Source organism: Plecotus auritus (assembly GCF_963455305.1).
Source record: "Plecotus auritus genome assembly, chromosome: 4".
Classification (NCBI taxonomy): Eukaryota; Metazoa; Chordata; class Mammalia; order Chiroptera; family Vespertilionidae; genus Plecotus; species Plecotus auritus.
Genome location: NC_137775.1, coordinates 178726499 through 178988884, shown reverse-complemented (window position 1 = coordinate 178988884; position 262386 = coordinate 178726499). Strand labels below are relative to the sequence as shown.

The window sequence follows — 262386 nt, the reverse complement described above, 5'->3', positions numbered from 1 at the left end:
TTGCTGCACGTCCGGAGCCTGCAACCCATCAGTCCTCAGGCCGAGGCTCCAACCACTGAGCCAAACCGCCTAGGACTAAATATGATTTCTTTAAAAATCAATATTTTGCCTAGCCAGCGTGGCTCAGTGGTTGAACGTCGACCTAGAATCAGTAGGTCATAATTCAATTCCCAGTCTGAGCATATGCCGGGGTTGTAGACTCGATCCCCAATACGGCGCCTTGCAGGAGGCAGCCAATCAGTGCTTTTCTCTCATCACTGATGTTTCTATCTCTCTCTCCTCTCCTTTCCTGTCTGAAATCAATAAAAAAATAAAATAAATAAAAATTAAAAAGATACCACATACAATAGCTTAAAACAAATATCAAATACCTAGGAATAAAGCAAAGAAATGCAAAACCTGTATAAAGAAAACATTTTTGAAACATCGAAGAAGACCTGAACAAATAAGAGATAATAATAGGTTCACAGATTGAAAACATCAATACTGAGAGATGTCAAGTCTTCCCAAATTTACCTGTAAATCCAGTGCAATTCCAAATAAAATCTCAATAGGTTTGTGTGTGTGTGACAGAAAAATTTAACAAATCAATTTATATTTTTATGAAAGAGCAAACACAATCATTAATGAGGAAGAGTAGTAAAAGAAAGTGAAAGAGAAGGAAGACAGATATCAAGATTTATTATAGAGCCCTAATAATTAAGGCAGTGTGTTAGTGGTTCAAAGATAGACAAATATACCAATGGAAATGAATGAAGAGTCCAGAAGATCTCACCCATACTTGGAAATGTGATTTATGTTGCCATGGTGATGATGCAGAGCAATGTCTAAAGAATGGGTTTCAATAATTGGTGCTAAGACAAATAGATTTCCATTTGGAAGAAAAAAATTAAAGTGAGTTTTTAAAATTACACACAAAAAATCAATTTCAAGTGGATAATACTCATAATTTTTTTTAAAATATATTTTATTGATTTTTTTACAGAGAGGAAGGGAGAGGGATAGAGAACTAGAAACATCGATGAGAGAGAAACATCGATCAGCTGCCTCCTGCACACCTCCAACTGGGGATGTACTTGCAACCAAGGTACATGCCCCAGACCGGAATCGAACCCAGGACCCCTCAGTCCGCAGGCCGACGCTCTATCCACTGAGCCAAACCGGTTTCGGCAATACTCATAATTTTTTGTTGTTGTTGTTAATCCTCTCCTGAGGATATTTTTCCATTGATTTTTAGAGAGAGTGGAAAGGAGGGTGAGAGAGAGAGAGAGAGACATCAATGTGAGAGACACACATCAATTGGTTGCCTCCCACACACACACCAACTAAACCTGGGGATCAAGCTTGCAATGGAGATATGTGCCCTTGACCAGAAGGGACCCCTCAGTCTGCAGGCTGACACTCTATCCAGTGAGCCAAACCAGCTAGGACAATACTCATAAATTTGAAAAGCAAAACAATAAAGCTTAGAAGATACAATTGGAGCATATGTTCATGACCTCAAGAGTAGGGGACAGACTTTTAAACTAATCCAAAAAGCACTATATAGTAGAAGAAATGATAAATATGACTACATTAATATTTAAGAGTTACTTTGATTAAATGACACCATTAAAAGAGTTAAAAAGCAAGCCTCGGAGCTGAATAAAAAATTTACAGCATTATTTCTGTACACCTTAAACTTATACAGAGCTCTGTCAATTATCTCTCAATAAACCTGAAAAAATGTATAGCATATATAACTAAGAATATATAAAGAACCACAAACATAAGGAAAATATTTGAACAGGCACATCACTGAGGAAGGAATCCAAATAATCAGTAAACTTTAAAAAGTATCAACCTCATATGAAAACAGGTAAATTAAAATGATAGTAAGACATACTATGCAACCAACAGAATAGCTAAAATGAAAAAGACTCACAATTACAAGTGTTGACCCAAGCGTGGAGCAATGGGAATTTTCACTTTACTGTAGGGAGAGTATATTAATAGAGCAGTTTGAAAATTGTTTGGCCTTATATACTAACTAGAGGCCCGGTGCATGGATTCGTGCACCAGTGAGGTCCTTCAGCCTGTCTGCACCCTCTCATAATCCAGGACGCCTCGGGGGATGTCGGACTGCTGTTCAGCCTGATCCCTGCAATCGGGCCAAAACCAGCAGTCCGACATCCCCCAAAAGATGTAGTAGTGTGCGAAGTGGCAGGCATCTGCGGAGGAGTCTGAGCCAGGGCCAGGCGCCGCTCCGCTCATCCCCCACCCCGCTGCGCCTGCTGTTGCAGCTCCATAAGCTCGCTGAATGGCGCTCCCACTTGGGAGGGCACTGACCACCAGGGGGCAGCTCCTGTGTTGAGCATCTGCCCCCTGGTGGTCAGTGCGCATCATAGCGACCATTGCTTAGACTTTTATATATATAGAAGTTGTACACAAGCCAAGAGATGCTCCAGCATGTGATTTCCAGGTATATGCCCTAAGAAAGCCATGCTCATGTGCACCCAGATGTAGGTGCAAGAATGTGGTTGTACCTAAAAATTGTAAACAATTCAATTTCCTCTATCAACAACAAAATGGATAAATTGTGATATAGTTGTATAATGGAATATAAAAAAATGAACAAACTACATACAACAATATAAATGAGTCTTAAAAATCTAATGTTTATTCCATTTTTAAATTTTTTTATTGATTGGTTTGAGAAAGAGAGAGACATTGATGTGTTATTCCACTTATTTATGCATTCATTGGTTGTTTCTTGTACATGTTCTGATCAGGGATCCAACCCACAACCTTGGCATATCGGGAACAATGCTCTAACCAACTGAGCCAACCAGCCAGGGCTATTCCATTTTTATAAAGTTCAAAAAACATGAATAAAGAATGCATGCTTAGGTGTTAAAACTGTAAAAAGCAAGGAAATAGTTATCATAAAAAGGTTAATGGCTACCTCTAAGAAGGAGAGGGGATTGAGACTGGGAAGAAGCAGTGGGTTGGAATTCTACAAATCTCTTATTTCTTGATATGGATAGTGGTTATACTGTTGTGGGCTCTACAATAATTCGTTGGACTGTATATTTATTATATATACACCTTTTCAGGCATGTGTTATGTTTCCCAATATAAAAACAAAAGAGCATAAGTCTGGAGTCAGATTGCATTTTTTTTTTTTTCAATTCTAGGCCCTACAGGGAAAAGTCTGCATGGTAGCAGAGCACAAAGGAAAAGAGACAAAGGCCAAGTGCACAAAGCATGAGAAATCTGGGTGCAGATCACCTGCAATGTCTAATGCAGCAGCACTAGCCACATGTGGCTTTTGAGAACTTGCAGTGTGGCTAGTGTGACTTGAGATGTGCTGTAACTGTAACATACACACCAAGGTTTAAAAGTTTCCTATAAAAACAAATCTAAAATATTTCTAACATTTTAAAATAATGATTATATATTAACATAATATTTTTATATATTCAGTTAAATTAAATACATTATTAATTTACTTTTTTATTTTTCAAATGTGACTACAAGAAAAAATAAAATTGCATATGCGGCTTGCATTGTATTTCCATTGGACAATGCTCCTATAGAGATACTGTTTATGACAAGGAAAAGGTAGGACAGAGCAAGGGCCTTAAGTGCCAAACTAAGGAACTTTTACTTAATTTGAAGAGCCATACAAGTTTTTAAGATAAGGAGATGGTTATGTCTTTTTCTATGAGATTATTTCACTACCTAATATTTACTGATATTAAATCAATCTCTTAGATTATAAACACTTTGCTATGCTATATACTCTTTCCACAGCCTGGTAGAAGGCACTCAGTAACCTTCCTCCTGACATCATACACAAATCTCTGGACACCGTGTATATTTAATAAATGCTGTTTTACTCTGATAGAGATCTGCAGGAAATCCCACTGTACTTTACAACTTAGAAACCACTTTTTAGATGCCATGGACTATATTGCCATACTCCTCCCACTCGTCTGTGAAAGAAAGACCTAGAATCCAAAGGATGTAATCAGCTGTGTAAATAAATTTAATCAGAGCTGAAGCCATTCCTTCCTGGAACCAAAGATAAAAACCATAGCCAACTGGTAGCAGGTCCCAGATAGGAAAGTGCCTTGCCAGCAACCTACTAGGGGAAAAGGTAGTCTATTACTAAAAGACAAGGCTAGGAATATCATGCTAATGAGAAAAAGAGCCTTTCCAAAGGTTAATCATGTTGTCTCTGAGGAAAAGTGTTAGAGACGGAACAGATGAATGAATTGGAAGTAGAGTACCTACTTCTACTCTTATTTATGAGACAGAACATGACACTGCTCAAGCCTGAATATATATTGTTCAGATTCGCTGAGACCCTGAAAAGAACTCTGGACTAAACTTGTGAGGAAATGGTGACTCTTTCCTGTGGGGGGAGGTGGCTCTTTCCTGAAAGTTTAAACTAGGGGAAGAACCAGAGGAAGGAGAGAGGTCAGAAATGAAGGGAGCCCTGGCTGCTGTGGCTCAGTTGATTGGGCATCATCCTGTGTACTGAGAGGAATTACCAGTCAGGACATATGCCTGGTGTCAGAGCCAGCAGCAACAGCACAGCACAGCTCTGCTGGTCTGACTGGCTCTTAGTATCTCTGAGTGGCTGCGAGTCCATGTATTCTTCTCAGTTCTCCCATTCGACTATGCCAGGGCTAGCTCCTTCTCAAACCCTGCCCACTATACTAACTGTTGGGAACTTAAGTCCAAGTTCCTCCTTTATCCTCTGCTCATTAGTAACAGGTGTTGGGTCTGAGCCCCTCTGCCTGGGGCTGGACCTCCTAAGACGCCGGGTCTTAGACGGAGAAGCCATGAGAGGTTGTGGCTATATAAGAATGAGTCTTTATTGCTGAAGCCAGTGGCCATGTAGCCATCAGACAAGAACAGTCCTCACAGCAAAGTCCATACAGGCAGGCAGCCGGACACCGGCTGGTGAACATATATCTTTCCCATAAAGCAGCATCAGCCTCTGTACCCACAGCTATTATCTGAGCAGCTGCACGCTGCCTCCTGTACTCACCCCCTCACATCATAGCGGTACCTGAGCTCTCCGGCTCAGCAGCTTCTCCTGTCTCTCCTGCCCAGCTGCTCTCTCTAGCAGACTTCTTCACACACTCCATCCTAGCTGCTCTCTCTCCATACTCCAATAGACTTCTTCACACTCCAGCCTATTCCAGCCAACTAGCTGGTCACTACCCTACTTTTACACTATTTAGACAAAGAAGGCTTCATGCCAATAGTTACATCAGTCATACTGGCTACCGAAGGGCACAGTGTACTGTGTGTCCTTGCACCTGCTCATGGTCTCTTGGCCTGATTGGGATTCCCAGGCTCAGAGTCCTTGAACATCCCGCTTAGGCACATGCCCAGACCAGCCTTTGGCTATTCTGGTGTATTGATAACAAGGCCTCTGTGCTCCTATTGGCCTTGACCATCCAGGGACCCTCTCATGGTTCCCACACCTGGATTTCGAGGTAGATCCCAGTGGGGGGCACCCGATTGGTGTGATGTGCTCTCACATCAATGTTTCCCTCTTCTCCCTTCCTCTCTCTCTAAGAATCTATTCTTAAAAGAAAGAAAGAGGGAGAAAAAGGAAGGAAGGAAGGGAAGGAAAGAAGGAAGGGAGGGAGGGAGGGAGGGAGGGAAGGAAAAAAGGAAGGGAGGGAGGGAGGGAGGGAGGGAGGGAGGGAGGGAGGGAAGGAGGGAGGAAGGGAGGGAGGGAGGGAGGACAAGAAAAAGAGAAAAGAAGAAAAAAAGAAAGATATGTTTTTGTGATTTGCCTGACCCTTCACAGACAGTTCTGTTTTTCCACATAGTGGTCCAAAGGATTTAGTCTGGGGGAGTCTGACAGGTTAGGGGAGGGAGAGTCCTGACCTGCCCTCTTCTTTGGGGTTTGGGAATGTAAGAGGAGCCTACTAACCACAGGAAAAAGCTCCTAATCAAAAGTGTAATAAAGCCCTGACCAGTTTGGCTCAGTGGCTAGAGCGTTGGCCTGCAGACTGAAGGGTCCCAGATTCGATTCCGGTCAAGGGCATGTACCTTGGTTGCGGGCACATCCCCAGTAGAGGGTGTGCAGGAGGCAGCTGATTGATGTTTCTCTATCATTGATGTTTCTAACTCTCTCTCCCTCTCCCTTCCTCTCTGTAAAAAATCAATAAAATATATTTTTTTTAAAAGTGTAATAAAAAGTTCGGTCACAGGGATGTCAAGTACAGACAAGGGAATACAGTCAATAATATTCTAATAACTACATATGGTGTCAGATGGGTATGAGATTTTTCAGGATGATCACTTAGTAAGTTTTATAATGTCTAATCACTGTCTAATTTCAGGTCAACTGTAATTAAGTCAACTGTAATCCTAAATAATAAAGAGCTAATATGCTAATTAGACCAGATGGCGGAATGACCTTCCCGAACGACCAGTGGGCGGGGGGCAGGGCCGTGGGCCGTGAGGCAGCCAGGGCTGCGAGGACCCAGCCCCTTGCATGAATTTCATGCATCAGGCCTCTAGTTGAAAAATAAAAATTATTTTTAAAATTAAAAAAAAAAGAATTTGATCCGAGAGATATTTTAATTCTCTGTCTCATGCTGGGAACTCATATCTTGCCCAATTCAAATTTAGACCTTTCTTATAGAAACCAGATTTTATTCATTCAAACTCCCAGACATAAATTGGAAAAAGGCAAAGATGAACATTCATATTATCAAGGTCATAATGACCATTATATTTCCTAGCAGATTTAATGAGGTCATGCTTAGTGACATGGATTTCAGCCAAACAGAAGGTACAAACATGTATCTTTCTGGCTAACTTTGCCTAACCACAAAAATTACCTACATTTTGTTCATTATTATAAGATTCAGAATAATTACTGCATGAAAACTAAATGAAATGATAAATGTTATTGCATTCAAAACTCATCACTATACATTTTTCCATGTAAAGAGATACATTTAAAAATTAAAGCCTCAAAATATTGTAAATTAGATAAAACTATTTCAATTTTTAATAACTTTATTTGATAAATTCCAAAGATTCAGCCAGTTTCTTTGGCTATGTCTTATTTTACCCATTTGTTAAAAAGTATATAGATGTCTTTCTATTTATTCTTTTTCAAACAGATTATGAGAGCTAGTCAATTAAGATGTACAACACTGTGACTAAGAGAAAAGGTATTACATAGTGCAGAGCTGTATTAATATTTTGGTCTAAGAAATACCCAACTTTATTGTATTCAATTCTTACAGTCCCAAGAACTTTGTCTGTCATAGTTCCACTAGCATATTCTATAAAATTCACACATTCCAATACATCCCCCATTATACACTACTCAGATCAATTCTTTAGCAGAACAGATAGATGCAGCCTTGAAACTCTAGTCCCTGTCAGAGCCATCTATTCCCACCCACATCCTGTCAACCATCTCTCTCAGATTCCACAAAAAGTGAGGGGGGAGGGAATGAAGAGAAAGACTGGCATTAACTACACTCTCTCATTTCCTGCCTCTCTGCTCCTATGGCTGGTGATAACAGAGCACACACACTCTCAGTTATCATGCAAATAACTTATCCATTCAATCACTAAATCAACAAGTATTTATGGAGTACCAACTGCCCAGCTCTATGCCTAGTGCCTTGGAGAACACATGACAAGCACAAAACAGGCCCACGCTTCATGATTTTATGAGGTTGGGAAAACAAGTCAAACAAGAAACGTAATTAAAGAGCAATGTAGACATTACTAAATATGATATCAGTGATAAATATTATAGAAATTCAAGGTGATGTAATGTTGTCATGTACTTAACTCAGACTAGGTGGTGGATAAGTAAAGTTCAATCATAAAAGGACATTGTTAACTTTGGAACCCTATTCTTCTGTTACCATGATTGTTGGGAACTCATAAGCAAAATGTTCTATACAATGTGTAGAAACTATAGGAACTGTGGAGGAAAAAACATAGTAGCTGATATTTGTATAATTTTGAAAGCATTTTTGCTACGTGGAAAAGTCAAGCAAGTGGATGGCAAGTGGCAAGGGAAATGTGAACTATTTTATAGTACAGGGTGTTCAGAGGTCTACCTGAAATGAGTTTCATGAGACACTCTGTATCCCTATAATAAATTTGCCTTGCCTGAAGTCATCTTGATTGAAGATATCAGTTGGATTTCTTTTTTTCTTTTTGGTTGGATTTCTTGATTGCAGGCAACCAAAACTGACGCATTATCTTAATAAGAAAAAATAAGGAAATATGTCAGGGGTGCAATGAATCTATAAGGGGCTATAGAACCCATCTGAGAAGATGAATAAGAATTAAGAATGATTGGAATGTCCAGTGTTTCCACAATTATCTTTTATTTTATTTTTTTAATATATTTTTATTTATTTTGGAGAGGAAGGGAGAGGGAGAGAGAGATAGGAACATCAATGATGAGAGAGAATCATTGATCAGCTGCCTCCTGCATGCCCCACACTGGGGATTGAGCTCGAAACCTGGGCATGTGCCCTGCCCGGGAATCGAACCGTGACCTCCTGGTTCATAGGTCAGCCTCAATCACTGCTGAGTCATGTCAGCCGGGCCACAGCTATCTTTTAAAATAGTCTGGTCAGACCACCTCCACTGCTCCAATGTGACACTGGTAGCCTCTGCAGGTACATTCAATGAATCTTAACCCTTTGTACGCCATAAGCGTCTATAGACACAATTAAATTCAAAATACCGTGGCGTGTGGGGATGGTTTCCATTTGGATGTGTGTCAGTTAACTGGTTAAGGATCTCTTTACCTTTGCACCATTTGCTCCAGACTGACAGCCCAGATGGGAGAGGCTGAAAGGTCAAGCCTGAGGCCACCTGCCAGTGCTCCAGCTGCACAGGGGAGGGAGGAAGGAACTCCCTTCTGGGCCAACCAAGGGTAGGAACACAGCAGTCTCCCCAAAAGCTGCCATCTAATGATAGTTTTCCCAAGTAGAAAGGCCTTGGATATTCAACTACCAAAAAAGGACAAAATTCTACTATAGTTTCTGTTTCTTGCAATTAAATCAGCCCTTACACAGCCCCCAGAGGAAGGCTGTAACCTAAGATCACGTCTGAACACAGAGTGAAAAGCAATGTCTGTCTTAGGATACGTCAGTGGTCGGCAAACTCCTTAGTCAACAGAGCCCAATATCAACAGTACAACGATTGAAATTTCTTTTGAGGGCCAAATTTTTTAAACTTAAACTTCTTCTAACACCACTTCTTCAAAATAGACTCGCCCAGGCCGTGGTATTTTGTGGAAGAGCCACACTCAAGGGGCCAAAGAGCCGCATGTGGCTCGCGAGCCGCAGTTTGCCGACCACTGGATGTAATAAGCATAAACTGGTCACAATGCCAGGGTGTTCAAAATCCAAATGTGAGGTGAGGTGCAGAGATTCTTGACTTAATGATCCTTAAGGTCTATATGGGGAAACAAAACATACAAAAGAGAAATTTCAAAATAAGAGAGCATATGTCAAAATAAGATAGCATGGGGCAAAAAATAAATAAAAAAATGTTATTGTTAATGGAAAACAGTTCAATGTAGTGCTTAAAAACCATTGCTCCAGAGCTAGGTTGTCTGCATTTGAGTTGTCTCCATTCCTTAATAGAGGCAAAACCCTAGGACCAGTAATTGTTCTGGGCTGCAATTCCCTCATTTGTAAAAACATGGGTAATAAACATTCCTACCTTCTAGAATTCCAGCGAAGATCAAACTCAGATGACCTATGTAAAGTGCTTCATACTATACCTGAGCAACACATAATAAGCACTAACACAGGTTAGTTAAATTAATAGCTACTGCATCTCTCTCCCTTCCTCTCTCTCTAAAAATCTGTTTTTTAAAAGAACATATTTTCGAGTGAGAATTAAAAAATATAGATACTGTATTTAACCAATTATAAAATACATCATTATTTTATAAATTACAATGAAAGAAAATCACTTCTAATTAAACTCTGATACAATGCTTTTCTATAACTTCGAATTTTTCTACAAAATCTCGCCCTCATGCCATCAAGAATGTTGGTGGTGCCCTGACCGGTTTGGCTCAGTAAATAGAGCGTCGGCCTGCGGACTGAAGGGCCCTGGGTTCGATTCCAGTCAAGGGCATGTACCTTGGTTGCGGGCACATCCCCAGTAGGGGGTGTGCAGGAGGCAGCTGATCAATGTTTCTCTCTCATCGATGTTTCTAACTCTCTATCCCTCTCCCTTCCTCTCTGTGAAATATCAATAAAATATATTAAAAAAAAAAAAAAGAATGTTGGTGGTAAAGCATTGCTTAAACGAGTGCTCCCAGTTATTTCTGGGATTTCCTACCAAGCTACTGACATCCATTCTGCAAGTCATTCAGATCATTAATTATATGCAACACATGTAGTCCCAATAGTGCATTTAACTCAGTTGAAATAATGACAATTTTAACAGCTATGTCCATATTATAGACTAGAAACCTGGTGCACGAATTCATGCACCAGGGGGTCCCTCGGCCTGGCCTGTGGGATCGGGCCGAAACCAGCTCTCCAACATCCCCTGAGGGGTCCCGGATTGCGAGAGGGTGCAGACCAGGCCGAGGGACCCCACTGGTGCATGATCGGGGCCGGGGAGGAACACGGGAGGTTTGCCAGCTGGGGAGGAACCACAGGAGAGCTCCAGGGCATGTCCAGCCCGTCTTGCTCAGTCCCAATCAGCCAGACCTCAGCAGCAAGCTAACCTACTGGTCAGAGCATCTGCCCCCTTGGTGGTCAGTGCATGTCATAGCGAGTGGTTGAGCGGCCTTAGCATATCATTAGCATATTATACTTTGATTGGTTGAACGGACGACCTGACAACTGGACACTTAGCATATTAGGCTTTTATTATACAAGATAATTACTGCTATGTTGTAATTGCCACCTGGATGATGGTGAATGCACACACATCCTGATTTCAGAGATGATAATATGTGAGTCTTACAATTTATAAAAATATTATAATTTATAAAATTCAAAGAGACTCAGAAGAAGACAGAAGTTTGTTCAGGAGCTCAAACTCTGCAGTTTCATAAACCAAAAGGACATAAAGCAATAGCTTTGACAGATGTTTGCAATGAATCATCTTTGTTGCCGTAAACTTGAAGAAAACTGTTAAAATTGTTACTATAGTGAATACTAAAAGGAAAGTATTTTCAGAACTGCCAGGCCAAACTGATGTTACAGAGAAGTTTTCTCAGAATCCAAGAACTGTAAGTGTGAAAGGGAACCATATGAGACTTGAATCCATCCATTCTATATCATTCCTGACGTCCAAAAGCCATCCAGCTTTTCTTAAAAACATATTTTTTATTGATTTCAGAGGAGAAGTGAGAGGGAGAAAGAGATAGAAACATCAAAGATGAGAGAGAATCATTGATCAGCTGCCTCCTGCACACCCCCTCCTGGGGATTGAGCCTGCAACCCAGGCATGTGCCCTGACAGGGAATCAAATTGTGACCTCCTGGTTCATAGGTGGACATTCAACCACTGAGCCACACCAGCTGGCCCATCCAGCCTTTTTAAAAAATATATTCTCCTAGTGTTAGTAAACTCACAATTTTCAAAGGAGGTTTGTCTCATCTTAGGGAAAATCTTTGAATTTCTTATAAATCCTATCTAATAAAGAGGGAATATGCTAATTGACCATCACTCCATCACAAAGATGGCTGCACCCACAGCTGAGGCCAAGTTCCCATAAGGAGCCTTAACAAGCAATCAGCTAGGACCTGAGGCTATGCCCTCCCCCGCCCCCATGGGGCTTGACAGGGGACCTCAGGCCGCACCCCCCGTCCTGGCGTCAGGCTGGGGACCTCAGGCTGCATCCCCCGCCCCAGTGCCAGGCCAGGGGACCTGAGGCCATGCCCCCTGCCCAGCGGGGCTTGACGGGGGACCTCAAGGTGCGCTTCCCGTCCTGATGCTGGGCTAGGGGACTCAGACTTCTCCCCCCGCCCCAGCACCAGGCCCGGGGACCTCAGGCCGCGCCCCCCACCCGGTGGAGCTTGACAGGGGACTTCAGGCCACGCCCCCCTCCCCGGCACCAGGCTAAGGGACCTCATACCACACCCCCCACCCAGTGGAGCTTGACAGGGGACCTCAAGGTGTACCCCCAGTGCTGGGTCGGGGGAACTCAGGATGCGCCCCTGCCCAGCAGGGCTTGACGGGGGACCTGAGGCTGCGCCCCCCTGCCAGTGGGGCTTGATGGGGGACCTGAGGCTGCACCCCCCACCTGGCAGGGCTTGATGGGGGACCTCAGGCCATGCCCCCCACCCAGCGGGGCTTGACAGGGGATCTCAGGCCATGTCCCACACTTGGCGGGGCTTGACGAAGGACCTCAAGGCATGTCCCCCACCCTGGTCTGGGCTGGAGGACCTCAGGCCACGCCCTCTGTCCTGGCGCCAGGCCAGGGGACCTGAGGCTACACCCCCTACCCGGCAGGGCTTGACAAGGACTGGCCGGGTCTGGATCTAGCCCAATGGGGGGTAGGGGGGCGGCCGGGTCTGGGTCTCACACAATTTTGAGGTGCATGTGGGTGGGCGGGGACTTGACTCTGGGTCCCGTGGTGCGCCCCAGACTCTGACAGGAGGAAAATTTTTATATACATTTTATTAACTTTCTTTCATCTCTGACACTTCTATTATAGAGAAAGGGCAAATAGCAATATTATTTCCTCTAATGAATCCCCTTTTAATGTGCACGAATTTCATGCACTGGGCCACTAGTAAATAAATAAAAATCTTGCCCTGGCCTGTGTGGCTCAGTTGGTTGAGAGTCATCCTGTGTACTGAAAGATCAGCAGTTCCATTCCTGGTCAGGACACTGAAAAAAAAAAAATCTTACTTCCTTGCCACTCACCTCTTGACCTGAATCTTATCCTTTAAGACCATACTCTCAGAGATAATCATTTTTCATTCCATCACATGCCTCTCTGTGTCTTCTGTTTCCCAAGGTTCATCAATTCTGAGGGTCAACAATTTGAACTAAGCTCAGCTGTGTGGTTCTTCTGCTGGTCCTACTGGAAATCACTGACACAGCTGTAATCATCTGGCAACTTGACTGGCGCTGGGTGGTCTAAGATGGCCTCACTCACATGTCTAATGGCTATCCTAGCTATCAGCTTCAGATCTCTCCAGATGATCTTTTGTCCCCAAGAGGTCTAGGACTATTTTACCAACATCAGAACAACAAGAAAGAGAGAGCAGAAGCTGCAAGGCCTCCAACTGCCCAGGCTAAGAACTCCCACAAGGACAGTTTTGCCACATTCTATTGGCCAAAACAAAAGAGTCCAGCTCAGATTAAAGGAGATAATAAATAGACTCTACTTCTCGTTCAGAGAAGTAGCAAAGTCACAATGCCAAGGGCTATGTATACCAGGAGGTGCTTAGTACGTTATTTGCATTATCTCACTTTCCTCAACAACATATGAAGTAGGCACTGCTATCATGTCATATTAGATATGAGTATGACTGATACACTAAACAGGTGGGACTATGTTATAATTGGAAAAACAACTGTCTTTGTTTCCTTCACTTTCCATTCAAACCTGTTCTGAAGGGATGAAATCTAGGGCAAGTCTTCAGACTTTTCTGGTCACTCTTAGATAATAAAAAGTCTGCTTTTTAGGCTCCTGAAACAGTCTTGGTAATTAAAATGTCCAGTCTCATGTAAAGGTTGATTTCCAACTTCCCATTTTGCAATCATTATAACCCTAAATGATTCAGGCAAGAATCATCAATGGATGCTAAACATGGCTGGTAAAAGTTGTGTTGTTGTTGTTTTTAAATATATTTTTATTGATTTCAGAGGGGAAGGGAGAGGGAAAGAGAAATAGAAATATCAATGATTAGAGAGAATCACTGATCAGCTGCCTCCTGCATGCCCCTACTGGGGATTGAGCCCACAACCCAGGCATGTGCCCTGACAAGAATGGAACCACAACCTCCTAGCTCATAAGTCCATGCTCAACCACTTAGCCACACCAGCTGGGCAGCTAGTAAATGTTTGATGAGCCCTGACTGGTTTGGCTCAGTGGATAGAGCGTCGGCCTGCGGACTCAAGGGTCCCAGGTTCGATTCCAGTCAAGGGCATGTACCTTGGTTGCGGGCACATCCCCAGTAAGGGGTATGCAGGAGGCAGCTGATTGATGTTTCTCTCTCATCGATGTTTCTAACTATCTCTCCCTCTCCCTTCCTCTCTGTAAAAAATCAATAAAATATATTTTTTTTAAAAAGTTTGATGAGATAAAGACTTACATTGTCTTGAAATATCTTCTTTCAAAATAGTTAATCATTAAAAATGGGAAAATTGCAACTTTATGGTAGAGAAATCTGGAAGATGCCACCTTATCCAAATGATCAAAGTTAACCTGAATAATAATGGGACAAGTTGACATCATGTACTTTTTGATGTGGTGTACTAAGAACACAGCATTAGTTATGAGCTATTCCTGGTAAAAATGCAAAATTACAACATAATCATGAGGAAACATCCAATAAACTCAAGTTTTTGTTTTTGTTTTTTAAAGTATATTTTATTGATTTTTTACAGAGAGGAAGGGAGAGGGATAGAGAGCTAGAAACATCGATGAGAGAGAAACATCGATCAGCTGCCTCCTGCACACCCCCTACTGGGGATGTACGCGCAACCAAGGTACATGCCCTTGACCGGACTCGAACCTGGGACCCTTCAGTCTGCAGGCCGACGCTCTATCCACTGAGCCAAACCGGTTAGTGCTCAAGTTTTATTATTTTCAAAAGTGAAACTTAGCTATGTAAGATTTCTTGTAAAGTTTTTGCTACCATCTTCTATAATAATAAAAGTGTAATATGCTAATTAGACCAGATGACCTTCCAGACAAAGCCCAGTCCCGGGTGCCAGAGGGAAGCTGGTGCCAACAGCCGGGGAAAGGAAGGCCTACTCTTGCGTGAATTTCATGCATTGGGCCTCTGGTTAGTAATAACAATGAAAAGTTTCTACGAAATAACTACAGCCAGTGCAACTTCAAAATAAATTTAATTTTTCTGCAAAGACCACAAATTGCTCTTTTTTTTTTAATAACTCTTTATTGTTCAGATTATTACAGGTGTTCCTCTTTTTTTCCCCCCCCATAGCTCCCCTCCACCTGATTCCCCACCCCATGCCCTTACACCCCGCCACTGTCTTCATCCATAGGTGTAAGCTTTTTGTCCAATCTCTTCCCGTACCCCTCACACCCTTTTCCCCCTGAGAATTGTCAGTCCACTCCCTTTCTATGTCCCTGATTCTATTATATTCATCAGTCCATTCTGTTCATCAGATTTTTTATTCACTTGGTTTTTAGATTCACTTCTTGGTAGGTATGTATTTGTTGTCATTTTGTTGTTCATAGTTTTTATCTTTACCTTTTTCTTCTTTTTCCTCTTCTTAAAGAATACCCTTCAGCATTTCATGTAATCCTGGTTTGGTGGTGATGAACTCCTTTAGCTTTTTCTTGTCTGTGAAGCTCTTTATCTGACCTTCAACTCTGAATGATAGCTTTGCTGGGTAGAGTAACCTTGGTTGTAGGTTCTTGCTGTTCATCACTTTGAATATTTCTTGCCACTCCCTTCTGGCCTGCATAGTCTCTGTTGAGAAATCAGCTGACAGTCGTATGGGTACTCCCTTGTAGGTAACTAACTGTTTTTTCTCTTGCTGCTTTCAAGATTCTCTCTTTGTCTTTTGCCCTTGGCATTTTAATTATGATGTGTCTTGGTGTGGTCCTCTTTGGATTCCTCTTGTTTGGGGTTCTCTGCGCTTCTTGGACTTGTAAGTCTATTTCTTTCACCAGGTAGGGAAAGTTTTCTGTCATTATTTCTTCAAATAGGTTTTCAATATCTTTCTCTCTCTCTTCTTCTGGCACCCCCATAATTCTGATGTTGGTATGCTTAAAGTTGTCCCAGAGGCTCCTTACACTATCTTCATATTTTTGGATTCTTTTTTCTTTTTGTTTTTCTGGTTGGGTGTTTTTTGTTTCCTCATATTTCAGATCTTTGGTTTGATTCTTGGGGTATGTTGATCTACAGTTGAATTTCTGTATATTCTTTATTTCACACAGTGTATGCTTAATTTCTGACTGGTCCTTTTCCATTTTTTTGGCATTCTCATAAAGTCCTTGAAGGTCTCACTAAGCTCCTCGAAGGTCTCATCAAGTTTCTCAGTGGTTTTTAGAAGATTCTTGAGTAACCTTATAAATGTGGTTTTGAACTGTATGTCCAGTAGTTTGCTTTCTTCCATTTCTTTCATTCGTGACATGTTTCTTTGTCTCCGCATTTTGCTGCTTCCCTGTGTTGATGGAGTGGTTTTCTGTGGTAGGTGACCAGTGGTTCAGCCTATCACCTGAGGTGGACACTCTTGGTGCACCCCTTTGTGGGCTGAGTGCAAAGTCTTGGTGTAGTTAAGCCTTGATTGCTGTTGGTACACTGGGAGGAATTGACCTCCAGGCCAATTGGCTATGAGGACTTGCTGTGTCTATAATGGAAGAATTGCTGTGCTGGAGACACACTTATGGGGCAGGACTTGCTTCAGTGGGGCTTTGGTGTTCACTGAGTCTGCCTCTTGAATGTGTCACTTATGGATGTGAGGAGTTGAAAACTGGTGTCGTCTCACACTGACCACTAGATACACTGGCTTCTGGATCTCCAATGGGGTTCAGGTCAGCTACTGTCTGATGCCACCCAGCAGGAGCTACAGCGAGAACTACAGTTTTCTCCTTTTTGCTTGGGGTTTGGAGGTTTTGGAGCTGTCTGACCAGAGCTGCACTTTGTTAGGTTAAGCTGCGATAGGGCAGACCATTTATATGCAAAAGCCGCTGCGTGGAGCTTGGGTGGGTTCGTAGACTGTGCAGGGCGGGGTCTCAGGGAGTCACTAGGCTAGGGGGTGGCAAACAGCGATGGCTGCTAGTCAGCCATCTCTGCGTCTCCACGTTTTCAAGTCTCCACATCCCACACCCCAGCGCAGTAAACAATGATTGCTGCGCGCACCTCTCAGCTTTTCAGCGCTTGTGCACGTCTCAGTGCTCTTTTCTCTTTCCTTCTAGTTGTAGAACTTCCACTCAGCCAGCTTTCCCGTGGTTCTGGTTGGTAGACTTTTTGTCTTTTAGTTGTAGTTTTGAAATTGTTGTGCAAGGCAGCAGTTTAGGTGTTTACCTATGCCGCCATCTTGGTCCTTCCCTCCAAATTGCTCTTTCTTGAAACCTTCTATTGTTTTGTTTAACTTTTCTAATGCATCTTGTATCTTGTCAAAATTAAAGCCGAATACTTTGACAAAGCTTAGGAAGCATTTTCCTCACATGTTCAAGAGTGATTTTGTATATGTCTCATCAAGATGTTCAATGTTTGGGCAGGTCCAGAGTGTTGTTTGTCATGTTTGATTTGTTCCAAAGAATATCATTACTATTGACATGATAAAGGCCAACAAATTTGGACAAAGTTTATAAGTCATTTCATGAATGTTTCTGGTTTTTTGGCTAAATTATGGTGTATGCACTTTATTTTCACAATACCTTTATCATAGGATTTGTCATGTATGGAGGGGGCACAGTCACGGTCATACACCACTACTGCCACATGGTACATCTGTAACAGGATTTACTGGTAGAGCATACACAGTCCCCTAAACTCTTACTACCATCCTATATAATAAAAGCCTAATATGCAAATCGACCAAAAGGTGAAATGACCCGTGGAATGACCAGTCACTATGATGCACACTGACCACAAGGGGGCAGATGCTCAATGCAGGAGCTGCCCCCAGCCCACAGGCCTCAGGCCAGCCAAGGTGGATGACAGCGGGGGACCCCCGATTGCCCCACTGGTCACCTCACAGATCGGCCCTGATCGCCAGCCAGGCGTAGGGACCCTACCTGTGCACAAATTTTGTGCACGGGGCCTCTAATATAACATAAGCCTGGCAGTGATGTTTTTAATGCACCTTGGGAAAAGTCCCTGGGGCCTGCCTGAAGCAATGAACTAGACCTGCCACAAACAGCACCCAAGGAGAAAGGACTCTGTCCCCTCCCAGTGTTACATACTTATCAACTGGACAAAGAGAGTGTAGGAAAGATCTTGTTTCTTTAAGAAATAAGAATATATCAAGAGATCTCAGGCCTAAGAAGAACACTAAGGAATGTGTAAACCTAGGACTGAGAGGTCTTATACAGAGAGCCTTGGGAATAGCCTTGAAGAATCCCTATCAGCTAGGAACACTGGCATCAGCCAGCAGCCCAGCTGTCCCTCTGGGACTGAGCCAGCTCTCTGCTAAGCTACCAAGTGAGGGAGGGGAAATGTGGCTCCATAGCCATCCAGATTTGTTTCTTGGCAGACTTGCCTTCAGTAATCTTTTGAATCAATGCTTAATATTGAAAAATGTTTCCTCAGTTCTTCACTTAAGCCAAAAGCCTGTACTTTTTTATGACAGGAGTAAGACCATCATAACATTCCTTAACTTTCCACTTTGTTTTCTTCTGATAGTTCACATATGTATCTGTGTGTTTGTGTATAATTATTCAATACTAGTGGCCCGGTGCAAGAAATTCGTGCACATTAAAAGGGGATTAATTAGAGGAAATAATTTAATATTGCTATTTGCCCTTTCTCTATAATAGAAGTGTCAGAGATGAAAGAAAATTAGTAAAACGTATATGAAAACCTTCCTTCTGTCATAGTCTGGGGCTCACCACAGGACCCAGAGTCAAGTCCCCATCCACCCACATGCGCCTCAAAATCGCGTGAGACCCAGACCCAGCCGGCCCCCCCATACTGGGCTAGATCCAGACCTGGCCAGTCCCACCCTTGTCAAGCCCCGCCGGGCAGGGGGCGTAGCCTCAGGTCCCCTGGCCTGGCGCCAGGACAGGGGGCATGGCCTGAGGTCCCCCAGCCCAGACCAGGGCAGGGGGCGTGCCTTGAGGTCCCCCGTCAAGCCCTGCTGGGTGGAGGGCATGACCTAAGGTCCTCCATCAAGCCCTGCCAGGCGGGGGAGGGGGGGGCGCAGCCTCAGGTCCCCATCAAGCCCCACCGACGGGGGCACAGCCTCAGGTCCCCTGTCAAGCCTCACTGGGTGGGGGGAACAGCCTGAGTTCCCCTGACCCAGCACTGGGGGTGCACCTTGAGGTCCCCTGTCAAGCTCCACTGGGTGGGGGGCATGGCCTGAGGTCTCCTGTCAAGCCCAGCCAGGCAGGGGGGCGTAGCCTCAGGTCCCCTGGCCCGGTGCTGGGGTGGGGGCGCAGCCTCAGGTCCCCTGTCAAGCCCTGCCAGGTGGGGGATGCAGCCTGAGGTCCCCTGTCAAGCCCTGCCAGGTGGGGGATGCAGCCTGAGGTCCCCTGTCAAGCCCCCAGGGGTGGGGGAGAGTGTAGCCGCAGGTCCCTGCTGATTGCTCATTAAGGCTCCTTATGGGAACTTGGCCTCAGTTGTGGGTGCAGCCATCTTTGTGACAGAGTGATGGTCAATTAGCATATTCTCCCTTTATTAGATAGGATGACCTTGTACAATCTAGTTAAAGTTGATAATGTAAATATTTGTTGTTATTTTATATGGGATTCCTTCTCTCATTTTACTAATTAACTATCTTACATTGAATTTTCCATCCTAGATAGTGATTAGTATTTATGTGGCCTAAATGTTTAGTTCTTCTAGCTTCAACTTTCAAAATCATTTATTCTAAACCTAGAAATATCCCACTGTTTTCCGTAAATATTGTGCTGTTAAAATAACATCACTTTAAGAGTATTACAATATGCACCTGGCCGGTTTGGCTCAGTGGATAGAGCATCGGCCTGTGGACTGGGGGGTCCCAGGTTCGATTCCGGTCAAGGGCATGTACCTTGGTTGCGGGCACATCCCCAGTAGGGAGTGTGCAGGAGGCAGCTGATCAATGTTTCTCTCTCATCGATGTTTCTAGCTCTCTATCACTCTCCCTTCCTCTCTGTAAAAAATCAATAAAATATATTAGAAAAAAAAAAAGAGCCCTAACCGGTGTGGCTCAGTGGATAGAGCATCGGCCTGTAGACTCAAGGGTCCCAGGTTCGATTCCAGTCAGGGGCATGTACCTTGGTTGCAGGCACATCCCCAGTGGGGGATGTGCAAGAGGCAGCTGAATCGATGTTTCTCTCTCATTGATGTTTCTAACTCTCTATCCGTCTCCCTTTCTCTCTGTAAAAAAAAATCAATAAAATACATTTTTAAAAAAAAGAGTATTACAATAGCCTGGCCAGTGTGGCTCAGTGGTTGAGTGTCAACCCCTGAACCAAGAGGTCACCGGACCGATTTCTGGTCAGGGCACATGTTTTTATCTCTACTCCTCTTCCTTCCTCTCTTTCTCTCTCTTTCTAAAATCAATGAAAACATATAAATATTTTTAATTGACTATTACAATAATGTCCTATATCAGTGTTTACTTGTGTTGGTAAATGCTACCATTGTTTGCTGTTTATTCAGTTTTTTCCCAGTTCCAGTAACAGCATGTGTGTTTTTGTGTGTGCCAGTGACATTTCTGTTCTTTTAATCAGGAATCTAAATATTTCCAGTCACAAATACCTTCGTTGGCCAAAGCTGACCTGGAAAACTGGTTATGAGCTATGTAACAGTTTAACTAAAGACACAGCCTTTAAATTTAAAATACAAAATACAGGGGGGTAGGAGCAGGATGGAGAGGTCAATAGGGAAGGAAGGGGGGACATCTGTAATACTTTCAACAATAAAGATAACTTTTAAAAAATAAAAATTAAGCCCGGCTGGTGTGGCTCAGTGGTTGAGTATGGACCTATGAACAAGGAGATCACAGTTTGGTTCCCAGTCAGGGCACATGCCCGGGTTGTGGCCTTCATCCCCAGTGGGGGCGTGCAGGAGGCCGCCGATCAATGATTCTCTCTCATCATTGATGTTTCTATCTCTCTCTCTCTCTCCCCCTTCCTCTCTAAAATCAATAAAAATATTTTTAAAAGAAAATAAAAATTAAAAACAATTCCTATTTTTTTAATCTCATTTAAAAGCATTTTGGTGTAAAATGAATTACTAAATTTTCTGCTAAATGAAAATGTAAATGAAAAATTGTAATCATTCATTTGAAACAGAAGAATGTAATGGTCATTGTCTAGGATCATTGCTCAATAAACCGTGAGTTGTCTCAGGGTTTCTCTTGCTCATTCAACCTACTGATTTCATGTATAATTCTCTATTAATTTTAACTGTTTTGGTCAGTTATTAAATTTTCATTAGTAAAAAATGTGAAATTGCATTAGTAAAGAATGTGAACTTGACCTGTTCAAGCAGAGATTTAAAGAGAATAATTTTGTTCCTAGTTTCATGATAACAATCAGTTATTAAATCCCCATTAAATAAAAAATTTGTAATCTCCTATTTAAGAATCTTATGTGGGTTATTATTAACAAAAGTCTGTTTGCTTTCATTGTTTATACTCTCTCCCTTCCAATTTTTTAAAATGTAAGCAGACTGCCTCTTTTGAAGATTTTCTATTTCTTTCATTTTCTGATTTTTTTCTTTTTGAGCTCCACTTTTCTATATCTTCGATGACCTTGATTTGTATTCATTCTCAGTGATCTAAATTCAAAAATAATCTATAATATATTGAGTTTACACAACTTAAATATATTTTCATTTGTAAAGCAAATTAAAATACATGTAAGGTAAAAATGTAAATGAAATTTCATATACAATTTCAAGTCTTTTCTTCTAAATTATTCAAAATTATTACATTAAAAAGCAACATATAAATTACAATTAATGGATATCAGAGTAGTCAAATTGTTTAAATAAAGCTGAATTTCTGAAAATTTAACTAAATACCTTAACATATTTTAACACATGTTTATTAAAATAAAACTTCATAATTCTAGCTTTCAGTATCCATTTAGTTGCCAATGTAAAGAGTCAGTTTTCCATTTGAAGCATGTTATGTCTAAACCACACATGTACAGTTAGTTAGTAATATGAATTGTTCATTATTGTAACAGTCCTTAGCTGCTCTATTTATCTGTTGCAAATACAGTGCTACTGTGAGAGTAGCGCAGGCTGGAATACCAAGAGAGAAGCAAGCTACTCAGCACTACTGGGAAAGGACACTTTATTATGCAAGAATCTACTGCATTTGCAGCATCTGAGAGGAAGAATTTGTCAAGTAATTAATTTGTTTACTCCCTTACCTAAGCATTTTGTCACTCAAGTGCTCTCTGTCCTCCAATGCCAAGTCCATCTCCAAGGTTGGCAGTACCATAACTTGCAGACTTTCACCACAGTCTAATTTAGTGCCCACTTTTTAAAGACATAGAACAAGGTATATAGATGCATTTCCCTGGAGCCTGAATAGCATTAGTCACAACAGAAGATAAGTGGGGTGACAGGTCAGGCTGTGCCAGCCCTAAGTACCAAGCCAGTGACCCAGCGGCCATGTGTAGTTTAAGAAATGTCCTTTTTGTGTCTTTGTGACATGGGAAGATTTCTAAAGTGAAGCGTGTAGAGCAGAGGACCCTCTTGCCCAAGTCTAATGTATTGTTCCTGTGTTGCTTCCTGTTGTTCGCTACAAACAAACCATGATCAACCGTCTAATTGTTGTTTCCTTAAGGATCTATGAAGAGCTTCTCTGGGATACATATTCAGGAGTCAAATTGTTGGGTTACAAAGAATAAACCATTCTTAATTTCACTGAGTATTATTCTCTAGAACAGCTATGCTAGTTTATACTCCCTCCCTTCTATAACACATGTTTTCTCTATTTTTCCATGCAAATGTATCATTTTTCAAAATCAAAATTATATCCTCCTTTCTTTACCTATTGTTTCACAGTTTGAACTTTTCATTTGTCTAGTTTGATGTTGATCCATTGGCTGGATCCTTCAGACAAAATTGTCTAACCAGCAACCACTTGATTGAACTAGCATCTGAGTCGTAGTTCTGCATCCTTCATTCAATTAATGTTTGTTTATCCAGATCACAGACTTCAGTAAACTGGTAGAAACTGTTCTAGGCATTGGGGGACCCAAAGACAAATGATGCATAAAATCCCCTTCACTCAAGGACCTTTGAGTCTGGAAGATACCATGACAAATCTATTTCAAAGCCTTGCAGAAATCAAGAGTTATTGTCATTTTCTCCCCCTCCTCCTCCTCCTCTTCCTCCTCCCCCCCTTCCTTCCCCCTCCTCCTCCCCCCTCCTTAACAAATTATTTTTTTTTAAATATATTTTATTGATATTTCACAGAGAGGAAGGGAGAGGGTAGAGAGCTAGAAACATCGATGAGAGAGAAACATCGATCAGCTGCCTCCTGCACACCTCCCACTGAGGATGTGCCCGCAACCAAGGTACATGCCTTTGACCGGAATCAAACCCGAGACCTTTCAGTCCTCAGGCTGACGCTCTATCCACTGAGCCAAACCGGTTTTGGCTTAACAAATTATTTATCTTGTCAAAAGAAAGAAATTTAAGTTAATCTGAAATACACATTCCTGGCAAACTCTCACTTCTAACTATGTGTTTTCTTTGTAAGAGCACATACAGGATACTTTGAATAATCCTTTCTTGAATCTTGCCCAGGATCAAGATCAAGTCTGGGTACTCCACCACCTCCTTTTAGAAAATTGCCACTGCATTTGCAAATATCTGGTCTTGATTTCATGCTCCTTGATTTTCAAAATAACATCTGTTCAACTATTCATTCCAGGCTGTCTGTGTAGTCTAGATCCGTGGTCGGCAAACTGCGGCTCGCGAGCCACATGCAGCTCTTTGGCCCCTTGAGTGTGGCTTTTCCACAAAATACCACGGCCTGGGCGAGTCTATTTTGAAGAAGTGGCGTTAGAAGAAGTTTAAGTTTAAAAAATTTGTCTCTCCAAAGAAATTTCAATCGTTGTACTGTTGATATTTGGCTCTGTTGACTAATGAGTTTGCAGACCACTGGTCTAGATGATCAAAAATTATCTAGATCTTTGCCCAACTTATATGCTTAACATTTTCACCCATCTTGGGCTCCAGTTTTTTCTAACCCACTTTTGTTTTACCTTTTTCAGTATGGAGACCATTGCCCTTGACAAAGAAGCCAGACTCAAACTGCTTTTTCTGTCACATTACACAGTCGGCCCCAAGCATCAGACCTAACTCTTCATCTTTTTTGCTCTAAGTAGATTTATAAAGCCCTTTTATTTGTCCTTAGTAGATTTGCAATTCTCAACTCATTTGGAGCTTTGGTGTCCTTGGTGCCATTTATTTTTACAGATTTATGACACACTCTCTATTTATCCTTAGTCATATTTCCTTATTTTTATTATTGGTACATTTTCTATTAAAATCTGAATGAATCAGCCGAAACCGGTTTGGCTCAGTGGATAGAGCGTCGGCCTGCGGACTGAAAGGTCCCAGGTTCGATTCCGGTCAAGGGCATGTACCTTGGTTGCGGGCACATCCCCAGTAGGAGGTGTGCAGGAGGCAGCTGATCGATGTTTCTCTCTCATCGATGTTTCTGGCTCTCTATCCCTTTCCCTTCCTCTCTGTGAAAATCAATAAAATATATTTAAAAAATAAAAATAAAAAATAAATAAAATCTGAATGAATCAGAAAATACCTCATACTATTGCACTGGCTTCTTCAAACACCTCTCTCTTTTCTTCTTCATTGAAGTAATATAAAAATACGTAATCAGAATTGAATAATTGAGGGTAACCCAATTCTCTTTTTTTTTAAATATTTTTTTATGACCTTAGAGAGGAAGGGAGAGGGAGAGAGGGGTAGAAACATAAATGATGGCAGAGAATCACTGATTGGCTGCCTCCTGCACACCCCCAACTGGGATCAATCCTCAAGCCTGAAATCCAGGAATGTGCCCTGACCAGGAATCAAACCATGACCTCCTGGATCATAGGCTGATACTCAAACACTGAGCCATACCAGCCGGGCAGTAACCCAGTCTCCTTGATCATAATACATGTAGCACAGTACAGGGCAAATAAATATTTAATGAATCATGATAAATGAATGAAAATATCATTCCATGGGTTTATGCTTATCTTTTCTTTAAACTTTTTTTTATTTTTTTAAATATATTTTATTGATTTTAGAGAGAAAGGGAGAGGGAGAGATAGAAACATCATTGAAGAGAGAGAATCATTGATTGGCTGCTTCCTGCACACCCCCTACTGGGGATCGAGCCCGCAACCCAGGCATGTGCCCTTGGCTGGAATCGAACCTGGGACCCTTTAGTCCACAGGCTGACGCTCTATCCATTGAGCCAAACGAGCTAGGACTAAACTTTTTTTTAAATATATTTTTATTGATTTCAGAGAAGAAGGGAGAGGGATAGAAAGAGAGAAAAATCAATAAAGAGAGAGAATCATTGATTGGCTGCCTCCCACATGCTCCCCACTGGGGATGGAGCCTGCAACCCGGGCATGTGCCCTGAGAATCGATCCCATGACTTCCTGGTTCATAGGTTGATGCTCAACCACTGAGCCATACTGGCCAGGCTCTTAAAACTTTTTATAATATGATTTTTATTTTTACAATTTTCAATATATCGTTGGACATTCTTTTGTTATAAAAATTTATGACTTAAGGAGAGTCATTTTCTCCCTATATTGCTATCACTTTTATTTCAGGTAATTCCAGTTTTTAAAGCACATGCATCTTTCTATGTTTGTAATTAGTGACGATATTAGCCCAGTGTTATGGAAGCTCCTCAGAAAACCCTCTTGGGCCTGACATCCCTCACATCCACATGTAATTATTTTCTTTTTCATGGTGAGCAGGACTAACAGCCAGGGACAACTGCTTTGCGTCCCTGTGCTCTCTTCAAATTGTGATGGTGCTATTCGTTCTTGGGAGAGAATTTGAAGCATCTTTAAATCCCCTGCTTGCAGAATTGGCCTTGGCCGAAAGGGGTCAGCTAGGGATATCTTGCTCCATGTCCCCCAGCAGCTCTCTCCCCAGCCAGTCCACAAGAGTGTAGGCGCCGTTCAGGGAGTGGACAGCCCCTGGTCTGCGGCAGCAATGCTGCCGGGGCGGGGGGGGGGGGGGGGGGGAGGTGGTCCATGGTTAGGAGCCTAACTGTGGGTCTGCCTGAATTCTTGGCTGTGTTGCACATCAGGGATCAGCATCTGTCCAGCCAGCATGCCCATCACTTGGCGTTTGGAGGAGGGATGCCAAGAGAAGTCCGCGGTACTGTCTGGACGCTCTGCACCCCACCGCCACCTTGCTCTCCCTGCTTAAGACAGGAAGCAGAAGGTGTGCCAGGATGGGCAGCAGGTGGCATGCAGCCTGCTGGCCAGGGGCCCAGAGGAGCACCCCTGTCTCTGTCCCTGTTCCTGTTCCTCGGCTCCGGAAGGAATGGGAGGCTGAAGGGAGACCTTCCCCCAGGTCACGGATGTTCCAGCCTCAGCCCTGAAACTTGAATACAACCTGCAGCATTTGTGACCTAAAGTCATCTCCACTGTACCCTGCCCACCCTCTCCTGTGAGAACACACTGCTGGGGGCGGGGGTGGTATCCTAGGGAAAGTGTGGTCCGTGGCAGGGGAAACCAGCACCACAGTGCTCTAGGGCATGGGGCATCGGAATGGCCCAGAGAGCAAAGGCTTTGACTTGTCTCCTGGGGGTGGTCACAGCGCTGCACAGTTGCCCTCCTATTGCTTGGCAGGTTCAAGCCACTTACTGCCTCTTAGGTGAGAGGACAGCCTGAATCCCCTGTGCCAGAAATCTAAGTCACATCTGGCGATGGCATCAGGGCGGAGCTGGTGTGAGGGAAAGGCCACTCGGCTCTTCCCTCTGGGAGCCACCTTCCAGCAGGCCGCCTGCCAACTCCCCGAGGTCAGAGGTGGCCACCCCTGCTTGCCCAGCAGCCTCCCTCTGGCCGGCCGCTCAAACAGCAGTGATGTTACACTTTTGATGTAGTGGAGACGGCGTAAGTTATTGTTTGCATAAAAAAGAATCATGTTCCCTGTGTACATTTACAAAAAGAAAATGTCTGAATTTTATGGGAATAAACCTTGTTTAAAAATTTGGAAAAAATAAAATAAAATAAAATAAATCCCCTGCTTGCATCCCCGTGGGTTAGACATTCTATTTACTTTTGTTCTTGATATAGTTCCCTACAAAAATACATTGAGAGGATCTGTTTTCTGTGTATCCCAAATAAGATGAAGAACGTTGTTGTGAGTAAATGTTGCCATAAACTCACAATTTTTACCCTTGAAAAGATTACAAAGGGAAGACAAGCCCCTCTCCCTGCTTCCCTCAGCCTTTGCTGATAAGAGCTCAGCTGTCCCTATAGGTGCCCATGCTGTGGGCTGTGGGCAAAACCCATCAGGAACCACTCACAGCAGTTCTGAGCCTAGAACCATGAGGACAATAAAAGAATCCTGCCTCAGCAGAAGCCTGAATGCATGGTGGGTAATGTCTGGATATTGCTACGCTGTTTATTTGCTAAGGAATTAAAAAGACATGAACCCTGTTAATCAGTTGTTGTTACTTCCATCCTTTTTCTCTATGCCATTGCAGTAACAAGAATCAGGGTGTGCGCCTGTCCAAGAGGGCAGGCAAACCAAATTTGGGTAGTCCCTGAAACTCCGTTATGAAATATTAAGGCAAGCTAGAGTTACTAATTGTTTCAAAACTGTATTTTTTCCATCCTGTATATAACTCTGATATTTTAGATGGGACATGGCCTTATTTTGACACCATATAAACCTTGCCATTAAAGATCTGTGCTGTATATTGTATGATGCCATTTACAAGAAATGCCTAGCATAGGCAAATCCATAGAAAAAGAAAGTAGACTAATGGTTGTTAGAGGATGGAGGGGAGAATGGGGAGCGATTACTTAATGGGTATGGGGTTTCTTATAGGGATGATACAAATATCCTGGAATAGTAATGATGGTTGCACAACATTGCAAATATACTAAAACTCACAGAATTGTACACTTTGAAATAGTTTAAATGGTGATTTTTTCAATGTTATGAAAATTTTATCTTAATTTTTTTAGCCCTAGCTGGTTTGGCTCTGTGAATAGAGCACTGGCCTGCAGACTGAAGGGTCCCAGGTTCAATTCCAGCCAAGGGCACGTGCCTGGGTTGCAGGCTCCATCCCCAGTGGGGGGTGTGCAGGAGGCAGCCAATCAATGATTCTCTCTCATCATTGATGTTTCAATCTCTCTCTCCCTTCTTCTCTGAAATCAATTTTAAAAATTTCTTTTTAATTTTAATCTGCCTTGTTCTGCTCCAGTATCTTAAATTTAGTATTGTCAAATACTAAATTTAAATATAAAGCAACAACTTATACATATACTAAAGCTAGAGAAGACTAATGTTAATAAAAGATGAGTTGGCTCTGGCCAGTGTGGCTCAGTTGGTTGGGTGTCCTCCCACACACCGAAAGGTTGCTGGTTTGATTCCAGATCAGGGCACATGCCCAGGTTGCCAGCTCAATCCCCAGTAGAGGGCACGCAGGAGCAGCCAATAGGTGTTTTGTTCTCACATGGATGTTTCTCTCTTTCCCTCTCCCTCCTTCTCTCTAAAAATCAGTAAAAATACTTTTAAAAAGAAGAGTTGACCAAAATAGAGAAGGGGGGAAATGGGAAATGGGAATGTTTGGAGACCCTACCAGCATTTAGAGACTGCTGAGCAGGGAAATTCCTGACCTTGTATCTAGCATGATTGTGCTGCCACCTGGTGGTTTTCAATCACCAAACCAGGTAGAACATTTATGACTGCCTTCTCTTACCTATTTTTCCCTCCAAGCTTGCCCTCTTCTGGTTGTAAAGGATTTGCAAAATGGATTCTTTGATAAGATTTGAAAGCCCAAGTGAGTCATGGTATTAAGATCTACCAGGCTCCCAAATAACGGAGCAACATACTAATGCAGAGAAGTGGCAGAGGCAGAATTTCAGGTGCATCCCATTCGCTCCATCAAATAAATACGTAACACTCTGAAATAGTTTAAATGGTGTTAGACTTTGAGTATATTTCCTATGTCTAAGCACACACCCAAGAGTTAGGAGAATTGGCTAAGACTTTCACAAGGCCATTGCATTGATGGCAACCCCCACCCAAGTGTGGGCTCCCATGGTCCGGGGCAGCGCCTTTAAGAAGGATGAGAAGGAGTCTCCCCTGCCTTGACCCCTGTGTTTGTGGGTGGCACCACGACTCTGAGTCCTAACCAGTACTGTAGGGGCACCCTCACTCAGAAAGTCATGACTCCTTACAAAGGCAAGTGGTCCTTCTGTCACTGCATACGTGGCTATCATTATACCTCATCCCCCGACCCTATGGGATATTGTGGGTCTCACCCCTGGCACATGAAAGCAGAAGATCTAATGGCCTGATTTAAAGGGCCCAAACACCTAAGTGCCAGCACCACCTAAAACAACCTGAGGACGTTAGCAAGCTCCTCACTAGATATAAAACACCCATAGCAGCAGCCTTGCCCACTGCTCAGTCAGGCATGCCAACATGCCAAAGCATTGCTCTACAGTCACTCTCAGGGCTCTAGGGGGTCAGCCCCAATGGTCCTGACACCATTGTGCTAGCGGAAGCTGACCCCGGTCCTGGAGAGCTCTGTTGGGACACCTTGGAAAATGAGCAGCCACATACTGGGTTCCAGGAACATACATCCACTGGAAATCTTTCCGGTAACAACTCAGAAAGTCAAATCAGTGGAGGGATAATAGAGAATTAGAAACTGAAACATGAAAATGTTATGTCTGGAGATTTAAAATATTTTTTAAAAACCTTGAAGAGCAGGAAGGAAAAAAAGGGGTTGAGTGACTGTTTAAGCGTTTAACACTGGCTCTGAGCTTACTGCTCACCACCACGAAAAAGGTACAACTAGCTGTATTTCCAAAGACTGCCCCCCCACAAATGCATAACCTTTTAAAAGGCCACCAGGTATGTATTCTGACCCAGAGCTCAACTCCCTCTGCATTACATGGTACCAGTGGAAGTGATGCTTAAGTGAACCGCTCCCTTCTTGTACGATGCCTCAAATTATATCCCAGGCAGAATGGCCCTCCCAAATCACATTCATCTGACTGGCAGGTTTGTGCCCTAATGAATTTACTATAGTTTCAGTGGTGATCTCTGGATTGTAAAGCTGCTGTCCACAAAACGTCCCTACAATTAGCCTATCAATGTACCCAGAATCTGTACAAATTGTGGTCAGAGTCCCCACAAAGCTCGGTGGTGGATATCACACGCTCCTTTGCAAGGTGCATCCCTGAAGATCGGATGGAGCTCACTGAGATTTGCTCAATTAGCAGTAGTGCCCATCCTTGTAGGTCCACCCTGAGCCAGGCCTCTAGCCTCTATACTCAGAACCTAACACCAGCAGCCAGCCCTACCCTTCCTGGATCTCCACTCGGAAAAGCACCATTCCCTGGACTGGCCCCCACCACCCCGAGCACACCAACACCTCAGATGACATGGCCCCAACCCCAGAGAGAGCTTACCACTGGAGATGGCTGTACCTCAGATGGCGAGGCCACACCCAAGAGAAAGATGAGGAAGGCAATGTGCCCTCAACTTCACTGTATGTTGAAACTGGACATTGAGACTTTCCCCTCCCAGGTGACCTCCACACCAGGAGGGAAATGACCATGGTGACTATTAACCTCAGAGCTGAGTTGCAAAAATGCCTCCAGGTAATCGACCCTGAAAATCCATAGCATACTATTCTTCTGAAATCGCTAACTGCTTGCCTCAAAACCTTGCTTCTACCAAAACACTTGCTAAACTTTGAGTAAGTCCCCATGGTAACATTAGACATCATTTCACCGTTAGGGCAAGCCAAACAATGCATTCTTGTGGAGAGCGGCTACAGTGTTTGGACAGGTTCAAGCCTCGGACTAATGAGAGGGCACAGTCCTCTCATTGCCACGTGCAAGTCCCAGCTTGGAGGGCAAAGCCCGCCCAGCACAATTACAGCCAACAGCTATAGTTGTAAGCTTGAACCTATGGTCTGAACATGTGGCCCCACGTGTCTGAGTGATGTGGGCTTGATAGAGTTCAGGTGCATGTAATTGAGTAGGATTGAAACCCAGGAGAATGTTGTAAACATCTTGACCACGCCCTTACTTTGCCTCGTGGCATCTGGCTGTAAAATAAAGACACAGCTAGTAAGTAGTCCATGGCGCTGGTGCCAGCTCTCCATCAGAGAGGACAGCGTCCCACCCAGACCCAGCTTTCATTCTCTTGTCTGTCTTTTCTCAATCCTTCACCGCCCCCTCTCAGGGTCACCGCACCTGGCTGAGCTGGAGCAGCACATAAGGCGCCCTGGGGCTGAGTATGCCATGGCCGTGCCGGCTCGCCACATCTTCTAACCACACTAGCCACAATAAAGCATTTCTTTGCAACAACTGCTTATTAGCCCATGGTTAGGGCCCTCTTGGTGCTGTGATCACTGCTCACTGAACTAGATTACAACTATATTCATACAAACCTCCAAGACGGCAGTATAAGCCTTGCAAGTAAAATTATGTTGGATCTGTCACCACAGAGGGTCAGACCTAAAGCCCCCTGTCACTCTCTATCCCACCGTTCTTCCTAGTGATCAGCACCTTGTGCTAATTTCCTCCAAAACACCACAAGCCTCAGGCTAAACCAAAATATTAATCTAGACCCCAAATAAAGTAGCCTGTTATAACTTTACAATAAACATCGAACATCTCAGAGACAGTAGTTTGAAGGACAATCCTCCTATCTAATAAAGAGGGAATATGCTAATTGCCCTCACGCTGTTGCAAAGATGGTGGCGCCCACAGCCAATAAGGAGGGGATATGCTAATTGACTGCCACACCCTCAAAGATGGCAGTGCCCACAGCCACAAGATGGAGGTGCCCAGTCCTGTCAGCCCCGCCGGGGTGGCAGGCACATGGCAAGGCCGGGCCTGCCCTCAGGCGGGCCTGGCTGCTCTGTGCACCTGCCTTTCGAGTCCCCCAGTCCCCTCAGCCCCCAGCCACCCAGGGCCAGCCCAACGTGCAGGCAAGCCTCGGATGGCAGCTGCCCAGCCGCCCAGGACCAGCTGAGGCTTGCGCTGCCAGCCGTGGCACCAGCAGAGGTGTGACGGGGCATCGACTTCCCCTGATTGCCAGGTCGCCTCCCACCCCTGAGGGCTCCTGGACTGTGAGAGGGGGCAGGCCGGGCTGAGGGACCCCTTTTCATGCACTGGGCCTCTAGTCCTATCTAATAAAAGAGAAACATGCAAATTGACTGTACCTCCGCTACCCCCACAAGCCATGCCCACCAGCCAATCAGGAGTGAATTAACCCAACCAAGATGGTGGTTAATTTGCATATCCAGGCACAGAGCGAAGATTGAAGACAGCGTAGAAGGAAGCCAAGTGCTGCAGAAGGGATCGAAGCTGCTGAGAAGCAAGCAAGCGGGGTGGTGGAGAAGGGAGGAAAGCAGGTGGGGTGGGGGAGAAGGGAGGGAAGCAGGCGGGGCAGGGTAGAAGGGAGGGAAGTAGGTGAGGTGGGGGAGAAGGGAGGGAAGCAGGTGGGGTGGGGGAGAAGGGAGGGAAGCAGGTGGGGTGGGGGAGAAGGGAGGGAAGCAGGTGGGGTGGGGGAGAAGGGAGGGAAGAAGGCGGGGTGGGGGAGAAGGCAGGAAAGCAGGTGGGGTGGGGGAGAAGGGAGGGAAGCAGGCGGGGCAGGGTAGAAGGGAGGGAAGTAGGTGAGGTGGGGGAGAAGGGAGGGAAGCAGGTGGGGTGGGGGAGAAGGGAGGGAAGCAGGTGGGGTGGGGGAGAAGGGAGGGAAGCAGGCGGGGTGGGGGAGAAGGGAGGGAAGCAGGTGGGGTGGGGGAGAAGGGAGGGAAGCAGGCGGGTGGGGGAGAAGGGAGGGAAGTAGGTGAGGTGGGGGAGAAGGGAGGGAAGCAGGCGGGGCAGGGTAGAAGGGAGGGAAGTAGGTGAGGTGGGGGAGAAGGGAGGGAAGCAGGTGGGGTGGGGGAGAAGGGAGGGAAGCAGGTGGGGTGGGGGAGAAGGGAGGGAAGTAGGTGAGGTGGGGGAGAAGGGAGGGACGCAGGCAGGGTGGGGGAGAAGGGAGGGAAGAAGGTGGGCTGGGGGAGAAGGGAGGGAAGCAGGTGGGGTGGGGGAGAAGGGAGGGAAGAAGGTGGGCTGGAGGAGAAGGGAGGGAAGCAGGTGGGGTGGGGGAGAAGGGAGGGAAGCAGGCGGGGCAGGGTAGAAGGGAGGGAAGTAGGTGAGGTGGGGGAGAAGGGAGGGAAGAAGGTAGGGTGGGGGAGAAGGGAGGGAAGCAGGCAGGGTGGGGGAGAAGGGAGGGAAGTAGATGGGGTGGGGGAGAAGGGAGGGAAGCAGGTGGGGTGGGGGAGAAGGGAGGGAAGAAGGCGGGGCAGGGTAGAAGGGAGGGAAGTAGGTGAGGTGGGGGAGAAGGGAGGGAAGAAGGTGGGGTGGGGGAGAAGGGAGAGAAGCAGGCGGGGCAGGGTAGAAGGGAGGGAAGTAGGTGAGGTGGGGGAGAAGGGAGGGAAGAAGGTGGGGTGGGGGAGAAGGGAGGGAAGCAGGCAGGGTGGGGGAGAAGGGAGGGAAGTAGGTGAGGTGGGGGAGAAGGGAGGAAAGAAGGTGGGGTGGGGGAGAAGGGAGGGAAGCAGGCGGGGTGGGGGAGAAGGGAGGGAAGCAGGCGGGGTGAGGGAGAAGGGAGGGAAGCAGGTGGGGCGGGGGAGAAGGGAAGCAGGTGGGGTGGGGGAGAAGGGAGGGAAGCAGGTGGGGTGGGGGAGAAGGGAGGGAAGCAGGTGGGGCAGGAGAGAAGGGAGGGAAGCAGGTGGGGTGGGGGAGAAGGGAGGGAAGCAGGTGGGGTGGGGGAGAAGGGAGGGAAGCAGGTGGGGCAGGGTAGAAGGGAGGGAAGTAGGTGAGGTGGGGGAGAAGGGAGGGAAGAAGGTGGGGTGGGGGAGAAGGGAGGGAAGCAGGCAGGGTGGGGGAGAAGGGAGGGAAGTAGGTGGGGTGGGGGAGAAGGGAGGGAAGCAGGTGGGGTGGGGGAGAAGGGAGGGAAGCAGGCGGGGCAGGGTAGAAGGGAGGGAAGTAGGTGAGGTGGGGGAGAAGGAAGGGAAGAAGGTGGGGTGGGGGAGAAGGGAGGGAAGCAGGTGGGTTGGGGGAGAAGGGAGAGAAGCAGGCAGGGCAGGGTAGAAGGGAGGGAAGTAGGTGAGGTGGGGGAGAAGGGAGGGAAGAAGGCGGGGTGGGGGAGAAGGGAGGGAAGCAGGCGGGGTGGGGGAGAAGGGAGGGAAGCAGGCGGGGTGGGGGAGAAGGGAGAGAAGCAGGCGGGGCAGGGGAGAAGGGAGGGAAGTAGGTGAGGTGGGGGAGAAGGGAGGGAAGAAGGCGGGGTGGGGGAGAAGGGAGGGAAGCAGGCGGGGTGGGGGAGAAGGGAGGGAAGCAGGCGGGGTGGAGGAGAAGGGAGGGAAGCAGGCGGGGTGGGGGAGAAGGGAGGGAAGCAGGCGGGGTGGGGGAGAAGGGAGGGAAGCAGGAGGGGCGGCGGAGACCACTGCAGGAAGCCCTATTGCAGGAATCCTCCTGCAACAGGCTTCTAGTCTATATAATGAAAGGCTAATATGCAAATTGTCCTCTTGACCAGGAGTTCAACAGGGAGTTCAACCAGGGGGTAGGGCTGTCCAACTGCCCACAGCCCCTCCCCTAACTGACCCCACCCAATCAGCCTGGGGCAGGCTGGCTGGCTGGCTGGACCCCACCTGTGTGCAAATTCAAGCACTGGGCCTCTAGTAATTATTTAAATAGACAAGTTCTATTTTTCTTCTTATTTTGCAATCATTTTGATTAACTCCCCAGTGGTATTTTCTAAAGACTACCTGCCCAGCCACATTGGCTCAGTGGTTGAGCATCGACCTATGAACCAGGAGGTCATTGACCTATGAACCAGGAGGTCACGGTTCGATTCCCAGTCAGGGCACATGCCTGGGTTGTGGGCTCGATTACTGTTCCTGCAGGAGGCAGCCAATCAATGGTTCTCTCTCATCATTGATGTTTCCATATCTCTCTCCCTCTCCCTTCCTCTCTGAAATCTATAAAAATATATATTTTTTAAAATAAAGGCTACCAACTATACTGGAACACAAAAGGCTGGCCCTCACCCTGTATACATACTCCCTGCCCCATTATGATAAATCACGTCTCATTCAAATTCTATTGTGGACCTGACTCAGGAAGCCAGGAGAAGTGTACATGGCCCTGCCCAGTCTGCAAGCTATCCAGGGAGATGATCCCTATTACTACACAGTTACATTATGTACCTTCAGATAAGATGCAGTGAGAAGAATACATCACTTCTGTGACATTCTTGCCAAAGTGCATAACCTGAATTTAATCAGGAGAAACATTAGACAAACTCAAATATGTCTACAAAACAACTGGCCAGTACTCTTCAAAAGTTTCAAGGCCGTAAAAGACAAAGACTGAAGATGAAAGACAATAACTGAGGAACTATCCATATTAAAGAGAGACAACAATTAAATGCAATGTGTAATCCTGGATTGGATCCTCGCCCAGAAAAGGGATATTAGTGGAACAATTTATGAAATTTTAATAAAGTCAGCAGATTAGTTACTAGTGTGTCAGTTTTCTGTTCTTGATGATTATGCTGTGAAAATGTAAGACATTGCCCTGACCGGTTTGGCTCAGTGGATAGAGCGTCGGCCTGCAGACTGAAGACTCCCAGGTTCAATTCCCGTCGGGGGCATGTGCCTTGGTTGTGGGCACATCAGGGATGTGCTGGAGGCAGCTGATCAATGTTTCTCTCTCATTGATGTTTCTAACTCTCTGTCCCTCTCCCTTCCTCTCTGTAAAAAATCAATGAAATATATATATATATTTTTTTAAATGTAAGACATTAATACTTGGGGGAGCAGGGTGAAGAAATTTCTTTGTACTATTTTTAAACCTTTTTTTTAATAAGCTCAAAATGATTGCAAAATGAAGAGGAAAGATAGAACTTGCTCATTTAAATAATTATGGTCCTTCAAACTACTGTCTCTGAGATGTTAGCTATTTATTTTAAAGTTATAACAGTTTTTACCTTTCTTTTTTCAAATACAAGCAGAAGTTTATTTAGAAAGTCACAGAGGTAGAAAAAGTGAGCCAGCTGGGCTGCATGGGCTCAGGAAACAAGGTAGAGGCAAAAGAAGGGTCCCTCACATCCCCAGTGGTGGGTGTGCAGGAGGCAGCTGATCGATGTTTCTCTCTCATCGATGTTTCTAGCTCTCTATCCCTCTCCCTTCCTCTCTGTAAAAATATCAATAAAATATATTAAAAAAAAAAAAAAGAAGGGTCCCTGCCCTGGCTGGTTTGGCTCAGTGGATAGAGTGTCGGCCTGGGGACTGAAGGGTCCCGGGTTCGATTCCGGTCAGGGGCATGTGCCTTGGTTGCGGGCGCATCCCCAGTGGGGGGCGTGCAGGAGGCAGCTGATTGATGCTTCTCTCTCATTGATGTTTCCATCTCTCTGTCCCTCTCCCTTCCTCTCTGTGAAAAATCAATAAAATATATTAAAAAAAAAAAAAAAGAAGGGTCCCTGTTGCTTAGGAGAGAAAGCAAAGGTATGCCCCTTGAGAGAAGACAAGGGATGTATGCTCCAGAGAGAGAGAGAGAGAGAGAGAGAGAGAGTGAGAGAGGACACTTGACTTTTCTTCTGAAAGTGCTTTCAGTATCAGTTTAATATGACACAAGAAAAGTGGTTTCTTGTAACACTTTTTAAACTACTATGAACAATTTCAAGCACAAAAGTAGAGAGAATACCCTTATGTTTCATTATGAATTCTTATGTACCTATTACCCAATTTTAACAGTATCTTTCCCATATTTACAATACTTTTCTTTTTATTTTCATACTTACAGTACTTATTTGAGGGGTTTTTTCTGGCCTAATTTAAAGCAAATACTAGATGTTATTTCATGGTAAAAACTTTTTCTTTAAATATATCTACCTACCATTATCACACCTAATAAAATTAATCCCTGAATATCATCAAATTCCCAGTCCTTATTCAAATTTTGCTCTCAAAATAATTGGTTTGTTTGAATCAAGATCAATTCAATTTGGAGGATCACAAAGTTACTATTGCATCATATGAAGAGGTGTATCATGTCTGGTTGCCTCTTTTAATGGTGTTAGGAGGTTCAAATGGTATCAGCTGATTTCCCTCATAACGTTCAAGAGCTTTTTAAAAGGCAAATGTTATATATTTAGCTTTATCAATAGAGGTTTTGAAATTTTGAAATCTTGCCCAGGGGTAGCAATCTTCATAATGTTTAGTTAAATTTCCTAACATAGAACTGTTGTTGAAGGTCCATGTCAAAAAGTGTTATGGGAAAAATATTTTTATAAGGAAATTATTCTCAAAAATTGCAAAATACAAATAAAAGTCACAAGAAATTATTACCATGATTGGGAATCAAGTAGATAAATTTGGGAGATCTTGGTTATGAAGTTGTAAGGAAATATTTAAATCAAAATTTAGTAGGGGCCCTGGCCAAGGTGGTAGCTTGTTTGGTTGGAACTTCGACCCAATGTGCCAAGGTTGTGGGTCCATCACCTATCAAGGCACATACATGAAGCAACCAATGAATGCATAAATGGGTGGAACAACAAGTCAGTGTCTCTCTCTCTCTCTCTCTCTCTCTCTCTCTCTCTCTCTCATAATATAGACACCTGGAACCAGACAATCAGGCTTTTATTCTTTTTGAGGAAAGAGATTTAAATAGATTATAAACAAAAAGGCTATTTTTAATTTTTTAAGATTGGATTTTTAAAAATATAATCTGGAGGATAGATATAAATGCATAAATTGCTCATTTTTTAGGATGGAGTATTGCTTGTCCAGAAAACTTTTAAAAGTCATTTGGTGGTAGTTGTAAGCTATTAGGTAGTTACTGGAAGGAATTCTGCTATCCATTAATCTTTTCTTCGATTATTTAGTACAAAGCACAAATGTTGAAGGTAATAGTGCTGAAAACACCCCAAAATAAAAGCCTATTAATCATATATGCTCCCGTTTTTTCTGTGCCATCAGAATCCACTTGGAAAATATGTAAAAGTGCTACGGCCGGTAGAAGCTCACCCGATGACTGAAAATCTTCAAAAGGACTGACGCATTAGAATGGATTCTGAAGTTTGGAGGTCAGGGTAGGGAACCAGGTTCCAATGCGCCCAGATTCGGAGGACACGCCACCTCTCCGCCAGGACGGCGGCAAGGGAGCCTGGCTGGGGGGGCCGTGCTTAGTGACGTCACGACGTGCCCCGCCCCCTTACGCTGCGCACTGGGGCGGCCAGAAGGTTTCCGGCGGCGCCGGCGCCATCTTGTAGGGACCTGCGACCGAGTGGGAGTGGAGTGGGGCGGCCGTTGTTGCCGACTCTTCCCTTCTCCCCACGCTCCGGTCAGCGGGTTAGTTAGGCCTTCGGTCCTCAAGGCGAAACTTGTCTCTTATTTAGTTCTGGGGAGCGCCTGGCCGACATGAGTGATGTAGAGGAGAACAACTTCGAGGGCAGAGTGAGTACAAAGCCGCGGGAGCCGTCTTCGGCGACGGCCCGATGCTCGGGGTTTCACCGGGGAGACGCGGTCACGGGGAGTTTTGCGGGAGTCCGCGGGGAGCAGCCTCGGGAGCCGTCACGGTTGCTTCCTCACCTCCCAAGATGGCTTCTGGGTTCCCCTCTTGCCCCAAACACCACCGGCAGCCCTGTCCCCCTTTTTTGGGAGACTGACTGATACCCGGACTCCTGAGTCCGATTTGCCCACGCAGCGCACCCTCCCTTCTCGCCACCCCCCGAGGTGTGGGTCCCCGTGGCGGTGGGGCGGGAGGAGCCGGCGGGGAGTTCCCTTCCAGCCGGACAGCGGTAGGTGCTTCCTGCGGTGGCCTTTCTGGCGACCCCGAGCATCGCAGAGGGTCTCGGGGTCGAAAGTGCACGGGGCTGCCGTCCGGGCGGGAGAAGCTGGCGCGGGACTAGCTGCGGCCTGTGTCTCCTTGGCTCTCTGTTGCAGTGAGCGGCCGCGTCTCTGGTGGAACCGGCGGCGCTGCGTCTATAAAGGCGAAAGCCTTGAGGTTGAAGGTGGGACGAGCCCAATGAAGTGGTTAGTCAACGACCGCAACGACCCTTAAGCGTCCTTAAGACGAGAGCTGTGAGGGGAAAGCTACGCAAGGAGCCCTTTTCCCCCTTGATGCCCCTTCTACTTTCCTTTCCTTGCCTTGCCTTTCAAAATGAGTGTGGAAATGCTGTAACGCCTTATTTTTTCTGATTCCTTGATGTTGGGTTGTTTTTCCCTCTTCATTATATCTCAACTTCTAATGCTTTTTCTTCCTGTGACCTTTCATCTAAAAATTGACCACTCCTTTTACAGGTTTTTACGGTAAAACAAACAAACAAAAAAAAGTGGGGGGAATCTTGTGTCTTGATCTTACATAACTGAAGGGATTTCATGGCTCAGTATTTTTAAAATAGCTAGTCAGTTTATACTGCTGTCAATCAGCAAAGAGGGCGCAAAGCTTCTCAGGGGTGGATGAATGCAAACATCACAAAGATATGTTATTCTAAGCTTAAATGTACTAGAACGTTTGTCGGTGTTTGAGTTATATTTCCGAAGTTACTCTCGTGGTGGAAATTGGTGGGAGTGAGTGAGTGTGAAACCCTGAAAACACAATCCCCAGGCAACGTGTTTCCTCTGTTGTGTTGGTGTTCTAGTCACTAGGGGAAACCCATAAAAACACTTCAGGTGTGTGCTGGCCGGAATGAAGTTTGTCTTTTAGAAGCTCATAATAGCAACACCTGGAACCAGACAGTTACATCAGGCTTTTGTTGTTTATGAGGAAAGAGATTTAAATAGATTATAAACAAAAAGACTTTTTAATTCCTATGAGATTGGATTTTTTAAAAATATGATCTGGAGGATAGGTATAAATGAGTAAATTGCTCACTTTTTAGGATGGGGTATTGGCTTGTCCCAGAAAATTTTTAAAAGTCATTTGGTGGTAGTTGTAAGCTATTAGGTAGTTAATTGGAAGGAATTCTGCTATCCATTAATCTTTTCTTCGATTATTTAGTACAAAAAGAATTCTTTTTGTTAATGTTTGTTTTGATTTGGTTTGTGGGGAAGAGGACTTGCTATTTGGGATCTTGTTTCCCTTAAGCTCTTAGTTTAACATACTTGTCACCTTACCCACCTAATATGTGTAAGATTCCCACCCAATTTTAATCTAAAATGTATGTAGGCATTAATTTGTTGTAATAGAAAAAGGGTTTTTACCCTTGTATGGTGTTTGTGGTCATAGGAAATATTTTTTCATGGTACCCAAGTATTTCAGTGTGAGTGAACTCAGATTGAATACATCCATGCTCATGTGTTACTTTTTTTTTTTTTTTTTAATGTAGTTTGAGGTCATTGTTTTATTTGTAATTGGTTACGGAATTAGAAGAATGCCAGAAGCTTTTCTGAGGATTTACATTTTCTTAAAAGCAATTCACTAGTGCTTTTGGTTTTTAAAGTACAGTGATTATCTGCTAACCACAACCAGCAGTTTTTATAGAATACAATTGTTTTCTTGTCTTTGTATCTAAATTTACAAAGGCTCAAAAAAGGATTTCAAGATGTTTAAGTAATTGTTATATTTCAAACTTTTTTACTAAAATAAGTTAGAGAAAACTGACAAGTCACTATTCAGATTTCATTTGCTTTACAGAATAATCTATAGAATAAACAGCACATATTTACCCCAACTTACTGAAAAGATATTTAAAATTAGAGAGTTCAGAATACATCTTAAAAAACAGGGCTAATACTAAGGGTTTGTACTTTGATAGAATTTTAGAATCTATACCCACTCCCCCAAAAATGTTGACATACTTTGTCATTTACTTCTCACACTAATTTTTTTAAAGGCTGCAGTACTCTGACCATTTTAGATATTAAAAAATGAGGCCCAGTCCGGCCAGTGTTGCTCAGTGGTTGACCATTGCTGTGAACCAGGAGTCCCCCATTCCGTTCCAGGTCTAGGCACATGCGGGGGTTTCAGGCTCGATCCCCAGTAGGAGGGCGTGCAGGAGGCAACCTTTCAATGATTCTCATCATTGATGTTTCTATCTTCCTCTTCCCTTCTCTCTGAAATTCAATAAAAATACATTTTTTAAATAAAATACTGAGGCCCAGAAGACCATGCAGCCAGGAATCTGAGATACACAAGTCCCAGTTGTTTGCTCATACAACACTGTATTGTTTACTTTTTTTAAAAAAAGAGTGCATGTACTTCAGTGCCTCTGAGACATTAGTGGATTTTGCTAAAGTTACAGAAGCTTAATTTTCCATTATGGATTAATGTCTCTTCCATTTTAAAGTACTGGAGTAAAAGAACTTTAGGAAAGAAAATATAATTGACTCAATTTAGTTATAAGTAACCGTAAGACTTAGCTAACCAAAATTCCCTTCTGCCTGAGGTGAAAAACTATTGAGAATCTGCTGCTGCCTTTTTACTATAAAGGCCAGATGTTTTTCAGGGGAAAAACTTGGAAGTCTTATTTGGGATGACTTGACAGCTCAAATCTGGGTAAAGTACTTAAGCAAGTGCTGTGTGATAGAATAACTAAGGAATTCAGAAAATGGTGCCGAGCCGTTCTGTGGCTACTGGAAAGGGAAAGCTCTACCTACTATGTGGAACTTACTCACCTTGGATCTTTTGGTAAGGGAAATGAATATTGATTGTATAGATGTGACAGTGAGTGAGTAGATTGCTGGAATAGTGAGAGATGGTAGATTGACTAAATAGGCAGTCAGATAATGGAGGGCTTTGAATTCTAAATTTATAAATTTGGATTTAATCCAATATGCAGTGAGGAGCCATCTATGGATTATTAATTCTGGGAGTAGCATAATGAAAGGGATTTTAGCAAAGAACAAAGAGACTGGTACAGGAAGAGCAGCAGGGCACAGTTTAAATATTTTAGGCCTGGCTGGAATGGCTCAGTGGTTGAGCATGGACCTATGAACCAGGAGGTCATGGTTCAATCCCAGTCAGGGCGCTGGAAGGAAGCAGTCAAAGGAGGCAGCCCATCAATGACTCTCTCTCATCATGGATGTTTCTCTCTCTCCCTCCCTCCCTCCCTCCCTCCCTCCCTCCCTCCCTCCCTCCCTCCTCTCTCTCTCTCCTCTCTCTCTCTCTCTTCCCCCCTTCCTCCCCCCCGTCCCCTCCTTTCCTCTCTGAAATCAATAAAAAATATATATTTTAGGAAGGAGATTATGAAAAATTTGGTCTAAACAGGACATCAGTGGAATGTTAAGAATGAGACATTTTTAAGGACTCCAAGAGAATAGTGGTGCTCTTAAAATAGGTTCTTTAAAACAATTTGCTTGGGACATGTATATCATGTTAACAGAAGTATTTTAAGTGAAAATGTCTTTTGGAGCTGGGAGTTGGCACTTGAGCTATGACTTTGTGGGTGGATCATAAAAAGAATGAGTTGTGTGTTTCACACAGCTTCAACTAAAATTGGGATTTACATCTCAAAAAAGTCTTAGTGTCCTTTAGAGAAATTAAGGAGAATGGAAATTAAGCTTTTCTTATTTCACTTATTTTATTCCTCTCTTCCCCTAGATTTTTTTAATGAAACTTAGAAAAATATTGAGCCCAATTATATTCTAATACAATGGCCCCAATGTTTTTTTAATAGAGGTTAATGATTATTGTGTGGAAGTCCATCTTATAATTCCACAATTGTCTATGCTTTAAGGAGGAAAAATAATACTTTTCCCTGCCCCCTTTTTAGAGCTTACTCCTATTTTCTTAAGAGACTCCTAGGGTTATATATATAGGGTTATGTACACACACACACACACACACACACACACACACACACACACGTGATTGACAAATGAAGAGCAAAACACAAATTCATCTGTAGCAATTTGGAATTAAAATTTGTTGATATTTTGTTGAACAGCAGAAAATAGGGGAAGATTTATTTCTTCTCTGAAACCTGATTTGTAATAATAGGGGCAATAACTACGCCATTCAAAATCCAGCTTGGTGACTGGCTCCTTTTTAAAAAAACAACAATAAAAAACTTAAACTCAGTGTTTTACTTTTCTGTTGATGAAGTTTTAAAATAATGAGGGTTTAAAATAATGTAAATAAAATTGAATTCCTATTTTACATATAAAATGTCAGCACTTTAGCTTTCAGTTCAGCTTTCTCAGAAATTTAATTTCCTCTCTCATCACATCAACCTATTAGAAAAGGATAAAGCTTCCTTTCTTATAGTAGGGGTTGTATTAAACTCAGACAGTCTTCTTTGTCTTGGGTTTTCTTCCTAAAATTAAGTACTATCATTATCCATTTTTTTTTATTAATTGATTTGAGAGAGGGGAAAGGGGGTGGAGAAAAACAGAGACATCAATTTGTTGTTCCACTTATTTATGCATATATTGGTTGATTCTTGTATGTGCCCTGACTGGGGATTGAACCTATTGGGACAGCACTCGAACCAACTGAGCTACCTGTCAGGGGTCATCCAATTTTAATGCTCACATTTTTATATTTGAGATTTCTTTCACTTAAGGGTACTAATTTGCTCAATACAAGTAGAAGGTAAGATTTTTAAAAGGAGCAATGCAACTAATTGTAGCCACAGAGCATAACTAATTTTACAGATTTGTCATAGATGCTTCTTAATATTTGTATCATTTCTAAAGAGAATAACGGTTTTGGGACCAGAACTAATATTAAGAGATTTAAATATTTAGGAATGAGCTCCATTAAAAATACAAATAAACTTTATGGACTTGATTTTGTAAATGAACTAGTTATTTACCTAAGATATAACAAGTGTGAAATAGCCATGAATAATCAGCATAATAGTTTCATAGAACTTGCCAGACGGTGTGAAAACCCTTTGTAATATCAGTGGGTGCTTAGGTATCAAATAACTAACCAACCCTGGAACCTTTGTAAAAAGTATATATTTACATGCTGAATTAATACTGATAATCCTATGTCATAACAGATTTAGCAAGACAAGTGGAGGTGAGAAAATGGCAAAGATCAGATGGGAAAACGAATCAATAAACCCTGTGAAAGAAAGTTGAGGGGAATACTGAACGGAAATGTGGTTTCCCCTCCTCTAAGTTACTGCCATGTATAATTGTGTATAGTCCTTATTGTCTCATAATTTTCATGAAAGATGTGACTAGACCTGACTCATCTGAAGTAGAAGGAAAAGTTAATTTTTCCTTGAATCTAAGGCCCTGTAGTCTTATTCAAGATTCATAAGTACTTCGTGACATTAGAAGATGAGAACATAAGTAGAGTTCTATGACAGGTTCTTATTTTAGTAGCTTGCTTTTAGTTGCTGTTTACTGGCTTTATTATACCTAAACCTTTGTAGTTCTTATAAAGTTGTTTTCTGTACCTTAGAAATTGTCAGTTAATACACTAGCTTTTTGGATTTAATTGATCATGGCATATAAGCTGGCAGGCTTATGAGCCACATTTAAAATATCTGTGAGCTGCCCTAACCGGTTTGGCTCAGTGGATAGAGCGTCAGCCTGTGGACTGAAGGGTCCCAGGTTCGATTCCGGTCAAGGGCATGTACCTTGGTTGCAGGCACATCCCCAGTAGGGGGTGTGCAGGAGGCAGCTGATTGATGTTTCTCTCTCATCGATGTTTCTAACTGTCTATCCCTCGCCCTTCCTCTCTGTAAACAATCAATAAAAAAATATAAAAAAAATAAAAATAAATAAATAAATAAAATAAAATATCTGTGAGCCTTTGCAGATACAAAGACCACTTTAACCTCACTCAGAATACATCATATAGGTATGATCTTAAAGAACGGGAAATCATTTAAAAATAGCTAATGTTAAGAGCATTTAGGGTTTTTTATTTTATTTATTTATTTATTTATTTTTAATTTAAGGAATTGCTCTAATAGTTGCTAGGGGCTTTTATAAGCCTAGGAGTCTGTAAAAGAAGCAGCCTATCATCTTCAAGAGAAAGGAGACGGAACTGCTATTTCTGTAGACTGAAATAAAGAATTGAGTGAACACAGGTTTCCATATGTCCTAAAGAGTGAGGTTCTTAGTACAGTACTATATAAGTTATTTGGGTAATTTAAGCACCCCCTCCCCTTGGACATACAATTTACCTAAATGCACTAGTGTATTTCTAAGGAAATAGATACCCAATTTCATAAAACAGTGGGAAAATATATTTTGAGAAAATTTATTTTAAAAGCTTACGTTCTAGTCATATAGATTTGAATTGTGTAAACTTGGCACTATTACTTGGCATAGAGTTTGCCTTGCCATAACAGTAGTATGGGTTACAGTGTAGCATTTATATTGGTTTCTGTGTTTAAGTATTAAGCATATATTGGTGGGATTTTTTCACCTATAATATACTATATTAAAAAGCACTGCAGTTACTGCTTGCTGTGGAAATTGTGTTCTGCAACAATGTGTGCATATATTGAATAACCCATTTTCCTGATTAAAATAATAGTATGTGGTTGTTGCAGTTATTTTCAATATGTAAAATACAACTGTATTTAACACAGAAAAGAAAGATGGCTCCTAGATGGCTTTATTGAATACTCATAACTTTCTTAATATTTATGTTTAGCTTCTTCCTTTTGGGTGGAGGCGGTGGCTATGTCTAGCTATTAGCAGAGGTACCTTGATAGTAAACAAGTTAAAAGAACAAACACGTTATTTGAGCAGGTTGTGCAATGAGAACTTTTTGCTTGGTTTTTGATTTGTAGTGGTTATGATAGAATGGAAGCCTATTTAAGATTTATATTAAAATTTGTGATATGATGTGGTTGCAAGTCAAAGGTAGAAAAGGAAATGTAGCATTTGTCCGTAAAGGGCTCATTGTAGCCTGGTTTCTAATGTACAGTTCAGTGAAAATGGCATTTGTTTGGCACTAGCTTTGGAGAAATAAGTTGCTTAAAAATGGTAAATATTAATATGACCATTTTTCTGTGTGTGAAGACTTAACTAGTTCTTATGACAGGCCTTTTTTAGTATTATAATAAAAATAATTCTGAAGAATTAAAGGTATATTTTATTTTTTTCTCTATAGTTTACATTTTTGTTTTGTTTTTTTCTTTAAAGTTTATTTCTTAGGTTAAGTGTACTGACGATTATTGATTTATCTTTTTAAAGTCTCAAGTTTATACATTGTTTTGGGAGGGTAAAACAATAGTGACAGCCTTAAAACAAGGAGTTAACGAGTTAAGAGGACTGTTTCTTAACCTTGAATGATTCTATGAAAAAATTTATGCTGATTTAGGTTCCCTGATAAAACAAAATTGAAGGATAGGCAACAAAGGAAGTTAGATATTTGTAACACTGGATAATAAAAAGCAAGTCTTCTTTAAAAATATGCTAATGTCTTTTGAAAAGATCCTGTCCTATCTTAATACTTTGTTAACAAATAAAAGGAAAATTGCATTTTTCCCAATGAGTAGCTGTGCCAGAACTGGGATTTAAAATCTAAGATGTTACTGATTACCTTATTTACATTAGTTTCTAAGAAGTGGTAATTTTCAATACTACTGAATAATTTTCAACTGTTAGTCATGCTAATGAAATAACGTTTGAAAATGAAATATATACATATATTTGTGCCATAACATTTTTATCCTGTACTAGAAAGCTTCACATAAACATTTAAGAATAAATTTGGTGTTTTAATATATGGGATTTTTATTTCTATCCTAGTAAAATGAAAAGTTTTACAGTGTCACCGAGCACAAAGCCTTCTGATATGTATTATAACAAGGGCTGTGCTGATGTTCTAGGCACTGTTCCATCTACTACCATTCTATAGTAGTATAAATGAATGTTATATCAGAGGATTTGTTTTATAGACAGGAAAGCAAAAAGAGAGAGGGGAAGATATTCTTAAATCAGCGTAGTTAGTGAATCAGTCTGTGAGACTGCAATTACAAGCAAATTATTTGTCCCCTTTTTTTTAAGTACTGAATATGCTGCTTTTACAATTTCAGTGAATCAAAAGGCCTGAATTGCTGTTCCTGCTCCAGGCTTCTGTCCAGAAATTTAGAGAGTATGTGAGATATTGTGTAGATGGCTAAGTATATTCAGTTTTGTTTTTATCTAAAAAAATAAATATGCTTAGCAGCATTAGTACAGTTTTTGACATTAAGTTAAATGTAAAGGAAAAGTTGTAAGCAGGTTGCATGGTAGGAAGTCTTTGTTTGAAATTGTTTGATTTGGAAAGTTGTTTTTAATTTCAACTTTTCAGAAGCCAGTTTTCTGGTATAGGATATAGTCACTTGAAGGGGGAGTATAAATAATGCATAACTGCATAAAAACTATGAACAAAAAGAGGTGGGATAAAAACTAAAGACCATGTTACTAATTTTGTAATGAATTCTTGTGCTATATGGTACTTAATGAATAATGTAGAATTTTAAAATGCCACAGGTGCAAAAATACATATATTAGGAATTTACAAGCCAGGGGGGTTAAGAATTTCATGCTTGCTTTTCCCCTTTTTTCAGAATGCTTGTCAGAACTTATCTTCCTGGTTAAGTCGGAGTAAGCAAAGATAGTGGTCAAACAAGATGGGGAGGTGTTAGTAATTGTACTATTTTTTTCTACTCGTTTGAACCTTAGCGTGTGTCCTGCAGTGTTTGAGTTTAGATAGGTATGTGCAAATATTTCAGGGTAGGATGCTTTGCATGGCTTAGTGAAAGCTTATTTTAAGATCACTAAGAATCTTCAGGTTATAAATTAGTGGAAATGTAAAAATGTAGGTGGGGGATTATAGTTCATGTTAGATTTATGCTCAAATTAAGTATTCATATTAAAATTGTTCACATTTTAGTAACTAGGATGAAACATGAAAGGGGAGGAGGGTGAAGAGTATGGTAAAAACATTTAGAAAAATTCAGTAAATTCTTTAATTTTTAGAAACTAGACTTTTGAGCAATTTTAAAGATTATAAAATTGTTTTTTAAATAAACTAGTTATTTGCACTTTACCTGCTGGCTTTTCCATTTGGTAGATAACATTCTGAACTCCAGCAGAGTTTTATAATCCCCACGTGCTTAAATATACTAAATGTTCTTTTTCCATTAAGGTTAATGTTCGTGAAGAAATTGAAGAGTTTTTTCCAAGAATGTGGAAGATAAATCAAGATAAAAGAAGGCTAATGAAAAGTGTTAAAGATCAGAAAATTAAAATTGAATGGGGGAAAAAATTGAACAGAAGATTGGTCAGATAGAAGCACTTGAATATTTTTTAAGGCTATTTTGAATTGTTTGAATTGGGGAAGAATACACGAAGTATGAAAAATGAAAAACTCAATGAAGAATGAAGAGAAGTAGAAAGCAAGAGTGAAGTAGAATTAAAAGAATCTGGAAGAATGAATGGGTCCTAGGTTAAGTAAATGTATGGTTTATGTTCCAGTGTCTGTATGATCAAGTTGTAGATGAATTTGCATGATTACTTAGTTAATAGAGAATTGGTGATCTGGTTCAAGTAGGGAATTATTGAGGACAGTTAGCAGTATTAACAATGGGTTATTAATGAGCTGAAATTTTTTCTGGAGGGTGTTGCCTAACCATTTGTTTTTCAGGAGCAATCAATATAAATAATTACGGTACTTTAAATGTTAGGTGTTAGGCATCTACGTGACCAGTGCCATTTGTAATACTGTCTTCTTTGTTAGGAGTCTCGCTCTCAGTCAAAATCTCCAACGGGAACTCCTGCTCGTGTAAAATCGGAGAGCAGGTCAGGATCTCGTAGTCCATCAAGGGTTTCCAAACATTCTGAATCCCATTCTCGATCAAGATCAAAATCCAGGTATGTGTGGATTATAATACTTAAAATGCTTTCCTTGGGTTTTTCAGGGCAAAGTAGTGTTTGCTTTTTCTAAAATCCCTTATTTTTACCTCATTTTATATAGAAATTTTATCAAAGATTCAAAATCATGAAGTAGTCTTTTCAAACTGTTTAGAAATGGAGTTTAGAAATGAATAATACATTCTAGATATAGACTTAGATAAGGTAGAATTATCTCTAAACTCTATCAGATGCTAGCTAGCTATTACAACAAATGTCAGTTGATTTAAATGTGCTTGACATTTGAGGATTAGTTTTTTATTTTCAATTATATTTGCACAACAAAAAGTAATTTTCTTGGCATGTAATTTAGTGCAGAGAAAGTTGATGTAAGTATGTTGTGCTGGTTATCAAAATGATTTGAGAAGCTTTTTCAAGATTCACATTCCATCTACATTCCTACCTGAAGATTCTGACTTAGGTCCAGGGTGGAATTCTGGTCAGATGTAGTGTCAGGGAGCTGAGGGGGGGCAGGGGGGAGTCCCTGGGTGATTAAGAGTCCCTATCACTACCTCCTCAACAAAACTCTCTAGTAACCACTGCAAAGGGTTCACTGTATCAGATACAGCCTAGGGAAAACAGCCTGGGCAATTAGTTTGCTAAATCATAATTTCTTGGTTAGAATTTATGATTTTGAATAGAATCTGCTTGCAAGGGGGCATGAGACGAAGAATCTTTTAAAGGCTTATACTTCCATTGAGGTCCACAGCTATGTTTTTTTTCTCTATTGTATCCAGATCAGTGCTTGATGTACTAACCACTAATTAAATCCACGTGTGCAGAAGAGCACTGGATAGAATTTGAGTATAGAAACAGAAATGAACATGTTTTTATTTAAGGATCTTTGCATTTGCTGACATCAGCCTAGAATTCTCTTCCTCAGATATTCTCTCATCACTTGATTCACTTCCCTGCTTGTTTATAGCCCCTAACCATTAAATAACATAGAAACTTTTTATTCTCTTGTCCTTAATTTTTCATTATTTGATTAGATTAGAGAAAGGGGGGTCACTCCTGAAATTAATGTTACTTTTCATTACTATTTAAAAATAACAATTGATATTTGAAGTGCCAAGTTTTCTTATTAAAATTTTTTAAATTGTTGCTAAGGAAAATGGGAAATATCCTTTTTGGTATTCTTACACAAACACAAGTGTTCTTCATACATAACCATCCCACTCCCCAAATGATTCATTTCTTTTTTAGATAGTAGGCTGCTCATTTTATTACTTTTGTTCCAACTCAGAAGACTTCGTTTGCCCCTTTCAATAAATCTGTACTTTCAGCTTGATATTTAGGCTTTTATGCACTGTGGTGTCAATTCTTTTCTAATCTTCACTCTCTTTATTTCCTTTGTATCTCACTTCCTTGCTGATTGTACTGTTTTTGCAGTTCTCTGATCACATCTCCACGTCTTTTTTTTTTTTAAATTTATTTTAATAAATCTTTATTCAGATTATTACAATTGTTTCTCCTTTTTCCCCCCCATAGCTCCCCTCCACCCGGTTCCCACCCCACCTTCTGCCCTTACCTCCCCCCCACTGTCCTCATCCATAGGTGTATGATTTTTGTCCAGTCTCTTCCTGACCTCCCCCATACCCCTTTCCCCCTGAGAATTATCAGTCCACTCCCTTTCTATGCCCCTGATTCTATTATATTCACAGATTATTCTGTTCCTCAGGTTTTTAATTCACTTGATTTTTAGGTTCACTTGTTGATAGATATGTATTTGTTGTTCATAATTTTTATCTTTACTTTTCTCTTCTTCCTCTTCTTTAAGAATACCTTTCAGCATTTCATATAATACTGGTTTGGTGGTGATGAACTCCTTTAGCTTTTTCTTATCTGTGAAGCTCTTTATCTGCCCTTCAATTCTGAATGATAGCTTTGCTGGGTAGAGTAATCTTGGTTGTAGGTTCTTGCTATTCATCACATTGAAAATTTCTTGCCACTCCCTTCTGGCCTGCATAGTTTCTGTTGAGAAATCAGCTGACAGTCGTATGGGTGCTCCCTTGTAGGTAACTAACTGTTTTTCTCTTGCTGCTTTTAATATTCTCTCTTTGTCTTTTGCTCTTGGCATTTTAATTATGATGTGTCTTGGTGTGGTCCTCTTTGGATTCCTTTTGTTTGGGGTTCTGTGCGCTTCCTGGACTTGTAAGTCTATTTCTTTCACCAGGTGGGGGAAGTTTTCGGTCATTATTATATAGGTTTTCAGTATCTTGCTCTCTCTCTTCTTCTGGCACCCCCATAATTCTGATGTTGGTATGCTTGAAGTTGTCCCAGAGTCTTCTTACACTATCTTCAACTTTTTGGATTTTTTTTTTTGCTTTTTGCTTTTTCGGTTGAGTGTTTTTTGCTTCTTTGTATTTCAATTCTTTGACTTGATTCTTGTGTTCCTCTAGTCTGTTTTGGGGTCTCTGTATAATATTTTTTATTTCAGTCAGTGTATGCTTAATTTCTAGTTGGTCCTTTTTCATATCTTCGAGGGTCTCGTTATATTTATCGGCCTTTTCTAGGATATTCTTAAAAAGCCTTATAACCGTGGTTTTGAATTCTATATCCATTCGTTTGTTTTGCTCCATTTCATTCGTTTGTGATCTGATTCTTTGACGCCGCATTTTCACTGCTTCCCTGAGTTGGTAGGGTAGATTTGTATGCTAGGTTTCCTATATGGCCCAGTGGGTCGGCCTCCCCAGTTAACCTGAGGTGGACACTCTTGGTGCACCCCTTTGTGGACTGTGTGTACAGCCTTGTTGTAATTAAGTCTTGATTGTTGTTGGTATCACTGGGAGGAATTGACCTCCAGGCCAGTTGGCTGTAAGGATCAGCTGTGTCTATGCTGGGAGAAGTTCAGTGCTGGAGACAGCCTTATAGGATTAGACTTGCCAAATTGCAATAGCCTCTGTGCTCAGCTTGGATGGGGTGGAGTCTCAGGGCGGAGCAGACAGTCTTGGCTTCCTGTCAGCCTTGCCCTTGCACGCATGCGCACGCCTTCAGACCTCTGTTCTTCCTGGCTCCCGAGTCTCCGCCTGAGAGTCCAGACTCCCCCCACAAGAGCGTGGGTCCCCAGGGGCTCGCCTGGAACTGGGGTTCAGTGCAGTCAGAACTGGGGCTCAGTGCAGTCAGGAGCCTCTGACTCCCTTCCACTAGGGAAAGCCTGTGGCAACCTCCGCAGCCTTTGTGCGCACTGGCGTGCGTGCGCCTTCAGACCTCTGTTCTTCCTGGCTCCCGAGTCTCCGCCCGAGATTCCAGACTCCCCCCACAAGAGCGTGGGTCCCCAGGGGCTCGCCTGAAACCGGGGTTCAGTGCAGTCAGAACTGGGGCCCAGTGCAGTCAGGAGCCTCCGCAGCCTTTGTGCGCGCTGGCACGCGCGCGCCTTCAGACCTCTGCTTTCCCCGGCTCCCGAGTCTCCACCCGAGAGTCCAGACTCCCCCCACAAGAGCGTGGGTCCCCAGGGGCTCGCCTGAAACCGGGGTTCAGTGCAGTCAGAACTGGGGCCCAGTGCAGTCAGGAGCCTCCGCAGCCTTTGTGCGCGCTGGCACGCGCGCGCCTTCAGACCTCTGCTTTCCCCGGCTCCCGAGTCTCCACCCGAGAGTCCAGACTCCCCCCACAAGAGCATGGGTCCCCAGGGGCTCGCCTGGAACCGGGGTTCAGTGCAGTCAGGAGCCTCCGACTCCCTTCCACTAGGGAAAGCCTGTGGCAACCTCCGCAGCCTTTGTGGCACTGGCACGCGCGCGCCTTCAGACCTCTGCCTTCCCCGGCTCCCAAGTCTCCGCCCGAGAGTCCAGACTCCCCCCGTAAGAGCGTGGGTCCCCAGGGGCTCGCCCAGAACTGGGGTTCAGTGCAGTCAGAACTGGGGTTCAGTGCGGTCGGGGGCTTCCTTCCCCCTTCTGCCTGAGAAAGTCAGTCAGGCTCTCAGCCGCCCTTCCTCTCTGCGCGCACAAAGACCCTTTGCCGTACCTCCAATTCTCTGTGAGCTTTTCTCTTTTCCTTCTAGTTGTAGAATTTTCACTCCGCTAGCTTTCCTGTGGTTCTGGATGGTGTCCGTTCTGTCTTTTAGTTGTAGTTTTGAAATTGTTGTGCGAGGCAGCAGTTTAGGTGCTTACCTATGCCGCCATCTTGGTTTCTCCCTCATCTCCATGTCTTCTTGTCAAAGAAACTTTGCTCTTGCTATTCCTAGGAAGGACACTTTTCCCCTGTCTAGCTAGTAAAGTCTGTTAAGTGTCCTAGCTTTATTGCTAGCCTTCTTTATTCAATCTTCCCTCTTTAGTTTTATTCCCTACACCCACGTGCTCTCTTTTTAAACTTTCGGCCCTTAGAATTTATAATGTTTATTGAGTGCCTTATAGAAGTTTTTTTGTAATACTGTCTTCACCACTGGACTGGGTATTTAGTTAAGGATGGGTCATATGAATTGTAAATAAGAAATTGTTGCATTAATAGGCAAAGTAAGCGGACTGTGCGAACAACTGGAAATAATCAGAAGTAGGAAACATACTAGGTTATCAGCAATGGAAAGATGGGTGAGAAGCTCTTGAAAGCTTGAAGAAATGATGACTATTAGATTAGAAGGGCCTTTAGGTTAATTTAGTAGATGCTAGATTGCAGCGGCGAAAGGAAATGATACTTAACAGTAAAGGAGGAATATAGTACTATATTGAAGAGGTGATAAGTGATTCAACAAAAGGATTTTATTATGGTGGTAGTGGTTTGTTTTGTCTCTTTTGAGGTAAAATACACATAATCATAACCATTTAAAAATGTACCGCTCAGTGCCCTAGTTGGTTTGGCTCAGTGGAAAGAGCGTCAGCCTGCGGACTGGAGGGTCCTGGGTTCCATTCCAGTCAAGGGCACATGCCCGGGTTGCTGGCTCCATCACCAGTAGGGGGTGTGTAGGAGGCCACCGATCAATGATTCTCTCTCATCATTGATGTTTTTCTCTCTCCCTCTTCCTTCCTCTCTGAAATCAATAAAAATATATTTTTTAAAAAATGGACAGCTCAGCCGAAACCGGTTTGGCTCAGTGGATGGAGCGTCAGCCTGCGGATTGAAGGGTCCCGGGTTCGATTCCGGTCAAGGGCATGTACCTTGGTTGCGGGCACATCCCCAGTGGTGGGTGTGCAGGAGGCGGCTGATCGATGTTTCTAACTCTCTATCCCTCTCCCTTCCTCTCTGTAAAAAATCAATAAAATATATTTTTAAAATAAATAAATAAATAAATAAATGTACAGCTCAGTGATGTTATATATATTCACATTGTTGTGCAACTATCACCACCATCCATCCCCATAACTTTTTTTTTTTAATATATTTTATTGATTTTTTACAGAGAGGAAGGGAGAGGGATAGAGAGTTAGAAACATCGATGAGAGAGAAACATCTGTCAGCTGCCTCCTGCACACTCCCTACTGGGTATGTGCCCGCAACCATGGTACATGCCCTTGACCAGAATTGAACCTGGGACCCTTGAGTCCCCAGGCCGACGCTCTATCCACCGAGCCAAACCGGTTAGGGCCATCCCCATAACTTTTTATCTGTTGTAAAATGGAAACTATACCCATTAAACCATGAGTCCCCATTCTCCTATCCCCTGGCAATGACCATCTTTCTTTCTGTCTTCATGATTTTGACTACCAAATGCTTCATATAAATGGGAGTTATACAGTATTTGTTTTCTTATGAGTGACTTGTTTCATTTAGCATAATGTCCTCATATATCATCTGTGTTGAATATTGTAGAATTTTCTTCCTAGTGGTAGTTGGGCTCTTTGTTGTTTTTTGTTTGTTTTGTTTTTAAAAGAAAGCAGAACCTTAACATGCTTGTAAGGTAAGGTGAAAAGAGTGAATGGAGAAAGGATAGACTGAGAACAAGGAAGAGATTGTAATGATTAAGAGAACAAGTGGAAGACTACCATTTCATCAGAAAGGAGCTGAGAATAAACAGGGATATATGTATAGGTCTTTGGCATTAGCCATTTATTTCAGTATTACCTGCATTTACTTTTCTCCAAGGTCGAGGTCAAGGAGGCATTCTCATAGACGTTACAGCCGATCCAGATCCCATTCTCATTCTCATAGGAGACGATCTCGAAGTAGGTCATATACACCAGAATACCGGCGTCGAAGGAGCCGAAGTCATTCTCCAATGTCTAACCGGAGAAGACATACAGGCAGCAGGGTATGTGGTTTATAAAAGTTAATGAACTTATTTTGTCTTTAATATGTGTTTAGTCATAGCATAATATCTTGCTTATGAGAGCGAGACCATGGTTTAAAAAGTAGTACTCAAGCCTGGCCAGTGTTGCACAGTGGTTGAGCATCAACCCATGAACCAAGAGGTCACTGGTTCATTCCCCAGTAGGGGCATGCAGGAGGCAGCCGATCAATGTTTCTCATTGATGTTTCTTTTTTTATATATATATTTTATTGATATTTCACAGAGAGGAAGGGAGAGAGATAGAGAGCTAGAAACATCGATGAGAGAGAAACATCGATCAGCTGCCTCCTGCACACCTCCCACTGAGGATGTGCCCGCAACCAAGGTACATGCCCCTGACCGGAATCGAACCTGGGACCTTTCAGTCCCCAGGCTGATGCTCTATCCACTGAGCCAAACCGGTTTTGGCTTAATATACATTTAAGTATATTTTCTTTCCTTGACTTTTGAGTAGTTAAAAGAGATGAAATTTGAGGAAAATTACATGTTCCAAGAACTAAAATGAAAAGCATAATCTGAGTTGAGATTAATGAAATTAAAAAATTTACAGCAGTTAGTGGGTAGACAGCAAGTAAACACCAAAAACTATAGAAATAGCCAGCACTCATAGTATGAACACTGTGCAGAATTCTTTAATACTCTTAACATTTGTGAGGCAAGTTGCCATGTTATGGATAAGTCTTGAATATGTGACATGGAGGTTTGTTTTTTGGCTAACTGGCAGAGTCCAGATTTCAACCAAACTCTTGACTAATATTCCTGTGCTTAACTACTGTGCTGCGCTTCCCCCATGTGATACTGCAGACTGCCATGTGAATTTACTAAGGAATGAAAATGCGCGGTGGGGAGTCCAATCAGCAATTGCAGATAAAGTCATATTGAGTACACATCTATAAGGGATGTAAAACATTTGAATAAACTAGAAATACGGCATTAAACTAAGGATGAATTCTTACTATGCATTTTGCAAATTGCTGGGCTACAGAGTGGGATTTTTGCTTTATTCAGGCTACAACCTGAAGTTTATTCCATAGAAGGCAGGAGTGTTATTGTGAACTGTAGGATATAACTCATCGGTTTATTTTCCTCTTAAATTATTTTCAAGTCACGTGAAACAGTATAGTCTTTGGGTAAGGTGTTCTAAGCATAGTATTTCTGTTTTAATATTTATTTTAATTTGGAGCTTAAAATTAAATGACATCTTTATTCAACAGGCAAATCCAGATCCCAACACTTGTCTTGGAGTGTTTGGCCTCAGTTTGTATACAACAGAGAGAGATCTTCGTGAAGTATTTTCTCGATACGGACCATTGAGTGGTGTCAATGTGGTTTATGATCAGCGAACTGGACGATCACGAGGATTTGCTTTTGTCTATTTTGAAAGAATAGATGACTCAAAGGAGGTAATTTTGTTTTTATAATTGTCACTTTGAACATTTTCTGATGTGCATGATTATAGTATTGAATTACTATTAAAAGTTTATTAATAGCCCTGGCCGGTTTGGCTCAGTGGATAAAGCGTCGGCCTGTGGACTCAAGGGTCCCAGGTTCGATTCCGGTCAAGGGCATGTACCTTGGTTGCGGGCACATACCCAGTAGGGAGTGTGCAGGAGGCAGCTGATCGATGTTTCTCTCTCATCGATGTTTCTAACTCTCTATCCCTCTCCCTTCCTCCCTGTAAAAAATCAATAAAATATATTTAAAAAAAAAAAGTTTATTAATAGACTCCCAGTTTCATAAACATGTCCTCTTTCAAAGTGTTACAATTAGAATGGCCAGTTTCACTTTCTGGGACCCTTCAAAGAAGCACTTTTTAAAGCTTTTCTTAGGCATATTTGAATTGCCAGCATTGCTATTCTTATGCTTTGGTGCATTAGTCAATAAAATAAGGGTTACTTGAACACAAACACTGATATTATGACAGTTGATTTGACAACCCAGATAGCCAGCCACTAAGTGCCTAATGGGGGTGGGGTGGGTAGAGTAGATTATATAATGTGGATATGCTGGACAGGGATAATTCACATCTTGGGAGGGACATGCACAATTTTTAAACTTAAGAATTGTTTATTTCTGCAATTTTCCGTTTTAATATTTTCGTCCCGAGGTTGACTGTGGATAACAAACTGCAAATGGGGGGTGGGGGTGGGGGCAGGGACTACTTTGCTTATTTCTGTTTTCAATTAAAGGATAAAGGTGTAAATTTAGGAATTTCAAGATATCTGACCTGAAGTAAATGTTGAGTGTGAACAATTAAAACTTTTGAAAATATGAAACTTGTTTGTACTCTCTCTTGATTCCCCTCCCCAAGGCTTATTCCTTGGCAAAATAAAATGAAAATGGCAACTTTACTTAGTTCCAAAGAACTTCATGCAAATTTGTTAAAATGATATAATTATTATTGTATTTATTGGTATTAATGTCGAAGGTCAAAGGGAATATAAACGCAGGTATAAGACAGGAGCACTCACTGAGAGGTTTAGAGGTTCCTTTCTATTTGTGGTTCACTACACTAGATGGCGGTATGTTCTTAAGGAAATGCTTGAGTAGTTTAGACTTGTCAGTTGAATTGCAGTTTCTGCTTTGAGTTGCCCAGACTGAAATTAGTCACTGCATCCCCAGCGTTATGCAAGCTTCCCTGAGTTGTATAGTTCCTTCTCTGTAGCTGTCCCAGTCTTTCAGCGCAGGCCTGCTTAAGTGTCCATGTGTACATTAGAAAACGCAATGCTATTGACATGCGTATAGCTGGGATTCATATGTAAAATCATACTCCCTGAGTTTGAAAAAGAAGTGGTTAGAGACTTAATTTTTGAAATTTCAAATGGAAAGGTAAATTTATTACAGTTTTGATAGTCTGTCCTTGGTGAATTATGCATGACTGACTGTGCCTTTTCTTTAAAGGCTATGGAAAGGGCAAATGGAATGGAGCTGGATGGCAGAAGAATTCGTGTGGACTATTCTATCACCAAGAGAGCACACACACCTACACCAGGCATCTACATGGGCAGACCAACTCAGTAAGATTTCAAGTTTCCTAAGCTAAACTATTTTAGCCAGAAGGCTACCAGATGTATCTACAAAATTTTGATTAGTAAAAAGATAAAATTTTCCCTATAATTGAAATGGAAATTTATTTAATTTATATATATTCTTTGAATCATTTCATTTTTTATATATACAGTTGACCCTTGAACAATGAAGGGGTTAGGTGCACCAAATCCTGTGCAGTCAAAAATTCACATTGAACTTTCAGCTCTCTGAAAACTAAGTTTTCCCTTAGTATTTACCAGGGATTGGTTCTAGGACCCCTATAGATACTAAAATCCATGATGCTCAAGTGCCCTAAGTAAAATGGCATGGATCAGTGCATGCAGTTGGTCCTCTGCATGCACAGACTCCCAACCATTGATTGAAAACAGTGCAGGTATTTATTGGGGCGGGGGGAAGAATCTGTGTATAAGTAGGCTGGTGCACTTCAAAGGTCCACTGCATGCATGCATGTGTGTGTGTGAATGAGCAGGAGGATAAATTAAAACTATTGAAGTGCATTTCTGGCTCTTGGTATTCTACAAATAGAAAAAGTGTTAGATAATAGAAAAATATCATACATTCTTAAGAAACTATTCCCCTTTTTTAGAGAGATGTAGGAGGAGAGAGAAACATTGATTGATTGCCTCCTGAATGTCCCCCACCACTGGGGATCAAGCCGCAACCCAGCATGTACCCTGACTGGGAATCAAACTAGTGACCTCTTGGTTCACGGGCCAACGCTCAACCACTGAGCCACACTAACTGGGCACTTCTTAGTGTTTTGGTATTGTTTTCCAGCATAGTTCATTTCACCTTGTTGAAAAGGTCCTGGTGATTTTGGCAGGGCATTAATAGAAGAGCAGTTTACAGTTTGGAGAGTTGTATATAATCTTCCCTGGTTATTTATGTAATGAATAAGAAGCCAAGGCAAGAATACCATGGGCGGCAGCCAACTAAGACATAGAGGTGATTGGCATGAAAGGATTATTTTCCTTTTCTCACCTCTTTCCTCCATTTTATTTTACTTAACTACCATTTTGTATTAAGTGATACTGGAAAATAATGGTTCACATTGATGTAAAAATTTTTTAAATTTTTTTGTAGTAGCGGTGGTGGTGGAGGCGGAGGCGGTGGTGGAGGCGGAGGAGGTGGCAGACGTCGAGATTCTTACTATGAAAGAGGATATGAGCGTGGTTATGACAGATATGAAGACTACGATTACCGATACAGGTAATATTTAACTTGTGGTTTCTAAATTAGATGATAGTTGTATTATTTGGCACTTTTGATTTATGTTTGATATGTATTAAGAAAAATATTGCCTAAACCGGTTTGACTCAATGGATAGAGCGTCGGCCTGCGGGCTGAAGGGTCCCGGGTTCGATTCCGGTCAAGGGCATGTACCTTGGTTGTGGGCACATACCCAGTGGGAGGTGTGCAGGAGGCAGCTGATCAATGTTTCTCTCTCATCGATGTTTCTAGCTCTCTATCCCTCTCCCTTCCTCTCTGTAAAATATCAATAAAATATATTTTTAAAAAAAGAAAAATATTGAAAAGATTTTATATGATGCTTTCTTGAGAAAATAGGAAAGAATTATTTTTTCAAAACTGAGTACAGATATAAATTATCTGTATTTACTAGTATTTTGTTGTGCCATATACTTATTGTTTTGGTATCATTGGCACACAGAGAACTTAATAGTTGCTATCTTGGGTCCATTATTATTTTGAATGATGGGAATTTTTATTTTCATTTGTCTCAGTGGGTTATGCGTATGCTAAGTAATCTTTTTTTTCCTATAGAAGAAGATCACCTTCTCCTTACTATAGCCGATACAGATCACGATCAAGATCTCGTTCCTACAGCCCGAGTAAGTCCTCTGTGCTTCTGTAGCATTAAGAACTTCGTTTCTAATTAATGGTTGGTTTTAGAAAATTAGGATGTATGGTGACTGTTACTGTATGCAAGTCAAACTATAATTGTCATTTTAACTTTTTTTCTCTCTCTTTCAGGACGCTATTGATGAAGAGAATGATTACATTTGAGGATACCTTTTTCTTTTTCTCTTTTGTTGTTTAATTCTGGATTTCCCTGAGCTTCTAATCCTTCCTACTTAAAAAGAACCCCCCAAAAAATCTTTGGTTTATTTAGTGTCTACACTTTGTCAATTGCATTGGTGGTTTCCACCCCTTTTATTTTACTCTTAAAGATCTAATTGTCATTTTGAGTAGTTAAAACATCGAGTTAAAAAAAAGAAACCCCCAGTGTTACACTTTGGGTTTGTTGTTTTGTTTTTGCTTTTACAGAAAATTAACTCCTGGCTAATCAAAAGAGGAAAGAAATGATCTTTTTAAAGCTTCTTTTTTGTTAGATACTATATTAGAAATCTACATTTGTGACAAACTCCTTTTTTAACTTTCTTTTGGAGAAGATGGTAACACATAAAGTGTTCGGCCATGTCAGGTTTGTCTGGGGTGGCACAGAGCAGTCAAATAGTTGAGTGTAGAAAGTTTGACGCTATAAAACAGTTGGTCGTTTCTTTTGAAAACGAAAATTTAGAACCTTGGAAGGGGCATCATTTTTTTTTTTAGAAATGGAAAGCTTGTGGGCTCCTATAAAACGTTGTATTTAAACTACATCTGTTAAGACTTACAAGCTTCAGTGTGATTTTTTTGTGTGTGTTGAACTTATTGAAGTTTAAGTATTCTCTTAATCAGTGAAGGATAACCCTTATTATTTATTACTTAGAGCAATTGTATGCTTTGCTGTTAGAAATCTTGGTGTGGGACAATGGTTAAGCAGGCTATTTATAGTATAGAGTCCTTAGAGGATATGTGTGGGGAAAAGTAGTCTCCTTTCAAATAAAAGTTAATTTCTTTGAAAATGGGACTGTCTCTTTATTGTGCTACAAAGGGAAAATATAACTGGGTTGATTTAGGAACCAGTTCTTTCTTTTCCTAACATTTTTGCTTCTATCTAAATGTAATCCTTGTTTCTTATTCAGTCGTTAAAAACCTTTGTTTTACTCTCCCATTTTTGTTGGCCACATTGTAAATATTGAGAGTATTTAGTACCAAGCACCATGCTGAAGGAAAGGTAATAAGGTTCATGTCTTCAAAAAGTCCACATTCTAATAGGAAACACACTGAAATGACTGTACTGTAATGTAAGAGGAGGGTGTTTTAGCAAAGATCTGATGTGTCAGGTGATCTTTATAAAAAGGTTTAGAAGATGGACATCTGTAATACTGTCAACAATAAAAAAGATTTTTTTTTAAAGTATAGGAGCATGAGCTGCTTTGTTTTCTCCCCCAAAGCAGATATAAAATTAGATTATTATGATCTGTATAATAGATTTATGGGATTGAAGTACCTCAGATACCTTAATTAAAAAACTACAAAATGTTTGTCTTAAAATTTTTTTCCCCCAATAAAGCCTATTCAAAGAACAAAGCAATTTCTTGTTGGTCCCTGGCTGAATGCTTTTTGTTCTTTAAGCCAGGTTATTAAAAGATTGGGAATCATTGTCCTAAAGAGAATATTAATAATCAGTTGACTGTGGGAATATTATGAAGTATATCAACAAAAAGTGGTAACATTAGCCACAGTCTGGAAGAAAAGAGCCATGTGAAGAGACTGTAAACATAATTAAACATATATAGATGTGTTACATATGTGTTGATGGTGAAAAAGCAGGGAAGGAGAACAGGTAAATGGAGGGGTGGGGATAAAAATTTAATGGACCAATCTTTGAAGTCTTCCCTGAGAAGGTGAAATTTAAGTAAAATCTGAATGGAAGGAGCCTTACCTGGAAGGAACAGTGTGTTGGGTGTAGGAAACAGCAAATGTATTGGCCTTACAAGGCAGAAGAATACCTGAAATGTTGGATAAGACAGATGATAACCTTAAGGGCTGGCCCTGCTGGGGAGGGAAAGGGTTTGGGAGGTTTCAACCATCAGGCAAGTTTTTTTATAGAAGGGACCTGTTGTCAGGAGTGCATGGGTGTATTGTTACAGATATATGGGTACATGTTAGGCTTAAAGATTAGATGTGTTAACATTGCATGGATATAGATGTGCAGCATACAAAAAAAAATGGGGTATTTCTGGGCCTCTTGTTTTTGTTTTTTGTTAATCCTCATCCAAGGATGTTTTTCCCATTGATTTTTAGAGTGGAAGGGAGGGGGAGAGAGACATTGATTGGTTGCCTCCTACATGTGCCTCAACTGGGGCCAGGGATCCAGCCTGCAACTGAGGTATGTGTGCTTAACTGGAATCGAACGTGTGACTCTTTAGTCCATGGGCTGATGCTCTGTGCTCTAATCCAAACTGGCTATGGCTGTTACCTATATATTAAACTGGTTGAAGGTAAGAAAAACTTGTTCTAACTCCCTTCAACAGTGGTTCCTATTAATTGGAGGAGGGGAGAATGATCATGGAGCCCTTAAAAATAGGATAAAAGTGCAATCTGTTTTCCTAGAAAAACTAAAGATGTAAAACAATTTGTGTATACCAATACTAGGTTTTTATATTTCTTTGTGCATAGAATAAAATCTATAGGAATATGAACCAGTTTTCTAACAGTAGTAGTTACCCTGTAAAGCAGCAAACAGGAGAGGCAACTTGCAGAAAAACGGCAATTTTACATACAACTTAAGGAACATTATGCATACTAGTACTTCTGGATAAAAGCTCCTGTCACCGGCTACCCAGAGATTCTTGAAGACTTGTGGCTGTTTTTTTAGGATGTGGCTTAGAACACTTGAATTTCCTAGCACCCTGAGGACTATGAAGCACAAACATATTGCTTCATTATGGCAATTAAAAGTCTTTATTTGTAATCCTATATAATAAAAGCCTAATATGCTAAGTGGCCAGTCGGCTGTTCAACCAATCAAAGCATAATATACTAATGTAATATGCTAAGGCCGCTCAACCACTTGCTATGATGTGCACTGACCACCAGGGGGTAGATAGTTGACTGGTCAGCCAGTTGCTATGATGTGCACTGACCACCAGGGAGGCAGATGTTCCAACCAGTAGGTTAGCTGGCTGCTGGGGTCCAGCTGATTGGGACTAAGGGAGAAGGGCCGGACACGCCCTGGAGCCCTCCCCAGCTGGCCAACCTCCCACAACCTTCCTTGACTCTGATCCTGATCCTGCACTAGTGGGGTCCCTCGGCCTGGCCTGTGCCCTCTCACATTTGGCAGACAGCACAACTAGGCGCTATGACGTGCATTGGCCACCAGGGGGCAGGTGCTCACCATAGGAGCTGCCCCCCTGGTGGTCAGTGTGCTCCCACAGCAGGGTGTAGGCCTAAACTGTCAGACATCACCTGAGGGCTCCCAGACTTTGAGAAGGCGCAGGCCAGGCTGAGGGATCCCCACCCCCGAGTGCACGAATTTCATGCACCAGGCCTCTAGTGTAAAGGTTTTTTCAAAATATGTCCACTCCTGGATGCCAAACTTAATGCTTTAGGCATATGAATTTCCTTTTTCCCACCTAACCTGAAATTAGGCGGATTGAATGGTCAAAATTGGTGCATTTTTGTATTACGAAATGTACATTAAAAGGTAAGGTGAACCCAGCCAGTGTGGTTCAGTGGTTGAGCATTGACCTATGAGCCAAGAGGTTGCAGTTTTGTGTGTGCTTTTTAATATATTTTTATTGATTTCAGGGGAACACAGGGAGAGAGAGAAACATCAATGATGAGAATCATTGGCTGCCTCCTGCACACCCGACATGGGCTCCAACCTGCAACCCGGTCATGTGCCCTGACGAGAAATTGAACTGTGACCTCCTCGTTCATACATGGACACTCAACCACTGAGCCATGCCAGCCGGGCAAGAGGTTGCAATTTTGATTTCCGGTCATAGCACATGTCCCCCATATTTCCATCTCTCTCTCCCTCTCTCTAATAAAAATGAAAACATGTAAAAAAGAAAAAGATAAGGTGAGATTAATGAATATAGAAAACAAAGGCCTAAGTAATTTCTAAGAAAGCAAGATACACAAATGAAATACCAGGTTTTGTCAATTTAAGCTCCCACCAATAAAATAAGAAAGGCTGGTCTTGGAGCAAAAGGTATTCAGATTTTACTAATAATTCAGCTGTACTCTGAATTATTTACACCACAAAAATATTTCAAAATGAAATTGAGGCAACAGTTTTCAAAAACAGTATGGTGAGATAAAAAAACTAATGGAACTGAGGGGGGAAATAATGTTAGTACAAAAATGTATACCTACCATGGCATCCTGTTTGACTAATTTCTGCCCTACACTTAATTTTAACTGACCCCAAAAAGGCTGTCCAGTCGGGAAACCTTGCTTGGTGTTCATGTGTTAAAAAGAAGGCAGTTGCTTAACACTCAAACCAGTCATGAGTCCTCACCAGGATACTGTGATGTGAATCTAGGTATGTTTCTCTCTGATGGTAATTTAATCTTGGAATAGATTTTCATGGCATAATTTTTCAGACTTCTACAAATACTGCGGGTGTTGTAAATTTGAGAGGATACTCCATGCTAGGAATGTAACACACTTTAACAATGAGTTGGGGATAAAATTGAGAATGTCAAAGAGAGCCTAAATAGACTCCCTCAAGGGTGAGCATTGACACATGGGTAATTGAAGCACCACAGTGTCAGGAGACTGTGGCTCTGATCACTTTCATTTGGAAAAATGGAAAGTACTTAAAGAGGAGAATGGGGAGTTAGTGTTTAATTTGTAGAGTTTTAGTTCGAGAAGATGAAAAAGTTGGATGGTGGTGATGGTTGCACAATGAATGTACTGAATACCACATCTGTACACCTACAAATGCTAAATTTTATGTATAGTTTACCACAAAAAAAGGACCAAAAAAAAGCTAATATAGCCCTGACCGGTTTGGCTCAGTGGATAGAGCGTCGGCCTGCGGACTGAAAGGTCCCGGGTTCGGTTCCGGTTAAGGGCATGTACCTTGGTTGCGGGCACATCCCCAGTAGGGGGTGTGCAGAAGGCAGCTGATGGATGTTTCTCTCTCATCGATGTTTCTAACTCTCTATCCCTCTCCCTTCCTCTCTGTAAAAAATCAATAAAATATATTTTAAAAAATAAATAAATAAATAAAACTAAAAAAAAGCTAATATAAAGATCCACATATCTCTAACTTGGTACTATTTCTGTAATTTGAAAATTGTGAAATGACTAGGTTACCAATGAGATGATTGCTTGCTTTGTGACTGCTCCATCACTAGGGCCTAGTACAGATCCTGAAATGGAGTAAATATTGAATTAATGGAAGGAAGGGAAGGAGGGAGGAGAAATGAATGATTGATAGGGCCCATTAACTTAGGAAATTCCCAAACAGAAAATTCTTTCAAATTAAACTAGTGAGCTGAAATATAAAAGGAATGACAGAAGTCTAGGCTGAACATATATTCAATCATGATGACCCAAAAAAAAGGAATAAGAATCACTTTTAGCCCTGGCTGGTTTGGCTCAGTGGATAGAGGGCTGCCCTCAGACTGAAAGGTCCCTGGTTTGATTCCGGTCAGGGGCACATGCCTTGGTTGTGGGCTCAATCCTCAGTAGGGGGCGTGCAAGAGGCAGCCGATCAATGATTCTGTCTCATCATTGATGTTTTTTGGTGTTTTGTTTTTTTTTTAATTGATTTTTTACAGAGAGGAAGGAAGAGGGATAGAGAGTTAGAAACATCGCTGAGAGAGAAACATCGATCAGCTGCCTCTTGCACACCCCCTACTGGGGATGTGCCCGCAACCAAGTTACGTGCCCTTGACCGGAATCGAACCTGGGACCTTTCAGTCCACAGGCCGACGCTCTATCCACTGAGCCAAACCGGTTTTGGCTCATCATTGATGTTTCTATCTCTCCCTCTCCTTCCCATCTGTAATCAATAAAAATATATTTTTTAAAAAGAATCACTTTAAATCTGTTAAGAGAAATGGCAATTTAACATAATTATACAAGTATTGGTGTTTAAGTCACCTTGTAAATTCATTTATATTGAACGGATCCCTAATGTCAGATAAGTGTTCTATTTGATATTTGTAAAGTCAAGTGCAGAGAAGTCCAATAGGAAATGTTCTTTTAAACATAAGGGACATGAATTTTATTTTTAAGTACTGTACATTAAAAATTCACAATGCCAAAACCGGTTTGGCTCAGTGGATAGAGCGTCGGCCTGCGGACTTAAGGGTCCCGGGTTCGATTCCGGTCAAGGGCATGTACCTTGGTTGCGGGCGCATCCCCAGTGGGAGGTGTGCAGGAGGCAGCTGATGGATGTTTCTCTCTCATCGATGTTTCTGGCTCTCTATCCCTCTCCCTTCCTCTCTGTAAAAAATCAATAAAATATATTTTTAAAAAAAAATTCACTAACCTCTTTATAAAGGCATACATGTATTTGTAATCAAACTTTTAATACAATTACAATTTTTATTTTTTGGCTTGTATGCTCTACTTTCTCAGTATTATTTATGGTTTACACTTTTTATTTTTATTTATTTTAATATATTTTATTGAGGAAGGGAGAGGGAGAGAAAGTTAGAAACATCAATGAGAGAGAAACATCAATCCGCTGCCTCCTGCACACCCCCCACTGGGGATGTGCCCTCAACCAAGGTACATGCCCTTGACCGGAATTGAACCTGGGACCCTTGAGTCCACAGGCTGACACTCTATCCACTGAGCCAAACCGGTTAGGGCTGGTTTACACTTTTTAAAATACCATAAATTTAGTAAGTACAAAACTCAAATGAAGAAAACTAAGAAAAGAAAAAAAACTAACAACATGAGTTGTCTGATATACATGGATCCTGAATCCATTTACATGTTACTGAATGGGGAGACCTAGTACTATAAACATTCCAATCCCTGCTCCAAATGTATATACGTATACATGTAATAGAGTTCCGATTAGAAGGCTTTGCTACATTCACCAAGGTAAATGTAAACATTCAGCTTTAGAAAAATCATATTAGTCCACATTTGGCATAATACTCACTTAGAAAAATAGAGGCGAGGAAGCCACATGCAGAAGGGCAATGCCAGGCATTGCTCGGGAGTCCTTGGAGCAGTCCACACAGCAGTGCTAAGAACATACAAGGTGATGAAACCCATCTTATCTAAGTGCAGGAACCACCTACTTAAGTTTTATGGATCAGTACCCAATATCTCTCGTAACAGTTCCATAGGCATAGCTTCCAAAGTACCTGGAAGACATGCGTAACAAGTTATGTCACTGCCCTCAGAAGACTCAAAGTATGGTGTTCCCATTAGATAGTTTCTTCCAGTCCAGGTGCAATTCGCCAGTAGAGTCATTTTTACCAACCCTGGCTAGGTAGCTCAGTAGAGCATTGTTCTGATACACACAGTAGTGGTTTTGATCCTGGTCAGGGCACATACAAAAAGCAATCAATGAATGCATAAGTGGAACAACAAATCAGTGTTTCTCTCTTCCTCCCTTACTCTCTACAATCAATCAATAAAAAAAAATCATTTTTACCATAAGCAAATGTGACAGAGTTGACATACCATTATTATCAGTGTGCCAGAGAAACACATTTAATGAAAGGCCAAATTCTTATGCAGAAGGGGAAGGGCTTGGTTAACCACTTACAATAACCCCTACAAGATGGGGTGTTGGGAGAGTGAATGAAATTGTTCCAAAGAGCACGTGAAAGAATGTACATGGGAATGAGTAAATAATTAGAGGAATAGAGTTCAGAATAGATCCAAGTACATATGAAAATTTATATGATAAAGATGATATTTTATTTGGGTAGAAAAAGGGCAGATCAAAAGATGGTACAGCCGAAACCGGTTTGGCTCAGTGGATAGAGCGTTGGCCTGCGGACTGAAGGGTCCCAGGTTCGATTCCGGTCAAGGGCACGTACCTTGGTTGCGGGCACATCCCCAGTAGGAGGTGTGCAGGAGGCAGCTGATCGATGTTTCTCTCTCATCGATGTTTCTAACTCTCTATCCCTCTCTCTTCCTCTCTGTAAAAAATCAATAAAATATATTTAAAAAAAAAAAAAAAAAAAAAAAGATGGTACAGCCGAGACCGGTTTGGCTCAGTGGATAGAGCGTCAGCCTGCAGACTGAGAGGTCCCGGGTTCGATTCCGGTCAAGGGCACGTACATTGGTTGCGGGCACATCCCCAGCGGGAGGTGTGCAGGAGGCAGCTGATCGATGTTTCTCTCTCATCGATGTTTCTAGCTCTCTATCCCTCTCCCTTCCTCTCTGTAAAATATCAATAAAATATATTAAAAAAAAAAAAGCAGTTTAAAAAAAAAAAAAAGATGGTACAATTGACAGTTTGGAAGAAAATAAGTTTACACCCTTGCCTCATACTACATTAATATAAATTACAGGTCAATTAAATATCTAAATTTTAAAAATTTATATAAAGTATCACTGGGCAATCATCTACACTAATAAAAGAGTAAGATGCAAATTGACCGTACCTTTGTGACGACCACCAGCCAATCAGGAGTGAGTATGCAAATTAACCTGGTGAGTTAATTTGCATATGCAGACACCAAGCGGCCAGGGGCGGGGTGGGACACTTGTGTTCCACACAGCCCCAGCTGCTCCGGGCCTCTGGGCAGCATGGGAAGGCAGAAAGTCAGCTCCGGCCAGAGCGAAGGCAGTGCCGGCAGCCAGGGGAAGGAAGGCCCATTCTTGCACGAATCTTCATGCATCAGGCCTCTAGTAATAGTAATAATTAAGAGACAAGCAAGACTTTTTGATGAGTGCTAAAACTTGTGGATAAAAGTTTGAGGAATAAGAACCACATAGTCTGAGTATCTCCCCATACAAGGTACTTGCTAATTATAAAGGGAAAATTTGTAAACATGGCAGACATTCCTTAATCAAGTGATCAAAGTGAACACCCGTCATGGGACAAATGGACATCACGTACTTACTGAGATGATGCACTAAGGACAAGGTCACTTTTGTGGGATTTTTTTTGTTTGTCTTTTGTTTTGTTTTTGTTTTTTCTAAGTATATTTTATTGATATTTTACAGAGAGGAAGGGAGAGGGATAGAGAGCTAGAAACATCGATGAGAGAGAAACATCGATCAGCTGCCTCCTGCACACCTCCCACCGGGGATGTGCCCGCAACCAAGGTACATGCCCTTGACCGGAATCAAACCCGGGACCCTTCAGTCCACAGGCAGATGCTCTACCCACTGAGCCAAACCGGTTAGAGCGACAAGGTCACTTTTGTGACATTCCACAAAAATATGTATAACTTTATTCTAAACATGAGAAGAACCAAATAGCCCCCAATTAAGAGGCATTCTATAAAGTAACTGATAGTAGCCTTCAACAAATTTCAGTGTGGCCCTGGCTGGTGTGGCTCAGTTGGTTGGAACAACATCCCTCACACCACAAGGTGGTGGGTTCAATTCTTGGTCAGGGCACATACCTAGGTTTGGACCCCCTGATCAATCCCCTGTTGGGGCATGTGTGAGAGGCAGCTGATGGATGTTTCTCTCTGGCCTCAATGTTTCTTTCTCCACTGGCCAGTGCTTACATTAATTTTTAATCTACTTAGGCAGTTACAGAGAGCAGAAACCTTTTCATATCTGTTATTCTTCTTTCTCCTTTAGCGCTTAACATGTTAGTTAAGTATGTGAACTGACTTTCCAAACAGACTGATTGATGTGGAAAAGAATGTTAAATTTGATTTTTTTTAAAATATATTTTATTGATATTTTACAGAGAGGAAGGGAGAGGGATAGAGAGCCAGAAACATCGATGAGAGAGAAACATCGGTCAGCTGCCTCCTGCACACCTCCCACCGGGGATGTGCCCGCAACCAATGTACATGCCCTTGACCGGAATCAAACCCGGGACCCCTCAGTCCGCAGGCCGATGCTCCATCCACTGAGCCAAACCGGTCTCGGCTAAATTTGATTTTAAGTAAAAGTCAACTAAAGTCCCTGGGAAACAGGGTTACTGTACTTTTAGGTGCCAGAACTGTGTCATGAGAAAACAAAGTGCTAACCAAAATTCTATTTATTGAAACAATTTTCACTCCATGGCCTTTAGTCTGTAGAGATTTAGTAAAAGTCCTACAAATTCCACAGTAAAATACAATTAGACTTAATTTTAAGGTGTGTGAAGATTGTTAAAAGTTGTTTATTGGATTAAAAGCAGGAAGCTAACACATTTTAAAACATACTTCAAGAGTTGAAATGAAAGGCTTTCTGAGTAAAAATCAATTGATGAGAAAATTCAATTAACCAGATCACTCCAACAGATGACAAAAACTTTACTAAATCTTCACATGAATTTTCATAGAAAATGAACCTAAATTTGAATTAAATTTATCTTGGTACCACATAGCATTTCAAATCCAAATTAGACCTTTAGTTTTAGAATTGTAAGCATGAAACGAAAACCTAAGTACATTTCTTCATAATCTCAGTATGAGAAACTCCTTTTAAATTATGCAATAAAAGAGATTGATAAATTAAATAGCATAGAAATAAAAACTGTTGGCAAACACAATAAACAACATCTGAAGAGAAATGATAAACTGCAGAAAATTTTGTAAGCATATCACAAAGGGTGAATCTCCATATATATGATACAGACACCACCCCTACAAACAAAAATGAAGTAGAGAGAAAAAAAAATTAAATTAAATTTAAACATTTAAAAAAAGATAAAAATGAAGGAGAGAGACAAAAGGTTTTTTTTACAGGTGAATACCAGTTAATAAATGAGAGAGAGAGAGAATGAGAAAGGTTTTTATAGATGAATGCCAGTTAATAAATGTACAAATGAGAGTCTGACCGTTGTGGCTCAGTTGGAGTGTCATCTTGTACACCAAAAAGTTGTGAGTTTGATTCCAGTCAGGGCACATACTTAGGTTGGGGATTGATCCCTGATCAGGGCAACTGATCGATGTTTCTCTCTTTCTCTCTCTCTCCCTCTCTTTCTCCCCCCCTTCCTCTCTCTAAAAATCAATACTTAAAATAAAAAGGGAAATAAAGCCCTAGCTGGTTTGGCTCAGTGGATAGAGCGGTAGCCTGCGGACTGAAGGGTTCTGGGTTTGATGCCAGTCAAGGGCATGTACTTGATCCCTGGCCCTGGTCAGGGTGCATGCGGGAGGCAATCAATTGATGTGTCTCTCTCACATCGATGTTTCTCTCTGTCACTCTCCCTTCTTTCCACTCTCTCTAAAAATCAATGGAAAAATATCCTCGGGTGAGGATTAACAAAAAATGAAAAAAGGGAAATAAATTCTTAAAATAAGTAAATGTACAAAGGAGAGATAATAATCAGTCTTCAGTTTTTGATATAATAACAGATCAGACAAAAATTATCAATGGATTCTAATACCTTTGGGTGAACAGTTGTTTGAGAAAGGGATATTTGCTTTTGGACTCAGAGTATCATGCCACAGATTACTTATTAATTCTAAAATAAAAGACTATTCGCCCTAACTGGTTTGGCTCAGTAGATAGAGCGTCGGCCTGTGGACTAAAGGGTCCCAGGTTCGATTCCGGTCAAGGGCATGTACCTGGGTTGCGGGCACATCCCCAGTAGGGGGCGTGCAGGAGGCAGCTGATCGATGTCTCTCTCTCATCGATGTTTCTAACTTTCTATCCCTCTCTCTTCCTCTCTGTAAAAAATCAATAAAATATATTTAAAAATAAAACATAAAATAAAATAAAAGACTATTCTTTTTCCATAAAGAGGTCTGGCAGTCACATTAGCAAATTTAGCACCACCAGTAGTGGAACAACCCAACATGTACCTTCATGAACCTGTACTGTAATACAATATAATGTTTACAACTTCACTTAACGAGTATTCTTGCAAAAGTGTTTAACCTGAATCTAATTTTGAGGTGATAATCAAAATTCAGAATGTGAGAAATTCTACAAAACAACCAGCCTAAAGGGCTGGGGTCAGGATGGCGTGGTCTAGGTTAAAAGACACTAAGAAGATACAACTTCCACAGGCTATGCTTAAAAGTTGATTGCATCCTGGATCTAACAAAATAAAACATCAACAAAAGGTATTTGGGTTAACTAGAGAAATTTATATATATATATATATATATATATATATATATATATATATACACACACACACACACAGTATATGATAATATGATGGAATAAATGTTCATTTTCTTCACTGTGAAAATGGAATTATGATTCTATGGGAGAATGTCATTCTCAGAAGATGCAAGGGTGATGTCATGATGAATGCAAACTTCTTCAAATAGTTCAAAAATAAAATAAAAATTTAAAAATTAAAAAAATAAGCGGGAAGGCAGGGGAGGTTGTGGGGGGGTCAGGCTGTAAGAGATCAACTGAAGAACTTGTACGCATGCATATAAGCATAACCAATGGATACAAGACACTGGGGGCGGGAGCAGGTAAAAGCATGTACTGGGTGGTAGGGGAGGCCGGGGGGGAGGTCAATGGGGGAAAAAAAAAAGGAGACGTATGTACTACTATTTGTAATACTTCAAACAATAAAAAAATTAAAATTAAAATTAAAATTAAAGAAATAGTTCAAATAAACAAAAAACCAGTACATATAGAGACAGCCACAAAGGTATATGAACTCATTGTACTATTCTTTCAAGTTTGTTGTAAGTATAGATTTATTTAAATAAACATTTAAATGCTTAAAACCTATAATTTGAAAAAGGAGATACCTGTGATTAAAAAATCTTACCTTTAAAAGTAAGGGTAATCCTGAGTTTCAGCACCAAAAAATAATAACATGAAAGGGAGAAGAGTGCCAAAACTCCTCAAAGAACATTTCTACAGTATATGGTATGAATTACTCCTCCCGGGCTTGCTGGTACATGAAATTTCACTTAGCTGAATACGATGCAAATAGGTTTAGAATGTTTTCCAGCAGATTGATCCTTTGGAAAACAACTTACGGTCTCATGAGAAACGCTACTGTAGTAGCATACTGTGTATGACATAAAAAGAAAAGCTAAAAAGATGTTTTTTTAAAGATCACAACCTAATAGACAAAAATACATCGACCTTAGTACTCTATCTCATTATGTAATACTCTATTCTCAAGGTGTGAGTTTAATTAGTTTTGATTTCTTGACTCTTACTGGTTTCAACCTACGTATAGGTAAAAGTGAGGACTAAAACTTTGACCAAAATCCATGTTTAATTTTACAAGCAGTAGAATCAGAAGAATAAATCATGTCAAAGGGTCAATGAAATATGTTTATCCCCTCCCCCAAAATATGTTTACTCCTCTCTCTTTGAAAGTGATGCTAGAGCCCTAGCCGGTTTGGCTCAGTGGATAAGAGCGTTGGCCTGAGGACTGAGGGGTCCGGGGTTCAATTCCGGTCAAGGGCACATGCCAGGGTTGCAGGCTCGATCCCCAGTGGGGGGTATGCAGGAAGCAGCCAATCAATGATTCTCTCTCATCAATGATGTTTCTATTTCTATCTCTACCTCTCCCTTCCTCTCTGAAATTAATAAAAATATTTTTTAAAAAAAGTGATGCTAGAGCCCTAGCCCTGAATAGAGCACCAGCCTGTGGACGGAAGGGTCTCATCTCAGGTTTGATTCTGGTCAAAGGCTCGTACCTCAGTTGCAGGCTCATCTGGCCTGTGTGGGAGGCAATCAATTGATGTGTCTCTCTCACATAGATGTTTCTCTCCCTTCCTTCCACTCTCTCTAAAAATCAACGGGAAAATATCCTCGGGTGAGGATTAACAAAAAACAAACAAACAAAAAGTGGTGCTAGAAAGGGTTTCCTCTTGCGGTGACAAAAATCTTTTGGATCTAGTCAGGGGTGGGCAAACTTTTTGACTCAAGGGCCACAATGGGTTCTTAAACTGGACCGGAGGGCCGGAACAAAAGCATGGATGGAGTGTTTGTGTGAACTAATATAAATTCAAAGTAAAGGAGCGGAGGGGAGAGCAAGAGAACCGGATAGAACAGCCGGATCCGGCCCGCGGGCCGTAGTTTGCCCAAGGCTGAATAGTGGTGATGGTCACACAACATGATGAATGCACCAAATACCAATGTACTGTACATTTTAATGTTGTCAAAATGGTGAATTCTTTAAAAAAGATGCTAGAATATTTAAAGACTGGTACCTGGGAACAAAAGGCTACTCACCCGTCCTCTCACTCTTATTACACGGGAGGTATTTGAAAAAATGAATTCTGGCCAGGGCCAAATATGCCCAAGTTGCAGGTTCCATCCGCAGTCAGGGCACATACAAGACTCAGCCAATGAATGCATAACTAAGTGGAACAACAAATCGATGTGTCTCTCTCTCTCTCTCTCTCTCTCAAAATAAATAAATAATTTTAAAATGAATTTTGCTAGTTATAACTCACCCAATGGAAATTTATTATCCTGTAGCATATTCTGCATTTCTTCCCAGTAGGATCGACCTAATTATGATATGTATGACCATGTTGGATGTGACTTAAGTTTCTCCAGACAATATTTATTTATTTATTTATTTATTTTTTTCCCAGTAGCCGCCTTTTATTTTTTTTTTTATTTTATTTTTTTTTCAAATTTTTATTAAGGTATTATATGTGTACATATCTTATCATTGCCCCCGACCCCCACCCCACTCCCATATATGCCCTCACCCCCCAATGTTTTGCATCCGTTGGTTACTCTTATATACATGCATATAAGTCCTTCAGTTGATCTCTTATTTCCCCCACCTCTCCCTAACCTTACCACTGTAATTTGACAGTCTGTTTGATGCTTTACTGCCTCTGTAACTATCTTTTTGTTCATCAGTTTATAATGTTTTTCATTATCCCCAAATGAGTGGGATCATGTGGTATTTTTCTTTCATTGACTGGCTTATTTCACTTAGCATAATGTTCTCTAATTCCATCCAAGTGCCTACAAATGGTAGTAATTCCTTCTTTTTTACGGCAGCATAGTATTCCATTGTGTAGATGTACCATAGTTTTCTGATCCAGTCATCTGCTGATGGGCATTTAGGCTGTTTCCAAATCTTAGCTATTGTAAATTGTGCTGCTATGAACATAGGGGTGCATATATCCTTTCTGATTGGTGTTTCTGGTTTCTTAGGATATATTCCTAGGAGTGGGATTACTGGGTCAAATGGGAGTTCCATTTTCAGTTTTTTGAGGAAACTCCATACTGTTCTCCACAGTGGCTGCACCAGTCTGCATTCCCACCAGCAATGCACGAGGGTTCCTTTTTCTCCGCATCCTCGCCAACACTTGTCGTTTGTTGATTTGTTGATGATAGCCATTCTGACAGGTGTGAGATGGTATCGCATTGTTGTTTTGATTTGCATCTCTCGGATAATTAGTGACTTTGAGCATGTTTTCTCCAGACAATATTTAAATACTAAATGGCAAAAACCAAGCTGTAAAGGAAGTCGTGCTCAGGTAGCAGTTTTCTGTTTCAGAAGAATCAGTAAAAGTTTAGTGCTGCAAAGGGTTTTAAAGATTGTTCCGTCAAGCCCACTCATTTTAAAATTACGGAACAGCCAGATAGGAAGTATAAGGCTAAACTTATGTGTGACATTATTTAGGTGAACCCAATTTGTTTCATCATTAGCAGGTAGGAGTATCCTATGGGAATATCAGGACAGTGGGCTGATATAGTAATTTCCACGTACCACTCTAACACACTGGTTAACAATTACCTAATTCTCCCCCTTCCTCCACCGTCCATTTGCCCTTCAGCTGAGATAAGGGTGAAGAGGAACAATGAGGGGCTCTACTCTGAGCTACTCCCCTGGAAAGAGACGGAGAAGTTATTGTATATGGTTGCATTTAAACAACAGCCTGGCAGGCAGCTCCCAGAAGCCTGAACTCTACCCACCCTGGGTGGTGCTCACAAATTACTGAAATAAGACAGAAAACAAAACTTACACTTTCACAGAATTATAGTGAATCCATGCCTGCATGTTGACTATTGCTCCAAAAACAATGAAAGGAAGACAAAGTCTGGAAAAAGGCAGCAAATGATCAAAGGTATCCATCAGTAAGTATCTTTAAAGACCAGACTGATAGAATCAGGACACTATTATCTAGAAAGTCAAAATTAAGAGGATATAGGATTGGGGTGCAAAAATCCCTGAAAGGAGCTGGTGGGATGAGTGTGAACTTGCTCATCAGCTCTTGGTGTTTAGAATTAGGAAGCATGCTTTCAAATCTTGAGAGATGTGGGGGGAGAGGGGGGTTCTTTAGAGGGTGGGTAGGGAGTTCGTTTTGGACCCTTACTGCCAATCTCTGTTAGGATATGATGGACCAAGAAACCCGTGATTGACCAAAAAATTAATTAATTAAGAAATCTTTTACTTGACGGAAGTATTTTTTGAAGGCACTTTTATATTTTCATTTCATTTAAATAAATTTAAGAAGAGTTTAGGTAAATTTTAAATGAGCCATTACACAAAGCTAAGGGCATTTTGGGTATATCACGGACATTTTTAAGGATTGCATGAATGGCATTTATATGCTACCTTTCAAGGGGTGGTGGGCAAGGAATACACCTTATGCATTGATCTTTATCCTCCAGGGTGCCCTGCACTTTTTGGGACACAAATATTTGTTGAATAAATAAATAAATACAACTTCATTAAATGTTTTTTTAATGATACTTATTAGAGAGAGTTGTAGACTTGAACAAATCTAGTTCAAAGTTTACCCAATACTTAAATCTTTATAGAAAAATGTATCTACTATATCATTTTCAGAATCTAGTGCTGATACTAGTATAAATCGTTTTTGTTAACTGACCACACCATGAAACCTTATGGCATCATACTACTACATTTTGGATAATGCTACTATTTGATATTGCCAATAATAAAAACAAGAAATGTAGCTCTGGCCAGTGTGGCTCACTTGCTAGGAGCATCGATTCCCGGGTAGGGCACGTACCTAGTTGTGGGTTTGATCCTCAGTAAGGGCTCCAGGAAGCAATGTGTTTCTTTCTCACATTGATGCTTCTCTCTCTCTCCCTCCGTTCCCTTCTTTCTAAAAATCAATGAAAAATTGTCCTCAGGTGAGGATTATAAAAGAAGAAATGTAAAAATGAAGGATTCCATTAAAATCACAGCACATATTTCACTATCTAAAAATTATAGCTATCTTGAAGTGGAAGGCTAAAAACCTTATGTTTATTCAATATATTTTGCCAGATGTGACAAAAGTCATTCATAGTAGACCCCAAAAAAAGTTTACTGTGAATTCAATTCTGCTCTCTATTCTTGTCTTTTAGAAGTTAGTCCATGTATGAAGTGACAAAAGTTTAGGATGTTCTCTATCTGATAGGATTGTACTGATAATGAATTAGGGCCAAAGTTTTTCTTTTTCTTTTTTTTAAATATATTTTATTGATTTTTTACAGAGAGGAAGGGAGAGGGATAGAGAGCTAGAAACATCGATGAGAGAGAAACATCGATCAGCTGCCTCCTGCACACCTCCCAATGGGGATGTGCCCGCAACCAACGTACATGCCCTTGACCGGAATCGAACCCGGGACCCTTCAGTCCGCAAGCCGACGCTCTATCCACTGAGCCAAACCGGTTTCGGCAGGGCCAAAGTTTTTCATCATCCTTACAAAATTGAAAATTATTTTAAAAAGAAAATTATAGAGACTTTGATATAATTTGGTTCAGAGGAATTAGTTTACAGTCTCATTCCCAAAGTAGCTAGTTGTGTTTTTTTGGTTTTTTTGTTTTTAATTTGATGGTCAGGTGAAGTATGTATTTGCACAAAAAAACAAAAAACATATGTCCAACAATGTGAATGGAGGACTTGCTTCAGAGAAGGCTGGATGTAGATGGTATCATGCATTCATTCAACAAATATTTATTGAGCATATACTATGTGCCTGGCACATCTTTAGTATTGAAAAAGTAGCAATAAGCAACATACACCTAAAAAAAAAAATTCTCTGCACTCATGAAGTTTACTTATATACAAAGATAAGTCAGATTTACTAATCAGTTTACACTCTAATAGAGAATATACTAGTAAGTGTAAACAATTTTTTAAATGATAAATGTCTTACAACATATAAAGTGCTATTATCAAATTCACACTTTAAAATTCTGACATCAGAGGACGGGGAGATTATTTCTAGTTTCAAGGGTCAGGGAAGCCTTCTTGGAAAATAATGACTCAGTTGAGACCACCAGCCTATAAGTGTAGCCTGAACTGTGAAGACTCGATACATGATTATCTTACATTAAATTCATGGTATTACAAAATAAAAAGAACGAAGAAAAATTAGGTAAGTTTAAAATATAAAGATTCAATGCATGATTATCTTACATAAATTCATTGTATTACAAAATAAAAAGAACAAATAAGGTAAGTTTAAAATATAAATGTGTCTACCTCTTTTTTTTAAAAAATATATTTTATTGATATTTTACAGAGAGGAAGGGAGAGGGATAGAGAGTTAGAAACATCGATGAGAGAGAAACATCGATCAGCTGCCTCCTGCACACCCCCCACTGGGGATGTGTCCGCAACCAAGGTACATGCCCTTGCCCGGAATCGAACCTGGGACCCTTCAGTCCGCAGGCTGACGCTCTATCCACTGAGCCAAACCGGTTTCGGCAAAATGTGTCTACCTCTTAATGTGTCATGGATATGGAAGATTTTCAACATGAAAAACATAACAGATCAGGAATTAAAAGGCAAAATAAGCCAAAATTTGATTGCCTTTCTTGCCTTTTTAAAATTTTTAATTAGTTTTGTCTTTTACAAGCCTTCCTTGTTTTAAAACTTCATTAGAGTTTAGACCATGATGACTTTCTCATTTAAATTCTGCAGTGGAATAAAAGTTTTACAAAGTAAAAATCTCTTACCCTATATTTGCATTTTCAGTAACTCCAAAGTCGCAGGGCCAGATTAAAGGCTTTTCTTTTTATCAGCCTTGGCGTTATAAACTAAATAAGCCAAATAATCTTTCCTGCTAGCTTATCATTGAGAGTCTTCATTTACTTTCGCAATATAAAATTTGTGTTAACGAAATATTCTTACAATTTGCCTGGACTCTGAAAATTTTAGTGTCTGCAAAAACTTAAAATATCATAGGTGAATGCACCGTCAAATTTTCTTTCATTAAACTCCAATGAGTGGTGTTCTTTTGCTTCACAACTTATTTTAAATAAGTGAGAAATAAGAAATGGTTCCTAAATCATTCTGTTTGTTCCATCAAGCTTCTCTCTCCTTCTTTCTATGAGATTGAATTAAACAAATAAAATGCACAGGGATACTCATAACCACAGAATATTAAAGTCTGAGTCCTATATCTATGTTTATTTCAAATATTGAAAATAAAGAGTCATCTGCAGGATCTTTTTTTTTTTTTCTCTTAGAGTACTGCTATTCTCATTATTTTTGCTAGTTTTTCAAGTGCTCCACTGTTAAAGCTATTTTGCAAGAAGAAGCAACTATGCTGAAGGTCTTTAATTTTAATAAAAAGTTCCTCTTTAATGTTGCTCACATGAATGTGTCAATTCTAGAGGGAGGAAGCCCAAGCCAGAGACAGTCACTGCAGCATCAATGAAAATTCTGTCTGTCATGTTTCTAAGTAATTCTTACAGAATATTTTGAGAAACAATCAGAAATAGAAGTTAACATAGATATTTAAACTGAGCAGTTTAAATTCTTTAAATCCAAAATATATGGTCTAAATCTGATGTTTTATCTACCTTTAGTTTGGTCTAGAATAACAATGGTTCTCAAGAGGCTCCAGTTTTTGTTCTAACCATCTATAATTTGTTCCTATAAAATTCAAACATCCACATTGATCCATTCTTCAGAAATCAAGGGAAGCAGTTAGAAAACCAATTTCAAGTCCAAATATAATTACTAGCAAATATTCACGCTCACTGATCATTTAGTAATTTGACATTTGACTTATTAGTTTTTAAATTTTGACATTTTTGTTGTTCTCTTTAATTCTTTTACCCATAAATTCTGCACTATGGCAATAATTTCTTATCTAAGTTCATATAAAGCACAAGGATCTGATCTTCCATTAAATCAGAAAATAAATGTGAAAATAGAGACAAATTTGATATAACTTTCAGTCAGGACACTGGCTTGTGTTAGTGGTTGGCATCAGCAAGGGATTCGTTTAAGATAGATTTTCTTTTTTATTCTGCTTTCCCCACCAACTGTTGCTTCGCTCTTTTCTCTGACACTGGGTGTATACACACAAAATACCCCTCCCTGCCTTGTTTTCAGTGTCAAGCAATAACCCCTTCCCTTCTTGCAGTTCATAGAACTTTCTGAAGTGGTCCAATAATTTCATGGATATTCCCAGTCCTATTTCCTTTTCCTGAAAACTAAATTCCACAAATATTTGTAGCAAGCCTACTGGGTGTCCTGTTGTTGTGACAAAGGTAAAGGATGGCATAAATGGTTTAACTCACGTTACAGCTGTGGAAACAAAGGCCCAGGAGGTGAAAAAAAAAAACAAAAACAAAAAACTGACCCAGGGTCACTGCAGGGTCAGCTCCATGCAGAGAAAACAGGCGCCATTGTGGTATCCACCGTTTATGAAGATCAACGGATTTACAGGTACACACGCTGTTTAAGTGCAGCTTTTAATTCAAAGGCACAGCCAAGGACTTCGAGCTCTTAGAACAGGATGTGGTTCATGTATGTTGTTAGGGGTGGGAAGCCAGGAGGATTTATGACCAGGGACCACCACCCGTCCTGGTGGAGCCCATAAGAGCTTATGGCAGGGTGAGCCTCCAGCTGTCCTTCCATAGCCAGGAGATGGGAGAGAGGGAGTTTCAACTGCAGCATGGGAAGATATATTTGCCTGTGTGTGTATGAGTGTGTGTGTGTGTGTGTGTGTGTGTGTACACACACATATATATGTAAACAGTGATACACAGTTCTCATCCACACCCTCTGAAATTTCACTAAAGCAAAAAAATAAAAAAGTAAAACTCAAGCTCACTGATAAAATATTATTCATTTGAAGCAAATCTGAACATATGACTTTTTTTTTTAAATATATTTTATTGATTTTTTACAGAGAGGAAGGGAGAGGGATAGAGAGCTAGAAACATCGATGAGAGAGAAACATCGATCAGCTGCCTCCTGCACACCTCCCACCGGGGATGTGCCCGCAACCACGGCACATGCCCCCGACCGGAATCGAAACCGGGACCCTTCAGTCCGCAGGCCGATGCTCTATCCACTGAGCCAAACCGGTTTCGGCTGAACATATGACTATTTTAAAGTTTGACGTGAGGAGGAATTTCTTAGCTTGCTGCTAAGAGTGGGTTGTTGGCCCCTGGAGGTTCTGATGTAGCTGGGCCATGAATCCAGCTTTTGAAAGTACCCAAGAGAAATTTCCCCACCAGCCTTTAGCATTGAACTGATTTCACCTGTTTGGGATAGTTTAAAATCCTAGGTAAAGTTACTCAGATGAACCAGGTATAAAATTTTTTTCAAGGTCTCTATCCTCAAGGCTGCCGCCTTTAACGTTCAATGACATGCAGAACATTTGGTAAGAATAAATGTAGGGTTTGTTTTTTTTAAGTTTTATTTATTGATTTGAGAGAGAGAGAGGAAGGAAGGGGAGACTGCAGGGAGCAGACAGATAAACATGAATTTGTTGTTCCACTTATTTATGCATTCACTGGTTGATGCTTGTGTGTGCCCTGGCCAGAGACCACCACCCTGAACCGGAAATCTTGATGTATAAGGATGACGTTCTCATCAACTGAGCTATGGTCCAGGGCCTAAATGTAGGGTTATTTGTTTGTTTGTTTTAAAGATTGATATTGGGTCTGGGCAAAACTTACACTGGGTCTGTTTTCTTATCACCAAAAATAGAAAAAAAGTATTTATTACTACCTCCCACTCAGGATTGCTATGTGATTCGATTCAGTGATAAATCTCATTCCTGCCACTGAACTAACTGTATGTCTACCTGTATTGACCTGCCTTTCCCTCAATTTCCTCAGCTGTAAAATGGGAACCTAGTAGACCTCCAATCATCTCCAGCCCTCAAACTGTAGAATCATCTAATTATGAAACAGGTTAAACTGAAAGTCACAAAAAAGAGAACATACTCTGTACAATTCCCTAATTAAACACACAAAAACCCCAACCTTCTTTATATGAAGTATCCAAGAATTTGAAATATATGTAAAAAGGGGTGTTTTCCCACTTTGACTTTTAGTACAAAGCTCTAATATACACTCCCTCAATCCCTTTCTCCATTAAATAAAAAATGCTGATAGTTTACATTTCCAAAGACAAAATCTTAGCTACCAAAATGACATTTTAGAGAAACTGGAACTTACTATTTACTATAGTAAATCTAGATATCTTCCGGTTCACACGCCTTTTCCTGTTGCAAGTGCTTTAAACACTTTGACTTCCTTCCCATTACACTGCAGTCTGCCTTCTTGACTTTGCATCCACTCTAGCCTGAGTTTTTGAAAACAATTTATTTTCATATTTATACTGATATATCCATAACAGAATTCAAAATCCAAAATCTATAACTTCATATTAAATTGTCTAATCACAGATGTACCTAGAATGATTGAACTAACTAAAAGTTGATATTCTCATTTATGTTAGTGTATTTTAAATAAAGGAGTTTGACCATCAAAAAAAAAAATTGTCTCATCACTCTGATAATGCTACTCTGGCAATTTGCTTGAATTGTGGTGTTTTCAAAGTAAATTTGTTTGAATATCCAATCCCTAATTACATATATATATATGTATATATAGAATCAAATTCTCCAATATCCTTAAATTACCTGAAAGATGTTTTTTTTAAAAAATCAATCATCAAACCAGTTTTATGAGTTTATAAATGCCATGAACTCTGTTGGCTTTTAATAGGTTATATTCCAAGTTTTCACGGAAAAATCGGAAGAAAATGACATTTTAATCCTCAGATAATAAATTTTAACAAAATTACTAATAGTCTTCAGCTTATCTTTCATGTTTCGATTTTACTGCAAGGAAACATGAAAAAGAAACCTTAAAAAAACAAAGTAATTGTTTTTTATATCACATGTAAAGTTACATTAAGGGAAACCATAAACTATCAAAAAGATTTCCCCCCGTGATAATTAGTAAATACTGTATACTAACAATACATTCAAGTTTTAACTAATACAGACTTTAAACAATAAAATCTATAAGCTTGTTCACTGGGTTTGGTTGTGGAAAAATACTTAAATTTTTATTTAATTAAGAGTTCCATGAATATGCTGATTTTGATCTTTTTCTTGCGTATACATCTTCTCTGCACTTGGCTGTAACATGTTTATTTCTGTTAACTGTCATATTCGAGAATAATTCAGTTTATTGCTATATGAGCATAACATTGGTAGAGATAAAAAATGCATCACTTATTGTAACAAAAAGAAACTATTTATTTAAAAAGCAATGGTCATTCTTCATCTACCCAAAGTTCAAAGTGTTAAAATATTTGGTTACCCTAAATGTAACATGACATTTTGTAATGAAATAATTTAGGGGTATTTAATAACCAAGGAAAGAGAATTTCTTACAAGAATAGAAATAGGAGGGGCTATCATTGATTGCAACAACATTCTTCATTTATAGCCACGAAAAACTTCATTGGTGGTCAGACCTGAAGCAATGTTATCGTTTAATCCGTTTCCTTATCCCTCCATAAATATAGAAAAGGCAGTAAATAACAGGACCCAGTCAGTGTTCACTTAAAAATCTGTGTTTCCTCTCTACATTTAGATTTCAAACCACACTGCTGTTTTCACAATAATAGCAGTTCATAACTTTGGTTCTTTTTTAAAAATAAGGACATTGTCTCAAATAATGCTATTTACTTTGATTAAAATACCGTATGCACATTTGGATAATGTGCACAAATAGAAGTGGTAGAACAATCCAGCAGACAGAACTTCATACTTTGTAAATAAATCAATTTAACACCATTTTTAAAATATGTGATCATATTATTCTGTTTTAAAATTGATTAAATATGTTTTATTATCAGATTTTAAAAATATGTGTATAATGAAAGTTTTTAAAAGTAAAAAACAAGGCATAGAAAAATGTAAAATTAAAAACATCTGTATTGTTTAAATCCTAACTGATGTACCAACAGTACCCTAATTCCAGTTCAGTCTGTGCTGTTACTCTTCTCTCCCAGCTTTAAACACATCATATTGAAGTATATTGATGGCTAAAGAAAAAACTTAATGAAACAGTGCTTACCCTACTGGTTTCGACTTGCAACCTCAGAATTTGAACACAAGTTCTATCTTGCTTACTCCTTCAAATCTCCACAGAGGGCTTCTCGGCAGGCATATGTGTACATATTCTCATCTCCAATTGCACACACTGACTGCATTCCATACCGGACAAAATTGCCCTCAACTGGAAGATTTGTTGTTATTGAAGAAAAGGGTAATGTTACCTTTTACCCTACTGTCTATTTCACTGGATTAAAACATTTACTCAACTTTTGTTGCTGTTTTTTGTTTAATATTTAAAACAAAATTCAATTTAGTCTGTTTTTTAACTAGCTCTTGATTAAAATAAAATTTGAATATATCGCTATGGTTGCCAGAGATAAGCCTCTATATAGAATGTACTACACCAAAATTTTAGATTTTTTTAGTTTATATTCTATTTGGGTTTTTACAGATGGCCATTCATTTATTTCAAACAAAAAATGTTATTTTAATCTTGGTAGTTAAAGAAATATAGGAGCAAACAAATTACCCTAAGAGATATGATAATTGAACCAACAAGCAAATTTCTAGACAATTTTCAACAAACGAAAACAAAAGATGATGACATCATTCTGTATTAACTGTTCCAGAGCAAAATGTTAACAATATAATAAAACCCTGGCCAGGTAGCTCAGTTGGTTAGAGCTTTTCCCTCATACGCCAAGGTTGTGGCTTTGATCTCTGGTCAGGGCACATACATGAATCAACCAATGACTCATAAGTAAGTGGATCAACAAATAGGTCTCTCTCTCTCTCTCTCTCTCTCTCTCAAATTAATACATAGAAAACAAACAATATAACAGAAACCAGTTCTATTTCTGATATAACAAAATTCATATATATATATATATATATATTTTTTTTTTTTAACGAGCTTTGTTAGTGTTCTTTTTATAAATTAGATTTTTAATAGCTGGATTAGAATGATAATGGATTAGAATTAATATGAGTGGCCTATATTTATATTAGCTTAATGAAAAATATTCAATAGTCATATTTCATACTTGTTTTATTATACACATTTTAAAAAGTCTTTACTAATATTTTACGGAGTGAGATTCAGTTACTTTTAAATTATACTCCAAGTTTTTGAAAGTGCTGGGGAAAACATTTTTAGATATGAATAGTTCCCAAAGAAAAATAACTTAAAAAATAGAAAAAAAATACTTCAATGACTGACACAGGATACCTCCAAAATAAAAATTAAGTAAGGGGAAATTATTGATGTAAAATTAAACCTCAGGTCAAACAAAATTTTGCCTTTGAGAAGGCACTAGCATTATCGATGAAAAATAATTGATCATTAAATTTAAGTCACTTGAGAAAAGCAACAAAATATATAACCAACTTTAATTTTTTTAAAAGACTTGTTGTTTTTTTAATTGATTTTTTGAGAGAGAGAGAGAGAGAGAGAGAGAGAGAGAGAGAGAGAGAGAGAGAGAGGGAGGGAGGTATTTGTTGTTACACTCACTCATTCATTGGTTGATTCTTATATATGCCCTGACCAGGGATTGAACCCATAACCTTGGCAGATGATGCTAAAATCAACTGAGTTACCCGGCCAGGGTCCAACTTTAATTTTTTAAAGCAATAATCTACCACACAAAAAGTAAATGTTTCAACAGAAGTGTGTTGGGCATAAATTTTAGGACAAATCTTATGGTGTCGATTTTGATAAAGATTTCAGATTAGGTTTTGTTTTTCTCAGCTATATCTTACGTTCTCGGGTTCTTATGAACTTAAGCTGAGATATTTTGAAATAATTTAACCCCCGCTCCCTGCTTTCATCTTTAATACTGGGATTATCATGCTAGAGAGGCTGAGGACTAAATTGTAAATTGAATTGATGAAGGAATGAATTTTAATGAATCAAAGTGGAAATGGTAATGATCTACCATTATTCTTTCAAATAAGGAATTTACAAATATATCTTGCCTTACTAAATCTAAGAATTAAGTTTCCATCTATAGACAGCATGAGGAATTCATCAGTTTTTCTCTAAAATCACAGAAAGAGCTGGTTTGTGTATACTTGTCATGAAATCTGCTGTTTCATTAAGGAGCTTTAGTTCCTAAGTGTTTTGGAAAAGGATCTGGAAAAGCAATGATCAAGAAAACAAAGGATCCAAATATAAAAATAGTAATTTAAGGTGTCTTTTAAATGTACATGCTAGAAAATGCTGGAAACTAGCTATAACCTCAGCATGTGCTTTGCTTTCCGATTATTTTAGTGAGGGGAGTAGGTTTTTTTCCAGTGGGATTTCATGCTTAGATTACTGTCCCATTTTACTCCATTAGTTAATACATTCTCTCTCTACCACCTGCCCTCCACTCTTAGCAAGGAAACCTGCAGGATAAATGAGTTGCAACCAAGAAACAAGTTTAAATACCCAGCTCTTCTCAGCTTCCCCATACCCCTCCCCCACAAACAAATGCCTGTCTTTGTTTTTCTATGGTTGGTCTGCAAATACTTAGGCACATACCAATTACCAAAGTCTTTTCACTAAGGTCTCATCCCTACCCTCTCCTAGAACAGTAATATTAAATGGATATTTACAGTTTCACCTAAGTGAAATAAAAGATATAATAGCAATAAATTATGTATAAGAGTTTACCAGCTATATTAAAATTCTCATTCCTGACTTAGTAGTTGGAAATTAAAAAAAAAATCAATTTCTCCCAACAAGAACAGTTTTCTTAAAGAAAAACATTGGTCATATAAATCTTTGAATTTGAGAAAACGTTTGAAAATATCTCAAATTTTAGAGTTTTGGCTTGTCTACATTAATTTGGAACTTCTTTTACAATTAAATTTTCTCTACTATAAAAACATTTAATATTTTTTCTATTGTATCATTTTCAAAATATGAAAATTACAGAATATATAAATCCCAACCTGGAATCATTGTACAAAAATCATATCTTCTCATTTTAAATATCTTAGGTATTTAGGGGTTACCTAAATTATTAACTGTAATCTTCAGCATTTACACTATAAATTTGTCTCTAAGCTTTAGTTTGTTCAACTCACAATAAACCATTTGTAAGTTACTCTATTTCTGAGAAATAATTTTACTTAAGAACTTCAAATATACATATCTCTTAACCACATTAGTGAAATGTAGTTGAATTATATAAAATGTAAACAAAAGTATTTTAAATTTTTTTATTTACTAATTAAGTCAGTTTTTAAATTTTGTTTTAAAGAGCTGCTAAAATAACTTTGTTTTGGCATTAGGGTGCATGGTAATTTATGTTACTTCAATTAGTTGTTTTTTAAAGACCAAAACGAAAGAGTACAGAAACTAAATAAAGAATATTTTTTTCCCAAAAGAACTTGAGAATGATGTAACATCACTACTAGCTAAGAGTTAACACTATAAAAAATAATTGAACTCGCTGTTTTAAACCAATTCTCTGCAAGTTTTTAATATTTACTGAGGAATGATCGTTTAACTGTTTTGTAACTACATCAAATATTTTATCAAGACTTAAAAAATTAACAATTAAATTATCTGTGAACAAATTAAGTTACATTTCTAACTGGTACATTTCTTTTTCCTTAAATAATGGAAGAATTGGAAAGTATGCAATAAAATTAGATATACCAAATAAATGTATACTTTCCTCTTTTCTGTCATGGTCAGAATTCTGATCTTTAATTAATTTTTTGAGAAGACCAATAGCAAATACACCTAGAAAGGTAGCAAAGACACTACTGCCTAGAATACACTACTGTAACTGTTAGTTTTTTCAGTTAATCATTTTAAGTATGATTATTCGTTTGATTTGTGCTTAATATATAAGCCAATCTTATATTTATTTTTTCTCACCGTCTCCAACAAACGCAAAATTAGAACATTTCAGCTACAGAAATCGCTAATCCTTCAAGGTTGGTCTCAGCTTCTTCGGTCTTAGGACAGCTTCAACGAAAACGTTGGTCTCGGCATAGTTGATTTTAACCCGGAATTTTTCGTTTGCCTTTTTTTGGAGGGGTTGTTTGGTTTTGCTTAAAACAACCCTGTGGACCACAAAGGGGGGTTAGAGAGGGAGGGGGCAGAGTGAGTCGATTCTCTAGAAGTTCAGGGAAATCCAGGCATTTAGAAAACGTATTTTGTTGTTTTAACTAAAAAAAAAAAATGTATATACTCTGAGATGTTGGACACGATGTGACTCCAGCTGCTGAGCATGGCGTAAACCCACGACCTCCGGGTGCTGGACGTTGGGGGAAGGGAGAGGACTCTGCGGGCACCACGCGGTCAGCCTGAGGGGCGGGTTCACCGCACACGAGGACAATTTTCCACCCTTCCTTAGTGACCTCCCCCTCCCTCCTCGGGGGTTGGGGCTGGGGGCTCGCAGTTAAAGGGCTGGAAAAATGAGAACGCGGAGAGGGAGAACCGACCTCTCCAATGAGAGGGAGCAAAGGGTTATTTTCGCGCCACAAAAGATGGAAATCCAGGGGCGGCTCGGGGGCCAATGAATGGAAACCAGCAAACGGCTCCGGCGGAGGCAGCCGACGGTGATAGGCTCTCTCCATCCACCAATCGGGTGAGAGAAGAAACCCCCGCCCCCTCCCCAGGCAGGGGCGGGGTCTCTCCACGCGGGTTGCTCAACTTGGTCTCGGCCAGTCCGCCCAGCGCAGCGCGAAGCCCCGCCCCGGCACCGCGTTTGCGCGCTCAGGCGCCGCGCCGCCCCGCCCCTCCCGGGCAGCGGCGCAGGGTTCAGCGAGGGCTAGGTGCCGTCTCTCTCCGTGGGTACCAGCATCCCGCAGCGCCAAGGAGTCCCTCGGACACTCGTTACAGGCCGGGAGTGCGGGAGGGTCACCCATCGCACGCTGTCCGGTCCGGCCTGGCGAAGGAGGACCTCAGGTGGGGTCGTGCCGCGAGGGGGATGGCAGAGCTTACCCCGGGCCCCCACGTCTAACCCGTCCACGCCGCTCCGCGTGGAGGGACAGAACCCAAGGCGAAGCCAGAAGGCGCCTGTCCCGCTGCAGGGCCGGGGCGGAGCAGTGGTCTCTAGCCGGCGGCCGACGAAGGATTTTCCCCCTGTGAGCTTCAAGGATCCCGCCCTCTTTCTCCGGGCAGACCCAGTGGAAAAGGAAACGGCCCCATCTTCTCCTCTCCAGGGGCACCATTTTTGACTTTAAACAAAAATAACTGAAGGAAGATTCTGAAGAGAGGCAGAGCCAGGTTACTACTCATCACGCATCTGGTTTCAACGGATCAGACTCCCGGAGAGTTGGTTGAATGAGCAAGAGTGTGTTAAAAGGCACCTCCTAGGAGGCCCGGGCGACGCGGCGAGCATGGCGAGCCCACCCTCGCTGAGGACTTCGGCTTTCGGCTGGCCTCCGGGCGGCGGGCGTTAGGGGTAGCAACAGAAACGCCATTTCTCCCGCCTCTACCTGCTCAGCCTTCGCTCATTACCTGTGGACACAGCAACGGTAACCGACCTTCTAAACATCGTTTTTCTCCTTTAACATTACACTTACCAATAAGAAACATTTGTATTGTGCTCAGGTCAGCAGAAGAGGAGGTGCAGCTGTCCAAAGAGTAAACAGGCTGCAGTTGGGAAGACTCAGCCGCATCAGAGCACATACAATGGGTGGGAGTCCTTCGTGGAATTCTTAAATAGGAGCTACAACTGCTTGAGGAAGAATTGGGAGTAGCCCATATCCATGGCTAATTTCTTGTGTGAGGCTCATCAAAAGACTGGAAGTCAGATTGACTTTATATACATTCTTGACAATCCATCAAAGATATTTTTGCACTCGAAATGCCAATAAAAAAACAATTACCCATGTTCTTTTTACTCAGCCACTAATATATACTTATCCCTCAGTGCCTGGAAGATTCGAAGTTAAGTGGGCTGCATCCATCTCCCTTTTCGATGTCTGGGCTTCTATAACTCGTGTATGTTTTTAAGGTCCTAGATGGAGTATCCAGTTTGTTACAATAATACACAGATTAAATTCACAAGAGCCCCAGGAACATATTTCTTCAAAACGGCACACAATGTTTTAAATTCCAGCTGTTAGATTTGTTTGATAGTGACAGACAAGCATGGGCTAGTATTTATGGAAAATAAACAATTTTTCCCATGCTTTGCAAGTAGATATTTCCTTAGGTCTCAGTTTTAATGAGCAAATACAGTCAGAAATCCAGAAGGCACCATTCAGTTGACTTTGGAAACTGACAAGCAGAACATGCAAAATTTGTTCATAATGAGAAATTACTAAAAGTTAAATGATCCAATACGCTAGTTTATAATATTTAAAGAGGTATTTAGAAAAGCAAACACTACTAAACGAATGGAAAGCTTATTTTAAAAAATAGCTTTTGATCACATGCAACAGGTTCATGAAAAATTCACCATTTTTGATATTTACATTTTTATACCACATAAGTCATAAAGGAAGAATATATATATTTTTCTTTTTTAGAAGCAAGGTTCTCTTTTTAAAAACATGAAAAGGGAAATAAGTCAGCTTCTTTGAAAAGTTAAACCTGCTTTTTTTTGGGGGAAAAAAAGAAACCTAGTCATACACATAAAATTTCAACTACTAAAATGTTTTTGTTTTTTAAGATTGAGCTTATAATACAGTTCTAAATTATATAAAAACACGCTTGGCTCTTCTATCTCATAAAGTAAAAATATTTTACTAAATTAAATGTGAATGAAAATATTGTGGAAATGAGTTTTACATTTAAAAATGTGGATTTGCTTGGCAGGAAAAAACAAAAAACTTGTTAGAATAGTTGCATTTAAAATGGATTATCTGACACCTAGTTCCTTAACCAAAATTATCAAGTAACTTTCTTTAAAAGAAGAAAAATGTAAATACTCTTCATATTATGCAATTATTCCTACATATTTTTTAAAAAGCCTGCCATTCATCTTTCAATTGGAAAATACTTTTAAATGCCATATACGGTTTGACAAGGGAAACCAACTTTTTCAATTGTCATAATTAAGATGTTTCGGTGTAAATCACAGTATTTTCTCTATTACACAATACATTTTCCTCCTAGTAAGAGTACCAAGTCATTAACGAGGCTTGTATATATTTCTGCTGTACGGAATTTCCTCTTGTTTAATATAAGCATTTTATATCTTTCCCATGGAATACCTGTTAAAAGTCTACCACAAGCATCTGGTGCAAATGAAACCTGTGAATGGAGTGCACAATCATTAAAGGACACTTGGAGGTTTCCCTCAACCCCAGCGCTGCGTTCATTTCCGTATTCCTCGTCTCCAGTCCACATTTTGTTGGTCCAGGAAGGCTCCACGGGCCAGACCCTCCCCCAACACCCACCATTGTACTTGTACACACAGGGGAAATTCTGAATGGTTCTCTTGATCAAATGCGGGCAGAAAAGAGGCAGAAAGAGACTCCAACCATTTTCGGGGCGAATACCACCTTCGGGTAACGCAGAGTGGTCTTGCTGTGTTTAGAGTCCCCAGTTCTCCAACTAAAATTATTTAAATGAAAGTACCAGCCTACCCCCACTCCTCCTCTGGAAACTACAGGAAGAAATGGTTTCCTTTTAAATACCGACTTTTCCCCTCTGCCCTCTCTCCTCCGGCCTTCGAGGCCCCGGGACGCCCCCAGCCCCCGCCCCCCAGAAACCTCCGCCCCTGCGCTCCCCTCCCCCACCGGCGGCCAAGCCCTCCCCCGGCCTCATTTATCCCGGAGCCTTTTCTGCATCGTGCAGCCAATGGCAAACGCGAAGCCGGGAGCCACCGAGAGCTCAGGCGGAGGAGGTGTCGCCCAGACACCCGCCCAGGACGCCGCGGGCTCCCCTCCCCCACCGGCCAGGCTTGGGGCCGCCCCACTTCTCCGGTGCCCGGGCCGGTGAAGGGTGCAGGGGTGGGGCGCGCCTCTCTCGCCCTACCCACCCCACTCCCTCGCTGCGTTCCCGCCCCTGCCGGCGCTGGGAACGTGCTCTCGGCTGTGCCGACGTTACTCTTGTCATGTCATCCGAGCCACCAGGCGAGTTCGGGATGGTGACTCTGGGTTTGCTAAGGACCTGTTTCAAGAAATCGAATATTTAAAACTCCGGTAACTAGGACTGAGGCATTGCCTAGGCCCTAGTTAGTCCCCCCACCCCATCTCATTAAAAAAAAGAGATCAGTATTCCTCCTCTCCCCTCCCCTCCCCCCCCTCCCCCCCAGGACCCGCCCCGACCAGATAACCCTTTCTAAACTCGGGGGGAACCAGCGCCCGCCGCCGGGTCCCCTCCGCGCTCCGCCCGCGGCTCCTCCAGCATTTTCCCTTCCTCCTCCTCCCCCTCGCGGGGTCCCTCCCCCGCCTCCTCGCCCCTCCCCCTCTTCCTCCTCCCGCTCGCGGTTCCCCCACCCGAAACCCACTCTAATTGAGGCGCTGGGATTCCTCACGTGAGACGTTGATTTGTAGTTTGAACACGTGGCTCATTCAAAAAGCCGGACACTCGGAGCGGATCTCGTCCGCCTCCTGCGCCGTCCTCCCTCCGCCCGGCTCCCCGCCTGCCCGCCGCCCTGTGGGTTTTTACGGGGAGGCGGCGCCTGCCCTCGCGGAGTGTGATATTTTCACAGTCCGCCGCCGCGGCCGCAGGGTCGGGAGGGAGAGACAAAAAGTACTTTCCCCTCCTCCTGCCTCTCTCCTCCTCTCCGCGCTAGTCCCGCCTCCTCCTCCGAGTTCGGAAGACTCGTTGATGCGTTTGGGTTGCAGGAAGGCTTTTTCTTTTCGCTTTTTTTTTTTTTTTAATACCCAGAAGAGGAAAAACAACCTTCGGCTCTGATTTTTCTCTCCCCGTCCTTGTCCTTGGTTCTTACTGTGTTTGTGTGTTTTAACGGCGAGAAGACGAGGGGGAACAAAACCCGCCGGAGCAAGCCATCACGGTGTGTGGTTTTAATTTTTCGTTTTTCTCCCAATTTTTTAAAAAACAACCACTCTTCACGATGAACAAACTGTATATCGGGAACCTCAGCGAGAACGCCGTGCCCTCGGACCTGGAAAGTATCTTCAAGGACGCCAAGATCCCGGCGTCCGGACCCTTCCTGGTCAAGAGCGGCTACGCCTTCGTGGACTGTCCGGACGAGAGCTGGGCCCTCAAGGCCATCGAGGCGCTTTCAGGTGGGCCCCGGCCTGGCCCGGCCGCGCCCGCCGCCCTGCGCCTCCGCCCGCCGGGCCTGCGGGTCGGGGGCCCGGAGCCCGGAGCCAGGCCCGCGCCGCCACCGGCTCGTGCACACAGGGCCCAGGCCCGCGCGAGGCGGGGAGAGGGGCCGCGGCCCGGACCCGGGCGGGGAGAGGGGCCGCGGCCGGGGCCCACACGCGTGGGGTCCCCAGTGCTTCCCCAGCTTGGACTCCGACCCGCCCCCCCCGCTCCCCTTCCTCCGCCGGGCTCTGCGGGCTCAGGGCGGTCGCGCTGTCAGAAAGCCCGGGCGCGGGCTCCGAAGGGGCCGGGGGACCGCCGAGGAGCGGGGCGAGGGGCCGGAGGATCGCGGCGGAGTGGGGCGAGGGGCCGGGGGAGGGGCGCCTGCCCGCCCGCGCGGGACCAGCGCTCTCTCCGCGCCCCGCCCGGCCAGGCGCGTGCTCCAGGCTCCCGCACGCCTGGCCTCGGGGGCCGAGTGCGAACGGGCGCCGGCTGCTCCCGCCTCGCTTCCTTCTTCCTCTTCTCATGACTTATGGCGTCGGGTTCTCCCGGACCCCAACGGGAGAACGCAGTGGCCCCGACCCCTCCGCGGACTGAGGCCGGGGCTGGTGCCCCGCACGGCGGCCCTGCGCGGGCGGCGAGTGTGACCAGGGTCCCTGGGTCCACCTCCTTGCGTCCCACGAGCCCGACGGGCAGGTGGGTGGGCGGGCGGGGGTCGCCCAGGAGGGACCTGCGGCCGCCGAGTTGGCGGGGCGCGCTGGGCGCGGGCGGGAGCGCCCCAAGGAAGGCTGCTCTGGCCCCTCCGGGAGCCCGCGCCCCTCGGTGGGGCTGCTGCCGCGCCGTCCCGTGCTGGGCTGCACCGCCGGCGTTTCCTCTCCCTGCGCCCACCCTCGGTCCTCCAGCCCTTCCCGCCACTCCCTGCTCCGCGCGGGCCTGGGCATGAGCCCGGGCGCAGGGCCCGGGCGCCCCCTCCCCTGAGTTTGTCTCACGGGAGTGTCGGGAGGGGTGGGCGGAGGGGCCGCGGCGGTCCCGCGAGTGTCGTGGGGTTGGGTGACCCCCGCAGGTGGGCGGGAGAGGCCAACGGGGGCGAAGAATGTGACAAAAGTGGTGGGGCCGCCCGTGGACTCGCCACCCATCTGGAAGTTACAGCGTTCCCCTCGCGCGGTGCGGGGCTTCCCTCCCGGCCTGGAGCCGCGTCCGGGGGCCGTGTGGGGTCTCAGGGAGCCCTTGGGTCGCTGCTTAGGGGCCTTCGGGCTGGGAGAGCCGCTACACCCTGCCAACCGGCTCCCACCTCTTGTGTGTCCGCAGGTAAAGTAGAGCTGCACGGAAAACTCATAGAAGTCGAGCACTCGGTCCCCAAAAGGCAAAGGTGAGCTTGTTTATTATGTTCTCGTGGATTCTGTTCTCTCCCCATTATTGGGAGGACAGACCGTCAACACAGCTGAAGACAACTTTCCTCTAATGTTTATTGGGCTGCTTGCTGTATGGCTCGACGTCTTGTCGAGTGCAGTTAAGTGTGTGGCAGGTGTGCGCGCGTGGGTAATGCTGTGGAGAATGGAGGGCTCGCGGGTGGGTCCCTGACACCCAGAGTTATTGGTGTAGAAGTGTCTCTGAAGGAAGCTCTCACAACTGAGTACTCCCCAGAAGAGGAGTTCAAGTGGCTACATCAGGAAACCAGCCCCTGCGGGCAGTTTTGGGGAATCTGTAGGACTTAGGAAGCAATGGGCGACTCCTACCCGCCCCCCCCCCCCCGCCCCCGCCCTACTTACAAGTACGGGATAGGCAAAAGCAGCTGCGGACACCCGTGGGTGTGGCGTGCCTTTCCTTTTCTGTCCCGAGTTGTGGCTGCCAGTTTGAGAGGAGAGAAATTGCCTTTTACCCTGTTAACTGGCCAGCCGGGATTGGAACACGTGAGTGAAGGAACGCCTGGCCTTCTCCTGCCCAGAGGCGCCTTTCAGTCACTCCGGAGGTACACAGGTTTCTGCAAACCCGCCTTTGTCTCCTGCTTCTCCCCCCCCAACCCCCCGCCCCTTTTAAGAAATATTTTTGCTTATAAGTAACCACCAAGAGATCATGAAGACCCAATATTTGGGCTACTGCAGCAAGGGGATTGCACTTTTGGGAGAGCATGGTTGTGTGTCACTTTAGAGAATGTTTGGAGGCTGTGTTTTTACTTCTGGAGTATTCTGGAGAAATGTCTCCTTTCTCAAGAGCAGGCCTATATCGCCGCTCTGTAACTCTAAAAAGGTGCTGGGGCTGGCCTATGTATGCCTTTCTGGGTTTCGCAAGGTGGGGTTAGGATTTGTGCGCTTTCCCCTCCCATCTCCCCACTCCCAACCGGCCAAGCTATAACCTGGAAGTTAATTTAAACTAGGACTGTTTGTGTCTGGTTAGGCATTGGTGATAGTGTGGGTGCTAGAGGGCAGGAGGGGTTTGCTATGTACTTCCCTGTTGCTGTGCAGAGAGACATGGCTACATAAAATGTCACTGTGTGCCTGTTTCTAGATTGAGTTCTCTTCCAGGTAAAGCATTTTCACAAATCGTGTTTTTGTTAGCAAGTTGGTTTGGATTTTTGTGGATTTCTCTTGTTCATGTACTTAATTTTCATTAGGATAGTTGAAAAGAGATTTGTGTGACTGGGTAGACTTAGTTCTAGTTGGGAATTTCCGTAGGGGGTCAAATAATTTCATATAATAGAATGGAATTCTGTAAAAAAATTTTACTAAAACAATAGAATGTATACTGGAAAGTATCTAAACTGATCTCAGTTTCATAGGAATTGAAAAAGTCTGCATGAAGTCATATCTCCTTAAAAAGAAGTTTAAAGGCATAGTCTGAATTGTTTACATAGGGGGTGGGGGGGAATGTAAGCACATTTCTGCAAATTCTAATTGGTTTTGTGTTTAGCCAGTGTGTCTTAATTTTCTTTAAATATTGAATAAATTAAAAAAAGCAATGGTTCTGTTGAAGGATTGGCATTTTAACATTTGAGAGTTCCTAAATGTAAACATTAAGTGTCTTGTGTTTCTCAGATACAATTCATTGACCTTAACGCAAATGCCAGTTACTTTGTCTTACTCTGCTGATTTTCCTTTCCAACCTGGTGTTAATTTCTCCCCATGTGTAGGGAATTAAACTTAAAACATCTGGTAAGAACTGCCTCTTTTATTCATAAAGGCTTTGCTCAACCTAAAAACAACTTAGTTACTTGTTACTTTATAATGAGCAGTTCCTCTTTAGGAAAGCACATAAGGTATAATGTTACTAGTGGCAGCAAGTATTGATCAGTGGAAGCTTCATTTTATGTACAATGTAGATTAAGTTAAAATGCTCAGGACTTTAAATGATACTATCTTACTAGCAAAATAAATAGGACTGTACTGGAGACAACTTTTTACTCAGAGAATAATCAAGTAACTCCTTTGCTTATATTGAAATGGCTAAAAACAAAAGTAGAGCTTTCTTTTTTGGAATTTTCTTAGAGAAATGTTCTGGAAATTCATTTTATAATTTTGTTTTAACGCAGTGGTTCTCAACCTTTTTAGTGCCGCGACCCTTTAATACAGTTCCTCATGTTGTGGTGACCTCCAACCATAAAATTATTTTCGTTGCTACTTCATAATTGTAATTTTGCTATTGTTAATGAATCGTAATGTAAATATCTGTGTTTTCTGATGGTCGTAGGCTCTACAGGTTGAGAACCGCTAGCAGGGTCGCCTAAGATCATCGGAAAACACAGATATTTACATTACGAGTCATAACAGTAGCAAAGTTACAGTTATGAAGTAGCAACGAAAATAATCTTATGGTTGGGGGTCACCACAACATGAGGAACTGTATTAAAGGGTCACGGCATTAAAAAGGTTGAGAACCACTGTTTTAACGGAACCTTGGAGCTGTGATGCAGTTTCCCTTATCTGAATGGGCTTTGGAGAGGGCAGAAGAAGGAACCCTGGTGATCCACATGCCCAGCACCTACAGGAGGTCAAGAGGTGGTACTGGTGACAGAGAGTTGAATGCCACAGACCAATCCTTGCCAAGTGAGCCTGCTGGACTTCTGGGTGGAGTTCTTTGTGCTTAGCAGTCATTGCATTCCATCCCATCATCATGTAGGCATCTGAGGCAGGCACACCCACATATGCTGCAGTGACCTTTATACCTGCTGCGCAAGGCATGTTGGGAGCTCTGTGCTGAAGAATGCTTATGGCAGCACTCTGAGATGGATGAATGGGCTTGCAGCGACTAAAACAGGGGAGCAGGCCTAGGAAGTGATTTGATGCTTGGCAGCCTGGCCTAACTCTGACTGGGAGCAGAGCTGGGCGGGGACCCTTTCAGGACGGGGTATTGTTGAATTTGGTTCAGACCAAGCTTAGCTCCTGATTACCGAAGTCTCAAGGGAATGTGGAAGGAATGTTGCTTATCTGCATTCAGATACCCCTCCATTGGGGAAGATTATAGCAGCACTTCACAGAGCTTGAGGTTCCCTCCATCCAGAATGAAGAGAGGATTGCGTTGAATATTGGTGATAGTGTTGCACTTTCTGTAAAAGATACAACGCATGAAGACTTGGCTTCGCTCTGAGGCATAAGCTTAACCAACCCCCCTCCCACTTGGGGGTAAAGTTTAAGTTAAGGGTGGGTGTGAAAATTGTTGGGACTTTGGAAGAGTAGCTGAGTTTGGTTGGGAAGAGCACTGGTATCTTTGTGGGACCTTGTATGTGCCCCTATGTAAATAGCACTGATTTTTTTGTCGTTATATTGTGGGCTATTGGGCATGGGAGAGAGACCAGGAAAGTCGCTGACACTGGGGAACTGAGAGGGTGGTGGTTTTACTTCATTTTCCATTACTGTTTTAAATTATGAAAAACTTTTAATATTTGCAGACTTTTATAGCTTAAATGCCCTCATGGTTTAGCTGGTAGGATATATTGATCAGAATATGTAACCAAATATCTATTTGAACAAAGGAGCAAAAATAGTAGGATATTATAGTGTTAATGTATTTTTTTTCAGGCAGAATTGGTTAAGACAGACTGTGGTGCCTAATCTCAAATCTCTTTTTTGTTTTCTTAAAAATAAATGAACAACTCATTTGCATTTTAGAATCTAGTGCTTAACATGTAAATTCTATAGACAGAGCATGTATAAAAATTACTGGGGTTTTAAGTGTATCTTACTTTAACTGGCTATTTAAAAGCTAGTGCTTCATTTTAATAGCTGTTCAGTATAGAATAGGTTGATGCTGTGACCAGCTGTGTGCCCACTAGCCAGGGCTTATGACCCTGTTTCAGGACAACAAAAGCTGCTTTTAATGCTGACCATTTAAACGTAGGTGTGGATGGCTGTGCTGCTCCTTGCTTAGCAGAACGGTACAGGTGAAGCTTGTGAATCGGAGATTTTTCACACAAGCAGAGATGTGAGATTCTGACTGTTAGGAAACTTTTGGTAAAGAATCGTAAGCAGGGTTATCTTTGGAGTGCTCAGTTTAAGATCAGTAATGCATGGCTGCTTAAGTGGTGGTAGCCCAAGAGATTTTTCTTGATATCAACCTGTTTTCTCAAAACAGTTTGGAAGCGTTTAGAAGATTTTGTACTTTGGCCTTATTAGAATTATACAAAAAAGTAAACGTTAAAGTGCTGTGCGTGGCTGTCCACAGTAACCAGGAAGATGTAAGGGAAGCATGACATGTGCCTGAGCCAGTGGGAATTGAGAATCTTGGTTTGTGTTTGTGACTCTCCTTTGGACTTGTGTGATCACTTACATGATCTGTTCCTGCCAAATGTCATTAATAAACTAACAAGGGGCATATTTTGTTCTGATTTGCCATTCTGCTGGAAATAAATGAATTCCCAGCTAAGACTTAAACATATCTTCTGGCATTACAGAGCTCCGAGGTTTCCCCTGTAAGAAACTTGACGTGTATTTATTTCTCGTCTGTAACCTGGTGGTAGCTCAGTTACTTTTGCACGGGCACCTCTTTCACTCAGTCAGCAAGAGGGAAATGATCTGTGCCATACTTTGAAATTCTTTTATGAGACACATCACTGCAGTTATCTTACAGATCTGGCATTTTATATGAAAGTGAAGCTGTTGAGCCACCTTGACACATATACTTAAAGCAACTCCATTGTAATCGTCTTCAGCAGCATTAAGACAACAACTTTTCTAGCAGTAACGTTTGTGAACGGTATGAATTATCCATTGAATAACTCCGGGTTGGTTTGGTCTGAGAGGAGGGAGAGAGGCTGTGCTATTCTTAGCTGAGTTTCTTTTATCGACTCTGCCTCTGATTCAAACTTCTGGAGTCATAAGACAGGAGGTGGCAGTGTGGTAGCAGTGACCGACGGGTAGGCTTGGCATTTTTGTTAGGATTTCTGCCCCATAAATCTGATGTTTAAAAAATTGGCTTGGACTGCCAGGGTTTTGCTTGAAAGCTGGTTGCAAACATAGTTTTCAGGGCTCTTAAAATTGAGGGTATAATTTCTCATGCTCTTAACTCACTGTTTGGCAAGTGCTCAGTATTGGTAAATAAACAGTTATAAGTTTTAATGTACTATGTGGATTTTGTTGCCCTGAAGGGGAACACATAGTATACCAATTATGTATTTTAGAAAATTATCCTGAGACCATTTAACTTGATTAGGAAATTGTCTGAAATTATTATAGAACTCTTCTTTGAGGACTCTAAATGAACTATAAGCTGAAAGAGGCATAAATCCTCAGAATATCTGGCATTGTCACTTAATTGTTTAGGAAGTTGATTCATAACAAACCACCACAAAATAGCAGCTCAAAACAAGTTATTCTTCCTCATGACGCTATGGGTCTGTTCGGTGGTTGGTTCTATTCCACTTGGTGTCATTTTGGGTTAGTTCAGTGGTTGGCAAACTGCAGCTCGCGAGCCACATGTGACTCTCGAGCCGTGGTTTGCTGCTCTGTTGACTAATGAGTTTGCCGACCACTGGGATAGGGGCTTAATCACAAGGAACAACAACATCCTGTAACTATTGGAATCGAGAGTCTAGGTCAGTGGTCGGCAAACTCATTAGTCAACAGAGCGGCAAACCGCGGCTCGTGAGCGGCATGTGGCTTGCAAGCCGCAGTTTGCCGACCACTGGGTTAGTTAGTAAGCTGGGTGAAAAGGTTCAAGAAAGCTTCACTCACCTGCTTGGCCTCTTGGTGCTTGTCCTCCTGACCTTTCTCCACGTGGTGTCTCATCACTTGGTGGCAGACTGTAGCTGGCTACCCCAAGTGAAAGCAGAAGCTGCGAGGCCTCTCAAAGGGATGGCCTAGAATTGGCACACTAGTATATCTATCCCATTCTCCTGATGAAGGCAAGTCACAGGCCAGCACTGGTTCAAGGGGGATATGGAAATAGACTCTACCTCTTTTTTTTTTTTTTAATTCTTACCTGAGGATATGTTTTCATTGATTTTTTTTAAAATATATTTTATTGATATTTTACAGAGAGGAAGGGAGAGGGATAGAGAGCTAGAAACATCGATGAGAGAGAAACATCGATCAGCTGCCTCCTGCACACCTCCCACTGGGGATGTGCCCGCAACCAAGGTACATGCCCTTGACCGGAATCGAACCCGGGACCCCTCAGTCCGCAGGCCGACGCTCTATCCACTGAGCCAAACCGGTTTCGGCTTCATTGATTTTTGAGAGAGAGAGGAGAAGAGGGTGGGGGAGAGAGAAACATTGATGTAAGAAATATCAATCCATTGCCTCCCATACTCACTCCATCTGGGGATCAAACCTACAACTTGGGTGTGTGCTCTGACTGTGAATTGAACCACAATCTTTTGGTGCATGGGATGATTCAGCTGAGCCACTCGGTCAGGGCTAGACTCTCTATCTTTAAAAAAAAATTTTTTTATTATTTTTTATTGATTTCAGAGAGGAAGGGAGAGGGAGAGAGGGATAGAAACATCAATGATGAGAGAGAATCATTGATCCACTGCCTCCTGCAGGCTCCACACTGGCTATTGAGCCAGAAACCTGGGCACGTACCCTGACAGATTCCCGGAACCTCCTGATTCCGCAACCTCCTGGTTCATAGTTCGATGCTCAACCACTGAGCCGTGCCAGCTGGGCCAGGTCCTCCTGTTGAATGGACAAGACTTGTTTGTGACAGTGAACCTACCCTCTGACATCTGTCTCAATACTTCTGGTAGCTGTGATTCTCCTTTCTTACAGACAGTTCATTCTGCTTTTTATTAATGTACATGCGGAGAATCTTCTGAATCTGTCTTAGGTTTTAAAACAGTGGACACCTAGTCCACTGTTTCCATGTGATTGTCTGTGTACGTGAAGATTTGACAAGCCAAGGTTGAAACTATTGGCCAAAACACAGGGACATCACAGGCTAAGTTTAAAATACTTTAATCACTTTATTTCAGGATCTTGGAATAAGTAAAGCATTCCTTTCATTTTATTCGTAAAGTGCTAGCTATAAGAAAAACAAGAAACCTTTTGTAAGTACCCCAAGTTTCCTCATTTTTTTGTATTTAAAAACCTGGTTCTTGATAAAGTAACCGTGTCTTCAAATTATGAATTCTGTCTTTTGCCACAATAGTCACCAAAACTAGGTGATGTGTTAGAGCAGTTGATTTGGAGACAGAGTAAGTCTTTTATACAGACTATTTGTGTCTATGCAAGTCCTTTGATCAGTAGAGTACTACTTTCAAAATATGTTAAACACCTACTAATTTTAAAAAGAAAAACTAATAAAAATGGGATAGCACAGTGGAAGTTTTTAGTGGTGTTAGTTGCTGAACTGAAGGATTCTCCATTAAGCCCTGGGAGAAGAAGTGGCTTGCCCACAGCACTGTAGGTGATTGGTGTTACCCGTTTTCCAGGTCCGCGACTCTGCCCTGCCTTCATGCCTCCCAGTTAAGTTGTCAAGTCCTCAAAGTAGCTTACACAAGCAGCCCGATCATGTTTGCAATGGCAAGTCAGAGCAGAGATGTCCTGTTTCTTGCTTTCTCCAAAGAAAAAAAGATCTTGTTTGGCTTCTTTGAAGGGTTGATTTATTGTCTTCCTCTAGGAAAAAGACAGGTACAGGTAGTCTGAAATCTGGAACTTACTATAAAATATCTGGACATCTTGTCTTAAGACAGAAAATGAGACTACTTTTTCCTTTGAAGTAATTTTTAGTGGCTTCATCTTAATATAGATGAATTGCAGAAAAATTGGAGGGGATAAGGAGATGGGAGAGGAGTGAAGAGGGCGTCAGGAGGCAGATGCCAAGGCTCTGTCTCAGGCAGGTGATGTGTTGGAGATAACAAAAGAGGTAGCAGTATCCGGAGTGGAGACTGTGGTGCCTGGTTGTCCCAGCTTGCTTCCAAAGTAGTAGGATCCTGGCTTGCAGGAGAACGTCTCTTTTAATCATATATCTATTTTATTGATTTCAAAGAGGAAGGGAGAGTGAGAGAGGGTTAGAAACATCAAATGATGAGAGAGAGGCATTGATGGGCAGCCTCCTGCCCGGTCCCTACTGGGGATTGAGCCTGTGACCCAGGCTTGTGCCCTGACTGGGAATCAAACCATATCCTCCTGGTTCTGAGCCAGGCCGGCTGGGGGAAGTCTCTTAAATGTGGAATACTGTTAAGGATTAGGAGAGAGTAAGAAGGAGAAACCTCTTTGATTAGGAGCCCCCGATGCTTGCCTCATGTGCCCTTGTTGAACTGAAAGGTACAGCCAGAAGGTGGGACATGAGGTCTTAGATCTGGGTTTGAATCCCAGTTCCACTTTCTGAATGCACGGTGTTGTGTAAGGAAGAGGAAATCGCGGTGTGGGTAGATTAGAATGGAAACGATGCCTCAGGTTCCTGGGCACAAGGTAGGTAACGCATCAGTACATTATCACTCAGTAGCCACTCCAGTGGCAGCTGTTGTATTTTCCCCCTTGAGATTCGAGTGCAAAGGCTGGAAGTAGATTACATTTGGTGGTAACAGAAATATGGAAAATCTTTGTTCTGATTTGGGATGTGGACTGATATAGGTAGAAATCTTTATTTTCACTGAGCATGTATAAATTTTTTTTTAAGTAAGGTGTATAACCTAGATACAATAGAGGGTAAACAGCTTAATGAGTTCTTACATATGTTTACATTCAAATTAATTCAAACCACATGAAGTAAAATGTGAACATACTTGTTTTACAATCCTCCCTGTGCCCATGTATTTCTTGGTCTTACAGCTGATACCTGGGTGTATTATTTTCCATAAATTCTTCTTTGCATGTATCCACAAACCCTTTTTAATTTAATAATGAAATCATTCTGTTTATATAATTAGTGCTTGTACTAAATTATGTATCCTGAAGACTCTTCAGCACAGGCACAACAATTTAATAGTTGCATTGTTCAGCACAGGTGTGTAACAGTTTGTTCTTTTCATAGCAATTTCAGTCCAGGATATTTATGTGTATGTAACAGGACTCTTGGTTATATATTTTTATAAGGCACCTTGAATTTGGGATCTTACCTCAGAAACTAATGGTATTTTCTTGCACTGGAAACTTTACTAAATCATACTTTGGGGTTAAATTTGATTAAAAATTAGTTTCCAAAACAAAAACTGCTCAGCTTGCCCCTCTAGCTGGCAGATGATGAGTGGAGAGTGTAATTAAGAGGCGGTGATGTTAAAACTGAGAAGTGATTGCAATCTCCCCAGTGGTCCTCAAATGTCAGTTTTTAAAAAGTCAGCTGTTTTTGCCAAAATAAAGAAGCCCTTGCCTTTTCTTTGGAGAGAGAAGTGTGGTTGAAAATCCTTATTTCCATATTTTAGGGAGTGCTAGTTTACCCATTTCTGCATTTTTCAAGTTTCATTCCCTATGGCTTATATAATTTTTAGTTTAGCAAGCATAGATTGAATATTTGTGCCCCTAATCAATTCTGTCCGGGTTTCAGGAGCTAGAAGAATTAGATACTTGCTTTGAAGAAGTATGTGGGGTATGTGGCTTTCACTTTGTTCTGTCTCAATGCCTCACTGTGGTGCAGTGATCCTAAAGGTGGATTAATATCTCTGCAGGTAAAGAGAAATTGCAAATGTGGCTTGGGGTACCTGTTATGCCCCAGGACACAGGAGGGGCATCAGGCTGAGGTGAGTGTTGGTAAGCCAGCAGGGAGAGGTTGAGAGCGACGTGCAGGCATACAGGCTAACCGTGTGCATTGGGGATGGAAAAGGCAGAAGAGACAACAGGAGGAAGGCATGTAAGTGTGAAATACCCTGGTGTGTGCGGGGAACTCTAAGCTGTTTGGGATTAGAGAGGCTCAACTGTGAGAGGGTAGTGGTTGAAGCTGAGCCTAGAGGGGCAACGGCAAGAGCAGCCTGTGTACTTGAGGAGTGACAGTGTGCCTTATTCTGATTCTTCATGTGCTTGACTTTAGGGGTTCAGTCTGTTTACTTTAGCAGATGGTTATTTGGGGTTATCATGCCTATGTTAATTTTGGGGTCTGCTCACCAGAGATCGTTGAATTGCTTGTACCTCTTAAGGGCTTCATGGGAACCACTGTGCCCCAAAAGCATCCTGTGGGGTATGGAGCGGTCCCCAGGACACTCCGGCAGGGTAGTGAGGGGGAGCTGTGAGAGGACGAAGGAAGCCTGCCTCGAGGCTGGCTGAGCCTGGTTCTTTTTTAAGGTCAGCTATGACAGGAAGTCATCGGCAGTGATGATTAAAGCACCTGGTGTTACTGGATTTTTATTATGCCTCTCAAACGAAGTAACGAACCGTTGGAGAAAACGAGGCAGACACGTCTGTGTGCACACACTGTTCACAGCAGAATTAGGGGCAGCGTGCGTGCAGCACAGGGGCAGGGAGGGCCAGTGGCATCTTGCCGGGAATCCTAGACCTCAGCTGCTCAGCTCCTTGATCCTGGGCAAACTGGTTAAACTCTCCGAGCCTCTCAGTTGATCTATAAATAGGGGCCATAAAACCTGCACAAGGTTGTTGAGAGCTAAATGATCATGTTTGGAAAGGACTTCTGGAAGTATCTGGCACCTGTAGGTATTGTCTCAGATTAACAAGCTTGTGTGTTTATGTGTGGCAATTGGAAATAAGAGGTAAGTATATCTATTCCTGTATAAGCCCATGGTTTGTCTCATGCACAGGTACATAGGAATGTTTCACATTTGCTGTGGAATATAGGTTATGTGTTGTCAGTTAAGAATTTGTACTTTATATTTAGATGTGTAGGTCAAAAAAGGATGAGGAGATAAAGAATTCCTGTTAAGTACAGACAGAGGTGGACAATATAGTATAAAAATGTTCAAGCGGTAAAAAGTGGCAGTTCAAAGGGGATATCTTAAAAGCCAGTTTACTTAGGAAAAGATACTCAGTCTTACTAGTTATTAGAAAAATGCCAATTGGAAAAAGTGAATAAAGTTGGTACTGTCTGGTGTTGGCAAGAATGTGAAGGAATGGACACTCAGACAGCTAGAGAGTAAATTGTCAAAGACTTCTTGGCTTGCCTATTATTGGCAGTATCTGTTAGAACTCAGTGTGAATACCCTTCTAGTGTCACAGAAAACTACTCCGTCCTCATGGTTTTGTGCAGTCTGTAGCATCGTTTTAATCAGCAATATGATAAAAGCTCCAAATCACCACACAGGACTTTGTAAAACGGTCTCTGAGTAGTGTAGTCCATAGTACATGCAGATAAACTTGTAGGTTTTATTACATCACTCATTACACTTTAACAGGTATACAGGTAACCTGGAACTTTCACATGGTCTACTTTACAAGCAAAGGGGATCCCTAGCCTTAATTTGACTGGGACATTTTGCAGTTACCCATTTTTGAACTTCAGAAGGTAGATTTTTGGCCCTGGCTGGTGTGGCTCAGTTGGTTGAGCATCGTCCCATGCACTGAGAGGTTGCTGGTTCGATTCCCCGTCATGGCACGTGCCCAAGGTGTTTGGGCTTGATCATGCAGGAGGCAGCTGATGTTTCCCCCTCTCTCTCCCTCTCCCTCTCCCTTCCTCTCTCTCTGAAAAGAAATAAAAACATATATTTTAAAAAAAGCACACTTAAAAAAAGGTAGATTTTTGAATAGGAGGAAGCTACCTAGAACCCCTTTTCATCTTTCACTTTGCCCTTAAAAGCACTTTGAAGTAACGTTAAAAAATCTCTAACTTTTAGGCCTGCTTAATGTTTTTCTTTTGGCAATTTCTGTTATAAAGCAATAGAAATTGGCAAAAGACTTTTTTTTTGCAGTATTGTTTAAATAGAAAATTGGAAATAACAAGTGTCCATCCAAAGAAGATATACCATATTTTAACAAACTATACTATGATGGGTTGTGTGGCAGTTTTAAGGAATGATATTGATTTATATGAGAGGATGTGGGAAAGAGCAAATTGAAAAGCAAGTTATGGGATAGCTCTTTAAAAAGATAAGCCTTTTTGGGGAAAACCATTTCAGCTGTACATGTCTGTTTAAAAACAGAAAAAGGTCTGGAAGGTTATCCAAGGAAAAGGCTGGTTATCTCTACAAAAGGGAACTGATTGAGGAAGGAAGAGGCTAAAGGAAGATCTTGGTTTTATACCCTATTGTAATGGTTCTCAAACTTCGTGGTTGTTTTTTTTTTACCCTTTTACACTTAAAAACTTTGGACTCCCAAAGAGCTTTCGTGTGTGTGTTTTTAAATTGATCTATATTTCATTAGCAATTAAACTAAATAATGTTTAGCACTGGCCCGGTGGCTCAGTTGGTTGGGAGCATTGTCCCGTAAACCAAAAGGTTGCGGGTTTGATCCCTGATTGGGGCATGTGGGGAGGCAACCTATTGATGTTTCTCACATCGCTGTTTCTCCCTCTCCCTTCCTCTCTCTCTAGGAATCAATTAAAAAACAACACATATCCTCAGGCGAGGATAAAAAAATGTTTAAAATTATTTTAAAATAAATAACTACAATAAAACTCATTTCATGTTAACATAAGATTTTTTTAAAAAAATGGGCAGATTAACCTACCATAGTATTTTTTTTTTAGTAATTTTTTAAAAATAGATTTTTATTGATTTCAGAGAGGAAGGGCGAGGGAGAGAGAGAAGCATCAATGATGAGAGGGAATCATTGATCGGCTGCCTCCTGCACACACCCTACTGGAGTCTGAGCCCGCAACTCGAGCATGTGCCCTAGACTGGAATCGAACATGGGACTCTCCAGTCCACAGGCTGACTCTCTATCTGCTGAGCAAACCAGCTAGTGCTGACATAAGATTTTTGAAAAACAAAACAAAAACAACCAGAAAACACAAAACACCCATTCTGAAACCAAAACAAAAATCAGAAAAGTGGAATTGTTTTAAGTTTTTGCAAATTTCTTTACTGTTTGGCCTAAAAGACAGCTGAATTCTCATAAGTAATTCTGCATTCAGTCTGTTGTGATACATTGTTTTGGTCGAAGTCTGTGAAGAAAATCCAGCCTCACACAAGCATATCATTAGAAAAGGAAAGAATTATTTGAATAGTCTTCTTAGATAGTTGTAGATATTCTTGGTTTTTACACCAAAACTAGACAGGTGGTAGTTTTTATTTTTTTTAATTTTTATTTTTTTAATAAATCTTTATTCAGATTATTACAATTGTTTCTCCTTTCCCCCCCCATAGCTCCCCTCCACCTGGTTCCCACCCCACCTTCTGCCCTTACCTCCCCCACACTGTCCTCATCCATAGGTGTATGATTTTTGTCCAGTCTCTTCCTGAACCCCCCATACCCCTTTCCCCCCGAGAATTATCATTCCACTCCCTTTCTATGCCCCTGATTCTATTATATTCACCAGATTATTCTGTTCCTCAGGTTTTTAATTCACTTGATTTTTAGGTTCACTTGTTGATAGATATGTATTTGTTGTTCATAATTTTTCTCTTTACTTTTTTCTTCTTCCTCTTCTTTAAGAATACCTTTCAGCATTTCATATAATACTGGTTTGGTGGTGATGAACTCCTTTAGCTTTTTCTTATCTGTGAAGCTCTTTATCTGCCCTTCCATTCTGAATGATAGCTTTGCTGGGAAGAGTAATCTTGGTTGTAGGTTCTTGCTATTCATCACATTGAAAATTTCTTGCCACTCCCGTCTGGCCTGCATAGTTTCTGTTGAGAAATCAGCTGACAGTCGTATGGGTGCTCCCTTGTAGGTAACTAACTGTTTTTCTCTTGCTGCTTTTAATATTCTCTCTTTGTCTTTTGCTCTTGGCATTCTAATTATGATGTGTCTTGGTGTGGTCCTCTTTGGATTCCTTTTGTTTGGGGTTCTGTGGGCTTCCTGGACTTGTAAGTCTATTTCTTTCACCAGGTGGGGGAAGTTTTCGGTCATTATTTCTTCAAATAGGTTTTCAGTATCTTGCTCCCTCTCTTCTTCTGGCACCCCCATAATTCTGATGTTGGTACGCTTGAAGTTGTCCCAGAGTCTTCTTACACTATCTTCAACTTTTTGGATTTTTTTTTTTTCTTTTTGCTTTTTCGGTTGAGTGTTTTTTGCTTCTTTGTATTTCAATTCTTTGACTTGATTCTTGTGTTCCTCTAGTCTGTTTTTGGGTCTTTGTATAATATTTTTTATTTCAGTCAGTGTATGTTTAATTTCTAGTTGGTCCTTTTTCATATCTTCGAGGGTCTCGTTATATTTATTGGCCTTTTCTAGGATATTCTTGAAAAGCCTTATAACCATGGTTTTGAATTCTATATCCAGTCGTTTGTTTTCCTCCATTTCTTTCGTTTGTGATCTGTTTCTTTGATGCCGCATTTTCACTGCTTCCCTGAGTTGGTAGGGTAGATTTGTGTGCTAGGTTTCCTATATTTCCCAGTGGGTCGGCCTCTCCAGTTAACCTGAGGTGGACACTCTTGGTGCACCCCTTTGTGGACTGTGTGTACAGCCTTGTTGTAGTTAAGTCTTGATTGTTGTTGGTATCACTGGGAGGAATTGACCTCCAGGCCAGTTGGCTGTAAGGATCAGCTGTGTCTATGCTGGGAGAAGTTCGGTGCTGGAGACAGCCTTATAGGATTAGACTTGCCAAATTGCAATAGCCTCTGTGCTCAGCTTGGATGGGGTGGAGTCTCAGGGCGGAGCAGACAGTCTTGGCTTCCCGTCAGCCTTGCCCTTGCGCGCCTTCAGACCTCTGTCTTCCCCAGCTCCCGAGTCTCCGCCCGAGAGTCCAGACTCCCCCCACAAGAGCGTGGGTCCCCAGGGGCTCGCCTGGAACTGGGGTTCAGTGCAGTCAGAACTGGGGCTCAGTGCAGTCAGGAGCCTCTGACTCCCTTCCACTAGGGAAAGCCTGTGGCAACCTCCGCAGCCTTTGTGCGCACTGGCACGCGTGCGCCTTCAGACCTCCGCCTTCCCCGGCTCCCGAGTCTCCGCCCGAGATTCCAGATTCCCCCCACAAGAGCGTGGGTTCCAGGGGCTCGCCTGGAACCGGGGTTCAGTGCAGTCAGAATGGGGCTCAGTGCAGTGAGGAGCCTCCGACTCCCTTCCAGTAGGGAAAGCCTGTGGCAACCCCCGCAGCCTTTGTGGCACACGCGCGCCTTCAGACCTCTGCCTTCCCCAGCTCCCGAGTCTTCGCCCGAGAGTCCAGACTCCCCCCGTAAGAGCGTGGGTCCCCAGGGGCTCGCCCAGAACTGGGGTTCAGTGCAGTCAGAACTAGGGTTCAGTGCGGTTGGGGGCTTCCTTCCCACTTCCACCAGAGAAAGTAAGCCGGGCTCTCAGCCGCCCTTCCTCTCTGCGCGCACAAAGACCCTTTGCCGTACCTCCAATTCTCTGTGAGCTTTTCTCTGTCCTTCTAGTTGTAGAATTTTCACTCAGCCAGCTTTCCTGTGGTTCTGGATGGTGTCTGTTCTGTCTTTTAGTTGTAGTTTTGAAATTGTTGTGCGAGGCAGCAGTTTAGGTGCTTACCTATGCCACCATCTTGGTTTCTCTCCAGGTGGTAGTTTTTAAACGGGTTAGTTTGAAATGTGGAATCTGAAATCATATCAGTGGATTTTGTGCATTCTGTTACTTTAAAATCCTCTTGCACTTTGAATGGTTCTTTTATCCGTAACTATTGGGAAACTGTCAAAGCTCATGGTGGTAGACAAGTTGGCCAAAATTCTGGTTTTTACTTAAAAGCTCAAATTTAGTCATTGGCAACAAATACTGTTAGGTTTTCTAGAAGTGGCTGGCTGACTATATTCTTCTGAGCAAATGTCCACCAGATACTCAAGGATAAATACCATACTAGGTCTTTCCTGTGAAAATGGTGCTGTGAATGAAAAAGGGGGCGGGTCCAATCTTGCAATTCAAACAGCTGCATAGCACAGTGCGTTTTCTTCCGACTGCCACAATAGGTAGCAGAAGTGCTTCTTGCACACTGCCCTTTTCTTCACGTAGATATTAACGAGGTGTGTGTGCTCAAGGGCTGTTTAAGAAAGTTAATACTCTTTACTGCTTGGCATTTGAAAATGAAAGTCGGATTGCATATTACTGCAAGTGAAGAATACAATGATTGCTACTACAGCTTAGTGTCACTGCCTTGATTCATTTATGCTCAGGTGCCTCATTTTACCCACCATTGCTTTTACACCAACAGTGCAAATGCCAACACAGTGAAAAAGGCACATAACAACTTGGGGGTATAAAAATCGTGTTGACTTCTTGGACCTCTTGGAAGGTGTCTCAGGGACCCCCAGGAGCCCATACACTATATTTATCCACAATTGCTGCTTTGCACTAATGTGGTGCTTGCAGTTAGTTAGATTAGGTATTCCTGGGAATATGTCTTTCCATCATAACCCAACAGATGGCAAGAACAAGTGAGGATTTTATGCAGTTTCATGGCATATTTGTGTTAGTAGGGAATTTTACACAAGTCAGTTTGTGAAAAACAGGTGTGGAAAGAGAAGTAAAAGGAAAGAAACTAAACACAAAGGAAGAATCTAGGTGTATGAAAGATAAAATGTTTAATAATTAGGGAGCACTTAAACACACATGGGCACCATGAAGTGAGTTTGGTCATTGGGTATCCAAGTGCACTGTGCATGTCCACTAGAGGTCTTGCCTAAGGAAATGAACAGCCTTCAGCATCTCCTGTTATTTCTAAAATGTTAGAGATCTAATTAGAATCTCAGGACGCTCTTGACGTTTCTCTTGAAGACTAGATGTTTTGAGGCTAGACAGGGGTGGGCAAACTTTTTTTTTTTTTTTAAATATATTTTATTGATATTTTACAGAGAGGAAGGGAGAGGGATAGAGAGCTAGAAACATCGATGAGAGAGAAACATCGATCAGCTGCCTCCTGCACACTCCTACTGGGGATGTGCCCGCAACCAAGGTACATGCCCTTGACTGGAATCGAACCCGGGACCCTTCAGTCCGCAGGCCGACGCTCTATCCACTGAGCCATACCGGTTTCGGCAGGGGTGGGCAAACTTTTTGACTCAAGGGCCACAATGGGTTCTTAAACTGGACCGGAGGGCCGGAACAAAAGCATGGATGGAGTGTTTGTGTGAACTAATATAAATTCAAAGTAAAGGAGCGGAGGGGAGAGCAAGAGAACCGCGGCTCCGCGGGCCGGATAGAACAGCCGAACGGGCCGGATCCGGCCCGCGGGCCGTAGTTTGCCCACGGCTGGTAGAAGCTTGCTCATGGTGACTCATTGTGTCTGTAAGGATGGCCACATGAGGAGTCCTACCTCTGCTATATTTTAGCTAGCTTTCCTTGTTCTTAGTAATTGTTGGTTAACCTTAGAAAATAATACTTTTGTTCCTATCACAGGAGAGGTACTTTTCTTGTCTTAGACCATTGGTCAGCAAACTGCGGCTCGCGAGCCACATGCGGCTCGTGAGCCGCGGTTTGCCGCTCTGTTGACTAATTAGTTTGCTGACCACTGGGATAGGGGCTTAATCACAAGGAACGACAACAGCCTGTAATTATTGGAATCGAGAGTCTAGGTCAGTGGTCAGCAAACTCATTAGTCAACAGAGCAGCAAACTGCGGCTCGCGAGCTGCATGTGGCTGGCGAGCCGCAGTTTGCCGACCACTGTCTTAGACAATAATTTTTTTTTCTTTTAAGAATTATGAGACAATTTGCTTTCATGTTATTTCACCACGTCTTTTTCATTCTGCATATATTTTTTCTGGCATGAGAAGGCTTGGTAGCTTGCTAGTATGTTTTCTTTTTCAAATGGTTCTGTTTTGCTAATCTTGGGTCTTAGCAGGTTTTAATTTGAGCACATTTGAGTGTTTACTATATGCCAAGGTACTGCTTTCGTTCTTGGGAAGACAAGACCTTGCTCTCCTAAAGCTTCAGGTCTAGGACTGTGCTGTCCATGAGGGCAGCCACTGGCCCCCCGTAGCTGTCAAGGAATTGAGATGTGGCTGATCCGAATCGGGATGTGGTGTTAGTATAAAATACACTGGATTTTGAAGCCTTAGTTCAAAAAGAGAATATAACATACCTCAAATTTTATATTAATTTTAACCTGCTTCTTTGTACTTGAATTGGGTACTGGGACAATTCTGTTGAAGTTTGGGGAACTCTCCACTGAGAATAGACCATGTTGAGTGGAGTGGGATCAGGGAGACCAGTCACGAGAGAATTACAATTACACGTCAGTGATGGTGGTGATGGCACCCAGGGTAGTGAGGGGGAAATGGTGGTAGTGTGTGTGATGAATGGATACACAAAAGCAAACTAATTGTGATGAGCAAGATTGTGGGAGCAGCATGATGGGGGAGGGGAAGACAATTCAGTTTGGCCAGGTTGAGTTGAGATGCCTGTTAGACATGTGGACATAGGACAGTGACTGTACAGGAAGGACAGTGAATGCACAGGAAGTGGAAGAGGAGGAGGGGCTAAGGGGATGGAGGAGAGGTGAGGGGGAGCCAGTGCTATTGATTGATATCCTAGTGTTTAATCTACAGATATTATTCACATTTTGCCTATTGTCCCACTAATGTCCTTTTTCTGATCCTGGATCCAATCCAACATACCTCATGCGTTGAGTTGTGATGTTTCTCTTAATCTGGGACGATACCTTCGTCTTTTGTCTTTCATGACCTCCATGAGTGTGAGGAGTGGAAACTAGTTATTTTGTAGGATGTCTCTCATCTGAGTTGGTCTGATGTCTCTCCATGGTTAGAATCAGGTTATGTATTTTTGGTGGCACACCACAGAAGTTATGATGTCCTCCGTGCACCACATCAGGAGGCCAGAGAGGTTGGATTTGTTCTAATAGTGAAGGTGTTACCTTGGTCAGTTGGTTAAGTGGTATCTACCAGCCTCCTAAGTGTCAAGTTCCTGTGTTCTCCTTTGCATTAAGAGTCTTTGAGGGTTATTTTGAAACAGTGTAAAGCTCCAGTTTCTGATCACTTTCACTAATCCACGCATTCATCCATGGTTCTTACCTGAAACTGTAGTGGCTGCAAGAAGGTGACACGCTGTTTCTGTCATTTCTCCTACATTGATTAGTTGGAATTTTACTCTAAGGAAGAGCTTTCTCTTCTCTGTTTATTTTGTTTCTATTGATGTGGACTTGCTGATTCTTATTTTACAGGTTATACCATATTACTATTATTTTGTTGCTCTGTCAAAGTGAGGGTTAAGATGAGAGGCATTCTAGCATGGCGGTGGTGAGCAGTAGGCATGATTCAGCACAGATGGCAACATGATTATGATACTGTAATGTCCACAGTACGAGAAGAAATCTTTGTAAGCTTACACTGCGTTGTATACTTGGAAACGGACTTTAGCTGCCTAAGTGCAACAAATCTAATTTATTTGACTCACTTCTGGTGATGTTTTATAACTAGTGAAAATCAGGTCATTCTTTTTTTGTATGTGACACATTGCATTTAAATTCAGGTACTGTGCTCTGTGCTTGATAATGTGTAGTAACTGTTGTCTAGCATGTGCATCACTGATAACTGATAATCATATATAGGCTGTTTTTTCCATACCAGTCTAACTTTATTTTAGCTCAGTGATCAGGCGTTTCCCCCAGTCTATTTCATTTTGATGCACTAAGTATAGTAAGTGTGAAATTAGTAGAACATTGTTACGCATTTCTTCAGTGTGTCTGTTTAATCTTACATCTCTTGGCGAGTGGTGTGTACACTGACACAAATCAAATGGAATCTTAAACTATCTTCTTGAGATAATATACTGTATACAAAACACCCACAGGAATTAAGCAAAACTAGTTTTTTTCTGTGGTAATTAAAAAGGTTGGGAGATTAAAAAAATATGTAGTTACATAACAAAATTTAAACCATAAAATTGATTAAAATGATCTTTTTCTCTCCAAATGCAGTCATTGTGTAGTTTCTTGTGTTTTGGGGGGGAAAGATTTATATACATATACAAGCATCTAGGAATGTACATTTCTTAGAAAAAATACTACTTACTCAGTTATGCCCCTTACTGTTTTGAAGCTTTAAAAAGCAGTTCTAAAGGTGCTTTGGAAGCCAGAGGGAAGGAAATTGTGGAAATACAGTATTTCAAAGCTTATTTAAATAGTGGAGTCTTGATTTAGGAGTAAAGTATATTTACCCATATTTGGATTGATAATACATTAAAACTTGTTTAAATGTCTTTGTTATTAAAAGGATATTATCAATATGCTAGGATTCATTATTAATACTTGTTACAGATTATTCTAATTTTCTGAAAACTCCAGCATCTGGTTTATCCCATCATCAATATGGAAAGAAGAAATGTGTTTTACAGTGCTTAACCAAATATTAAAAAAGAACAAAAAATGCTCCCAACCTCTGAAAACTTCAGAGCAGTCCTTATAAATAGCACGTGCATAATACATCATATTAACGGGAACTAGTTCAGTGCTCTAACTCTAAATTTAATTCTGTTATTGTTCGCCCCCTCCCAACTTTTTATGTTTTAAAGAATTTTTAAAAAAAATCTTTTAAAAAATATTTTTATTGATTTCAGAGAGGGAGAGAGAGAGAGCATCATCAATGATGAGAGAGAATCATTGATTGGCTGCCTCCCGCACAACTCCTACTGGGGATTGAACCCACAACCCAGGCATGTGCCCTTGACTGGAATCGAACCCGGGACCCTCCAGTCTGCAGGCCGATGCTCTATCTACTGAACCAAACCAGCTAGGGCTTAAAAATCTTTATTGTAGTTTACTTTTATGTTTCTCTTCCTTTTTTCCTTTTAAGCTGTTTTGCTAATTGTTTTATAACCACAACAAATGAGTACAGATCATACCCTGTTCAAAACAACACAATAAAGGTTCAAGATCAAGGTGTTCCTTTAGGCAAGACTGAAGATTTCAGTCTCTGGAATTTGGAATTTAGGCTGCAATCCTTATTTTTGGATGGATCACTGGGTGTGTAGTATAGTCCATGCTTTTAACCAGATTTGAACAGAAGAATGGCCTCTTGGCCCAGGTAGAAGTAGATGAAGTGTATGGTTCCTCCCCACAATGCAATGCCAGTGGGGTTGTACTTCTTGTCAGACTCCTTCTTAACATGGGCCTCAATATCCTTTTCTATGTTATATTTCTCCAACGCTTGAGTAGCACATTCCTCGGAGTCCTGTTGCATCTCCTCCGACATATCGGCATTTTTGATCACCGCCTTTCTGTCGCACACGGTTACAGTGGAGCAGGGCCTGGCCGACTGCAGCAGTCTCCTGGGGGAGGGGCTGGCGAGGCTCAGCCCAGCTAGAGAAGCCGTCACTGCCGAAGCCATGGCACATCTACTCTCTTTTTTCTAATGGTGTTTTTAAACTGCTTTTTTTGGTTCTCAAAATGCTGTTTATTTTATATTTTAAAGTGTTTTTAAAAAATTATTTTTAAATTATAGTTGACATATGAAGTTATAATAATTTCAAATGTACAATATAGTGATTATTTACATACCTTACAAAGTGATCACCCTGGTAAGTCTAGTACCCATTTGACATAATACATAGTTATTACAATATTATTGACTATACTAGAGGCCCAGTGCACGAAATTCGTGCATGGGTAGGGTCCCTATGCCTAGCTGGCGATCAGGGCTGATCTGGGTCTTCCAGCTACCGCCTGGGCTTTCCTTTGTTCCGCGCTGCCCCCTGGTGGTCAGTGCCCATCATAGCAAGTGATCGAACTCCTGGTCGAACTCCTGAGGGGACACTTTGCATATTAGCCTTTTATATATATACTAGGAGCCCAGCGCGCGATTTGAAATTGCGCGGCGCCGCCCACCCTCAAGTCGCCTGTCTGGCCCTGCCTCCCTCTCCGGCCCTTGAGGCAGCCACTGCTGATCAGGCCCTCCCCCAGCGCAGGCGCGCGGACGCCCCTGCCTCCCCACTGCTGATGCTGCGCGCACTCACAACCTCCTCCTGTCTGGTTGACCCGTTATGGCATCCCGGTTAATTAGCATACTTCTTTATTTTTTATAAAAATATATATATATAGATTCCCTATGCTATACTTTATATCTCTGTGACTATTTTTATAATGGCAATCTATAATGCTGCTTATTTTTTAAATTAAAAATTTTACAGAAAAAAACCCATTTTAAAATATCCTGGGGAACACTGAAATTTGATTTGTAAGCATAAAGAAAATAGTTCAAGATTTTTTTTAAAAAATATATTTCATTGATATTTTACAGAGAGGAAGGGAGAAGGAGAGGGAGCTAGAAACATCGATAAGAGAGAAACATCGATCAGCTGCCTCCTGCACACCTCCCACTGGGGATGTGCCCGCAACCAAGGTACATGCCCTTGACCGGAATCGAACCCGGGACCCTTTAGTCCGCAGGCCGACGCTCTATCCACTAAGCCAAACCGGTTTCGGTAATAGTTCAAGATTTTAAAGAAGCTTATTTTTAGTTTTTATACTGTTAACAATATAAATATTTTAAATTGAAGTGTACATTAATGATTTTTAACAAATAGAATACTGGTTTGTTTTAATTCCAGGTGGCAGTCTACAACATTTAGTGTACATCAATTCTGGCTGATTCTAAATTAATAGACTTGTTTAAACTATAAGTCTTACATAAACTATATAATTAAGTGTTGCTAAACATCTCATAATGTAATTACAGCTAGCAAATCAATACTGCATATTACAGCTAAGATTTGTTGTATGTCTTGAACTTTAAACAAGTTTAAATTTATTAAAAATATCACTGTTCATACTGTCTAAATATGTAGATCTGACAAATTTTAGTTTGGTCATGATAGATTTGTGTATTAGTATTCACCTTTTTCACAATAGCTTTTAAATTTTATGATAGTGTAATCAGTTTAAGATGTTAAAATTTCACTAAACTGCTTCCAAATGGCTTGGTCAAACAAAATTCTAGTTCCCTAGTTTTATTGTAATTTTTAATTTGGTTTAATTACTGCCACCCTAACTTTTTAAATTTATCAAAGAATTGGATGAATATTTTAATAAAATAACAGCAAAGTACGCAAAACAAATACTTAAACTTATTGATTAAATTTGAAACACTGAAATTTAAAAATCAGGAGATTGGTCTCAGCAGAGTCTGAGTGTGTATAGTATTAATTGTTATTCCAATAATGAAAAAAAACACAAAAATGCTAAGAATTAAGATTTTTGAAAATACAGTTCTTTATTAGTAACTGAACAAAACTAAAAATCTCAACATAACATTAGCTTATAGCCAAGTGATAATAAGTCTGCTTCAAGAGATTGTATTTTAAAAAACTATTGATATTTGCAGTGTGACTTACGGCTTTATTGCAATTTTATTTTCTTCAACTCATCTATTGAAACCGTGCTAATTATCTAATGACAACTAGTTTGCCCAGGTGCTAGGGCAGTGGTCGGCAAACTCATTAGTCAATGGAGTGGCAAACCATGGCGGCTTGTGAGCCGCAGTTTGCTGACCACTGTGCTAGGGAGACAAAAGCATTACCTTACGATTTTGAAAGAGAAAAATGAACATTTTACAGTCATTCAAGTAAGAAAGCACATTTATGTGAATGATGTGTGCATTAACATATTTTTAGCCATTGTCATAATTGGCAGTAACTTTAAATGCATAGCTGCACTGAGTCTTTTGGACTGTTAGGTAGTTTGCAATTACTGGAAGAAATGGGAGCTGTTAAGATTCTGAAAGCTTCTCTTTATCTGCAGAATATTAAGATGTGTGTGGTTGGTGGTTTTGATACTATTTGTTTGGTTTCATAACTGTCATGACTTTCAAAAAGATAGACTCTTACATGTACAGTATTTTTTCTGCTTGTATCACAGTGAAGATAGAATTCTGAAACTAGTTTTTGAGTTACCCACTTTATATATTTAAAGCCTTCCCAAGTTAAAAAATAACTAAAGTTCTAAACATAGGGATAAGTAATTAAGTACTAACAGCCAAATCTATCCGGAAGGGATTTAGAATTCCAAACATTTGTCACTGATATCCTTCTCTCTCTCTCTCTCTCTCTCTCTCTCTCTTATATCTTTATTGATTTCAGAGAGGAAGGGAGAGGGAAAGAGAGATAGAAACATCAATGATGAGAGAGAATCATTGATTGGCTGCCTCCTGCACGTCCCCAACTGGGAATCAAGCCCGCAACCCAGGCATGTGCCCTCGACCAGAATTGAACCCGGGACCCCTCAGTCCGCAAGCTGAGCCCAACCAGCCAGGGACCCCTCTATCCACTGAGCCAAACCAGCCAGGGCTGATATCCTACTCTTAATAAGATGTATTCTAGTTTTAATCAATAGAGTGTGCTAAATGCAAGTGTATATTAATGCTGTAGGGTCTCTTAGAAAAAAATGTTAAAACTTTGACTTTTTTTTTTTTTTTTTAAACTAAAAATAAAACAAAAAACCTGATGAACAGATGGATGGCTGGTGGTTAGGGGTGTATTGGAGTCCTGGTGTGTTGCCCCCTGGTGGACAGTCTTTCCTGATAGCTTACGTTTTGCACTTGTTTCTACAAGTCAGTCTTTAGGCAATTAAAGTGCTTGGTCCTCGTTTAACACGTTCTTAAGTGTTTTGTAATGCATAAGCTTTTATTTCAACATTTTTACAAGGTGCTAAAGTCTAAAGCCCAGCCCTCTAAAATTTAATGCCCTGTACAGATTGTTAATGACAGGTTTAGTTTGTGATGGCTTTCCTAATAGCAAAGCTTTCAAACGGGTTAGAGTACTTAAGGGGCGGGGAGGACCATTTAAAACTCTTGGTGCCTGTGTTACAGAGAAAGCCCTTGGGCAGGAAGATGTGCTTTGGGTACACTGGAGGGTGAGCACTGCGCAAAGGTAACGTGGTGCTCAGTGCCCACTCCTTTGGGCTTATGTTAAACTTTTTGACCAGTTATATCAGTACCTCAAGACGACCAAGAGTTTCGTCCTTTGAGAGACCTGTGTCCCATGGGCTTGGAGATGTCAGTCACAGGTAACATGTTTTTGCATATAATCAGTGATTATAAGCATGATATTACATTCTAGATTGCCATAATAGGCACAGGTTTAACATGACACTTTTTAAAAATATATATTTTTTTGATTTTTTACAGAGAGAAAGGGAGAGGGAGAGGGATAGAGAGTTAGGAACATTGATGAGCATGAAACATCGATCAGCTGCCTCCTGCACACCTCCTACCGAGGATGTGCCCGCAACCAAGGTACATGCCCGTGACCGGAATTGAATCTGGGACCCTTTAGTCCGAAGGCCGATGCTCTATCCACTGAGCCAAACTGGTTAGGCTAACATGTCACTTTTTAAATTGCACATCTAATAACTGTACACGTATTTAGGACCCTTAAAAGGACTTTCCGGTAGAGGAGAACTTCTTGAAATATCATATGCATTGCATCTTTTATTGCCAGTTTGCACAGCTATTTGTCTTATTCATGTGTCATGTTAGCTGCTTGGTGAGGCAGGAGGTTTTGTTACCTCGAAATGGTCTGCTCTATGTTGATGTGACCACTTTTTGGGCCTTTTCTATAGCATGTGGATATAAATTAGATAACATCCAATGCTGTTTTTCTGGCGTGGGGTTTATATAGTTATGACTAGAGGCCTGATGCACGAAGATTCGTGCAAGAATGGGCCTTCCTGCGGCTGAGAGCCTGGCTGACTTTCTCTGGCAGAAGGGGGAAGGAAGCCCCTGACCGCACTGAACCCCAGTTCTGACAGCACTGAACCCCAGTTCCGGGCGAACCCCTGGGGACCCACGCTCTTACGGGGGGAGTCTGGACTCTCGGGCGGAGACTCGGGAGCCGGGGAAGGCGGAGGACTGAAAGCGCGCGTGCGCGTGCCAGTGCGCACAAAGGCTGCGGAGGTTGCCACATGCTTTCCCTAGTGAAAGGGAGTCAGAGGATTCTGACTGCACTGAGTCCCAGTTCTGACTGCAGTGAACCCCAGTTCCAGGCGAGCCCCTGGGGACCCACGCTCTTGTGGGGGAGTCTGAACTCTTGGGCGGAGACTCGGGAGCCAGGGAAGGCGGAGGACTGAAAGCGCGCGTGCGCGTGCCAGTGTGCACAAAGGCTGCGGAGGTTGCCACAGGCTTTCCCTAGTGAAAGGGAGTCAGAGGCTCCTGACTGCACTGAGCCCCAGTTCTGACTGCAGCGAACCCCAGTTCCAGGCGAGCCCCTGGGGACCCACACTCTTGTGGGGGGAGTCTGGACTCTCAGGCGGAGACTCGAGCTGGGGAAGGCGGAGGACTGAAAGCGCACATGCGCGCAAGGGCAAGGCTGACAGGAAGCCAAAACTGAGACTCCACCCCATCCAAGCTGAGCACAGAGGCTATTGTAATTTGGCAAGTCTAATCCTATAAGGCTGTCTCCAGCACCGAACTTCTCCCAGCATAGACACAGCTGATCCTTACAGCCAACTGGCCCGGAGGTCAATTCTTCCCAGTGATACCAACAACAATAAAGACTTAATTACAACAAGGCTGTACACACAGTCCACAAAGGGGTGCACCAAGAGTGTCCACCTAAGGTTAACTGGGGAAGCAGACCCACTGGGCCATATTGGAAACCTAGCACAAATATATACCTTACCAACTCAGGGAATCAGTGAAAATGCGGGGTCAAAGAATCAGATCACAAACGAAAGAAATGGAGGAAAACAAACGACTGGATATAGAATTCAAAACCACGGTTATAAGACTTTTTAAGAATATCCTAGAAAAGGCCGATAAATATAACGAGACCCTCGAAGATATGAAAAAGGACCAACTAGAAATTAAACATACACTGACTGAAATAAAAAATATTATACAGAGACCCAGAAACAGAATAGAGGAACACAAGAATCAAGTCAAAGAATTGAAATACAAAGAAGCAAAAAACACTCAACCGAAAAAGCAAAAAGAAAAAAAAAAATCCAAAAAGTTGAAGATAATGTAAGAAGACTCTGGGACAACTTCAAGCGTACCAACATCAGAATTATGGGGGTGCCAGAAGAAGAGAGAGAGCAAGATAATGAAAACCTATTTGAAGAAATAATGACCGAAAACTTCTCCCACCTGGTGAAAGAAATAGACTTACAAGTCCAGGAAGCGCACAGAACCCCAAACAAAAGGAATCCAAAGAGGACCACACCAAGACACATCATAATTAAAATGCCAAGGGCAAAAGACAAAGAGAGAATATTAAAAGCAGCAAGAGAAAAACAGTTAATTACCTACAAGGGAGCACCCATACGACTGTCAGCTGACTTCTCAACAGAAACTATGCAGGCCAGACGGGAGTGGCAAGAAATTTTCAATGTGATGAATAGCAAGAACCTACAACCAAGATTACTCTACCCAGCAAAGCTATCATTCAGAATTGAAGGTCAGATAAAGAGCTTCACAGATAAGAAAAAGCTGAAGGAGTTCATCACCACCAAACCAGTATTATATGAAATGCTGAAAGGTATTCTTAAAGAAGAGGAAGAAGAAAAAAGTAAAGAGAAAAATTATGAACAACAAATACATATCTATCAACAAGCAAACCTAAAAATCAAGTGAATTAAAAACCTGAGGAACAGAATAATCTGGTGAATATAATAGAATCAGGGGCATAGAAAGGGAGTGGACTGATAATTCTTAGGGGGAAAGAGGTATGAGGGGTTCATGAAGAGAATGGACAAAAATCATACACCTATGGATGAGGACAGTGGGGGGGAGGTAAGGGCAGAAGGTGGGGTGGGAAATGGGTGGAGGGGAGCTATGGGGGGAAAAAGGAGAAATAATTGTAATAATCTGAATAAAGATTTATTAAAAAAAAAAAAAAAAAAAAAAAAAAAGAATGGGCCTTCCTTCCCCTGGCTGCTGGCACTGCCTCTGCTCTAGCCGGAGCCGCCTTTCCATCTTCCCACGCTGCCCAGAGGCCCAGAGCAGCTAGGACGTTGCGGAACAGCTGCATCATCGCCATGGCGACGACACAAGCATCCTGCCTGGCCACTCAGCGCCTGCATATGCAAATTAACCCGCCATCTTTGTTGGGTTAATTTGCATACTTCTGATTGGCTGGTGGGCGTCGCGAAGGTACGGTCAATTTGCATATTACTCTTTTATTAGTGTAGATTATTATATTGGACAGTTTTCTTGGAGATCTGTGTTGTTGTTGGTTTTTTGTTATTGTTTCATAGAAGCCAAATAGTAGACACCTACAATTATGGTAGAAATAGCATGGAAATTGGAGTTAGAATTTGAATTTTGTTTTTCATTTACCTGCTTCTTGACCTTGATTAAAATAATCTCTTGATACTGTTTTCTTAATCTGTGAAGTGAGAGTATTAATACCTGCTTAGTTCAGTTGATTTAAGGTAGAGTGAAAATGTATTTCAAATGCCTGGCATAGTCTTTTATCCATTAGGAGTCCCTGAATAAATGATATCTGTTATTTTATTTTATTGTTATTCCTCACCCGAGGTCATTTTTCCATTGGTTTTTAAGATACATATTTTTTATTGATTTCAGAGAGGAAGGGAGAGACAAACATTTAAAAATGTATTGTCAAATTGTAGCCATGGCAGAAGAAATAACCTGGAAATGACTCATTTTCTCCTGCATGTTGCTGCCTTCAGTCTTTCTAGTTGGAGGGTGCAACTTTTCATCTGCAGCATCTCTTATTTGTATCAGAATTGACATAAATTCGAATTGTGTAAAATTGTTGTCCCACTCTCACAAATGATTCCTTCTAAATAGCACAGATGTTTCATTAATACACATTGTTCTAAAACAAAATTTTTGTGAATATCCTGTATTTGAAGTTACACTGTAGTTATAGCAGCAGAATGAATTTAAATGTGCAGTCATCCCTGAATATCCTCAGGGAACTGGTTTCAGGGCTTCCACTGTAAACATAAATCATAATTCTCTTCTAAAACTCCCTTCCTCATGGTACAGAGTACTAATAAGCCCAGACTTTGATTTTTTAAAAATATATTTTATTGATTTTTACAGAGAGGAAGGGAGAAGGATGGAGAGCTAGAAACATCGATGAGAGAGAAACATCAATCAGCTGCCTCCTGCACACCCCCCACTGGGGATGTTCCCGCAACCAAGGTACATGCCCTGACCGGAATCGAACCTGGGACCCTTCAGTCCACAGGCCAACGCTCTATCCACTGAGCCAAACCAGTCAGGGCTTGATGGAATTTATTATTTGTAAAGATGGTGACTTCCAGATTTTAGAGAGCAGGAAAAAAAATGAGGAAATTTGAAAAGTACTGTAGGAGAGACAGATTAATAAATTCTCCTATAACCCTCACCTAGTTTCAAGAATCAACATCTGGCCCTGGCCAGTGTGGCTCAGTTGGTTGGAGTGTTGTCCCATGTATCGAAGGATCACATTAGATTTAAAAAAAAAAAAATGTTTTTATTGATTTCAGAGAGGAAAGGAGAGGGAGAGAGAGATAGAAACATCAGTGATGAGAGAGAATCATTGATTGGCTGCCTCTTGCACACCCCATACTGGGGGTTGAGCTCACACTGCAGGCATGTGCCCTGACCGGAAATCTAACTGGGACCTCCTGGTTCATAGGTCGGCACTCAACCACTGAGCCACACCGGCTGGGTTAGAATTTGAATTTGGTCAGGGCACATACCCAGGTTTCGGGTTCAATCCCCAGTCGGGGCATATATGGGAGGCAGCTGATTGATATTTCTCTCTCATATTGATGTTTCCCTCCCTCCCTCTCCTTCCTCTCTCTCTAAAATCAATAATTTTTAAAAAGTCACCATTGATGACCAGCCTTATTGGATCTCTGTGCCCCAATGTCATACCTTCCCAGATGAATTTTTGAAGCAAATTTAAGACAGCAAGCCTATTACACTTCTCATTCTTTAGAATGCATCTCTAAAAGATAAGAACTTTTAAAAAGCATAGATAATACTATTATTACATAAAGAAAACATTGGCACTAATTCATTGATATAAAATATTTCAGTTTTTCCCAGTTGTCTAATTGAGTCTCCACTTCACCCCCAGTTTATTTTAATTAGGATTTAAACAGGTTTCATACATTATGATTGGTTGATAGGTCTTAGGGTGTTTTTGTGTGTGTATTTTTAATGTCAGGTTTTCCATCCTTTTTCTTTGAAATTTACTTAAAAAAACTTAGACCCGGCTGGCGTGGCTCAGTGGTTGAGCGTCTACCTATGAACTAGGAGGCCACGGTTTGCTTCTCAGTCAAGGCACATGCCTGGGTTGCAGGTTTGGCCCCCAATGCGGGGCGTACAGGAGGCAGCCGATCGATGGTTCTCTCTCATCATTGATGTTTCTATCTCTCCTTCTCCCTTCCTCTCTGAGATCAATAAAAATATATTATAAAACAAAACAAAACAAAACAAAAAACTTAGATGTTTGTGTTGAGAGTTTCTCAGATCTGCATTTTGCTGTTGTGTCTTTTGGTATGTTCTGCATCTCTGATAGCTAGGTTAGAGATTTGGTCATTTTCAAGTTTAATTTTTTTAGATTGGCAAATAAAGGCAAGACAGGAAAATTTTAATGTCTGAGAAAGGTTTTATTTGTTTAAAGAATAACAGATTCAAATAGTTTATCAATGTGAAAGTTCAAGTTTGGCGGAAAATTGGTATAGATGAGGAAGCATGTTACATTTAAGTGAAACAGTTTCTAACCTATTCGTCCTTAAGCAGGATAAACATACTTGGTTTTTCTTTCCTTACCTCACTAGAAGGCAAAAGAGCTTCTTAAGCAGAAAGAATTTGCTGCTGTGAGACTGGGAAGGGAGCATTGCATTTATATTAAGCATTCTGATGGGAGTAGGCTTCTCTGCAAGGTCCAGTATGGCAATATCTTAGAAGAAAAGCAAGGCTGGGTTGCTTAGGAGGAGAGGAATGTCAGATATTTGGACCAAATTTGTCTTCGTTATTTTGTGTGTGTGTGTGTGTGTGTGTGTGTGTGTGTGTGTGTGTGTGTGTTTGCTATATAAGAATTCTATGACATGAAACAATTTTCGTAATGATTCTCTTGTGTGCAGTAATAATTGTTGGCTTATTTCATTTGCTTGATTCTACAAAACGTATTAAAATTGGAATGTATTAAAATTGGAAATATAAGCCATGTTGGCTGTCTAACTACTTCTTGGAAACAAGAAGTCATCTGAACTCTCTTCCTTCTTCATACTCTTCAGGGGTGGGATTATTGTAGTTTCTAAAGTTTATGAGAATGTGATATAACTTGATCAAGGACAAATTCAAGAATTTGCCTTGGAAAAGCACCACATCTAATTGGCAGTAATGTGAAATGAAAAGTGTTAATGAAGAGATACCCTATATTCAAAATACAGCACTTTTAAAAGTTTCATCATCTGAAAATATCTCTTCTCACAGGTACAGTCACTTAGTGATGGTAAAATTTTGTTTCTTAATTATTCCTGAAATGTCCTTGACAAACAAATAAAATTTTATCAATTAGTTTTACCCTTGAGTATCAAGTATACTAAGTTTAGATCAGTTCTTTCAATTCGAAAAATGTGAAATTTTATATACATGTAAAATTTTACTTTTTCTAGTAGCCACAATAAGATGTCAAAAGTAACAGGTGACATGAGCTTTCATATTGTGTACAACCCAATATGTCTTAAATATTAATCTCTTCACATGTGATCAGTATTAAAAACTAGTGAAATTTTATATTCTCTGTTTTTGGTACTAAGTTTTCAAAATCCGTTATGTACTTTACACTCATGGAACAATTCCATTTGATTGGATTAGCCACATTTCAAGTACTCAGAAGCCTCATGTGGCTAGTGGCTACTCCATTGAACAAAGAAGTTTTAAGATACTAAGCTTTAAAAATCACTTGTTAAAAATATGATTTGAGTCTTGCTGGGAAAAAATGTAATGGTATATATAAAATTAGCTTAACTATGGAAAAATTTGGGAATGATTAATTTTCAATGTGACTCAAATTAGAGGTTTTGTATCTGAGTACTTTATTCCCTTGTGACCACCCTGAGTTTCAAGGAAGATATGTGTAAATGACTATATTGTGTGAATGGTACACTTTTGCAGGAGCTACACTTTGAGTCACACAGGCAGTGAGCCTCTTATTTAAAAAGAACTCTTCCGTGATGTTCAACTCCGTGTGTTTCTGTGGTTGGTTGAAATACTGGGAGTAACTTTTTTGGTTAAAGGCACATTTTCAGATTAAATCTCACTCTGGAGACTACAGAAATCTTTGATTATTCATGAATCAGGGATCAGTTTGTGCCCAATTGATTTCAACTATTATTTATTGAGTAATGTTCTGTCATGTTAACCTTGCACATATTTTAAGTGTAAGAACCTTACTGTAATCTTCCCTTGAAGGGACATTTGTCTCCTAAGAGGAAGAGAGATGGCAGTGCGCACTTGCAAACATTGGTAATAGGAGCGCACAGAGAACATTTGGTTCTTGGACTCTACCAACTCATATCCCTGGCTTCAGTCCAGTTTCTAGCCGTACAGTTACGGTTGTCAGACTGTTCTAGATAGATGATGAAAAGGTGCACAGCTTTGAAAGATAAATACACTTCTGTTTTAGTTAAGGGGACTAAATAAAACATGGATGTTGTTTCCATGGAGACCTGGGATCTGGGAGCTGGGGGATGCCTACTTAGAACTGTAATGTTTAAGGAGACTTTTCTTCCTTTATTCCTTGTATAACAGTGTTGAGTTATTGCTCAGGTGCTATGAGCCAGGCAATCTCAGCACCTGAATATACAGCGGTGAATAAGATAGAAATAATTTTACCTTCAGGGAACTTTCCCTGTTAAATAGACCTCACTGGTCACCAAATACTTGAGTTAGCTCAGTTTTCAGTATAGTTGCCTTCCTTCTTGGTATTAATATGCAACCTTGTCCATTTATTGTCAATATTGAATCTTGGTATATAAATTATTGATTGAGTTAAGCTGTGAAAATGTTGTTTTAGGATTAGCATGCCCTTGACCTTTTGGGTTTAACATGCAACCTGTTATTTTTCTGGAGTTATTTGACAAGGTTACATTATTGGTTGGATTACAAGTGGAATCAGTAAGATTGAATATAGTGAGTGAAGTGAAGAGGACAGACTCTGGAGCCAGAATGCCCAGATATGGATTCTGACCCTGCTACACATTAGCAGTGTGTACTTGGACAACTTAAACTTGCGCTTTTGATTCCTGTCTATAAAATGCTGACTGCAAGGGTTAAATGAGATAATAGACATTATCTTGGGCAGTTTGGGCTGCTATAACAAAAACCACGGACCAGGTGGCTTAAGCAGAACACATTTATTTCTCATAGTTCTGGAGTCTGGGATGTCCAAGATCAAGGTGCAGACGGATTGGTTGGGTGCTTGGTGAGACTTGTGAACAGATGCATTCTGGGCTCTAGACACACGTGGCTTTTTCGGGTGCCAGTGAAGAGAGCCTGGTTTGTCTTCTTAAAAAGACCATAATCCCATTATGGGGGCTCTACCCTCATGACCTCAATTAAGCCTACCTATTTCCCAAAGGCCCTGCCTCCTAATACCATCATAGGGGGTTAGGGCTGCAACAGGACACATTTTTTTTGGGGGGGACACATAAAGCATTTCTTGTTTATATTCTTGTTTAAACTGTTGTCAAACTTTACAGTGGAAGAAAAGATGCAACTACTGAAGACTTTTGGCAAAAAACTAGGAATCTAAAATGTGAATTGGAAATAATCGTTATGAACACATGGTTTATTTCTCTTTCAAACATAATGTATATTTTCTAGCTCTGATCTAGGAGCAGTGACCAACTCCATAACAGTGAGCACCTCAGTGACCAGATCGTGTCTCTATGCATTATTTCTGATTTAAAAGGGACCGTTGTGCCTGGCCTGTGTGGCTCTGTGGTTGAGCATCGACCCATGAATTAGGAGGTCACGGTTTGATTCCCTGTCAGGGCATATGCCTGGTTGTGGGCTCAATCCCCAGTAGGGGGGTGTTCAGGAGGCAGCCGATCAATGATTCTCCCTCATCATTGATGTTTCTGTCCCTCTCTCCCTCTCCCTTCCTCTCTCTGAAATCAATTTAAAAAGGGAGGAGGGAGACCAAGGCCGATTGCAGATGTGCACAGGAAGTGTACAAGTTGAACCTGGATTTATCATGTCAGAACAGACAGCAAGAGAGCTCCCAGAGTTTACTAGAGTCATGCCAAAAGATGCAGGAACCAACGTGAAGAGGCTTCCACTGACCAAGACAGGGCAGTTTGAGCATCAGAAAGAATGAATGCAGTGGATTGATACATACAAAATCTCTATGAGTCCATGAATGTATAATCCTGAAAAAAATAAACATTTGGTCAGCTTTGCACAATGCCAGAGCACCAACTGAAAATTTTGACATAATGGTGTCTTTGAGTTCTTGAAGGCGAGATTGAGATGAGGACTTGCATGAAGCTGATTTATTCTGGAGATTATTTCGGAGAGTGAAAAGGGGAATGAGGAAAAGCTAATGAAGGGTACTTGACTGATTGGCCATAAGGAAATGGGTGGGGCCTTAGAGAAATGTGCAGAATGCCTCCCTGCTGGTAGCTTGGGGCATTTATTTACTGGCTCCCACCCCCTACCAGGGGTGGGCAAACTTTTTGACTCGAGGGCCACAACGGGTTCTTAAACTGGGTTCTTAAACTGGACCGGAGGGCCGGAACAAAAGCATGGATGGAGTGTTTGTGTGAACTAATATAAATTCAAAGTAAAGGAGCGGAGGGGAGAGCAAGAGAACCTGATAGAACAGCCGGATCCGGCCCGCGGGCCGTAGTTTGCCCACGGCTGCCCTAGCCTATAAATTGCAGGTTGTTTTAAGGGCTTCAACTCTCCTGTGCTTCTGGGCTGGCTGCTCGCGAACTCTTCTGACACTTTGGAGAAGCCCTGAGGTAAAAAGGAAAGACGGATGCTTTTAGGGGGAAGGAGGTAGGCAGACAGCTTCAGTGTGTGCAGGAGAAATCGGAGGTGAGTGGGAGAGGGGGCACAAAACTGCTGCAGAGGTGGAGGAATCCAGTACTTATCCGGCCTTTACTGTACGTCCTGTGCTGCCGGGTATCCCAATAGTTGGTAAGGGAGGTTGTTCTTAATGGAAGAACTTCAGCCTAAACACAGAAGACACCACTTGTCAGCTTTGAACGGAATAATGTGTTTAGGCAGTGATCATAAGGGATTGCAACATTTTAGGAAGGCAACCAGAGATAAATGGATCTCCCCATGATCTCCTCATGGAGTAGGACACACCCCCTGTGACGTATTATTGACTCAGTTAACCAAACAATAGCAGCAAAAAACAAATTGAGTCTTCAGATCTAATTACCACTTGTGTGGGGCACAGAGGAACGTATTAAACACCACCATGGGGGTTTAATTAGCAAAATCCAGACAGGACAAATGATAGATTTGGGATTTTTTTTTTACCTCCAAGTAAGTGGCAAGAAAAAAAGGGAAATGTATAAATTGAGACTAGTGTCATAATCAACCAAGTACAATGTGTGGACCTTCCTTGGATACTGATTGAAGAAACAATTGTAAAAACAAATTTTTTTAAAATTGTGGCTGTTTGACTAGATTTTTAGTGTGAAGTTTTGGTCATCTTTAAGGATTGATATCAGTATTTTGTCTACTTAGTGTTGTTTTAAGAGATACTAATACTTAGAAATAAAAGGCATGAGAACAAGTTGGGGGTGATGGTTACATTCTGGGAGGCAGTAGCATGGTTAACTAGCTGTCTTACTCTATTTGGTGAGGTGGGTTCATAGGCGTTTTATGCTTTGTGATATAAAAAAATTATATGTCACTGTGCATCAAATTCAACATAGTAAACAATTATGATAGCGGATGCAGTGGATAAAATGCAGAATGAATAATTGTACAGGATTTATGACCTGGACCGCCAAATAAATGGCATGGGAGCAGTGAAGGGAAACTCTTGTATCAAATAGACCTAAAGAGACATCAGCTCTACACGTGTGCCTCTTGGCGGGATCTCAACATGAACAAACCATTTGTAAAAAGATAGTTATAGGCAATTGGAAATAAACAGAATGGATATCTGATATCAAGGAATTTTTGTTACTTTTGAGGAGCAACAATGGTGGTGTAGTAAAGTTTAAATCCAAAAGGTCCTTATTTTTTTAAAATATATTTTATTGATTTTTTACAGAGAGGAAGGGAGAGGGATAGAGAGTTAGAAACATCGATGAGGGAGAAACATCGATCAGCTGCCTCCTGCACACCCCCTACTGGGGATGTGCCCGCAACCAAGGTATATGCCCTTGATCGGAATCGAACCTGGGACCTTTGAGTCCATAGGCCGATGCTCTATCCACTGAGCCAAACCGGTTAGGGCAAGGTCCTTATTTTTTATACCTATTTACTGGTGTACTTAAGCATGACCGTGGGACTTGTTGGTAAGGTGTAAGCATACTAACGAAGACCAGTGGTCATACTTGATCATTGAAGCTGGTATGGGCATGTGGTGGTCGATTTTATTAGCTTATCTAGTGTGGTGTCAACGTGAAAATTGCTCTAAAGTTAACTTAAATCACTGATTAATAAAGGTCTTGAAGATGCCCTTTGGAGTCTGTGAGCTTTTCTGTTCGCTCGTTATCCTGTAATTTAAATTGCTTTTAATAAATAACTAGTATTGAATTTTCATGGTAACTAATATTTCAAGTACAATGTTAAACAAACTTTACCTCATTTTCTCTCCAGGGGAAGACTCTTAAATTCTATATGGTTAACTTATAAAAAGATTGTGTTGGGGTTCTTTTTAAAAATAACACAGTAATTAAATATTTTTTTATGATTTTTGCTCTCAAACTTAAGTGTGGCAGTTCTCACTCCACTTGTAATTTTTAATTTTTTAAAATTGATTTTAGAACAAGAGGCAGGTTGGGGGGAGAGAGAGAGAGAGAGAAACACACACTGATCTTAGAGAGAAACATAGATCTGCACGCACCTTGACCAGGGATTGGGCATGGGGCCTGACCTGGAATCAAACTGGCAAGCCCTCAGTGCCCTGGCATCGCTCAACCAAGTCACACTGGCTAGGGCACTTCCCTTATAATTTTTAAGAAAAATCATTGGAAATGTTAGTTGTTTCTGGATGGCGGATCTGTGAGTCTTGTTTTTCTTTTCCTTCTGTATATTATAACACAATTTAATATAATTATTAAGTGAGTGCCTCCCAGGTGCCAAGTTCTGCTCTAGGCTCTGAATACAGCCTGAGACCCTGCTCTTATGGAGTATGTGTCCTATTTCTACTACTTGGTTGTGTTTTAGGAGGAGGTGAAACACCAACTTATTTTACTTATAGTTAAATTGAACTTCAGTGATTTGGTAACCATAGAGTAGAAACAAATGCCAATATCAATTCTACCAACTCTTAAGTATTTGAAATCAAACCTAGATATAACAACTCTAAAAGCTCATTAGGGAAGCAGATGATAATGTGTTTTTAAAAAAATATATTTGTATTGATTTCAGAGAGGAAGGGAGAGTGAGAGAGGAATAGAAACATCAATGCTGAGAGAGAATCATTGATAGGTTGCCTCCTGCATGCCCCCCCTGGGGATCAAGCCTGAAACCCAGGTACATGCCCTGATTGGGAATCGAACTGGTGATCTCCAGGTGCATGGGTCTATGCTGGATGTACATTTTGAAGAATGCATTGGGAAACATGGTTAATGATATACACAAGATAGTATTCTATTTAAAGATTTATTGGGAGTCCTGTGAAGTGGATATTTGTTTTTATAATATGAATAATTACCTGCTAATTGACCAGAACTCTGTATGTACATTTACATGGGTACTTTTGGAAAAAAATTTTGGTAGTATATACCAGAAGAATGAGTCCAAAATATTTTAAACACCACCCAGTCTCAATTTACATATGAAATGCTAGTGTGAGATTTGTCTTTTTTTTTTTTTTTTAACTCCTCTGCTAATCGTAGTAAAAGCTGCAGGATGTGTACTATAGCTGTTTTTGTATAAATGCTTAGTTTCTCAAGATGGTGCTGCTAATTCTTACTGGGTCAGATGTTTGATTAAACAGATTAGTATTTGCATATCTGTAGTAATTCTTACTTCCTTGGTTACCCAGGGTAAATATTTATACATGTCAGTAACTTTTCTGCTAACTAAAGCAATATATAGCAGTTTTGAAATCTGTGTATTAAGGCTTTTGTGGAAAATATAAAACCTTATACAAAAACAGAGCTATAGTGCACATCCTGCAGCTTTTACTATGATTAGCAGATGAGTTAAAAAAAAAAAAAAAAAGACAAATCTCACACTAGCATTTCATATGTAAATTGAGACTGGGTGGTGTTTAAAATATTCCCCCCCTTAAATGGACACTCTCATTATCTCTTCGGTATATTGCTCCTGGTGACCTCACTTAGTTTTCTTGTCTCAAAATAATGTAAGAATGCATCTTACTTTCCACTTTATGATTACAAACAGAATATACAGATTCTTTAGCCTTTCCTAAGGGATAGGCGGTACCTCTGGCAGTATTTGTTCTCATGCTTTGGGGGAAGTAGAAGGGACAAAAGACTAGGCTATGAATCTTGTCTAAGCTGGTGTTTTACTGTGGTACTTCAAAATAAGTGGATTATTTGACCTGGAAAGGGAAACTAACATGTTTCTAATTCTAGAAGTTAAGTAATTTATTTCACTTGAGATGTCAAGCCTAACTGCTAGTCTATTGTTTTAAAAAATATATTTTTATTGACTCAGAGAGGAAGGGAGAGAGACATAGATGAGAGAGAATCATTGATTGGCTGCCTCTTGCATGACCCTCTATCCCCACCCCCATCAAGCCCGCAACGGAGGGATGTGCCCTGAACCTCCTGGTTCATAGGTCCATGCTCAACCACTGAACCACGCCAGCGGGTTTTTTTTTTTTTTTTTTTTTTTAATAAAAATAGCTAGTTAACCATAAATTTCTTTGCCTTCTACAGGGGTGATTGGTGTGTGGTATCTATGCTAAAATCTCATATGATTATTGTCCCTCCCCTCCTCCTCTTCCTCTTCCTCTCTCTGACAGTGTTGAAAAAAGAATGTAGGTGTGTGTAATAGATATTATTATACAGAGTTTACTATATATGCATTTTACATATGTGGGCATTGAACTAAGGTGTTTGTGTGTGTGTTTTTTTTTAATGTTTTTCTACTGTGGACTCCTTTGGTAACCTGAAATGTATGGACCTCTTAGGATGTTTTTAAGTGCATAAAATAAAATACATAGGGTTATGAGGAAATCGATTACTTTGAAATACAGTTAGCAAAATGTTAAAACTCATAGTAACATGTACTCCTTAACATAAGGAACAAGTTCTAGCAACACATCTAAATTTCACGGTAATGAGTGTAGATGATATTTAAAGATCTGTAACAATTTATTGTAATATGAAAAGAACGGATTTATGTTGATGTCAAATTACAAGCAGTGTACTTCTACTGTAGTTGAATGTTATCATTTATGATTGAAAAGAGGCCCTAAATTTCAGGGGATAGTGAAGATAGTAAATATATGACCACCCCCCACCATCCATCCACGTTCCCCGAATTCTGTCTTTTAATTGCACCCCTTGGCTGCAATCTCAGATTAAGAACATTCTGCTCTAAGGCTTTGCGTCCCGCAATGCTTTATTTGAGGCTGAAGGGTTTAAACTTAGAATATAGTCGTCAGTTGAAATTCAAACACTGTCTCTGCCAGTTTTAGAGGCTTTAAAAATGAGCCCTAACAATCTAATGTGCCAGATCTCCAAATGGTCTCAGTGTGTTCCCTGTGGCCAACTTTGTCTCCTTTTTCCTTCTTGGGCTGCATTTCCTTACTATATATGGGTTTTTAGTTAATAAAAAATTAATAATGTAAGTCGTTTTTAAACACCCATGTTGGCTAGTAATGTCTTTTGCTTTTATATGTGTTTTTTTTTTTTAAACATTTTAATTCTTCTGCAGGATTCGGAAACTTCAGATACGAAATATCCCGCCTCACTTACAGTGGGAGGTAAGAATTTCTATATTTAAAATTAAGATTTCAATATCTAAGCCTATTAGTTTTTCCAGAGGTTTTCCTCCTTCCCCAGCTCTTGTGCCAGAACACACAGTTTTTCTCTCTTATGGCTTGTGTCTTGCTCTGTGGGCTTTTCTTCTGTATCTTTTAAAAATTGCTCTTTGAGATATTTATAAAAAAGTTGAAATAGCTTCTTGGGTAATCCCCTTCATTCAGTCTCATCCCAACGGAATCTTTTTATTTGAGGTCTTTCTCATGAGTTTGCCAATTGTACTTAAATATGAAGTTCCCTCCTTGGCAAATTTGTTTTAAAAGAAAATACCTGTTACTGAGGCTTTACTTAAATGTTACTCTGCTTTCTTTTGCTCAGATGGTGGCACTGTAGTGACTGGGCATAACACAAACTAAATATTTAGCACAATTGATTCGTCGGTGTCAGCAATTTTCAAAGCATAAGAATGATGTTATGGTGAGAATTTGAAACACCAGTGGTTGAAGAGATAAAAGAAAATATCTGTTGACTCTTCCAGATGATGGAACCTGAAAGTTCTGAAAGCCTAACTTGGAGAGGCTGCTCAGCTCTTGTGTATTTTTAATATAAAAAATTTTCATGTTTGTCTTCTAAAATGACAGTTGATGAGTTACTAAACCAGAACCTTCATCAAAATGCAAAGTATGGTTAAAAGGTTTCTTTGGTGCTGAGCTGAGGGAAGTTGGTCAGAAGTTTGATTTTCTAAGGTCCCAATTGGTAACAACTCACTTATGCTCAGAATATTTTATACAGCATTTATACCCAGAACAATATTATTTATTGAATTTAATCTTTGTAGGAGGAGTTAGTTCTTTGGTATATGCTTGAGTGTTTTTCAAGTTATATAATGCATAAAGAGTATACTTTTGTAGATGGAAACAGTATAAATAAGGTTAAGCTCAATGCATTTTCCTGTTTTAGATGAACACTTATTTAGGGAATTGAATAGCTTGGAGGATGGGTCCCCAAATCAAGTGTTGTGGTTTGATCGCTTTGTTTTAACATGATCCATGTTAAATATGATTTTTCTGCTTGTGTATTGTAGCTTTCACTGAAATAGTCAAATTGTTGCAGCCAATTTTAAGCAAGTGAATTATTAGTAGTATATCGGATACAGGCAAGAATTTTGTTTAATTCTTTCATAGTATCTCTTCAAATTTAGATGGCAGTAGCTTCTCAAGCATTTAGTTTATTGCACTTTTGGTGGTTTTTCAAGCTTTTAGTTTATTGAATTCTTATTCTGGATAAAATTTAACCTCATTCATGAGACTAAATCTTTATTTGGCATATTTCACTTTTTAAAAATGTTTATTTATTGATTTTGAGAGAGAAATAACATTGATTTTTTGTTCCACTTCTTATGTATTCATTGGTTGATTCTTGTATGTGTCCTGACTTGGGATTGAACCCACAACCTTGGCCTATTGGGATGACGCTGAGCTACCTGGCCAGGGCTGCCATATCTAACGTTTATATTTCATTTTTCCTTCATCCATAGTTCTTTAAGGCAGTGGTTGCCAACCGGTAGTCCACGGACCACTGGTGGTCTGTGAGGTCCAAAAGGTTGGCAACTGCTGCTTTAAGGTCTGGTGAAGTTGGTGACCTTTCCATTTTCAGATGGGCAAATCAGGGCGCACAAATAACTGAGTAAGAACACATACTGAATGGTAAAAAGTTTGGAACTAGACTTTGAAACTCTTGACTTTTACCTCTGTAAAAAATTTTAAGTGATTGTTTGAAATATTAATCAACAAAATTTACTGAGGGGTTGCCCTGGCTGGCACTGCTCAGTGGTTAGAGCATAGGCATGTGCAGGGATCTAGGTTGTAGGTTCAGTCCCAGCCCCGGTGTGTGTGGGGGTGTTTGGGAGGCAACCAATCCATGTGTTTCTCTCACATCCATGTTTCTCTTTCCCTTCCTCCCTCCCTTCCGCTCCCCCTGCCCCCCCCCCGCCTTCCTTCCACTCTCTTTCTTAAAAAAAAAAAGTCTATGGGAAAAAATATCCTAGTAAGGATTAACAAAAAAAAAATTTACTGTAGGATAAGGTGGTGTGAGGTTTCCTTTCCTTGAAGATGTGAATGAACGCCATCTGTTATTTCCTTTTTGAGACGAGTCACTTCGTATGACTTTTACCTGTACACCCTGAGTGTGCTGGCTGTTTGGTGCCAAAGCCTTATTTTCGACAGTGGTGATTTTGCACTAATAGGTCCAGATTCCTTACTATTGGAGAGAATAGACTTTGAATCCACTGATTACTCTTAGAATCACTGAAAGTAGAAAGACTGTACATTATGTGCCTCCTGATTTGATGCAATAGGAACTACATAGACACAGGTGAAATCCTGTAAAAAATAGAGGTTTGACTGGATTCACTTTCAATCTGACTTTTTTTATTTTTAGAAATTATTATCTTTAAATATATATTTTTTATTGATTTCCGAGAAGAAGGGAGAGAGAGAAACATCAGTGATAAGAGAGACTCATTGATCGGCTGCCTTCTGCATGCCCCCCCACTGGGGATCAAGCCCACAACCCATGCCCTGACTGGTGACCTCCTGTTTTTTTTTAATATATTTTATTGATTTATTTTTTTTACAGAGAGGAAGGGAGAGGGACAGAGAGCCAGAAATACCGATGAGAGAGAAACATCGATCAGCCGCCTCCTGCACACCCCCCACTGGGGATATGCCCGCAACCAGGGCACATGCCCTTGACCGGAATCGAACCTGGGACCCTTGAGTCCGCAGGCCGACGCTCTATCCACTGAGCCAAACCAGTTAGGGCGACCTCCTGGTTCTTAGGTTATGGCTCAACCACTGAGCCACGTCGGCCAGGCTGGAAAGGACTTCTTTAAGGGAGTTTTTCCCCTAATCTTACTATCTTAGTACTGCTCTCTCATCAAAATAATCAAAATTCCTAATAAGTCCTCACAGATGTTGAAAGGGGAACCTCTCTGAAAGAAATGTGAGCTCCGTTAGTTATGTACATGAAGTGTCAGAGTGAAGGGCCAGTCAGGCCTCATTTGGGGGCCAGGCGATCCAGGTCGAATGGTGTTTCTGGAGAGGCGGCTGCGTGGAGCAGCCCGAGCCTCAGAGCTGGTTGTCCGCACTGGGAGGCTCTGCGAGCTGGCAGGGCCCGGATGTGCTCATGCTGGAGCCGCTACATTTTCTGAGGCAAAGGTTTGACTCTGTGGTCTGACCAATGCTTACGAGGAGTACAAACTCCAGACTCACAATTCTGGTGGAAAACTGAGAATGTGTGTTGGCTCTGCCGCGAGGACTGGAGATCAGATTCTCTGGAGAGGAGAGCTGGGAAGATGAGTGTCTTGGGAGGAGACTCCTGAGGTTTCTGCAGTGTCGGGCCGTTTCAGCCACGTGTGTGGTCTGGTGTGACTGAGTAAGGAACAGAAGCTGCCTTCTGGGTTAAACACGGGAGGAGAGGGGCGTGCGGGCTGGTTCTTCAGAACTAAAGCATCCTCAGGTTGCATCCAGGCTTCTGACATTGGTGAGTTGGTCTCTGGTTCTTTTGTTGTTGCTAATCCTCACCTGAGGATATTTTCCCATTGATTTTTAGAGAGAGTGGAAGAGAGGGGGAGAGCCTGAGAGAGAGAGAAACATCTATGTGAGAGAGAGACATCGATTGGTCCAGATTGAACCTGTAACCCAGGTACATCCCCTTGACTGGAATAGAACCTGGGACTCTTTAATCCAGGGGCCGGCGCTCTATCCACTGAGCCAACCCAGCTAGGGTGGTCTCTGCTTCTTGATGTGGAAGGCGAGTAACTAGTATACTAAAAATAAAACACCAATGTTATAAGTTGGAAATTGCAGCATAAAATAGTGGTTTTTGTTTTTTGTTTTTCTCAGAGCAGAGTTACCTTAATTATTTCTTTTAAAGGTCTTTCTTGGTGCTTTTATGTGAGCTTGAAGCAGTTTTTGGAAGTAACTAGATCTTATAGGAAATCTTAAAAGGCTCTTCTTTTGTAGGGCCAAAGGATTGCCTTAACACTTTATTTAGGGGTTGGCCTGTTAGTTTTGAGCCCCACTCCTAGTAACCAGTTTGGAGAAGTTGACTTTCTAGGATGTAGGGAATGTTAGAAAGCCCTTGGCTTCCTTCATGATGAAAAGAAGGTTATTCTTTTGTTGCTTGGTGGTGGGGAGGGCCACATTAATGGTGAGAGGTGGTAGGGAGGAGCCCCAGAACCTCCCTGTCAGTTCCATTCAGGTCCGGCATGTTCAGTCTTTGGAAGAAGGACTAAAGCTTTAGAAAGATGCCCACATTTCACTAAAGAGGCATTCTAACAAATAAGGTGGAAACCTCAGAAAATGGCTATTTTCTTGTGAGATGAGGCAAGTACTTATAATGGAGAAATGATATGATCTACATTACACTTAGAAGAAAGCTTAATGAGGGTAAGTTGTAGAGGTCAGAAATTTCCAAAAGATTAACAACAGCTTCTTAAAGCTGGTAACATCTCAATGAAGCCTATTATTTTCTTTGCACATGTGCTCTGAATATGGTAAGAGAGATCAATGATCGGGGACCTCCCTGGCGGCACCAGGAAGTAGAAATAGCAGCATCATTAAGAGAGGCTTTGGCAGAAGGGAAACCAAACAAGTTTTTATTTAGAAAGAAATAAGGAAGGAAGCAAGAAGGTAGTGATGCCATGCGATCTAGTCTGGGGGAAGACAAGACAATAGCAGAGTTAGTACAGAAGAGTCAAGGATTGCCCTCCTAGTAACACGGGATGAATGAACGTATGCTGAGAATGAGAAGACTGTCTTGGACATTAGGGAGAGGCACAGTGACTTCCAATTCAAGAGATGTAGGCAAGGGCTGTGGAATCTGTTAGGTGAAGACCCTCGTGGATGTCGATGTCTTTAAGGGAAGGAACTGTCACATTTTCATCTTCCCCATGCTGGCTTCTGTTGGGCACTCTGGTCAGATGCTGTTTGGCCCATGACGAGTATGTGAATTACTGCCGAACAGAAGTTGGGTGAGACCAGAGCAGTTAAGTATAAATGACAATGTAAACCTAACAATACGAGGCACTTTAACTCAGCCACACAGAAAAAGACATCTGTAGGGACAGCGGGGTTGACATTAACCAGGAACTGAACAAGAAGTCACCAGAGGCATTGATGTTGAATATTAGAAATAACCAATTTAAAGGTTGCCTTCTGCAATAGGACAGCTTGGAGCTGGAAATAAAAGTAGTAGGTGATAAACAGGGTGTTTTGGGTGGGTGCTTTTCAAACTTCTTTCTTCCTTCACAGGAGATGGTATGGTTGAAGCCTGGTGTGTGCAGATAGATAAAGGCAGAGCTATTCAAAGGTAGGATAGAATCTGGCCTAGTGGTTCCCTGTTTGGCCCCCAGGAATCCTTTGGGGAGGTGTTTCGGGACTCTGAAAATCACTGTGACATCAATGAATTTGAGCAAACAGTTGTTAGAGGTAGTTGATCTTGATCAAATAATTTTGAAGGAATGTAATAGGCAATTTAAGGAGATAATTGATGCAGATAGGTGACTCTGTCTTCACCAGGCGCTGACTGAGCACTGGCCCATAAATTGCTGACATTTAGTAAGCACTTATGTGCTGGGTGCTGGATTAACCCATTTTATCCTTACAACAGTCCCATGTCTCCACTTTACAGATGAGGCAGCTGAGGTACAGAAAGGTGAAATAACTTGTCCAGGGTCACGCAGCTGGAAAGGGGTAAAGTTTCTGTTCTTACTCAGGTTACTCAAACCGAAAACTCCACCCCTTCCCCCCACCCCCCACCCCTGCAAAAGGCAGTTCCTATTTCTTTATTTCTTGTAATTATCATTTGTTTGCTTTCAACATGCCATTGAAAGTTTGACAGTGAACCCAATAGAAACTGGATCTTTCCCAGGTCTGGAGGAACTATGTGGTTATGAGTGAGGAATGGACTTGGACAGATTATTTGGGGAAGTTTTTGGTAAACTCTCCCTTTTCGAGAACTCTGGTCAGTAGAGTTCTTTCTGTATCATTGCTCTGGGGTGGGTGAGACTTGGCCTCATTAGAAATAACCTGGTGAAGGTGTGGTGGAAAACCAGCGTTTTCCTCTGGCCTGTATCTGAGTGGTAGATGAGGCAAGCGTTCTGCTTCCGAGCTGCCCACCTCCCTGTGTTCTCACCGCGCCCTGGCACTGAGATGCCTGGACTTTGGTCCTGTACTGCCATAGTTCTTTTGAGACGGTCATTTCATGGTCTTCACGCCCTTTATTAGTAAGCCTATTATGAAAATCTAAAGCTTAAACAAAATGGGCTAATATAATGACATAGTTTCAACCATTGTTAATATGTGGTCAGGCAGTCTTGTTTATAACTCTACCCTTTTCACCCTTTTCCAGATGATTTTGAGGCAAACCTTAGACATATTACTTATTTAGTAAATATTTCAGTATGTATCTCTAAAAGATAACATCTCTGTATCTGTTTCCTTGGGCTACTATAACAAAATACCACAAAGTGGGTGGCTTAAATGACAGGAACTTTATTTAAAAAATTGATTTGAGAGAGAGAGAGAAACATTGATGTGAGAGAGACACATTGATTGGTTGCCTCTCACCTGAACTCTGACGGGGGCTGAGAGCATCAGCCAGGGCCATGGGTTGATTCTTTTTTTTTTTTTTAATATATTTTTATTGATATTTCACAGAGAGGAAGGGAGAGGGACAGAGAGCCAGAAACATGGATGAGAGAGAAACATCGATCAGCTGCCTCCTGCACACCTCCCACTGGGGATGTGCCCGCAACCAAGGCACATGCCCTTGACCGGAATCGAACCCGGGACCTTTCAGTCCGCAGGCCGACGCTCCATCCACTGAGCCAAACCGGTTTCAGCAGGTTGATTCTTGTATGTGCGTAGGCCAGGGATGGAACCTGCAATATATATATACATATTTTTAAATGAGGTCATTCGAATCGCCCCTAAACCAATATAATTGGTGTCCTGATAAAAAAGGAGACATTTAGCCCTGGCCGGTTTGGCTCAGTGGATAGAGCGTCGGCCTGCGGACTGAAGGGTCCCAGGTTCGATTCCGGCCAAGGGCACGTGCCCGGGTTGTGGGCTTGGTCCCCAGTAGGGGGCGTGCAGGAGGCAGCCGATCAATGATTCTTTCATCATTACTGTTTCTATCTCTCTCTCCTCCCTTCCTCTCTCAAATCAATAAAGAAATATATTTAAAAAAATAAAAAAATATGTATTTTATATATTGATTTCAGACAGGAAGGGAGGGGGAGAGAGAGATAGAAACATCAGTGATGAGAGAGAGTCATTGATAGGCTGCCTCCTGCACGCCCCACACTGAGGATCCAGCCCACAACCCGGGCATGTGCCCTGACCTGGAATCAAACCGGCGACCTTTTGGTGCACAGGACATTGCTCAGCCAACTGAACCACACTGTCCAGGGCCAGGCAGAGCTTCTTACATGATACCTGTGCTGTGCTGTTTAGGAATAAGTGTGATTCCATAAAGGAGATTTACAGGAAAGGAAGTTTACTATTTGGGGGTGGGAAATAAGGTAACAGTTATCCAAACTTTATTGTTCCATGGCCAAACAGCCAGACAAGTAACTTAAAAAGCCTATTTTAAAACTATAATCTTTCTGCCTGGGTCCGACAGGTCTGCATGTTCTAAACTCATAGGGGCCCTCTGAACTCTTGCTGTTTTCTGTGCCAAGGGGACCCTAAGTCTGAAGTAAGACTTCTATTGAACATCGATCTGTATCATTTTTTACTTACAACACTTCTGACATCAGATATCTTTTTTTGTTATTTTATTTTTCAATTACAGTTTACATTCAATATTATTTGAATTAGTTTCAGGTGTATAGTATAGCAGCTAGACAATCATGTAATTTATTTTTTAAATTTATTTTTTATTTTTATTGATTTCAGAGAGGAAGGGAGAGAGAGAAACATCAATGATGAGAGAGAATCATTGATTGGCTGCCTCCTGCACACCCCCTACTGGGGATCAAGCCCGCAACCCAGGCATGTGCCCTTGATCAGAATCGAACCTGGGACTCTTCAGTCCGTAGGCCGATGCTCTATCCACAGAGCCAAACCAGCGAGGGCAATCACGTACTTTGTAAAGTGGTCCCCCAAATATTCCAAGTACCCATCTGGCCCTGTACATAGTTATTATAATATTATTGACTATATCCCCTATGCTGTACTTTTCATCCCCCGAACCTAACACCCCCCCCATATCTTTGGTGGTGTTTTTTTACCACTTCAACTTCAACACCAGCTATGTGTCCTACAGTTCAACTCAGTTCTGACACTATTGACTTTAGTGTCAGACTCACCAGGTTACGAGTTCCATCTCACAAAACTGTCCCCTCCCCCCCACCCAGATGCCTGGTTCAGTGGGATGTCTAGTCTACGCACATTTCTACCTGGCTGATTACAAATTTGGAGGCCCCAATAATTGCTCCCTCCCCCTGTTGTTAATTCACTAGACTGGTTCACAGCACCAAGGAAAATGCTTTATTTACTATTCCCAACATATTATAAAAGGATACAACTCCGGCACAGGCAAATGGAAGAGATGCATAGGGTAAGGCATGGGGACAGGAGCCCAGAGCTTGCCTGCCCTCTCCAGGCACACATGTGATTCACCTGTAGAGATGTGAAGGCAATGCTTCCTACCTCTGATATTAATGACCCAAATTTTCAGGGTTGACCAGGGGGAGGGAGAAGTCCCAGGCAGCGGGTTAGCACAGTACACTGTTTGGGAATGGCAAGGCACTCTTAATTCTAATTTTAGGATCATCAACCAGAGAGCAGGGTTGCCTCAGCACTCGGAACATTTCCTCCTTTGTGTTTTTGCATCGCTAAATGGCCTACTTTGTCTTACCCAAAACATAACCTTACTATTCAGAGTTCTTTCCCACGTGGGGATGAGAAAGGCTGTAATTTTCTGTGGATTTTCCTAGATGTATGTGTAGTACACATACACTGAGGTAGTGCACATACACTGGGTTCCTCAGTTATCAATCGGTTCTTGTCTGGGAGACAAAAGGAAGTGCTCAGTGAGCATTGGCTGAACTGAGAATCAATGTGATGCTTTTCAGAACACGGCCAAGCCCAGACAGAGATCTCTGTGTTCATCTTGCAGGACTCCTTCTTGCTCTAGTGTTTTGTGTCTCCCCTCCTCCATGTACGTCAAAAGGATGGAAATTGTTTAATTAGCTTAGTTGGGTTGTATTCTTTTTAAAAAAAACAAAAACTTTTATTCATTGATTTGAGAGAGAGAGAGAGAGAGAGAGGAAAAGAGAGGGAGAGAAAGAAACATTGGTTTATTGTTCCACTTATTTATGCATTTATTGGTTGCTTCTTGTATGTGCCGTAACGGGGGATGGAACCTGCAACCTTGTGTTAGGGCAACACTAACCAACTGAACTGCCTGGCGAGGGCTACATTTGTATCTTGATTTTACATGATAGTTGCAGTTTTGGAAGATAGAATGTGTCTTCCAAATCAAACAATTAAAACTGAACAATAAACACTTGGTTAGGTTATAGGCTCAGATAAATGGGCTATGTGGATGTGAATGTCAAGGGCCTTTGAGAACTGTGCAGGACATGGGGCATCTCATAATCGTGTGGGACTGTCCCATCCACCTCAGGATGTGACTCACCTGGTCTCTGCCTACCAGGTGTCAGTGAAGCCCCCTTCTCCCGCCACTTCCTAAGCGAAGACGTTTTCTCCATTGAGAATTGTTTCTCTAAGTCGTCCCTTCCCCAGCTAGGTGGGAAGACCCGTTTTTTAAAACTCCCAATCAATCACTGACTTTGTATGAAATAGAGAAATTGTTAGAAAAATAAAATTGTAAAGTCAGTCAAAAAGTCAAGCCCTGATTTCTATGATTACATTTAGTGGCTGTAAACTCCTGTCAATCTGCCATAAAAAGTTCTAAATGCTTCATCTCCACTGTGAACCTGCCTTGTCACTGTGCGGCCTCCTCTCTCGAGTCACCCAGAGTGAAGGTATGTTTCTGAAAAATTCTTTCTCTGGAGATTTTACTCCTATCCTCCCTAGCCAAATGCTCAAATGTTTTATTCCCTCCTTTTTGTTCATAAACATTACTTTTTATAAAACGTATTGTTAGTGATGGGAGTGAACCTAACTGCCCTCACTATTAGGGATGCTTTTGCAATGTAGTTTAACAGGAGTAACTCAGATTGTTTTTTATTTCTCTTTATCGTTACATACTTAAAATCCACTGCGCTTTCTCCATGCAAAGTCACGGAGAAGCGCAGTGGCTTTTGTAAACTCACTTTCAGGAGACTTCCAGCGATATTTTACATACTGTGAGATTCTTAGTGATGACGATAATTCTTATCATAAGGCAGGAAATGTCCTGGATCATAAGATGTTTTCAGCAGTTCATGTTGGTGATGCTGATGGCAGAACACCTTCAACAGGGGACCTGCAGTTGCTTCTTCTGTGACCTGTGGGGAGACCTGTGTACTGTACTGTTGGGCAGGCCACGCCCAAGACACCGGCCTCATTAGGATGGATTAATGCTAAGCCTGAGTTTATACCCATCATTACCTCCATGTCCTTCTTTCTCAGCAAATCTGATGTCCATCAACCCAGAGCATGCTCTGTGCACTTCCAATATTCCAGGCTTGTTGAACCCTGCTTGAAATTCCCCAGCTGAATAAATATTTCCGATTTCACATAACCTTCATCATTTTTCCCCCCATAAAAGACATGACCTAATCATGTTAGTTTCTTTCTTGCTTAACTAAACACAGGCAAGTCTTTCATCAGACACAGCTTTGTTTCTGTATGCTGGGATTTTATCCCGACTTATTGTTTAATTAATGTTTGTTTAATAAGAGGACCTTTACTCATATGCTGCCCTCTGCTGCTAGAGACAGAGCTTTGTTGTATATAATAGAGCTCTCGTTCCCTTCTGTGGACTGAGTCCAGGTCGTCTGTTACTGGGTTTATGGGTCACCTCTACTTTAAAGTGTGTTTTAGGGTTTTAACTTTACTACTGATTTCATACTCATTTTTTAAATCCTTCATTTCCCATGGCTTTAATTTTCTCTTATGGGTATTCCAAAAAGTCTGTGTCAATTGTCTTTGGTGAGTTGCTTCATCCTTTTGGGAAGTAGTTATTTTTTCAGTCGGGTAGGCTTTTCTGTAGCTAAAAGACCTTGTGTGTCAACTAAATCCCTGGTTCCCTACCTTTAGACCCTCAATAACCAATTAGTTTTTAAAATCAACAACCCATATATCCATCCAAATAATTATGGTGTACACACGGTAAGATTCATTGTTCAGCTTACCCAAGTTCACGGAACCATGTATGGACTTGTGTGCCCCTGAAGGACCCAGTTCATTGAGCAAGGATCGGTGGTGGGAAACCTGTGGTACTTGGGGGCCACACCTCCTTCCTTCCACAGCAGGAGGGACTCTCAGGGAGAGCTTTTCCCACTGAGCCTGGATTACACCTCGGAATCCTTCTTAAACACGTCTGGATGGCCACAACCAATTGTTTGCAGGTGGAATGCAAGAAGATCCTTATTTGTCTCCTTGGGCTGGATGATCTATTACAAGCCTATCCATTTGACTTCCATACATCTCTACTGCTCCCTTGAGAGTGTCTGCAACCTCATTCACATCTACAAATCCTCCCAGTACGTGAAGAGAGCACAGCGAGGGGGTTCATTGTTATCCGAGATGCATGTCTCCAGATCCCTCACTTGTGCCTTGTCTGAGGTACTCCCAGACCCCTCACAGCTGTTTCCTTCTGGGGGCCTGGTTTCTTTGTCTCTGAGAGGAGGACACAGAACTGACTGGAATGTTCTGTACGCATCTGAACTGTGCTTACCACAGTGTGGGCTTTTCTTCTCCTTGACAGTTGCTGATGTTTGTTCAGTGAAGGGAAGGTTATACGCCCACATCCTCTGGACATGAGACTGTCATTCATTACAGGTGAACTAGCCGTTAGGTATTAAAAGGCTAATGTATTTGATTTACGTGTTTAAGGATATGTGTGGTGTCTAAGTTACCTTTGTTACCTGGCACTAACATGAAGGACTGGACCCGTCGGGGTGATTAGTGGTGAGGTCACAGGCACAGACTTTCTGTGGGCCAAGGGCAAGGCCACCCTGTGGGCAGAAGACATGCTGAGACTGGGTGACAGCAAGTTCTTGGTTGTGGAAGCTAAAGTGGGTTAACCCTAAGCATGGTGATGAGACTTGCTGAGTGCCCACTGAGGGGCTGAGGAGTTGGGCTATTCTCACTAAGAAACTGACCACTGTCCATCTTAATGCAATGAGTGCTGTCCATTTTAACCTTTTAAAATAGAAATGCTTTTTTTTTTTGTCCCTCCTGAATCTTAGCCTTTTCTCAAGTCAAACGTTGGTAGTCATCCCTTTAAAATGTACAATTCAGTGTTTTAGGAACCATTACCTCTATCTAATTCTGGAACCATTTTTTTTTTTATTCCAAAAAGTAAGCCAGTAGCTGTTAACGATCACTGACCTTCCTATCTTCCAGCCTCTTCCCAGCCCCTAGCAACTGTGAATCTACTTTCTGTCTCTATGGATTTACTTTACTGTGGACATTTCATAGAAATGGAAATATATAATACGTGGCCTCTTTTACTTAGCATAATATTTTTAAGGTGCATCCATATTGTAGAATGTGCTTCATTCCTTCGTGTGGCCAGGTGATATTTCAGTGTATGAATATGTCACATTGTTCACCCATTCATCAGTTCCAGGTATTTTATTATAAGGCTCCATGGAGCCCAATAGAATCACTAATGCACATCTGAAGGAATCATTTTTTTTTTATATATATATATTTTATTGATTTTTTACAGAGAGGAAGGGAGAGGGACAGAGAGCTAGAAACATCGATGAGAGAGAAACATCGATCAGCTGCCTCCTGCACACCTCCCACTGGAGATGTGCCCGCAACCAAGGTATATGCCCTTGACCGGAATCGAACCCGGGACCCTTCAGTCCGCAGGCTGACGCTCTATCCACTGAGCCAAACCGGTTTCGGCTGAAGGAATCATTTTTATGGGAAATATTCTTATCAATACTGACTTTGGAATCCACCTTTCTTTTCCTTCTCTAGCTGTTTTTATTTCTATTAAAAATAAGTAAACTGTAGCCCTGGCCAGGTAGCTCAGTTGGTTAGAGCGTTGTTCTAATACGCCAAGGTTGTGGGTTCAATCCCTGGTCAGGGCACATATAAGAATCAACCAATGAATGCATAAATAAGTGGACAACAAATCAATGTCTCTCTTTCTCTCCCCCTCACCCCCCACCTCTCTTTAAAAAAATTAAAACTTTAAACGAGGGTAAAATGCCAACATCTGGGATAGTCTACTACCACTTTTGGGGGCCACTTACTTTTGGATATTTTTCACTTCACTTGGATAAGTTACTTCTTAATCAGTGCCTTTACCCAGGATTATGTTAGAATTGTAATTAGGCTTTTGTACTGCTATCTCTCCCTTTCCTCTAGTAATTTGTAGCTGTTGAGAGATAATCCCTGCCTTTCTGCACAAGGAATAAGTGGGTGAGTGCAACTGGGGTTTGCGTCTAGGATTCCCTCCCTAGGGTTTGAATTTTTGGTTTAGGGCTGAGGCCTGGAGGAGGCCTGGGCAGTCACTGCTTTCTGGCTCACTGCCAGATTCTCCCAAGATCTGTGGCATGTGGGGGTGGACCACAGGAGGCTCAGTGTTCAAGGTTTGGGGGGCTGCTGTGATGAAGGGGACTGGAGAAAAGATAGGTTAATAGCTGGTGCTGTGGAATTCCATGTGGCAGTTAAAATGAATGAGCTAGATTTGTATTTACCAACATGGATTGGCCACCAAGATGTCGGGGAAAAAGCAAGATGAATAATGTCATATTAAGCAAGTTATGTAAAATCTGCCTCTGTTGATTCATCTGCAAAATGGGGATAATAGCCACATTTTGAGGAGTAAGTAAGGAAGTATCTATATATATAAGAGCCTAAGCGACCATTACAACCGGCCGGTAGCTATGATGTGCACTGACCACCAGGGGGGCAGACGCTCGATGCAGGGGCTGCCCCTGGTGGTCAGTGTGCTCCCACGGCCAACCTCCCATGGTCGGTCAACCTCCCATGGTCCCTCCCGCTAGCCAGACGACCAACCTCCTGCGGTCCCTCCCCCCAGCCAGCCAACCTCCCGTGGTTCCCCCCACCCCCCACCCGGCCGGCCGGCCCCGATTGGGACTGGGCAAGACCGAGACTGGGCCCTGATTGCCTGCTAGGCCGAGGGACCCCCACCTGTGCATGAATTCGTGCACCGGGCCTCTAGTATGTAAACATTTAGGACAATAATACATTAATTTTACAAAAATTAAAAACTCAAAATATTTGTCTTCTATGGGTACATGTGTGAATATATACTAGTATATGCATATACACATACATTTTTAAAAACCTTTAAAATTCACACAATTATAAAATTTACCAAGTGGGTTTTAGCATATTGATGAGGTTGTACAACCATCACTACCAATTCCAGGACATTGTCATCAGCCCCAAAAGAATCTCCCTACCTGTTTGTTAGCACTCACTCCCAATCCTCCCTCCCTCCAGCCCCTGACAACCACTCGCCTATTTTGTCTCTATGGAGTTACCAATCTGATAAATGGAATATGCAATACGTGACCTTTTATGTCTGGCATATTTCACTGAACATAATGTTTTCGAGGTTCATCCACACTGTAGCGTGTATCAGCACTTCATTTTTGTCTTCTGGCTGAATCATATTCCATTGTATGTGTAGACCACGTCTTGTTTCTCCAGTTGGGTTGCTTCTACTATTTGGTACTTGTGAATCATGCTGCTATGACATAGATGCATAACTATTTCTTCGAATCTCTGCTTCAGTTCTTCTGGGTATTTATCCAGAAGTGGAGTTGTCAGGTCATATGGTAATTCTATTATTTATTTATTTTTTTACTAACTGCCATATTTTTTTCATAGAGGCTGTGCTATTTTATATTCCTCTCAGGGGTATATGAGGGTTCTAATTTTTTCATATTCTTGCCAAGACTTGTTGTTTTTCGTTTAAAGAAATATAGCTACTCCTATTGGGTATAAAGCGACATCTCATTTGGTTTCGAAATGCATTTCCTTGGGGACTAATGATGTTGAGCATCTTTTCATGTGACACACATACTTCTAAAACCATCTGGAAAGACCCACCAAACTGACCATGGTTTTTTTTGTTTTTTTTTCTACGAGTTTGGGGAAGTAAATTGTTTAGAAGCAGGTGGTCAGAAGGGGCCCTAAGTTTATGTTATTTGGAGTGTTTTTACAAATATTTCTGTTAGTAAAATATAGAACAAGTTAATGCTGGTTAATACCTTCATCTGAATAAGGTACATAAAAATACAGTAATAGCACTTGAAACATGGGAGTTGATAAAGTTCTTTGCCTACGAGATGATGATTGTGATCTTCAAGCAAAGTCAGGATTGAACTAGTTTTAGTTTGTATCATCGTATTTCAATTTAATTGTGTAAAGAAATGGGGCAACTTAGTTCAGCATGTGGGGAAGAGTGTGGGCTCTGACAGCTGGGGCTTAAATCATTTCTCCATCACTTTAGAATCTATGCTGTAATTTACCCATCTGTGAAATGGGATTGTGTGGCCTAAATGAGTTAACATAGAAAACCATATGGGCCAGTGCTGCTACTAGGAAGCACCCTGGGATGTCTCCCAGAAGTCACTATGGAAAGGCCAGTGTGGTTGGAGAGGAGAGAGTGGCATTGGGTGATGAGTGAGTCACACAGGCCTTCAGACACTTGTTAGGGATTTTGGATGCTATTCCAGTTACAAAGGGAAGCTCTTAGAGTTTATAGCAGCCTTGGGCAAACTACGGCCCGCGGGCCGGATCTGGCTGTTCTATCCGGTTCTCTTGCTCTCCCCTCCGCTCCTTTACTATGAATTTATATTAGTTCACACAAACACTCCATCCATGCTTTTGTTCCGGCCCTCCGGTCCAGTTTAAGAACCCATTGTGGCCCTCGAGTCAAAAAGTTTGCCCAACCCTGGTTTATAGGGTGTGAGTTGATTAGCTCAGCTTTAAAAAGTACAGCATAGGAAATATAGTTAATATTCTAATAACTAGGTGTGGTGGTGGATGGGTGTGGGATTTATTGGGGTGATCACTTACTAAGTTGTGTAATGTCTGGTCACAGGTATACACCTGAAACTAATATAATGATGTATATTAAGTGTAATTGAAAATAAAAAATGATTTTAAAAAATCAGTCTATCCCAGCACTGTCCAATGGAAAGATAATGCAGGCCATTAGGCAATTTAAAATTTTCTAGTAGCCACGTAAAAAAAAAGTTAAGAAAACAGGTGAAATTAATTTTAATAATTTACTAAACCAGCCGAAACCGGTTTGGCTCAGTGGATAGAGCGTCAGCCTGCGGACTGGGGGGTCCCGGGTTCGATTCCGGTCAAGCGCATGTGCCTTGGTTGCAGGCACATCCTCAGTGGAAGGTGTGCAGGAGGCAGCTGATCGATGTTTCTCTTTCATCGATGTTTCTAGCTCTCTATCCCTCTCCCTTCCTCTCTGTGAAATATCAATAAAATATATTTAAAAAAAAATAATTTACTAAACCAAATGTAGCTAAAATGTTATAATTTTAACTTGTAATCAATACTTTAAAAAATTTTTTACTATGTCTTCTAAATATGGCATATATTTTACACTTGAGCACATTTCTAGTGCCCAGTAGCCCCATGTAGCCAGTGGCTGTCACACTTGGACAGTGCAGGTCTAACTGTTATGAGAACAAGCAATTGGAAACAAAAATGAATTTGAGGGTTCAGAGTAGGAGGTAGCAATACTAGGTGGACTTTTAATAATGAGCTTCAGGAAAGTGAAGGTAAGATTATTCAGGTGGAAGACAGAGTTTCTGACATACATACATGGAAGCCAGTGTAACTATTAGGAATGGATTACTTGGAACACACCTGACATATAGTCAATCACTATGGTTAATAATCACTAGTCCAGTGGGAGAATAAAGACCAGTGAAGAGATTATAAAATGACATTGCTTTCATTCGCAGAATTAGGTAAGCTCAGGTGCTATGGAAACAAGAGTGCTCTCCCTACTCTGAGGGTGTGGCAGGAGCGTAGGTGTGGGGAAGCATGTTAAAGGTGTTGGAAGAGGCAGGCAGTACCAGAACACTGATGACCTCCTACAGCTGCTGCAGTTTGGACAAGTTCTATGGGCATTCACAAGCCACTGAAGAGTAGTAACTTCTAGGAGGAGAAGAGTCACGGGATGGTGGGCTGGAGGCAAGGGTGCCAATTAGACCTTTGGTTCAGATGGTTCAGAGGTGATGGGGCCTGAGCATTGGGTGTAAAGAACGAGTAATCAGCAGAAGGTTTTTCTGGAGAGCATGAACTCCTTCCTGTCCAAGGGGATCTGCTGAAAATAGCTAGTTTTGTGAGGGGTGGTGGTGGGATTACTATGGCAGAGGAAATCTGATCATGTGTGAGTTACAAAGATAGTTTTTCAACTATATTTTGGTGTTTGTGTTTGAATAAATTAGGCTACTAGATTGAAGAGGGCATTAAGAAACTTATTTTGATTATGGCAGTGGTTTCATGAATACATACATAATGGCAAAACTGATAAAATTTCACTTTGATAATACTTCAAGGGTTAAACAAACCCAGGTGATTAGCTAGTATTATTATTATTTTTTAAGTATTTTTAAAAATACACTTTATTGATTTTTTTTACAGAGAGGAAGGGAGAATGATAGAGTTAGAAACATCAACGAGAGAGAAACATCAATCAGCTGCCTCCTACACACTCCCTACTGGGTATGTGCCCACAACCAAGGTACATGCCCTTGACCGGAATCGAACCTGGGACCCTTGAGTCTGCAGGCTGACACTCTACCCACTGAGCCAAACTGGTTAGGGCAGTGGTCGGCAAACTCATTAGTCAACAGAGCCAAATATCAACAGTACAACGATTGAAATTGCTTTTGAGAACCGAAAACAGACTTCTGTGCATGGGCTACAAAGTTTCAATTGCATTGTATGTGCGTGCCCGCACGTGGTATTTTGTGGAAGAGCCACACTCAAGGGGCCAAAGAGCCGCATGTGGCTTGCGAGCCACAGTTTGCCGACCACTGGGTTAGGGCAAGCTAGTATTATTGATATTAGTTATTTTTAAGTTTTATTGAGCTACTAGTGGTCCGGTGCACGAAATTCATGCACGGGGGTGGGGGGGGGTGTCCCTCAGCCCAGTCTGCACCCTCTCCAATCTGGGACCCCTCGAGGGATGTCCGATCCCAGTGGGACTGCCTAAATGGGCATTCGGGTATCCCTCTCACAATCCAGAACTGCTGGCTCCCAATCACTGGCCTGCCTGCCTGCCTGATTGCCCCTAATCACTTCTGCCTGCCAGCCTGATGACCCCCTAACTACTCCCCTGCCAACCTGATTGACGCCTAACTGCTCCCCTGCTGGCCCAATTGCCCCTAACTGCCCTCCCCTGCCAACTTGGTCACCCCTAACTGCCCTCCCCTGTGGTCTGGTTGCCCCTAACTGTCCTCCCCTGCAGGCCCGATTGCCCCCAACTGCCATCCCCTGCTGGCCCGGTCACCCATAACTGCCCTCCCTTGCCAGCCTGGTTCCCCCCAACTGTCCTCCCCTGCAGGCCTGGTCCCACCCAGCTGCCCTCCCCTGCTGGCCTGGTTGCCCCCAACTGCCCTCCCCAGCAGGCCCGGTCACCCCTAACTGCCCTCTCCTGCTGGCCCAGTCTCCCCCAACTGCCCTTCCCTGCAGGCCTGGTTGCTCCAAACTGCCCTCCCCTGCAGGCCTCCCCCCAACTGCCCTCCCCTGCAGGCCTGTTTTCCCCCAACTGCCTTCTCCTGCAGATTTGGTCCCTCCCCCCCCCCCCCCATTGTCCTCCCCGGCAGACCCAGTCGCCCCCAACTGCCCTCCTCTGCTGGCCCGGTCACCCCCAACTGCCCTCCCCTGCAGGCCCGATCACCCCCAACAATCCTCCCTTGCAGGCCTGGTCTCTCCCAACTGCCCTCCCCTGCTGGCCATCTTGTGTCCACATGGGGGCGACCATCTTTGACCACATGAGGGCAGCCATCTTGTGTGTTGGAGTGATGGTCAATTTGCATATTACCTCTTTATTATATAGGATAATTCACATACTGCACAATTCCCCCATTTAGAGTGCACAATTCTGTGGTTTTTAGTATGATCACAGATATGTGCAAGCATCACCACAGTCAACTAGAGCATTTTCATCACCTCAGAAGAAACCTTCAGCTGCCACCCTTCCACTCCACCAGCCCGATGCAGCCACTAATTTACCTTCTGTTTCTGCAGAGTTCCCTATTCTGGACATTTCATGTGAATGGAACCCTTAAGGTGTGGTCTTTTGGGATTGGCATCTTTCACTTAATGTTTTCAGGGTTCATCTGTGTTGTAGCATGTATCGGTACTTTATTCCTTTTTATGGCCAAACATTCCATTGCGTGGCTGCACCACATTGTGTTTGTCCCGTCCTCAGTTGGTGGGCAGTTAGATTGTTTCCACTCCAGGCTGCTATGAATGATCTAAGTCTTTACCACTATGTTAAGGAGAGGGACAATCTTTGTGTTTAAGCGTGTGCTTCTTTCTTGCTATTTCTACATTCGGATGAACTTTTAATTTTTTTTAAAGTGCTGAACATTTGAGATTTTTAAGTTTTAAATACATAAAAAGGGGGGATTCTGCCAAGACATTCATTCCCTCTGCGGCTTTAATTTGCTTTGATAGCGTCTTCCCCTCCCCGTTGGAGTTTAAACTTACATAAGCATAGAGAAATGTTTTCTTGTGGGCTTGAGTAAAATAAGTTCATTTAGGAATGAGGGTTTTGGTTTGTTAAGAGATTGTGGAAATGTTGGAAATGTGCAGTGGAAGTATTTTGGGTTTTGTTTGTTTTTACCATTAAAACAAGGCTGTTTGAAAGAAACATTTGTGGTTGAGATAGATGGGAGAAGAGACAAGACATTCTAGGAACTGAGAGGAGGCAAGAACCTAAGGATGGCGGTGGGCGGTTTGTGCGGCAGATACAAGAACATTTGTCTTTTCTTCCTGTAATGTAGGCTGAGTCCACGGGGCAGACTTGTGAGGAGTAAGCTGCATTTACGCGGGGAGCTCAGTGAGTTGAGTGGCAGGATACAGTGTGGTAGTCCCGCTTCACACAGCACACTCTGGTAAATGCCTTCCCAACCAGTTAAAGGGAAACAGGCTACTTAGCATTGCTCAAGCACTTGGGGATTGGAAACCCTTCTGGGATTTGTGATTCTGATTGGGTTATTGACAGTCTTTCCCCCATCTCTCAGTTGTGATGACCCCCAAAACTTACGCAAAAATGACGAGTGAAGACCTCAAAGAGCCATTGAAATCCATCTCAGGTGTCTAGGGTTGTCTGGTTAACTTGTCCTCAACTAGGTACCAAGATTGATGATGGACCTACACTGAGGGGCCAGATTATTATGACCTCTGAATGCATAATAATCTGGCCACTCTGTGTGTGTGTGTGTGTGTATAATTCATGCACCAGGCCTCTAAAATATAAATACACACACACACACACACACACACATGTATGTGTATATATATATGTTTTAGAGGCCCGGTGCATGAATTCGTGCATGGGTGGGGTCTGACCAGCCTGGCCAGGGGGAGGGGACATGGGGCGGTTGGCCGGCCTGGCCTGCCTGCTGGTTGAACTCCTGGTCACGGGGACAATTTGCATATTAGCCTTTTATTATATAGGATATGCACTGAGTGGCCAGATTATTATGCGTTCATAGATCATAATAATCTGGCCACTCAGTGTAGTTTTCCTTTAAGAATTACAGTGTGTGTTTTTTTGTTTTGTGGTGTTTTTTTTTAAGAGCAAGGTTTATTGAATTATAATTTACACACAATAAAATTCACCATTTTTAGAGGATAGAATTGTAGTTTCTAATTTTCCCCCCAGAGATTTTACACACAGGATAGTTCTGATAATCAGTAGCATTTATTATTATCTAGGAATAGAATGTTAACTCTACAAGCAATTTTGTTTTGAACATATTAAACTTTGTACAGTAGATGCAGTGAAAATTTTATGTATATTTTCTCAATTTTTTAAGTTAAAAAGTTTCCTTGTATCATTTATTTATCTGCCCGTATGTATGTATAAATCTATACTAATAAAAGGGTAATATGCTAATTAGACTGGGTCGACCCGGACATCTTCCAGACGTCCAACTTCCTTCCAGACAAAGCCACGGTGGCGGGGGCCAAGGCAGAGGCAGTTAGAGGCGATCAGGCTCGCAGGGGAGCAAGCAGTTAGGGGCGAGATCAGGCCAGCGAGGGGGAGCAAGCAGTTAGGGGCGAGATCTGTCTGGCGCAGGGGAGCAAGCAATTAGGGGGTGATCAGGCCTTCAGGGGAGGGCAGTTGGGGGCGATCAGGCCTGCAGGGGAGGGGAGTTGGGGGCGATCAGGCCAGCAGGCAGAGGCGGTTAGGGGCAATCAGACAGGCAGGCAGGCGAGCGGTTAGGAGCCAGTGGTCCCGGATTGTGAGGGGTATGTCCAACGGCTGGTTTAGGACTGATCCCACAGGGGTCCCAGATTGGAGAGGGTGCAGGCCGAGCTGAGGGACACTCCCCCCCATGCACGAATTTCATGCAACGGGCCTCTAGTTTACATAAATAAATATATGTGTATATTTGTGTGTCCATATATAAAAAGAAATATATCTATAATTTATGTCACTTTGCCAGTGGGCCGTTTGCAGAACATTAGTTTCTTCAGCATTATTTTTGCAGGTTTAGTCAATATTGTTTATAAATCACGGGTATTTAGCTTTTGTAGTTTTTTTTTTCTATAATAGTAAAAAGGAGATTGCCCTAGCTGGTTTGGCTCAGTGGATAGAGCGTTGGCCTGCAGACTGAAGGGTCCTGGGTTCCATTACAGTCAGGGACACATTCCCTGGTTGCAGGCTCGATCCCCAGTAGGGAGCATGCAGGAGGCAGCCAATCAATGATTCTTTCTCATCATTGATGTTTCTATCTTCTCTCTCTCTCCCTTCCTCTCTGAAATCAATAAAAAAAAATATTTAAAAAAGTTGAGATATAAGCTAAACAATATGGAGAGTAATGTATTTATTGAAAAAACTGCTTTTAGGAAGAATTAAGAATGATGTTTATTTAAATGAACATATTAAATTGGCACCTACCCCCTACACCCCTTTTCCACCACCACCATCTCCACACCCCTGCCCCTCAAGATACCCAAGTTGCTATAAAGCCCTACTGTTAGAGGGGCTTTCATTTAAAAGTTAAATTTTAAATGGTAGCTGGACCGTTCCTGCTGCTTTAATTACTTAAGATGGAATGAATTTAAATACCTCTTTAGAATTCTATTAATATGCATATAAAACATTTTTGGCATTGAAACTCTTTTGTCTTAAAAATACAAGTAGGTTGCTTTTTTTAGATTTTAAGGTGTTACATGTTGCATATTATGCCTCTTTGGGTAGCATTGTAAGAAGTTTTCTATTTTTTTGCCTTTATAAAAGATGTCTGTGGTCAACATGACATGCATGTCAAATTCACCTCTGAAACAGGTGAACACTATTGGAGAGTGCCATTCCTAGTAAGCTATTCAAGAATTTCCTCCTAAGAAGTACTTACTTCACTTAAGAGCTATGGGAATGTCTTTTCCTGCCTGTACATTCCAGGTGCCAGGGACAGTACAGTGAATGAAAATTCCTGTTCATGTGATCGTTCCCCCTAGTGGCTGAGACAGACACATGAAATGATATGTGGTCAGCTAAGAGCTCTGAATTAAAGATTAAGCTTTTTTATTTAACAGCAGCTGTAGTTAGAGACAAAGATTAGTGTGTTTCTATTAATAGGCCCCACTCAAAGGAAATTCACGTCAAAACATCACTACGAAAAAGTGTAACGATTCCCCAATAACAAATAGGTATTAACCTTATTTAAAATGGGGAAAAATAAAATAAAAAGCTCATTCCCAGACATACCTGCCTATAGTTTTCAAATCGGAATCAGTAGGCAAAAGCCTGAAAGAGACCACAGAAAATAAATGTTCCTTTAGAAGAAGTTGCTTAAAGTTTAGCAGGGAATCAATTACCCTGACTACTTAGTGCGTTTCTTGATGCTTTACTGTGTTCTGGGGCCAGAACACATTCTCAAGGGCCCGGCCTTCAAAGTTTGCAATTAAATTAATGAATAATTGGTTCCCTATAAATTAATAGAAACTCACTTTGGTTTACTTTTCAAAAAAATCTTTTTATAGTTCTTGGAAGCGAAGGACAGTGATTTGGTTCGTACTGATGAGATGTACACCCAGTTTATGGTCTGATGAAATTTAGGTGCTGCGTTCACGGCCTCTCATTAGACTAACATGCACAGTGGAATAATGCAGCTGCAGGAAAGATGCTAAGACAGACAGTTTCAAGTTGTGCTTTTTCCAGCCTAGTATAGATTTAGAAATGTTCACTTCTTTTTTTTAATACTTTTTGCTAAGTATTGATACACCACTCAGCTTAGTCTCTAGCTCCAGGTAGAATGTCAACTGTTCTTTCTTCATTTTGCTGGCCTGCCTTGAGAGTCGTCTGTCCCGATGAGTCCATTTTAGCTATAAAAAGAAGTTCTTTGAGAAGGAACATCTTAAAGATGAAACTTGTCTCGTGACTTTGTATACAAGGAGGAAGTGTGATGAGGCGTTGCTGTATGTATGGGAAATAGATGCTTCCTGCTGCTCCAGCCTTGGGAACTGGGCGGCTGTGGCTGTGAACACTGCTGAGCTGCCGCACTGCTTCGTTATCCCCAGGAAATGAGCTTACGGTCAGGGATCTTGGGAGACGCAGGAGAGGGGACCCCACAATGGTGCCCTTCCCTCACTATGATAGTCCAGAACCCAGTTAATTTTGGGGGCTCTTTTTCATCACAGTTCTTTGTGATTTTCAAACATTTCTGCCCTCATAATACCTTGGGAAACTGAAAATCTGTAATTTTCTCCCCCCTCCCGATAGGTGCTGGATAGTTTACTAGGCCAGTATGGAGTGGTGGAAAGCTGTGAGCAAGGTACACGTCTTCTCAATTGCTTTCAAATTTGTAAAAGGGGGGGGCGCGTAAAAAGAAGACTAACTTTTTTCTTTCTCTTCCTTTTTTTCTCCCTTCAGTGAACACTGACTCGGAAACGGCAGTCGTAAACGTAACCTATTCCAGTAAGGACCAAGCCAGACAGTAAGCAGATTGACACTTTTTATCTACATGGAGAGTAAGCAGGTTAAGTACAGTACTTACATTTTGGCCTAGTGTAGTGGCTGGCAAACTGCGGCTCGCGAGCCACATGCGGCTCTTTGACCCCTTGAGTGTGGCTCTTCCATAAAATACCACGGCCTGGGCGAGTCTATTTTGAAGAAGTGGCGTTAGAAGAAGTTTAAGTTTAAGAAATTTGGCTCTCAAAAGAAATTTCAGTCGTTGTACTGTTGATATTTGGCTCTGTTGATTAATGAGTTTGCCGACCACTGGCCTAGTGGATAGAAGAAATAAACTTTATTTTGCCGAGTTTGACCTTGCAAATCTTTTAATGTTTGACAGTATAATAAGAATTTGCATTGGTTAAAGTTTTATTACCTTTTCAATATGTCAGTGGTAGATGGATATGGGATGAAGCTGAACTACACCCTATTTGCAAAAAGCTGTGGATGTGGGTATCTTCAAATTACATTAAGATTTTCCCCTTATTGATATGATACATACATTATTGCTGTTTTATTCAAAGCTGGTAAGTAGGTCATGGGTTAAACAATAGTGTTAAATGTTGTTTTCTTGCTCCCTGATTTTCCTAATGGTTACTATTGCCATTTAGGAGTGTGCAGACATTGAACCAATGTAATTTGATTTTAGATTGGTGGGGAAAAATGTATTCCAATGCAATGGGGAGGCTAAACTTTACAGATAAAAAAAAAATCTTCCTTAGGAAAAAACACTTCTCTAGGCTTGGGAATGATCTAATGAACTGACTGAACACTAGAGAGAGAAAATGAGGATCCCACAAATACTGCTTTTGACCTGTCTGCTCCTATTGCAAACAGAGGAATGGCATGCAGGTGCCCAGCAGCAGAGAGCTGAGTGTCAGGGACCATGGAAGTCTTCACCACCTCCAGACACAGTGCCAGCAGGGGCAGCCTGTCTGCATGGGAGAGGGGAAAGAAAGACCACACTGGCCGAGCTGAGCCCTGAAGGGAAAGGTGATCGAGCTAGCTGACCAAAGGTAGTGCCCGCTCCTGGGCAGGAAGGAAAGATAGGGCTGGCGAGGAGGTGGAAACTTGCATAACACAGTGGGACTTCCGTTTTTATATTGATTGGTAATGCTCACATGGTTCAACATGTAAAGGTCCAAAGATGTAGATGGTGCACATCTCCCCCCAGTATTGTTCCCCAAATTTCTTGAAGGTAACCATATGGAAGACAAACATATGTGTCTATTTTTCCTCCTTTTTACACAAATGATACCATAGCATTTGAGTGTTTTGTACATAGAAACCTATTTTTTAAAGTTGCATAGAATTTCATGGTATGAATATAGAGTGACTTAGTTCCAAATTGAATGTTTAGCTTCAAGTCTCTTGCAGTTATGAGCAAGGATGGAGTGTAGTGATTTTCAACCTTTTTCTGCTCATGGCACACAAACTAATTACTAAATTTCTGCTGCGCACCAAAAAAGGATTGTATTTGTTGCTGGTCTGACAAAAGGATAGGTGAAGTTTTGACTCACCGGGTGGCTATCGTCTTGGCTGTTGTCATTTTTTTATTCGACAGCCTAAGGGAAAAGCGGTCAGTGCCGCCGAGTGAATAGTCAGGTGCTGCATGTTTAATAATGCTTGCTGCACACCGGTTTGAAAATTGCTGCTGTAGAGAATCTCTTTTTTGCACGTCACTTTGCACGTGTGTGAATATGGGTGTGGGTTAAATTCCTAGAAATAGATCATGATACTTCCTAATTTTTTTTAAATATTGGCAAGTTCTCTTTCGTAGAATCTGAACTAGTTTAAATTCCCATCGGTCCCATGTGAGTGTGTGTTCTTTTGACTCCCTAACACAGAGCTTTACCAGGCTTTGCTGATCCTGTGGGTGAAAAGCAGTATCTACTCATGTTCATGCCGCTTTTTTTTTTTTTCCCGAAAAAATGAGGCTTCTGACATTCATTTTTAATGAGACTTTTAAGACATTTAAAAATATTCTGTTTTTCCTTCTGTTTGTATCTTTCACTCATTTAAAAAAACTAACAGTTAACATGAGGTTTTTTGACATCTTAGAAATTGTGGTGTGAGTTGTAAAACTGATTTTTACAAACTTTATTCTTAACAATAATGTGTACGAGGGAAGAACAGAAAATTTTCACGTTTTATACCCCAAGTAGACGGGGGCGGCGGGGGTAAGTGAGGGCAGTGAGAATGCAGATTCTGTTTGTCTTACATGCCCCAGTCTTTACAAAGATCTCCAATAAATGCTTGCTACAGCCAACTCTGTTAGATGGAAACTGTGGGGTAACATGCTAAACCCAAGGGTACTTGGAGATTGTCCTAGTTGTCCTGCTTGAAAACTTAGGTGAGGATAGCCAGCTAACTGGACGATGCTTAACAGTTAGTCTATGGGAGAACGTTGTTGGTTTTGAACTTGAGTCGGGACTGGCTGACATTTAGAGCCGCTGCATTCCAAGCACCGAGACAAGCACAGGAAGGGCCGACTGGGAGCCATGGCAGAGTCACTGCTGCAAGTAACCCCACCCTGACGGCAAACTGAACGGGGAGACGTTTTTACAAGTGTTGTTAGAGGTTGGCAGGGTCCTGTTGGTCCCAAGGGAGAGAAGAAGGCTGGTAGGGATCTGTCATTTCAGTAATTAAATACCCAAACAAATAAATGAGCATTTCAAAGAGGGAAATGGTCTTTACATCTCTTATTCTAATAGTCATTCAATGAATCACAACTACATATTGACCAAACGTTGCTGGTGACTAAAGGCAGAATCCCTGTCCTCGGGGGTGGGCCTCCTGCCGGGGGAAGTGGAGAGGGATCGCCTGATTTTAATTCTTGCCCACGTTGAGTTTCCTTACAAGAATATTGGGTTTTCTCTCCCTCAAAAATTCCAAAGGGCAAAGAGTATTAGAAAATAATTCAGAGAAAGTTAATAGATTGAAAGAATGGAAAAGTCAGTCTTGTGATTCAGTGTTCTGAACATTTTCTAGTAAGTTGTGGTTTTTGTGTGTGCGTGCGTTTTTTAAAGAGATGGGGAGTGCATTCTCATTCTGTGAGGAGAATTGATTTTCGAGGCATTGGATCTTGCACTCCTTGGATGTTGTGGAGAAAGCGTGGCCTCTGACTGTAACCCTGGCCTCTCTGAGCTTCAGTTTTCTCAGCTACAAAATGAGAGTTGACAAGAAACCAATCTAGTCATTCATTTAGGCACATATTTATAGAAAAACAGGCTTATCAAATGGCCTGGCACACGGGCACCAAGGAAATAGTAATTCTTGCCCAACCCACTGGTTCTGGGCTACTTTTAGAGCAGCTGGAGGTGGTTTGAGCTGGGAAGGTGGTCCCTCCAGGACTTGCTCCACTGAGCCCTGCACACCTGTCCTCTGGGCTGCGCACGGCTGTCTGCTGCCTAAACCAACGCGGTGTGATTTCCTTGCCCTAACAAAAATAAACATCAGAAATAAGAGCCCGTTCAAAGCTCATCTCTTCAGGTCATGAGGGCGGAGTCGATGTTCTCAGTTGACTTTTCTTTCCTTGCGTCTGATACTTGGGAGTCTGTGTAGCTGGGATGTGCTGGTGCGGGGGTGAGAGTCTGTCACTCTGGTCAAGTTAATTTGTCTTAGTTCACACCTGCCTGTAAAGTGGGAATAATTACAGTTCTTAGCTCATGAGGCTGTTGAGAGAGAACCTACCTAGTGCTTCCAAAACACCTATCATAATACCTCGCAAGAACTCCAAAGTTAGCAGCTGTTAAGCATTTTCCAACATTTTTCATTTATGCTGATGATACTCTGTTCTTGCTCAATATACTTCATTTATACTCCATTCCAGATAATGACTGACTGCTGATACTCAGAGTTAGGAACCTAGTTTAAAGGCTTTGTGGCTGCCTCTTTTTGTTACTTAAACCTCTATAAATGCCACTTTTAAGAAGATTGATTCCTCAATAAGGCTGACTCTAAGACAGTATTTAACATGGAAATTCCTGCCACCTTGTGGTTAGAAAAATCAAAGGTTCAGAGTAATATATTACGAGGAAATACCTATTTGTTTTAACTTGAAGTCTTGGATTATTAAAATAATAAAAACAAAAAATCATAAAAAAACGGAGAATGTATTTAGTATCACTTGTTCCTTGGAGCAAGAGAGGCTTGGGCCTCGGGACACCCATTTCCTCCCGGAGATGCTCAGGTAACATTGTCCGAGGTAGCCATCACTCACTGGAAGATTTGTAATGTGTGACAAGGAAATAACCCTTCAGAAATTTGCAGGCATTTACTTTTTATACTTTCTTTTCTTTCGGGCTCTTATTTCTGATGTTTATTTTCATTAGGGAATCAGAGTATAGTTTGTTTATATTGTGAAGCTATCATTGAAGGTCCTTCTGTATCAGTTTGAAGACCCATATCAGGTGCACACTGTGATGGTTAGAAGTGTTTTCAACAACTTAGCTGATGGCTAAGGGGAGGAAAATCACCCTTAAACTGTAAAAATCATGTAACTAGAAGATTTATTCTGGAAAAAGAAAAAACAGATAAAGCAGTAAGACAAAGGAGTTTCTTGCCATTCAGAGATAACCATCAAGCTTTGTAGACTTCGTCCCACGTGTCATAACTTAAAATTACAAAGATAATTCTGTAGTTTCATTATTTCCATTGACTATATTTATACTGTTTGTAATCTCTACATAGTATTTCACCCCTACCACAGTCGATGTATCCAGTCCTCTACAGCACAGGTTGTTTGCAGAGATTTTGCTTTTTGAGTGTATGTGTGTGTGCTTTTAGAACCAGTGTAATTGATCAAGTCCTTTGGAGGGTAAATCTTCGGGCTTTGGCAATAATTATTTCCTTAAGTTGCATCCCTGCAGTACTGTTAACCAGGCTTCCAGTAGTTGTTACTGAACTAGAGGCCGATGCACGAAATTTGTGCAAGAGTAGGCCTTCCTCCCCCGGCTGCTGGCACCTCCTTCCCTCCAGCAGTCGGGACCTGGGCTTCCCTCTGGCCGCCCGCAGGCATCCCGGCCGGCCGGGCTTCCTTCACAGCCCTGGCTTCGTGTGGAAGGACATCCGGTCTAATTAGCATATTACACTTTCATTATTATAGATTGTATGCCTCAACCTTTTATTCTTGGTACAAGCAGAAAACTGAATTGTGTGACTTTTCAATAATGGTTAAACCTCATTTTGTTAGAATTTGTGCTGTATACAGCAGTGAGGTCTGGGAAGAAGAAAACAGAAATTCTAGACATGGAATTTTTGAATTGAAAGGGATCATAAATCGAATCGCTGCATTTTGTAGGTGAGGAACCTAGTGCCAAATAAGAGCATGACCTTTCCAAGGTTACATGGCTGCTCACTGTTCTAGCGGGACTGGAATTCTGGTCTCCAGTTCAGCCTCTTTTCACTACGAAGGGGAGTGTGTGTGTGTGTGTGTGTAAACCCTTGGAGGAGTTGATTTAAACTTCTCTGGTCTCATTTCTTCTCTCTCCCCTCCTCCCTCATCCTTAAGTTAAACTACATATCCTCTCTCTCTCGGCCCCCTAAACTGTGATCTGCCCTAATAAATTTCTTATCAGTAGTTAAGTGCTACTGACTAACAAAACTACTCAGCATCTCTCAAGTGACTCAGATTAGCAGCAGAGCAGAGCCAGGTGAAGACGGGAAACAGGATCCTGAGGAGCACGCTTGGAAGAACACCTTTGAGTTCTGCTGAGCTGAATGCATATGTTTTGAATAATTATGACAGTTGTCCATTTAAATTGAGGTATAATTGATACATATAACGTTATCTTAGTTTCATGCGTCCAACATGATTTGATATTTGTATACATTGTGAAATGATCACCATAACAAATCTCGTGAACACCCATCATCTTCTCACCATATGTGTTGTGTGTATGTAAGAAACATGCCTCTGACTTATCTTCATAGAAAAGAAACAGCATGTGGCCAGGCGGCTGTTGAATTTCCCCAGAGCAAACAGGATGTGGGGGTGGGGAAGGAGGATGAGAGCTGTACACGTAGCTGATAGTACATGTCCTAGGAAGATCCCCCTAGACCAGTGGTCGGCATACTGCGGCTCGTGAGCCGCGGTTTGCCGCTCTGTTGACTTAATGAGTTTGCCGACCACTGCCCTAGACAAAGGGAGGTGAAGGCAACTAGAAGAGGCCCCAGCCCATTTTTTTTAAATAACCCAATGGGAGACAGCAAGACGTAGGTGACCTATTAGGAAACAGGTGACCAAAATAGTACTCGGCCGAGGAGGGACTATATATATCGGCTATGCACCCTACTCCAAGTGTGTTCCTGTACAATGGGCGCTCGCTCTCGAGAGTTACTAAAAGTCTCATTTTCGCCATGCTTCTGTTTCCCTAGTCCAGCATTTGCAATTTGAACAGGTGAGCCATTTCTCACATATACAGTCTGTTTGGTGAAAGTTCTATAATGTTCTACCCACGGACTCAGCAAGCCACCAAAGGACAGAGCTGAGCATCAGACTCTGCACAGAAAGGTTTCAGTGTTTCACTCGTTCATCAGCCTCGATTTTGAGCCCTTGCTTGCGGTTCGGTTCCTCCTGTACTTCCTCAGCTCTGCCTCAGTGAGCACTGTGGTTTGAGGGGTCGGAAACTGCCGGTTGGCAGTCACACAGGGGACAGCCAGTGCGTATGCATTCAGAGCCTTTGGGGCCCAGACAGTGCACTGGGTACCGGAGCACCGTGCCTTCTGACCTCCCGCGTGAGAGAACCTTTCCTTTTCTCCTCCCCCCCAAACCCCAGAAAAACAAGAAATAAACAATAACAACAAAAATCTTTTAGAAGCAGCGCATGAAGTTTGACGTTACAGTTTTATGCCAAGTCGAGGAGCTGGTACTGAGGGACACGGGACTTGGCTGAGCCCCAGAATACCACAGGCACTAAGGACTTGCAGGCTCACCTCCCTGGAGAAGGACTGTCCGTGTTCGCCTGTCTCACTCCAGAAAGAAGGAGAGACTTTCTGTAACATTACTGACTGAACTCCACAGTCAGAGCCGCCTCCCCTCCTTCTGAAGCCAGCTATACCGTTTATAGTAGGAAAGGAGTGTAGTGAGCCCGTTGCCCTGAGTGCCTGTGGCTACCGTTGACTCCTTCACTGGGTCCGCGTTCCCGTGGGTTTCTGAAAGAACCCTCAGTGATGAGCTTCTCCTGGCCTTGAAAAAGGTTTAAAGTTGTTTAGAATGAAAATCTAATTGGTTGAGACTTCTACAACTCCAACTTTCTATAAAAATATACATCATAAATATCAATACAATTACTCAGCGGTTGTCCTCCTTCAGAAATAACCAAACTAGCCCTAGCCCTAGTCCTAGCCGGTTTGGCTCAATGGAGAGAGCGTCGGCCTGTGGACTGAAGGGTCCCGGGATTGATTCCGGTCAAGGACACGTACCTTGGTTGCAGGCTAGATCCCTGGCCCTGGTCAGGGTACATGTGGGAGGCAACCAGTCGATGTATTTCTCTCACATAGATGTTCCTCTCTGTCTCTCCTCCTCCCTTCCTCTCTCTAAAAATCGATGGAAAAATATCCTTGAATGAGGCAGATTAACAACAAGAAAAAGAACCCAACGAATGCCCTTCATCCACATTTCCCTTAAGGAAACAGGGGAGAGGGAGAAAGCAAGGATTAATAGGTTAACTTACGGTTCTGTTATCAGGACGTTGGTAAAATAATTTGTGCCACGTGCCTCCTATCACCGTATAGGCTTATGAAAAGAATGCCCTCGGACATAGAAATCACATGGAAACATCCCAAGGTCTATTTGGGAAAAAAGCAACACACAAAATGATGTACATCATGATCCCAGTTATGTCAGGCACTGAACACATACGCTTGTATGTAAAGAGGGAAAGAAGGGGTCTGTTTGCAGAAGTTACGGTGGTCAGCAGTGATTCCGGGAAGGGTCTTGGCGGGTGGTGCTGGTGCAGAAATACCCTGCTCCTTTCTTTGTGTTTCTGTACGACTTGGGTCTGTTGTGATGAATTCATCATCGGCTCTGTGGGACAGTGAGGGAAGGGGTTGACGTGGGAGAAGAGGAGGCTGGGTCCCCAGAACACCAGCGTGCTCCGTCAGCTGTCTAGGCCTGAGTTCCGGCTCCATGCTTTTGGTACCCTTTCTGGTGGTGGGGCCATCTCTTTTCGACCCTCCTGTTTCCATCTAAGTCAAAATGGAAAGATCTCCATATAAGAAAGCAATATGGGAACCAGAAATGACCACTGAGCAACTAGGGAGAGACCATTTCATACCTGTGTTTCTTTGCCTTCCGGGGCTGAACTCAAAGCCCATTGGAACAGAATCTGAGTAGCCTTAGGAAAGTGTGGGACCTTTGTTTGTTTTTAATTTTGTTGTGTACTTGGGAGTGTGTATTATTAAAAGTGTGTTTATGTGTGCTTTTGGTATCTTGGTGATATCTTCTCTGTCAATTTTTTATTGCATTCTCCACCTTAAAAGTACTTACGTGAGGTAAAAAACAATATGAGTAAATCTTATAAACCTGTTAAATAAAAGAGGCCAGACATGAGAGAGTACATAACATATATACTAATACATACTTATTTACCTAGACTTTTAAAACAGACAGAATCAGTTTATGGTCTTCGAAGTCTAGGGAGGTCCTGGTAAGCTTTGGTGCGCTGGTATGTCCTCGCTCTGGATTTGGGTTGCAGGCTTACCTTCTGAAAACTCATTGAGATGGACTCTTAAGATTTGGCGCTTTTCCATAGTAACATGCAAAATGAAAAAAACAAAACAGTGTAAGGCTCCTCTCAAAACAGAGCTGTGGGCAGATGGGCAGATAGACAAGGTAGACAATAGCTTCTTGGCTTCTTTTGGCCCATCATCACCCGCCTCTCTGCCCCAGGCCAGACCATAAACTCCAGACGGCCAGGGGCTGCTTTTGCTCAGGGGCTGGCACATGGTAGGTGCTGAGAATGTGTTGAGTAATTATCCTGAGTATCAAATCCTACCCATCTCCTGTGAGAGTTTGAGAGAGATCTGTCCATTGTAGCTTAAGATGTTTAATGTTTGTGTTTTGTAAGAAGATGACGCAAGGGAGGTGCATATTTCCAACATCTTCTCCCTTCTGTTTTGGGAAAACTAGCCTGGACCAGGTCTGCCCCTCCCTCCCCTGGCTCTTGCGTGCCCCTCCGCTGTTGCTGACCTCTTGGGTTGATGGCTTACGAAGAGTTTCAGTTACAGCATTTTTTATTGTAGCTGAGGAATGGGAACAATTTAGTGTCCATCAATGGAGGAGTGATAAAGCCTGGTGTGTATATGTGCACAATGGAGTAGCATTCAGCCATGTGAAGGAATGAAATCCTGGCATTTGCAGTAACGTGGATGGGCCTTGAGGATGTTATATAAGTGAAGTAAGTCAGGAAGAGGTCAGAGACAAAGGTAAGCACAATATGATCTCACATGTAGAGTCTAAAAAAAAAAGCCAATCACACACACAAAAACAAGTTCATAGATTCAGAGAGCAGATTGGTGGATATCAGAGAGAGTGGGCAAAATGGGTGAAGGGAGTCAAAAGGTACTCACTTCCAGTTATAAAACAAGTAAATCCTGAGGATGTGATGCTTAGCCTGTTAACTGGAGTTAATACAACTGTATTGCATATTTGAAGTTCCTGAGAGAGAGCTTAAAATTCTCATCACAAGAAAAAAAAATTCTGTAACTATGTGTGATGACAGATGTTAAGCCAGACTTACTGTGGTGATCATTTCACATTATATGCAACTATCGAGTCCTTATGTGGTACACCTAACACTAATGTAATGTTGTATGTGAATTACACCTCAATAAAAATGTTTGACAAATTTTTTCTATTTTTCATTGGTAGATGACAAGTATTTCCCTTTGGAAACTTGTCCGGTTTTTCTTTCCCGTGTGTGTGTGTGTGTGTGTGTGTGTGTGTGTTAAGTTGTTCTGGGTCACCTGTTCTGTGGCTTTATTCAGAAGATTTTGAGCCAGTGATCCTGAGTGGAAAAGATAGGTATTGCTTTGCTGAAAGGTTTATTATAAAGTTCGATTTCTCTTCCCACCCTTGCTCCTTGTCAACTTTCAGAGCGTTAGACAAACTGAATGGATTCCAGCTGGAGAACTTCACGTTGAAAGTGGCCTACATCCCGGATGAGATGGCCGCCCAGCAGAATGCTTCACAGCAGCCCCGAGGCCGCCGCGGGTTCGGGCAGAGGGGCTCATCGAGACAGGGCTCTCCGGGATCGGTGTCCAAGCAGAAACCCTGTGACCTGCCTCTACGCCTGCTGGTCCCCACCCAGTTCGTTGGAGCCATTATAGGAAAAGAAGGTGCCACCATTCGGAACATCACGAAACAGACCCAATCTAAGTGAGTATTGCGAGTGTGTGGTGTAATGTTTCCCCCAAATCTCAGTAACAGAGTGTTAGGTGGTACTTGGTCCTGCAAACGTGGTCATGATCCCGTCCAGTACTTGGGAATCTGGCAAAACCTTGCGACTTTGATATCTTAGTGTATATTTTATACAAATACGGGACTAAATATCAGTCTCAAAGGGAACCTCAAATTTTCACATGTTAATGGAAAGCAAATGATACCTAATCCACTTGCGATGTGAAAGACCCTGGCAAACAGAAGGGCAGCTTCTAGGTTATTCTCTGCTCCCCAACCCCCGGCGATACCTGCCTTTTTGTTTTTGGAAGTAATTTTCTGGGTCCAGTACAGTGGTAGTTTTTCAGTCTTGCTTTACTTGAGTAAAGAATCATTCAGCCTATGGTCCAGATTCATCCCATGAGTATGCCCTGTAGCCAGGATGGCTCATTCTTAGCATCTTGGCTGGGAGCTTTAACTTGCAGAGTTGAATGGACTTGGTGAGTCTTGGCCAAACCCTGGAGGTAGCTTTTCAGGAGCAGCATGCAGAGTTGTGTGTGATGATTGACCGCCGTGCGAGCAGGTGCCTGATATGTGAAAGCTTTTCGTATTTGGCAGATGAGTGAAATGTGACTCCACTGCATCGTGTATTAGTTGCTTTGCTTTATTAACCAACCTGTGATACTGTATGTGGCTATTTTGACCCTAAGAAGCTGGGAGATGGCCTGTCCCCACCCTGGTTCTGGGCAGTGCTTCCGGGCACATCCTGGGCTGCTGCTGCTCTGTTTCCCGAAGAGCCAAGTGTATGAGGGAGAAGCGGCTGCACACAGACCTCGCTGGGGTCAGTCGCTCTGTGCCAAGCGCCAGGGGAATGGCCTTGGGCCAGGTACGAGATGGCTGTGGATTATTTTGTTTTTTAAATTTAGTAAGGACATGGATTCCATTTCCTGTGGTCCAAGGAATTAAGGAGAGCCTTTTTCTGGAAGTGCAACTGTGGTGCTGAGCTGGCTCCAGCAGGCTTCAGAGGACATCCATATTCATTGCAGGCACCGTGCCTGCATTGAGCTAGCTGCTGATTGCTCCTGCAGAACCACAGAGAACTGGGTTTTGTGGTGGTGGGGACCCACTCCACCTGCAGAGTGATGGCTGATCCTGCTGCCCCTGCTTTGAAGCAGGAAGTGTATGGTGTTGGGTACCTTTGTGCAGAATCAATGGCCTTGACCTCATCATATATGAGATGGGAAGACAGTGGAACCATAGCCTAGATCAGTATTTTGTTTGTTCCTTTTTAAATCCGAACCTGAGGATACCTTTACATTGAATTTTTTTAAAGGGAGAGAGAGAGAGAGAGAGAGAAACATTGATGTGAGAGAGACACATCGATTGGTTGCCTCCCACACTTGCCCCAACCAGGGCTGGGGATCAAGCCTGCAACTGAGGTTCAAGCCTTGATGGGAATTGAACCCAGGACCCTTTAGTCCATGCGTTGACGCTCTGTCCACTGAGCCAAACCGGCCAGGGCCTAGCTCAGTTTTAATGTTCAGTTTGCCTGGTTTTAATCTTAAAATGGAAGGGCTTCTTGCTTCCCTTGATTCAGCATTACCTGCAGAAACTAATTATGAAATGGTTTTCCTTCCTCGTCAATGGCAGATTAGAAGTGTTTCTTTTAATGCTATTAATTTCCTTGTCAGAGGAAAGAGCTTCTTTAAACTGAGCTGTTTTATTTAAGGCAGGAAGATGGCGGATGGAGAGGGAAGGGAAGCAGTTTTTGTTATATCCAGTGGATTCAATTAATTCTTGCCATTGAAACTAGTCGTTATCGGGTCCTCTGCTTCTGGAACAGCCTCAGAGGGTTACCCTTCTCTCTGAGGATCAGAGTCTAGTGATCCCTAGCACAGTGAGCGGGCGGAAGTGCCCTGGAAGGAGGGAGTCTGCCGTGTCCCCTCCTAGAAGATAAGCAGTGCCGGAGGTGACTGGGGATTTCTGAAATAGTGGCTGGAAAAGTGGTGCCTGAGATTGAGACTGCTGGCTAAGGCGCTGTTTTAATTAGTTACTTCTACTTAGCTCTTACTTGTTTCATTTCTACATTGCCCTTGTTTTTAACGGTAGGTTTTGCTTCTGAAATATGTCTTCAGTTTCCAACCAGCATTTAGGAAAATGAAATCCAAACCTCGATTTTACTGGCAAGGTGAAGTGGCCGTTCTCACAGCGAGGAATTGCACAGCTCTTTGTCTTGTAGTGTCTGAGTGGCCAGAAGGACTCACAAATGTCTCATTTTCACTGAACTCCGGTTTTTGTATGGTTGATTTTCTTTCTTGTACCTTTTCAACAATAGCAGACTTATTTTTGTATTTAATTCAAAATGAACACGTATGCAAATGTGAAAAAAACAAAAAAGGGTGACCCTTCATGTCACCTCCTATGGTAGCCATTGTTAAGTTGGGGTTGTATCTTTATAGGATTTGTTCCTTGTATCTAGTAACAAGTGTAGCTTTAAAGGGGAAATCTCATGGTATGAAATGTATTTTTTCACAGAAGGTCAAGGACTCTCATAATGTTGGTATTTGTGATTATACTACATGTTTTTAAACATCTCTCTGATACGAATATACATTTATTATTTGTTTTATTTGTTTGTTTAATTTACCTGATGCTGAAGTTTTTCTTTTTTTTAAAATTATATTTTTTATTGTTGATAGTATTACAAATATCTCCTATCTTCCCCCTCCATCCTCCTCTTCCCAGCCCCTACCCACCCCCTTAGGTCAGATATACTCTTACTTAGTCATCTCTTCCTGGTGAGCTTTTAAAAGATAATCCCAATGTTCTTTCTGCTACAAATCATGCTGCAGTGAATGTTCCTGCGCTGGTAGTTTTCACCCAGGGTGACCCGCTCAGCCCCGTGGACACTGGCAGTGTCTGGAGACATTGTTGGTCAGCACAACTGGACGAGGGATGAGCTAAGGCATCTGGTGGGTTGAGCCAGGGATGCTGCTGAGCACTGCAGTGTGCAGGACAGTTTCCACAGCAAAGAGTTTCCCTTTCACCACAGCAGTGCTGACGGTGAAAACACTCTCTCGACACACCTGTGGGACGGCCTCTGGAGATGTTAGAAGAAGTGGAATTCTTGAGTCAAAGTTGATAAGCTTTTTCGCTTTGATAGGTCCTGCCAGAATGTTCTACATTCCCACCAAAAGTGTGGGTGTGCCCAGAGTCCCTGTCCTCTTGCCAGTACTTAATTTTATCTCTCAAAATAATTGCAGGTCTGGAAGAAAATACACCTTATTTTAACTGGTGTGTATATAATTACTAGTGAGGTTTGACACATTGCATTAATTGGCCATTTGCTTTTCTTTGAAGTTGAATTGCCATCTCTTCGGTTTTTGTTGTGGACTTTTCCTCTATGAGGGAGGCAAAATATAGGGTGAGCTTTGCAAAAGGAAACAGCGAGTGAAATGTGCTCATCCGATGAACAGCGAGAGCAAACTATGGAGTAAGAGTTCCACCTGGTTTGTGGGACTCTTGGCATGCGGTCCAGGTCCTGTGTGGTTCAGAGCAGAGAAGAAAGCCATTGTCTGGACTGAGGCTCTCTGACGTGAGATGCTTGTTCTGTGCCATCGGAAAGGGAGCCTGAAGCAGATGCAGCTTGGGCAGAATGAAACTAGGTCATGAAACCAAGTCCCTGCTTGGTCAGAGTGAGGAGAGAGAAAGGAGTGTTCCTGGAATTAAAATTCACCTCTAAGGCATCCCGTTGGCAGTGTATCGGGAGCTTATGCTCTTGAGGGAAGTGACTCGTCTCTTGCCCAGAAGCCCTGACTTGGGTGTCGGTCATTGTAAAGCTCTGTGAACGCGTGCCTTACAGCCTCGCTTTCCTCTCTCCTGTCACCCCCCCCTAAGGATCGATGTCCATCGTAAAGAGAACGCAGGCGCTGCTGAGAAGTCCATTACTATCCTCTCTACCCCAGAAGGCACCTCTGCGGCTTGTAAGTCTATTCTGGAGATTATGCATAAGGAGGCCCAAGACATAAAATTGTGAGTAACGAGGATGAACCCGTGGAGAGGTTGATATCCGTGCTGTTTTGCTTTGAATTGACACGGTTCTTAGGGATTGCCAACAAACCCAGGAAGCTGCTGCCCCAGGAGGTCCGGGGCGTGGCGTGTTGATTTGGTGTAAAGCCTAAGTCCTTAACATACTTTCCTTTGTGTTTGGCTGTGGGGTGAGTGGCAGTAGTGAGGACCATCCAGCTGTAGAAGGTGGCTGGGGGACATAAGCCCACCTGGGGTCTAGGAGTATCCCTGGATTTACCCACCGCAGAGCCCAAGTCCTCACGCTGTGGCTTTGAGCTCCCTGAGGTGGGGAATCCTAACCCTGTGCTGAGATACACGGGGGATTTATTTTATTTTTTATTTTTTTAAATACATTTTATTGATTATTTTACAGAGAGGAAGGGAGGGGGATAGAAAGTTAGAAACATCAATCAGCTGCCTCCTGCACACCCCCTACTGGGGATGTGCCCGCAACCAAGGTACATGGCCTTGACCGGAATCGAACCTGGGACCCATCAGTCCACAGGCCGACGCTCTATCCACTGAGCCAAACCGGTTTCGGCTAAACGGGGGATTGATTTGGATATTCCAGGTTGGAACTCTTAACTGTCTTTCCCACAGGAACTTGGAGTGGAGGTCGGGTTTTGCGCTACATTCAGTCTTCAGTGCAGTGCTGGGCATAGAGTAGAATCCAGAGTAAGGCGCTGGAGTTAGCCTGGGACCTAATCACAGCATTTAATTTGTAGGGACCTTTAAATACATTAAGTATATTTTAGTTATAAGGTTAGTTATATGGTGCTATATTATAAGATTCTAATTCTTTTTTTTTTTTTTGTATAGAGAACAATAAAGAAAAGGCCCACCACCCAGATAACCCCAATGATGTTTTTATTTATTTAAATATATTTTTATTGATTTCAGATAGGAAGGGAGAGAGAGAGAGAAACATCAATGATGAGAGAATCATTGATAGGCTGCCTCCTGCACACCCTACACTGGGGATCGAGCTCGCAACCCAGGTATGTGCCCTTGGCTGGAATCAAACCTGGGACCCTTCAGTCCGCAGGCCGACGCTCTTTCCACTGAGCCAAACTGGCTAGGGCATGTTTTTATTTTTTTATTTCAAAACAATTTTAATACATATATTTTTATTGATTTCAGAAAGAGGAAGTGAGAGGGAGAAGTAGAAACATCAGTGAGAATCGTTGATCAACTGCCTCCTGCATGCCCCCTACTGAGGATTGAGCTCGAACCCTGGGCATGTGCCCTGACTGGAATTACGACATGACCTCCTGGTTCAAAGGTCAATGCTCAACCACTGAGTCACACCAGCCAGGCCCAGTGACATCTATAAACAGTGATATGTGTTTGGGAAATTCAGAAAGGTGCAAATGAAATGTTACCCCGCCTTCCACTTTTACACTCTTCCCCAGAGTGTAACCACCGCTGAGTTCCTTGTTTCCTTGTCTAAATTGTGCCTGTGTTGCCAGGTATGGAGCTTAAAATTTATACTAAAGTCATACTATTTGCATTTGTACATTGTGTTCTGGAGTTGGGGGTTTAGGAACAGGAATTTGAGTAGGAGCTGTTTTCAAAGCTAAACAGAATCCATCATTGGAAGGTAGTTCCTGAGATGAATAAAAGGAAACCGTTTTTAAAAATTAACTTCTATCCAGATACATATTAATGATTTTACCCCCTCTGTTCACACATTGCTAGAATGTGGCTGATGGTCAGGCAGTTTAAACTCTCCTGGCATCATGCTTCCTATGTGGTAGGTAGGAAATAAATGTTTAATGAACAAATATTCTCTTTTTACCCGAGAGTAGGGTTACTTGCCCGGATTTCATGACTTTTTTTTTTATATTTATTTACAGCACAGAAGAGCTTCCCTTGAAGATTTTAGCCCATAATAACTTTGTAGGCCGTCTTATTGGTAAGGAAGGAAGAAATCTTAAAAAAATTGAGCAAGACACAGACACTAAAATCACGATATCTCCGTAAGTGCTGCCTTGCTTGCTTTTGAATAAGAAAATTTTCAAGTGCTGTGTTTCACTGGAGGTTTCATGTTAAGCATAGCCTGTCCCATCTGACCAAGCTAGCCGGCACCGCCCTGCTTATACTTTGTTTCTCAAACTCAGCCCACTGTCTGCTGTCTGCCTCTAACCCATATCGAAAGACTGTTCCCACCAAAGAGGCAGGAGGCATGAAAGCTTTACATTCCTATTTCCTAGCTGACTTTTGGTCAGGTTTGCTGACGTATATTCCCTGAGGAATATAGAGAGCCCAGGTTATTATCCATTGATGTGTAAGACAATAGCCCAGCGTTTGAGAGCTTATGACACTGGGAAAGGTTTATGGGTCCCCTAGTTTGTGGGTCAGGGATTCAGGAGCAGCTCAGCTTGTGGCTTTGCTCAGCTCTCATGTTGCTGACAAGTCAGTGCTGGCTGGTGGTGTGAGGCCTTAGCTCCTCACCACAGGGGCCGCTCCACAGGGCTGCTCGGAGGTCCCCAGGCCACGAGACACGGCAGCTGCCTCCTGCCAGGCTGCCTCCTGCCAGCGTGGATGATCCGGGAGCAGGGCGGGAGCGGCAGTGTCTTTAGAACACAGCCTCAGAAGCCGCAGCCTCTCTTACTATTCCGTGTGGGGAGGGGTCATCCTGGAGGCTGGCTACCACACCTGGGTCCACAAGGCTCTGGAATGATTTGGAAAGGTTTTTCTTTTTCTGAGCGTGCCTACCCCTGGTTTCCATCCGAGTTCCGGGAAAAAGATAAGGTGGGAAGAGGCGGATGGACTAAGGAGAACTGAGCACCGGGTGTTTGTGTAGCAAGGAGTTTTCAAAGGAAGAGGTAGTGGGGAAGGAGGAGGGTCCTGTTTGACTGTAAAGAAATAAAAAACCCCACTAAGTGGTAAATATAATACATGAACCTACCCTGTCTTGATGTTTATGCTCAGAAAAGGGAGGATTTTAAGTGGGGAAAAAAAATCTTAAAAGCTATTCTAGAAGCAGCTATTTTGAAAATTGTAATATAAATGCTTGGCAGGGGCAAGGTGGGTTGAAAATGGAGATTAGAAATGCACTTCTTCTTTAAATAGTCTAAGATAAACAGTACGTTGATGTTTACATTTTTAGCAAGTTGGAGGAAAAAAGGAATAATACCCCGTTCATCTGTCTCAAGTTTAGCGTACGGTATTCTGCTAGTCATGAAAATGAGAATTGTAGCTGGGAATCTGAAGGAGAGCTGCACCATAGTCCATATCCTCCCGCTCCATGTCCTTACTTTCCATGGGACTGGCGCAGGCGTCGATGCCTCACATGTATGTCATCGGAGGGCTTGGAAGCTTCAGCAGGACCTGGGTCGAGCAGGCAGTTTCTGAATATTGCTGCAGCATTCTCATTTTTTACTTTTCTAAATGGTCATCCAGGGACCCTTTTTAAAAAAATTATGTAGTCAAAATGGATTGAAAAATGTTTTGAAAAATAAAACAAAATTAAAAAATAAAAAACAAAATAAAAAGATGGATTGATTTACATGATTTCCTCCAGCATATTTTATCTAAATTCTAAGCTTACTGGCAAAGAGGAAGTGTATACATGTGAACTCTGGTTTGCCTTTGAAACATTTCCATGCTTATTCCTTGCCTGGTGACCCAGAAAATGCAGTTGCTGGAGAATGCCAATTATGCTTAGAACTGGTCAGTGCAGACTGGGAACATACTCATTAAAGGTTATGTACATCTGGTTCTTGGTTTCTGCTAAAACTATATCCTTCCAATCATGTTCTTTATATTTCACTGTTAAATTGCGAAAGTGGTTCAACCTTAAGTGGCCAAGAAGTACACTGTGTTTAAACCATGAATTTAATTGAAGCACGTGTGCCCAGTGATTTTTATTGAGAAGGTGGGAGGGGAAGTGTTTTCTCTCCTCTGGCTTTACAGTTCTTGGATTTGTGTCTTTTGGGGCTCACTCCTTCTTCATCATGTCTAACCGCCCACTTTTACAACTTGCCAGCCCCCTCATTTGGGTTTTAATTGCCATCTGTGGCTGAACTGTTTGTTACTACTTTCTTCCTCCCATAAATTCCATAATCTTCCTCTCCCTCCGTTTTCAATCTGCAGATTGCAGGAATTGACACTGTATAATCCGGAGCGCACCATCACAGTGAAAGGCAGCGTGGAAACATGTGCCAAAGCTGAGGAGGAGATAATGAAGAAAATCAGGGAGTCTTATGAAAATGATATTGCTTCTATGAATGTTAGTGTTAATACCAAGGGCGTGTGTTTATTTTGATGAAGTTAAAAGATGTTTTCAATTGCATTGGTATTGATTTCTTCAATGGTGCTGTCATAAGATTGGGTTCTCATTGGTTTTTAGCACCGTAGTGAAGTGCCCTGGAAGACACAGGCTCTGACAGTCAGCTTGGCGCTCTCTGTGCTTTTAGCGAAGTATTTAATCTTTGAGACATAGCTCCCTTATCTGTGAGGTGAGACTAATACTTACCTTAAAAAGGTTAATATCTCCTGCACAATGTTAATTTGAAGGAAATTAGTACAGTAGAGGCATGTGAATTGTGTTTGAATCCGTTCACCCCTTTATTAACTGCAGCTCTATTTTCTTGGACAATTTATTTGGTCTTTCTGAGCGTCAGTTTCCTCGTCTGTAAAATGGGGGTACTGCCTACATTGCATGCCTGTTAGAATTACAGTAGATAACAGTGCATGTAAAACTACTGTTAATGAATATGAATATAAATTTAAAACTTGGTTCCTTGGAGATAAAAATAATCAGTGTAGCGACTAGAACATAGTGAATTGTTGATGTTCCTTAATGGATGGAATGGTGCTCACGATGTAACATTGGTAAAGTTCATCTTGAATTTTCAAGTAAATGATTAAAAAAAAAATTGTCCTCAGTTGGGCCTGTCACCTGAAACATTACACCTAACAGAAGGGAAATGTAAAGATGTTATCACCTTTGTGAGGGGAGCTTAGAATGCTAATCACTTTAGTCCACTTGACTGCCTTCCTACCTTCACATTGTCAATGCTCATCCAATGTTCCAGTCCACTGGGAGTAAACCCAACTCCACGGGCCTTTTGAAAGGGTTCTCAGCTACGAGAAAGTCTCAGCTCTCTGCTCTCCACCTCACTTTCTCAACCCTTATAAAATTAAACGGAAACAAACTGTTCTCAAGGATAAGTTCAGTTGTAGGAGCTATATGCGGAGAGGATCTGATTTCCAAAGGCCTTGACTTTGTTTTAGGCCTTTAGACCCATGACTCCAAATTTTATCCAGAAGTAAAGATCTCTTAATAGCTCGTTCTCTATGTCTGGTTTACTTTTCAGTGAACAAATCTTGTTCACTTGCTTCTTCACCGGGTGCACGATTTTCTGTCTGTATGGACCGTGTGCTGCAGTATGGAGTACGTCTTTGAGCTCTCAGAGCTGCCCTGAAAGACAGGAAGGCTGTTCCCTGCCCTGAGAAACTCCGTGTGGCTTCAGATCAAGGAGGAGGCAAACAAGCACACGGGTTTTAAATACCAAGAAATATAAACAGATATAAACTATCTGGTCAAGTGTGGTCACAGGAAACATCTGCTTTGTTCTTAATTTTTTGTGTCAGATGATTTTCTTTAACTAGACAAGAGGTCACAATCTGAATATTGTCACTTAGAAATGCTCACTTACACGGGATCTTTTTAATTTTACCATTGCAGCTTCAAGCACATTTAATTCCTGGATTAAACCTGAATGCCTTGGGTCTGTTCCCGCCCACTTCAGGGATGCCACCTCCCACCTCAGGGCCCCCTGCAGCCATGACTCCCCCTTACCCACAGTTTGAGGTAAGACGATGCGCCTCTGCTTTCTTTATGGTTGAGCGGGGGAACATGGCTGCCTTTGAGTGGTGTGATGTGAGCTATTATTTTGGGGGGGAATCTTAACATAAAACCTGGTTCCCATGTGATCTGGAATTACTTTAGAGCCAGCACATGCTTTCTGCTTCTAGTCAATAGGACCTTCTTCCCTATCCCTTGTAGACACAGGACTTACTACTGGGGCTTTGGGGTGGCAGGCACAGTTGTTAGCATGTGCTTGCTTTCTTTTCTTTTTTTTTTTTTTTAATATATTTTTATTGGTATTTTACAGAGAGGAAGGGAGAGGGATAGAGAGCTAGAAACATCGATGCGAGAGAAACATCGATCAGCTGCCTCCTGCACACCTCCCACTGGGGATGTGCCCACAACCAAGGTACATGCCCTTGACCGGAATCGAACCCGGGACCCTTCAGTCTGCAGGCTGACGCTCTATCCACTGAGCCAAACCGGTTTCGGCAGCATGTGCTTTCAAAGGTTAAAAGTTTGAGACTTTGCAGAGGAGGAAAGAGGTGACTTATTTTTAAATATTGAAGAAAAGGATTTTTAAAAGTCATCTTTAATTGCTTTGAAAGCAGTGAAAACTGGACTTTTTCATTTTGAGTGTTTGTACTTTTTAAAACTATGAACTCAGTTTTGTGTGCAAATGTTAAATAGCTTTTATTTATTTTGTAAACAGGTTAAGAAATAAACCTTATTTTTATATTTGCTTTTTAAGAATAGCATTTTCCCTGAGGTCCGAAAGAGGACACCAGTGATAGTATGAAAATAATTGCAGCATAGTAGACACCTTATCCAATAATTCTTTTTGAAAGTAAGTCATTTATATTATCAATGATAATTGGGGGTACACAATCGTGAAATAAAATTGACACCATTCTGGGGTCTTCCTTCATGCTTTTGTTTTTATATCTCTCCCTTCCTGTTTGGCTCTTTTTATCATGTAACGTTTTGAGTGGTATCTCCAATGCCAGTGGTCGGCAAACTGTGGCTCGTGAGCCACATGCGGCTCTTTGGCCCCTTGAGTGTGGCTCTTCCACAAAATACCACATGCGGGCGCGCACATACAGTGCGATTGAAACTTCATGGCCCATGCGCAGAAGCTGGTTTTCGGCTCTCAAAAGAAATTTCAATTGTTGTACTGTTGATATTTGGCTCTGTTGACTAATGAGTTTGCTGACCACTGTCCTATGCCAATTTAGGGACATGTCTGGGTGGAATAGGTTGGGGGTTCCACTATCACTCTGCCTAGAATATGTGTAGAGTGAAATGCCACTGGAATTCTACAGAGAACACAGGTCGCTGAGGTTGTCCATATTTTCTAAGCATGGAATTCCTGAAACCACCACTGTTGGTGTGCGTAGCTTTTGCCCTCTTCTTAGGGTGTGTTTCTGCCTTGACTGTCAGCAGCATTTGCATCTTCCCTGCAACTTACCTGCCACTCCCACGTGTTTGGGGCTTGGAAACCATATGACAAAGCCCATCAATCTAAGGATAGGCCTTAGAGTCCCAGCTCCATGTCATGTGAATAGACTCACTGTGCCTTAAGTGGAACTGTCCACTACAGCCAAAGGCGGTGTGAAGTAGCTGATGTGTTTGACCTTGATGCTAACCGGGCAGGTGGAAGGAGCCCTGCAGGTGAGAGCCCAGGTCTGGCCCAGTTCTGCCCTGGGTTTGTGTCACCATAGGTCAGTCTCCTCTCGCTTTGGGTTTTTCTGACCTGAACAATGAAGAAACTGAACTAGATGAGTAATCTTGAAAGGCTCTTTTTTTTTAGGTCACACATTTCTAGTTTTTAAAGAATTCAGTAATGTAAAAAGTTGGAGAAGAGAGTAAAAGTGAGCCGTAAGTGGGAATTGAGAGGATATGGGCTTCCTTCTAATATGCCTCCTAGAATCTTGATTACAAACAGGTGCATTTGTCATATGCTGAGGTTAGGGCAGATGTTTCCCTAACAGTTCTGTGTAAAATTACATTTATTGAAAGCTACTAGGAGCCAATTCAAAGTAACTCTGTGCTGTAGAAGCTCTCATCTAACCTCCACTTCTGCTAGCTGCCCTAACTAGCTTTCTCTTTGGGTAAGTCACCTAACTTCTCTGTTCCTCATTCTGTTTCTCTCTGCTGGTTGCATGTCATGTTCCAGTCAGTAAAGACTTTCATACTACAAGTGGTAGCATGTCAGAACATTCTTGGACATCGTCATTATCTATACTTCAGTAGCAAAATTCCTAATTTAATTGCTAGGTATCTATTTTTTAAGTATTCAAATAAAATAATCTGAATATTCTTTGGATGTAGTCCGTTTTCTGATTATACAGTTTTGTGTATTGGGTTTCTATGCTGTTAAAAAATTGTTTTAAGAGAAGGGAGATCATATTAAGAACTTACACTTCTGAAGCACTTTTACAATTTGAAATGTCTGAGTGACTTAAACAAGTAGCAATTTTATTTTAAGAATGGGAGAAGGAGGTCAAGGATCTTTTTTAAATTTTTATTTTATTGTTTTGTTTTGTTTTTAGAGAGGAAGGGAGCAGGGGGAGAGAGAGTAAGAGAGAGAAACATAAGTGTGAAAAAGAAACATTGACCAGTTGTCTCCTGGACACACCCCAACAGGAGATCAAACCCAAGATGTGTCCTGACCAGGAATCAAACCGGCAACCTTTTGGTGCACAGGACAACGCTTAACCAACAGAATCACCCTGGCCTAATCTTTACTTTAATGAAAGGGAGCCAAGAGACGATGCAAGGAAGATCTCACTGCAATTAGGTGGTTTTTGGTTCTCCTGAGATTTTAAAACAAAATCAAGTAGGTGCTGCCATAGCCAGTTTGGTTCAGTGGATAGAGTGTCAGCCTGTGGACTGAAGGGTCCTGGGTTTGATTCCAGTCACGTGCATATGCCTGGGTTACGGGCTCAATCCCCAGTAGGGGGCATGCAGGAGGCAGCTGATCAATGATTCTCTCATTATTGATGTTTCTAACTCTCCTTCCCCCCCCCCCCCCCGCTCCCTTTCTTTCTGAAATCAATACAAATAAAAAATAATATACATATATATTTAAAAAAATCAAGTAGGTGCAATTAGAAGCAGCCAATGAGAACAGGAAAAGATGCAGAAGCTGCCAGCAGGAAAGGCAGAAACACTTCAAGAGGGCAAGAGCTCAGAACCCCTACTGGCCTGGTGGTTAAAGGGCCGGAAAAAGACATTCTTATTCTTAAAGGGATAAAATGTGGACAGTCTTAGCAATCTATGTTCTCTGAAAAATTCCAATGGGCATTTTATTCTACGTGTATTCTAGGCAGTGGTAACATGGAATCCCCAACTTTAAACCGAACATTTCCGATTACATTGGTGTACCAGGTACCACCTAGCACATTAAATAATAAGAAGAAAGGCAAATCTGTCTACCCAGCTGGAAAGGTTGACAAATTGTGTATATATTGCATGTGTTTGCTGAAGATGAGTGTGATCTTGTTGTTTTTCTATAGATTGTAACCTACTGCTAACTTCATCTCTCTGTTCATCTTGGACCTCAAAGAATGTGTTAGGAATTAGCCATAGAACTAGAAAATGAAAAGGAGATGTATTTTTGTAATCCACCTTTTTCTTCAAAGTGGAAGAAATCTTTGCTTTTGCAATTGCCTTTTCCTCTCACAAGCACATCTGTGGACAGTCCTCTCTTATATATTTGGTATATATTTTTACAAACTTTGTCATTATAGGTGATTATTAATGAGAACATTGCACTATTTTGAACTTTTCTCCTCAAGTACATTCTCCTTGATGTAAACTACAGCATCATCATCACTCTTCAGATATTTGGCAGAACACTATTATTTAACATGCAGGCCATGTCTAAATTTCCAAAGTTACCCCAACAATGTTCTCTCTATCTCTTTTCAATAAAGAACACAATCAAGGATCATGCATTGCATTTAATTGTCGTATCTTTAGTCCTCCCCCTTCTTTTTTAACAGTACTCATCTTCAGTGCCCCCCTTTTTTCTTCCTTATGGTATTGGCAAACCTGGCTAGTGGTTTTTAGAGAGTGTCTCCTAATTTGGATTTGATTGACTGCCTCAGATTAGGCTCAGATCAGACCTTTTATTGAGGCAGGAATATCTTGCAACAATGGGAAACAAGTGATGTCAGTGTCTCGTTACTGGTCACGTTAAGTTTGATCATGTGATCAAGGCCGGTCTGTTTGATTTTTCCTTATAAAAATACCTTCCCAATTGTGATTACGAAGTAATCAGTAGTACTTTGGGATTGTGTGTCTTTCACAGCAGTGGGTTGAATATCCATTGCTGACATTTGCCCAAAGCATGTGACTGTCTTAATGTCTTTTACATTCATTAGTTGACAGTCTTCTATAAAATACAGCTTATTCTGATCCATATGTTAAGGATGTGTGTGTGTGTTGTTAATTATATTAGAACTTCCCCAGACCTTTTGAATTAGAATCCCCCCCTTTCCCAGGCACAGGGTAGGGATTGGGGGTGAGACCTAGGCATTATTATTTTGAAAAATGCCATAGATGACTCCCCTGTGTAGCCAAGGTTAACTAAAAACAGCTGCCCTGTTTCTTACTGTGCCCCACCTTGGACTTAAATGAATCAGAATCTCAGTCGGAGTAGATGGAGGCTCAGAGCTTGTGGTTTTGTAAGGGTCGTCAGGAGCTTTTTGTTGCCCATTCATTGTCAGGAACTGCTGTTCTGGTCTGGAAAGCGTGTTTACTAGTCTGTGAACTTAAATGTTGGAAAAGTATATCTCCTATCAAGACTAATGCGTGGGAGACAATATTTAGGATAAGCATAAACACACCACTCATATGTCCCTCTTTCTAACTTGTTTCAGGCTTTATTTAAAGCATAGTGAGAAAACTCTCCCTGCCCCCCTCCCCCCCTTTCTCTCACCTGTCATTCCAACCCATAGGCAACTATCAGGCCAAAGCTGTCTGTGGGATGCTGCCATCTGTCTGTTCTCATGCTTCTAGATTTTGGCATGCTGTATCAAGAGTAGGTTTGGCTGTGTGTTTGGAGTGAAAAAATGTGGTTAAAATGAATTTTCCTTTTTTAAGAGAAGAGTCGGAGGGCAGATAATCCAAGTAGCTCGGGTGGTAGCTCTGCTATATCATCTAGGGCCAGCCACCTGTTGGCTTATCACACCGTCTCCTGGTCCAGGGTGACCGCTCAGGTTCCAACCATTGAGTCTGATTCCAGCCAGCAAGAAGGATGAAGGATCAAAATTGGAAGTCACCTCATTTAAAGAGGCTGCCTGAAGGTAGCTTTTCACACTTCCACTGGTATCCTGTTTGCTGGAACGTAATACCTGTCCACTTCGACCTGCAAGAGAAGCTGGGAAACTGAGTCTGTAACTAAAGAGATGAGCAGGTGTCAGGGATGGCTATTTGCGCCCTGGACTTAGCAGTATTGCATGTTAAAGGGATCTCTTCGGCGCTTGGAAGGGAGGAGGTAAACTTTTAAGGTCCTCCCACCTCTCTACCGCGCCCCCCCTTCCCCCGCCCCGCCACCCCCCGCAAACCAGGAGACTCTTAAATTAATTCTGGAGGAGAAAATTCCATGTTCTCGTTCCACTCGTGCCGATTATTTTCATTGAATAAAAGGAAAACACCATTGTCAGAGAATCGAACTGTCTCTGGATACCAGTTAGCATCAAGTCTACTTCCAAATAACTGTCAGGGAATTTTTTGGCTTAATGTTTGAGAGAACAATTCTTTAGCAGTTTTGTTTTAGGATATAACTTCACGGGGGAGGAATACTTAGTTGGAATAGCTATGCCTTTACTGTATTAGTAGACTGTTCTTTTTCTAAACCCAAATCACTAATAAGTGGTCACCCCTTTTTGAAACACAAATACCCCAACTACTATTTTTAAAGGCAATAGTGAAATTTACCAAAGCTTTATTTTTTTGCTTGCCATTGCTTCCTGCAGTCCTTTTATTCCCTTTGGCTTCATTTTTCTTCTTCTGAAGAACATAATATGGAAGGTATGGGATATTTTTTAAACGCTCGCTAGAGAGTGAAAGGCTGGCAGGCATTTACCACGGCCAGGAGCCACCGCTGCTGCGGAGAAGCCTGCTGCTCCTTAGAAGCTCCCCTACGGAAATCAGTTACTAAGTCAGCTCTTCATCCATGATGCCCTGTAGTTGGCAGTAAATCTCTGCTTTTACTTTACGTGTATATTGCCTGGCAAGGAGTAAGTTTTGATGACAGAATGTTTCAAAGAATCTGACTTTTTATGTAGTGCTTCCTCTTTCTTTTATAGTTGGTTCATTTTCTTTTCCCTCCTGTTTGCTCACTTCTGCTTTGTAGTATGATAGAATGGATGCAGCTTATCTTTGGATAAATTCCTTGCCTCTGTTCATACTCTTCTCCCTGGAACCTGCCAAGTTGATTATTCCTATAGAGCCGAAGAGTTGGTTCTTCCAACAGACAAAAAGTCTGCAGTTCCGCCTAGCAGCTGGCTCATGCAGTACTTAATTGGCAAACTTCGAGTTTATAAATGACAGGAAATGCTCCTTTCAGAAATGCTCAAACAGTAGGGAAGAGGCAATTGGCAGCTAGTGAGCAGAGCAAGAGCTGGAGTTGGCACACAGCGTCACCCACACAGCAACATCCATAGCTTGTCAGTGTTGGCAGCTTGCTTTGGGGTTGGCAGAAGTTAGACCAAGTGCTGTTGTCTTAATTTTGGTAGTGCCTTTGGAGTCTTCCCAAAAGTCTCCAAATAATAGCATCATCTTAAAATTGCTAACTTCCATAAAATTGCTGCTTATGGAAGAGGCAAGAAAGGTGAGCAGTTCCTTAGGTCTTAGCTAGTTTAAGGTGCTCTTCAAGACACAAAATAGGAGTTGAAAGGAACTTTTAGATCAGATGGCTGTTTCGTGGAGTCTCTGAGTCCTTCTGAGGATTTCTTACTATGGGTACAGCTCTTTTGTCAGTAAACAATTTCAAAGTAAATAATCCCTTGCACACATTAATTACCTCTAAGAGGCCCTGATAACTTGTTATGGGGGGAAAGTTTCTTTGCCCTTTTGTTTTCTGTTTTTAAGATTTCAATATTCTTTTCAGGTCATGGAGTTGAGTAAACTCAATTCCAGTTCCAGACCAAAATCCATTAAAACAAAACAAACAAAACAAAGAAACCCAGGAGTATCTATTTTACAAGCCCAAGGAAAACACTGGCGCCCCTCCAGGTTCCTGCAGGCTGCTCTTGTTGGCTGGCATGCACGTCTCCATGCCTTTGTCATGTCTTAGGTTCTGTTCCCCACAAAGTAAATACACTTAACCTTACTGTTAGCTCATTCTTGTATCATAGATGATTAGGAATTACTCATTGGCAGACTGCACCAGTTATGCAAACTTTCAGTTGAGCAGCTTTGTTCTTTTGTTTTTTCAAGCTCTAACATAGAGTCTGCCAACAACTCCAAAGGAAGTTCTGCCGATAGGCATCTGGCAGAAATCCACTGGGAAGCAGCTTGTGTCCTGTGAATATCCTTCACCTCTGAAGGTTTAGGAAAAGGTTTGAGATAATGCAGCTAACATGAACTTAAACGCAGAGTGTGTAACAGCAAGGGCAAGGTTGATGAGTTTTATCAAGCTCCATCTCGCGACTTGAATTCACAGGTGGAAGAGGCTTATCATACCCATTGTTCTGGTTTTAGTTTTGTAAGTAAACATGAAGTTATCTGCTTATCTTACAGCCCGAGTCCCAAAAACATGGCTTACTATGCTGAATCCCATGTAAGAATGCTTTGTACCAGAGAGCCAGTATCATGATTGTCAAGGGGACAGGATGTTTATGTGAGGTGCCTTATATTCTCAGAGGAAAATTTCCTTTAAAAATAATTTAGGGTCAGGGAGATGCCTGGTGGATATGGAATTGGAGCAGAGGGAATTGGGCGATGTTCAGAAATGTCTTCATCAAGGCATCTGATGAGTCAACTTTTTATTAAGGTGCCAAGAGGACACGTCACTGTCAGGCTGGGCACCACCTCCTGGGGTGCTGTCTGCTTCCCTCGGATGCCTTTTGTATTTGACAGGTTCTGCTGCTTCTGTTTCATCCCCGTGCAGAGCACATTTCTGTCTACATACTGATTCTTCCTTCAGGTCTGTCCCTTCTTACTGTTCGGTTTTGGTCCTTTGGAACTTCTCTATTGACCACATTCCTTTTCCAAACTTGACACAACTTTTCTCTTAAACCCCCAACACCTCAACAAAACGAATGCACCGATAGCCTTTCATCACTGGTGGAAAGATGATTTCGCTTTTGTTCAGCCTTCGAGTTTTGACGACATCGTCTTTGCCTCCGAGCAGTGGTCTTCAGTATTTTCCAGGCTGACACATGCTGGAGCTCTGCTGGCTGGACTCACGCTCGAAGGATGATGCCTGTTACCTTCATCCTCTGAGGACATTCACTAGTCGCTATCCGGGATCAGTCACAGGAAAAGCAGTGTTTACTAAGCAAATGAAATTTTTCTCTTATAGACACAGTAAATCATGCAACTGATTTTTTTCTTCTTTTAATTAGCTGGTAAGAAGCTGAGTCAAATTTGTGTAATAGCATTTCTGGCTTCATCTTATCTCTTCTGTTCAGGTCTCTATGCTCTTATTTCTTCACCTTTGTTTTATCTTTTTAGGTTATGTGTACTTTGTAAGCAGCATAAAATCTTACTGGAACAAGGCCCAGAAAAAAATAATTATAGTCATGGCAAAATACAGTGGGACAGTTCTGAGCGAGTTACACCTTTAGATTTAGGCTGATCATTTAAGAGGTCTTTATCACTGCCAAACTCCTCTCCCCTCAAAAAGTATATAATTCAGAAGAACATGGTATGGATGTTCTCAGTGACGTAAAATATTTAGGTCCTAGCTTTACTTAAAAAAAAGAAAAATTGCCCTGGCTGGTTTGGCTCAGTGGATAGAGCACCGGCCTGCAGACTGAAGGGTCCCGGGTTCAAATCTGGTCAAGGGCATGTACCTTGGTTGCGGGCACATCCTCAGTAGGGGGTGTGCAGGAGGCAGCTGATCGATGTTTCTCTCATCGATGTTTCTAACTCTCTATCCCTCTCCCTTCCTCTCTATAAAAAAATCAATAAAATATATTAAAAAAAAATAAAAATTGGTTAAGCCCTGGCCAGTGTGGCTCCATTGGTTGAGTGTCATCTCATGCACCGAGAGGATGCTGGTAATAGATGCTGGCATTGAACAGTTTATGGTCAGTGTCAGCATTAATTCAGTTGGTCTATCTAGTTATTAAAATACGATAAGCCTTAAAGGGTCCCTCAGGAATAAATGGCGTGTGCTAACTGCATAACACACTGGCAGTCTGAGGTATGGTGCTTTCCGAAAAAAGGCATGGTTCTTATGACTTGGAAATACTGAAGAATGAAGTAATCTTATTTGATGTTCTTCACTGATGGATAGCAATAGTAGTCACCGGACCAAGCTGTGCACGACAAGCCCCTATTACAGATCTCCACAGGCAAGAGTTTAATGATTAAAAAAAAAAAAAAAAAAAAAAAAAAAGAGTTTAGTGATAAGGCAGTCCTCTGATGTTTATTCTAAGAATGCTCTAGAGCAGTGGTTCTCAACCTTCCTAATGCCGCGACCTTTTAATACAGTTATGAATCGTAATGTAAATATCTGTGTTTTCCGATGGTCTTAGGCGACCATGCTAGCGGTTCTCAATCTGTGGGTTGTGACCCACAGGTTGAGAACTGCTGCTGTAGAGCCTAAGACCATCGGAAAACACAGATATTTACATTACGATTCATTAACAGTAGCAAAATTAGTCATGAAGTAGCAACGAAAATAATTTTATGGTTGGGGGTCACCACAACATGAGGAACTGTATTAAAGGGTCGCGGCATTAGGAAGGTTGAGAACCACTGCTCTAGAGCTACAAGACTTCATTTAGCTGACAACTATGTTGTGTGTGTTATGACATCCTGGGAAACATAGGGAATACCAAAGAAATACCAAGCTATAAAGAATATAGTGTGTCTATTTAGACAGATGCTGAAGAAACAAAATCCAGTACTCAGAGAAAAATCCAGTGGTTTTTAGTAAGGATATTTCCTGGAGTTGAACTTTAGGTTCTCTTACAGGAAATAGGAGGTACATGGTGCGGCTATAAAGGAACAAACTCAAGATAAGCAGAGTTTAGATGATTTTCATTTGTAGAAAACTAGGTGTGGGGTCTAGAATCATACATTGCTGTGTTTTTCTTAAGTGTGAAAGGCATGGTTTAAACTAAAATACCCCCTTAATATACTGACTGCAAGATACATTTATTAGCATGAGAATTTAGAAATATCTGTCAGTTTTAAATGGTTATGCTCTGATACAGCATTTCTATTACATAAATTTTTAGAAGCATTTGTACAAGGGCACAAGATTTATGTTTAAAGACTTTACATGAATTAGTGAAAAATTGGAAACCAGACTTTCTGAAGGTATTTAATGTTCACTTGAGGCTATAGACAGACAGACATAAGAGATACATCGATCGGTTGCCTCTGTACACGCCCCACCTGGAGGTGGAACCCACAACCTGGGGATGTGCCCTGATTGGGGATTGAACCCACCATCTTCCATTGCATGGGATGGCACTCCAACCAGCTGGGCCACATCAGCCAGGTCATGGTTTTTTTAAATTTTTATTTTTTGTTAATCCTCACCCGAGGATATATTTTCTATTTTTTTATTTTTTTTTTAGAGAATGGAAGGGGTGGGGGGAAGAGAAACATCAATGTGAGAGACACACAGATTGGTTGTCTCCTGTACACACCTACCAGAGATCCTATGTGCCAGGACCAGGAATCAAACCCACAATCTTTTTTTGGTATATGGGACAACGCTCCAACCAACTGAACCACCTGGCCAGGTGAAGGTCTTTCAAGTAGTATCCTCAGATATAACGAAATAACTGTCAGGTTAAGGTGAAGGAACAGTGGATTTTTTTGTTGACTTTGCTGTGATGTGATATTATTCTCATAACTTTACTTGTTAAGAATCTTCCTTGGATATAGTGATGGGGGAGTCTTCATTGTAAACATAATCTGTGCCTCTATTCCAATACATTTAAACTTTGTAACATTTATAGAACTTTTAAATCTATAATTTGGTGACATTTTAAAGTTTAAGAAAATTGTGTACAGACGTGATAATTTAGATGCAAGTGCTTTCAGGATGAGTATATAAATAAGATTTTCTCGACCTGTTAGGTAAACTCATGTCAGTTTACTGCAGTGGTTTTCCTACAACTGTCCCAGTATTCCTGCTGTATGCGAAGCCCCCATCCCTATGCCACCGATAATAGCCTGATTGTATGCAACAAGCATGAATGTCCTGTGTTTCTTTTCCGACAGCAATCAGAAACGGAGACTGTTCATCTGTTTATCCCAGCCTTATCTGTCGGTGCCATTATTGGCAAGCAGGGGCAGCATATCAAACAGCTTTCTCGCTTTGCAGGAGCTTCTATTAAGGTACTGTTCTGCCAACTGTGGCTGCCCTGGAGCTTTAAATACAGTCAGTTACAGAAACATGAGTCTTCTTGATACCTCATAATTTGAAGGTACAGTCTATCCTGAAGTTACTTTACTTTATATGGTACTCAGTGACAGTACTTGGAGGGAATTTACCAGTTGTCTAAATTTGTGAATTACTCAGTTTCTTGCTCACACTGGACACTTGGGGGGCTCTGATGCACGAGGGCCAGAGACCACACTCTGAGTAGCAGTGGTGTAGTGATAGGGGCATGGGCGGTGGAGATACAGATCCAACTCTCCCTCCCCCTCTCTTCGCTGTGTGATCATGGCCCAGGTAACACAACTGCTCCAGCCTTCCATCTGCCCATATGTTAAGTAGAGGCAATACCTTGTCAGGATGTAGTGAGGATTAGCTGAGGGGCTGCAAATGGACTTTTACATTAGGACGAGGCATAGTGTAAGGACAAGTGAATGGCAGGAGCAATAACTAGTAAACCCATATTAATTACTGTCTCTTCATAACTTCCTTCCGAAAGGCTTTCTACATATCACTAAGTCAGGTGCAAATGTCAGGCTGGTTTGTGTAACCTTTCCATCATAACCCCTTGATGGGTCTATTCCAGATTGCTCCGGCCGAAGCACCAGATGCGAAAGTGAGGATGGTGATTATAACTGGGCCACCGGAGGCCCAGTTCAAGGTATGTGCTCTGGAGTCTGTGCACAGGTAGCAAATGAATAGATGTGAATATGAATGCCTTCTTTTCAGGAACTCTAACCTGGCTTCTCCCTTAAATGTATCTAATACTCAGTAGAAATAATTTCTGGATGGAAATTTCTAAGACTAAGGACGGAGTAGAGGAGTATTTGAGATCTTGCTCGCCAGCCACCGTGGTCAGTTTGGCGCAAATACAATCTTACAAAAATTACTAGAACTGTATACTTGAAACCTAAGTTTTCTGACCAATGTAACCCCAATAAATTAAATTTTAAAAAGAGTAGAAACAAACCCCCAATTACATTTCAAAACCAAAGCCTTTGTTTTGAGAGTTCTTTAGTGGTTTTTGGATTTACCTGTCTCCCGAAAGAGAATTTGCTCAATGCTTTGTTATATGTGAAGGTGAGCCCTTAATGCTGAAATTTACAAACCTGCCTGGTTAATATGCCTTGGAAAACTTGTTCTCAAATTTTCCTTGCCCCTGAGAAGCCATAAACTTGAATTAAAATGCCTTTTCCTCCTACCCTTGGATTAACTGTTAGCCCCAGTTCATCGTCTCTCTAGTTAATCTTGTCCAATTAAACTTAACTCTGACTTTTTTCCTTTGGTATAGAGCAGAGCAAACTAATGGTAATACACCATAGGGGAGGTTTCTTATGTGTAACTTCTAGTTGTATGCAGTAGGTGACAGGATGTGCTGACTGTAAATATCAGAAGTATGTGTTAACTTTTTGTAGTCTTATTCAAAGTAGAAACCACCTGGTTAACAGGAAAAAAACAAACTATTCCTCTCAGCAGGTTTCTCACTGGCCCATTTAGACAAGAGCTGGCTTCCTGTGAGCCTAGCACAGCTGGCTCTGTAGTTCTTCCCTAAGTCTCTTCTGCTCAGGAAAAATATTACTTTCTTATTGCCTGGAGGAGAGGTTTTACCTTTCAGATGGAGAGCAAATGACCATTTGCCCACAAAAGTGATTTATTCTTAGTTAGGATGACTACTAATTAACTCCTTTAACTTTTGTCTAAAGAATATGGTTCATTCTTTCATCAATCATTCAATTGACTCATCTGTGACATGCAATTCCGGTCAACCTTTTCCAGGGCTTCCTAACTTCTCAGTCTCCTATGCAATCTTCAATCTATCAAATGCAGACGTATCACTGGCAAAGGACTACTCCAGTAGACTTGGGCCATTTTTAATGTTAAAGGACTTTTTGTCTCCTACATGAATGACACTGATTGATAGGCTATGTTCTCATCTGTAGGCTCAGGGAAGAATTTATGGGAAAATTAAAGAAGAAAACTTTGTTAGTCCTAAAGAAGAGGTGAAACTTGAAGCTCATATCAGAGTGCCATCCTTTGCTGCTGGCAGAGTTATTGGAAAAGGAGGCAAAACGGCAAGTACTTCAGCAAAACCTGTGCAGTGGTATGAAAGGGAGAGCATTGAAAGGTACTTAGGAGTTCCAAGTCTCTGAATTTTGGCTAATTTATAAAAAGCAGGACCATCTGGGCCAAGGTTTGGAGAAGACTGTCTTTTGTTCCTCCTGAGTGTTGGTGTCAGCTACTGGTGAAAGTAATGCCTCTCTTTCAGACCACTTTGTGTGAGAAAACTCATTTATAAGGGGCATTTAGCATTTTTCTGTTTACATAACAGCTTTTAATTTTTATTGCACAATGACATGAGAAGAAAAATTTTAATTTCATCTTTTATAACTTGTAACTCTAACTGAAAAAAAAATGTTTCCCAGATTTAATACATGTAACTAAGTCATTTTCAAAGCTATTTACAATTTAGAAGTGATTGAGAGCGTACACTTTGGAAGCAGACTCTGAGGGTTTGAATTTGGTTCTGTCATTCACTTGTGTGACTTTGGGCAAGTCAGTTTCTTTCCTTAAGCCTTGGTTTTCATCATCTCGCAATGGGGACAGTATTACTAACCGGACAGAATCATTAGTGGATTGGGTGAAATTTGTAAAGCCATAGTTAGTGTTTGGCATAGTAAGTGCTCAGGAAATGGTAACAAAAGACAAAACAAAACTTAACATGATTTGTATTTATCTTTTTCAGGTGAATGAGCTCCAGAATTTATCTAGTGCAGAAGTTGTTGTCCCTCGTGACCAGACGCCTGATGAGAATGATCAAGTGGTGGTCAAAATAACTGGTCACTTCTATGCTTGCCAGGCAAGTGGGTTCTGATGTGATAAGCAAGCTCTAATGCTTTTTTCCCAAATGGAAGCAATTTTCCTGTAGGTACCAAACACTTAAAAATTTTTTTAAATGGATTTATGTTTTCATATGAGTTGGTTTAATTCCAGGTGGTACAGAATTCGGGATAGAAAAAAGACTAAGAACACACTCTGACCGGACTCTAGGCTGGGTCTACTTTGACCTCACAGCTAAGTTAAAAATGGCTGAGTGAGAAGAACTAAAGAGATGAGTCACTGCATTATTACTATTAACAAAAGTTTTTTCTTAAAAGTACCACAGGCTCCAAAACAACACTTCGTTCTAGCTTACAGGTGGCAACAGACGTTATGACAGGGAATTCAGATGTTAAAACAAATGGAATTGCCTCAGGCCCAAGGACTGGCTCACTTTCGCCAGATTTCTTGATTCCACTAATGGCCAGGAAGCACTTTGATCCTAAGTTTCTTCTATTTATGCTTTTCCTTGAATGCCTTATCTTCCTCGTTCATCTTCTTGCCACCCTCACAGCTGGACATGGCCCCTTCCCCAGACCCTTCCCCAGAAACAGCTCTGTGTCCTATGCCTCCAGGTGGGCCCATTGATTCTCTTGCCAAACACTTAATTCCTTTTAGCAGGTGACTTCAGAGACTACTAGCAAACTAATTAGTATGGATAATTAATCTTCAAATAAACTTCTGTTTGAAGTTTTTGAAATGGAAAAGTAATCCAACTTCGAGTAATCTTTGATCAGGTGGAAATTTCAAAACTCTCTCCTTCTGTAGGTTGCCCAGAGGAAAATTCAGGAAATTCTGACTCAGGTAAAGCAGCACCAACAGCAGAGAGCTCTGCAAAGTGGACCACCGCAGTCAAGACGGAAGTAAAGGCTCAGGAAACAGCCCACCACAGAGGCAGATGCCAAACCAAAGACAGATTGCTTAACCAACAGACGGGCGGCTGACCCCCCATCCAGAATCACATGCACAAGTTTTTACCTAGCCAGTTGTTTCTGAGGACCAGGCAACGTTCGAACTCCTGTCTCTGTGAGAATGTATACTTTATGCTCTCTGAAATGTGTGACACCCAGCTTTAAAAAGAAACAAATAAGGGGGAGGGAGGAAAAGAGGAGCTCTGCACTTCCCTTTTGTTGTATTTTCAGTGTAAAACTTTTCTAATTTTTCTTAATGTTCCCATTTATGCAAGAAATTGGCTTAGTGATGCACTCACTAAATTCATCAAATAAAAATAGACTGCTCCTAAGTGAGAATATAATTATTATAGGAACTTAAATGTTAAGGTATCAACATAGAAAAACTTGTTTTATTTTTATCTAACACTAACATGAATAACCTAAGGGAAGTGCTGAATGGTGTTGGCAGGGGTATTAAATGTGCATTTTTACTCAACTACCTCAGGTATTCAGTAATGCAATGAAAGCAAATTTTGTGGGTTTTTTTGAAAATTTTATATACTTTATAAAGATAAAAGTCCAACTGTTTTTTAAAAATAAAATTTAATTAGCTAACAGGCAAATAACTGAAAAAAATTTTTTTACTTCTGACTGGTGACAGTCAAGCTGGAAAATTAATTTCAGGTTTTTGAGGCTTTTTGACAGTTTTTAGTTGGAAAATCCAATAAATGTCCAGTGACATGGAGCAGTGCCTATATTTGGAGAGCAGCAATACCATTTATTTTTTGTTTGTGGTAGGGAAAGTTTTTGATGGTACTAACAGAGCAAAGTGGTCACAGGAAGTTTTGGAATGGCTAGTTTAAATGGCTTCAGTGTTTTTTGTTTGGCTAAGTGATTGAGTGCTAATTGCTTTGTGCTTCTGACTATCACTACCTAATGGAGACGTGCAGCCCCTGTGGACTTGAAACTGATTGGCAAAAGCAAGCCCCAGCTTGTCTTACAGGATGCTTAGTTTGCCAATCCGCCTCAGAGCAGTTGGTTTACCCTTTGAGCAGACCCCAGAAGAGTTGCTTGCGAAGACCAATGGGGCAGTCAGATAGTGTGAGTGTTTGAAGGCCATAAAAAGCTATATCTGCATGTGCCAGGCACTGCCATGAGCCTCACTAAGCTGTTTTGAAGATTTTTAAACAATGATAAAAAGGAAAGGCCACCTGAAATATTACATTAAATACAGCAGGATTTCTGTATTCTGTGCAACCAGTTATTGTAAGAAAACAATTTTTGGAATATAATTTGAATGACTGTGATAACCTTTGACCTGAACTCATTTGCCCATTCTGTAACTTGATGGCAAAGCCCAGTATGTACAATTATGTGGGTGTGGGTGGTCTCCAAGGCCACAGTGCTCTCAGAATTGTGTTGCTTTTTGTTCATAAAAGGATCACAGTCATCACACTACATGGATCTGAAGGACATATATAACAACCCTTAAAAAATCATTTTGCCTCATTTGTATTTCAAAATGAATTTCTACAGACTAGGTAAGTTCTTCTGATGATCAGTGTATCAGACATTTTGGAAATGACTTGAAATGTTTTCCTAAATGTTTTCCGAAAACCAGTTTATTTTGTAGTGTTAGCCAAAAAGTGCCCTTTTTGTCACTGAATTCATCTAGCATTCATAATCCCCCCCCCCCCCCCCAGCAAATTGTTTAAAAAAATAATCATGGACTGGCTTTCGGGTTGGTTTTTAGGTGAGATGTGCTTATGGCCAGAACTCTTCCTCAGTATTTGATTTTGCCAATATTTGATGAGTTGTTTTTTAAAAAATACAAATAGGTGCTGCATTTATATCTGCTGGTTTAAATTCTGTCATATTTCACTTCTAGCCTTTTATTTAGTGTGGCAAATCATGTGTTACTTTGAATTAAGCGTTGGTAATGGAGTATCTGGTAATAGCTAGAAAATAACTCTGAGTTTGCACTCACCGCATATGGATCATTCCTCATTTGTAATGTGCCCAAATGCAGCTTCATTTTCCAGACACCTTGATGCAGAATAAAGTTTTTCATCATGAGGTGCAGCATGATGTGTAGTATGTTTTTATTTTTGATTTTTCAAATAAGTATGAATGTAAGTTATAAATTTAAACAGGTTTTTAGTAATCCTGAAGTCATTCTCAAGTTAAGCACCAATATCTATTAGTTATTTCCTTTATTCCATGGTACTTAATGTGAACCTTGATAATACTGTTTGCATATGAACTGGAATTATAGGGCTAGTTATGTGTTTTTGCTTTATTTTTTAAAATGTTGTCTATTCCACTCTACATAGTAATACTTACACTTAAGCAAAAAGTTCAATTGAAACATGGGACCAGTGATAACTCCAGGAAACCCTCCTGGGATCTCAGGAACAAAGACGACATTAAAACTGCAGTTGAAGCTCCTTTACCTGCAATCTCCACATCCTGGTGTCCGTTAGCATGATGCCCAGTCAGATAAGACTTGTTTTTGACAATAACTTACCCAATTAGGTGGGGGTTAGGAGCTATATTTTTGAGAAGTGACTCAGTCTGAAATGAGTAAACCAGTATTTTATTCACATTTGAACTCCATTGGAGTCAGGGATGACGGGTCATCTTCTATTCCAAGAATGAAGTCTTCAGGTAATGTCTCAGGTGCTATCTGAGCTAACTGGTCATCATAAGAACGCAGGGTCCATAACTTCTCTAGTTCATACATTTCTCTGGTCTCCGGAAGCATCAAATGAATCACCATGCTGCCTATCAAGGACAGGTAAGAGTTACAAAGAAGCAGCACTTCGTTTGCTGTTATGCTTTAATAGTTTATTACTCACAGTATAACTCTAGGAACTCACTAGTTCTCAAAGTGTGGACCACCGAAGAGCACTGTCTGAAAACTTGTTAGAAAACTGTGGGCCCCATCCAGTTAAATACCACCGAAATGCTGGTGTGTTTTTGTCTCAGTGCACCACACAGGATGTACATGATGCCAATATATACAAGTTAATTGTATCCAAGTGACTAGCCAGTCAGCTTTCTCGAGAAAGAATTCTCCAAATGTTAAGTGACAAAGCTGAGAAACCCTGACTTGTAGCCTTGCCAAAAAAAGTGTCTTCCACCAGAGCAAAAGCGACCTGCTTCCTGCCCATCATAAATGATGTAAATACCGTAATATCAGGTTCCTCTCTTAGAACTGTGTGTACAGGCCCCATGTTGCTCTATAGAAGCTGGGGCTTAGGGAACCTGCTCCAAAAGTGCTGCTGTTGGCTACTGCTATTATGAGTAATAGCCTTGAGTCTTTTACCAATACCCAGAAACTGGCCAGCTGACCTGTTAGCTTATAAGTAAGATAAAATCTCAGGCTCCTCACAGTTCTTGACAGTTATTGTTTTTCCCTTTGAAGTAAGTACCTTATGGGGAAATACTTTGAGACTGTGTATATATTAATACCCAGATTTGTTAGGTCTTTTCAAATTCCAGTCCTAAGTCTGGAGTGCCCTTCACCTCAGCCAAGTTATTTAAGGCCAAGGTGGTTATGTATACCCCAAGCCTTCTAGTACCACTAAGGGATCTCTCCCATCTCTACCATGTTACCCATCCTGTTCTCTATCATCTTTCTGACCTCTTTGACTCATTACATACATACCAGGTTAGGTGAGCATTTCACATGTGAATAAGATCACCTGGGTTACAATGAAAACATTTTGAAAATTTTATATGGAAAAATACTCAGCAATTTGATCTCAATCCTTCTGCAACTGAAAATAGTTCAATGCGTCAAAATAACTTACCAAAGTCCACACAAAGCCAGTCATCAGTGTCCTTCCCTTCAATTTTCACATGAGGCTCATTTTTACTTTTTAGGAATTTGTACTGAAAAAAGGAGAGATCATATATTAAAGGGAGAAGGGGTGGGGGAAATCTTTCCTCTTACTGAGGTTCTGGTGGTATTTTTTCTTGGTCTTAATTTGGAACCTAGCTTACTCATTCCTATTTGCCCCATAATTAATAACTTAGGAAAATTAGTTCCCCCCTAAATCCTTCCCAATTTCTATACCTCTCTAACTGAATACTCCTGCCCCAAACCCTTCTGATAGGGCCACCCTACACATTTACCACAGTGCCTCTGGTGCACAGAGTCATAAACTCAATCAATATATGGTCCTCACCTACATCATCCATTCTGTCCATCCTAGCTTCCCTTCATTCTCAGGGGAGGCAATGTTAATGGGACTTTCATCATCCCACATCTATTCCCAACAGATATATTAATGTCACAAAGAAGGACATTAATGATAAAAGGGGCAACTAACCAAGATGACAGAACAACTATAAACCTATGTATCAAAAGTCAGAGCTCCTAAACACATAAAACACTGATAGGATTGAAGAAATAAATAGATGGCAATGTAATATAGGAGACTCACTACCCCATTTTCAATAATGGACAGAACAACCAGACAAAAGATCAATGAAAAAAAAACACTACAAAATCATCGGACTTAATGACATTAAATAAGAACACTGCACCCAACAACAGCAGAATACATATTCTTTTTAAAAGCACATGAAACGTTTTCCAGGATAGATCATGTAAGGCCACAAAACAACTCTTAATAAATTTTAAAACTGATTTTTAAAGACAGGGAAGAGAGAGGGACAGAAACATTATCAATCTGCTACAACCTGCTCACCCCTCTGCTGGGGATCGAGCCTGCAACCTGGGCATATGCCCTGACCAGGAATCAAACCCTCTGGTTCATGGATGGATGCTTAACCATTGAGTCACACCCACCTTGCAAGTCTTAATTAAAAAAAAAAACACAAAAAACTGTATAAAGTATATTTTCTGGTCACAATGAAAAACTAGAAATCAGAATAAAAACTAAAAATATGCACAAATATGTAGAAATTAGCACTTTAAGAAACCAATTGCTTAGAGAACAAATCACAAGGGAAATGAGAAAATACGTTGAGACAAATTAACACATAACATTCCAAAACTTACAGGATGCAATGAAACACTGTCAAGATGGAAATTTATAGCTATAAATGCTTATAGGAGAAAAGTCCCCAAATCAAAAACTTAAACTTACAAAAACTAGGAAATGAAAAACAAAGCTAGCAGAAAGAAGGAAACAATGATCAGCAAGAATAAAATGAAACCAAGATTTGTTTTTTAAAAAGATCAATAAAATTGGCAAATCTTTAGGTGGATTAACAGAAATAAATAGAAGACCCAAATAACTAAAATCGGAAACAATTCAGGGGACATTACTATCAATTTTAGAGAAGGAAGACTACTATGAATGATTGCACACCAACAAATTATATAACCTCCAAGAAACGAATACATTCCTAGAAACAAAACCTACCAAGATTGAATTATGAAGAAATAGAAAGTCTGAATAGACCTATTCAATAACAGAAACAGGACTGAATCAGTAATCAAAAAACTTTTAAAAATCATTATTGTTGAAAGTGTTACAGATGTCCCTCCCCCCCCCCATTTACCCCTTATAGCCTGCACCCACCCCCTGCCCTAGGCCTTCACCACACCCATGTCTGTGTCCATGGGTTATGCCTATATGCATATAAATTCTTTGGTTAATCTCTTCCCACTCACCCACCACCCCCTTCCCTCTGAGATTCAATAGTCTGTTCCATGCTTCTATGTCTCTGGATCTATTTTATCAGCTTATGAACAAAGGGGGAAAAAAAACCAAAAACCTCCCAACAAAGAAAAGCCCTGGACCAGAAAGCTTCACTGGTGAGTTCTGCCAACTATTTTTTAAAAAGCCAACACCAATTCTTCTCAAACACTTCCAACAAAATTTAAGAAAAGGGAACACTCAATGAGATTAGCATTACCATGACATCAAAGCTAGACAAAGACTATTAGAAAACTATAGGTCAGAATCCTTGATGAACAATAGGCAAAAATCCTTAGCAAAATACCAGCAAACCAATTCAATAACATATTGAAAAATATATACACAACCAAGTAGGATTACTCCTGGAATGTAAAGATGGTTCCACATGAAAATGAATGTAATAAACCACTGAAGTAAAATGAGGGACAAAACCACAGGACCATCACAGATTTATGCCAAAAAAAAGCACTTGACAAAATTCAGCATCCTTTCATGATACATACAACAAGAAACTATCTCATGATAATAAAAGCCCACAGCTATTGTCATACTCAATGGCGAAAGACTACATTTTTTCCCTAAGATTAGAAACAAGACAAGAATGTCCACTTTCACTCCTATTCAACACAGTATTGGTATTCTAGCCAGACGATTAGAGCAAGAAAAAATAAAGCAAGGTAACCAAATTAGAAAGGAAGAAATAAAGTTATCTCTATTTTCAGACACATGATCTTATATGTAGAAAACCTTAAAGAAGCAAGAAAAAGAGAACCATTAGAATTAGTAAATGAATTCAGCAACATTGTAGGAAACAAAATCACAAAAATCAGTTGCGTTTCTATACACTAACAATGAGAAACCTGAAAAAAGAAAATTCCACTTACACTAGAATCAAAAGAATAAATACTTAGAAACAAATTTAACCATAAAAGCCAAAGACTCATACACTGAAAATTACAAAATGTTGCTAAAAGAAATTAAAGACACCAATTAAGTGGAAAGACCCTGATTTCATATATTGAAAGACTTAAAATGGTTAAGAAAGAATGAAAGAGCAAGAAAGAAAACAGTTGGAGGTCTCAAACTTCCTGATTTCAAAACTTACTACATGCCCTGGCCAGGTAGCTCAACTGGTTGGAGGGCTATCCCCATACGCTAAGGTTGCAGGTACGATCCTGGGTTAGGGCACATACAGGAAGAACCAATGAATGCATAAATAAGTGGAACAACGAATTGATATTTCTGTCTCTGAAGTCAATAATGAAATAAAAAACCAGCATCAAGGTAGCCATATAGAACAATGGAGTAAGACAGAGAACCCTTATGTCCAATGATTTTTAACCAGGGTTTCAAATCTCTTCAATGGGGAAAGAACAGTTTTTTGTGTGTGTTTTTGTTGTTGTTAATCCACACCAGATGATATTTTTTACATAGATTTTTTTTTTAGAATGGAAGGGTAGGGAGAGTGACAGAGCGAAGCATCAATATCAGAGAGAGAAACTTTGATGTGAGAAAGACACATTGATTGGTTGCCTCCCGCACTCGGGGATTGAATCTGCAACCCAGGTACCTGCCCTTGACTGGGAATTGAACACATGTGACCCTTTGGTGCATGGGCCGATGCTCTAACCACTGAACACACTGGCCAGGGTAGGGAAAGGGCAGTTTTTTTCAACAAATGGTGCTGGTAAAACTAGATATCTACATGCAAGTGAATGAAGTTGGATCCCTACCTTACACCTTGTACAAAAATCACCTCAAAATGGATCAAAGACCTAAATATAAGACCTAAAACTATACAATTCTTAGAAGAAAACACAATGGAAAAGCTTTGTGACATTGGATCTGGCAACGATTTGGATATGACACCACAGGCAACAACAACAAAAATAGATAAACTGGACTTTACCAAAATTAAAAACTTTTGTGCATTAAAGGACACTATCAACAGGGTAAAAAGGCAACCTACAGAATGGGAGAAAATAATGCAAATCTTATTTGATATGAGATTAATATCCAGAATATAGAGAGAACTTCCTACACTTCCCAACTGAATTAAAACATGGGCACATGACTTGAACAGGCATTTCTCTAAAGACATACATAGGACAATAAGCACATGAAAAGATGTTCAACACTAATCTTTATGCAAATCAAAACCACAATAAGGTACCATTTCACATCCATTAGGATTACTATTATTTACAAGCCAGAAAATAAGTATTGGCAAAGATGTGGAGAAACTGAAACCCTTGTGAACTGCTGGTGGGAATGTAAAGTGGTGTAGCCACTATGGAAAAGAGTTTACTGGTTCCTCAAAAAATTAAAAATAGAATTACCATGATCTGGCAATTTTACTTTTGATATTAAAAGCAGGGACATGATGGAGTCAAGATGGTAGAGTAGATAAATCCTGAACTCCCATGAACAAATCAAATTAAATTATAGAACCATCATACTGAGAACCACCTGAGGACTAGCTGAACAGAATTCCTGTAACTAAGGATATAAAGCAGCAGCCACATCAAGATAGAGAGGAGAGGCAGAGGCATGGTGCGGGCAGGTCCCACACCCACAGTGTGGCAATTAATAAATGGGAGGATCTCAGGTTGCCCCTGAGATGAGAGAGGGGTCCAAGCCTCACATAGAACTCCCCAGCCTGGGGCAACTATGATGGTAAGAGGAGTCCCATAACATCTGGCTTCGAACACCAGCAGGGATTACGTCTGAGAGAGTCAAAGGACAGCGGGAGACCACGACACTGTTCTTAGAGTTCATGCACAAACTCACTTGCTCTAAGCTCCAGTGCAGACACAGCACCTGGGTCATTTGGGGAGGCATTATATTGACTAACTTTACAGTGAGGGCTGGAGAGGCAGGGATCATGGAAACTCTCAGGGACAAAAGACCTGGCAGGTGCCACTGTTCCTTTGTTGAGTTCTCCTCCCACTTAATTGGCAAAATCTGTCTCTCTCCATTCACCTGGCCCTGGCATTTCCCTGAGATCCTGCCCCACCCAACCTGCTCTCCTGGCTGGACTCTCTTCCACAGTCTCCAGACCCTCCACACAAGCAGCTAGCCTCAATGTGCACTGCAATCTCTCCCAAACACCCTCGAGCTCAGCTGTATATAATCGCTCACTTTACACTATAATCTGTCCCAAATATCCCTAAGCTCAGCACAAGTTGTGGCTGCCTCGCCTTGCACTGCAGTGTCTCCCCAAAACCCGTAAGCCTAGCACAAGTGGCAACCAACCACCTTGGCTTGTGTTGTATTCCTACCAGGTGGCCACAAGCCTGGCACAAGTGGTGGCTGGCTTTGGCTCACATTACACCCTCTCCCAAGAGGCTCCAGACCCTACACAGCCAGTGCTGGCCTCAGCTGGTACCAGAGTGCCACTAAAACAACTCCTGCTCCACAGGATCAGCCCCACACAACCGTGTGCCCCACTACCTCCAGAGCTAGTGCACCCAATGGACAGTTTCAGACCACAAAGCACCACCCAACCACTTCCACAAGCAACACACTCAAGGGGTGAACTCAGCAGACATCAGAGCCCTGCTAAATTAAGTCCTGCTCTGTGGCATGAGCCCCTGCACAGCTGATCTTCCACAGTGGTCAGTAGTACATGGTTGCACAGTCCTTATAGCCAATTGGCCTGGGGGTAAATCCCTCCCACTGACATGTCAACAGCAATCAAGGCTCAACTAGAAGAGGAGGGTATACACAGCCCACATTGGGAGTAGGGGGGGTGCGTATTTTGAGGGCACATCTTGGGTGATCAGGGAGGCTGTGCCACTGGATCCTACAAAAAAACCTACTATTTAAGGCTACTCTACCAAGCCCGGGAGATGCAGCAGCTCCACCTAATACACAGAAACAAACACAGGGAGGCTGCCAAAATGAGGAGACAAAGAAATATGACCCAAATGAAAGAAGAGAACTAAACTCCAGAAAAAAAACTAAACAAAATGGGAACAATCTACTAGATGCAGAGTTCAAAACACTGGTTATAAGGATGCTTAATGAACTTAATGAGAATTTACTTCAACAGCATTAAAAAGGACATGGACAATGGCATACTTCACAGAGCTAGAACAAATACTCCAAAAATTTATATGGAACCATAAAAGAACCTGAATAACTGCAGTAATCTCGAGAAAGAAGAATGAAATGGGAGGAATCACAATACCAGATATCTAACTATACTGCAAAGCCATTATAACCAAAACAGCCTGGTATTGGCACAAGAACAGGCATATAGACCAAAGAATCAGAACAGAGACCCCAGAAATTGACCCACACCATTACAGTCAATTAATATTTGACAAAGGAGGCAAGAACATACAATGGATTAAAGACAGTCTCTTCAACAAATGGTGCTGGGAAAACTGGACAGACACACGCAAAAAGATGAAACTAGACCACCCACTTATACCATACACAAGAATAAACTCAAGGTGGATGAAAGACTTAAATGTAAGGCATGAAACCATAAAAATCTTAAAGGAGAACGTAGGAAGTAAAATCTCAGACATCTCATGTAGCAATATGTTTATGGATACATATCCTAGGGCCGTGGTCGGCAAACTGTGGCTCGGGAGCCACATGCAGCTCTTTGGCCCCTTGAGTGTGGCTCTTCCACAAAATACCATGGCCTGGCCGAGTCTATTTTGAAGAAGTGGTGTTAAAAGAAGTTTAAGTTTAGCCCTAACCGGTTTGGCTCAGTGGATAGAGCGTCGGCCTGCGGACTGAAGGGTTCCCGGGTTTGATTCCGGTCAAGGGTATGTACCTTGGTTGCAGGCACATCCCCAGTAGGGGGTGTGCAGGAGGCGGCTGACCGATGTCTCTCTCTCATCGATGTTTCTGACTCTATCCCTCTCCCTTCCTCTCTGTAAAAAATCAATAAAATATATTTTAAAAAAAGAAAAAAAAAGTTTAAGTTTAAAAAATTTGGCTCTCAAAAGAAATTTCAATCGTTGTACTGTTGATATTTGGCTCTGTTAACTAATGAGTTTGCCGACCACTGTCCTAGGGCAAAGGAAACTAAGGAGAAAATAAACAAATGGGACATCAAAATAAAAGCTTCTGCTCAAAATAAACCACCATCAAAATGAAAAGGAAATCCTACTGTATGGGAGAATATATTTGCCATTGATACATTTGCTAAGGGGTTAATAACCAAAATATATAAAGTACTCATATAACTCAACAAAAGGAAGACAAACAATCCAATTTAAAAATGGACAGAAGACCTGAACAGACATTTCTCCAAAGAGGACATACAAATGGCCAAGAGATATATGAAAAACCACTCAAAGTCACATATCATCAAAGAAATGCAAATTAAAACCACAATGAGATAGCACCTCACACCTGTCAGAATGGCTATCATAAAGAAATCAACAAACAATAAGTGCTGGCAAGGATGTGGAGAAAATGTAATGCAGACTAGGCAGGGGAGAGCAGTTGGGGGTGACGGGGCTGGCAGGGGAGGGCAGTTGGGGGGACTGGGCCTGCAGGGGAGGGCAGTTGGGGGGACTGGGCCTGCAGGGGAGGGCAGTTGGGGGGGACTGGGCCTGCAGGGGAGGGCAGTTGGGGGTTACCGGGCCGCCAGGGGAGATTGGGCCGGCAGGGGAGCAGTTAGGCATCGATCAGGCTGGCAGAAGAGTGGTTAAGGGGTGATCAGGCTGGCAGGCAGGCGAGCGGTTGGGAGCCAGCAGTCCTGGATTGTGAGAGGGATGTCAGACTGCCAGTTGGGACATCCCCCAAGAGGTCCCAGATTGGAGAGGGTGCAGGCTGGGCTGAGGGACACCAACCCCCCTTCCCCAGTGCACGAATTTCATGCATAGGACCTCTAGTATAGTCAATAATATTGTAATAATTATGTATGGTGCCAGAAGGGTGCTAGACTTATCATGGTAATCATTACTTAAGATATATAAATGTTTAATCACTATATTATATACCTGAAACTTATATATTATATATCAACTATAATTAAAAAATAAATTTTTTAAAAAGCTGGGACATGAACAGGTATTTCTACACTCATGTTTATAGCAGCATTATTCATAATAGCCCAAAGGGGGAAGCAACCCAAATGTCCATCACTGGATGAACAGATAAAATCTGGTTGTACATACAATAAAATATGACACATGCTACAACATGGATGAACCTTGAAAACATCATGCTAAGTGGTATAAGCCAGCCACAAAAAACACAAACAAAAAAACAAGTTGGGTATTATTCCACTCATATGAGGTGCTTAGAGTAGTCAAATTTATAGAGACAAAGCGGAATGGTGGTTGCAGGGGGCTGGGGGAAGGGAGAATGGGAAGTTATTGTTTAATGTGTACAGGCACCAAGGCTCTGTTTTCCAAGGCCCCCTTCTTATTTTACCACCCTTCTCTAGGCAATCCCAGCTATTCTTTTGTTCTTAACTGTCCAATTTTCAACAAGGTCAGAGAGGTATGTTTCCCTGTAAAGTGTCAGAATCAGATAAAGGCTGCCAAGTACATTTTCTTCCTCATTCTGATTTATAGTCAGTACAGCTGGAAAATGAACTGCCTTCCCTTTCTTCAACTGTGAATTCAGAGGGTAAGGACTAAATCTTCTTCATTTTACCTTCCCAATACCCAGGACAGTACTCGGGAACACAGGACATGCTCAAACATTTGAGTTAACTGTAGGTCAGCACTGTCCTTCCTATAGAACCTTTTGCAATTATAGAAATGTTTTATTGTACTATCCAACATGGTAGCCATTAGTCACATGTGGCTACTGAGCACCTAAAACTTGGCCTAGTACAAATGAAGAACTGAATTTTAAATTTTAATTTATAATTAGATAGCCACATGTGCCTAATGGCTACCATATCAGACAGTGCTGCTCTAGAAATCCCTCTGGGTTATACTGTCTCTCGTCTGTCTCAGGTTATTTTTTAGTATTTTTTAAAAGACAAGAATTAGAAATACCCTGATTCACGAGGGTTGGATATTTGTCCCCATAATTTCCTTTTTTAAAAAAATCTTTACTGTTGAAAGTATTACATAGGTCCTCCTTTTCCCCCCATTAACCCTCTTCCAGCCTGCGCCTGTCCCTCCCCCATAATTTTCACTATCAAAGCACATAAAACACTCATGCAAATTCTGAAAATGTGGGCTTCTATAATCTCATTGGCAGATTTACTTTTCTCGTGTTTCTCCTCGGCCTAACGAACTGACACTGTTTCATTCAGTGCAGGGCTCCAAAGGGAAAAGAAAGAAAGCATCCTACCATTTTCACGATGTAGTAGGCCATGGCATGTAAGTGTCGGGTGGAAGTTCCACTACCAATCACAAAGTAATCTGTGTATTTCATTTCTGGAGGAACCTGGATCACACAAATGTCTCTTGCATTTTCTTGCCTCAGGAGCGAAACCAACATATCAATGTCAAACTTGGAACCTGTATGATCTGAAATGCACAAAGTTTTGCTCGTGTCAGGTGGCTCAGGTGGAGTCAAATACGGGATGCGCCCAGAGCCACAGGCATCCCCGCAGGCACTGAGGTCTAAAATGTTTTCAAAGACGGCAGGGCCCAGGCCCCGGACTCGGAACGCGGGCAGGGGTTTCATACAGCGTGGCTCTGCTTTTGCAGGAAGGGTGCTCAGGTCACACGGAGCCACCACACATCCTTTGCTATTACGTGTGCAAACAGAACCACACACCAGCCACAAAGGCCTTTCAGTTACTAGTACTAGAGGAAACGAGCAATAAACCTCAGACACAACTGGTGTGGAAAGAAAGGAAAACAGCACACGTTGGGGAGGTGGTGACAGCCTGGGGCATAGCAAACTGAATACCACACATAAAGGGTCACGGAACTAAAATCGTGAGCTGGAAGGGCTCTTGTTATCTGGTCCACAACCTTCATCTGAGATGAAGAAACTCCGGCCTCACAGAGTAAGTGTGTGGCCTCAAATCAAACAAGGAGAGAGCTGAACATTTTAAAACAACTCTTATTTTGAACCCTCAAGTTTTTCTTATAAAGCCACTTGGGTTATCTAACAACTGTTCTCTGTGAAAATCTCGCTCTCTTTTTTTTTTTTTCCTGCAGAGATTTAGATATTCTGTTCTTTACCTTGGAGCATTAGAGCCTGTAAATTTACGAACTCCCTTATGTTCCACAACGGACTGCCGAGGACCCGCGGCTAGCTCACCAACACCTCCCCCTACCAGGGGTGGGCAAACTTTTTGACTCGAGGGCCACAATGGGTTCTTAAACTGGACCGGAGGGCCGGAACAAAAGCATGGATGGAGTGTTTGTGTGAACTAATATAAATTCAAAGTAAAGGAGCGGAGGGGAGAGCAAGGTAACCGGATAGAACAGCCGGATCCGGCCCGCGGGCCGTAGTTTGCCCACGGCTGCCTAGCCACTAGCCTTTCGCAGATGTGCTCCACTGCCACCTCTCAAGTTTCTAAAAACCTCCCGTGGGTAGAGGGCCTTCATTAGCCCGTCTCCCACCAGCGCTTCTTACACCCTAGGCCAGCCCCTGGCTCCTCCTCAGGATCTCACGCCCCAACACTAGCGGACGAGGCCATGTCTCCGGACCCTAGGAAGAGTGTGAAAGGGGGCGAGGGGCTGAGGTTGTGATGCCAAGGACACCTGGGGTGTGGAGTCGTCCCTGCGCCTCAGTTTCTCCACTGTGAAATGGCAAAGTTGGCGCCACCAGCCCTGCAAGTCCCTTCCAACTCTGGATCCGTGGGAGTGTGTGACTCCAAGGGTTCCTCAGCGACTCCTCAGCCGGGACCCGCTTCCCGCTGCCGCAGGGGGCCGCCTCCCTCCCCCACGCCCGTACCTGCGGCGTCTGACTCCCGGCGCCCCTCGCCGGCTGCCTCCTCCACGCCGGCTGCCCACTCGGTCCGCTCCTCCAGGCCGGGCCCGCCGTGCAGGCCGCGCGCACGGTCGGGGGTCAGGCAGACCCGGCCGAGCGCTGGTCCCGCAGGAAGCCGCCCCGGGGCCGGCAACCGCAGCCGGGCCCCAGCGCCCGCCACCGGCCCCGCTCTCGGGGAAAGGGCCCTGAGGCCCAGCAGCGTCCAAACCCGCCGAGCCGCGCACCCTCCGGGCCCCATCGCGGTCGCCGCGCGTCGACTCACGGGGCGGGGCTTAAGGGAGCCCCAGCAGTTTCTGCGGCCTCCGATTGGCTATGTCAATGCGGCGCGGCCTGGGTATTTGACGTCAAGAGCGCGGGCGGGGCCAGAGCCCGAAGGCGGGGCGGTGGGCGGAGTCGGGGGGAAATGGCAGCGGCCGGGATGAACTGACTCGGAGGACTAGTAATTGCCCACCCTGCTGTGCCCTAGGGACGCGCAACGCCGTCCTTGCCTTCTGACTGTAAACCTCATGAAGGCAGGAATTTTTATTTTAACTGTCCTCTCCACGGCGCCTAAAACAGCTGGTAGTGAATGAACAGATGTTGCTGCTGTTGATTAGACCGGAATTAGGACATATAATTTTACACTCATCGCTCATTACCAAAAATCATCAAGATTTCCTTGCAAATTGGAAATCCCCTGAGGAAAGTCTGTATCCTGGACTGGGCTGGGGTGGGAGGCAGAGATGTAAAGGACCATTTGGAAAACGTTTTTAGTAGGTCAGCCGTTTAGGTATGTACACTCTCCATATGGACTTTTTATGCCAATGGATTGCACTGTGGGGTCCACCTCTGTGAGCATAAGGAATGCCGAGGTGCGGTTACAGTATTAAATCATGGGATTTGAGAGTTGAGAGATCCTGGGAGGAAAAGTGACTTTCCTGTGGCAATACTGGAACCAGATGCTGTTTCTGAACTCTAGGCCTGGTGACTTCTGAGAGGAAGAGGCCAGTAGAAAGGGACAAATATTCCAAATGCCTGGAACAGTGCCAAGCACATAGTAGGTTCCCCAAATGCTTGATACATTATTTAATTTCTTTTGAAGGAATAACTCCAAGCACTAATTTAGGGGAAACTAAAAACTACAGAAAACTAATATAAGCACCTGTGGGTACTACCCCCAAATATTTACAATTGCTTCAAATTATTTTTGAAAATGTGGAAGAAAAAAGGAGTTCTAAGGAAAGCAACCTCACAGGGTGATCTGATCATAAATTCTTAACTGGGCAGGTCATGGTGGGTAGTCACACCCGGTGCCTGTAACTTCTTTGGTGGAAGGTTTTAAGCCAGCTCTGCCCATTGTTCTTGTGCATCAATGAAATACCAGAAGTAATTCCTGACTTGAACCACACTGGGGATTTTGCTTCCTTCTTTTTGCTCCCATTGTTCTCTTTAGGGTTCTGAAATAACATGGTTATGATCAAGTTAAGATCCAAATGGTTCTCTTGAGACACATTGCAAAAATGTATAGCAGCAACAGCTATGATGACACATCCTAATGGGCAAATCAGAGACACCTCCCTGCCTCCACTTTCTTTCTCCTGAAAAGTTCAGGCTCTAGGCTGCATAGGCAAACATTCCACAAAACGTGCTTTCAGCGTCCCGAAGAACCCACACGAAGGCCTTTCCCTTGTTGAAGATATAAATGACTTGAACTCTGCTTTGCTTTTGCTTTCACACTGGGTCTTCTCCCCTCTGCTAGGTGACCACAGCAAGAATGGTTTCTCTGATCCCAAAACACCAACAGAAAGAATATACGCACCCCTACGTTCATAGAAGTTTATCCATTTACCAGATCTGGAAACAGCCCAAGGGCCCATCAGTAGATGAGTGGATAAAAAAGTTGAAGTACATTTACACGATGGAATACTAAGCAACTGCCAAAAAGAAGAAAATCTTACCTTTTGTGAAAGCATGAATGGTCCTAGAGATTATTATGCTAAATGAAATAAGCCAGTCAAAGAAAGGCATACACTATATGATTTCGCTTATATGTGGAATCTAATGAACACAATGAACTGATGAACAAAATAGAACCAGAGGCATGGATACATGAAACAGACTGACAGCTGTCAGAAGAGAGAAAGTGTAGGGAGGGGACAGAATGAGAGAAGGTGAAGAGAGAAGCCAAAGAACATATATGCATAGCCCATGGACACAGATAACAGTGTGGTGAAGGCCAGAGGGGGACAGGACGGGGGCTGGGTGGAGGTGGGCAAATGTGGGGGGTCGGGGAGAGGGGGGGTGGGGGAAATATCTGTAATAGTGCCAACAACAATAATAATAATAATAATAATAATAATAATAATAGCCCTGGCCAGTGTGGGGGCATGCAGGAAGCAGCTGATCACTGTTGTGCTCTCAGATTGATGTTTCTCTCTCTCTCCCTCTCTCTTTAAAAAAATCAATTTATGTATATACTAGTGCCCCAGTGCACAGATTCGTACACATTAAAAGGAAATTAATTAGAAGGTGGCTGGAGGGGCGGGACTGGGCAAGACAGCCGCACATGCCCTGGAGCCAACCTCCTGCGGTCTCTCCACAGCTGGCCGCACCTGGGGCAGCGCCGGGGCTCGAAAGGCATCTGTGGAGTGAGCAGGGTCCCTCCAGCAGGTGGGGTCCCTCAGCCTGGCCTGCGGGGATTGGGCCAAAACTGGCTCTCTGACATCCCCCGAGGGGTCCCAGATTGCGAGAGGGCAGTTCTCGGGTGATGCACCCCGGAATTAGGCTCCCTTCTCTCTGGTTCCAGGGTGCGTCACCTGAGAACCGCCGCTGCCAAGTCACCACAGCTCAGCAGTCCTGCATTGAGCATCTGCCCCCTGGTGGTCATTGCATGCCATAGCAGCCGGTCGGATGGTCGCTTAGCCATATATATATAGACTAGAGGCCTGATGCATGAAATTCATGCAAGAGTAGGCCTTCCTTCCCCTGGTTGCTGGCACTGGCTTCCCTCTAGCACCTGGGACCCGGGCTTCCCTCGCAGCCTCAGCTTCGTCCAGTACAATTAGCATATTACCCTTTTGTTATAATAGCTATGCCAACTTTTGCTAGTAGAGCATAGAAGAACAGGCAGAGCCAGATCTGGGTGATAAACTGTACTTCCAACTATGAATTTAGGGTACAGTCCTCCCGACATCACTGTAAGGAAATTGGGGAATATCCTCCCCATTTTGCACAAGTATTAGAACTCAAAGAGACTTTAGAGTTCTTCCAGTCTAGTTTCCCTCTTCTCCTTTCCTCCATTTTATAGATGAGGAGATTCCAGTGCTTAAAGGGAAGATGGCTGGCTTAAGTCCTAACTACCTCCTCGACTCAATTCCAAAAACAAAAATTTTAAACTATCCACAGCCACAAAATCTTTCTGCCACATTCTCATTAGCAGTTAATCTTTTTTAATATAAAAAATATACTAAAGGAATTTATTCTAATAAACACCTTAAAATTAAGGACTCACTAAGCTAAAGTCTTAATATTTAATTTTCATCATTAAAACCTGTTCAATGCAATTTACAGTGAGAGCTGCATTGTAAATTTGAGAGAAATTTTGTTTAGTGAGGTGACATGATGATATCTATGGGAAAATTATACAGGGAATTAAAATTGGTTAAATACTAAAATACCATTAAGGCACCCAAATTCTCCCAAAGCCTATGGAAGCTCTCCAAAGCAAATTTTATTCCAGAATTTCAAGGACAAAAGGGATGGCGGTTCAGTTACAAATAGCAGAGGAATTGCTTCTGCAGATGAGGCTGAGGTCAGTGGGGTTGGCCAGGATGGGGCTGCAGGCCAGAGGTTGGTGCTGTCACTGCACTAACATCTGGAACCCAAGCTCCAAGCAGAGTCCTTTTCTCTTGTTCATTGGTTGTGTCCTCTCCAGACCAGAGCCTGGGCCATCCTGGTGCTCAGTCAAGGATGGTTGAAGGATGAAAATCAGTCTGCAAGAGGTGAGTCCCAGGAACTGACCTCTGAATTTTTAGGGTACCAGTTCCAGCAGCTGTGAGACCATTGTTTAAAAAAAATTCTTAAAGGATGTTTCCCCAACCAGGAGCCCCATCAGAAGGTAGTCACCCCTGGATGACTATCTTTTCATCTATTGCGAGTGTCTCCTGCACGTCCCGCATGGTTCAGGGTTCAGGTTCAGGGTTCGGGCTCTGGAGGAGGCCGCATGCAAATGAGAGACTAGAAAATATTAATTTGGGAATATTGGGGGCCAGGCAGGAGCCCAACTCAAGGGGAAGGACTCCAGCCCGCTCTGGCCTTGCTATCCCTTTTATTAAGACTATGGGATACACCCATAGCCCTTAGGCAGGCAATTCCAATAATAGCCAATCAGCAAGGATTTACATAAAACTAAAAGGTAGCTTTAGCTACCATTGTCTCAACCAAACAGTGGGTGGTTGGTTCTGACCTTTCAGAGCTTCAAGGTTGACCAGCCTTCCGGGTTCCTTGTCCACACCTCTCTGCTAGTGAAGACAATGGGTGGCTTCCAACAATCTATCCTTAGCTTGCCACTAACTTTTGGAATTATTATACATTCCGGATGCAATGAATGAATTGAGAGTACTGCCTCTAGCCCTGCCAGTGTGGCCCAGTGGTTGAACTATGAATCAGGAGGTCTCCTCTGTTTGATTCCCGGTTGGGGCACAGACCTGGGTTGCGGGCTCAATCCCTAATGAGGGGCATGCAGGAGGCAGCCAATCAATAATTATCTCTCATCATTGAGGTTTCTATCTCTCCTTTCCTCTCCCTTCCTCTCTGAAACCAATAAAAATATATTTTAAAAAAGAGGCCACTAAGTATGATTACTTAATGGTCTATTTGTAGACTTTAAAAGAAAAGAGAGAGTGCCGAAACCGGTTTGGCTCAGTGGATGGAGCGTCGGCCTGTGGACTGAAGGGTCCCAGGTTCGATTACGGTCGGGGGCATGTACCTTGGTTGCGGGCACGTCCCCAGTGGGAGGTGTGCAGGAGGTAGCTGATCGATGTTTCTCTCTCATCGATGTTTCTAGCTCTCTATCCCTCTCCCTTCTTCTCTGTAAAATATCAATAAAATATATTTTAAAAAAAAGAAAAGAGAGAGAGAGAGAGAGAGAGAGGGAGAACTGCCTCTACACTGTTAAACAATTGAAAATTCAATGAGGGCAACTAATGTTATGAGTGAGTCAGAAGTGTTTAAAATGCAGACATTTATAAAAAGTCCTAAGAATAAGAAATTCCCAGAATAATTTATTACCTACACATTTCAATTTTCATGGGAAGTTCTACTTCTCAGCAAACATTAATCATCACTCCCCCATTTTATAGATAGCCATTCAGCAGAAGTTAAATGAGTAGTTGCCAAGGTCACATAGAGAATATGAATCTAAATAATTCATGATTTCAGCCCTAACTGGTTTGGCTCAATGGATAGGGCATCGGCCTGCGGACTGGGGGGTCCCGGGTTCGATTCTGGTCAAGGGCATGTACCTTGGTTGCAGGCACGTCCCCGGTGGGGGGTGTGCAGGAGGCAGCTGATCGATGTTTCTAACTCTCTATCCCTCTCCCTTCCTCTCTGTAAAAAATCAATAAAATATATATTTAAAAATAAATAAATAAATAAAAATAAATAATTCATGATTTCAGCTCTCTCTTCCGCTATTTGTTAGATTGAAATGTTGGGGGGCTCCATGAGGATTTCATCAAGCCTCTGACTTTCTTCCTTGGTTACGGACTGCATATTTGCTGCTCTCTGCTACCCTCTGTTGATAGAAGGAAAGTTTGGATCTCAAGACCATAGTTCTCAAAATTAGGTGTTGGGAGCAGCATTATCAGCATCACCCACCGGGAACTGTGAGAAATCCAAATTATGGGTTCACCCCTGAACACTGAATTAGGAACTCTGGGGGTGGGGCTCAGGAGTCTGTGTTTTAACCTCCAAGTGATTCTGCTGCAACTTGATAATACTTTTCTGTGTAGGCACTAATGTCCTGGCCTCCTAATCGTCATAAAAATGACAAAGCATCTTTCCACTGCTTCTGTCCTCAGGCCTCACATAGTGGTATATACCACTGCTGTATACAGAGGCCTTTCATGCCCATTCATTCTCTCAGAGGAGTCTGTCGCAGCCCTGTGAAATAAGCAAAGGGGGGACCACATATCCATTTTACAGATGAGGAGACCAAGGCTCAAGAAAGGTCAAATAACTTGTCCAGGTTACTCACCTTTAAGTGGCAGGGCCGGACTTGAATCCAAGTCTTCTGTCTTTACATCCAGGTCAAAGATTTCTTCAATTAATCCATGACAGGGTTTCTAACGTTTTGGCCAGATCATATGGGGTGCTTTGTTGTGGGGTGCTGTCCTGTAGTTTGTAGGATGTTTAGCAGCATTCCTAGCCTCTACCAACTAGATGTCAGCAGCACCTCACCCTGGTAGTGACAACCAAAAATGCCTCCTAATATTATCAATGACTCCCAAGGGGCAGAGTAACCCATGGCTGAGAACAGAGACCTGCAGCCACACATAAATGGGGAGAAATATCACAATTCATGTTCTGCAATTTCTTTATACTTTGGAGATGGTTTCAGAACAAATAGCTTAATTTTTGGCATCTAGGCCATCTATGAAGTGAATGCACAAGACTAAATGTTGATCTCCACCAGCTCCTTGTAGAATTCTTCACCATTCCTTAAGAAAATTAACAATAATTCCATAAGATCATCTGGCACCCAGTATGCATGCACTTAAATTTCCCTTAGTGGCCCAAGAATATATTTCATAGCCTTTTGATTCTCCACGGTGGCTCCGATCCAGACTCCTAAGCTGCTTTCAGTTGCTGTGTCTCTCTAGTCCAGGGGTGGGCAAACTTTTTGACTCGAGGGCCACAATGGGTTCTTAAACTGGACCGGAGGGCCGGAACAAAAGCATGGATGGAGTGTTTGTGTGAACTAATATAAATTCAAAGTAAAGGAGCGGAGGGGAGAGCAAGAGAACCGGATAGAATAGCCGGATCCGGCCCACGGGCCGTAGTTTGCCCAAGGCTGCTCTAGTCTCTTCTGGTCTAGAACAGGGGTCAACAAATGGTGGCTGAGGGGCATATCTGACTTCCCACCTGCTTTTTAAAAAAATATATATTTTTATTGATTTCAGAGAGGAAGGAAGAGGGAGAGAGAGATAGAAACATCAGTGATGAGAGAGAATCATTGATCGGCTGCCTCCTGCAAGCCCCCCACTGAGGATCGAGCCCACAACCCAGGCACGTGCCCTTGACCGGAATCGAACCTGGGACCTTTCAGTTCGCAGGCCGACGCTCTATCCACTGAGCCAAACCGGCTAGGGCCCAGCTGCTTTTGTAAGATGGCATTTGCTGGAACTTGTTTATCATTTATGTATGTGGTAGCAGAGTTGAGTAGTTGCGACAGAAGCTGTATGACACACAAAACCTACAATATTTACTATCTGGCCTTTTACAGAAGAAGTTTGCTGATCTAGGATTTAGAACTAGCCTCTCGCCTTCATTTTTTAAAAAAATATATTTTATTGATTTTTTAGAGAGGAAGGGAGAGGAATAGAGAGTTAGAAACATCAATGAGAGAGAAACATTGATCAGCTGCCTCCTGCACACCCCTCACAGGGGATGTGCCCACAACCAAGGTACATGCCCTTGACCGAAATCGAACCTGGGACTTTTCAGTCTGCAGGCCGATGCTCTATCCACTGAGCCAAACCGGCTAGGGCTCGCCTTCATTTTTAATATACTACTGTTTCAGGAGTCCAGAACAATTGTTTTTGGAAAACCTCTTCTTTTAGATTGGCCTGATTATATACACTTACATATTAAATGTATTGACATTTCGAACACTGTGAAATTTTAAATATATATTTAAAAGTATAAAATGCTTATGAAATTCTCTTGCTCCATGGGGCCACATTAAACAACTTTCTATGTGTCAAAATTATAAATGAAATCAAAAGGCAAACAACAAATTAAAAAATAATTACAATTCCAGGATCTTGTCTCTTTTCATACTTTATTTTCCAGGGAAGAGAGGAAAAAAATGTCATGTCTGACATATGGTAAATAGTTTTAGTTACAAATGGAGGTTAAACCCTTACTGATCAAATTTCTGTAACTTTTTTTTTTAACCCTCACCCGAGGATATGTTTCCATTGATTGTTAGAGAGAGAGGAAGGTAAAGAGAGAGAGAAAAACATTGATATGAGAGAAAAACATTGATCGGTTGCTTCCTGTACTCACCCCGACTGGGGATCGAACCCGAAACCTGGGAATGTGCTCTGACTGGGCATCATACCTGTCACCTTTTGGTATATGGAACGATACTCCCATCAACTGAGCCACCTGGCCAGGGCAAGTTTCTATACCATTTAAATAGAGAAAGTAGTAGGACAACCAGGGGTCTCCTTTGGAAAATCATAGTATGTAATTTCAAATGCGCTGGAGTGCATAGAAACTCAGACACACACACAAGACCGTCAACACTGAGTGCCGGCCCATCCGTGCAGCAACATGCCTGACATACAGAAAGCGCTAAATGTCCATGGGACAAGCGAATGGATACCATTTCTTTACACAGCTGGGCAGGGCAGGTTGTCACAAAAATATTCACACCCATCGATTAGATTTATTGTTGTTTTAGTATAACAAGCATCTGCATCATAGTAGAGGCTTGGCCTGTTGTTCTGTTGGGAGCTCATGCATGCCCCTTGCAATAGGCTTCAGTTACCTGGAAACATGGTCTTAGGGACAGGAGTACAGTGCATTGATTGTACGCATGTGTGTATATGGGAAGCTAGAAAGCATCCAGCCTCGCCTTCCAGGCGACCTGGTCACTCTGATGAATAGTACCTTCTCCCCCTACTCTTTGGACACAGTATGTCTATCCTACCAATCACGTTAAGACATTATAAGTGAAACATAAATCATAATGAAAGAAAGCACGGCTGACCGACTCCATCAGTTCTATAACATGGCTGAGGCTGCGTGCCATATAATTCCTCTCCACTTCTCTAAAATGTCATTTAACCTATAAAAAAAATTGCACCTCCCTAAACCACAGTATATATTTTACAGCAATGTTTAGGAAAAAAAGTTGACAGTCCTCTACGCTAGCACAGCTCACACATACAGCACTGAAGAGCGAGCTGTTGGTCAGAAATCAGGCTGAAGATTTAAAGAATTCCTGGCTGGTTCTTGAGCAGTGGGTCTTTCTCCTGGCTGCTGGGGAAGAACTTGACCTTTGCGTGCTCCAGGAAAACATTCAGGCCTTTGCCTTTGATCCCAGCACTGTTTTCTATCGGTTTGTATTCCTTGCGTTTTCTGAAAAGCAATTTGTTAGGAAGATTTTTAAAACATCCCCAGCTGGGAGATATTACTTTCCCCAAGCTTTTACCCGCCCAAGTACAAAAACGTTCATTCCATTTCACCTAACTTATGGCTTTTAAGACATGGATGTCTTTTGGAAATATATTTATTTTCTCTTCTTCATGCAAGACATGTGCCTGTTTACTATAATTTGAGCTTACATGTTGAATATTGAGCTGACACAATTTTGTTAAGTTACTGACATCTGGTAGCCTTGTTTGAATTGAAAAAAAACCAAAAAAAAAAAAAACCACAGCAAAATCAACAGGCTAGTTTGGTATTCATCATTCAATGGGAAGATTTTCCTCCCACACACAAAATGGTTAAAAGCCAAAAGGGGAAAGTGGCCCATTTGTGCAGCACATTGCTACTTGTTTCAACAATGTACCACAGTGATTTAAAGTGTTAGAACCAGCAACTTACTTGTACACCACGAGGGCGATGACAGTGACAAATATGGCCAAGCAGCTCACGGAGGCCAGGGCACCACTTGCTATTCTCAGGGGGGATCCCGGGCCTTAAAACAGAAGAAAGACCAGGTTAGTGACAGCTTCCGCCTCGAGGACATGCAGCTTGTGGTGCAATTAAATAAGTGACAAAGGGAGCTCTCAGAAGATACATGGCTCCCTCTGGCTTTCATTGATCTTTTCCATTACATAATACCCAGCCTTCAGGTCAGCTTATCTTCCATTTAGAGAATGAGTTAGCATGTCTGGAACACTGTGTTAAGGGCTCAGGGGAGAGATGTCACGTCCTGAAGACACCTGCTCAGGTCTCAGCCGACCCAGCAGTGCCCACGTGACAGAGGGCTCCATGATCCTCCCGCCCACTGCTCTAGCCTCATCACCCCCTACCTACTTACCTACCAGCTGTGCTAAAAACCCGGGAGTTGCCCATCCTCCCCACACTCTCAAATCTCCACACCCTCTGCTGGGAATCTCCTTCCCCAGCTTATCTCAAGTGTCCACTGCTTTGGGGCACCTTCCAGACATTCATGAGGTGGCGGTCACCCCTTCCTTGGTCACTGCTTGCTTCTCTTCCTCTGCCTCAATCACATTGTGTTGCAATTACTTCCTTACACATATTTCTCTCCTATTAAGTTGTGAGAACCACGAAGCAAGGGTTATATCTTCTCTTTACTCCAGGAACCCTGCAAATCTTGTCTCTACCGCCAAAGTATAACTGGGGTTGATCTATTTTTCCTTCTTCTCCTCCGCCACCACCATTGCAGTCCCAGCCACCAGCCCTCTCCCCTGAGAAGATCTCTTACCTCCAATGATCCTTGCTGCACTCAGCAGTTAGTAGGACCTTCTGAAAGCATCCATTAGGATCATGCTTCAAACCCACCAGTGATTCCCCTTACGCACAGAATAAAACTCTAATCCTGCAGGTGGCCTGCAAGGATCGCAGCGGACTGCTCATAATTCAAATTCAGGTCTCCATTCAGCGGAGGCCCCTCACCAAGTGGGTGCTGCCGGGTTGGCAGGAAGTCTCCCGACCTCCCAATCTGAAAAGCCAGTATTTGTCGCCTCTCTCCCATGCCAGTCACTCTCCCTGCCCTTGTTCTATTTTCTTCACAATGCCTTCTTATCTGTTTGTGCTGTTTCTACTCACAAAGCATCTTGTCCCCCACTCGACCTAGAACTGTATAGCCTGTGCCTAGAGCCGTGCTGGGGACAGAGTAGATGCTCACTGAGTATCTGTTGAAAGAATTGCAGCAGCTTTGTGCATGGTCATTGGATCATTGCGTAAAAGGTGAGAGTCTATGGATTTGCCTTTGAGCAATGATGTATTTTCCTGAATTCTGACTTTGATACCTGAGTCACCAAGGGGTGGCCCCGCTGGATTCAAAGCTCTCCTGAACGTCCTTAATTTAGGATCTGAGAGCTGGCTCGGGTCACCCCTAAAGTTATCGCTCACTATAAGAAGCATTAAGCATGCTTCTAGACACAGGGAAGGAAGATGGCAGCCGACGGGAAGGCAGACTGCAAGATAGTGTGTGAGTGAGAAAACAAAGGGAGAGTGTGTGGTTGCACAGGGAGTGTTTGTTGGTGAGTTGAGGGACAGCTATACTCCAGGAGACTGTGGGGGACTGTCGGACAGGGCTCCCCTGACCGGGCAGCCCGCACTGGGTTCCCTCCTGGAGCGACTGGCTCAGATGCGGGGACTGCGCCATCTTGAAGGGGAAAGTGGATGTTATCGGGAGCCTGAAAAGCCCAGGGAATCTACAACTACGGCACCCACCGAACAGCTGCGAACCCGAGAACACCAAGTGGTGCAAGCACGCAGATTCAGAGGAGCTCTACACTCCACCACGGAAAGGTCAGATTTCGCCTGGGAAAAGGAGAGAGAGAACTACATAACCAGACACGTGGAGAAGAGAGAATGTGGGGAGACAAAGAAACAGCCCGCCTATGAAAGAAAAGCAGGCATCACCAGAAAAGGAAGTAAACGAAATGGAGGAAAGCAACCTGTCAGAGAAAAAATTCAGAGAAATAGTCATAAGGTGGATGAAAAGAATGGAAGACAAATTCGACAATATGTTTAAGAACCAAGAGGAAATGAAGAAGAATCAAGAAGCAATGAAAAATGACATCGCTGCTGTAAAGAACTCAATAGAAAGCATCAAGAGTAGACTAGAAGAAGCAGAGGACCACATCAGTGAGCTAGAAGACAAGGTAGGAAAAAATACCTAAGTAGAGCAGCTTCTAGAAAAATAAATTAAAAAGCAGGAGGAGAGCCTAAGGGAACTTTGGGACAACATGAAACAAAACAACATCTGCATAATAGGGGTTCCAGAAGGATAGGAAACTGAGCAAGGAATAGCAAACCTGTTTGAAGAAATAATGACAGAAAACTTCCCTGATATAGGGAAGAAAAAACCCACACAAATCCAAGAAGCTCACAGAGTCCCAAGCAAAATGAACCCCAAAAGACCGACGCCAAGGCACATTATAATTAAATTGGCAAACACCAACAACAAAGTAAGAATCTTAAAAGTGGCCAGAGAGAGACAGAAAGTTACCTACAAACGATCCCTCATCAGACTAGCGACTGATTTCTCAACAGAAATACATCAGGTCAGAAGGGAATAGAATGAAATATACAAAGTCATGCAAAGGAAGGGTCTGAATCCAAGAATACTGTGCCCAGCAAGGCTATCAATCAAAATTGAAGGTGAAATCAGGAGCTTCACAGACAAAAAAGGACTAAGGGAATTTATTACCACCAAACCAGCAATGCAAGAAATGCTAAAGGGTCTGCTGTAAAAAAAAGAAATAGGAAGTGAAGAAGAAACACAGGGGTAAAGAATAAAAATGGCGACAAACAAGTACCTATCAATAATAACTTTAAATGTAAATGGATTAAATGCCCCAATCAAAAGACTTAGGGTAACAGATTGGATAAGAAAACATGACCCATATATCTGCTGTCTACAAGAAACCCACCTCAGAAAAAAAGACGCACACAGACTGAGGGTGAAGGGATGGAAAAATGTTTTTCAGGCGAATGGAAATGAAAAAAAAAAAAAAGCGGGGGTAGCAATACTTATATCTGACAATTTAGATCTCAAGTGATGGACATAAAAAGAGATAAGGAAGGCCACTTCATAATACTAAAGGGAGCAATCCAATAAGAGGAAATAACTCTGGTAAACATATACGCACCCAATACAGGAGCACCCAAATACATAAAAAAAAACTCCTGGAAGATATCAAGGGAGAGATTGACAGCAATACAATCATAGTGGGAGACTTTAATACCCCACTATCACCATTGGACAAATCCTCTAAACAAAAAATCAGCAAAGAAACATCAATCCTAAATGACTCACTAGACCAGATGGAATTAATTGACATCTTCAGAACATTTCACCCCAAAGCCACAGAATATACATTCTTCTCAAGTGCACATGGGTCAATAAAAAAGAAGGAACTCTTACCATTTGCAGCAGCTTGGATGGACCTGGAAAGCATTATGTTAAGTGAAATAAGCCAGGCAATGAAAGAAAAATACCACATGATCTCACTCATTTATGGAAAATAAAGAACATTATAACCTGATGAACAAAAAGATAGATACAGAGGCAGTAAAGCACCAAACAGGCTGTCAAATTACAGCGGGAAGGCTGGGGAGTGTTGGGGAGCGGGGGAAAGAGATCAACCAAAGGACTTGTATGCATGCATATAAGCACAACCAATGGACACAAGACACTGTGGGGGTGGGATGAGGGCATGCGACAGGGGGTAGGGGAGGCTGGGGGAAGGTCAATGGGGAAAAAAGAAGGAGAAATGTGTACTATATGTAATACTTTAAACAATAAAAAAAAATGAGTATATAAAAAAAAGCATGCTTCTAGCATCCAATCCAGTTAAGAGAACAGTGGTTTGCCGGCACCGAGGAAGCTTCATAGCCTAGGTCCGTAATCGGCAAACTGCGGCTCGCGAGCCACATGTGGCTCTTTGGCCCCTTGAGTGTGGCTCTTCCACAAAATACCACGGCCTGGGCGAGTCTATTTTGAAGAAGTGGCGTTAGAAGAAGTTTAAGTTTAAAAAAATTTGTCTCTCAAAAGAAATTTCAATCGTACTGCTGATATTTGGCTCTGTTGACTAATGAGTTTGCCGACCACTGGCCTAGGTTATGACTTTAAAGACAACCCTCCCTGCCGCCCTCCCCACCCCCCAAACTGGGGCAGTACAAGAGGCTGGAGGTGGCAGTGTTGAGGCTCCAGCTGCCTTTCGCCCCTACCTCTCGGCTCTTCACCCCCGGGCCAACGCACCCGCCCTCCAGGAAGGAGAATTCCTTTCTTTGTATTCTTGTTTGTGTGTGTGTGTATTTTCAAATCTATACCTTGGATCTTACGAACAATAAGCCCTCATACGAATGATTACATGTGTGGTTACTACAATTTTTCTTTCAATGAGGCTAAAGCTGCCTTTTATATTAACGACTGCATATGTCTAAGCACATGTTACCTTATGAGATAGGCTCTAAGTCCAAAGGGGTGACTTGTGAGTTAGCCATTAGGTTGTACCTGACAGTACTCGAGAGGCAAACCAAGTGTAATGTACATACAATTTCTTCCTTCCATTCCACCACGTAGCACCCCTTCTAAGAGATAAAGCCGTAACTTCACAACAAAACTGGTGATAATTGAAATTCAGCTAGGGTCACCAGGTAGAGACCTTAATTTGAGGTTGGGAAACATTGAAAGCCACCAGTAAATGAACATTTCTCAGGGAAATTTCTTAGTCCGTTTTGTAAACATTTTCCTCTCCAAGCATTGGGAGGGTAAAGATGGATTTTTCTGGTGACCATCCGAGGAACAGGTAAGTTGGTTTCCTATAGTCTCCGTGGGACGCTCAGTTGAATTTGGGAAGGGAAAGAGAGAGTGGCAAGTTAGAAGGGAGCGAGGAGCCCACTTGATTTCTTTTCTTTTTTTAAAATAATGGAATGCTTCATGAATTTGCTTGTCACCCTTGCGCAGGGGCCATGCTAATCTTCTCTGTATCGTTCCAATTTTAGTATATGTGCTGCCGAAGCAGCACCACACTTGAGTTCTTATTTCTCTTCTTGGCTTCAGATCTTTGCCCAGTGGCTTCCATGACAACTTGATCCCAGCCTGCCCTTTGCCCTGGTTTAACTGGAGAACATCATTATTTGTTGATGTTGGGTCACAATTCCCCCTGGGAATAGGAATCTATTGGAGCATTCAGTGATTACTGCTGAATTAATTACTGCTCCTTGACCAGAGCTGAGTTTTTTTTCATCAAAAGCCTTTCTTTGGCCATGATTTCACTCGGTCTCTCTCTCTCTCATCCCTTCCCTAAATAGATTTGCTGTTGGATTTTAATGCCAGCCCTCAAACCCACATTAACAAGAGTTCAATAAACTTTGCGTTGAAATAAAATTAAACATCGCTAACACAGCTCTTTAGTATGAAACATCATGCCCTTTATCTACACTATGAAATGCTCCCACAACCAAAACACAAAACTCACGTCTGCCCAGGACAGAGACGAGGGTGCTCGTGAGGGCCAGACTCGCATCGTCACCCAGAGTGAGGTTCACACAGTAGGTCCCGGAGCCGTTGAAGGCCCGTCTCACGGTCAGCAAGCACGCGTCGCCCATGGCCACCTCCACGGGGCTGCAGACCGTGTTCTGGGCGAGCTGGCAGGAGGGGTCAGAAACGATGGTACAGACCTCGGTGGGAACGCTGAGGGCGTGCACAGCACCGACAGGGAGAGAGAGGGATGAAACAGCTTTAAAGGAAAAATCATTTCTATAAAATTGAAATCCACCTTATTTTTCCTCAAACTACCTGACATTGAATCGTCACATAATTCATCCTTAAACAGCCTGGGAATGAGCTACTGTTTCCTCCTTATTGTCTGGAAGGTGAGGCCCGGGGATGGGACAGGAAGAAATTATGTGCCACCAAAGCCGGCAAGGGGCTGTTGGACCCTATGTGAAGCCCAAGCCATTCCCTCTACCTTCTGACTCTCAAGGATGCGGACGGCGGCGTAGGTCTCAGGCAAATGCATTACTAGATGCCAGAGCCGGCCCTGCCTAGGTTCCTGCAGAGGAAAATACAGCAACAGCAGCGACCACAGCTGAGTATATGATATTTACTGTGTGTGAGGCACTGCATTTTAGATGTAGGACATGGTCTGTCTATTCCCCTCAATGACTTTATGAGGAAAGTAACATTATCCCAGTGTAGCAAGGGACGAAGCACGCAGGACAGAAGACAATTGGCCCAAGATCACACAGCAGTCAGAGGTGGAGCTGGGACTTGAACTAGAGATGTTGATAGCTGTCCCTGTGACCACTAGGCTACCCGGCCAGGCAGGACTGGTTTAGCCACTGTTTCACTTCTGAGTCGACTTCCTGGAGGGAGAAACAGGGCTCTGATGCTGGGTCCCATGGGGGCGTGGGGTGCGATGGAGGCATGCCCTGGCCTCTGCCACAGCCTCACTCTTCAGTCGGCTTTTTCTCTAGTTCCTGTCAATCCTCAGTCCGCAAGCTGGAGAGCTTCTTAGCTACCATTTTTATACCGTCCCATGCTCTTGTTCATTTATACATTTACACACACATACATTTTAATCACTGGATGTACGTGTATGTGAATCAGTTAATTCATGAACAATTAATTGATATAGTACATATATTCACTAATATCTAGTTAGTCTATTATATATAGTTATAATCAAACCGTAGGAAGCCAAATTATATAATGCACTAGAGGGGCTTTGTAAATTATACAGAGAGACAGGATTATCAGGCATTGCTGTTAATTAATGCTAGGACCCAGCTATTCCACATTGGCCTCTTGCCACTCTGGAGGAGCCTTGGGGAGCTTAAGAGTGGGGCTTTGCCCTGGCCGGTGTGGCTCAGTTGGTTGAGCATCGTCCTGTGCACTAAAAGGTCACAGGCTTGATTCCAGGTCGGGCCACATGCCTGGGTTGCAGGCTTGATCCCCAGTAGGGGGCATGCAGGAGGCAGCCTATCCATGATTCTCTCTTATATCAATGTTTCTCTCTCTCCCCCTCTCGCTTCCTCCCTCTCTAAAATTAATAAAAACATATTGGGGAAAAAAAGTGGGTTTCTGAGCCAGACCTTGACCTGTGTACTGTGCTGTCAGGTACTCACTGTCTATGGGGGCAAGTTCTATAACTACCATGGCCCTATCTGTAAAATGAGGGGACTCATAGGATTGTGTGAAAACAGATGTACAATGTTAAGGACATAGTAACTGTTCGATGAATAATGATTATTCAACTTCACCAACAGGTAAAGGTAATAAGCATTGCTCTACTTTAGCAAAACAAATGCATCCTTGAGAAGGCCTCGTAGGGTCCTTCCTTGTCCTGGCTTACTGATGAACTAGGAATATGAGTCCACTTATTCGGAGAGACTGGAGTCAGGCCTCTGCTCAGGCCTGGGGTCCTCACTTGACCTGCCCTCTGAGGGAGACGATGTACTTACGTCCCTTCGCAGGTCACGAGGAAATCCATCAAGGGGTCCTCAGGCTGTGGCAGGGGCATCAGGACTTCTGTCATGTCCACAATGTTCACCTCTAGAATTCCCTCTAACAAAACAACCCCCCATGGGAAAACACATCAACATACATTGGAAACCAACCCAAATCAAACTACAAATCAGGAGGCCAAGCAAAACGGAGACAGCCTTCTCACCACACCACACCATACACACCCAGATCCGGGAACCCACCCCATCGCTTCGCATACATACCCCTGCAGCATTTTAAAAGTCAAACTGAACGGCTCTTCAGCCCACCCTAGCTCTTTATTTCTGATCCCGTGTCTGTGTCAGAAGGTAGTACTCGCTCTGGGCAGGTGTTCCAGGAAAAGGTGCCCCTGGGGGGGTGCTGCCCCAGGTGCAGGCCTTGTCCAGCTTCTCGCGAGGGGCTCAGCCCCAGGGCACACAGCGTGGGTTTTACCCCCGCCCCCAGGTCCAGGGTGCATGGCCTGGCTGCAGACCCTTCCTGTCTTCTCTGTTGGGTGCTTGTGGGCTGTGCCCGAAATGCACAGATGTGTGTGGTGGCCCTGTTCACTCACGTTTCTTACATACAAGGAGTGTGACTTTGTGAAATCAGCTAGGGAAGAAAGCGGAAGTTGTGGGAACTTGTCACTGGCCTTCTTTCAAGGCTCATTCATTCAGGTTTCCGGGATGCACAGGGCCGGAGATTCAGGGCCTGGGCAGGCTCATCAGGATGTGGGCCTCATGGAAGCTCATTTCCACTAGGATGTGGTGGGAAGGCTGGGGTAGGCAGGTGGGATGCTAGACACCAGCAGAGTCTTTGCTCGTGTATGCGCGGCATCACCTTGGACAGAGAGTGGGTGCCCCTGCTCCCCACCCGCACCCACCAGAGTCAATGAAGTGAGTGGGTGGCCTGAGGTAGACTCCAACATCCTTCACCTGCTAGTCTTACCTACAATTGTGATGATGGCTCTGAAGTGGCCGTATCTGTTAATCCGGCAGTCTTCATCAGCGACCTCCCTCAGCTCCAGCAGGCTGTCCCCAGCGGGTGCTGCAGAGTTTGAATAATAGAGTTTAGGTTAGTTGCTGAGGATGTAAAAAAATGTACATGATAGAACCAAAAATCTAAACACCGGTCTGCCTGCTCTTTAGAAAAATATCAAGAACCCTATACTTTTAAATTGCTATAGAAATGCGAACTAAACGTGTAACGATGCATATAGATGTGAGAGCTGTAAGTAAACACAATCTCATATTTTGCTTAAACACAGGAAGCAAATGAAAGGTAGAAGCCATTTTAAATATGTGATACAACAGTCATGATGAAATAAAGCAGGCCATAATAGACAAGGACATATTTTAATTTTGGAGGCAGGTTTTCTGGGCTCAAATCCCAGATCCTTTGTTTTTAGCTGCTTGAAAGCATGGGCATATTATTTCACCTTTCTTTGCCTCAATTTACTCATCTGTAAAATAGGAATAATACTTCCTGACCTAGTCAGGTTGAACTACGAAACTTAAATGAGATGAGGTATATAAAACCTGCTTCTCATACCTGCCACTTAGGAAGTACTTAATAAACATCAGTTTCCTTGTCCCATCATGTACTTCTATACATCTATTTAGACATGGTATGGTATAGCATATACAAGATATATAATTTTAAATAGTAAGGTAGGTGCACCATAGATTAAGAAACAAGCAACATGGAAGGAGGCAATTTTCCCTTGTTTGGCTGTCCCATAGCTGCTAAACTTAAACTCTAAGAGTCCTCAGTTATTGGTGAGCAGAGATGTGGGGAAGAAAAGGAGTGGGCACAAGACGATGTTGAAAAATAACCCTTTGAGTAGGATTAAAGCAAAGAACGTAATGCTCTGCACACCTGAAACTAATAGAATGTGATACATCAATTTTACCCCAATAAAAAGATAATTCGTTATAATTTCAAAAGCTCTAATTAAGGTGTTGGTATTCCTTTAACAAGGTAAAAAGACTGGAAAGTAAGTATGATACTGAAAATGCAACATTACTTTCTCTAAAATTTAAGAAGGCATGAAATGGACCCAGTTTTGCGGGAAGGGCACCAAAGCTTCATTCAGAAGGGCCCCCTTTTACCACAGGGACATGTAGGCACGAAGCCCTGTGGGAAAGCTCTCCAGGCCTCCTCGGAGCCTTGAGTGGGGGACTGAGCGAGAAGCTCCTTTGCTCTGAGGGGCCTTCTCAGAGCACTTCTCAGAGCCTCTCTGGAAGCAAGTGTTCCATGGCACACACTTTGGGAAATGCCACTTGGGGAAAGCCTGGAAGGTTCCGATGCTATGTTGGGTTCAAATGCAGTGGGTTATCAGCAGGATTGTCTGTGGCAGACTCTTGGGGATGTCCCCTGAGTCTTGCAGTGATCCTTTGGGATTTATAGGATAATCACTCATTTAGTCCTGAGATTTAACGACTGTGTTCTGTAGCAATAGATTTGTGTGTACAGGGTATTAAAGATGGCTGACTGTTTCCAGGAAACTAGAGAACTTCTTTTAGAGTTCTTGACAGGCAGAATTTAGCTGTCAAGTTAGAGCATGGAATCATGACTCTGCTATATTTCAAAATAAAACTTTAAAAAATGACCAAGTAATAAAAGTTGCTTTTATCGTTGGTAGAATGGTTATAAAAATGCACATGTTGGTTTGCAGACATACCTGAAATCAAGTTTATATCTCTGTGTCTGTATTTATAAAGTCAAGGTATGATTAAAGGGCTAATGGAGAAAAAACTAACACTTTAACAGACAGATGGGCCCTGGACGGATAGCTCAGTTGGTTAGAGCAGTGGTTGGCAAACTGCGGCTCGTGAGCCACATGCGGCTCTTTAGCCCCTTGAGTGTGGCTCTTCCACAAAATGCCACGGCCTGGGAGAGTCTATTTTGAAGAAGTGGCATTAGAAGAAGTTTAAGTTTAAAAAATTTGGCTCTCAAAAGAAATTTCAATCATACTGTTGATATTTGGCTCTGTTGACTAATGCGTTTGCCGACCACTGGGTTAGAGCATTATGCCGATTTGTCAAGGTTGTGGGCTCCATCCTTGGTCAGGGCACATGCAAGATTCAACCAATGAATGCATAAATAAGTGGAACAACAAATGGATGTTTCTTCACCTCTCTCTCTCTCTTCCCCCCTTCCTCGCTTCTCTCTAATAAAAATTAATAAAATATATTTTAAAGAATAAAATTAGTAATAAATTATAGTGTCTTGATTTACATATGTTTGGTTTAATAATATCTCATTTTATTAATAACACTATTATGATAGTTTATTATTTATAACAAACAGGTTTTTGGTAAAAACAATGACAAGTTTAGACATCATGATGGCATGTTTCCTCTGGGCTTGGTGATGGCGCCCTCTTGTGTCGAATGAGAGGATGTCAGCCTATTACAACCCCCTGGATCCTGGGGTGCTAAGATGTGCTAATGGCTGTGTGGGGAAGGGAAGCTAAGGCTTCCCAAAGTAGACGCTTAAGAACTTCTTGAATGTCCTCATATACTTTTAGTAGAGGGTGGGATTTAATTCATTAAGCTTTATATCTGGAACAATTTTAATGCCTGTAGTCTTTGCAGCTTGCTGATCAAGAAATATTCTCAAGGTACATTCCTTTTGGGCCATTTAGAAAGTGCTTTTAGGTGTGGCTGTGTCTTCATGGGACACTGAGTGGATGTGGGCAGTGCAGGGAGGAGAATGGAAGTGGAGAGGAAAGTGTGTAGGAGGAAGGAAAGTGGGTGGCCTGAATGTTTTGGTACAAGGCGCCAGCGTGTCTTCTCATAGCGACAAACACTGGGAGACGAACAGGAATGTGTGAGCTAGAAGGGGGAAGCACCTGTACACGTGACAGAGGCCAGTGAAAACCAGGAAGGTCAAAGAGCGGTTTAGAATCCACCAACGTTTACCTGCAAAGTGTCTTTAAACACATTCTCCTTTCGTCCATATTCTAATAGCTTAAAATTGTGATAAAATGGCTTTAAAAACCAACAGATTTTTGCAGTCTGTATACAACCCTTTTAACTAGGGCTGTTACACTCTAACTTACATGCCATTTTTTTTTTTTTTAGCAGTTAAGGACCCCCTGCCCCCAAAGATCACCTGGAAAACACTTACATAAAGAAGGAGTGGGTTTTGGAGGTCTGGGTGTAGGTGAAGGGCAAGGTCCAGGCACTGCCGCTTGCACAGTGAGGTTAAGGCTGAAAGTCCCGTTGAGCACATACGTGTGATTCAAAGTGCGATTGTTGGAAACAAACAGACCAGTATTATCTCCGAAGTTCCACTTGTAGTTAATGGTAGACTCCCTCAGGAAGTGGCTGGGATCATGAATCAGGACATTAAACAGAATGGGAATGTCCCTAAGGAAGGTTTCATCAGAGGAATTTCGATCATTCTTCTGGGACATATTCACAAACACAAGAATCTGATCTAAAAGACATAAATGTATATAAAGAATGCATGATTGCTTGGTTTTAAGTGGATGACTTCAGTAACACTTTTAAGTCAAACATTTAAATTAGGGATAATTCAGCATCATTTTTCTTCTTCCTGTGTAAGCTTTTCTGGAGTTTCCCCACGTTAATCTGGAAAACAGAGGGAGTACATCCTTGAATATAAGTTTGAGGAGGAGTCCAGATGAATGGTAACCCAAACCGGAACGCTCGGCTCTCACTCCTTCTTAGCCCACTAACATCGTCAGAACTAAGGGCCTCCTCCTCAGTTACTTGAGCGTTCACACCGCTCACCTGTTACCAGGTACACATCTTTCACTTTGGCGACGGGAGCGTACGTCCTTTGGTTTCTTCTGTAGACAGTTACTTCCATGACTTGAGGGCCAAGCGCCACGTTGGCTGTGTTTATAGAAATACTTGCTGAACACCGTCCCAATTTCTGGTAATACTGACCTGTGAGCGGGTGGAAATGGCTAGGTGTTAGTTACTATTACGTGATCATTATAGGAAGTTGTTTTTTAACGACGAGCCACGGTCATTTTGAGATTGCTCTGGGGAGGGAACACCAGGAAGGGTTGTTACATGAAACCTTATAAAACACACCTACAGTTAAATAAACGTAACTGCATGGGCAAAACGAACAGAGCTGTTTGGTGGGATAACGCAGTCATTAATTCATAAATAAACACTTATAATAAATAAGTGACTTGGCACTTGAAATAGATGTATTTCCCATAGAAAATACATTTAATGTAATGGTGAAATGGCCAATGGCATTTTAAAAAATTTATCCAAGAATCAACCTTATTTTTGTAATAATATTACTATTCTGGCTATATTATTAAGAAGCTTTTTTTTTTTTAAGGGGACTAGAATCCTCCACGTTCTAATAGTATTTGCGTATAAATGGGCAGTAAGTGATGGACGGTATGGTGAGTATAAAAAGGAATGGAGTGGTTCTATAAAAGCATTCTAGGACACCCTTGAGCCATTCTTTTTCTTTCTGAACCCTAACCTAAAATCTAGCTGCCACTGTCTAGCAGTGAAAGCGACTCCTCTCCTCAGGGCACAAGGATGTTTCTCATCCTTTTGAGTCATCTGGTATACATGTGTCATTGGAACGACAGGTATTGTAAGATGGATGCTTGTGAGATGGGGATGTTGAAAGGCCATGTTTATTGCCTGTTTAAAGATGTTAGGAAAATACACTAGACTTCTCAGGGATGTGTAATTTGGAATCCCCCTGTACTGTGACATGCAGAGGCAGTTCTGATGGAGTCTCTGAGGGGGTTCGTTATATGTGAGGAGAATGTTAGTTCTGGCACTGCGAGAGAGACCTCAGGGGCAATGCTTAGTTGCGGGACAATATCAGTTAACTCTAAGACCTCAGCAGAAGATGGGAATTCAAAGTAGTCTTGTTAGAAAAACAAAAATTCCTGGCTAAAAGCGGATTGCAAATAAAGACATCTTAACTAGTTAAGTTAATGGATGTTAACTAGGCTAAACAGACTCTGAGTGTCAGTAAGCGTGAGTCCGTGAAAACTCCATGTCAGGTCAAAGAAATCATGACACGGGGTGAGGTGACAGACAAAGGGCCAGACATGCACTGAAAAAAGTCAGCTGTAAATCAACTGATTAAAATAGAGGGCATAATATTTGACATGTATTTTGTACTTTGTTCAATCAGAAAGCATTATTAATATTTTGTTTTGGTTTGCAAATAGTTAATTGGAGAAAGAGAAGCTTTCTCTAATTTAAGAAATGAAAGACAAAGCATTTAGGAATTTGGAGGCTGCACTATTGGTAGCAATTTTCAAATCCTCAGAGTCAGGTGGCACCTGGTGACAATTTTAACTAAGGACTTAGCAGCTTTGCTAGAAATAACTGAAATCTGCTCCTCCTAACTATAATCACTTCGCCAGCAATAAAGCAAAGTGGATACCGTTTGTGGGTAAAAAAAGGAAACAAGGTTGGCTATGCCCAGGAAGAGCAGTGGTTAGATTATGTTATTTCTACACAATGGAATATTATGTAGTCATTAAAATAATGTATATAAAGAATTTTAATGATATAGTCAAATACTCGTGACATTAAGAAAAAAGATATATATACATTATAATCCCAATCAAGAAATACTAGTAAAGAAAACCCCATTATGTTAATAGTGATAACCTCTGGTGTTAATTATGGGTGACTGATTTTTTATTTGTACATTTCTGCATTTTCCAAATTTCCTAAAAAGAACATGTTTCTTTAATTCTTAAAAAGTCATTTGACAATATAAAAAAATTAAAGAATAAATCAACAAATGCCCATCTGTGTGCCATTCAAATAAATAAATATTAGTATTTTTTTAGATTACTGTTTCAGACAGAAAAAAAAAAAGTTTTGTTTTAACAAAGAAAGCTGAATCGGGGTTTCCCACCCCCTCCTTTTAATTCTTTGGTGTCCTGGAAATTTGGCAAGACTAAGCAATATACATCCCAGCTATGGAAAGTTAGCAGATTAACTATGATTAAAATCTCAGTGTTATTAATGCTTCATTATAGAATAAGAAAAGAGAAAAAAATTTAAATTTTAAGGAAAGACAAAGGAGAAGCTAAAGGGTTTTGTAAAAGTCCCACCAAGTGTGTGAAACACGTAGACGAAACCCCACTTCCTCCACCGGTGGTGGTGCGGGAAAGGCCTGCCGTCGGGGAACACGCGGTAACTTTGGTCGGTGTCATTTCCCCAGTCAGCATCCTCGGCCCACGCCGTCCAGTTGTAAACATACGGGTCAGCAGAGGGGCCTGTTCCTAAGCAGAGAAAGAAAACCTGTGATCGTCGTCCGGATCAGACTGCTCAGTGCTCATCATTGAATTAGACACTTTCCATATTTTTTCAAAACTAGTTTCAATATAGTTGAACAACTACAACCCTAATATTTAGAATTCATCCAATGGTGCATTTATGATCTGTGCATTTTCCTGTATGTGTTATATGTGTTCAATTTCAGTAAGTTTTATATAGAACAAATACTCAGGAACGTTCAATCTAGAGCAAGCATGTCACACTCACGGCCTGTGGGCCACATGCCTCGTTTATTTGGCCCATGTTAGCCTTTGAGTTTGACCTGCTTGATCTAGAAATCTCGCTTAATGTACTTTATCATTACACTGAGTCTCCAAATCACAGCTGTATTCAAACCAAACTGAGGGTAGTTTTGTCTTCTTGTTTGGATACACTCTCTCTGTAGCCTTTCTTCCTGACTCATTGGACATCATGACTGCCCACTCCTAAAGACTTCAGCACACATTTCCTTAGAATAAGGGTATTCTCTTACACAGGCACAATGCCATTACCACCCTACCACAGGAATCAAGGGTCACATTCTATATTTGGCTATTTTGTTTCAGAAAGAAAGGAAGAAAGGAAAGAAGGAAGGGAGAGAGGGAGGAGAAGGAGGAGGGAGGGAAGGAGGGAGAGAGAGAGAGAGGTTGAGAGAGAGAGAGAGAGAGAGAGAGGGAGGTTGAGAGAGAGAGAGAACAAATATCCAGAATGTTTAAATTGTTGAAGCTAGGTAGAGTGTTTGGCTGCTCAATGTACCCTACTTTCTACTTTTCTTTACGTATGACATTTTTCGTTTTAAATAAGTCACAATCAGTATATATATATATTTTTTTTCATCTAGAACAACTCTTGGTATTTTATGTCACTGACATTTATGGAACTTTTTATTTATCAATCCATTACAGCCATTAGAATTTTTATTCTTCAATAGACTCAAACAGGGCCCGTGAGAGCCCCTTCAAGCTGGCTTCTGTGTCCTTGTGACAGGTCCCCATCAGTCTCTGAGCACCCCCCATGCTGGGAGATACCCCAGCTCACCTGCAACCCTGACCTACACCCGGAGTCATTTCTTCAACGATCCCCAGGTCTTTGTAGTGGTGATCAATATTTTGTTAGAATTTTCCTAAGTCACAAGAACTCTTTCATACAAAAAATGCTTAGAGGGCTAGATTATCATTTGAAACATTTATAAGAATCAGCTTTTTAAAAATTTTTTTAAAAATATATTTTATTGATTTTTTACAGAGAGGAAGGGAGAGGGATAGAGAGTTAGAAACATTGATGAGAGAGAAACATCGATCAGCTGCCTCCTGCACACCTCCCACTGGGGATGTGCCCACAACCAAGGTACATGCCCTTGACGGGAATCGAACCTGGGACTCTTCAGTCCGTAGGCCGATGCTCTATCCACTGAGCCAAACCGGTTAGGGCAGCTTTTTTTTTTTTTTTTTTAGGAAAAAAGAGAAAAATGCCACAGAATTTTAAATACAACACTTCTTAACTATCAAACACGTTCTATACAGAATCTAGTGTTTTCCTCATAGGAATATGATAAATTAATAAGGAATGAACATGTTGACAGTTTAATTGAAGTTCTAAATAATAAAATTAGATCATTAGGTGCATTTAATAGCCTTGTCACTGATTGAAGAACCTCAGTAATTAGCTCGGCATTTTTAAGAATGTACAGTTCCAACAAGATAATTTCCCTTAATGTATTTGTGTGTATTTTCACTCTTTAACAAAGAACTTATCTACTTTAACTAAGAGCAAGATAAATCCAAAATATAGATATTTTATCATTTGTGCTAGCTACACAGCACTTGCTTAAGAAATACCTGTGAGTAGAATTACTCTAAGCAGCAAACATCTGTCAAATTGGCTATTCCTTGAGTAGCCAAAAGAATTCCACGTCATAAAACCAAAACTTGAGAATCAACAAGGTATTCTCTGTCCAATCACCTGGACACTAAGAAAAAACTGAGCTTGACAATGCAGCTTTGAAAGAGGGTTCCAAGTAGCAGAGAGCCATCTGTTTGCTGAAAGGTCATTGGCTAATGTTGGTGAAGGGACTGAGTGGAATCACACTCTCACCCTTCCCTTCATCAACTTGAGAGGGTGACATGGGATGATAGTAGCATCTTGCATTCATTGGAGGATCTCCTACGAGGATCAAGGTTTCTGAGATGGGTCTCCAGTAGTTCAGAGAACTAGTGTGTTCCTGTGATGTGAATAACATTCCTTACCATCTCTGCAGTTCTTCTCATAGACTATGTTGCCATTGGCATCTTCCTTTTGGCATCTGGGGAACACCAGGCTCACCACAAATGTTATATTTGAGCCCACCAGGGCTGGGGAATCACTGGTCAGAACCGCCTGCACCTGGCCTCCTAGGACAAAGGAAAATGGAGCTCCATGATCAAGCATCTCTTTCCTTTCACTGATGAATGACATCAAGTCAAATTTAACTCTAAGGACCAGCCAGAGGATCCTTACGCCTCTTCACAATAAATTAATTTATTTTTTGGATTCCTAATTTTGTTATCAGAATACAACATTCTAGAAGATAAATAATAAAAGAAAGTCAGACCAGTTAAAGAATTCTCTAAACACAGAAAGAACATTCACTTAAAATAAGTTTTTAAATCTGCTTAATTGGATTGAGAAGTCAAGTATTAAAAGTTCATATTTTTAAACTCAAAACCAATGACTGAAGAAATCATTCATTCATGTGAATAGAAAGATACTCACTTCCTGACAAGCCATAGTGTTGAGATGGTCAAAAACTACTCTGGAGTCTCAGATCTTCTGGAGAGGACCGTTCACACATTAGTTAAATAGGTTTGAGACCAAATCTGCTCACTCTCCAAAGTCTTCCAAAAACCATAAACTTGTAAATTCTAAGGAAATCAAACTGTGTGTGTGTGTGTGTGTGTGTGTGTGTGACTTAGGAAGTGATATGTTGAGATAAAGGAGAGATTGCCAAATCCAGATGCCTAGAGCACTGTCATTCACAGAAGAAACATAAGCCACGTGATTTCCAAGTCTATAATCGGAGACTAATTTAAATAGGAGATGACAGTTATTTGGGTTGAATCATTCCACTTACCTTTCCAGGAGTTTTTCCACCTCGGGTCTCCTCTTTTCCACACCGGATAGAGTTTTTCATTCCAATCATTTTCATCTGAAGACCAACCATTTAATTGGTTGTACTCCCTCATATGACCAGAAGTTCTTTCATTGCTCAGCACATCATGAAATCCTGTATCAATATTTGAAAAACCAATTATTTAGTCAACTCTATTCCTCGTTTAGTACTTACCTAACAATGGTTAAAGTCACTTTTTATTTCATAAGGTTAGAAAGAACATACATAATATTTCCAATATGTCAAACAAGTGAAGTTTTTTTTTAATCTCCTCTGGAAATACCTTTAATACAAGTATTCAGACACTATTACTTCATGTACTTTATTTTTTTTTTAAATATATTTTATTGATATTTCACAGAGAGGAAGGGAGAGGGATAGAGAGCTAGAAACATCGATGAGAGAGAAACATCGATCAGCTGCCTCCTGCACACCTCCCACTGCGGATGTGCCCGCAACCAAGGTACATGCCCTTGACCGGAATCGAACCCGGGACCTTTCAGTCCGCAGGCCGACGCTCTATCCACTGAGCCAAACCAGTCTCGGCTACTTCATGTACTTTAGATGAATCAAAGAAAAATTTGAAAGTCAGCATTTCTTAGCCATCATTTGTTTTTTTCAACACATCTCCTCTGAGTATTTTGATTTACGCAATGTCATCAGGAAAACACGGATACCAATAATCTTCAGATCAATTTTTGCATCTTTCCCCATTCTGAATTGTTCACTTGGCTAAAGGAATGCTAGGCTCAGGAATGCCTCCAGGATTCCAAGAGATGCATACTGGACAGCCCACTGTTAAACAATCTACTTTTTTTGTGGCCCGGCATATGGTCTGTTTTGGTAAATGCTCCATAGGCACTTGTATAGTCTACAGTTGTTGAGCAAATGTTATTTATGTCAGGCTGGTTGGCAGTGGTTTTTGAGACGTCTAGGTTCCTATTGTTTTTCTGTCAACTTGTTTTTTCAATTCCTGAGAGAGGAATGTTGAAATCTTCAACTATTATGATGGATTTGCCAGTTTCTTCTTTCAGTTCTGTCAGGTTTTGCTTTATGTAGTTTGAAGCTCTGAATGTTTAATCTTCTTCATAAATTAATCCTTTTATCATGAGGAATTGACTTCTGTCTCTGGTAATACTCCTTGTTCTGAGAATACCTTGATATTAATGCCCAGTGTTGAACTGGCATATCCTTTTCCATCATATATATATATATAATTTTTTTGAAGTGGATTTCTTATAGATAGCATATTGTTGTTTTTTTTTTTTTTTTTTTAAATCCACTCCATCTTTTACTTGGTGTGTTTAGGTAATTCTACTCAGCATAGATTTTGGAGATGGTAGGGCAATGATGTGATGCCCGGAGCTGGGGCAGCCCTATTTAACGTGAGGTCACAAATCTGAGGAAGCAAGCCAGCACCTCAAGGATTTCAGAGTGGAAGGATGAACAGTTCTTGGTGATATTGCCGAGCTCTTGCTTCAGTCTTGCCTACCTTTGGACTTACTGCGATACCAAGTGTCTTACTCAACCTACTTAATAATCTATTACAGCCCCAAACTCTGTCAGCCCTGATTATACATTACCATAAACTGTTTTCTCATCGATTCATATGGTCTTATTTCTTGGTATGGACGTGGATTCTTACAGCCAGAAACGCTGTCTTCTCTTAAACCCTGGAAGAGGCCTTCCGCGAGGGGTGGTATTTGGTGGGTAGTCAGAGAAGCTGTATGGAATGGATGCCACTAACCTCTGTCTTCTATTCCTCCTTCCCAGAAGGAGGAGGGAGCGGTGTGTTGTTCCCTTCTTATAAGGGAGGCAGATGGAATAGGAAAGAACATTGAACTTGGAGTCACAGAATCTGGTTTCTAGTCTTGGTTCAGCTACTAAACAGGCTGGGTGACCCCAGGCCATGTCTTCTCTGGGCCCTCAAATCAGACGAAAACCAAACGTCCTGTGATTCTATGAGATTGTTCCTATTTGGAAAAATGATACTGCTAAGCGAGGGCAGGAAATGCATGCTTATCAATAAATGTTTGTAACTGGAAATTCACTCGAACTGAGTCACAGAATGGCAGAATGTTCAATCTGGAAATAACGTCTTATAGATGAAGAGATTCAGGCCCAGAGAAGTGATAGGATCCACTGAGGATCATCTTTAATTGAGCAGAAATGAAGATTCACACCTTTTGATCCCAAGAACCAGTTTTCCCCACTGTTCTCTAGAGTCTTCCTTTTCCTCAGCTCCTGAGAGAAAGGCAGTGTTTCCAGAAACATAATCAAAGCAGATCTTTCTTCTGATGTTAAATGTCAGAAGTCAAAGAAAAATACAAAATTAAAAGGAGAGTGACAAGTAATAGACGTAGGTCCATGGGGCAGAACAGAGAACCCAGAAATAGATCCACACAAAAATGCCCTACCGATTTTTTACAAAGATGCAAAAGCAATCTGATGGAGGAAAGCCGGCAAATGGTGCTACAAAAACGTGGAAAGCCCAGGAGAGGGCTTCAGGCTCCAGGCTAGACAAGAATTCTTAGACGTGACACCAAAAATCCGACCCATGGAAGGAAAAAAATGGTAAATGAGACCTCATTAAAGTGAAAAAATTCTGCTCTGTGAAATACCATGTGAAGAGGATGAAGCGGCAAATTACACACTGGGAGAAAATATTAGCAAACTGCATTTCCAAGAAAGAACTAATATCTAGAATATATGAAGACTTTTCAATACTCAATGTTAGAACTCAAACAATCCAATTAAAAGACCTGAACAGACATGTCACTAAACAGGCTGTGCAGACAGAAGCACCTGAGAAGATGTTCAGTACCGCCGACCAGTAGAGACATGTACATTACAAGCCCAACGAGATACCACTAGACACCTTTCAGAATTACTAAAATAAAAAATAGGGACACATCAAATGTAGGCGGTGATGAGAAGAAACCGGATCACTCACACATGGCTGGTGGGACTGTAAAATGGTACAGTCACTCTGGAAAACAGTTTGCAGTTTCTTGTAAAACTAAACATGTAATAACCATGCAACTAAGCAATTGAACTCTTGGGCATTTATCCCAGAGAAAAGGAAACTTATGTTCACATAAAAACCTGAGCATGAATATTCCTAGCAGCTTTATTCAAAACAGCGCAAGCTGAGACAACCCAGATATCCCTCACTGGGTGAAGGGTTAAGGTGTGGTCCATCCATGCCGTGGAATACTACTCAGGAGTAAAAAAGAACAAACTACTGATACATGCAACATTGTCAGTAAAGTATGTTGAGTTAAAAAAAAAAAAGCGAATCCCCAAAGATGACATTCTGTAATGATGCCATTTACATAACATTATAAATATAGAAAATGAATTGGTGGTTGCCAGGGGCTGGGGCTGGGTGGTTTGGCTATTAAAGGGATGAGGGACCCTTGTGGTGATGGAACGGTCTTATTATGACTGTATCAATGTCAATATCCTGGTTGTGATATTATACACTAGTTTTATAAGATGTTACCATTGGGAGAAACCTGGTAAAGGGTATAGGGGGATCTCTTTGCAGTATTTTTTAAAAATATATCTTGATTGATTTCAGAGAGGAAGGGAGAGGGAGAGAGAGGTAGAAACATCAATGATGAGAGAGATTCATTGATTGGCTGCCTCCTGCACGCCCCCCACTGGGGAACGAGCCCGCAACCTGGGCATGTGCCCTGACCGGGAATCGAACTGGTGACCTCTTGGTTCCTGGGTTGATGCTTAACCGCTGAGCCACACCTGGCTGGGCTGTAGGATTTCTTACAACTGTGTATAAATCTACAATGACCGCCGAATTAAAAGTTGGATTAAAAGTAGAAGGAAAAAACAACACCCAATAGTAAGCAGACTAGAAGGGGAAAAAGGAGGGTGTGCTGGAGGTGGGGATACGTGTGAGGTCAATGGAGTCACTCCCAGCTCAGCCCTGGCTTTCCTGTGGGCACTTTGGCCTCCCTGCTCGCCCATCACCACCTGCGGCTGAGGCTGATCCTTAACTAGCTTGTCAGCACCTTCCTCTTCCTCCGTCCTCCCAGGGCTGTGATTGGACAGCGGTAAGGATCCCTTAGTGTGTGAAACTCTGAATCCTACCCATCCCGTTTCCTGTGGCCAGAAGCTCTGGGTTAGGGCCAGGAGGAGCCAGGAGCATCAGGGTTTTGTTACGTTGCCGAATGGGCTGGGGCTCCTCTCAAATCAACGGAGAGATCCAACCCTGCTAATCTGTGTACTGAGCAAAGCAAAGGGGTGTGGGTGGACAGGAGGCTAGAACTGGGCGCAGGCCTCCACTGACCAGTCCGTTCTCGGTCCCTCCACCTCCCGGACCGCGGACCCTGGGGAGTCACCCAGGAGGTTGGTTGAGGAAGACGATCGCTACCTTATAGGCCTCCCACTCCAAGCACCTGCCGTTGGCTGGTCTCGCAAGAACCCCTTTACCCAGTTTGGCAAAGGAGGAAATGAAAGCTGCATGGAGCCAAGTCACTGTGCCTGCCGGCGGCTGGCATGGGGCCCGCGGCCCTGCAACCGCAGGAAGGACGGTGGCCTGGCAGCGGCCTTCTTCCTCTTCCCCGCTGTGTGGCCTGGGGCCAGTGTCTTGCCCGCTCTGTGGCCTGTTTCCTGGCCTGGGAAACCGGATCATCACAATGCCAGCCTCCCCAGCTGTGCACTAGCCACGCGAGGCCCACACAGGCCAGCGCTCTCCGACCCTGGCACCTGCCCAGTCCCTTGTCAGACACCCAGCCCGGTCCCAGGAGATGGCGGAGCAGGGTCTCCCCGGACCTGAACAGAACCGGACATGCCTCTGGCCACTTCCCTCCATTTCCCCCCAAATGTCGCTCCCTGCCCCCACCTTGGGGCTCCTGCACCCCTAGCGCCCCCTTCGCCCCGCCCCGCCTGGGCCTCCCCGCCCCAGGGACACGCGCTCTGCCCTCCCGGGCTGCCAGCAGTTTCCTGGCCTTCCTCCCCTGGTTCCCTCTCTGCGAGGACAACGTAACTGTGGACACTTCTCTCCCGCAGGGAGGCAGCGGGAAGGATGTGTGTGCAGGCCCCTCGGCCAAGGGTCCGAGATGCTGCTCCCTCAGGCCGAGCAGGGGAGCGGCAGGCCCGGCTCTGTGTCCCCGCCTGTTGACTGGGCGAGGACCGCTGTGGGGATGACCTGAGGATGGAGGGAAGCAGCCAGCACACAGGCTGCGGTAGGGGGTGGGGATGCAGCTGCGGTCCCTTCTCAGCGCCTCCCTCCCCTGGGCCCCGGGAAGTCACCGGCAGAACCGGGATCCCTGACTTTTCAGCCAGTGAATACCTTTAGGAGCCAGGTGGGTGGCCCTTCTGGGTGATGCACACTTTACTCCTGCTCCACTCTAACTGCTGGAGCGCGGGCCGCCACGGCCACCCACCCCTGGACTGGACAAGTGGGCTGCATCTGACCTCAATGGCTCAAATTCCGGCTTTGCATTCCACTCACAAGAGGAGCTTTTTTTTTTTTTTTTTTAAATATATTTTATTGATTTTTTACAGAGAGGAAGGGAGAGGGATAGAGAGTTAGAAATATCGATGAGAGAGAAACATCGATCAGCTGCCTCCTGCACACTCCCTACTGGGGATGTGCCCGCAACTAAGGTACATGCCCTTGACCGGAATCAAACCTGGGACCCTTGAGTCCGCAGGCCGACGCTCTATCCACTGAGCCAAACCAGTTAGGGCACAAGAGGAGCTTTTTATGTTGTTGTTTTTTAAATCCTCACCCGAGGGTATTTTTCCATTGATTTTTTAAAAAATATATTTTATTGATTTTTCAAAGAATGGAAGAGAGAGGGATAGAGAGCTAGAAACATCGATGAGAGAGAAACATCGATCAGCTGCCTCCTACACACCCCCTACTGAGGATGTGGCCGCAACCAAAGCACATGCCCTTGACCGGAATCGAACCTGGGACCCTTTAGTCCGCAGGCCGACGCTCTATCCACTGAGCCAAACCGGTCAGGGCTCCATTGATTTTTAGAGAGAGTGGAAGAGAGAGGGAAAGATAGAGAGAAACATTGAAGTCCATTGATTGCCTCCTGCACGCCTCTGACCAGGGCCCAGGCTGGGACAGGAGCCTGCAACCGAGGTACGTGCCCTTGACCGGAATCGAACCCGGGACCCTTGGGTCCACAGGCCGACACTCTATCCACTGAGCCATGCCGGCTAGGGCGGAGCTTTTAATCAAGGGTGCTCGGACCCACCTCCAAAGATTCTTGTTTCAGGGATCTGGGCATCGGCATTGTTAACAAGTCGCCAACCTGCAGTGCGAACCAGAATAGAGGCCTGGGCTTCAGCTCTTCTGCAGTAACCTCACCCTAGCGGCCGGCTGCGAGGTCACGCAGCTCTGGGGAGAAACCTCAGTGGGGTGCGCTTCTGGGTTGGGATTGTTAGAGAGCTTGTCTCCAGATTCGGGGCCCCTGAGCGCTCTACCCTACCGGATCGAAACCAAAGTTCAGCGGGAAGCGTCCCTCTGTTCTCAGGACAGAGAGTGTTCCCCTCGCACCCCCGCCCTCCCCTGTCTGGCAAGACAGTAGGTCCCAACTGTGATGGGGGGGAGGGGGGGGAGCTCCATAAGAGAGAGGCTGCATGGTTTTTCGTTTCTATGAGCCTGAAGCAAAGAATGGAGCTGGAGGCATTTTGCTGTGGTTCCAACATTCCCAGCGGTTTCCACAAGAAATGACTGAGCACGGAGTCCAGCTCTGGCTCAGACGACATTACTCCAGACAGCCCAGCACGCCAGCCCCTAGCCAGAAAACGGGTTAAACACAGACACGGAGAATCGCTCACGTTTGGCGGCGTCAAGGGGCACTCCTGCAGCCAGAAGCAGACACCCCAGGAAGCAGTAGGCACATTCCATGGTGACCGTGCTCTCCGGGACCCAGCAATCAAGGCTTAGCTCCCAGCTCCTCTGGCTCCATCTGCGAAGAACAGCAGCCTCTTCTGGCCTCTCCTGTGCCCCACTCCTTCTTTTAATTAAATACGGGCCTCGGGCGGATCATGTGATGGTATTAAGCAGCATTGCCCGATGCGGCCTCTTGGGTTCAACCTCTTACAATTCATGTGCTTCTGACTCACTCGCTCTCAGCATGTTTATTCACTTTCGAGAAGCACTCTTTCAATGCTGCGATTCCACAGTTCCAAAGAGGTTCCTAGTAACTTCCTTTCCTTTGGACCCTGTTTTAAGGTCCTTCGCCAAATAAAATCTTCATCTCCAACCTCACTGATGATCCACTTGCTGCTGTTTCTTTACGGACTCACTCACCCAGCTGATGCTGAAATGTCACAATTAGGCTTCCTTTGCTCTAAGTTAGATGACCAGCTCCTCCCAGCGCTGGTTAGTGCTGCAAAGATTGGGGCGGGGTGGCGGGGTATATCATCGATCACTTGAATTATGTACATGGATAACACATGGTGTGCAGAAGGTGCTTGAAACAGCTGCTCAGACCTCCAGTGGTTGAGAAACTTACTCAAAAGCACACTGATGTCTGTGCAATTCCATCTAAATTTGGAAACAACCTGCATACTTTTTGGTAACTGCTCTCTAAGTATTTTGTTGTATCGCTCAGGGTCAATTGCAGAAAACGTACAGCATATTTACGTCGCGTTACGGAACGCAGGCATTAAATGTCAAAGCAAGCTCGTCTGGAACATGAATTTTATACGATCCAATTAGTTCTGGTTGCAGAATGTGCAGGAAATGTGGCAACATGAACACTTCACTGCGTGTGATCTTCAAGTCACAGCCACATAACCATGTTCAGCAGACACAGACGTCCTGCGGGGGGTGAGGGTAAAATGGGGGGCATTGATTTGTGTTCCAGCTGCGCTAACAAGGAATCAAAATCCACAGAGCGGGCGTGGCCAACTCCTTCCCCGAAGGCCACACGCGGCTCCTTAGGTCTCCTTTGACAGCCTTAGAGGCAAATATGAAGGAAAACACCAGAGGGAATACATGATTCATGCTAGAAACAAGTGTCTTCATATACAAATAAATAATGCACATGTTGACAGTATATGAATAACCTATATAATTCTGTTTGCTTTTTACAACACACTTGACGTTTAGAATTTAATAAACAGCTTCAGTACAGGAAGAACTTACTGTTGATTTATTTTTTAGGCATGATTGCCCCTTGTTACTGATCATTTGTCTGGCTTGTGTTTTTGGCCCGACGAACTCTCTCTAAATTGGGAGTAACAAAACCTTCACTAATAGGGAGACAGAGCCCGGCTGGCGTGACTCAGTGGTTGAGTGTTGACCTATGAACCAGGAGGTCACAATTTAATTCCTGGTCAGAGCATATGCCCGGGTTGCGGCTCGATCCCCAGTGTGGGGCATGCAGGAAGCGGCCAATCCATGATTCTCTCTCATCATTGATGTTTCTCCCCCTCTCTCCCTCTCCCTTCCTCTCTGAAATCAATTTTAAAAATATATTTAAAAAATAGGGAGACAGACACAGGGGTCAAATCTTCTTTTAGGTCTTCTCTCCTTCCCTGTCCCGTCCAGGGGAGATGATCAGGGCAGCAGGCAAAAAGGAAGGCAGGTGAGTGAGGTGAAGAGGACGCCAGTTCCTCCTTCAAAGCACTACCAGGTGGGTCACGGGTGCCTTGAGCAGCAACAGCTGACAACATGTGAAGTAGTTTATGTCACAGGACCAGATACAGGGCTATTTTGGACAAGAAATATCCTCAAGTTTTTTTTGTTTTGTATTTTAGATAAACTGATACTGTAAATTAAGTTTGAAATTGTTCATTGAAAGAAGAGACCCATCTCAATTACTTGGTATCATCGGCATGATTATTCAGTTTGGGAACGATGTTGAGAAAACAGTCAGCTTTTTTTTTTTTTTAATGTATTTTATTGATTTTTTACAGAGAGGAAGGGAGAGGGATAGAGAGAGTTAGAAACATTGATCAGCTGCCTCCTGCACACGCCCCACTGGGGATGTGCCTGCAACCAAGGTACATGCCCTTAACCAGAATCGAACCTGGGACCTTCAGTCCACAGGCCGACGCTCTATCCACTGAGCCAAACCGGTTAGGGCAACAGTCAGCTTTTGAGAATGTACTAAATTACCTTTAAGCCTCCTGGTCCTGAATCCCCTCGTGGTGGCCAAAGTCCCTGCCTGAGGAGCAGCACCTGAAAAAACGGGGGCGGGGGGGGGGGGGAGTTAACACCTTTAATTTCAGGAATTGTTCAGTTCAAACTGGCGTTTTTAAGCAATAAAATAAAAATTAAGGTTCTTTTCTCCCCAACTTTGGTAAACAGCTGTTGTATTTGTTCCCGATTGCTACTGTAACAAATGGCAGAGACTCCAAGGGTTAAAACAACATGGATCTATTGTCTTATGTTCTGGAAGTCAGATCTACAATGGGCCTCACTGGGCCGAGGTCAAAGTGTTAGAGGGAAGCTGTAGTGAGGACCGTTTCCTTGCCTTTTCCAGCGGCTTCCCTGTAAGTCCTGGCTCACCACCCCCGTCCACCTGCAACGCCAGCCTGGCCGGTGGGGCCTTCCTCACATCCCACCTGTCAATGACCCTCCCTTCTTGCTCTCTCCCTTAGAAGGACCCTTGTGGGTACATGGGGCTCACCTGGATAATCCAGATTCATTTCCTTGTCTTAAGTCAGTTGATCAGCAACCTTCATTCCACCTGCAACCTTAATCCCCCTTTTGCCACCTACCATCTTCGCAGGTTCCGGGGATTAGGATGGGAACAGCTTTAGGGGCCATTATTCTGCCTGTTAAAGTGATACAGCAGGTGACTTCGCAAAAAAGGCTATTTGTGGAGAAGAGCATGTGATAAGAACAGCGATGGGAAGTACCTCTCCAAGGTTTTAAGACTTGTTGAAACAAAGCCTTTGATACTTGGCAGGACAGAAAGGCAAGAATAAACTGAGGATACAGGAATCAGTTCAAAGCGAGAGAAAGCTCATGTGATGTGCCTTGGCCGCCCGGGGGCTTTTGAACGTGTGATAATCAGCGTCACGGTTTTCAGATTTAAGCATTAACGAGTGACTCACGGGCTTCTGTGTTCGTCTAGAGCTCCAGTCTCTGTCTGGGTGCTCTCTGCGTGAATAAGTAATGAAACGGCCTCGTTTTCAGGGTTACTAAGGTTTGAAATTATATGTCAACCAACATATTTCTCCTAGCTTTTTAGGGAAAGAGGAGAAAATGAATGACAAAGGTCAGTGTGTCCTTTCCCACTCACCTCTGCAATCACAAAGCGCCAATGGCTGTTAAATTGTTAACCTGATGATTCGATAGAGCCCAGGGGAGGCACGGGGAGAGTGCATTCCAGGTGGGACGAATAATTTGGATAGAAGAAGGAACATTAAAAAAAATGTGCTGCTTGCCCTAACCGGTTTGGCTCAGTGGATAGAGCGTCGGCCTGCGGACTAAAGGGTCCCAGGTTCGATTCCGGTCAAGGGCATGTACCTGGGTTGCGGGCACATCCCCAGTAGGGGGCGTGCAGGAGGCAGCTGATCGATGTCTCTCTCATCGATGTTTCTAACTTTCTATCCCTCTCTCTTCCTCTCTGTAAAAAATCAATAAAATATATTTAAAAAAAATGTGCTGGTACATGCTAACGTGTGGGTGAACCTCAAAAACATGATGCTAAGTGAAAAAAAAACAGCCATAAAAGGCCACATACCGTATGACTTCATTTATATGAAATATCCAGTGTAGGCAAATCCATAGACAACAGATTGGTGACTGCAGGGCCGCAGGGCGGAGAGAATGGGGAGAGTGCTTGGTGGGTGAGGGGTTTCATTTTGGTGCGATGGAAACATCTGGGAAGTAGGTAATGATGGAGGCCCCACAACATGGAAAAGTGCTAAATGCCACTGAGTTGCTCACTTCAAAATGGTTCATATGATGTTATGAGAATTTCATCTGGATTAAAAAAAACAAACCATAATGCCCTAGCCCAGTGGTCGGGAAACTCATTAGTCAACAGAGCCAAATATCAACAGTACAATGATTGAAATTTCTTTTGAGAGCCAAATTTTTTAAACTTAAACTTCTTCTAACGCCACTTCTTCAAAATAGACTCGCCCAGGCCGTGGTATTTTGTGGAAGAGCCACACTCAAGGGGCCAAAGGGCCGCATGTGGCTCGCGAGCCGCAGTTTGCCGACCACTGCCCTAGCCGGTTTGGCTCAGTGGATAGAATGTCGGCCTGTGGACTGAAGGGTCCTGGGTTCAATTACGGCTGGGGGCACATGCCCAGGTTGCAGGCTCCATTGCCAGTAGGGGGCGTGCAGGAGGCAGCTTATCAATGATTCTCTCTCGTCATTGATGTTTCTATCTCTTTCTCCCTCTCCCTTCCTCTCTGAAATCAATAAAAACATATTTAAAAAAATAACATGATGATTAACTGTGCAAGACCCTTTGTCCGGTATGCCGGGCACGGTGCTAGAAAGTGAGGATGAAAAGAAGAACACGGTACTGGGCTTGATGGGGCTCACAGCCCACAGGGAGGCAGTGGCCAGATGAGGAGGCATGTAGATGCTATGTCAGGCTGCACAGCGAGGGCACAGGGAGCCCTGTACAATACAATGTAACGTGAGGCCGAAACCGGTTTGGCTCAGTGGATAGAGCGTCGGCCTGCGGACTGAAGGGTCCCGGGTTCGATTCCGGTCAAGGGCATGTACCTTGGTTGCGGGCACATCCCCAGTGGGAGGTGTGCAGGAGGCAGCTGATCGATGTTTCTCTCTCATCGATGTTTCTAACTCTCTATCCCTCTCTCTTCCTCTCTGTAAAATATCAATAAAATATATTTAAAAAACAAAACAAAAACAAACAAACAAAACAAAAAAAAAAACAATGTAACGTGAGGCACCTACATCACTTAACCTTCCTGGGAGCCACATTTTTTTTTTATTTTTTTTTTGGTGCACCGTTCCTGGAGGTACTGCAATACCAGGTCGATGCGTGGAGTGGACGGAGCAAGCTCCTATTCCATCTCCCAGTCTCAAAAATCCATTTAATATATTGTCCTCGGATAGAGGACGTATCAGATATTAAACTGATAAGAACAAATACTACACTTGATCTTAGCCAAAAGGCCGAGAAGCGATTGGGAGCCACATTTTTAAAAAGTACAGAGAGCCCCAGCCGGTTTGGCTTAGTGGAGAGAGTGTTAGCCTGCGGTTCCATCAAGGGCACCTGCCTTGGTTACACGTTCAATCTGCAACCCCCACAGCTTTTCAACCAGTCCCCCTCCCCTCTGGCAACTTGGGCTGTTCTTTGTATCTATGAGTCTGTTTCTGTGTTGCTTGTTCATTTAGATTCCACCTATACGCGAAATCACACGGTACGTGTCTTTCTCTGTCTATTTCACTTAGCACAAGAATTCCTCCAAGTGGCCGTGGGGAGGACTGTGTGGATTGAATGATGTATGTTCATGCCTGGGTCCTAAAGGCACATGGGACTGTCAGAGAGGGCAGGGAAAGAGTGCAGGGACAGACCCCACCAAAGTCACAGTCGGGAGAAAGCTGGGAAACACTGATCCGGAGCAAGCGGGGCAGCCACATGTTAGAGAAGTCTACAAAAGCCACCGCATCCCACCTTTCTTCCCAGAGTTTAAACGTGACATTACTTTTCCTGTTAGTCCCTGTCCGACTGCGCCTTCAGTTGCCCGTCTGATCATGACTCTGGCATTCACGATCCGAACGTGTAACAGGTTCTGAGACGGAGAATCAAAGGAGCCGTCTGTTGGGGCACGCTCAGCGAGCCCGTGCCTCTGACTCATGATGGCCGCGATGCCACGCTGGGCACTGGTTTCCTGGCTCCTGGGAACCTGTGTGCTCACACCCTGGGCTTTCTTTTCTTCATGCAGCAGCTTGTACTATTTTGTTTTTATTTATTTATTAAATCTTTATTGTTGAAAGCATTACATATGTCCCCTTCTCCTCCCCCCATTGACCCCCCGTTTTCCCTCCTTCACCTTCACCATCCTACTGTTTGTGTCCATGGGTTATGCATATATGCACATGAGGTCTTTGGTTGATCGCCTCTCACCCACCCACCCTCCCCTGTACTGTTTTGTTTTTAGATGCATCTAAACTTCCTTTATAATAGAATGGAAAATTATACACAGATATGTGTGTAGAGAGGAAGAGTTCAGTCCTAAATCCCCTCCTCCTCCTTCTATATGTGTTTCCTCATTGTCGCTTTCCTGTGCCTCACGAGGGAGAGTGCCCTTTTGTCCTGCTGTCTTTCTGAAGGATGTACCTGTTAAAACGTATTGTCAAAAAAAAAAACAAAAACAAAAAAAAAACGTATTGTCATAATCCTCTCCCCTTAAAAGGTGGATTAGGCCTTTAAACTCCCGCCCATGTGTGCTGCAGTGCGGGGTGAGCTGACGCACAGGGACGGCCACCTCCTCTCGGCAGGTCTGGCGGAGGCCGGGGGCTGCAGACAGGGAACAGTGGCCCTTGTCCCCAGCAGGGCTGCCTTTCAGGGGGCCTGTGCGCTCTCCCCGCGCCAACCCAGCTGTCTTCTTCACCCCTCTGAGCGCTCTGCCACTCGGCCCAGCCCCGGCCTTCATTCTTTCTCGGAACCGATTCCTCGGCAGAAGCCACGTGTTCCCGGCCTCCTCTGACAGCTGTGGCCCCTGGCCTGGCCCCGCGGTCAGTCAATGTTTCCTTTGACGGGCGCTGGGGTGTTCCTGCCAGGAAAGTCCACTTCCTTCACGTGTCTTTTTTTCACGGTGTCATTCATTTTGGCCTTGAGTGCCATGCCAATTCCTTGCACACTTGATGAAGGGAATCGGGGGCCGAGAACTCGAATCAATGGGGTCTTTTCATTTTGAACATCAGTAAACAGCACCAGTCCGTTCAATGAGTTCAGCCGTAGTTATTTCCACGCTTGCTGCAGTCTCGACCCAGCATTAAATCCCACTGAAAACGCCTCTGTTGTCTCCGGCTGATGAAGACTGCTGCTCTTTCTTCTGGGCTTGAACGCACTCCAAAGCATTGGTCTGAAAGATCAGCGTGCCCCCGGAGAGAGAGCCCTGAATGCGAGTCTTTAACTTCCCCGTTGACAAGCGCACTGACATCATCCTCATTGTCTCCTTTCCTCTTCTTTTCATCGGACAGCATTTCAATCTGTTTGCTTGTGTAGAATGTAACCATTTATTTTCCAGGCAAATGAAGACACGCCACAGTCCTTTCCATTGACTAGGTTACAAATAATACAATTAGAGATTACAAGGTTGCGTTAACCAGTTAACTTGTCATCCTTGCATCACCATAAAAACGGCCCCTTCTCACCTCCGTTGTTCTCAATGTCCAGCCCTGGGAAGGACACATCACAGTATAGTTCATGGCACAGCACAGAACACAGCCCTCACTATTTTTTATTTAAAATTAATCAGTGGTGCCAGGCCCGTGCGGGTTAGTGTTTGAGCTTTGACCTATGAACCAGGAGGTCACAGTTCAATTCCCAGTCAGGGTACATGCCTGGGTTGTGGGCTGGATCCCCAGGAGGGCATGTGCAGGAGGCAGCTGATCAATGATTCTCTGTCATCATTGATGTCTCTAGCTCTTTCTCCCTCTCCCTTCCTCTCTGAAATCCTATCTAATAAAGAGGGAATATGCTAATTGACTGCCCCGCATTCAAAGATGGCAGTGCCCACAGCCACAAGATGGCAGCGCTCAGTCCCCTCAGCCCCACCAGGACAGCAGGTGTGTGGCAAGGCCTCCAGAGTCTCCCAGTCCCCTCAGCCCCCCAGCCGCCCAGGGCTGGCCCAAGGCGCAGGTAACCAGGGCCGGCCGAGGCTTGTGCTGCCGGCAGTAGCAGCAGCAGAGGTGCGATGGGGCGTCACCTTCCCCTGATCACCGGGTCGCCTCCCTCCCCTGAGGGCTCCCGGACTGTGAGGGGGGCAGGCCAGGCTGAGGGACCCCCCTCCAGGGCATGAATTTTCATGTACCGGGCCTCTGGTCATTAATAAAAATATATTTTAAAAAATAGTCAGTGGCATATTAATTTATTGAGAAATAAAACCACGGGGAAAATATTCTTGAAAAAATATTTTTAAGGCCAAAAAATCTGTATAGTGTTAAACCATTAATACCAAGAGCATAAGTTAAGTGGTGCTGGTGATATAGCTTCACCAGACACAGCCAGCACCAAGGGAGAGGATTCAGTGGCAGATTCTGGAACCAGACAGCAAGGGTTCAAATCCCAGTGCCAGTACTGATCACTGGCTGTGTGCCCTGGGGCAAATCACCTCACCTCTCTGAGCCCTGGTCTCCTCATCAGAAAAGAACAGCACAGGACAATTGGAGTGTCTGCCCCCAGTGGGCAGTTGTGAGGATGTGAAGCCCTGAGATTACTGTCCAGCATAGAAAAGGAATCAGCACTGTTGGATGACCGTTGGCCCTCTGATCCCGCCTCTCAACCCGGCTGGTCTTCCCAACATGCTGCTCCAATCCTTCCTCACGCTCTTATTCCCTGACACCACCCACACCTGACAACCGCGGGCATGTTTCCCTCGTCGCGTGGCTGCCACGCCTCCCGGCAGGCAGTGCCCTGGCTGCAGCGTGACACCTTACCCAGCGTTCGCTCAGAAGGCAGGAATGGTCAGGAAACCCCAGGCCAGGACATGAAAGAGATCCGGTTTATGGAGATGCTAATAAATTTTTTTACAGCTTTAACCTAGATGCAGAGTGCTGATTTTACCCCTCTGTTGGAGCACATTCTCATCATTAGTCTCCACATAAGCCTGCTCCCTGGCTTTATTTATTTATTTATTTTATTTTTATATTTTTAAAAATATATTTTATTGATTTTTTACAGAGAGGAAGGGCGAGGGATAGAGAGCTGGAAACATCAATGAGAGAGAAACATCGATCAGCTGCCTCCTGCACACCCCCCACTGGGGATGCACCCGCAACCAAGGTACATGCCCTTGACCGGAATCGAATCCGGGACCCTTCAGTCCACAGGCCGACGCTCTATCCATGGAGCCAAACCGGTTAGGGCTGCTCCCTGGCTTTATATTTCATTTATTCTTTTTTCACTTTCCTCACTCCCGTGTCCCCACCCCTGCTTCCGGTGCTGGAGGCGACTCTCTGCTCCCAGGGTTTGTGTGGAGGGGGTGCTGTGGTGGTGAGTGCCCGTGTCTCCCTGTTACACACGTGTTATGTGGGACGTTCTCCCTAAAGTCTCAGGATCCACGTCGCCATGAGGACGCCCAGGCGTCGCTTCTCCCTGCTGCTGGGTACCCGTGTGCACATCCTTACATGTGACCCTCCCCTTCTCCAGGTGACAGACACTCAGGTTGCCCCCAACCGTCTACTATAACACACCAGGAAAAAGAGGGGTTTTCGAAAGACAGTCTTGGGAAATCTTGCTACTATGTGGATAAAGATAAAACTAGATCCCCACATAACGCTACGTACAAAGTGAGCTCTAGATCCATTCAAGGCCAGCATTTGGAAGCTGAAACAATGGGGTTAATAGGAAAAAGTGTGGGTGAATGTCTCAGTGACGTATACCTAACCCCAAAAACATAAAAATCCTCGGCTACTTCTTCCATTCACATTGGTTGTCCTGTCCTCTCTCAACTGGGGTCAGCCCTTGGCAACTGCCCAGAGGTTTTCTTTTATTTAAGGACAAAACTGAAAGAACAGTGAGACTCTAAAACCTGTGTTTTCCCTACTTTTCATTTTTCCCTTTCTGTAAACAGAAAAGATAACATTTCCCCCCGAGGCTTCTCCTTGCCCGCACAGGGTCAGTAATCTGAATGAAATCCAGCCCACCTCATAGTTCGCACAGCCCGCTAAGAAAGGGTTTTACATCTTTAAATGGTTGAGGGGAAAATAACATTTTGTGACACCTGAACAAGAGTCTACAAGATACAAATGTTGGTGCTACAAATAAAGCTTTATTGAAATACAGTCACACCCCCTCCCTGGTGCGCTGTCTCTGTGCTCTGTCACACCTGCAGACTTGAGCGGTCGTGACAGCGGTTGTATGGCTCACAAAGCCTGCAACGCTCGCCAGCCTTTCGCTGAGAAGCGTTGCCAGCTCCTAACCCAGGCTGAATGGATGAAAACCACGCCCAGTGTGCCTTCCATTCCTCCGACTGCTCCACACACCGCCTTCCAGTGCTCATTGCAAGGACTTAGGACTCCTTTCGGCTTCAACCAACAGAACAGCCGACTGATAGGGCTTTTAATTCTCACATAAGAAATCCATTGATTCAACAGCTCAATGAAGTCTGCTTAGGGCCCTGGGGCAAGGTCTCTTCCCCTGTCCGCTTAGGGTTTCAAGATAGTATAGCAGCTCCTCAGTAGTTTCCTCACTGACCACATTCAAAGGCAGAGAACTGGCAGCAACATGGGCAAAGAACCTGACCTACTGCACCCTCCTCTTGTAGGAGGGGAAAATATCCCCGAGGCCCCGGAAGCAGACGTTCCCTTGTGGTCAGAGCCAGAACCTGCACAGATGGCCAGGAGACATGAAATCAATGACCCGTGCTCACTTAGACCAGGGACTGGACCTCCTCCCTGGAGAACTAGAGATTTTCACCCAAAACTTGAACACATCAGAACATGGGGAGTAAGGGAAGGGCTTTGAGGTAGGCAATGAATAGTGCCAGCCTTGAGCTTCACTAGTGGCGAGGCTGCTGTCTGAACTTGGAAGGCAGCCCAGAAATCCGGGTGATCCTTAGATGCTTTCGTTTCTGCCGAGGGGTCTGAGCAGAGAAGCTGGAAACTGAAAAACATTTGTCCCACGACCCCAGAGCCCCAGTGCAATTTCTGATCCTGCGGCCCCGGTCCCCACATCCTCTTTTGGAAAGTCCAGATTTATCCAGATATGGGGAGCTTTCTGTGCACAGACTGAGGGCACCCAATTCTACCCTGGATCTGTTGACCCTGCTTCCCTCTCCTCCCAGCCTGCGTGGTCAGAGTGAAGGTTGCCCCTCCCTGTCCCCCTGCCCCTCCCCCCCCCGCCACCACTGGCCACAGATGCAGCCACCACAGAACAGGAGCACTACGTGCAGAACCCACCCGTTCACCAGACCCGCGGAGGTGGAAGTACTGGGGAGTTAATGCCCCAGGGGGGACTTTGGCCAGGGAGGGGGAGGAGATGGGAAGACTGTTTCAAATGCAGTAGGTCGTTGTGGCCTCTCTTGAGGTGTCCTGTGATAATGATCAACCTTCTGTGTGAGTTACAAGGCAGTGGCCCTCCTACCCTGCCTCCCTCTCCTTTCCGATTGCTCTTGCTTCCCGTGGCTTGTATGCCCCAAGAAGGGTCAACGCCCCAACGCTGCCCCCACCACGAGCAAGTGTCGCTCGTACGGGGACGTTGTAGTGAGGGTTCTCCTTGGCTCCATTTTTTCCTGCCCTCACTCTCCTTTTGCCCCCGTTTCCTCATTTATTCTTTTAAATGTCTATCTTCCTGTATGTATTTTTCCCATTGGTTTTAGAGAGAGTGCAAGGGAGGGAGATGGGGAGAGAGAGTGAGAGAGAGAAAAACATGAATGTGCGAGAGACACATCGATGGGTTGGCTCCCCCTGGCGCGCCCCGACCAGGAAGAATCTGCAACCCTTCAGTGTGCGGGCCGACGCTCTAACCACTTAGAAACACTGGCCGGGCCTTACTGTATGTATTTTTGTAAGTCATCTCACATCCTTTCTAGAAAAAAGTTATAACTCGGGAAATAAACGACAATTGTTAAAATAAATAAAATCCCTTGCTCTAACCGGTTTGGCTCAGTGGATAGAGCGTCGGCCTGCGGACTCAAGGGTTCCAGGTTCGATTCTGGTCAAGGGCATGTACCTTGGTTGCGGGCACATACCCAGTAGGGAGTGTGCAGGAGGCAGCTGATTGATATTTCTCTCTCATCGATGTTTCTAACTCTATCCCTCTCCCTTCCTCTCTGTAAAAAAGCAATAAAAAATATATATTAAAATAAATAAATAAAATCCCACAAGATCAAGTGCCCTCTAATCCCAATAAACTAAAGACTTTCCAGGACCTGCTCACTGAAGCAGTATTATTCACTAGGGCATTCTGGCACAACAGTGCCAATGGGGCGGCGGGGGGGGGGGGGGGGGGGGGCGCGGCAGCCCCATGGAGTCATGGGGTTTGCTCTGTCAGGGCCTGAGCCTGCTGTTAAAATGCCTGCAGGCCAGCGAGCCCCATGACATCCAGTCAGCTGCCCAGGGCTCCTGGGGAGGTCAGACCGCCCTCTTCCTCTTTCTCATCAGTAAGCCAAGTCCAGATCAACTCACTGTCTCCTGAACGGAGAAATGCCCCACACCCAAAAGCAACATAATGAGTCCACCAGTTATGCAGACACCGAGTTAGCTCACTTGGCCTGTGGCGGCTGATTTGAAATGTGGCAGGAAGACGAAAGGATGAGGATCAGGCATCCCGTGGCGGAGGCTGAGGAAGCACCCCCATGCTCTGACCAGCACGCGAGAGGGCAGGGCCTTCGCAGCTTCGGTCCTTCCTGTACCACCTTCGTGGTTTTGGTCAGATCCGTGTACATTTTATCATCGTTTTTACTTAATGTTTGTCTTCAAATCTACTAGCGATACTTTAATCTCATTCTAAACAGTAGTGCCCATGAATTCAGGAGTTTGATATGCTATACTTTTATATATATATACAGAAAAAACAATCTACTGTAATGTTTCTATAGAAAAATAACAAATTGTAAAATAAATATTAGAAACCGACGGAAACACACACAAAAACCATGCTTGCGTACCTCTGAAAGTCATCGCACGTACCTCCGGTGGTCATGTGCTGCACTCGGACCCACGGGAAGATCCTGGCTCTCACAGGGCTGCCCGGGGAAGTGTTGGCTACATTGGGATTTGGGGGATTCGAGAACCTGTCCTTTAAAAGAGTCAGATGTACATATACACATTATCATAGACTGACACACTCCATACACACTGTCAGCAAACACTTGTGTACTGATTCCGCCTTCTAAATTTGGTAAGGAGACCAGCTGGTCTCCTGCTTCAAGCATTACTTAGAAGTTTTGTTTCACGATGAATCACTTTCCTTTTGTACTCCTCTGTTCTGAATCTCCTGATTAAATGGAATCGGGGCTGAGATGAATTGCTACTGTGGCAGGAGAAAGAATAACGACTGTACACAGATCTAGAAAAAAATTAGGTTTTGGAAAAGCAAAATCATTACAAGGTAGGGACTATAACTTGTACACCATTCCTGTTTCTGTTCTGAAGGCTGCTTCTGGTAAGACGAGTCTTTAAAACAAATGTTTACCAATGCAATAGTGCAGTGTTTGTAAAGCCCTTTAGAAACAAGGCTGGCAGTTACCATAAGTTCTCGCTACATCTTTTGAGTAGTACTTGTTCATTCAGTTTACCAAGCGCCAGTAAGAGCAAGTTTTGTTTATAAAATGTCAGCGAATGCTGTGGCCTGAGGGAAGACTATATCCCCAAGCAGGCCGGGAGTGCCATCGGGGACCCTGTGGAACTAGCAACCTGATGGGTGGGGTGGGGGGCTGGAGAGAGACTATTTCATAGTCTGTGTTCACTCCATGCTGTTGTACGGGTTAAAAAATGGGGTTGGTGGTATTTGGCTATGACACATTTGAGCATATGAAGGCAGAAGAGAAACATCAATTTTCTGCAAGGCCAGGAAGAGAAAGCTTGATTATCAGCAATAAAACAAGGATGGGGAGTGTTATTCGGTATTAACTCGTGATCTGGACAATGTTAGAGCTAAGTTCTAGGACTTAAAAACTGAGGCTAGCCCAGTGAGGGTTGTAAAGTGATTTTTTTAAAAAAAAAAAAAAATCAGGCATCAGAAGCCGAGAGGACATAGGACATACTTCTGAGAGACGCTGCACTCAGTCAGCCGGAAGTGCTGACTCATGGCTTCAGGGTGAGGGGTTGGCAGGTCAGGGCATGGTGGGACAGGCAAGGCCATTCACCACAAACTAGGGGGCTTGACAAGGGCTGAGAAGTCAGGCATTGGCCTGGGGCAATGTCACCTTCTTCGGTGGCTTGGGTTATAGCAGCCCTTAGACAATAGCAAAAGAAGGGAAATGGACGATGTCAAGGTTGTTTTGTTTGTTTGTTTCCGTTCACCAGCTCTTCTGCCCTGTGATGGTGAAAGCAGAGGCTGCGAGGCAGGATAGGTCAGGAGAGAGGTGCCCCACACCCAGGAGACGGAGAGAAATTAGAAAGCTAGTGGGTCTTCCATAGACATTTGAAGCTCCCTACTCCCCTGATTTCAGGGGAAGCTTCATTGAACCCTCTATTGACAGGTGGACTACATTTGGTGAACAGAAGACAATGAAGAAAAAGTCGAGACATTGCAACTCCACAGACCCCTCCCTACTCCTCTTCCTCAAAGTGGTCATAGGAATATACAATGTGACATGTGGTGGTGTGATGGAAAGTTCCCTAAAAGCACAAAAAGCACAATTCAGCAGTCATGAGCTTGTTCAGATTGGTGAGGAAAGACCGGTGAGTGTGTGAGTGTGTGAGTGTGTGTGTGTGTGTGTGTGTGTGTGTGTGTGTGTGTATGCAGGCAAGATCCAAGAAAGTGCATTCTGACATCATTTGTGTTAGTAAATTTTTGGAAAAAATCTAAATGTCACCAGCAGAGAGGAGGTTAAATAAATTACAACACATTCGTGCAACGGAATACAGACTTCCATCCCAGGACCCAGACACCCCTCCAGGGACCAGCACCCCATTCGGGGCCCAGACCTCCATCCCAGGATCCAGATCTCCCTCCAGTGCCCAGAGCTCCATCCGGGGCTCAAACCTACATCCGGGTCCCAGACTTTCTTGCTCTGCCCAGAAGTCCATCCTGGAGCTGGAACTTTGGATCCTGAATCTAGTACTTTTTTGGGGACCCATACCTCTATCTATGTTCCAAACCTCCACTCCATTTCAAAGAGGTCCATCTCACGAACGAGACCTCCCTCCATGGCACAGACCTCCATCCCGAGCCCAGAAATCCCTCTGGGGCCCAGACCTCCATCCAGGGCTCAGAACTACAGCCGGGTCCCAGACCTTCTTGCAGGGCCCAGAAGTCCCAATTTGTATACTGAATCCAGTCAGTCCTGTATTTTGGGCTGAGACCTCTATCCATGGTCCAGACCTCCATTCCATGACACAGAGGTCCATCCTATGAAGGTGACCTCCCTCCAGGGCACAGCCCTCTGTCCCGTGCCCAGAAATGCCTCTGGGGCCCAGACCTCCATCCGGAGCTCACACCTCCATCCGGGTCCCAGACCTTCATGACTGGGCCCTTATCTCTATCCCGGAACCCTGACCTTGAACCCAGTATCCAGTCCTATATCACAAGCCCAAACCCCCATAAGGGGCCCAGGCCTCCATCTCAGAACCCAGACATCCCGCCAGGGCCCACCACAACATTCGGGGCCCACACCTCCATCCCAAGACCCAGACCTATACCCGGGTCCCAGACCTTCATGCCTGGGCCCAGAAGTACATCCCAGTGCCCAGAACTCAAACCAAGTATCCAGTCCTTTATCGGGGTCCAGACACCCACAGTAGTCAGGACCACCCTTCCAGGATCTAGAGGTCCTGCCTGTGACCCAGACCTCCATACTGGGCCCAAGACCATCTTCCAGTGGCCAGACCTCCCTCCTAGGACCCAGACTTCCATCCGGGGCTCAAATCTACATCTGGGTCTCAGACCTTCATGCCAGAGCCTAGAGAGCCATCCCAGGGTACAGACCTCAAACACAGAATCCAGTCTTATATCAGGGGACCAGATCTCTACCCGTAGTCCAGACCACCGTTCAGTAACCCAGAGGTCCAGCCCAGGAGCCAGACCTCCCGTTAGGGCTCAGACCACCCTCCAGGGCCCGAACCGCCCTCCCAGGACCAGACCTCTAACCTGGGCTCAGACCTACATCCGGGTCGCCGCAGACCTTCATACCTGGGCTTAGAAGTCCATTCGGGGCCCAGACCTCGAACCCAGTTTTCAGTCCTTTATTGGAGTCCAGACATCCACAGTAGTCCAGACGACCATTCCATGACCCAGAGGTCAGGCCCTTAATCCAGACCTCCACCTGGGGCCTAGACCACCCTCAGGACCTACACCTCTATCAGGGGCCGAGACATACATCTGGGGCCCGGACTTTCATGCCAGTGCCCAGACCGTGAATCCAGTTTTCAGTCCTTTATCAGGGTCCAGACATCCACAGGAGTCCGGACCACCCTTCCTTGATCCTGAGGTCCTGCCTGTGACTCAGACCTCCATCCCGGGCCCACGACCACCCTCCAGTGGCCATACCTCCCTCGTAGGACCCAGACCTCCATCTGGGGCTCAGACCTACATCCGGGTCCCAGACCTTCATGCCAGCGCCCAGAAGTCTATTCCGGATTCGGGACTTCGTATCCTGAATCCAGTCCTGTATTTTGGGCAGAGACCTCTATCCATGGTCCAGACCTCTATTCCATGACACAGAGGTCCTTCCCACGAACCAGACCTCCCTCCAGGGCACAGCCCTCCATCCCGTGCCCAGAACTCCCTCCGGGGCTCAGACCTACATCTGGGACCCAGACCTTCATGCCAGTGCCAAGAACTCCATCCTGGGATGCTGACCATGAACCCAGAATCCAGTCCTGTATGGAGTACGCAAACCTCCATCCAAGGACCCAGACATCCCTCAAGGGCCCACCACTCCATTTGGAGCCAAGACCTCCAGCTCAGAACCCAGACCTCCCTTCAGGGCCCAGACCTCCATCCAGGGCTCAGACCTACATCCGGGTCCCAGAAGTTCATGCTAGGGCCCAGAACTCCATCCCCGGACCCTGTCCTCGAACCCAGAATCCAGTCCTGTATTGGGAGCCCAGACCTCCAACCTTAACCCAGACCTCCATCCCAGGACCTAGACCTCCCTCTGGGGCCCAGACCTCCATCTGGGGCTCTGACCTACATCTGCTCTGAGACCTTCATGCCAGGGCCCAGAAGTCCATCCCAGGACCTGGACTTCGAACCCAGTATTCATTCCTGTATCGGGTGCCCAGATCTCCATCTGGGGTCCAGATGTACATTCTACAATCCAGCCCTTTCTTCAGGGCTCAGCCCTCCAGCTGTTAAACAGAAGTAGCTCTTTGTATCAGAGTTTGGTCAGGATATCAGAAGAGCCTCTGTGTATCCCATGGCTGATCCAGGATGGCCCTGATCAGTCAGTGAGAGGCTGTGAGAAATGCTACTACACACAATACTATGTAGTTTTGTACAGGTCTCCTTTCCCCAAATGCAACAGTTCCTCATATATGGGGTGGGGGGAGGGTTGGGGGGAGAGTAGGTTAATAACAATAAGACAATAATTTAATAAACAAATAATACAAGAATATACTCTTCAGTGTACTCACAACTGTAAACGTACTCTTGCCAAGCACATATAATCACCTGGTGGGCCTTGTTAAAAGGCAAACTGACTCAGTAGGTTTAAAATGGGGCCCGAGATTCTGCATTTGTATTAAGCTCTCAGGTGGTGTGGATGCTGCTGCGCAGACCACACTGTGGGTGTTGCGGAGTGGAGCTGCTAGGTTGTAAGGAGATGCATTTTTGATGAACCAGATGTTGCTAACTGGCTTTCTGAAGTGCTTGCACCCATCCACATGCCTGTCAGCAGCTCACAAGTCTCTACATTGTCTTCAATGCCTGTTATTGTCAGACTTTACTTTTTGCCAATTTGATGAGCATGAAGTGGTATCTTATTATATTAATTTGCCTTTCATGAGTTTTATTGAAGTTGGACCTCTTCAGTTTCTTCTTCTATAATAATTCTCAACATAAACTAATACTTTGGGCACATAAAATACCTTCATTCATCTGTTTCATTTAAAAAAAATGTATCTTTATTGATTTTTTACAGAGAGGAAGGGAGAGGGATAGAGAGTTAGAAACATCTATGAGAGAGAAACATCGATCAGCTGCCTCCTGCACACCTTCTACTGGGGA

General features: G+C 42.7%; 5 protein-coding genes across 9 annotated transcripts; 2 read left to right on the top strand and 3 right to left on the bottom strand.

Moving 5' to 3' along the window:
- Positions 1-38332: 38332 nt before the first annotated feature.
- Positions 38333-61555, top strand: TRA2A (transformer 2 alpha homolog). Of its 5 annotated transcripts, XM_080663694.1 has the most exons (10): positions 38348-38543; positions 39033-39122; positions 48142-48452; positions 48733-48866; positions 54918-55083; positions 56337-56525; positions 58024-58139; positions 59257-59382; positions 59956-60023; positions 60166-61555. In XM_080663694.1, exons 5-10 carry the CDS (start codon positions 55051-55053, stop codon positions 60174-60176), a joined length of 543 nt encoding a protein of 180 aa, XP_080519820.1. In that variant the 5' UTR covers positions 38348-38543; positions 39033-39122; positions 48142-48452; positions 48733-48866; positions 54918-55050; the 3' UTR covers positions 60177-61555. The 5 variants fall into 5 exon arrangements, with proteins under 5 accessions (XP_080519818.1, XP_080519822.1, XP_080519819.1 ...); XM_080663696.1 differs by lacking the exon at positions 39033-39122 and having other exon boundaries at positions 38336-38543; positions 48142-48441; XM_080663693.1 differs by lacking the exon at positions 39033-39122 and having other exon boundaries at positions 38336-38543.
- A 31789-nt stretch (positions 61556-93344) lies between these two features.
- Positions 93345-196604, top strand: IGF2BP3 (insulin like growth factor 2 mRNA binding protein 3; the record flags this gene model as incomplete). The annotated part of the gene is made up of 15 exons (XM_080663386.1): positions 93345-93519; positions 94847-94907; positions 134920-134968; positions 159144-159195; positions 159294-159357; positions 169474-169755; positions 173653-173787; positions 175680-175802; positions 177922-178057; positions 179519-179644; positions 191063-191179; positions 191806-191880; positions 193160-193291; positions 193963-194076; positions 194865-196604. The coding sequence occupies 15 exons, from the start codon at positions 93345-93347 to the stop codon at positions 194961-194963; spliced, it is 1740 nt and encodes a 579-aa protein (XP_080519512.1). The 3' UTR covers positions 194964-196604.
- On the bottom strand, positions 115891-116124 carry LOC308245708 (dynein light chain 1, cytoplasmic-like; the record flags this gene model as incomplete). The annotated part of the gene is given in 3 exon segments (XM_080663387.1): positions 115891-115948; positions 115950-115977; positions 115980-116124. Coding segments are annotated over 3 exon segments (204 nt in total). The 5' UTR covers positions 116098-116124.
- A 965-nt stretch (positions 196605-197569) lies between the features above and the next one.
- Positions 197570-209813, bottom strand: MALSU1 (mitochondrial assembly of ribosomal large subunit 1). Its single transcript, XM_080664547.1, has 4 exons — positions 209512-209813; positions 207949-208127; positions 198805-198886; positions 197570-197773 (listed from the first exon to the last, which is right to left on the bottom strand). The coding sequence occupies exons 1-4, from the start codon at positions 209783-209785 to the stop codon at positions 197586-197588; spliced, it is 723 nt and encodes a 240-aa protein (XP_080520673.1). The 5' UTR covers positions 209786-209813; the 3' UTR covers positions 197570-197585.
- Positions 209814-217567: 7754 nt separating this feature from the next.
- Positions 217568-244546, bottom strand: GPNMB (glycoprotein nmb). The gene is made up of 11 exons (XM_080663761.1): positions 244217-244546; positions 237356-237508; positions 236493-236636; positions 234042-234212; positions 231712-231870; positions 231083-231394; positions 227897-227995; positions 226930-227032; positions 224943-225157; positions 219364-219457; positions 217568-218895 (listed from the first exon to the last, which is right to left on the bottom strand). Exons 1-11 carry the CDS (start codon positions 244284-244286, stop codon positions 218748-218750), a joined length of 1668 nt encoding a protein of 555 aa, XP_080519887.1. The 5' UTR covers positions 244287-244546; the 3' UTR covers positions 217568-218747.
- Positions 244547-262386: the final 17840 nt, after the last annotated feature.

Bases quoted from the DNA above. Each gene is read 5' to 3' on its own strand.
- GPNMB (XM_080663761.1), bottom strand. From the start codon at position 244,286: ATGGAATGTGCCTACTGCTTCCTGGGGTGTCTGCTTCTGGCTGCAGGA. The intron at 231,395-231,711 runs GTGAGCGGTGTG...TATGTCTTTTAG, and splicing joins AGATGTGTACCTGGTAACAG to ATCAGATTCTTGTGTTTGTG. The intron at 218,896-219,363 runs GTAAGTTGCTGG...ATTGCTTTTCAG, and splicing joins ATCGCCCTCGTGGTGTACAA to AAAACGCAAGGAATACAAAC.
- MALSU1 (XM_080664547.1), bottom strand. From the start codon at position 209,785: ATGGGGCCCGGAGGGTGCGCGGCTCGGCGGGTTTGGACGCTGCTGGGC. The intron at 208,128-209,511 runs GTACGGGCGTGG...TGTGCATTTCAG, and splicing joins CCGGGAGTCAGACGCCGCAG to ATCATACAGGTTCCAAGTTT. The intron at 198,887-207,948 runs GTAGGATGCTTT...TCCTTTTTTCAG, and splicing joins CCTACTACATCGTGAAAATG to TACAAATTCCTAAAAAGTAA.
- TRA2A (XM_080663692.1), top strand. From the start codon at position 38,508: ATGAGTGATGTAGAGGAGAACAACTTCGAGGGCAGA. The intron at 58,140-59,256 runs GTAAGATTTCAA...ATTTTTTTGTAG, and splicing joins TACATGGGCAGACCAACTCA to TAGCGGTGGTGGTGGAGGCG. The intron at 59,383-59,955 runs GTAATATTTAAC...TTTTTCCTATAG, and splicing joins GACTACGATTACCGATACAG to AAGAAGATCACCTTCTCCTT.